The 211,949-nt window shown below is 38.0% G+C and overlaps 3 protein-coding genes across 5 annotated transcripts; 2 read left to right on the top strand and 1 right to left on the bottom strand.

Moving 5' to 3' along the window:
- Positions 1–7,554: 7,554 nt before the first annotated feature.
- On the top strand, positions 7,555–85,265 carry Lrrc9 (leucine rich repeat containing 9). Its single transcript, XM_070032442.1, has 33 exons — positions 7,555–7,968; positions 12,128–12,204; positions 13,331–13,549; positions 15,200–15,340; positions 16,091–16,154; positions 16,442–16,512; positions 17,779–17,961; positions 23,981–24,136; positions 26,584–26,780; positions 27,471–27,602; positions 33,678–33,854; positions 34,195–34,312; positions 40,706–40,838; positions 42,647–42,769; positions 43,855–43,970; positions 45,091–45,303; positions 46,994–47,113; positions 49,680–49,871; positions 51,903–52,028; positions 54,578–54,712; positions 56,405–56,582; positions 58,185–58,405; positions 61,237–61,359; positions 67,193–67,323; positions 68,635–68,743; positions 69,783–69,922; positions 72,493–72,629; positions 75,056–75,273; positions 79,233–79,301; positions 80,245–80,385; positions 81,593–81,734; positions 84,126–84,291; positions 85,145–85,265. The coding sequence occupies exons 2-33, from the start codon at positions 12,157–12,159 to the stop codon at positions 85,182–85,184; spliced, it is 4,479 nt and encodes a 1,492-aa protein (XP_069888543.1). The 5' UTR covers positions 7,555–7,968; positions 12,128–12,156; the 3' UTR covers positions 85,185–85,265.
- A 15,585-nt stretch (positions 85,266–100,850) lies between these two features.
- Pcnx4 (pecanex 4) lies at positions 100,851–132,157 on the top strand. 2 transcript variants are annotated; one of them, XM_070032419.1, is made up of 11 exons: positions 100,851–101,031; positions 109,005–109,748; positions 116,333–116,512; positions 116,600–117,117; positions 118,401–118,501; positions 118,608–118,727; positions 121,641–122,001; positions 124,037–124,140; positions 126,374–127,410; positions 128,026–128,212; positions 131,371–132,157. In XM_070032419.1, the coding sequence occupies exons 2-11, from the start codon at positions 109,051–109,053 to the stop codon at positions 131,620–131,622; spliced, it is 3,558 nt and encodes a 1,185-aa protein (XP_069888520.1). In that variant the 5' UTR covers positions 100,851–101,031; positions 109,005–109,050; the 3' UTR covers positions 131,623–132,157. The 2 variants fall into 2 exon arrangements, with proteins under 2 accessions (XP_069888520.1, XP_069888529.1); XM_070032428.1 differs by lacking the exon at positions 100,851–101,031 and adding an exon at positions 110,297–110,318 and having other exon boundaries at positions 109,665–109,748.
- An 8,746-nt stretch (positions 132,158–140,903) lies between these two features.
- Positions 140,904–157,397, bottom strand: Dhrs7 (dehydrogenase/reductase 7). 2 transcript variants are annotated; one of them, XM_070032394.1, is made up of 7 exons: positions 157,193–157,397; positions 151,073–151,225; positions 148,299–148,405; positions 147,329–147,568; positions 146,734–146,856; positions 145,452–145,667; positions 140,904–141,200 (listed from the first exon to the last, which is right to left on the bottom strand). In XM_070032394.1, the coding sequence occupies exons 1-7, from the start codon at positions 157,323–157,325 to the stop codon at positions 141,153–141,155; spliced, it is 1,020 nt and encodes a 339-aa protein (XP_069888495.1). In that variant the 5' UTR covers positions 157,326–157,397; the 3' UTR covers positions 140,904–141,152. The 2 variants fall into 2 exon arrangements, with proteins under 2 accessions (XP_069888495.1, XP_069888506.1); XM_070032405.1 differs by lacking the exon at positions 157,193–157,397 and adding an exon at positions 156,700–156,772.
- Positions 157,398–211,949: the final 54,552 nt, after the last annotated feature.

The following is a 211,949-nucleotide window of genomic DNA, read 5'->3' as shown; positions in this document are numbered from 1 at the left end:
TACAAGCTGGGAGGTTGCAGGCCTGCACTCCCTGGAGATTCATCTCTTCAAAAATGAATCACATGGACCAAACTAAGGAAGGAACACAAAGATGCAATGCCCATGTGCCTCTAACCATATAAAATAATATATATCGAAATGAACTCTAGGTATTGCAAACAATAGGTTTTTTTCTTTGTAAAAAAAATGAGACCAATGACAATAGGTCAGAAAAATGAGAGAGATTTCTGAGTCTTCATATTTGTTTGAATGAACATTGGCTGTTCAGTTTTGCCTAAAGAAAGTCCTATCTCTCCTGGAAATTGAGCTGTTCTTAGGAAAGCCAACTGATTAAGAATTTGTTTCTTAAGAAACTGTTTAAAATTTTCATCATTTGATACCACAATGATTCCTGATTAATAAACTGGCTGACCAATATACAAAAATACCTTTCCCAAAGCCAGGTCCTGGTGGCTCACACTTGTTTCCCTAGCTACTCTGGAGTCTGAGATCTGAGGATCAAGGTTCAAAGCCAGCCCAGGCAGGAAAGTCTATGAGACTCTTATCTCCAATTAGTCACCAGAAAACTGGAAGTGGTGCTGTAGCTCAAGTGGTAGAAGGCTTGTGTTGAGCTAAAATGCTGAGGGACAGTATCCAGGCAGAGTTCAAGCCCCACAATCGGGGGCGGGGGAGGGGGACACTTATCCAGAAATTTGTTACATACTCTAAAATTATCTGAGGATTGTGGTTTAAAGCCACACCAGGCAGGAAAGTGCATGACATTTATCTCCAATTAACTATACCAGAAAACCAGAAGTAGGGCTATGACTCAGAGTGGTAAAATGATAACCGTGAGCACAAAGAGGCTCAGGAACAGTGCCCAGGCCCTGACCTCAAGCCCCAAAACCAACAAAACAAACAAAAATAAAAAAACAAAACAAAACAAAAGCCTTATAAACTAACCACTGGTATATATTTTGTGTTACTCAAGATCTCATCTAGTGTCACAAACATTCTGTAAAGGCTCAAACAGTAAATATTAGACTTTGCAGGTGGTATTATAATTACTCAACTTTGCCATTGTAATAGACAAACAAATGGATGTGGCTATATTCCAATAAAAACATACATTACAAAAATGGGTGGCAGGCTGGATTTGGCTCAAAGGGCCATAGTTTACCAATGCTTGTTCTAGATAAATAATATTCTTTACATTTCCTTCCCTATTATTTCCTATCCTTATTCCCCTATCCACCCCTAGCTACTAGAACCTCAGTAAAAACACCACTTTAACAGAGGTGCACAAAATCACTATCTATACTCAGAATAAAATTTGGCACTTTCTGACTAGATATGTTTTATCTTAATATCTATAGACTATGAGTCTCCAAAAATACACAGAGCCCCACCAGTGCAACAGCCAGAGGAGATACAAGGGCAGGGCCATCCCAAGGTCACACAACTTGAAGAACCACCAACATGTAACACTGGGCTAAGAGAGACAAGCATTCAATTCCAACCCATGTGAGCCATGGCACAGACTGTGTTCAGCCAAATCATGAAAGTTGAGTCACCCAGAATCCTGAGATTCTGACTCAGTGACCCAGGAGGCAGAGTACTAAAACAAAGATTATTCTTGAATCAGAAAACATTTTTCTCCGTGGATCTGAAACTTAACTGGTACATATTACCTTTCCTTCTTTCCCATTTCTCCCTTTTCAAAGTGGAATATCTACACTGTGTTCATCCTATGAGTTTATTTTGGAAGAATATGACTTGCCTGGTTTCACAGAGAAGAATTTCCCTCAAGAATTGAGTTTCCACCCAGAGTTCAAGCCCCACCACTGACCAAAAAAAAAAAAAAAATTTACAGCAAACTTTTGGGGCTGAGAAGGTGGCTCAGTGGTAGAGTGCTTGCCTTGCATGCATGAAGCCCTGGGTTCGATTCTTCAACACTACATAAATGGAAAAAGCCAGAAGTGGTGCTGTGGTTCAAGTGGTAGAGCGCTAGCCTTGAGCTGAAGAGCTGAGGGACAGTACCCAGGCCCAGAGTTCAGGCCCCATGACTCGAAAAAAAAAATTGAGTTTCCCTAATGTCTAAAAAAATAGATGACTCTATAGATTTGAATTGGTAGTGTTGAAAGATAAGAAAACAGAGAAGCCACATTTTGAGAGGTTGATTCTTGGATTCTTTATTAAAAGGCAGGCGACTGGAGGGTAGACTCTTGTCTCAAAGACCAGCAGCCAGCAAATACTCTTAACACTGTTAGAAAACTGAGCCATAAAAGCCAGAAAGGAAAGAAAGAACAAAAATAATACCAACAAACCAATTCCGTTCCAATGGAGAGTTGAATTGGGATACCATGGTGACCCGAGAAGAGACAGGAGACAAGTCACAAACACGGAGACACACTAGGCATGGAATAAAGGCAACTAATGTTCTTCCGGGCCTAAATAGGGTCAGGTCAGGGGGCAGGGTCACAGAAAACTCCTAGTCTCAGGCACCAGACTGATAGGTTTAGTAACCTATCAGCCAAGTGCCCACCCCTGCCTCCAGGGATACAGGCACACCTATCACCTGGGAGGCAGAGACTTCCCTTTCCCCCACTATGAAGGCAATGATCCACCTTGTGGCCAAGATAGCACAGGCCAGACCCTATTTCAATAGTACTCTGGTTTGAGAATATGGGAGCTCCTGGGATGAAATGAATACATTTTATATATGAGAATGACATGGATTGGGGAGGACCATTCAGACTGCAATAATCTGAATGTGTGTGTCTCCTTGCTGTCTGCTGTTACAAGTATGAGTTTATGTCTCCTTTGAGCAAAACCATTGAGCTATAATGAATGCTCAGCAGGTAAATTCAAGTTGAACCTGAACTTAAGGTTCACCCTAAAAGAGTGACAAATAGTGCTGCTGAGTCCTCTTATTTTTTCACATGTTTGAGAACATGTATGCCACCCACCGGTTGTATCTGCTCAGCTACATGAAAGTATATAATTCATTTCTACAACTGCAGTTCCTTTAAGGGCTTATATGTGGTATGCATTAAATTCTGGTTTGATGCTTATTCAATAATAGAATTATGGTTTTTTACTTTTACTTTTATGGAAAGGTGTTTGGGGTTGGCAGACTATCTTATTGTAAATAATACTTCTCTAACAAGGGGAAAGAGAATTCTCAAGTACCCTTGGTAGGAGAGAAATCCAGGACAACCATTCTGGAAAGTTATCAGAAAGTATTTCTTGAAATTTATGGTTGCTTTGTCCAATAATTCTACTCTTGCTATATATCCCAGAGAAACTTTCCTTTTAAGAGCAATTATAAGGCTGTTCATCTCCCTGTTGTTCACTGAAGTCAACCTAAGTGCTCATCCCTAAAGAAACATCAACATAAGCATAATGTTGACAGATATTATGAAACTAGTGTGTGGGATGTGAAGAAGCATTGATATATCTTAAAAGTGCATGAAATTAAAAAGAGAATAAAATTTATATCATGATACCAACTTATGTAAACTGAACATACTGACAAGTTATGTAAACTAAAAGTAGACAAGATAAATGTACATAGCCAGGTGCTGGTTGCTCAAGAGGCTGAAACATGAAGAAAATTCTTTGAAACTCCAGGTCCAAAATTACAGCAAAAAGCCAGGCTAGAGGTGTGGTTCAAGCAGTAGAGCACCACATGAGCAAGCAAGTAGGGAGTGTGAAGCCTTCAGTTCAAGCCCTAGACCAGCAAAAATAAAAAATAAACAAGTAAACAAAAACATAAATAGTAACTACAGGTTTTATAAGAAACTGGGGGCATGGCTCAAGTGGTAAAGCCTCTACCTAGTAAGCTTGAGAAAATGCCCAAACTATAAAACATGAAGGAAGGAAGGAAGGAAGGAAGGAAGGAAGGAAGGAAGGAAGGAAGGAAGGAAGGAAGGAAGGAAGGAAGGGAGGGAGGGAGGGAGGGAGGGAGGGAGGGAGGGAGGGAGGGAGGGAGGGAAGAGGAGAGGGAGGGAGAGAGGGAGGGAGGAAGAAAGTGAGGGAAGAAGGGAGGAAAGAAGGGAAAAAAGGAAGGCTGGAGGGAAAGATCTGATAGAACTGTATCAAATTTAAAAGCTTCTGCACAGAAAACAGAAAATTACAGAGTATTAAGAAAATCTTTGCCAGTTTTAATTTCTACAGAAGATTAATATCCAGAATGTTTTTAAAACTTAAAAAAGAATAAGCAATACAATCAATAACTGAGCAAATGAATCAAACACACACTTCACAAAAGAAGTACAAATGGCCAATAAGTATTTTTAAAAAATTCAACATCTTTATCATGGAAATAAAAATAACACCTTTTAGATTATATCTCACCCCAGTCAGAATGGTTATCATCAAGAATTTTAAAAATAATAAATGCTGGCAAGAATCTGCAGGTAGTGTTAATTAGTACAGATACAGAAATCACTATGGAAGTTTCTCAAAAGGTTCAAATAGAACTACCATATGATTGGGCTATACCACTTTTAGGTAGCTACCCAACTGACTCATACAATAGAGTTACTTTTATAATCATATTTATCAAGACACTATTCACAATAGCCAAGTAATAGAATCAACCTGTCAACCAATTAGTGTCTAAAGAAAATTATATACATATATATAATATATATATAATATATATTGTATTGTAGAGTTACAAAGAATGAAATCATGCCATCTTCAGGAAAACAGATGGAACTGGCTATGATTATATTAAGAAAAATAAGGCAGACCCAGAAAGACAAGTATGTTTTCTTTTACATGTAGAATTAGGAGAATGGAAAAAAAGAGAGAGAGGCAACATGAAAAGTAGAAGGTACACTATTTAAGAAGAAGACCAGAAAGGCAGGTGCTGGTGGCTCATGCCTATAATCCTAGCTACTCAGGAGGCTGAAATCGGAGGATCACGGTTCAAAGTCAACTCTGGGCAGGAAAGTCCTTGAGACTCTTATCTCTAATTAACCACTAGAAAACCAGAAGTGGCACTGTGGCTCAAGTAATAGAGTACTCAGCTGAAGAGCTGAGAGACAGCACCCAGGGTTCAAGCCCCATGACCAACAATAACAAAGAAGAAGGAGGAGGAGAGGAAAAATAAGAGGAAGAGGAAGAAAAAGAAGAGGAAGAGGAAGAAGGAGAAGAAGACAATGACGACGATGACGACAACAACAACAGAGAAGGGGAGACCAAGGGAGAGTAATAGGGATTGTAAAATATCAAAGTATGCCATGTTCACATATGAAAGTGTCACAATGAAATCCACTATTCTGTATAATTAACATGCACTTCTAAAAATAAGATTTATGTGTATGGTTGGGAGACAGGTAAAAAATAGAAAAGGTTGGAGATAGAACTAAACAAGAAAGGGGTATTAAATGATCCATGCACTGTGGTTGGACAATCAACTTTCTAAGATTTAAATAAAAAGACATAAAAAAGGAAGAATGAGTTTTCTTACACAAAGAATAGTCATTTTTAATCTATTACTGGCAGATGGCAACAAATTTCTGTGAAATAAAAAGAGGGAAAATTAGTTTACCTTTCCTATGAGTTTGTGCTTAGTCCCCATAACAAAGTTAATTGAATCTACCAAAGATGTGCAATTCTTAGAAGAGTGAAAATAGTTCTAAAATTTGAAACTTTTTCATGAAAAAGTAGTTTAGGATAATCAATTAAGGTAACTATTTAGCGATGGAAATGAGGGATACAGACTCAGCGGGAACTGAACATCATAAATATTCTACACAAACACTGAATTGCCGAGAAACAGCAGTTCTGTCTAAAAGAAACCTAATGCAAGTAACAGGAGCCGCTTAATTTTTTACCGACAGCATATTCCAAATTGTAAACAACAATCTTAATATATTCTCCCTTAATCTCATTTGTCAGAAAAGTTATCATTTCCACATGTATTGATACAAAATTGATACAAAAATATTGGCGAGAGTTTACTATTTTCCCTTCACTCTTTGCCTTCAAAGCACACCGAACTGCTGCTGCGCTCCAACATCGCACATGGTTGTTTGTGGTCTGATTGTAGTGGACTGTAGATGCAGAAGACAGGAGAGCTGGCTGCATGACTTTGGTTGGTCTTAAATTCATTCCTTTCTCAGTTTGAAAAGTTCTCCCTTTTCCCCTTTACATTCTACTTTATCCTTTGTTCCTAAACATTTTGGTAAACTGAAAATGTACTCAATGAAGGTCTGTCAGACAACCTGAGATGGGTGGGTGGAGTTGGGAAGGATGTGGGGGAGAAAGATGGAAAGGATGACATTATGAAGCATGTTGCTAGCCGGGACCCGGTGGCTCACGTCTGTAATCCTAGCTCCTCATGGGGCTGAGATCTGAGAATCGTGGTTCAAAGCCAGCATGGGCAGGAAAGTCCATGAGACTCTTATCTCCAATTAACCACCAGAAAACCAGAGGTGGCGCTGTGGCTCAAGCGGTAGAACGTTAGCCTTGAGCTGAAGAGCTGAGCGACAGTGCTCAGGCCGAGTTCAAGCCCCACAACCGACCCCCACCCTCACCCCAAACACACACAAAAAAGCTTGTTGCTGTCAAAATGAAACCCATGAGACACTGAGGTTCTCAACTGACTGCTTCCCTTTTAAGCAACGTCAGCCTGAAGACAGCTTAGATCATAATTTACAATTAGGCCGCCCAAGCCCACTTTCTTTGTAGGGGCTCGCAAGGTCTTTTCTCCCAGGCTTCAAGGCCCCCACGAGGTGCTTGGTGCTCTGAACCCCCGGGTGCTGCCCAGCACTTGGCCGGGGAGGAAGACCCACCCTTCAATGGGGCCAGGCCCGCTCCACCCTGGGTTCCAAGCAAACTTCTGAGCTGTGTGGATGGAGGATGCGCTTTCACCTCCTAATTTATCGCCTGCCCTGGCCATCAATCTTCTAAACCAGGAAACAGTTTTACTTGTAAAGGGCAAGCATTGCTGGCCGCTCTTGGCTGTTCGGAACTCCAAGCGCTTCTATATCTGTTTGCTTTCTGAAAAAATCTGACATCCCATCTTGCCAGGGGATGGAATGTTCCGACAAGTAAATGCCAGCTAACCTGTCGGGAGCCATAGGTTCCTGAACACTGGAATCTTTCTGTGGTCTTTTAGATCAGACTAAAACGAGTCATTTCACACACACACACACACACACACACACACACACACACACACACACACACACACACACACACGAAGCATGTTGCACCATAATCTGACATATCGAACTGAAACCCCTCTGTACAACGACTTTAATAACCACCACTACCAAAACAATAACAGTAACAGTAAAGGCCTGCCAGGGGACCAGGAAGATGCGGGCGGGCGGGCGCTCTGGGGATGGAGGGCGCCGGCGCTCCCGGGCCCCGGCCTCGCACTCTCCGGGCTGCACGCGGGCCAGGCGCTGCTTTCCAGTCCCGGGGGCGGCGGGAGGCAGACGGCGCTCAAACCTCTGGGCTGGGCCCGGCTCGCAGGCCGCCTATGACATCACCGCTCCGTGCCTCGGCGGCTCAACTCCAGAAAGAGCCCGGCCTGCCAGACCCCATGGGTTAAATATGCTCAGTGTCAAAACCGCCCAGGGCGTGGAGCCGGCGGAAAGATGCAGGGACTGAAGGAGACCGGCGAGCGCTGGGCTCTCATCCTTTCCCAGAAGCGTTAGCGGGGTCTTCCGGTTGGACCCTCGTCTCTGCTGATTGGTTGGAGGCCTCTACCACGTGATGCGGACTCGGGACGGCCTGGGCTTTTCCCGCCCTTACATTCCCCTCCCTGATCCTAGGTGGGCGGGGGAGGGGGAAACGCGCGCGCCTGCGTTTCCTAGGCAACCGGGGAGGGCTGTCCGTACACATCAGGCCAGGGACGGGAGAGGGCGCCGAGTCTGCTGCTGCTGCAAGAAAGAGACTGCTAGCCGGGAGTGCACTCTGACCTGTCTCGGATTGCCCCAGAATCCATCTTCTCTCAGGGATAAGGTGAGCAGCCATCACCTGGCGGACTTGAGGACCATTAGGACCTTCAGTACCTTTAGGCAGGTCTCCCGGGAGTCTTTGCTACACCTGAAGGAAGGCGCAAACCAACAATGTTGAGATCTTGGGACCCCCCCCCCAACAGTGCAGTGGCCATGATACTAATGGTAATAATGGCTTTAGATAAGGCCATCGGGTGAACCAGCCACATTTAAGAAGAGGAAGAACGGAGGCGTGGCCCACCACAGGAGCTTAGGTAATGGACTGGGAGAACCAAATGTTAGTGGGCCCACCTGTTACTGCTCATCTAGATCTGGAAGGGCCTTTATTGGAACTGGTAATGATAACTGGATTCTGATCTCTTCATAACCAAAAGAGGAAAGAATTCAGCCAAATAGGGCTTCTACTTTGCAGAAAGGAAATGTGGTTTTCCCAGAATGAATCCTTTATCTAATTTTATGAACAGAAACATGGTTCTTTATAGTCTGATTATAATGCTCTGAATGGTTATGTAGAACAATTTTATTTTAAAGTCATTTAAAACCCTCATTGAACACCTATTATGTGCCAGGCATTGTGAAAGAGTCATAGTTTCTGTCCTTAATGAACATGTAACCTGATAGAGAGGGAAGGTCCAAAAACATCATAATACAGTATGACAGGGCATGTATGTGCTAACCTAAATCAGGGTCTTAAATGGACAATGCATATAGTATGACCAAAGAGTCTTAAAGTCTTCAGACAAGACTCTATTTAAATCATGTGTGTATGTGTGCTTCCTGGGGTTTGAACTCAGAGCCTCATACTCTTGCTTGGCTTTTTGGCCCTTCACAGACACTCTACCACTTGAGCCATGCCTCCATTTCTAGCTTTTGGCTGCTTAATAGGATATCAGTCTCTTGAATTTGTCTGCTAAAGATGGCTTTAAACCACCGTTGAGTAGCTAGGATTATACTCAGCATAACACTCTGCAGCCCAGAACTCCTAGACTCCAGTGATCTTCCAGGCTCAGCCTCCCAAGTAGCTAGGATTACAAAAGTGCATGCCTCGTGCCTGGCCTATTACTTATTTTAGGAAAAACTCAATACTGTAAAAGTGGACATCCTATTATATTCATTTTTATAATGCAATTGTAATCAATCCCACCTGAATTTTTAAAAACTAAATACAAAATGAAATGAATACGGAAAGAATATCTGTGAGATGGGAATTTACATGGCAAATATCAGTACTAAAACGGAATGATACAGGTATAGGATTAAAGAGAATTAAAAGTACAATTTAGAAAGTCCAAAATTAGGTCCGTGTGTGTGTGGGGGGAGCATTCAGTAAGTAACAAGACTTGAGCAAGAATGGAATAAAGATTCAATTGCCGATGGGAAGTAGAGGTGTAATGGCAACATTTTACCCAGTTAGACCCATCATCTAACCAGTGCCATCTTACTGCAACCACCATTCTCTCTGTGTCTGTCTCTTTGTCTCTGTCTGTCTGTCTCTGTGTGTCTCTCTCTTGATTACAACTGCTCTTTAACTGATGTCCTTGCTTCTGCTTCTTACCCATAGCCATTGTTAATAGAGTAGCTAGAGGGATTCTCTGTAATACTTAATATAGCTCTTTCACTCAGAATCCTCACACAGCTTTCTTTCTTAGAAGAAAATCCAAAATTATCACAAGGGCTTACAAGATAGCATGCAATCTGATCCCACCATTCTTCTCTGACTTCATACCCAAATGGTTTCTACTTCCTTACTGTGTCCCATTTACATCCTTTCCCTTGTTATAATACAAATATGCCAAGTATACTCTTGTATCTCCCCTTGCCTTTGTTTTAGTTTTACATTTACTGTTCTCTCTACCTGGAAGAATTTTCCCAGTATTTCCATATGGCTCACATTCCCATATTTCCTTCAGAGTTCTGTTAAGATTCCAACTGATCAGGGAAATTTTCTCTTTTCTCCCATTCCTATCATTCTCTTAACTCGTATTTATTGTGCCCTTGATACATGCATTGATGAATGAGGGAGGGATGCACAGAGAGTATAGTATATTTGGATAATTTTTTTGTTTGTATTTTTTCTTGGTGGCACTAGTTTAGGGCCTCTCTTCAACTTCCTGATCCAGTGTCTTAGTCCATTCTGTTCTACATAATGAAATACTTAAGATTAGATAGTTTTAAAGCAGTAGAAATTTATTTCCTACAGTTCTGAAAGTTTGGAAGTTGAAAATAAAGATCTTTCATCTGTGTCCAGTGACATCCTCCTATAGCAGAAAGTAGAAGGGGAAAAAAATGACAATTCTCCCCTCATCAGGCTTGTTACAAAAATGCATAATTCCATTCATGAAGGAAGGGGGCCTTATAAACCTCTTAAAGGGCCTACCTCTTAATACTATCACATTGGTGCACCTGAACTTTCAAATTGTCCCTAGTTTACAAATACAGGCTGTGCAGCGCAGTAGTCCTTTGTGCATCTTTGAAAGTCTGTTGTTTTGCTCCCTAATGATTTTTCACAGGTGTCCCTTCCCCAACCATTGCTTCTTTAAATTTAAGGAGATTATTAAACATTTAGCAAAACTTCTTTCCCTGGTACCTTTGATTTCACTCTCTGTAATACTAAGCATACTTTCTAAAAAGGATTATTATTTTCTTTCTATTTTTGCATAGATCTATCCTACTCTTACTATTTTTTTCTATTCTAGACTCATCAGCTTTAACCTGCATCAAAGGCAACTCATGCCAGCAACTTGCAACTCATGCCAGCAACTTAGCATGCTTATTTCCTTATTTATATAATCATATACACATAAGTACATACATCAATGGGGGAGTTATTGTAATAAAAGGAATTATATAGTGTTTAGCACATCTTGTCATGTCATTATATTAAAAACAAGATTTCTATATTTTAGATAGTATGATTGAAATTATATAATGAAAATATTTAAAATTATTAAAATTGGGTTAAATTTTATTGAAGCTATTTAGGTATTAATTGGTTCATAGCCTCAGTATTGAAAAAGGAGTTGGTAAGTTTATTTAAATAGTTATCACCTTGCCAGGTAAGGTGATAATGGTATTTTTTTTCCTCTGCTGTCCAATGACAGTTAAGAGTACTATATTCAGGACTGGGAATATGGCTTAGTGGTAGATGCTTGCCTAGCATGCATGAAGCCCTGGGTTCGATTCCTCTGTACCAAATGAACAGAAAAAGCTGGAAGTGGTGCTGTGGATCAAGTGGTAGAGTACTAGCCTTGAGCAAAAAAAGCTCAGAGTCAGTTCCCAAGCCCTGAATTCAAGCCCTAGGAGTGGCAAAAGAAAAAGAAAAAGAAAAAAAAAAACCAGAGTACTATGTTCAGGTTGTTCACATCAGGAAAACAGGAATATTTAGTAAGGGTAAGGAAAACATTGAACTAGGAGCAAGCTAAGGAAATAGGTGATTTAACATCCTGTGTGAAGTTCTTTCTTTTTTTCTTTCTTTTTTTTTTTTTGTTCCCCCCTTTGGTTTATCACCTATTGTCACTGTTTTTGATTCTGGTACTTGTCTTGTATATGCCTTTATCTGCTTAGGGGAAAGGAAGGGGAATAACAAAATGGTGAAAAAAAGGACAAAGGGTGAGCCAATGCAACAGCAATACTCACAAGACACAAGACTCTTATGTTGGAAATGAACTTTACAGTTTACCAGGTCCAGGCAGGGGGAGTTAAGAGAAGGGAAAGTGAGAGAAAAATGAGGGACGGGGTAATACTGTTGGACAATAAATGTACTCATTACCTTATATAACTGTAACCCCTCTGTACATCACCTTTACAACAAAATAAAATTTAAAAAATAGGTGAGAGATGACTATTTTCTTGAAATATTAAAGATTTCTCATACAAGGGAAAATGGACTTGTTTCATTAGAACCAAGGAGGTAGAATGAGAACCAAAAGGAGGAGATTTAATAACATAATTAAATTTAGAATGTAAGGAAACATTAAATTCAGAATGCAGAAAACTGTAAAGCTAGAATGGACTGTCAACAGATGCCAACAGATACCCACCATTGTGCTATGTGAAGATTTCAATCCACAGTTGGTGTTCAAAACTTGTAGCTTCAAGTTTCACTTCAACTTGGAATGATATGATGCTAATACTTATTTCATTTTTTAAATTTTCTTTAATAGACATATTATGACCATTATTTTAATGGAAGATGATTGAAAGTGAAAATCTAAACCAAGACGAATTCATTAAAGAACTGGTGAGTCAAAGCCTAATTTCTTTTCAATAATATTTGCAAGAGTATTAAATGGAATATTTCTGTATTCCTTGCTGGAGCTGGAAGGCTTAGCTGGAAGGACATTCTTTCTACTCCATGATTTTTTTTGGGGGGGAGGGGTGGTCCTGTCGTGGGGCCTGAACTCTGGGCCTGGGAGCTGTCCCTCAGCTCTTCAGCTCAAGGCTAGCACTCTACCACTTGAGCCACAGAGCCACTTCCGGCTTTTTTCTTTTTTTGTTTATGTGGTGCTGAGGAACCAAACCTAGGGCCTCATGCACGCAAGGCAAGCGCTCTACCACTGAGCCACCTTCCCAGTCCTACTCCCTAACTTTTGGAAACAGCGAAAAATCATGCATGTGGCATAGCTTTCTCTTTTGTGGGAATATCAAAATGGCATAGTACAAAGGACAATTCATAATGTCTAATTACAAATATCATCTTCTCATTTAAAATAAATAACTTGATCTCTTTTTTTCTTTGTTTTATGTTTAATGAGGAAATATAAGTTAAAATTGGATAAAAATACTGCAGGCACTGAAAAAACACTAGTTTGGATTCAAATGGAGTCCGTACATAAATATGAATATAACAATACAATAATATATTTTCAAAGCAGTAACAGATTTTAGAACTCAGATGTTTTTTGTTTGTTTTTTTTTTTGCCAGTCCTGGGGCTTGAAGTCAGGGCCTGGGTACAGTCCCTGAGGTTCTTTTGCTCAAGATTAGCACTCTACCACTTGAGCCACAGAGCCACTTCCGCCTTTTTCTGTTTATGTGGTACTGAGGAAGGAATCAAACCCAGGGCTTCATGCATGTTAGGCCATCCCTCTACCACTAAGCCACCTTCTCAGCCCCATAACAGATTTTAGAGACTCTTACTTAGACTGCATAAGGCCTGAGTTTAATTCCTTATTTTCCTGTCACCTTTCCTCACCAAAAAATAAAAATAAAAAGAAGAAGGAAAGAGAAGGAGGATGGGAGGGAGGGCAGAAGGGAGAGAAGGAGGAAGGGAGGCAAGAAATATACTTGTGTTTCAAACTAATGGAGAAATCTTTAATAGTCAATTAAAACTTGATATAAATGACTTGATCTCTTTCTTTTAAAACAGTGTTTTTGCAATGGTCTGTCTTATGAGATGATTAGACAAGAAGGATCAGACACTTCAAAACTGGAGATGTTTTTCTCAGGGTATCCCTGTATAGTTGGATTAAAATTGTTTCCTAACTTAACAAGTCTTACGATTGTCGCGCAAGATATAAAAGAAATTTCAGGGTTAGAGACTTGTTCACAGCTTAAAGAACTTTGGATTGCTGAGTGCTGCATAGAGGTAAGCTTGAACATAGATTTTTTTTACATGGAGTTTCTTACCCTGAATTCTTGGCTTTGGAAAAAAAATACATTGAAATATATGCATGAGGCTGGGATCAAAACAGACACATAAGCAAAAGACAAATTTATTTGTAAAAAAAAAAAAAAGAGTGAGGAAGTGGTACTGTAGCTCAAGTGGTAGAGCGCTCGCCTTGAGCTGAAGAGCTGAGGGACAGCGCCCAGGCCCAGAGTTCAAGTCCCATGACCGACAAAAAAAAAAAAAAAAAAAAAAAGAGTGAGACACAAATTATACAAGAAAAAAGTAAGAAAGAAGAATCAAATCATAAACATACTCAATTTTTCAGTACTCAAATTATAACCATTCCTTATTAGTGGAAATGGTTCAGTTAGACACTGTTGGTTATATGTCTATTTTGAAAAGCAATATTGTAAAATGTGTCAAGAGCCACAAAAAAGTATATGCCTTTTGATTCAAAAATCCATATTCTCGATTTGTCCTAAGGAAGAAATTCAAAAGCAAGAGCAAATATATGCATGAATTGTTGCAGTATTATTAACAAGAGCTAAAAATTTGACATTTAAATAATGCACAATTAGTTTTTCGAACTTTTCATAATTAGGGTAATTTTTATAAGCCTCATAAAATATTTTGTAGTTATTACATATTTTACCTGAGCAACTAGGAAACATTTCAGCTGATTTAAATTTTTAAAAAAACATATAAAGGCCAGGTGCCAGTGGCTCACGCCTGTATTCCTAGCTACTCAGGAGGCCGAGATCTGAGGATCGAGGTTCAAAGCCAGCCCAGGCAAGAAAGTCCGTGAGACTCTTATCTCCAATAAGCCAGAAGTGTCACTGTGGCTCAAGTGGTAGAGCATTCTCCTTGAGCTGAAGAGTGTAGGGACAGTGCCCGGCAAAAAACAAACAAACAAAAAACTATATATATATATATATATATATATATATATATATATATATATATATATATATATATATATTATAGCCCTACAAAATAAGAGTAGAGGGGCTGGAAAGTTGGCTCAGTGGTAGAGTGCTTGCCTTGCATGCATGAGGCCCTGGGTTCAATTCCTCAGCACCACATAAGCAGAAAAAAGCCGGAAGTGGTGCTGTGGTTCAAGTGGTAGGGCACTAGCCTTGAGCTGAAGAGCTCAGGGACAGCGCCCAGGCCCAGAGCTCAGGCCCCACAACCATAAAAAATAATAAGAGTAGATTAAAAAAAATTAAAGCCAGTCATCAGTGGCTTATGCTTATAATCCTAGCTACTCAAGCCAAGAAAGTCTGTGAGACTCATCTCCAATTAACTACCCAAAATCTGAAGATGAAGCTGTGGTTGAAGTGATAGAGAATTAGCCTTAAGCACAAAATCTCAGAGACGGTGTCCAAGCCCTGAGTTCAAGCCCCAGACTGGCAATAGTAACAACAACAACAACAACAACAACAATAATAATAATGAAAACACACTAAATTAAACATATTCTATTCAGGTGGATAATTTATACTTTTTTCTTTTTACAAACATTTTTCTGCATATTGATTGTACAATAAAATGATATTGTTTAAATGTACTTAGCAACCAACTTTATTATAAAGACTAGTGACAAACACTATTCAATCTTCTTTGTAACAGAAAATTGAAGGTCTTCAAGAATGTAAAAATTTGGAAAAACTATATTTATATTATAATAAAATCTCCAAAATAGAAAACTTAGAGAGATTAATCAAATTGGAAATTCTTTGGCTGAACCATAATACAATAAAAAATATTGAGGTAAGATCATTTCAATAATTTGTATATAAAGCCAATTATTCCTGTGGAGTTTAACCCACAATTCTAAGATCATCTAATGTTAAGGGCCAAAATAATTACAAATAATGTAATTATAAAGGGAACTAATATGTGTGCAGCATTTTATAACATACAGATAACTTTGTATACATCATCATCTACTCTTCACAACACCATGAAAGGTAAGCTGTTATTTCTTCCTTGAAGAATTTTATTTTTTGTTTGAACTTTGGTCCTGGACGCTGTCCCTCAGCTCTTCAGCTCAAGGCGAGCACTCTGCCACTTGAGCCACAGAGCCACTTCTGGTTTTCTGGTGGTTTATTGGAGATGAGAGTCTCAAAGTCTCCCCTGGCTGGCTTTGAACTGGCATCCTCAGCTCTTAACCTCCTGAGTAGCTAGGATTATAGGCGTGAGCCACTGGTGCCAGGGTCCTTAAAGGATTTTTTTCAAAGATGTTTAGAGAAGTTGTGTAACTTGCCTAAGATTATAAGCACACTGTGAGATGTGTTCTTTTTCCACCCCACTCCTATCTTTCTGTCCTCCCTTGTCCTCTCTCTTCCAATGAATTCTTTTCTACTAGAGGCCAAGATGGCTTCGTTTTACCCATTTTCATCTCTGCTCATGAGCCAGCTCCCAGAGCACCAAGAAAAATAATCAGATTGATCAGAGACAGCTTATAAATTTAGATTTTAATGGTTTTTATTCCTAAATCTCATGTTGTCTAAATTTTAGGGCCTGTACTCTTTGAAGAATTTAAGTGATCTCAACCTTGCTGGAAATCTAATAAGCATCATTGGTATGTACTGTTCATTTAAATCTGAAGTAATGTGTCAATGATTTTTTGTCAGCATGAAAAAAGAACACACCTGTTTCTTTCTTTTAGACCTTCTTTGATTGATATCTTTGCAACTCCTTTCTAAACCTATGATTAAGATGTGAAAATGTTGATTAATCACTAATTATGCAGTGTTCCATTAATCTTCTTAATATGAAAGAAATAGTGGTCATTATTAATATGATAGGAGATTAAAAGAAGATGAATACAAATTTCAATTTTTCTTTTATTTTGTTTTTAAATTAAAGGTCGATGTCTTGATCCCAATGAGAAACTAGAAAAACTAAACCTTTCTGGTAACCAGATAAGTTCTTTTAAGGTATGTTTATGTAGAATAATTTGCTTTTAATAACCTGGATTATGAGCCTTCTTATTGCAGAAAATAGACTAAACAATCCCTTTTAAGGAATAATGTCATTATTTTTGGTTCAGGGAACTTGAGAGTAATCTTACTAAATTTGCCTTAATGATCTGACACTGTTGTAAACAAATAACTTTTTACTTGGTTCTCGAGATCATGTTTTCCCTTAGTTTTCTTCCAAACTTTTTGCCTTGTTGCTTCACTTTCTGGGATTCCATTGTCTCTTAGCGTCTAACAGCTCCTGGTCAGTCCCAAAACTATTTCTCATTTCTCATTTCTGACTATGTTCATTCTCTAAAAAAAAAAAATCTCAACATGTCTTATAGCTTTAAATACCTTTTATTTATTCATTACTCCTCCAACTGCTTTCCCTGACAACTCCCCAGAACAACGCTGTGGAGCTCTGATCTCTCCTTTCCTACTCAATCACTTTTCCCTCCATCAGGACTTCTGTTCCCCATCTCTCTATATGACATTTCTATTTTCCCAGTTAATTGTGCCAAAGTCCTTGTCATGTCTGACTCCTCTTATACTTTCATACCTCATACTCAACCCATCAGCAAATTCTGTTGCCTCCTGCTGAGGACGTACTACATCTGCATCACTATCAACCTGGTTCCAGATACCATCACCTCTCATCTATGTTATTGAAGGGAAGGGTTAGGAGATCTTTGGAACAATTTTTTCCTGTTTTTTTTTTCCCTTTTCTCTACTACAATCTGTTTACCCAGCAGCCTGAGTAAGCTTTTAAAAATATGCCACATCAAATCATTCTTCTGTTAAGAACCCTCTCTTGGCTTCTCATCATGTTCACAGTAAAGGACAATTCTTACAATGTCTCATGAAACTACATAAGCTAGTCCTCCCACCTTCCCTCCTAAAGCCTATCTGATCATGCACAACCATGTCTAGCATGTTCTAATGAAAAAAATGTCTTCAGGTGATGGCTCCACCATCAGAGATACATGGTCCAATACATTTATAAAATGCATAGTTGTATAGAGTCAGCATTAAGTTGTTCTCATTTCTGACTTAAGTTTTTCAAGACTTAAGTTTTTCACAAAGAGAAATATTTTAGCCAACTGAATTATTTCACGCATTTAAGTATGTGATTGAATGCATTTATTATAGTAGATTGTGAGTGATTTTAAGTGTTGAAATATCTCTTCTAGAAATAGACATTCACAGTTAAGTAACTGAATATTATCATTGCTGTTGTTTCAGGACCTTACTAACTTGAGCAGGCTTCCTTACTTGAAGGATTTATGTCTGAATGATCCTCAGTATAAAACCAATCCAGTGTGCCAGCTGTGTAATTATTCCACACATGTATTGTATCACTTGCCGAGTCTTCAAAGACTTGACACCTTTGATGTGTCAGCAAAGCAAATCAAGGAATTGGCTGATGTAAGTAAATTTCTGATCAGATATCTGTGACTTAACTTTGTATTAGTTAACTGCATCATTCTGGCTATATCCACATATAGCGGGCAGAATTATCTAGTCAGTTCTTGTCTGCAGTTCTACTTTTGCTCAGTGAGCAGGAAGTTTCATATAGAAGCATAACTAATGATAACTTCATACTAGAATTTGGTAGTAATCTCAGAGGCAAATACCTTAAAATATTTTTTATAATCTCTACATATCTAAAAGAAAGAGATGTTAGCTAGGCACTGGTGGCTCATGCCTATAATCCTACCTACTCAGGAGTCTGAGTTCTGAGGATCATGTTTGGAAGCCAGCCCAGGCAAGAAAGTCCATTAGACCCTCATCTCTAGTAAACTACAGAGATAAAGCCAGAAGTGGTGCTATGGCTCAAGTGGTAGAATGCTAGCCTTAAGAAAAAGAATCTCAGGGATAGCATCCAGGCCTTAAGTTTAAGCCCCAGGACAAGAAAGAAAGAAAGAGAGAGAGGAGAAAGAAAGAAAGAAAGAAAGAAAGAAAGAAAGAAAGAAAGAAAGAAGGAAAGAAAGAAAAAAGAAAGAAAGAAGGAAAGAAAGAAAGGAAGAAAGAAAGGAAGGAAGGATGGAAGGAAAGATGGAAGGAAGGAAGGAAGGAGAGGAAGAAAGAGAGGAAGAAAGAGAGGAAGGAAGGAAAGGAAGGAAGGAAGGAAGGAAGGAAAAGAAAGGAAAAGAAAGAAAGAAATGAAAGAAAGAAGAAAAAGAGAGAGGAAGGAAGAAGAAAGGGAGGAAGGAAAGAAGAAAGAAAGAAAGAAAGAAAGAAAGAAAGAAAGAGAAAAAAGAAAGAAAAGAAAGGAAAGGAGGGAAGGAAGGAAGGAAAGAAAGAAGGAAGGAAAGGAAGAAGGAAGGAAAGAGGAAGAAGGAAGGAGGAACAAAGAAAGGAAGAAAGGTTTTTAAAAATGATCAGTGTTGACTAGTTGGTCTAGTGCTATCCAACATCCAAAGCTTTTAATTCAAGCTACTCAGGAGACAGTGATAAGAAGGATTGTAGCTCAATGCCAGCCTAGGCAAGACTTCATCCCATCTAATAACTTGATTATGGTGGTGCATGCCTGAATTCCAGCTACTCAGTAGGTTTAGTTTGGAGGATCTGGTCCAAGACCAGCCCCAGGCAAAAATGTGAAACTTTATCTGAAAAATATCTAAAGAAAAAGGGCTGGACTCAAACTGGGCCTTGAGTTCAATCCCCAATAATAGCCAAAAATAAATAAGCTTAAATAAATTAGTAATGTAGCAGGTAATCAATCACCTCTTACCTGGGACATGGTATATCAATTATAAAATGTCTGTGGTTGGTGGTAGTATACCAAAGAATATACTGACCTTAAAGATGTTCTGAGATTCTTTGAGGTGTGAGTATATCTTCATACACTGCCTTCTGGAATCCTGAAGGGACTAGTTCCCAAGTTGCTGCTAACAGTGTATTTCCCCATAAGGAGACTACTTAGTGATGCTACCAAAAAGTCAGTAATTTCTTAATGGAACTCTTAATGTTTTTTAATAATCATCCCCTAGTCTATGTCTAACTTTCTTGCAGTCCAGTGCCATTCCCCATACTCCATTTGTTTATGCAGTTAGTCATCCAATTCAGTTTTTAGTGACTAGAATATGCCAAGAATAGGGACACTTCACCCTTTTCTTGTGGCTCATCTTCATATCAGTATTGCTAAGGAATGTCTTTTCTCCATTTAGTTTGTTTCTTTTCTCTTGCTACCCAGGGATTTATTCTCAAACTCCATTCTCTTCACTGTTGTTATGAGATTGACAGTGTTTTCTTCATCCTCAAATCTAAAATATTTACTGTCTTGGAATACTGAGCAAAGTGTTAGTGTTTGTGTCCATTAGAAAATGTTTGGTCACAGCAATCCCACTTTTGGGCATTTACCCAAATGGTTACAAACAAGACCACACTAAAGCTACCAGCACAACTATGTTTGTTGCAGCATTATTTACCATAGCTAAGATATGGAACCAACCCAGATGCCCCTCAGTAGATGAATGGATCAAGAAAATGTGGTATATATACACAATGGAATTCTATGCCTCCATCAGAAAGAATGACATTGCCCCATTTGTTAGGAAATGGAAAAACTTGGAAAAAATTATATTAAGTGAAGTAAGCCAGGCCCAAAGAAACATAGGCCCCATGGTTTCCCTTATTTGCAATATCTAGTATATGTATGAGTCAAACAGAAAAGGTCAGATAATGTGATGTCAGGAAAATGAACCTTTAGATATGTATTTTAATGTTTTTTTTCTTTCATGCATGTGTTTCTAATGCATCTATAAGATTATCTCTTTGTTGCTTTGTATGTCCCTTCCCCATAGTATAACCCCTGCTTTCACTATATTTGATGTCAGTATAACTTGTGGAGGAGATGGGGAAAAACCAGTTGTTTAAGGATACAGGTGGACCTGTTGCAACAATGAGGTACAAGTTGTCATGTCCAAAATGAGCTTTAAAACGTTGGTGCGGTGGGGGGGGGGGGGAAGGGGGGAAGGAAAAGGATGGGGATTGGGGGGGAGGGGGGAGGCTGGGAAGTGATGTGAAGGGTAAACAAAGGAGGAGACTGCAGTGCTTGGTAAGAAATGTACGCATTATCCTGCCCATGCAATTGTAACCCCTCTGTACAGTATGTTCACAAATAAAATTAAATTAAATTAAAAAAAAAAGAAAATGTTTGGTCATTTGCTGGGAAGGTGGCTCAGTGGTAGAGCACTTACCTTGCATGCCTGAGGCCCTGGGTTCTATTCCTCAGCACCACATAAGCAAAAAGAAAAAAAAAGCTGGAAGTGGCGCTGTGGCTCAAGTGGTAGAGTGCTAGCCTTGAGCTGAAGAGCTGAGGGACAGCACCCAGGCCCAGAGTTCAGGCCCCACGACCAGACCCCCCACCCCTGCAAAAAAAAAAAAGAAAGAAAGAAAGAAAGAAAAAAGATAATGTTTGGTCATTGGGATGAATGTTTTCTCCAAAGTGTTAAAATAGCAGGAACAAAACTTCACAGAATCAACCATATTTTTGGAACTTGCACTGTTTTCTCTGTAGTTTAACATCAGGCAAAGACTCTACAAAAGGGAAGAGAAACCTGCTAGCAAAATAGATATAGTGTTCATTTATCTAACAAGTATTTAATGCTTATTATATTCCAGGCACAGTTCAGAACAGACTGACCAAACCAAACTAGTGAGAGAAGACAGACAATCAACAGCTAGCATGTCAGGTGATGACAGATGCTAGGAGCAAAATAAAATGAGTAAATACAAAGGGATTCTTGGCAAGAAGCAGAAGAAAGGCTGCTGGATGTTTTTTGTAGAATGATCAGGAAAAGATTTTCTGATAAGGCAATATTTGAGCAGAAGCCTGAAGAGAGTGAGGGAGCAAGCCTTGTGCATACCTAAAAAAGATCTTTTCAGCATCAGCAAGGGAAGCATGCCTCTCTCATTTGAACAACAGAGGGCACTATGGCTCTCTCAGTGCTTGAGGAAGAGAGACAAGGCCGTATTAGTGAGAGTAGCAGGTTGTAAATACTTTAGCTTTTACTTTGAGGAGACAGAAACCACGGAAAGATTTTGGGCCTAGGATGAACAAGCTTGCTTACGTTTAAAAGGGATCCTTTTGGATAATCTATTAAGAATTTCAGGTTAGAAAATTGTTATGGCAAATTTAGCTGAGAGAGATGGGTATTTTGATATACAATATTAATAGAGAAAACAGTACAAAGTAGTCAGATTCTGGATTCTGGTTGTAGTTAAAAGGTGGAACCCAGATGGATTTGCTGATCAGAGGAAAGAAGTAGAGAATAATCTAAGTTATTCATCTGAACAATAAAAAGAATGAACTGTTACTTGACAAGAAGAGGAAGAATATGGTAGAAGTGAGCTTAAAAGGAAAACTCAATTTAATTTTAGGCATGCAAAGTTTAAACAGTCTTTGAACATCCAAGGAGATATGTGCACTATGTGGTTGAATAGATATCTGCTGTTTTCAGAGGGTTTCTCGGGTTGAGGATATAAATAGGAGAAGTACAAGCAGGAAGATGGCTCTTAGAACCATGGGCTCATGAATCACAGGAAATGGTGTGGGTGGGCTGCATGTACTTGAGTGCTAAAGGTTGTGGGGATGAGGAGGAAGAAACTGCGGAGGAAGCTGTGAGGAAAACTAAGAGATGGTTCTGCTGATAGTCTCACATGTTTGATTCTACCTTGTAAATGTCAGAAGTGCTATAGTTTGAAGAACAATGTAAGATTTTTTTTATAGTTTCTTATAATGGTATTCTACCGCTTGAGCTATCTCCCATCTCATTTTGTTTTTCTTATTTTTTCAAATAGAATCTCATTTTTTTTTCTTTTGCCCCAACTGGCTTGGAAAACCATCCTCCTCTTTAGATTTCCTGCACAGCAGGAATGTCAGGCATATACCGCTGGGCATAGCCTTTTTTAATTTTAATTTTTTGACTTTTTGCCCAGGATGGCATTGAATCACTATCTTTCTGATGTCTACCTCTTGAGTAGCTGGGATTACACCTGTAAACCACTGTGCCCAGCTAAATGCTTAGTTTCCTCACTACCACTCAGAAACAAGTTGTAGCTGTTCTGTGTGATGAGCTTCAATACTATGATTGGTTCTACATATTTTTACCCGTGACTTTGAAATAGTTTGTATAACTTATAAGTGGCAAACAAAGTCAAAACCAAAAGTCAAGCCCACTAGAGAGCCATCATGAAGAGAAGACTGAACATGAGGACTCAAAGAAAAGAGATCTGGATTTAAGCCCTAGCTGAATTTATTATTTGGGCAAACAAGCCCTTTCACCTCATCAAATTTAAGTTTTCTGAACTATTTAAATGATGGTGATGACAGTAATATCTTTTGTTTGCCACAGATTATTGTAGGACCTAAGGAATTAATACATATGTAAGCCCATGTAAATTGTTAAATGCTATTTTAAAAACACTATGAAACTGTCATTGAGCATACTTCTATATGACTTTTATTTCTTTTTTTGGTCTTCAAGGAAACCAAGGGATCAAATTTTGTCTTAGTAAAAACATACAACAAATTGAGGATTTAGGTTGTACATCATAAACTAAATAAATCAAGTAAAAAGAGCCCGCAACATAGAAAAATACATGTCTTAAACAATACACATCTTCTAATGTATTTGGGATATATATTTCTTGATAAAGAGAAATGCCTTTATCATTTCTAGATAAAGTTGGGTTACATTTCATAGCATACTTAGTTAACATTTTATTCATATAGCTCCTTAAAAAAAAAAAACCAGAGTGAGTTTATCTGAAAGTTAAAAAAGGGCATGAAAGTAGAAAGACTTTATACGAGAGGTACCCAAAGAGGAGATCCTTAATATAGCTTTAAAAAACAAATACCATTTAGCTATTGTATATGGTGTATTCAGTTGACATCTCATGGTTAACATTAGTTATTCTTATTAAGAAATTAGAAATAATTACATTAGATTGACAATTTTATATATGCCCCGTCTAAACCAATTCTTCTAGAACTTCCTTTTATAGATTTGGAAGGGAAAAATTAAATCCTATTCTTAGCTGGGCTCTAAAAAAATGAGTTAATGTTTGCTTTTAATTCTCTTTAATTTCTTTATTTCTTCCTGAGTAAATAAAATACGAATAATGTAGTTTTATATATATCTTATGTCATTAGTTGAATGATAGTATTTTATTAAATTCGTGTCTGCAATACCTCTTTGTGTCATCATCCTTGGAAATGATGTGAATAGTACCACATTAAATATTATCCATAAATAGACTCTTTGGAATTTTGTATTTTGCATATTAAATTGAAATGTACAGCAGTGAACTATTGTCACTCCAGCTTTCATTATTGTTGATCTAATAAAACTTGCAAATTCTTATGTCATACTTTTATTAATGATTACTTGTAATTTGTATTTATGTAATCTTGTATTGTTTTCTTTCCTTCTTTTAGACTACAGCAATGAAAAAAATAATGTATTACAATATGAGAATAAAAACTGTTCAGAGGCACCTTACTGAAGACCTTGAAAAACTGAATGATAGAAAATGCAAATTGCAGAAGTTGCCAGAAGAAAGAATAAAGTTATTCAGCTTTGCAAAAAAAACGGTAAGATTTAATCAAGTAAAATTTCAATAGCTATCTCTTAAGAAAACTACCAAACAATAGCAAATCTTTTATAGTTGTATTTATTAGCACATATATTTATATTGTGCATGTTATAATACATTATGTTTTACATATAGATAATTTCAAGTCAAATTTGCCCCCAGAAGCTTTTGATTTTTAGGTAGTTAACTTACTTCCTTTCTGTGCCTGAGAACCTGCAATTTAAAAGAGATACACAATAATGTAATTGTGAAACTTTTTAAAGCTGTGTGAGACAACTTTAAATTCAAAAGATGCAGCTTTAATTCAAAAGAATTAGAGACCCATTATACATTTCAGCTGCATTTTTCTTATACACCAGCAGATCATGCTCAAAATTTACTTTCTTATGTTAGGTGCTAAAATACCACTTTTCCAGTAATATTGTTAAGGTATAAACAAAGTAGGAACTTTAAATCAAGTTGTACTTTATAGTATATGTGTTTTTTATTTAAAGTAAGTTGGGCTAATTTAAATTTTTTATTTTAGATTTCCTGTTTTAAAAGTAAGAGTCTGACCAGGTACCAATGGCTTACACCTGTAATCCTAGCTATGCAGGAAGCTGAGATCTAAGGATCAAAGCCCAAAGAGCCTGGGCAGGAAAGTCCATGAGACTCTTATCTACAGCTAATCACCAAAAAGCCAGAAATGGAGCTATGGCTCAAGTGGTAGCACACTACTGTCTGGCATTGAGCAACAAACTCAGGGACAATGTCCAGACACTGAGTTCAAATCCCAGGACTGGGACCAAAAGAAAGAGAGAGAAGGAGAAGAAACAGATTGAAAAATTAAGGCATATTTACTATTCCATTTAAAATAGAACCATATATATTCATATATACATAACGTTTACTGTATTTTTAAGTATGAAGAAATAATGAGTTATTAAGGTAAAGGCAGAGAGAAACAATCAAACTAGAGGAGTTGGATCCTCAGTTTATATTTTGTCAAAAATAAATGCCAACTGGAGAAAAAGGAACTAAATGAAAAATCAAAAACACAAAAGCTTTTGTTTATTTTACTATGATTAACTTCTTCCTCAAAAGACCATAGTTGAAAAATCATTGAAAAACTGGAAAACAAGTGAGTTAAAAATGGCAAAATTATTCAGGTTTTTGGTCTCTTTTTGTCCCCCTGAAATACTAGGAACCTTGCTAGGTAAGCATGCTGCCACTTTAGCTACACCCCTAGCCCTAAATATTTATTTACACCAAAGCTAGCATTTTAATTTTATTTTGGCTTGAATATAAGCAAATGGAACAACATTTCATTTACTGTATTTCTTTGCTTCATTTATATTCAATTGAGAGACATGTTTCAAGAACCCTTGTACTGGTCCTGGGGCTTGAACTCAAGACCTGGGCAATGTCCCTCAGCTTTTTTGCTCAATGTTAGCACTCTATCACTTGAACCATGGCTCCACTTCTGCCTTGTTGGTGATTAATTGAAAATAAGAGTTTCCTGGAATTTTATGCCCCAGCTGGCTAGAAACTGTGATCCTCAGATCTTAACCTCCTGAATAGCTGGGATTACAGGTATGAGCCACCAGCACTTGACTCTTTGTATTCTGTAATATTTATTTCTTTTAAATTATCTTTAGGTACTTATATAAAAAGGTTTCAATTCATCATATCTGTTAAGTATTGTAGGTCATCATTTTAATAATTAAAACGAATAAAAAGACAGGATAAAGAAAACAATGGGGAAAACAGAGGTTAAAAAAAAAACCTGAAAAATGCTTGAGAAATTTTCCTTCATTTTATTCTTATGTCATTTATAAATTCAATTGTGCTCGCATAACTAAAATAAGATAAAAGGTCTTTATTTGATCAAGATCAAATTAGCTGCAGGAACTTGCACCAAAGTCGAAGTCAGACATTTGATGTGATATGAAGCTTAGCTATTTATTACCTAGATTTCTGTAAGGTATATTAAATAGGTACGTTTAATTAGATGGCTGATGGAGAATACCATGTGGTATGCAGGCAGCACAAGAAGTTTATTTACTGAACTGCTGCCTGCAAAGGGGCGACCTACTCCCGGGCCAGGAGTTATCTAGGCCAGGGACCTGGAAGAGGTGTGGCCACACTGGATCTGGAAGTGACCTCAGGGCCTGGGACCTCTCTGTGGTCGGAGGGAGGTGTGCCCAGAGGCAGCCCAGGAAGTGACCTAGCAGAAGGGGGAGGTGACTGCTTCTAGGTGTGCCAGTTACCTTGGGGCAGAAACTTAGCCAAGAGGTAGGGAGGTATCTGCACTAGGCCTGCGTGGCCTGAGGCAGACCTTACAATTTCTACTTTACTCATTTAAATTAACTTGTAGATCTCACTCCAAATTTACTACTCGAACTTAGACTTTGCCTTTACCATATTTCATTTTTACTTTGTGGTCTGGTACATTCTTTTCAACAGCTGGAACGGGAACTGGCTGAGCTCCGGGGGTTTGGCAAAGGCTCTAGTGATAAATCCTTTAACAGTAAAGCAGCTGAACCTGAAGCACTGAAGGAAAATGAGCCTGCCACAGAAAACACAAGCCTACGTCAGAAGTTATTGACCAAATTAAATGCCTTGAATGAAAGGGTAACATTCTGGAACAAAAAACTAGATGAGTATGTTTAATGAATTGTCTAGTTATTCAGATTTGAAACATGAGAGAATAAGAATATTTGAGACCATCGGTTGAGTTGAGTTGCCTTTTTGGGGACTGGAAAGGATTACTGTTTGAAGTAAAACAGGAAATGCATTCCCAGCCCCAGTTCTAGTTCCAGTTCCTAGGACATAAAAGTATCACTTGTTCAGAGCTGGCATAGAAATCTGCAGTTCTTACTAGTGGCTTTGGGTCACATTGTTGCTCTTCTGACCTCAAACTAAAAGCACCACTGGAGTCCAAACTCACCAGCTAGGTGACATCATAATGTGGTCAGTTTATAGTATCTTTTAAAAATATACTAAGGTATTAAAACTTGCCTATAACAATATTAACAATAACTGCCAGCTAAGGTCAACTGTTAAGACATGTGGATATTTCTGTTTTACTGAGAAAACTGGAAAAATGGTGGCCATGTTAAACTTGAATAGTCTTCTCACCTTCACATATTCTGAATGAGGCTAACAAAGTTCAAGGTGATTTAGATCACCAGTAATAGGGCATCTTTTATTTGGCTCAACTCAATACCAGTCCTGCTTTACTTATGGAAAAAAAAAAACTAATATATTTAACATAAGTTAAAAAAAGATAATAAATTTCAGTGGCATGAGTTTTAGATTATACTGATACTTGTATTTTTTTTCTTTCATAGAATTGAAACAATTTATCGTAATGAAGTAAAACAAAAGAAGAGAAGTCATGGGTTACTGATCCCATTTTTGTTAATTGAATTGGAGACTGTGGGAAACATACATTTTGAAGAAGGCACTCGAGCTAATGATTGGTAAATCTATTTGATTTATAAGTATAGCTTTAAAAAATAATTTTTTTCATCAGGCACCAATGGCTCACACCAAAGATTGCCCTAGAACCATATGGTTACCTAGGTATGTGGAGATGATCCAGAAAGCTTATCAAGCTGGAATGTACTCGTGTACATTGCCTTGGAACTTAAGTAAATTATGTGATAAAAACACATTCCTATTTTTATGGAGTAGAATGTCAAGTTTATATGAACAATTTAGGGGGGAAAAAAGGATATCATTGTTAAGAATTATTTTATGTGCCTGCTTTTAATTAGGGGTGGATTTTTACTCCTTTGTGAGTAAAATCTTCCCCAGGGTCTGAGGGCACCTAAGTAGAAAGATGTACCATGCTCTCCCAGAGAGAAAGGGACCTTTTAAATACTTTCTTTCATATCACTGTGTCTATATCTCCAGTATTTACCATGTTTTCTTAACCACAAACACTTATATAATAGGTACCCATGCCAGGTCCCACATAAAGGTGGCCTTGATTTTTTATTAGTATATATTTTTTATTACAAAGATACTGTACAGAGTGGTTACAGTTACATGAGTAAGGTAATGAGTACATTTCCTATGGAGCATTGTTACCTCCTCCTTTGTTTTTCTCCTAACATCCCCCTTCCTCGCCCCCAAGTTGTAAAGCTCATTTTCAACATAGTGTCTTGTATATCTCATTGTTACAATGGGTCAACCTGTATCCTTATTTCAGCATTTTGTTATTTCCCTTCTCCTCCCCAAATTAGAAAAATGTATAAACAAGATGCAGGGCATTGGAATCAAATACAGTGAAAACAGGGGTTATACCATGGGGGAAGAACATACAAAAGAAACAAGAAAAAAAATCACATACTACATTATAAATACATTAAAAACAACAGCAAGAAAGATAAAACCACTTGTGTCCCTATCTTGGGGTTCATTTCACTTATGTTCATATGGTCATTTGTACATACCTTTTGACCTTTTCTGCTTGTCCTAGACATAACTAGTTATTGCAAATAAGGGAAACCATGGGGCCTATGTTTCTTTGGGCAAAGCCTTGATTTTTAAAGTCAAAAACTGAATCATGTATGGCACACAAATAAGTTTTCAATTTTTTGTTTGTTTATTTAAATGTGGCCGGGTGCCGGTGGCTCACACCTGGCTACTCAGGAGGCTGAGATCTGAGGATCGTGGTTCAAAGCCAGCCCGGACAGCAAAGTCTATGAGACTCTTAGTCCAGTAAACCACCAGAAAACCGAAGTGGCACTGTAGCTCAAGTGGTAGAGTGCTAGCCTTGAGCTGAAATGCTGAGGGAAAGCACCCACAATCTACCAAAAAAAAAAAAGTGTTTACCTAACTTAAGCAGAATTAATTAAATAGTAGATGTGATTTTTAGAAATAATAATAAGCTGGGCATTGGTGGTTGACACCTGTAATCCTAACTACTCAGGAGGCTAAGATCTAAGGACTGCAGTTCAAAGCCAGTCCAGGCAGGAAAATCCATAAAATCTTAACTCCAATTAACCATGCAAAAACCATAAGTGGAGCTGTGCCCTGAGTTGAAGTCCCCTGACTGAAAAAAAGAGAGGAAAAAAAGGAATAATAATAATAATATAGTCTGTTTCTTTTTAGCATCATGCAAGGCAAGCCCTTGATGAAACATTATTTTTAAAAAATGTAAAAGCAAAATGACTAAAAAAGCTAATTCTAAAATTTTGTTAGGCAAACAGTTAGTTAGGTAGGATTGACAATTGCTTACTTGGTTTTAATATGAATAACCTTGATTAATTTTAGGGAGATAATAAAATAGATGTTGGCAGAATTTCAAGGACTATTTTTTTTTTACTTTAGGTATTGTACAGCTTGGTCACCTTGAATCTTATCTTTTATGTATGTTGAGAAATAACAACTGAAGTACTTTAATTGCTATGTACTTTATCTCCAGTTGTTTTATTTAAATACTGATTTCTCTTTTAGTAAATTTAAGGCCAAGGATTTTCAAAAAGTTTTTGAGTAGAGCTCTGACTTTAATAAAAAGGATTTCTATTAAAATTACTTTAGGGGAAAAAAGGCATCAATGATTTCTAACTACCTATCATTATTCCTTAGCATCATTTTTAAATAAAATACAATTACATATTTTTAAATTAAAAATACTTATTTTACTGTGACTTGCTGACTGAGTGGGTTGTTGTTGCTCCTGTAGTTTAATCTTAACAATTTTGTTACGTGTTGATACCAGACAACATCCATCAAGTGGGGACCCTAAAACACAGAGGATCCTGTACTTGGGTTTCAGAAGCTTTCAGTCTAGTTATAGATCCTGTGTCATTACAGTAAAATAACTGTAATGCACCACCAATCTATCTATGTGACTCTATAAGTTGCTTGTGGGAAAATATGATTTTTTTTGTGTCAAAAAAAGTCAAAACATCTAGCACAGGGCTGAATTTACAGTGCAATATATAATCCTAGTTCATATTTTTATATCACTTTATAGTCATTTAACAATTTCTTTAATTCAGCTATGTGAAAGATTTTGTGTTGTGCTATTTTAAGAGTATAGCAGTGACACTTTTTTGGTTTACACTGAGAACATACTGGTTTAAGTGAGTCAGTTAATTTTTATGGAACTATTGTCTAGGATTATAAAATGCATTTAAAAGATGAGATTGAGCTCCAACCATCTAAAAACATGTGTATTCTACATTTATTAAAAAGAGTGGATGGCTTCGATATGATTATCTTAGTCAGTGATGTACATCAGTGTGTATACTTACACATGCACGTCTCATTGAATGAGTGAAGACACGCAAATTTGAGGTGCCCTTGCTTTCCTGACAATTATTTGCTATTGTTAACCATTCCTTCCTCATAATTCTATTTCTCTGGGTTTTGGAACTTAGGCATTTTCTGCTTTCATTGCCTTCCCTTGCCAATCACATGGAGCTAAAACCTAAAGCCTTGGATTCCTGTCAGTTGGACACTTCTATATGAATGTCCAAGTGGCAAGGCAAGCTAAGCGCATTTACAATATATAAAGGAGTTAAACACAGAAGGATGAGGTTCAGACTCTGCATGATCTTGGAACACCATTTAATCCATCTGAACCTCATCTTTCAAGTGAGGGAAAGAATCTCCTGCAAAAGGTCACTGATAGCAATGGACAAGATAATGTGAAATCATTTTTGACTAGTTTGTGTTGTTTCTGATTTTGATATCCACAGACAGTGAAGCCAGTCTCAATTGCATTCTCTCCCTCAGTTTCCCTAGTGATAAGGTGCCAAGAGCTGCAGGCTCTCTTCCATGTCACTGCTATCCACCCATAACCAAAATGGTCTTGCTAAGTTCTTGTCTAGACTAGTTTACTACTCATAGCATAATACCCTCATGTTGTAGATATTAACCAATCAGTAGAGACCCCTACATGGTCTTTCTGATAATCCTTGATGCCACAGCTTACACAAGAAAGAATTCTGTTAAAAAACAAAAACAAATGAAAGCTTTTGTAGGGAAACCATAAAAGGATCTCACTTCATAAAGCTCTCTATGCCCCTGGTTCTTCCATTCCCGGGAGAATAGGCTAGAAGCTAGTGTCAGCTGATCACTTCTACCGATTCTTTTGGGAACCTTCAAGCCTTAATGAGACATTCACAGAATTCCACACTGGTTTATATCAGAGTATAGGGAAATATAATACAGAGATCTTTGTTGATTCCAGGACTTGCTGATTAAGAAAGATCTGAATGATTTAGGCCCAGCAATCTACCGGAGGGGCAGTGCGTTTCTTCAGTTAATGATGTGGCTGTTTAGCATTACCTTTGAACTGGTTAGCAGGCATTGGGACACTACTTATATTTGTCTCTCTCACCAGCCTGTGTCCTCCTGGATTAGTTTGGTTTAGGCAGTTTATTTTTTAGCTGTAGGATGAGTGATCTGTCAGCTCTTATCTGCACTAATTAAGCCTTTGATGGAAATAAAGTGAGATGCTTTAATCAGGAACTCAGATAATAGGCTCAGGGATAGACACTGGGAAATTTAACTTTGTGATTTTAACTCACAAGTTCAGATCCTAATTGTCTATATGATTAAGTCATGGAAGGCAAAAATAACCCATCTAAGATCACTTACTCCCTTGTCAAAATGATCTAATTATCAATTTTATCTTAATCTTGATTCTGTGTAGTTTTAATACACATACTAATTTTATGAGAATGGCCAGGTGAGAGCAGCAGAGAGTCAACTAGCACTTCTGTATCTATTTCATTATTAAGCTCTTTACATAGCTGGCCCCTCTGTCTTATCCAGTTCTCAGATCATGTTCTGAAGGATCTTACCAAAGGCTTTATCTTAAGTAGGCCCCTGCTCTTTACTTACCCAAAGCTTCCCTTTCTTTAAGGCCTATATCCGTTAAGAAATTATTTTATTTATGGCTTTACTTGTTTATCTTCTATCTATTTTGAAATGTAGGCTTCAGTGGAACAGGTACACTGGCTTTTTTACTTCTGTATCCTAACTTAGGAAGTCTTTACAAGTAGTCCAATAAGAGGTAGTGGTGATTTAGACTATAGTAGCAGTGATTATGCTGAAACAATATTTAGCATGCATTTCAGATTACAGCCAGTCATGCAGATGACCTAGATTCTGATAAGGAAAAGAGGAAGGTCCATTGCAGTAGTTTTAATCTGAGCTTCCAGGTAGATGTTTATGCCACTGAGTTGAAAAACATTCAGGAGGAACAAGTGTGTGCTGAATAAGTTAGACTGTACAGAAATATCAAGGAGGTAGGTCAAGTCTGGGTATATTTTGCTACATTGGGTAGAGAGAAAGGCTATAAATGAAATAAAATGATTTATTAATGTGTGTGTGTGTGTGTGAGATAGAGAAAGACAGACAGAGACAGGGACAAAGAAGACAGGAAGGGAAAAAAATGAAAGCAACCCAGGAAAAGTTTGTGGATACAAGAAAATGAAATAATGATCACTGGGGAAAAACAAATTTTGTAGGGTTGTTTTTGTTTTTGTTTTTTGTGGCCAGTCCTGGGGCTTGAACTCAGGGCCTGGACACTGTCCCTCAGCTTTTCTTGTTCAAGGCTAACACTACCACTTGAGCCACTTCCCACTTTTTCTGTGTATGTGGTACTGAGGAATGTTCGGAACCCAGGGCTTCATGAATGCTAGGCAAGCACTCTACCACTAAGCCACACTTCCAGCCAAAATCCAGCATTTTGAAGTCTGTCACAGGGCTATGAGAATAGCACAGTGGTAAATCACTTGCCTGCATGGACAAGGCCCTTGGTTCAATCCCCAGCAACACAAAAAGAAAAAAAAAAGAGAAGAATCAGCAAAGAAAACTATGAAGGTACTGTCAATTAATAGGGAAGTCAAGGCTAGGAATGTGACTTAGTGGCAGAGTTCTTACCTAGCATGCATGAAGCCCTGGGTTCAATTTCTCAGTACTATATAAACAGAAAAATCCAGAAGTGGCACTGTGGCTCAAGAGGTAGAGTGTTAGCCTTGAGCAAAAGAAGCTCAGAGACAGTGCCCAGGCCCCAAGTTGAAGCCCTAGGACTGGCAAAAAAAAATATATATATATGTATATATATGTGTGTGTGTATATATATATATATATATATATATATATATATATATATATGCATGCCAAGAATACATAGTTTCACTGACTCCCCCAAAAATATGTTTCAGGAAGGGGCATCTTCTCAGCCAACATAGCTTTTACACATAACAAATATAATAATTAGAGAGGAAAAAAGGAAGAGGTGAGACTACAAAAAGAAATGTACTCATTACCTGACTTATGCAACTGTAACCCCTCTAGATTACCTTCACAATAAAAATAAATAAATATATATAATAAAGAAGAGAGCTATCTGTACCATATCTTAAAATTCAGCATCTCTTTTGAGTTATGTATAGTTTCAAATATGATGTATCTTTAGCAAAAAAAAAACCCCACATAGTATGAGCCATAACATTTATCATATGTACCTTTGTGTTTTTAAATATTAAGGAAAATCTGTTCTTTTGGTTTTTTACATTCCTACTTAGGTTTAATTCCTGCTATGAATTGATTTTGTCTCGTTTCTGTACATGGGACTTCAAAGCATATGGTATTACAGGAGTGAAAGTAAAACGGGTGATTAAAGTTAATAACCGTATTCTGAGACTGAAATTTGAAGAGAAGTTTCAAAGTTTTATCGACCGTGCAGATTTACATAACTCAAAGTAAGAAGTTAAATTCTGCTGTGAACAATTTTTTATTTTATTTTACTTTATTTATTTTATTATTAAACATTATTTACTTTTTTTTTTTTTTTTTTACAAAAAGTCTTCCTGTTTAAAGTTAGCTAAATTGAAAATATACCCTGTTCCTACACCTCGCACAGCTGAGACAACCTCCTAATTTATCCACATTGGATTTCTTTTGGAAAAGTAGGGTTGGGAATAGAAGTATTAATAAGGACACTGGATTGTTCAATTAGCAGAAAATATTCATGACAATTTATGTAGTTATCTGAAGTTTTTATGAAATTTTCAACCTTTTTCTGTTTCAATTGCTCTCAAGAAACCATCAAAAGATGCTGGAATGCCTTTTTTATGTTTTTGATCCAGAAGTTACAGTGAAGAAAAAGCAACTGCTCCAAATACTCGAAAAAGGATTCAAAGACAGTGATGCAAGCAAGGTAGCATAACATGTCACTTAGAGTAATGCTTTCTTCCTAATGCATGAACTTCTGCCACCATTCAAGCTTCTGTCCAGGTTCATGGCAAATTCTACTGGGACATCACAGAAAGGCTGGCATCCTCCCTCTTTGGCTTATCATCCTTTCATTGCTTTATCTGCATGGCTCTCTACTTGATCCCATTTTTATGTTGTAATCTCTTTATTGATAACTTTGGAATCTGTTTTAACTGGACATAAGTCTATTAATAATCTTTTTTTGTGAAAATGATGTACAGAGGGGTTACAGTTACAGGAGCAAGGTAATGAGTACATTTCCTATTGAGCATTGTTGCCTCCTCCTTTGTTTTCCCCCTACCATCCCTTCCTTCCCACCTCCACAGCTACTCCCCCAGCCCTGCCAAAGTTGTAACGTTCATTTTCACCATAGTGTTTTGTACATCTCATTGTTACAATGGGTCAGCCTGTATCCTTATTTAAGCATTTTGTTTTTTCCCTTCCCCTCCCCGAATTAGAGAAGTATATATATACAAGACGCAGGGCACCAACCTCAAATACAGTGAAAACAGGGGTTATACTGTGGGGGAGGAACATACAAAGAAACAAAAAAAAAAATCACATAGTACATTATAAATACGTTAGAAACAATAGCAAGAATGAAAAAAGATATTTGTGTCCCTGTCTTGGGGTTCATTTCACTTAACATCATCTTTTATGGTCATAAGTAGCTTTTGGCCTTTTCTGCTTGTCCTACACATGTACTAGTTATTGCAAATAAGGGAAACCATGGGACCTATGTTTCTTTGGGGCTGGCTTACTTCACTTCATATAATTTTTTCCAAGCCTTTCCATTTCCTAACAAATGGGGCAATGTCATTCTTTCTGATGCAGGCATAGAATTCTATACCACATTTTCTTGATCCATTCATCTACTGAGGGGCATCTGGGTTGGTTCCATATCTTAGCTATGGTAAATAATGCTGCGATAAGCATAGTTGTGCTGGTAGCTTTAGTGTGGTCTTGTTTGTAATCATTTGGGTAAATGCCAAAAAGTGGGATTGCTGGGTCATGGGGGAGCCTATGTGGAGTCTTTTGAGGAACCTCCATACTGCTTTCCAAAGGGGTTGAACAAGTTTACACTCCCACCAACAATGCAGTAGGGTTCCCTTTTGGCCACATCCCCTCCAGCATCTGTTGTTACTAGATTTCTTGATTATAGCCATTCTAACTGGGGTAAGGTGGAATCTCAATGTTGTTTTGATTTGCATTTCTTTTATGGCTAGAGAGGTTGAGCATTTCTTCATGTGTCTATTGGCCATTCTTATTTCCTCTTCAAGTTTTTATTTCCTCTTTAAGTTTTTAGCCCACTTATTTATCAGGCAGTTGTTTCTTTGAGGATTTGTTGTTGGGGTATTTACTCTTTTGAGTTCCAAGTATATTTTAGATATGAGACCCTTGTCCGTTGTATGGCTAGTGAAGATCTTCTCCCAATCGGTGGACTTTCTCTAATGATCTTGCTAGCTATGTCCTTTGCCATGCAGAAGCTCTGCAGCTTCATTCAGTCCCATTTGTCCAACCTTTCTTTGATTTGTTGTGTTTCTGAGTCTCTGTTAAGAAAATTTCGACCTGTGTTATTAGTAATCTTCAATCTTTTGTTCACTCTCCAAAATCATCTTCATTTTGAAAAAATATTACTCTTTAATTCTTAACTTTTTTTTCCCCTGTCATCATTTCTTTTCTACTTCACTGTCTATACCTTTGCCACTGGTGGCTGCTGAGTTCCCAGATGTCCATCAGCTTTTCTCAAATCTCCAGGCACACAGCTAAGGAGCGCCTCCCAGTGCTTTTCATATAGATAAAATGGTAACATTGCTGAATTTGGAGCCTAGTGATTCTCCTCCCTGGCTGTTTCACCTCACCTCTTTGTGCTCATTTCTTCCTATTTGTAAAATGAAGAAAACAGGCATATCTATTTGGAGAAACATTGGTAGGATTTCATGAGATAATGAATTTAAAAGGTTTTGGGTATCAACACATCAATATTCATATATCGCTATTTAAATAGCCAAAAGTAAGAAACAACCTAGATGTGTGCCACAAAATAAATGGTAAAGCAAAAGGCATTAATATGCACAGCTACAAAGCAAAATGAAATCTTGATACATCTGACAACACAGAATAACTGAAAGCATGCTAAATGGGGAAAAAAAGGGTTAGAGATAGCAGCCATTAGCGGAGAAAATTACAGGGCTGACATGCTACCCAACATTCTACTCTAGCTAAACAAAGAGAAAAGAAGATATTGAAGGATCCTGTGTATATGAACTACTTAAGACAGACAAACCTAGAAACAAGAGGAGAACAAAAGTCACCAGAGGTAGGGATGAGGACTTACTGCTTAACAGGTACAGATTTTCAGTTGAGGATAATGAAATAGGGAAGATAGATAGTGGTGATAATTAAGGTTTCAATACAGTGTGAAAATACCTGATATCACCGAATTGTGTGCTTAAAAAATAGTTAAAATAGTAAATTTGATCTTGTGTGTATTTTACCACAATTTTTTAAAAAATCACCAAAACTAGCGTCTGGGTTCTCTGGAAAATGAATTGGAATAAGTAGGAGCAAATGGCAGGTACTATGTGAGGGAGTTACAGCAGTAGCCCAGGCCTGAGTTGGGGGCATGGGGTCCGGTCTAACAGAAAGTTGGTGGTAAAATTTCCCTTACTGTCTTTTCTGGAAGGGTACTAAGGAGGTGAGGCGCTCAATGTTTTAGAAGGTAGAATGAATCTCACATTTAATCCAGATAACCACAAACCATCATAGGCATAGAGGGTGGAATAAATATGGAGTAACACTTCATATATGTTTTCTACCACCAGCTACTGTTGTAGATAACTGTACTTTCTTCTTTTATTCTCCTAATAGCTCTCTGTGTGGTTCTATCCACGAGGGTGTCCGCCTCTTACACATAACTATTAAACATAAGAAGTGATGCCAGTGTGCTAAACGTTTAAATAGCAGTATTTCAAAACTTAGGATGAAAAGACTATACTTATGTTGATCATACATTGAAATAATCGTACTTTGTATGTCTAACTAAATAAAATATTATCAAGATATACCAGAAATAACCACTGGTTAGTATATTAAAATTTTTTGATGTTGTACTACTATTGACTAAAATATTAGGGACTACTAATTGCTCATTCTCCTCTGAAACTCTCTTTGACGTCCATAATATTATACTGTTTCTCTCCTATTTTCTGATTGTCATGTCATTTCTGTTCCTCCTCTTACCTCTAGCCATGAAAATAACATGAAGTTAAAGGTTATTTATCTCTTTTTTCTCCAAATGCCATCAATTACAGTCCTAGAAATAGGGTGTATAGCATGTAAGAAGATCACATGAATTAGATTTCTATGCTATTGTGAACACTAACAAGCTAGATAAATGTATCATCTTCATGGCCTCTAATGTAATAGATAGCTGTGTAAGTAGTTGAAATGAGAGAATTGGCTTAGGTTGTCTGTCTTTTAAGGCAGAAGGGTGGCTGGAGTAGAGCTGAAGAAACGACCTTCAACCTAACGCCTTATTACCAGATATAGCAAATATCCAGATTAAGTATGTACTGCCCTTGTGATTCTCCGAAATGCAACTTAGAGCTATGTTTCCCTTTGATAACATGTATTTCCTGCTTGTTTTTTCTTGTGATAAATTTACTTAACCTTCAAAGGTCAGCTTAAGGGCATTCTCTGTGAAGCCTTTTCTGATTTCTGCAATAGTGGGAGCCTTTGTCCCAGTATATTAATAAATCAATTAATTAATTTAGTCAGATTAATCAGAGAAGGTCGCTAAAATGGAAAGCTGCTAAAAAATTATTTACTTAACAAATCTTTTAATTAACTTAAAACACAATTTACATTGTCATCTTCTAGGGAAGGCCAAAACCTTTGACCATGAAATTGAAACTCTGAGTAGTCTTTCTTGTGACAGATACAACCATATTTCCAATTAATTTTAGTTTCCTTCTATTTGAACACACACTTAAGATTCTTGCAAAACAACTGGAGTACAAGAATTCATAGAGTTTGTATGTTTCACCTGCCTTGGCCAAACTTTATTATTACCTTCACCCACATGTTTTGGCAGATATTTTAAATAGTTATGCTCTTGAAATTTACCCAGTTTTCCACTTAATTTTCAACACAACAGCTTTTCTTCTTTCTGTTTCATTGCTTTGTGTAATCTCCATCTTCAAAAACAAGTACGTGGCATAGCAACTTTGAGAACAAAATTAACATCATAACATGACAGGAATAAGAGTGAAGCACATCAGTATATAATAAAATGCCATGTAGCGAAGCACTGGTGGCTTATGCCTGTAATCCTAGCTACTCAAGAGTGTGAGATATGAGGATCGTGGTTCAAAGCCAGCTCAAGTAGAAAAGTCCCTGAGAGACTCTTTATCTCCAATTAACCACTCAAAATCAGAAGTGGCACTGTGCCTCAAGTTGGTAAAGCACTAGCCTTGAGCACAAAGAGGCTCAGGGACAGCACCTAGGCCCTGAGTTCAAGCCTCACACTGACCAAAAAAAAAAAAGCATCATTTTATCTTTGAATTGTATCTACACTTTGGGTTAAAAGAGCAGAAAATGCCCATTAATCCTAAATTGTTAAGCATGTGCTGATTAAGTGACAAGTAGTTGAGAATTGTAACTCTAGAATATTTTTGTATTGAAATGTAATCACTTATGTCCATTTATCTACTAGTCTTTAATTAAGGACCAGGGCTTTATTTAGTAAATGCTTAATAGAAAAATAGAAATCAAGGTGTGCAAATGATTTATGTCCATAGCACCTATTTCTATACCTTCTTATGTTTTTCTCATTTTTAAAAAATAATTTTCTTTTAAAGCTCTAGTTATTTAGAGTATATCCCATTTTGAGGCTTAGCCATAATCCCATTTCCTCATCAAATTAATTCTTAACCATTTCATTTAAAAGGGTTATGTTACCAAACACATATTGTGATGTCTTTTGTTTTTAATTATTAGGTATATATCCTATCTTCCCCTCCAATAAGTGAGGGCCATAGTCACGTTCTGTTCCAACAATGCCATTCACATGGTTACTGATTTTCACTGCAGTCTTAAAAGATTACTTATCTTACCACAAGTATGTAATTTGTGATCATATGAATCACAGTTAAGCATTTATTTTTTGACAACTTTTTTGGATAGTATGTTCCATAGGAAAAAAAATACATAGGTCATAATGATTTGGCTATAAATATAAAACTAGTGGTAAATTCTAAACTCTGAGATTGTACCAAGAACCAAATTGGCCTGAGTTCAAATTATGCCTTTGCCAGTTTCTACTTCTATCCTTAGACTTCATAAATTTCTCTTCTGAAGAGGTGGGGGAGAGTAAGAGAGAGGGGAAAGGGAGAGGAAGAGAAAGATTTTTGTTTCCTTTTTAGAGTTAGATGTAAGGCAAATACTATTGATATAACACTCTGAAGAAAGTATGTTGCAATGAAAAGTTAGATTTCCAGGGCTGGGAAAGTGGCTTAGTGGTAGAGTGTTTGCCTAGCATGCATGAAACTCTGGGTTTGATTCTTCAGCTCCACATAAATAGAAAAATCTGGAAGGGTTGCTGTGGCTCAAGTGGTAGAGTGCTAACCTTGAGCAAAACAACACAGGTACAGTGCCCAGATCCTGAGTTCCCCCCAGGACTGGCACAAAAACAAATTCGATTTCCATGCATTAGAACAATAAAAACATTTGCTTCTAGAAAACAATGTAGATGAGTAGACAAGAATTATGATATCAATAAGAACCTTCACTGATGTAAGCCTTTTGTTGTGTGTGCTGGTGCTAGGATTTGAACTCAGGGTCTCGCCCTCTCACTTGCTTGGCTTAGTGGACCTTTTCACTCACTCTACCCGTGAGCCACACCTCCAGTTTCAGAACTTTCTTTTCGGAGTTAACAAGAATGTTAGTGGAATGTTCATCGAACACTTCTGTTACTGTACCACACAGTGTTGTAATTCTTGATTTGGGCTGCTTTTCCAGGGACCAATTTTGTTCTTTGTCATTGAAAAATATTTTTGTTATCTCTAAGTAGTTGTACAATGGAATGACCATTCAACAAAGCAGTTTATGAATACAGTGTGTCTTGATCACTGTCTATCTCCATATGAATTTAAGATGTTTCCATGGCTTTACATGATGAAGTTATGCACCTGGAGTTATCTCTTTCTTTTCAAAGTCTGGCCCACAGACTTCTTTGCCCAGACACAGAAGCATAAAATAATAAACCATCTGTATTGAAAGTCAAAGTATTGTCATTTTCATGAAACACAAATACAAAGATTGTTTTTCTTTGCAGCTGCTTCCCACAAAAGAAGCTGTTATTCTTGCTAACAGCCTAAGTGTATGTGAATGTCCCCGATTCGAGTTGCTACAGCAAAAGCACAAGGATGACAAGAAAAACTCAGTTGAACACGAGCTCTTCAGACACGGTAATACAAATGGATGGTGTTTCTGAAGCTTTAAGTCATCCAATTTGCTAATTGTTTTCTTGTTTTTCAGTTTCTCACTTTATTTGGTGGTACTGGAGTTTAAACTCAGGGTCTGTCATTAGGCACACTCTCACCTTTCCCCATTTTCAACCCTTGTTAACCATTTTCATATCATTTTTAATAATTTTTATCAACACAGGAGATTTGCTTCAAGCCATTACGTTTCATACTTACCAGTGTTATCTATTGATTTACCCACACTGTCAACTAATACATAGTATTATGCGTTAGCATTAATAGGAGGAGACTTACTTGTTACTAAGATGTTTACTTAGAATGTTTAGTCCAGCTTACATACACTTCACAGCCTGCTTTTGTTAATTATGGCGTGTCAAAAATAAACTCAACATGTATATGTATGTGTTTAGATACATATGAGTACATATATTAGTTAGAGACAACTATAAGAAAAAGACAAGAGAATTTGGCCCATATATGCAATAGGCAGATAAAACATTCTGAAGATAGGATTTTTATTGAGTCTTCTTAATGTAAAGTGATAAAGAAACCAAGGTATACTTTAAAATCAGCTAGATAAATTGTGAAGTGTATGGATTTTTTCAATAAGTTTTCTTCTAGAAAATAAATTTGGGGCATTTTAATTTATGCATTCATCAGTGGTTTGAATCCATGCAATGGCTTGAATACACATAAATATAAATGTAAGAAACAATTTGTAGAACAACTCTAGGAGAGTTTACCCACAGCCTAGGGAAAAAGACTAGTTCACCATGTCTGTCGTCTCTTACCTCCAACATTTCTGCTGTTCATTCTTCGGTTCTTCAAGCTTTTATTGAATGTTTACCATATGTTTAGGTATCGGTAGGTGACAGGAATCTAGTTTATGTAAATTCAACAGTTTTTCTTTATGGTGTTTACAAATATTAATGATCACATATAAGTGTGAAATTATGATTTTCATAAGGGCTGTAACATGAAGTCAATGCACAGTATCAAAAAAGATATAATGGGGAAAATGGATCAGGTCAGACATTAAGGATCACCTATTTTTTTATCTCAACCATCAAACCTATTGAGAATTGGAGGGATAGACATGTGGGTTATACCTATCTAGAGGGTTCTCACTGTCGTGGGAGATATGGCACTCAATGGTAGAATACTCACCTAGCATATGTGAAGTCCTGGGTTTGAGACCTACCATCACCAAAAAAAAAAAAATAGTGACTTAATTTTAGAAGATGACATTTTAGGATCCAGATTATAGTTCTGATAGGATGATTTACAGTGAACTATAAATTATGTGTGTAATGCAGTCCTTCAGTTAATAACGATCAGAAAATTAAGCTAATTAAGGACTCCTTACTTGGAAAAACTATTTGCTGCTTTTAAAGTCATTCTTCCTCAGTCTCATTTTTACTTGATCTTACTCAAAGGCAAGAAGTGATTCCATTCCCATCTTTAAAAGTTATATTCTCCTATAACATGCTTTCTAAGACAATTAGGCTCCCCTAATTTATATTTCATCTTACATGTAGTAAAAAATAATCACTTGTATTATTAAATACAAGAAGCATTTTTATTAACTGAGTGAAAATTAATCTGTCTCATTAGTGCCTATCATGTAATTTAAATGATAGGTGGCACTAAAATGCTTATCTACTAAATAGGTGAGCATTTCTTTTTTCCTTTAGAGTCTTTAAATCCTCAGAATTCACTAAATCTTGGTCTCTCCAAGCAATGGATCTGAAAGCATCATTTCTAATCATTTTCTCTTCCTTCATATTTAGGGATCCTCCTCATTACGAAAGTTTTTCTTGGCCAGACTGTTCAGGCTCATGAACAAGACTCCATCACTCAAGCCAACTATCCTCTGGTTAATTCAGTTTACATCCCTCAGAAGTATAAACTAAGTATGTCTGTCAGAAAATGAATGAACTCTCATCTCTCTGAATACAGAACATGTATATTTAAGCTAATACTAGCTTATAACTTAAACATCTGCCTCAAAAAAGGTTTTTAAACTTTTCTATAAAAATCTGTTTGTGGCTGTTAATTTTTTTTTGTTCTCTACTGCAATGATCCTTATTTGTATGTGTATGTAGTTCACAATTATAAGGTTGAAATTAAGTGTACTCCCACACATAATCATCTGTAGGTATTTGTGGGAAATCTGTCTTAGGGCCACGCCTCAGCCATGAAAATCTAAATCTGTGGATACTCCTGTCCTTCGTATAAAATGGCAAAGCATTTGCACATGGCATATATACTTTTCCTGTGTACCATAAATACTTTCTATATTACTGATCACACATGAACACATTATAAATCCTATGCTAATATATTGTTTAGAAAATAATGACAAAAATTCTGTGTATCGTATACTTTTTAAAATATTTTTACCTTCATTTCGATCTTGATTACACATGCATATGCATATGCTAATTTTCAAAAGTTAAAAAAACTACAAAGATTTTAGAGTACTACATTTGTTTAAAAACCATATGACCTTCTAGCAAGTATTTCACCAGTAGCTGGCCACGTCTGTAATCCTAGCAACTTTGTAGTCTGAGAGTAGAAGGATCACAGTTAAGTCCAGCCCAGGAAGAAAATTTTCAGAGACTCTTATCATGAAAATAACCAGCAAAACACAGGGCTAGAGGTGTGCGGTTCAAGTAGTAGAGTACCACCATAGCAAGCTTAAGTCAGGTCCTAAGTTGAAACCCAAGTGTAACTATGACCACCACCCCATAAAAATAAAGCACATCCTTTATTCAGAAACAAAGTGAAAAACTATAAAAAGAACATGAGTAAAATTAAACCCAATAGTCTATGTAGTAAAATTAAAGAATTCTTTTTAAAGGAGTGAAAAGTTTTTCTCATTTATAAACTCAGTAATCGGGAGTTATTGAGAACCAACTTACTATATTTAATCTCTGCAAGAGTGAAAAGCTGTATTTTATTTTGAGTGTTTTGCTCATTTTTGTGTTTACTCCAGATTCTGTCTCAGGACAAAGAAATTGTGATTGTGGCTTTCGACAGTGCAAGTGGTTTGTCTTTGATCATGAACTCGTTTTGCCAGAATACATCGTTGAATATGAGTATATTACAATGGTATGAATTGTTGTAAAGTTTTAAAAACAGGCATTTCTTAAGTGGGAACAGAATAGCAATTTGAAGTCTAATCATGATATCTAGTCTATATTTTATCTGTGAATGAGCGAGAGCCTGCTCTGTGTCTGCGTGTGCATGTATAATGGCTGGTCAATGTATAATGGCTGGTCAGTGATGGTCTTAGTTTTCAAAACAAGTCATTATAACACTTAAGTATTTTTATTCTGCAGCTATATATGGGAGTAATATACAGCTGTAGTCTCACTGGAAAAGGTCCAACCATATTGAAGATTATAGAGTAAACATGAAAATTTGTCTTTTACTTTAGGCCCCCACCACACCTTCTCACCAAGGTATCAACTGTTAACAGGTTGCTTTCAATCATTTTTCTATTCATTTACATATGTAACAACACCATTTTACACATTCATTTCTCGGCTCTTCTAGAATATTTTCACTCACCATTGCCTTCTAGACAGTTAATTTGATCTGCTCCTACATATTTGGTTTATCAGCATTTATTAAATATTCTTATTTAATGAAGTGTCTACCCTATTTTTTTCTTTTATCATAAATGCCTATTCTACTAGATTAAAAAAAATTCTCTGATAAACTATTTGGGTTCCTTTATCTTTTACAGCTATTTCTCCCTGTGTATCTCTTGCTCATCCATTCACAATTCTTACTGCAGTTACTTATTTTCCTGATAATTAGCTAGAATATCTTTCTGCTCTTTCATTTATCCACTCTAAGCATCAAGTTTCTTGGCATCTGTCATCAGAGTGGCTATCTCCTGAATATGTTTTGGCTAGAGGTTACCTTTTTTGCTCCCAGTTCAATTCCTCTGGTTTATGTGTCACCATTTCCAGCCTTTGTTGGGGCACTCTCCTCTGTGGAAATATTGCTAACTTATCTCAAGAAATTTTCACTAAATGGGAGTAGATACCTCCATGCCTAGTCTACAGTCATAATCTGCTCTCACAGACTTTCTATTGTTATTTTGTTCATCATAGATATTACTGTATAATTGAAAAATGTACCCATCTTTTCCATATAGCCTATTTGTTTTTCAAAATGATAAATCAACTGGATTTTCAATATTTTTAATAATCTTTTTTAGGCCAAGGCTCACTCTTTATTTTCTTCACTCAACAATGCCATTCTAGAAGAAAGCAAGAAATTTTCAGAAGGATCAGTATTATCCCAAGATTTGAAGTTTGATGATGAAGTTATGAAAATGGAGCCCAGGATTAAGCCCCGAACAAAACTTATGGCTTTAGATGATAAAACAATAGTTTCTCTTGCAAAGACCAACATTTACAGTCATATTGTGGTAAGTAATAGGAGGAAAGAAATTTGGAGAAAGGAAATTTATATTTTAAATTTGAATGTAGCACTAGATATGAAGTCTAAAGATAGATACAAGGCCAGCTACCTAATAATACCAGCTGCACTGGACATTGATCAAACAAACTAAGCAAATCAATGGAGGGAATGAGTGGGAAAGAAGGAACACCTGATGCTATGCAAAATGAAAGAAATATGCATATCCACCCGATGTGGAAGAAATAACTGTATTGTCAAAGCTCGTAGAACTCATAAATGTTATAGACCACGATAGACAATTTGCCCCATGAAAGTTAGAATGTGTTTGTGACTTTAACTAAGCATCACTATCCCACAATACTGTGAAATTTAGGAAATTATGTAACCACTTAATCACAATAAATTATTTGAAAAAAAATTAAAGATAAATAACATTAAGAGAATACCAATAAGAAAATCAAATCCAATGTGTGATGTTAAAAGATAAATATAGTTTATAATGGCATCCCTGACTCTGCTTCTTGATTGCTATGAATTCTCCGATAAATACCTTCACCCAGTTTTAATTGCAACATGAGATTATTTACTTTGTCTGTCTCTATTTTCTTGATGTGGGTGATAAATTTGCCCCTCAGGAATGCTTTTGCTGTGTCCTACAAGTTTCTTTGTGATGTGTCTTCATTTTCACTGAATAATTTCTTCTTTATATTATTTTATTTATTTATTTATATTATATTATATCACTTTATAATTTCTTCTTTAATTTTTTCTATTACCCAGGTGTTGCTTAGAAGTATGCTGTTCAATTTCCATGTATTTGAGTAATTTCTGCAATATGCTTTGTTATTGAGAACTAGCTTGATTCTACTGTGGTCGGATAGGATACAGGGGATTATGTCAATCCCCTAGTATTTGTTGCACAAACTCTGATATGGTCTATTTTGGAGAAAGTTCCATGAGCTGCTGAGAAGAACACGTACTGTGTCATTTTAGGGTGAAGGGGTCTCTGTGCAGGTTATGAGCGCTGAGGTTTGTCTCTGTTTGCACTCTCCGGATCAGCACCAGTACCTTGCAGGTCTTCTGCACTGGCGTTCTGTGTAGTTCTGGGGTTCCCAGTTCTGTGTAGTTTGTGGGGCCAAGTAGCTTTGGTGGGATGGAGCCCATCTGCTCACGGAGGATGGGTCTTTGTGTAGGCTCTGGGCTTCGAGGTTTCTCTGTTCACCTGGATCAGCAGGTCCAACACTGGTTACCTCAGGCCTCTTCTGTGCAGGTGAGCTGCAGACAACCCCCTGTGTCTCTGGGACTCCAGCAGCCCCTGCCTGGCTGGGCTGGCCAGGGCTTGGTGCATTTGCCCACAGCCAGTAAAGGTTGGGGGAGGGGTCTTTGTGCTTCTCTGTTCTGAAATTCTTTCTTTTCTTTTCTTTCTTTTTTGTTTTTTTGCACCTCCTGTTTCTCTCTGGTTGTTTTTTTGTTGTTATTAGTCTCTTGGGGAAATTAAGCGTTAGAACTCGAACTCTCTTTTTGGTTGGAGAGAGCTGTGTCCCATCGCCATCTTGGCCTCCCTTCCACCTTAATGTTATTTAAAATGACTACTTTCTTATTCTGTGTCAAATTAGCTTGTGTAATTATTTGAAACATTTCAGATATTCATACTTGAGTATGATGTAGAATGTAATCTTAATTTGCATTTATTTCAGAGCCTAAATCTTCATGGAAACAGTCTGAGTAAACTGAGAGATCTCGCCAAATTAACATGGCTCCGAAAACTGAACATTAGCTTTAATGAATTTACTTGTTTAGATGATGTATACCACTTGGTAAGCACTAGCTTTTGAAACCTAAAAAAAGGTGAACTTATAGAAGCAGAGTAAAAATGCTGGTTGTCAGGGCCTAAGAGGAGGGAACTATGGGAAGATGTTAGTCAAAAAAGCAAAACTTTCAAGCTGGGTGTCAGTAGCTCAGGCTTATAATCCTAGCTACTCAGAAGACTGAATGAGGATTGAGGTTCAAAGCCAGCCCAGGCAGGAAGGTCCAAGACTCTTTATCTCCAGTTAACCACCCAGAAGTGGAGCTGTGGCTGAAGTGGCAGAGCACTAGTCTTAAGTGTAAAAAGCTCAAAGAAAGCACCCAAACCCTGAATCCAAACCCCTGGACTGGCACCAAAAGGAAAAAAAATGGAAAAATAAAAAAAGGACAAACTTTAAAGTTCTGCGTATCTGATGCACAACGTGGGTGATAGTGATTGTGTTCATTAACTTGATTGTAGTTATACAATTCCATAGCATAATCTTACCAAATCATCCCATTATATAACTTAAATATACTCAAACTTAATCTATCAATTTAATATAAAAAAGACTTGCAAAAAGGACAGAAAAACTAAATCATAAAACCAAAGGACAAATGATAAATTGGGTTACATATTTTAAAATAACTTCCTTTTAAACATTTCTATTAGCATATATTTGTTTTACATGGAAATGACATCATGATATTCCTATACATGTCTATAAGTATCAAATTTACCCCCTCGGGCTGGGAATGTGGCTCAGTGTAGAGTGCTTGCCTAGCATGCATGAAGCCCCGGGTTCTATTCCTCAGTACCACCACTGTACCAAAGAAAGCCAGAAGTGGCCCTGTGGGTCAAGTGGTAAAAGCACTAGCCTTGACCCCATAGAGGCCCAGGGACAGGCCTCAGCCGTGAATTCAAGCCTCAGGACTGGCAAAAACAAAACAAAACACAGAAACACTACCTACATCATGCTGTTTTCTTTAAAACAAGTCTTAAGTTTAGATCTTTATGCCATCTTCATACACAGATGTAATGTATTTTGGTGTTATTCATCTCCATCGTCCTCTTCCCCTTTGCCCCTCCTGATTGACTCCCAGTCACACAGTTACAGTCATGTTCTCTCTCTCTCCCTCACTTTCTCTCTCTATATATATATATTACATATATGATACATATATAATAGGTAATACATATCTGTGTGTATCTCTTAGGTCTAGATTCTACATTTAAGAGGAAATGTGGCATTTGTCCTTCAGAACCTGACTTACTTTTCTTAATCCTTTTTTTTTTTTTTTGTCCATCCTGGGGCTTGAACTCTGGCCCTGAGTGCTGTCCCTCAGCTCTTCAGCTCAAGGCAAGCGCTCTACCACTTGAGCTAGAGCACCACTTCCAGTTTTCTGGTGGTTTATTGGAGATAAGAGTTTCACGGACTTTCTTGCCTGGGCTGGCTTTGAACCATGTTCCTCAAATCTCAGCCTCATGAGTAGCTAGGATTACAGGCATAAGCTACTGGCGCCCGGCAGTCTTAATCCATTTTGAACTGTTTTTCTGAAAGGATAACTTTTGTCTTTTTGAGAATACTTAGCTATGTACCAGTGGCTCATGCCTATAATCCTAGCTACTCATGAGGCTGAGATCTGAGGATCATGGTTCAAAGCCAGCCCAGGTAGAAAAGTCCCCGTGAGACTTTTATCTCCAAGTCAACTTTTATCTCCACTCAAAACCCAGAAGTGGTACTGTAGCTCAAGAGGTAGAGCTGCTAGCCTTGAGCACAAAAAGGGTCAGTGATAGTGCCCAGGACCTGTGTTCAAGCCCCATGACTGACAAAAAAAAAAAATACAGCACATAGAAACACTACCTACATCATGCTGTTTTCTTTAAAACAAGCCTTAAATTTAGATTTCATTTGCTTAACAAACATATTCCTGGAATATGACTCCTTTGAAATAATACTGTAAAATAATTTCTCAGACTTGGTTTTGAAATGTTCTTTGTTTAATGTCATTTCCATCTCCTTCTGCTTTTGTTTTCCCGGGTGCTTGTTCTCCACGAGGTGAGGGGTCCCTGTTTACCCTTTATTTTCTAGTTTTCCTTCTTCACATGCAATGTTCATCTTTCCCATGTGTTTATTACCCAAGTTGTTTCTCTTTCTGCTTTGGCCTTTCTACCTGAATGTGACATTCATAAATGTTATTTGCCTTATATTTGCTTTCTTACACATCTGACACCAAATGTAGTAATGATATGCATAGGCCATGAATTTTGTCCAACTTTTAGTGTCTCTTGTTATATATCATATAAAAAAATAACTACATATGTGGTTCCAGGAGTACAATCTAGCATTCTCTGTTTACATAGGCCCTGGGTCATTCACACTGGTAATCTATGTTACAAGAATACAGTATGAGTTAAGAACTACAAAGATGAAATACCTGAAACTCCTTAGGAGGTTTTTTGTGATGTTGACCATTTTTGTGATGTAACTGCTGTATAGGCTTTCTGTGGTTATAAGCAAGCTTGTGACATATTTTAAAAACTCTATAAATTCAAGGCATGATCATCAGCTTCAGTTCTGATTGTGTATGTTACAGTCTAACCTTGAATATTTGGATGCAAGCCACAATCATGTGATAACCCTTGAGGGATTTAGAGGTCTGATGAAACTGAAGCACTTAGACTTGAGCTGGAACCAACTGAAAAAATCTGGTGATGAAATTAATGTGTTGTGCAAACACACCACAAGCCTTCTCACTCTTAATATTCAACACAATCCATGGCAAAAGGTATGCAACAGACATGTTTTTTAAAAAGCAAACACTCAAAGCCATTTTCTCACTACTTTCTATTTAATAATAGCCAGGAATAGGCAAACTGTATTTTTCTACACTTCCTTTAATCCCTTCCTACATTGAATTCAGTGTACTGATGGAGTGAATTGAAATACTGCTGCAAGAAAATGCTATACTTGCATGTCATTAGAGATTTTATAATCTCTAATAGTTTGAAAGCATTATTGCTTTCAGAGTAATGTCACTATCATTATCATTATCAAGACCTCTAGAGAGTTGATAGATCTGTGTGCCAGAACTTTTTACTGTAATGGGTAATGGCATACAAGAACCAAGAATAACGTGGTTACAGTAATACTACTCAGGAGAAAACATTTTTATTTATTATCTGTCCTCATCTCTAGTTAATAGATACATTGAACTTGTTATAGTTTGCATTTTGCATTGTTTGTTCTCTATTTTAAGTCCAGAAATCACTTGTCCTCATAAACCTTCATTTTAACACATCATCTTACAAAAGAAGTTTGGTTAAATATTTTTATCCTCATAAAATATGTAACAAACCTTTAATGATATGTTTAGGACTAGCTTCAAAGTTTTTTTCTTTGTGCCAGTCCAGGGGCTTGAAATCAGGGCCTGGGAAAACTGTTTCTGAGCTGTTTTGCTCAAGGCTAGTGCTGTACTATTTGAGCCACAGCACCACCTTCCACTTTTATTTTTTTGATGGCTAACTGAACATGAGTCTCATGGACTTTCCTGCCCAGGTGGGCTTTGAACTATGATCCTCAGATCTCAGCCTCTTGAGTAGCTAGGATTACAGGTATCAGTCACCAGAGCCCAGCTTCCAAGTTTTTAAATAAGCTTCATTTGTAATTTAAGAGTCTTTTCTGCTTCTAAATTATAAAGCTGTGGTCAACATTTCAAAGGCACTGAAGAATGCTTGATTCTATTAAATTGATCATATTGCTAAATTTATGTTTCTTCTTTTATGTTCAGAAAAACTGAATGATGTTTTCTTTTGCCAAAGCAGAATTCTTGGGTGACCACAGAACAACTGTCTCCCTGCTGCCAAATTATATGTGCAGGGCTGGAGATCCGTGTTGAGTTATATATGAAGCTTGTTGGCTTACTGCCAATCTAGACAAACAGGAGTTGCTACAGTTGTTCTTTTAATTCTTTTCTCCCATGGTCACTTTCCAACAGCGCATGTGATCTCCCCTCTTCATACCATAAAATATGAATTCTGTTATAATTTCAACAATTGTTTATTAGCTAACCGGGAGGCTCAGATAGGAAGATGAGTTCAAAGCTAGCCCAGTCTGAAAAATCTGAGTTATCTCCCACCTAGCAAGTAGTAATGACAGAAGGGGAGAAGTGGCTCAAGTGGTAGAACACTAGCTTTGAGCAAAAAAGGGCAAAGCCATGAATTCAAGCCCCAGTACTAGCATACTAGTGCATGCACGCGCACACACACACACACACACACACACACACACACACACACACACACACACACACACACACACACACACACACACACAATAAACAACCAGCCAGTGGCTCATGCCTGTAATCCTAGCTACTCAGGAGGTTAAGATCTGAGGATCAAGGTTTGAAGTTAGCCCAGGCAGGAAAGTCTATGATAGTCTTATCTATAATTAACCACCAAAATTCCAGGTGTAGAGCTATGGTTCAGGTGGTAGAGCATGAGCTTTCAGCAAAAGAAGCTCAGGGACCCATGCCTAGTTCCTGAGTTTAAGCTCCAGTGCTGGCACAGAAAAAGAAAGAAGGAAGGAAAGAAAGAAAGAAAAAAGAAGGAAGGAAGGAAGGAAGGAAGGAAGGAAGGAAGGGAGGTAGGAAGGAAGGAAGGAAGGAGGGAGGGAATTAAGCCAAATCTTTATTTTTAATCATTCATAGTAAACAAGAAGCTCAGTCTTAATCTACATAGAAAGGAATGAAGAAACACTCCTTTCCATGTCACATGTAATATTTTGTGAAAATTAATTTGTTGCTCTTTTTCCCAAGCCAGCCACATTGAGGCTGAGTGTTATTGGCAGATTAAAAACTCTTAAACATTTAGATGGCCTCCCCATTTCTGAAGAAGAAACAACAGCAGCTATGAAATTTATCGCTGGATCAAAGATTAGTCAGGTTAGAGTTTACTCTTTAATGTTTCTTATGTTATTTGGAACATATAACTAGTATTTCCCATATTGGTTGTTTTGAAAATTTTGTGTTTCCTCCTACCATGTAGTGATCATGCCAGGGACTGTTTTTCTGTTTAAATATACTGTACCCCCATTTAATACCAACTGGTGGTATAGATTCTTTTACTTTCTACAGTCTGAATACCACCCCGAAAATGCCTCTAAGGTAACTTTTTTCCTAGTCACTTGAACTCACCAGAGTCCTTTATAGAACCCAAGAGAAAATAAGCAACTTTCTGAGGACAAGATAAGTTTAGAGGCATTGACAATGCATTTAGTAAATTACTTAATATTGACATTAAATGTGTCTGGCAGAAAAGAATAAAATCTATTAGCCTTGAGGGGAGGAAATGATTTTATTATCCAGATTTAGAATGTTGTTAGGGCTGAGACACCAGTGGCTCATGTTCGTAATTCTAACTATTACTCAGAGGGCTGAATGAAAGGATTCCAGTTTAAAGTCAGCCCAAGGAGACCTTATCTCCAGTTAACCAAAAAGATAGAAATGAAGCTGTGGCTCAAATAGTAGACTGCCAGCCTTGAGTGAAAAAACTTAGGGATAATGCCCAGTCCTTGTGTTCAAGCCCTATTACCAGCATTAAAACATTTTTTTTAAGAATCTAGTTTGGGTTTGGAGCTGCCATACTTTATTTAGCTCTGAGGTAAAATGTTTGCCCAGGTATATGAGGCCTTCGAGTTTGATCCCTAAAGCTATGAGGAAAAGGAAAGCTATACTTTAATTAAAGACTCCTATCTCTACTTATCAAACTATTTATTTTTTATGGAATACTTGTATATTAATTCCTGAAAAAGCATAACATATCATTTGGGATATATTTTAAAAAAGAGGAAATTTTTTGTTGATAAAAATATAATAAACGGGGCTGGGAAGGTGGCTCAGTGGTAGAGCACTTGCCTTGCATGCCTGAGGCTCTGGGTTCGATTCCTCAGCACCACATAAGCAAAAAGAAAAAAGCCAGAAGTTGTGCTGTGGCTCAAGAGGTAGAGCACTAGCCTTGAGCTGAAGAGCTGAGGGACAGCGCCCAGGCCCAGAGTTCAGGCCCCACAACCTGACCCAAAAAAAGAAAAAGAAAAAAAATATAATAAACCTGAAGAAGACTTGAAGATTTACTCTACCAGAAATCAAAACCTATTAAAATATTTTAAGACAGTGTGATAGGAATACTGAGTCAAGAAAGTAGACCAACAGAGCTGAATAAAGATATAATATAGACCTGAACATTTGTGGAATCTTGATAAATAACAGAACTGCCTTTTCTGACCAGAGAGGCTACTTAATAAAAGACATGGGGACATGTATGTTAAGACCTTCACTGCAAAACCCCAAACCAAAACTCCTTTAGAAAATTATCACAGATTATCATTATGCCCTTGAATTAAGGAATAATTTATTAGGCCAGATGCAAAGAGCATAAACCATAAAAGATTGATTTTGTATACATTAAAGCTGATATATCTTCTTCTAAAAAGACATTATAAGGAAAGTAACAAAAACAAAACAAGATATGTACTAGAAAAAGAAATTTGAAAACAAGTGTCAAAATACAACTTTTGTATATTTAGAATTTATAAGGAAAAAGACAACCAGCTGAAAAACATTGAGGCAAATTATTTGAATAGATAGCTTAATGAAGGGGAAATTGTAACAGCCAGTTAACTTAGGAAAATATTTTTTACCAGTTATCTCCGGTTTTACTTATTGCCAAAATACTTGTCTTAATATTTAAACAGTATCATATTTCAGCAGGAATATAAAGTAACAATTATAGTTATGATTAGTTTGTAAAAATAATTTGGCATTATTATACACATATATACATACCTCAAGACCTCATACATTGTAAAGAAATTCTCACATATATGATCCATAATACTATAAATAAAGAAGCAAACCAAACAAAATCAACACCAGTGTTCATGGTCAGGAACTTAAGAATTAATAGTATACATCAGTGACATATGAATAAGCTACAACTACCGACAGAAGCCTAAATGAAGTTTATAAATAAGCTGTTAAGCTATAAAAGCCTATTACATAAAAGTACATTTATTTGGTTATGTACAGCTCAAATATGTGCAAGAGTAAATGATAAATGGCTTATCGATATAAACATGGGACTTCAGAGAAACTAAATGAAAAATTGATATGGGGATTATATCTAAGGGAAAGGCTTAGGATGGGGGCCTGCAGAGAGATTAAGGATATTATTACTATTTCAGGTGGTAAATAGTTTATGAGTGGATTTATAGGGTGTCTATACTGCAGTAATTCCTTTGATGTTGTATAAATGTTATAATAGTTCAATATTTTCAAAAGCAGTTAGAAAGATTGATTAAAATATATGTGGATATTAAATATATTTTAAGGCAAATATTCTATTTATTGGGCTATTTATCTCTGGGAAGCAAAACTTTTTTAACTGTGAACATCTGTATGATCTTTTATTCATCATATGTTTATTATTTTATTAGTTATCTCTCTTGCAGCATTCTAGTTCTAAAGAAGAGAGACCACGAGTACTTAGTATACTGCCTACTGCCAAAATCCTGACACAGATTTCAAGGTTAGGACCATATTTACATCTAAGTGGAAACTGGCACCTAAAGGTAAAGTCTAATGCTATTAAAATTAATGAAAAGGCTAAATTTAAATTGATTTTCTTACTTAGCTTTGGTTTGTGTTCATAGTTAAGAGTCAGAAAATTGAAAAAGATGAAATTAAAATACAGTAAGAAAGGAACACTTAAGGTCAATTTTCTTTTTTTGGGGGGGGGGTAGGTGAGTCCAGTCTTGGGGCCTGAACTCTGGGCCTGGGCACTGTCCCTCAAATCTTCAGCTCAAGGCTAGTACTCTACCCCTTAAGCCACAGCAAGACTTCTGGCTTTTTTTTCTCGCTTATGTGGTGCTGAGGAATCGAACCCAGGGCATCATGCATGCAAGGCGAGTGCTCTACTACTGAGCTACCTTCCCAGCCCTTAAGGCCAATTTTCTTAGAAAATTTCCAGTGTGAAATATAGTATTTTTAATTTTAGTTATAATAATTCAGAATTTATTACCATTTGTTTTGTCAGTCCTGGGGCTTGAACTCAGGTCCTGGGCACTGTCCCTGACCTGCTTTTGCTCAAGGCTAGCACTCTACCACTTGAGCCACAGCACCGCCTCTGGCATTTTCTGTTTATGTGGTACTGAGGAATTGAACCCAGGACTCTATGAGTGCTAGGCAAGCACTCTACCACTAAGCTACTTTCCCAATTTATTAACTTTGTACTTGAAACTTTGTACTCCTTTACCAACAACATCTCTACATATAATGGAGATCATGTAGTGTTTAATTTACAATATAGCCATACCAAGTTGTAAAATTTTATGTAAAATTTTAATGTGTCTATCTTGTTTTGATAATGTTGGAAAGAATTTACAAGATAATGTATTAGAAGAAATTACATAAGAAATGTACCATATTTCAAAAACTAAAATTGGAAGGTTAAGTGATGGATTGATGTCATAGGAGCTAGTCCTCAACGATAATTGCCATATTATCAGAAATTTGGGATAAAGGTACTCAGTAAACCAAAGGGTCGATTCCAACAACATGGCAAAATAGGCCAGTCAATTTTAAAGGCTCAAAGCCAGAGAAATAGTTGAAATTCATTTGGCAGGGACAAAGCACTGTAGTCCACACATTTGCCTGAATATACCAAAGTCTTTTCTAGAACCAGTGTGGAAAAATAGAACCGGGAAAAGAGAATGTAGAAACTTGATAGGAGCTAGCCTAAAAGAAGCTCTTGAAAAATGGGTATTTTATTATGGGATATATTTTGGTAGTAAACTCCAGTGCGTCATTGGCTGACCCCATGGAGAGTTCTGGAATTAGGATAGCCTTTAAATTTGTCCCAAGATGGGATGAGAAGCTGAGCCCTTGGTATCTCTCCAGTGTTGGCTATGAGCCAGCCTGAAAAGGAAGGTGACCCTGGGCAAGGTGGCTCTCTGCAGCTGAGTCCATTCCTGAAGGGGCTGACAGTAGCAAGTTCTGCCAGTGCAGAACCAACTGCAACAAGCCCTTGGCACAAACAGGAAGCTGAATAACACTGTGTCCAGACTACAATAATAGTCCTGTGCAGTTACAGTCTTGCCAAATAGTCAAATTTTTTGTAAACTAAGCCATACCTTTAGTTCTTGAAAGAATTATTTTAGGATTTGTTTATCATGTTGGAATTATTTTGTTAGCTTTTTAAATCTAATAACATTGAATTTGCTTACAAGATACAGAAGTAACATACAATGTGAATTATTGTATAGATAACTGCCTTAAATTTAGATGGACAACATCTCTTTGAAATCACCAATTTAGAAAAATTGGAAAATTTGAAATGGGCATCCTTCAGCAATAATAATCTCACTAAAATAGAGGGCTTGGAATCCTGTGTTAATTTGGAAGAGCTCACATTAGACGGGAACTGCATCTCAAAGATAGAAGGTAAGGTACATGGGCACACTTAAGTCTTTCAATATGGATGTCTGAATAAGAGCAAAAGATAGAACTTCCAGGAAGGTTTGCAGCAGAGAATTCTAAGTAGACACTGATGGGATTTGGGAAGAGCTCTCAAATTTAGTGAGCCCAGCAAACTGACTTTTACCTCCTCTGTCTCTCCTCTCCTCTGTAACAAAATGCGTAGAGAATATAACTGGCATGTTCACACTGGAAGGCAAAGCTAAATGAGTGGATCAGTGAGGTATATTTGGAAAAAGACCTAACAATTCTGTTTATTTCACAAAATATGGACTGGAAGTTCTATTTGGAAATTTTAAGACTTTTGCTGAAAATGAAAAGTATATGTCACTAGAGACTGAACATCACATACATTAACACAACCTTTTCTATGTATCCACATAAATTAAGCACACTAACAATTCCCCAATAATGAGAGTACTATATTTTGACTACTTAAAGTTCAGTAGTAACACCTACCTTTCTGAGGCAGAGTGTATAAGAGACCTTTTTCTCCCTTATCTCACCAAGTTTTCAAGATTCTTCATTTCATTTTGGCTTATGCTTATCTGCAGACTAAAAATGTAGCATTTAAAGGAAATGTGCTAAATACTTTCTGACTCCTCTTAGCTTTCATTCTTATCATTGTTTAATGTTGTGAATCTGAAAAGAAGTTGAATGTGATTTTTAAATTCCATTTAATTATATAACCTCTTAGAAGTAGATTTCAGCATGTCCTTTGTATGGATAAAGAAATCAAGGCTCAGGAGTTACATAATTTATCTGTGGTTCCAAATCTAGTAGTGTTACATTTGAAATCCACTATGACTTCAAAGTTCTTATCTTCAGCAAGGTAGTGGTACACTCTTATTATCCCATCATTCGGGAGGCTGAGGTAGGAAGATCATAAGTTCAAGAAAGATAGAGGGAGGGGGAAATGGAGAGGAAAAGGGAAAAAAAGAAAGTTCTGCATTATCCTGCAATTATGAAGTGCATATATTATATAAAGATAATTCAGATTCTGATAATATGGATATTCTAAACTTCTGTCTTAAAAGTACTTTTAGGTGTACAGCAGGATAACCGGGCTAAATTCTCTTTTTCTATTTTCTAAATTCTGTAATGCAGTTGATTCTGTGAGTAATACATTTCAGAGTGTCATAATCTAGTTTCTTATTATTAATGCTTTCAAATGAAGACTGGCAATTATTTTGAACTTTGTAGAGTATGGTACTGTAAGTGTAAAAAGAATGTTAATTATATCATATGAATGTTCTTTGAAAGAAAAACTTTCACCCATTTTTTTTAGCATCTAGGGACTTTTTGTTAACACCTAAAAAGAATGAATCTACTTGGAAATCCAAAATTCCAAAATTAGAATTTGATGCATGGAATGAGACTTCATACATATGATTTAAGTCTATCATTTTGAAAAAAGAAAAGGAAAGCAATAATAGTTGGTATTAAATAAGACTTGAAGCCATGTGAACTTAGAAAAAAAAGAAACAAGTAAAAATGGCCAGCTGGTTAATTTTTAAATTAACCTCTCAGTTCTGTCTGAATCTTTTCTTGATTCTGCTTTTTTTCTAGGCATTTCCAAACTAACTAAATTAACCCGTCTCAGCCTAAATAATAATCTTCTCACTGGCCTGGAAAAGCATACATTTGAAAACATGCTTCATCTCCACTTCCTTTCTCTTGAGAACAACAGGATCACTTCACTGAGTGGTTTACAAAAAACGTATACGCTGCTTGAATTATACATAAGCAATAACTATATTGCTGTCAATCAAGAGATCTACAATTTAAAGGTAACTTTTTGGGGTAGTAACTTTTTACTTTTAAAAACATTTATTGTTTATTATCATTATGAAATAATGTAATGTATGTTCACCAAACAGAATTTTGAAAGCCTAAAAAAAGGAATTATTAATCATATTTTGTATGTCATATTCTAATATATATTGTATTATGTGCTTAATATTTTATATTATGTTACATATTTATACATTGTTGTATTAACATATATTATATAATATATAGTTTAATAAGTTAGTGAAATATATTTTAGTAAATATATTCCATATATTTACTAATATGTATGTTATATATTACTAATATATTTACTAAAATATATACCTATATGTGTATGTGTGTTTGTGTATAATTATAATGACACCAACCTTCACTCTGATAACTTCTGGCTTAATATTATTAGTGCTTATTAATTGCACAAAGGAGTTTCATGGTGATATTTCCTTATAGTCATATGATATAATTTGATTATATTCATCTCCATTATCATCTTTTATCTCCCATTCAGACCTTTACTTTCATATTCTTTTTTCCTCTCTAAACTCTATATGAGAGAAAACACGTGATAGTTGTCTAGCATTACACTTATTTCACTTATTTCACATTTTCCTAAAATGACATAATTACATTTTGCTCCAACATTCATATATACCACATTTTAATTATTTATGAGCATCTAGGCTAATTCCCTATTGTCAATAGTTCTACAATAAACATATAGTTAACTGGTTTAAATTCTTTTAGGTATATACCCAGAAGTGGTATAGCTGGATCAAACAGTATGGTTAGCCAATGTTATTCACAGATTTATTGCATGCAATTTTGACCAAGGTTGGTCAAACCTTCCTATGCGTATTTCACAACTCAGTTGATACAGAGCTGTCAGTCCTCCATTACCTTAACTGTGCTTAAACTATATTCATCCTGAGCATTCCAGGTTTTCCTCAGCCAGGGTTCTTCTTGGAGCCTCATGCCTGTGACTACCCTGGGTCTATTTTTATTCTTTTGAAGATTCTTTATGTTGATTTCCACAGTGCCTGCACTAATTGGATTTACATTCCTACCTACAGTATATATGTAAAGGTTCCTTTCCCCCTGAAACCCTGCCAACATTTGCTGTTGCTTTCTCGATGATGGCCTTTCTAACTGGAGTGAGACAGGATCTCAGTGAAGTTTTTATGTGCACTGCCCTGATGGCTGAGAATATTGAACATTTTTTCATGTGTTTCTTGACCATTCAGACCTTACATTTGAACAGTGCCTGTTCAATTCATCTGTCCATTCATTTTATACATGTTCTTTTTGGTATTTAACTTGTCAACTGTTTATAAAATGTTCTGGGTATTCATTCCCAGCAAAGATCTTCCTTTTTGTAAGATGCCATGCAATCCCATCTGTCAATTTCTGCTATTTTCTGAGCTATTGAAGTCATTTTTGGAAAGCCATTCATTGCTTATGTCTAGATCCCTTACATCTTCCTCCAGTCACTTCAGAATTTCAGGTCTCATTTGACATTAAGGTCTTTGATCCATTTTGAGTTGATTTTTGTGCAAGATGAGAGAAAGAAATCATTTTGGTTTACATATAGATTTCCAGTTTTACCAATACCAGTTGTTTGAGAGCTGTCTTCTGCAACTTATGTGTTTGGCTTCTTTGTCAAAAATCATATAAGCTGTTGCTGTGTGGGTTTATTTTGGAGTCTTCTACTTAATTGACTTACATGTCTGATTTGTATCAGTACCATGCTATTTTTATTTCTGTGGCTCTATGGTGAACTCCCATTTTTATCTGTGATTCCAACTCTTTCTGGTCACTTTCACGCAGATTTTCTCTCTTTAAAGAAACCACTAAGCTGGGCTGAGAATTTCTATTCAAAGCCAGCCTACACAGGAAAATCCACGATACACTATTATCTTCACTAAATCACCAAAAAACCAGAAATGGTGCTGTGGACCAAAGTGGTAAAGCAATAGCCTTGCATGTAAAAGCTCAGGGACAGTTCCCAGGCCGTGAGATTAAGGCCAGAAAGAAAGAAAGAAAAGAAACCACTAACTCAAATTTGTTACAAGCTTTATCAAATGTTGGAACAAAATGGACTGTTTATACAATGCAGAATAGGAATTTGCTTCATATGCAATGTGTGAGTCATTGTTTCTTAAAGTCAGTGGTCACTTTCTCACACTGAGAGTCTCATATTGACCTCTGTTGCCCCCACCCCACCCCCAACCAGGACTTTAGCTCCTTACCAAAAGCTTGCCTTCATTTCTTGTCTTTACATAGCCTTCAGCCTCCTCTCCATCCTGTTCCCTCAATATCATTTCTAAAGCCAAAGAGGCAACCTCATCATCCATATCAGCAATAGAATGAACCTTTTTACTTGTACATTACGCCCTTTGATTTAATCTTTCTTATCCACATGTACTCAGGGATTTCTTTTTTAAAAAGTATATCAAATTGTCTGGCCTAACAAGAAAACACATTTCCCCTAAAGAATAATTCTTCTATTCTCTCAGAAGCCAAAAGCATGTCTGCTTTATCTCTTTTCAAACGACAGCATCTTCCATTCCAATTTAATCTGTTTACATACAGCATACAAACATACCATTTAAATAAGTCAATATTCCATAAACAAAGTATATTGTCTTAAACATATCCAAGTTCCCACTAAGTCTTTACTACTGATAGATAAAGCATTTAATACCAGTATTCTAAAGGGGATTCTGATCATATAACACAGTCCAGAGAAATACTACCCAGAATCACACCTTAGTGATTGAAAAGGATAACCTTCCCACTTAATATATAATCTATGTATCTTATTACCTAGACATTATGCAACTTGGTCATCCTAGATCTGTATGGAAACATTATTATATGGAATCAAGAAAATTACCGGTTGTTTGTAATATTTCATCTTCCAGAACTGAAAGCTTTAGATGGCATCGCAATTGTAAGTAGTTTTATGACTCATCTCATTTGTTGGTTCACTTTACTTATTATGCTTATTAAAACCTCAGTATCCCAAGCTCATTTTAGACCTGGACTTTATATATTTTTTTAATCTGGCAAATTTGTTGAGATGGAAAGGGAGAAAAGATACTGTTTTGCATTTGCACCCACCAAATGCAATGCTTTAAAAATAAAGAACAAGGCCTGGGACATAGCTCTGTGGCAGAGTGCTTGCCTAATATATGTGAAGCCCTGGGTTTGATCCCAGCACTGCAAACAAAACATAAATGGCACAATTTTATGGAATGGGATAGAAAAACTGTGCTCAGCAATCCTTTCATCGTTATGAGCCTAAAAACATTTTCTATTTCCTGGGAAAATATAGTTGTTAATATTTAAGGATAATAGATTGAAACCAACAAATTTACTGTATTATGATAATATTGCTAAAAGTGGTAATGAAAGGCACAGAACTTAGGACTCAACACAAAAACAACATTTGGAGACACGGATTCTGTAACAAGTGCATACAGAGATTCTTGTAACATGTAACAAGGTGAATGCAGATGTATAAAGAATAAAAGTTTCCCTGTACAATATTCCCTACCTCCAATTAAGCAACAAAACTCATCAGATTGTATAGAAAACTGAAATCATGCTGGATTATTTAGTACTCTGAGATACTCTAAAAAGATTACTAATCTTAGCTTCCTTCTTTTCAGGACCTTCTTTTTTTAAGGGCCTTCCTCTAAATGGAGAGTCTAAAACATTGTGCAATAAAAACAAATTCTCTAGAATATTGTCTGGTAGGTTTTGTTTAGGTAGCTTTCATTGAGAGATGTTCCAAAAATCATCTTTTGAGCATCATTTGGAAGGCCTCATAACACGAAGTAAGTGTAGGGGAAACAAATTTCAGAGATAAGTGTAGGAAACGAATATTGGTTCTGCTCCCTTAGCATGGATTTAACATCTAGAAACTCAGGATCAAATTTATGATTTTTTAAAATGTTTTTATTGTAAAGGTGATGTACAGCAGAGTTACAGTATAGAAGCTGGGTAATGAGTACATTTCTTTTTGAACAATGTCACCTCTTTCCTCATTTAAATTTAGATTTAATAATAGAAACTCAATGGATCTTAGTCTCTCCATTACTATAACCCTATTTTTTACCTCATATCTTATATTGTTCTAGATCTTAATCTGCCTTATTTTATTTAAATGACTTATACTTTTGTTATATGTGCTTCTGGTAAGCTGCTAGAAGTTCTTTGTGCCATGAGGTATAACATAAATACATGAATTAGTAAAAGTGCTTGAAGAGTAGACCAACCATATGAGAGGCAATGGAAATGAATTGAAGACTTTTCAATTAGTGCAATGATATATTCAAAGCTACATAGTAAGAAAGTGAATCTCATGCAGTATTTACTTTGTCCAAGAGAAGCACAGTAAAGACTACTAGAATAGTGTAGGGGTAAAGTGTTAAGAACCTGAAACAGGAGGAGGAGGTGACTTTTAAAACAGCTGAAAAATAGGAAAAATACTAGGGAAAACTGACAGAATTTGCCAGCCCAAGAGCCAAGGATAAGGAAGAATTAAGAGACGTCTACAAGGTTTGAGTCTATGCCAACAAAATAATAACTGGTCATAAGTAGAGAAAGAAAAGCTGTTTTCAGGAATACAGTGAATAATATTAGATACACCAGGTTTTATATGGAGATATCAGGCGGTTGAAATCACAAGACTAAATATGAATATGGAAATTTACATTATGTTAAACTTAGAAGGAATTTGAAAAAAGTTAGCCATTTAAAATACAGGAGTAGAGAAAGCAAGGAAATCCGAGACTCAAAATTTTACTTAGGATACATAAATAGGAAAGAAGCCATGGAAGGGATGCAGAGTAGGTAAAGGAACAACATAATTCTAGAATTTTTGAGATACAAATGGGCTTTGAAAATGACATAGGGTCACACCATTTATAAATAAGCACAAGGAACTATAGAGAAGTTAATTGAAGTTATGTGACTCAATCCAAATTACATGACTCCTTAATAGTAAATCATGGACAACTGTGCCTCATTGTCAATCTGTCTAAAACTTTGTAGAAAGGTAATCACAGTGCTTTCTTTGGAGACTAAGGGAAGACATGGACATCAAAGCGCTGAAGAGTGATTTGGGTAGCATGCTTTCATTATATCCCTTCTTCCTCAGTGCTTCTATTTTAAAGAGACTAACTTTGCATTAACAATGTGTATTCAAATACGAAGTCTTGTGAGATGTGGCATGAGGAAGGGAATTTGAGTAAATGTAGATCAAATGACTACTCAGTTTTATGGAGGTCAAGCTCAACCACTTGTCTAAAATAAGGCTGGCAAACTATGGCCCCTGGGCCAAATGTGTCCAGCCACCTGTTTTGTAATAAAATTTTATTGGAATACATTTATGCCTAGTTGTTTATATATAGCCCATGACTCTTTTCACGCTACAAAGACAAAAGTAAATACTCATCACAGGGAGTCTACAATATTGACCTACTCTCCACAAGAAAAATGCAGAAGTTTTCCACCTCCTGATTTAAAAGAACATCAATCAAATATTGTTTGCATGATTGTCAAAAATGCAAAACATTTCTAAATATTCCTAAGGCTGAATAAATATGGTTTTTATAACTTATTGTTTAGTAGGTTGCTGATGGCCCATGCCTGTAATCCTAGCTAATCAGGAGATCTGAAGACTGAGGTTTGAAGCCAGTCCGGGCTGAAAAGTCCATGAGACTAACTCCATTTAACTAGCAAAAATCCAGAAGTAGAGGTATGGCTCAAATGGTAGAGTATCAGCCTTGAACAGAAAAGCCAAGTGCAAAGACTTCAGTTCAAGCCCCAGTACCAGCACAAACAACAACAAAAACTTACTTTAAGACTGTTATTTAGGATTCAACCAGAAAATAAAAACTAGTAAAATAGGGATGATAGATAGATAGATAGATAGATAGATAGATAGATAGATAGATAGATAGATAGATAGATAGATAGATAGAGATAGACAGACAGACAGACAGACAGACAGACAGACAGACAACTATGTACTGCCTAAGCAATCCTTAGGTAGGCCATCAGGAACAGAAGGTTATGGGAAGGTTAAAATTCCCATCATGGACCAAACCTGCTCTCCATAGGTAGATTTTCTTATCTGCTTCAGGAAGCCTCAGCTTTAAGGCCTTGCAGTTCTTTGAATCAGATCCATGTAGATTATCCAAGATTATCACCTTATTGAAGAAAACTGTTTAAGAATTTAATATCTTCCAAGTACCTCAAAGGAAAAGCATGTTAGTTTACTATATAAATGTTAGTTTACCATATAAAATGAGTACTATAGCTTCACATTTTTGTAGCACTGTTGGTTAGGATTATTATGTCTTGGTAGATTGACCCATTTATCATTAGATAATATGCTTTTCTCTTCTCTGGTAATGTTCTTTGCTTCGAAATATAATTTATAATGTTAATATAGTCAATTCTCATATTTTTGATTGATGTTAATGGTATATCTTGTGCTTTTTTAAAAAAGCTTTCATCTGCATCATTTATTTGTGGTTTCTTGACAAGAGCTTATAGTTGGGTTATTTTATATATATATATATATATATATATATATATATATATATGTATATGTGTGTGTGTGTTTATATATAATTGGTGAATATAGGTCATTTATATATAATGTAGCTACTAATATATTAAAGCCCAAGTCTGTCATTTTATTGTCAGGGAAGGGGAGTATTTCCTCTGTTTATCTGTTTTGCTTTTCTATAAGCTTCTTAGAATTTTGTTGGTGGTGGTGGTGGTGGTTGTGGAGCTTGAACCCAGGACCTGGGTGCTGTCCCTAAGCCTCTTTGTGCTCAAGGCTTGTGCTCTACCACTTGAGCTACAGTTTTTCAATGGTTAATTGGAGGTAAGAGTCTCATGGGACTTTTCTGCCTGGCTGGCTTCAAACTATGATCCTCAGATCTCAGCCTCCTGGGTAGCTAGGATTACAGGCATGAGGCACTGGCACCCTACTTCTTGGAAAGTTTTAACATTCTCTTATTATTCTAAAATGTATTTTAGTGTATCTTGTTTAATGATTATTTTAAGAATTACACAAAGACCTTACCTGAAAAATAAATTTAAAAACAAAAGAAAGAGCCACGTGCTGGAGGCTCATGCCTGTAACCCTAGCTACTCAGGAGGCTGAGATCTGAGAAACATGATTCTAAGCCAACCAGGCAGAAAAGTCCCATGAGACTCCTATCTCCAATAAACTACTCGAAAAAACTGGAAGTGGCTCTGTGGCTCAAGTGGTAGACCACTATCCTTGAACACAAAGAGGCTCAAGGATAACACGCACTCCCTGAGTTCAAGCCCCAGGACTGGGAGAAAAAAAATTTAACTAACTAAAAAAATAAAAAAAAACTTAAAAGGAAATAAAGAAACTGGGTTCATGACTGAAGTTGCCAAGTGCCTGCCTAGCAAGCACAAGACCCCAAGTTAAAGCTTCAGTGCTGCCAAAAGAAATTTAAGAGCCACATAAGACTGTTGTGAAACTCAGTCACAAGAAGCAGAGAAGCCACCACTTAAGAGGCCAGATTATGAGGGGACTGCTGGTGGACCCATGTTGCAAAGACCAGCAGCCCCTAATGCTCTTAGCACAAAGCTTATATAGGCCAATACCACATAAGGTGTGTGGAATTAAACCTAACAAAAATGTTATACATAAGCAAAGAAAACCAGATGAGGATGTTTAAACCTGATAGAAAAGCAAACCATCTAGGGAAATAATCAGGGGAAATCAAGGGCCAATTATCTAGGGGAAGCATAGACCCAATCTCCTTACTTCAAGACAATACTATATGTTTTTACTTCAACCTTACCAAAGATGAACTAGAAGGGAAGTTGTTTTGATGCATAGTAAAACTATTTTATTTTCTCCTTTCCTAAATTCCAAATTTTACTTTATTTATTTGCTTTAAGAATTTTCTTGAGGCTTGTTGTAGTGGCAAATGCCTGTTATCCCAGAATTCCAAGGGCTGAGGTAGGAAGTTTGCGGGAAGTTTGAAGATAGCCTGGGCTACATCGTGAGACCCTGTCTCCAGAAAAAGAAAATCCGAAACCAAAACAAAACTTTCCTTGAGCCATCTTTTAGGATGGGTTTCTGATGACATTTGGCTTGGTTTTTCTTTCAACAGATAATGTCTTGATTTCCCTTTTCATTTTGGAAAGCTATTTTCTCTTGATATAGGATTCGAGGTTGACACTTATTTTACTTCATCACTTGAAAAATGTGCCACATCTTCTAGTTTCATTGATGAGGAAAATTGTTCTGTCATTCAAATAATTTTTTTTCCTTTTATGTGTATGATGTGAATGGGCTTAGCTGTGTTTAATAGAGGAACAGGGAGAAATGAGCCTACCCCATTTTTACCTAGAACCATAGAATTCATGTGATATGATCATCTGTAAGAGAGGGCATCACTTTGTGTGTGTGTGTGTGTGTGTGTGTGTGTGTGTGTGTGTGTGTATGTGTGTGCATAACCATTCTGAGACTTAAGCCGAGGGCCTAGGCACTGTCCTTGAGCTTTATTTTTGCTCAAGGCTAGTGCTCTACCCACTTGAACCACAGCTCCCACTTCTGGCTTTTTCCAGTTTAATTGGAGAAGAATCCCGTCCACTTTCTTGCCTGAGCTGACCTCAAACTGCAATCCTCAGATATCAGCCTTTTCTGAATAGTTAGAATTACAGGTGTGAACTACCCGTTCCAAGAGAGGATATCATTTTTAAATGTTCTCATGTAGGAACCACCAGAGACTGAAAGTGCCAAGGATTTGTTTGGCGGCAGACTTACGTCAGACATGATTGCAGAACGACAAGGACATTCAAACTTCACCCAGATGCAAGAACTAAACTGGACTTCATCATCTATCAGGTACATTTCACTATATGCTATTTGATATTATGATTATATATGTAATTATTATTACTTTTATTATTTTAAATATTTATAGATTTTCTCCAAAGATCCCCATTAATTCGTCCTTCCTACTTCTAATTTCATGCTACAACCCTTTGAAATGTGATAATAAATTTTTATTATTGGAGGCTATGATTTTTTTCTTGTTTTTTAACTGTATTTTTAAAATCTTTTCTTTTTCAGTGCTAGAGATTGAACCCAGGACTTTGCACTTGCTAGGCAAGCACTTTGCCACTAAGCTACATCCTAGCACAAGGCTATGATTTTAAATGTTACCAATTTCTTGCTCAGATTTTGTTCCTCTTTCTCTTTTGCAACCAAACATACTAGATTTACTTCTTGTGTTTTGTTCAGTTATTTAGCAAAAATTTGATTACATTTTTACTAAGAAAATTATGAAGATCAAAGTTAATATAAATTAGGCTGGGAATGTGCCTTCGTGGTAGAATGCTTGCCTAGCATGCATGAAACCCTGGGTTCGATTCCTCAGTACCACATAAACAGAAGAAGCTGGAAGTGCCACTGTGACTCAAGTGGTAGAACAGTAGCCTTGAGCAAAAGAAGCTCGGGGACAGTGCCCAGGCCCTGAACTCAAGCCTTAGGACTGGCAAAAAATAAAATAAAATAAAATAAAAATTACCTAACACTTTAAATCACACCTTATTCATTACAATAACATCCTCAAACACAGATACCGTTAATGTGAATATGGTGTTATATTCAGGATCCAAACTAGTAACTAAAGCAAAAAGGACTGAGGGTGTGGCTCAATGTGCCTACCAAGTGCAAGGCCCTGAGTTCAAACCTCAGTACTGCAAAAAAATACATTTAGTTGAACATTTATCTCTTAACATTTTAAGTGTTTCCTTTTTATTGAATTTGTTAGGTGAGGGCTTTTTAAAATGCCTTTGGGAGTTTTATAAATGGTAGAAGTCATCTTTTCCAATATTTTTTTCTGTCCTGTTAAAATAATAACTATTGCCAGGTGCCGGTGGCTCACACCTGTAATTCTAGCTACTCAGGAGGCCGAGATCTGAGGATTGAGGTTCGAAGCCAGCCCAGGCAGAAAAGTCCCCGTGAGAATCTTCAATAAACTACTCAGAAAAGCTGGAAGTGGTGCCGTGGTTCAAGTGGTAGAATGCTAGTCTTGAGCACAAAGAGGCTCAAGGACAGTGCCCAAGCCCTAAGTTCAAGCCGCAGGACCAGTAAAAAATAAAAAAATAAAAAATAAAATAAATAATAACTATTTACTTTGTCTAAATTCAGAACTGTAGATTTGATTCCAGTTGACCAGTTTATAAATGTGTTTAATGTGAATCTACAGAACAATCATCTGACCTCATTTAGTGGGCTCATCTATCTTCCTAATATACAGGTGAGTCACACACAAATCCATCTTTCCTTTCAAAGTTTTCAGTACAAATTCTAATCTGTGCTTTGGATTAAAATGGGTTCCAATATTACTAAGTTAAAGAAAGCCTTGGGAAAACAATACCTAATCCCGGAGTTCAAGTGCCAAGACCAGCACACACACACACACACACACACACACACACACACACACACACACACACACACACACACACACACACACACACACACACACACACACACACACACACACACAATTCAAGTCTAAATCATTTGGGATATAAATTTTTACTTTATTTTCAGAACTAATATGTAATTAAAGTATGTTGCATTCCAAGTTTTATCCATACCATTTTACTTTAATAAGCTTCCAGAAAGTATTGCCTTCCAAGGTTATTTTTATTTGGCCTCAGTTTTATATGATTGTCCTTCATGCATCTTAACTCAGGGCAGGCTACATGTTCAGTGAACAGGCATGAAATGAATTTGAGAACAGTAAGGTTCTAAAAGCAGCCTCATTGCTTCTTCCCTGTTGACTCAACTCAGCCATCTACCAAATTCTTTTAAATGTAGGGAAACAAGTTTCTCACCAAGGAGCTATTTTATCTATCTCTAGTTTAGAGAAAGCAGGAGTTGCGGTATCATAATTTCCCATCATTTAGGATCATTAAAAACACATTTAAGCCTGTAATCCCAGAAGGCCAATATTTGAAGATCAAGATTTTAAGCCATCCCAGGCAGGCAAGTCCATGAGACTTATCTCCAATTGACCACCAAAAAGTCAGAAGTGGAACTGTGGCTCAAGTGGTAGAGTGCTAGCCTTAGGCAAAGCAGTGCCTAAGCCCAAGTTCAAGTACCAGCACACACACACACACACACACACACACACACACACACACACAAATTCAAATCTAAGTCATTTGAGATATAAATTTTTTATCTGCAAAACGAATATTTAACTAATGTGTGTTGTGTATTCTAAGTATTATCCATACTTTTTACTTCATAGATTATAGTTGGTTAATAAGTGATTATTTCTGTAGGTCTTATGCCTCAACTATAACCATATTGAATCAATCATACCTAGAGCAAAGCCACAGGCTCACTTAACCAACAGACAACTGCTCTACCAGAAAGTACCTTCAAGTGGCTATGGGCAGCAAGGAGCTTCAAAAATAAATAGGTACTATTCTTTTACTTTTATACAATTACAAATAACATTGGTTGAGAATTTAAAAAGAAGTAGCATATTCTAGTGTGTACATTGTACTTATCTTAATAATTACTTCATAGCTAATATGCCAAAAAGACTTTACAAAGAAAAAAAATACTCAGACTCATCTTTTATTTTCCCCTGCTTCCTCTATTTCATACTTATACTGTATAGAAAGGGAAAATTAGTCTTGTAGATTTAGTGATCCTTAGGTTTCTTTATTTTTCAACTCACAACTATATAACTCACCCTTTGTGTACAACATAGTGATTTTTAGTATGCTCACAAATTGCATAACCCATTGCCACAACTTTTATTCTAGAATATTTTCATGCCACAAAGGAACCCCTTACTCAGTATGGACTCATTTTTTCTAACATTACTTTTTTAATTTCTAAATTAGATTTTAGGACACTGAATATCCTCAGCACCAACACAAAATCACAAAGATCCTTTATGAAATGAGGGTACACACTTTACTATACACATAAATATGTATATATAGCTATACTCATAAATACATATATATATCTACACAGATAAATATATACACAAACATACAGACACTAGAATCATTAAGTCAGAATACTTTTCAAGCTTTTCCAGCAAATAACAGTCCTTTTCTTCTCACTTTTATTGAGGTACAGTTTGCATATAATGAAATCCACCAGTTTAAGTGTACAACCTAATGCACTTTGCAAATGTATTATCATACAACCCTTACCATGATCAAGATATAAAATATTCCTTTCACAAAAAGTTCCCTCATGGAAGTGGAGCCATGGCTCAAGTGGCAGAGTGCTAGCCTTGAGCTGAAGAGCCGAAGGAACAGCACCCAAGCCCAGAGTTCAAGCCCCATGACCAACCAAAAAAAAAAGTTCCCTCATTTCTATGCTCAGTCCCCCTCTCCCACATTTTTGCTCTATCTCTATAATTCTAGAATTTCTTAAGATTGAAATTGCATAGTAAGTGCTGTTTTATGTCTGGTCCTTTCACTAGCATAATCTTCTGGGATTATCTATGTTGTTGCAAGTGTCAGCAATTAATTTCATTTGACTGCTGAATGGTATTACACTGATCACATGACAAACTTTATTATTGATGGACATTTGAGTTGTTTCTTCTTTGAGGCTATCATTAAAGCTACATGAACATTTCACTCATACTTATCCTTACTCCCTGACTTCAAATTTTATTATTAAAACATAGTGATGAATGCCTGTAAGCCTAGCTACTCAGGAGACTGAGATCTGAGGATCATGGTTCAAAGCCAGCCCAGGCAGGAGACTCTTATCTCCAAGTAACTACCAGAAAACTGGAACTGGTGCTGCGGCACAAGTGGTAGAGTGCTCACCTAGAGCTGAAGACTTCAGGGACAGTGTCCAGGCATAGAGTTCAAGCCTCATGACCTACAGAAAAATAAATAAATAAATTTATATACATATAAGTGTGTGTGTATACATATATATATATGTATATATATATAGTGATGAAATAAGTCTGGTGCTGGAAAAGATGGTTGGTTGAAATAGTGCAAATTCAGAAACTCACATTTATGGCTAATTAATTTTAGCAAGTGTCAAGGTAATTCAGTGGGGGAAAGAATAAGATTCCAAACAAATGGATTTCCACATGTGAGTACATGGATTTAGACCTCACGCCTTACCCCACAATATATGCAAACATTAACTTAAAATGGTTCATAAGTCTTTAATGTCTTTATTAATAAGATATTATTTCTAAACTAAATTTTGTTTCTTTCTGTGTGCAAAATTTATACTTCAGTTGAATTTATTCTGAACTATTTGATCCTGTTTTGTACTATTGTAAATTTGTTTTCTTCATTTTACTTTTAGATTGTTTGCTGTTGGTTTAGAAATTCAATAGACTTTTTAAACTATTTTGTGTTGTAACTTTGCTTTGTTATTTTCAAGTAGGTTTTGGTGGATTTGTTAGGATTCACTAAGCATGAGATCATGTCATCTAAGAGTAATGACAATTCTTATCTTTTCAAATGTAAGAATTTTTTTCTTTTTCTTAATTGATTGCATTAGTTACCATTTTTCATTTTTACTTTTTCCATTTTATTTACTTTTTATTCACTTTTCTTTACCATATACCATATAAAGCAATCAGTGTGTGTGTGTGTGTGTGTGTGTGTGTGTGTGTGTGTTTGGGCATGAACTCGAGCCTGGATGCTGTCCTTTAGCTATTTTTGCTCAACACTAGCTACAGCTTTTGGGTGGTTAATGGGAGATGAGAGCCTCATGAACTTCCTCCTTCACCAAACTATAATTCTCAGATCTCAGCTTCTTGAATAGCTAGGCTTACAGGCAGAACCTACTGGTACCTAACTCATGAAAGTATTTTTAAAGATAAAGAATATTACATAAAATATAAAAGCATTATACCTTATAGCTCAATTCTGATATATTAACAAGTTCATTTTTTCTTTTTCTTAACTTCAATATATAAAACTGTCTTTATACAATTATAGCTGATTTGAAATTAAGTTCATGGTCCCAACCTTTGTGTTTCAGAGATACAGTGAGCAGTGAAAATCTGCCTCCCATAATGCAAACTTTAGAGGTTCTTCATTTGGGATACAATGGAATTTGTAATTTAATCCAGCTACAACTTAACAGATTAGTAAACTTAAGATTCCTCTTTTTACAGGGTAAGTAGAAACACTGCTATTAAGTAAATATTGTATGTTTTTTATTGTAAAAATACTGTACAGAGGGGTTACAGTTACATTAGTAAGATAATGAGTACATTTCCTGTCAAGCATTGTTACCTCCTCCTTTGTTTTTCTCCTGCCATCCCTTTGAGTAAATATTTTAAACTGACAATTGATATCTTGTTTTGGTAAGTAAATACAAGCATTACCATTTACTCATTTGTTTACAAAATGGCTCATAATCAAAATGCATATTTCCTTGGTTATCTGCATGTTTTCAAAAGCTATTTTTGAAGGAAAATAAAATACAGTGGAGCTACATGGAACATTACATCATAATCTAATTTTATATCATATTTAACTGAAAAAGCAATGAATGTTACAACTGAGTAATTCTCAAGTATTTATGAAACCCAGAATTGTGCTAAGTGCTATGAAAGATATGAAGTCCTATATTATTGTGGTTATACATGACTGAGATCCTGGTCCTAAAGTAGTTGTAACTCCACCTATGGATATACACTTAGACAAAGTTAATTTGTATGACTGTGTGTTACTAATTTAAGTGTAATGAAAACTGAAAGAAAGAAATCAAAGCATTAATCCTTGACATCTCTAGGACTCTGAAGGATTGATAGAATGTAGTGAAAGTGAGAATAACAGATCTTTGTAAGCAGGGGAAGGAAGGAAGGAGTTCCCATCTGTGACTGTTGTCTATAGGCCAACAAGTTCAATCAAAGACTATAAAGTGCTTTGGGAAACTCTCTAAAAAATAATCAGATTCAAAGAGTCAATATAGAAAGGGCTTTATTTAGTTTGGTAGGAAGTATAATTTTTGGAAATTTGTGGAATAGTGAACAATTGAAGGTAAATGCCCAGCAGGACCAAATTATGGAGAGTCAGACAAAGAAATTTAGACAGAATATAGTCCACAAGAGGATAGGATCTTATATTCTTAAAAAATACCTAAAAAGTAGCATGAGGAAACATGAGTATTGAAAGCATTAATTATTAAATGAAGTAAGATCAAGGTTGGGAAATCTGTTGGTAAGATTGTTGAGAAATTTGGATATCTGATCTTAGTAATTTTTTTCTAAGAGACATTCATTTTTTTGCTTGTCAAAATTTTGGAATTTTGGTTGATAACCAAAAAGAAAAAGAAGGGGGGGAGGAGAAAGAGGAGGAGTAGGAGGAGAAAGAGGAGGAGAAAGAGGAGGAGGAGGAGGAAGAGGAGGAAGAGGAGCAAGAAGAAAAGAAGAAGGAGGGAAGAAGAAGAAGAAGAAGAAGAAGAAGAAGAAGAAGAAGAAGAAATCAGGCATACTAATGGCAGATCTTTTTTAAAGCACATTTATGAATCCCCCCCACAAATAACCTAACTCTGGAATGTCTGTGTTAATCTAACAAGGCAGTATGTGCAGTTGCCATGGTGACATTGGCAAATCTGAGCCAAGCATTGTTCCACAGGGAGTGAGGCCGCCATCTATACTGACTATTATCACTGCCATTTATGGAGTCATTGCACAAGCCTTATAACCTCCTCATAGCATGGCTCAACACACTGAGAAAGGGAGACAAAGGGGAGGAGAGGGAAGGAGGGAGGAAGAAAAGGAAAAGGAAGGGAAGACGAAGGAGAAAGGAAAAGGAAAGGAAAGGAAAGGAAAGAGGGAAGGAGACAGGAAAGGGAAAAGTTAAGGATAAGGGAAAGCAAATGGCAGCCAAGTGTGGTAGCACACACTTATAATTCCAGTAAGGATAGAAGCAAACTCTCAAGTTCAAGGCCAGCCTGGCTATATAAAAAAAAAAAAGACAGAGAGAGCAAGACAGAGACACAGAGAAAGACAAACAGGGAGAAAAGAAGGGAGGAAGGAAGGAGGGAGGGAGGAAGGAAGAGAGGGAAGGAAAGAGAAAGAGAGAGAAGGAAGGGAAAAAAGAAAGAAAAGAAAGGAAGGAAGGAGGGAAGAAAAGTAGAAGTTCAGTGGGGCTAAATAATTTGCACTAGTACATGTTGTGGTAGAGTCAACTCCATCCATCCAACTCCAAAGAACATACATTTTCTCTACCATATGAATGACATAATACTAAGAGTCTGAATTGCAAAGGTGCTGACAGGACTAGTAAACCTAAAGAGCAGTTAAAAAAGAAGAACTATTAGGATTGTGACTAGATAGCAGATGGAGAGAAAAAGAATCCAATTTTTTTTTCAATTTCATTAAGAGATTGGCAATAGGAAATACTAAAGCTAGATAAACTCATTTTGGGAAAGGTGGTTTATTTGGGGTAGGAAAAGATTCATTTTTATAGTAACATTTTGAGACATAATGTACTTAAAAATCACTTGACAAAAAGTATTTACATAAATATAGATGATCTTTAATTCCAGAAACCGGGGCTCACTCACTGTATGATGACTTATCTTGTTTTAGGGAATGAAATCTGTCAGCTTGAAGGGCTCGACAGCCTAGTGCTCCTTCAGGAGTTGGTAGTAGACCACAACCGCATCAGAACATTTAATGAAACTGCTTTCGCCAAGCCAAGTGCTCTGCTAGCACTTCACCTAGAGGAAAACCGGATCCGAGAGCTGAGCAAACTGCAGTCTTTAGAAAAACTAGAGAAACTCTTTCTAGCATATAATAAAATCCAGGTAACATTATTTGGGGATTATTTTGTTCTTGTTATGCTATTCACATGCTTTCATTCCCCTATACTCTGAACATAAAGCTTCCAAATACATCTATGAAATTTGTGACAAGCAGGTTATTTATCCCTAATATAGCATGCACGTTGGAGACATATAAACAACTCTGTGATATGGAGAAGTCCACTGCTTCTAGATTTATAAGCTGGATAAACCTCCATGCACTCATTCATTGGTAAATGTTAGCTTCAGTAGGTTAAGGCTTGTCCCATCAATCTTCTACCAGGGTTTGTATTTGTTTATTGTTCTTGGTCTAAGCTGTTTCTGAATCTCAATTCCAGACTTCCACGGGCCCTTTAAATTTGGCATGTATACTTGGTCCACTTGGTATTTGAATCAACCTCCAATAATGGCTGAGTCAAATTGGCTTTTATAACTCTTTCCACTGAAGTCTTTTTTACATAGGATCCTGCTCTAGTTTCATCTACTCAGAAGTCAAGCTATTCAGGCTTGTTTCCTGAGGTAGTACACAGATAAAAATTTCAGACCCTATATAGCCCTCATACAGCAATTTGGTCTGTTAACAACTTTTAACAACTTCACTACTTCTGCCTGTCCTTCTAAGATAATCTTAAAGACACAGTGGACTGTGGACTATTCCCCAAGGGCAGAGACTGAGTCTATCTTGTCCATGTTTCTTTTTTTTCTTTTTCTTTTTTTTTTGGGGGGGGGGTCCGGTCATGGAGCCTGAACTCTGAGCCCAGGCGCTGTCCCTTAGCTCTTCACCTCAAAGCTAGCACTCTAGTGGTAGAGCAAGTGCTCTACCTCTGAGCCACCTTCCCAGCCCTTGTCCATGTTTCTTAGCAGTACCTTTCACAGTACCTGGCACTTAGTAGATACTTGATAAGTACCTTGTGATCTATTTGCAACAGTTTAAGAAGATTTTTTTACTGGGGTGATATAAAAGTTCTCTCTAAGGTTAGTAGGGAAACATGAGCAATTCCCTTTTCTACAAAGTAACTAATATACCTAATTTATCCAGATTCAGATATCCTTCTGTAAAAAGTCTATCAAAACTGGCAGTGAGGGCTAGGAAGGTGGCTCAGTGGTAGAGCGCTTGCCTCGCATGCCTGACGCCCTGGTTTCGATTCCTCAGCACCACATAAGCAGAAAAAAAAAGCCGGAAGTGGCACTGTGGCTCAAATGGTAGAGCGCTAGCCTTGAGGTGAACAGCTGAGGGACAGTGCCCGGGCTAAGTTCAGGCCCACGACCAGAACTGCCCCCCCCCCAAAAAAAAACTGGCAGTGATGAGTCCACACCCTTATTCAATGGAAAATTGAACAAATGCAATGAAAGGATTGTCAAGTCAGATGTATAATTTGGATTGTAGCCCAGTAGGAAAGCAGGTACTTAGCACCTTAGCATGCATAAAGTCCCTGGGTTCAATCTCTAGCACCAAAAATATAAAAATTAGATTTATACTTTTATACCAGATCTTATCTGGTATCAAGCTTCACTAATAATTTCAGTAACACTCCAGGAGCTCTGATATTCCATTAGTTGCTCAGGTCTTACCTTCCCAAGTCACACAAATGGTCCAATTTGAAGTAATGAACCAGTTACAGTGGTTTACATCTGCAATCCTAGCTATTTGCAATGCAGAAATCAGAAGGATCACTATTTAGGGAAAGCTCATGAGACCCCCATCTCATTTAATAAGTAGTGATGTGGAGGCAGGCAACGCTCAGCCCAGCTATGCAAACACAAGAATCCAGCCCAACCTGGAACAGAAACATGAGATGCTATCTCCAAAATGACTAAAGCAGAAAGGACTAGGAGGGATACTCACTTGCTTAGGAAGTTCAAGGCCCTGAATTCAAATCCTAGTACCACTTAAACACTAAACAATAGTTCACCAAGTGAGATCTAGTAAGAGAAAAGTGTTTTATTTATGATGAGAACATGTAAATATGTCTTTTAATTGTATGAATTCCAAGTTTATTTGCTGTAACTAGGCCTTCACCAGGGAAATCAGCTAAAATAAGCCACAAATACAACTTCTTCCTAAAAAATCTCATTGTTCTGCTTGAAAGGCTGTCAATTACCAGCATACTTACAAGGAGAAGACACCAGCCAGTCAGTTTTTCCCCAGCAGTGTCCTTGCCCACCTTCCCACCCTCTATTGCTTTTAAAGTACTGAATAGATGGCAAATAGCTGGAATGAGGAAGTTGGCATCTCCTCCTCAACAACATAAGCAGAATAACACCATCAAAATACTATAGATCCAAATGATAATCTTTATGACAAATCATGGGAAAGTGTAACAGATATCTTTGAATGAATATTTATTGTTTAATAACTTCAACCCTTTTTAGCCTTGAAATTATAGTTCTCATTTATTTAAATTGATCATTTTTGCTATCAAACTTATTCTAACACATAACCTTATAGTACCTTTAACATGAGCATACATTTAGCTAGAGGAAAAATGAACTCAGAGGAATAAAAGATGAGTTAGGTGTTCAATTGTATTATCTTGAAAATATGTTCTCGAACGTCCTTGACTCTCAGGCCTAGATATGTAGCTCAGTTCTCAGGCACTTGCTTAGTGTGCATAAGGCCCTGAATTTAATCATCAGCACTGCAAGAAAGAAGTCTTTAACTCCCAATTCAAACTTTTTTAAGGGAAAGATGTGTGTGTGTGTGTGTGTGTGTGTGTGTGTGTGTGTGTGTGTGTGTGTGTGTGTGTGTGTGTGTGTGTGTGTGTGTGTATGTGTGTGTGTCTTGAACTCAGGGCCTGGGGCTCTGTCCCTGAGCCTCTTTTTTACTCAAGGGTACTGCTATACCACTTGAGCCACAGCTCTACTTCCAGCTTTTTGTTTTATTTTTGTAATTTAATGGAGTTAAAAGTCTCACATATATTCTCACCCTGGCTGGCTGCAAACTGCGATCCATACATCTCAGCCTCTTGAGTAGCTAGGATTGCAGACACAGGCCACCAGCCCCCTGCCTAGGGGAAAGATCTATACTGACTTGGGAAGACTGAAACTATCATTCTCAAATTACAACCATTGGGCTGATAAAAATTGGTAGGCTAAGAAAGTAAAAGCCCCTAGATTTTTGCAAACTGATAATACTTTAAACAAAGGTATAGGTCATCCTTCATTGATTCTGGTGTGACTTAGTCCAATATTGTAGAAGATTTGGAAAACTTCTCCTAAGACCCACAGATACACAAATGAAGATGAGTTCAGCCTTACAATTCCATTTGTTATTCTGCCTGGCACCCAGCTACGTTTACTTCCATAGATCCAGATAATCACCTGAAGCTAGAAATAGCACCAGCAAATTCCCTGTTGGTATTTCTTATCCTAAATGAAGACCTCAGCCCCTACTTAAGTTTGACCTTGACTATTTTAAGTATATAAACAATATGCCAAAGATAATAGTCATTGGTGTAATAATGGGATTGATGAGGCCGGGGACAGGTGGCTCATGCCTGTAATCCTAGCTTATCAGGAGGCTGAGATCTGAGGATGGCGGTTCAAAGTCAGCCCAGGCAGGAAAGTCCATGAAATTCTTCACTCCAATAAACTACCAGAAAACTGGAAGTGGCATTGTAGCTCAAGTGGTAGAGCGCTAGCCTTGAGCTGAAGAACTCAGGGACAGCGCCCAGGCCCAGATAAATAAATAAATTAAATAAATAAATAAATAAAATAATGGGATTGATGTTTAACAACTATTTCTCAAGAGGAAAACTTAGCAGAATGTGTTAATTTCCATCATATAATTTCTTCTAGCATAGCCAATTTCAAGCCAAAATACAGAAAATTGCCACTCTGCCTCACTTCACAGGATTCAATCATGAGCTACCTGACATCTAACACTTACATAAAATTACTTCAAATTAATATGTATTGGAAGATGTTGGTTCTAACCAAATAATTTATCAATTTTTAAATAGGATATTGCAGAACTGGAAAAACTTGACGTTATCTCTTCTCTCAGAGAGCTTACTGTTTATGGCAATCCAGTGAGTATGTTACTTTTCTAATTTGTTTATTGACAATTGTATATCACATGTTTTATACTGTATGACACATTTATCTATTTCTATGTGCATAGACAGTTAACCCAAGAGTTTATTGACCAGTGTCTTCTTCCATCTGATTGTAATGCAGCATCTTTTGTATTACATTTCTATTCAGAGAAGCCCATTCAAAACATAGAATTTAAAATTTTTGTTTGGAACTGGTCACACAGATACTATCTCCCATTTGTGTACTGAACTTCCAAAGAAAACAGGTTGAATATAAATCATATCATTTGTATTAATAGTCTAAGTAAAATCAAATACCAAATATCCTTATAAGCAGATCCTCCCAACATTAGCACCATTAGGCCTATTATGTTTAACTCTTTCTACATGTCTTCTTATGCACATATGTGAATATTTTCAAGAGTAAATTGATATCAAGATGGGCTAGATCAGATGGATCAGTAGATATGTATTGAATTAAATTGGATAGTACTTTCTGACAGGTCATGTAAGTTTCTAACTAATTGCTTAAAAACAAATCTTCATAATATAATCCTATCCATGAGTTAAGATTGCTTGGAATTAATGAATAATAGTATGGGAGATGAGGGCATGCATGGTGGCCCAGACTTGTAATCCCAGCACTCAGGAGGATGAGGTAAAAAGATCATACATTCCATATCAGAGATCTTGTCTCAAATAAAAGAAAAGGAGATTAAATCTTTAAATGGTAACCTTAGTTTATCTAGTAAAATTTTATCCTCATTGGCATAAAAAATTAAGCTTTATAAATGAAGCTCATATTTGCAGCATCTAACATTGTAAAGTAACTGTTAGCTCTCTTTTTTTTCTCTTCACTAAATTGCCTTCTATTATGACTTAATCTTTAAAGTAAAAGTGATTTTTAGGAATAAATTGTTATTTTAACTTCCTTTAGATTTGTAGAAAAGTGCTACACCGCCACGTGCTCATATTTCGACTGCCTAACTTACAGATGTTAGATGGAATTCCTATAACCTCAGAGGATAGGGCAAAAGCTGAATTCCACTTCACTGAATTCCAGGCAAGAAAAAACTCGGTAACTATTTATTTATACTTCTGGCTTCAAAACACAAAGATTAATAGTAAATGAACCTTTTATCTTAGACATTTTGCCATAAATGTTAGGATTGTATTATTTTTATAGGTTGCATTAGTATTTATTTAGTGATTACTACCAAAGTACTTAGGTACTTTGACATAAGGCTAATTGTTTAATATCTGTGCTCAATCTGTTAGATGATACTACAAGACATAAACTATAATGTAATACTTTCATAAATAGGAACTAACAAAATTACTTTCACTTAGATAAGAGGAAATGAAGGAAGGAATTCTTCCCTCACATCTCTGAACTATGTAGGATATCTAACAACAACAACCACAAAAAGTGGTATGTTCTGCTTTTCCTGTATATTGGCAGGACTTGGGGATCTTCTACCTCTGAGCTCCAAGACAATAAGCGGAACAAAATTAGAGAAGAAACCACAGAAAACCCCGCAAATTTATTGTCTTCTAGTTCTGTTGGCTAGAAGTCTGAAAATGGGTCTTAGAGAGGTAAAATAAGATCATTGTGCTGAATCGCTTCTGGGAGCTCTAGCAGAGAGAGCTCCTCTGTGCCCTCACCAGCTACTGGAGGCTATCAGCAGTCACTTGGCTTTTGGCCTTCTCCCAGCATAGCATCACTGCTTCTGCCAGCATATCTCCATCTCCCATTCTGCCCTTCTGTATCCCTCTTCTAGGATAATCCACAGTCATCTTCCCCATCCCCAATGCCTTAACTCAGCCACACCCATAAACTTCTTTGTCATTCAGGTAAAGTATCCACAGGTTTAAGAAGTTAGAAGAGTGGACGTCTTTGGGGGATGGGAATCATTCTACCACAATGCATATGAAGGGCCACACTGATAGACAGAAACTAGAACATTAAAATGTATAAACTGAATACTGTGCAATCTGAAGGAATACAGCAGAAGGTTCTCAGGGCTGTGGGCAGGGCTCAAATGGTCAAGCACCTGCCTACCAAGCACAGAACCCTGAGCTCACCCCCCAGGACTGCCAGAAAAATAAAAAAAGAAGAAGATTCAGAGGGGAGGCTTTTTACTTAGTGCAAGAGGTAACTAGTTATGGCAGAGGTAACTAATAATGAAAAGAACTTTGTCAAGTAGAGCTTGTGATAAATATGAAAGCTATTTATCTGAGCTTTAGAGCTAAGATGTACTTACCTGTTTTATTTTGTCATGCAGATAATTCCACTTGCCAGCTCTCCTATAGATGGGTCATTTTGCCAAGTTAAAGCATCTCCCATTAAAATAACAAATGTAATATTACCTGAAGGATTTAGCCATTACTTGGGACATGATTTCACCTTAACTCCTGAAGTTGAAGGTATTTTGCAGAGTTTCAGAGAATATAAAAACAAACCCAAACCAACAACAAAACACTCCAACAAAAATCTTACTTGGATTTCTAATATTACTTAAATTGCATGTTTGACATCCACATTTCTTAACATTGCATGTTTGTTCAATTTTTCTGTGGGCATTCTGATTTCAGAGAATGGTATTTCCTTTCTAGTCTGCGGCTAATATGTGTAGCTAAATATTTGTTCTCTTTGTAATACTTGCACAATTATTTCCTAACTTCTTTCCAAACATTTTCTGTTCTTTTCAGTATGTGGTGTTGTACAACTTAACTAGTTCATTAGTAAATTCTGCTAAAAGTAGAAACCAGAAAATGTTAAAACAAACTAACGGGGCTGCAAAGGTGGCTCAGTGATAGAGCGCTTGCCTTGCATGCATGAGGCCCTGGGTTCAATTCCTCAGCATCACATAAGCAGAAAAAGCAGGAAGTGGCACTGTGGCTCAAGTGGTAAAGCATTAGCCTTGAGCTGAAGAGCTGAGGGACAGCACCCAGGCTCAGAGTTCAGGGCCCACGACCAGCAAAAAACAACAACAAAAAAAACTAACTATTGAGGGCACAGAGGGTCTCAGACAAATAAATCAAGACTTTTTCTTTTAAAACATTGGTAAATGTATAAGGCTAATGCCAGGGATGATTTTTAATAGATAAAACTCTCAAAGAGGAAATAAATGAAGAGGACATGGAAATAGTTTATTCTATTATATACATTTTAATTCTGATTAGCATAAAACTTTTATCTGGCCATCTTGTTTTGGAAAAATTCTTTGAGGGCTCATTTTGTTCAGTCCTTTTACTTTTCACCTTTGTCCTTAGACCACTGTTAGATAATAAAGTGAAACATAATTGTAATTTTTTTTTTGCTAGTACTGGAGATTGAACTCAGCGTCTCATGTTTCCTAACCCAACATTATACTATGTGAGCCACAATTCCATCCCCTTTTTACTTTGTTATATTTGAGATAGGGTATGGTCCTCCTGCTTGTACTTCCCTGCTAGTGATGATAGATGGGTACCATTATACCTGGTCATTTTGTTTCCCCTGTGGCTAGATTAACAGGTGCATACCACCATAGCCAGCCATTAGTAGAAATAGCATCTATCCAACTTATATGATCTGGCTGGCCTGCAACCATGATTCCCCCAATCTCCAAATAACTATGATCATAGGCTTGAGTGATTGTACTTGGCTAAACATCATAACATATAACAAAATGTATCTAAGAGCCAACTGAAAGTGGGAGATTGTTCTATATTATAACCATTTTTTTATTTTATTTATTTATTTATTTTTGTCAGTCAAGGGGCCTGAACTCTGGGCCTAGGCACTGTCCCTCAGCTCTTCAGCTCAAGGCTAGCACTCTACCACTTGCACCACAGAGCTACTTCTGGCTTTTTCTGCTTATGTGGTACTGAGGAATCAAACCCAGAGCCTCATGCATGCAAGGCAAGCACTCTACCACTGAGCCACCCTCCCTGCCCATAACTATTTTTTAAAAGAATACCTGTTCAAAGAAACCTAGCATCCTTTATTCTGTTAAAATGTTTTAATTACCTAACTTATTTCTTACATTTGTACATTTTTATGGCTTTAATGTTTTAATCATGAGAATTAGTATATTTTTACCCAAAAAGAATTATACACATATCAAAACTGGATATACCCGAATGTTATTGTTATTAGTGTCCATTATAATGTTGTCATGAGGAATGTCAGATTTTTTTAATTCATTTGTCAATTCATCTTCATATATTTTTCTCATACATAGTCAAGATTTGTTATGCTGTATGCATTATCCTGCCCATGTAATTGTAACCCCTCTGTACAGTATGTTCTCAAATAAAATAATATAAAATATTAAAAAAAAAGATTTGTTATGCAACAATTTCATAGTATCTTTTGGGAAAAGTCCTTAAATGTATTTTTTATTTGTGGATATGCTGCCACATTTTAATTTTGAAAAGTATAATCATGTTATTTGTGTTTTATTACAGCCTGAAAACTGGAAGATATATTTTTTTAATTACCTATATAGGATTGATTACCTCAAAAAAACCCAAGCCATATTAACAGTGTGTTACAATTTTTAATAGGCTTTGCTTTATTTTGTTTTTTGGTCTTTGTAATCCAAGCTGGTCTCAAAACTCTTAATCTCCCTGCCTATATTTCCCAAATGCTGGGATTACAGGCATGTACCCAGGTCATTCCCCATTTATATTTTTATTTGAAGTTATAATTCATATGATGAACCTGTACAGCATACATTCACTCTACTTAAAAGCACAGCCATACTTTATTATTTAATGGTCCTCGTTGTGTTATAATTTTAACTATTTGAATTTCACTCCTGATTTTAGACAACAAAAACAAGAATACAGGGATTATAACAAGTAATCGAGGCATCCATGCAGAAATCGCTTTCCAACAACTCAGAGGAGTGACCCTGTCTCCATCCCTTTTAGCACATCAGAATGTTGGGCCGCCAACTACACAAATATACCAGAGCAACCAAGATGAAGGAAGGTAAAACTGTTTTGATTTTAGTGTCATTCATGACTTAAAAAAAAAAAAAAACTTCCACGGTTTCTCATCATGTATAAATACAGGAAATTTTGTTATATACCATTATGAATTTTTTCTAAGCATAAACTATTAAGAAAGCATACTTCCTATTCTCCCACATTCACAAAACCTTTGTCCAAGTCTAGTAGATTTACATCAAATTCAAAACGCTTGAAATCAGCATCAACATGGAATAGTGCTTGGGGAAGCTCAGCTCTACTGGTGAAATAATCACATGGGAACTACTTTTCATTGTAGTTCCTCCCACTCACTGTACTCACTGTATGCATAATAGGCTGAGTCATAGTTGACCAGCAGATAGATCCTACTCTGTGAAATTGCGAAGGCCAAGAATTTTAGCAGTTCTTCAAAGCCCTCATTAGAGTTCATCCTGCCTTCAGTTCTGCATCAGCCCTAGAGCTGAGTTCAATCCTTAGAACCCTGTTCTCATTAAACATCCATGCTGCTGCCCAGAGCTTCCCTGCCTCGATTCCCAAACATTACCTGCTCTCAACATCTTTGCAGTTAGGTTGTTGCTCACGTCTGAGGGAGGCCTACCCAGCAGATCTGAGGCCTGGAGTACAAGAAACTGTCTCACATTGCTTTCTATAATCAGTTGTGTTTCAAAGAGTTCTCAGAATAGCCTAATCTTTAAATAGCCACAATAAGATTATTTTCTCCTTCACATTACCTTTTTGCAATTGAATTTATGTAAAATACAGAAACTATTTACTGCAGATTGACCTGAAGTTAACTGATACATTCAGAAGTTGTCAGTCACCATTATTTGACTCAAATGTCTTATTTCTTACAGAGTTCCTGGGAGCAACTTTTCAAGATCAAATCGAATGTAACTGCCTCAAGAGAAATAACCATACCAGGAAATCTCTTTCTTGTAGTGGTTGTAGAAAAACTAGCAGACAGTGGCCAGTGGGGGAAAAAGCTAATAATCATGTTACTTATGTTACTGAGGCACTTCAGTTCCATATGAAGATAATCTATCACCCTTGAGAATTTAAGATCACCTCTCTTAAACTTTCCTTATGGTTACCTTAATTATTTGCTTCAATTTCTGTATTCTAAAAAAAAATCATGAACTACTTTTTAAAAAATACGCCAACAATTTTAAAAGGTTAAGGTGGCATGAAAAAAGGCCAGGGATTCAAGTGCTTAGTTCTGGTATTAGAAGCAATAGGGTCTGTCATATATAAAGATATTAAGGAAGGTAATTTTAGGAAACGAGTGTACTTTCATTTGTAGAATATCTATTCATTTGGAGTTACATGAAACTAAAGTATACATTTCTTGCTAAATACAACCATTACTAAAACAAAATGAGTTTTGCTAGTTGAGTTTGCTACAGGTTAGTTTTTAGGATTATACTTCAAAAAAATAACAATTTCAAACCAGGCTTACCCTCAAAATTGTTTAGAGATACAAATATTGAGTATCAAAACTAGTTTCAAAATATTTCTAACCATGAGTGTAACCAGTTATACTTCTCTTAAGAATAAGAGAAAAGAGTGAATTTCATATGCAAATCGTTAACCAAGCCTACAGCAATATTTTCTTAAAAGTAGTTTCAGTGTAAAAAAAAAAACTGTTCAAATTCAGTTTCGGCTTTTAAAATCATATTTCAGTGGAAACAATTTTTCTAAATTATTACATTGCCTGGAATATCACAAATCAATCAAATGTGGTTTGAATTTACTTATTTGGTAAATACAATTCTCTTTCAATAGATGACTAAATTGCCAATCACATTTTGACATGAATTGGCTCTATGATTCAGGAAGTGTTCCATGTTTAAAGTATTGGTTCCATACTTCATATAATTTTCATAGTATTTATAGTTTTTGCATTAAAATGTATTGTTTTTACCCAAATATTTATACATAATAATCTATCTCGAAATAGTTTTAAAGGTATTTTGGAAATGATATAATTCCAATGTATATGCAACAATTTTAGATTTTTTTTCTTTTAAGTACTGTATGTTTGTAATTTAATCATGTAATATTTTTAATGTCAAACCTAATTATAGATTGATTTGAACATCTTACTGTGTGGTCTTTTTGTAACTATTACATTCGTGTGGAAATGCTGTCCTTTGTTTGTGAAACAACTTTGCAATTCTTAACATGTCCAGAAGATGTCTTTGTTGCACTTCAGTTGTGACAACTTCATCACAATGTGTGGCCAGGTCTGCTAAATTGGCATCATCTGCTTTTATTTTAAATCTTTTATGATTATGTACACATGAAATGAATATTTCGATAATCATGTCATTTTTTAAAACTAAAATAGACTAAACAAACGTTTTTCAGTGGAGAAAAATATTCAAGAATAAAAAAAAATACATAAGGCATGGGCTGGGAAGATGGCTCAGTGGTAGAGTGCTTGCCTTGAACATATGAGGCCCTGGGTTCAATTCCTCAGCACCAGGTAAGAAGAAAAAGCTGCTGTAATCCTTGCTATTCAGAAAGCTGAGATCTGAGGATCTCTGTTCAAAGCCAGCCCAGACAGGAAAGGCCTTAAGATTCCAATTAAAAACTATCAGAAAACTGGAAGTGGTGCTGTGGCTCAAGTGGTAGAATGCTAACCTTGAGCTGAAGAGCCGAGGGTCAGTGCCCAGGCCCAGAGTTCAGGCCCCACAACCAACCAAAAAAAAAAAAAAAGTAATGTTAAAAAAAAATACATAAGGCAAAAAACCCATAACTTTACCATATGCACTTAACATTATGGCATATTTTCTTTTAGCCACTTTTCCTATGGATTTTTTTATAGTCCTTTGATTTTTGTTTACATTGTTAAATTTTGAGAGTTACTTTACAATTCTTACTATAAATTTTAAACTTTTAATTACATCTGAATCTCTTCTGGAAAGTATAACTTCAAAACATTTGATAGTGATAATAAACGTGAATTTATACATCACTAGGTTCTATACACACTACAGACACAAAACTACCTTGGAAGAACCTTCCAATGTAGTACACATAATGACTTCATAAAGAAGTGACAAGGAGGAAGATTAACATGGTTGTGAATTATTTTTTCTGCCATGACAGCTGATGCCACTGACATGGACAACTCCTCTGAGAACACCTAGATAATATGCAATTCATAAGGCAACAGCTTAACTACATTCTTTTCCTGCTTAAGGAAAGAAATGAAAATGTCATTGAATATATATTTTGTAGCAGTGATTTTAGGTGTATCTTAAGTTATGTTTAAGTAAACAATATATAAGCTGAATTTTTAAAGTGATCTTTATAAATTCTTTGTGACATACTAGAAAACTATAACAAAATAGACAAGTACTATTTTAACATATTTACAAAACACTGGCACACATTTTAAATTACTCATACTAATATTCCTACGACATAGGCATGACATGGTGTCTCCATTTTTATCGAAGAAACTAAAAAGCAGTAGATATTATACCTAATCCAAGAGTTTTTACCTCCAAATTCACACTTTTTCAATGACAAGTAAATGCCATTTATTACTAATGTGCTGTTTAATAAGCTGTTGTGGAATCCTAATGTATGCAAAAACTCTTAGTTCTCTTTCAGTGTTGGTTAAGGAAAACATGTAACTTCTACAGTAAAAGCATTATTTCTTTGCTTCCAGAAAACGTCTTGAAAGATTTCTTTTGCATGCAGTCAGTCATATGTATAACTGGTTATATAAGTTATTTTAATTTTTACTTTGACAAGCAACTTTTACTTTCACAAACAACTTGAGAAGCTACAAACTAGAGTACATTATAGATTAGGAACCAATTAATCTGAACTGAAATATAAATGACATCAAATTGACTTATTTATATACATGAAGATTAACTAATTGTTCAATAAGAATTTTATTATTCCAGTTTTTATAGCTCTTTTCTCTTGCTACAAAATTAGCTCTGGTTGGGAACATATTCTTGCTTTAAATGCACATTATACATTGTGTACTAGGTGTACAAGTATATATGTAGGCCCTACTGACTAAATTTAAAATAAAATTTCTCATATGTAAATAACCATAAGCTATCAAACATTATGAGACATGTTTAATGTTTTAAAACATTACATTTTAACTATGTTTTTAGCACTTAGCTAAAGAAAGTACATTATTTATAGTTTTACATGAGTAGAAGTGAGTACGTATGGCAATGTCACATTGGTTTTTCAGCGACTCTAACCAAGTCTCTTAATGGAGTGAAACAGGTTGGTTTTAGCTGATGATTTTGCTATAAAACCTAGAGAGATTCCAGACAAGTTCCAAGCACTACACTGTCTTGTTCATCTTTCCTCCATTATTGAAACATTTTTAAAGAAATCCAATACTAAAATGCAATTTAACTTTATTAGCTTCCTTTTAGAAGTAGGCAATCAAGAAATGGTTTTATTAGAAATATTCTGCTTCTATCTGCTTTTATTTTATAAAAACATCAATTACAGCATTCTACTATTATCCTTTTAAAAATAAAGTTGTTTTTCAAATTATTCAAAACACATTTGGCAAACTGTCAGCATTTTAATGTTATTTTTGTTTTGATGAGATTTTTTTCCTTACAATTAATATAAAATTGATTTAATGGAAAAAAATAATGGACTTATGTACCCTAGAAACAGAATATGCAAAACACTCAAAAGTATCTTTGAAAGTATTATTATGACATTTTATCTTTATATTTTATTAAACCTTTCCCTAACTATAGGCTATTTTCAGTTAAAAATATATCAAACATTTTCACATTTGACTTAAGTTGCCAGTGACTACAAAGTGTGAAATACAAAGTTAGAATGGATTTTCCTTTATATCGTATTAGTAAATACAATAGTATTTCCATAGGCTCTAGTTTTTTAATGCATCAGGATAACATTTTAGTAAGTTTTTCTAATAAATTGTGATTGAATATGACAACAGAAATACATATGAAATATTTTTCACAAAATAGTAAGGTATGTAATTTCACATTTAGGTAAATAGAAATATGTAGATCCACATTTTCTTCTGGTCTATAATATATCTTATAATTTTAATTTCTAAATGTTTTAAAACATTTCATACCCAGTTATTTTTAAGGATTACAAATAGAAAATAACATTAGTAACGATCTTACTCTTTCACATACCATAAAAATAGCTATTTTAATTGCACAAAATTAAGGTGATATTTAAAAGCTATAGATGATATCTGTAGTCTGTGTTTTATACCTCATTATAGAGTAAGTTTAATTTCTCTAGAAAATGTTGATAATTTTCGTGGTTTGGTTTGATTATTTTTTTCCTGTCTTTGATTATAACAAAGTATAACTTGTCTCTCCCATCCTAGAATATTTTACAACTGTTATCTCTCACAGAACAGTCAAGAAAACCTGTATTATATATAATTTATGTATATAATATATTTCAATAGCATTTTTAAGTTTCCAATTACTTGTTATTTCTTCTTGGTTTGAAGCAGATATTTACAAACACTGGTAGTCTACTTTCATATGGCCTTTCGTTTTTGATGAAGTGCTTTAAAAGAGTTCAATCAACCTTAATGATGCATTTTTAGTCAAGGAAATAGAATGGGGAGAAGTCAATTTGAGCTCTGAGATGAACAAGTGTCTTTAGGAAGAATAGGCATAAATGGGTTTAGAAAACAGAGTACGTGTAAAATGCAGCGAGCAGAGCACTTGGGGAAGCCAGATACAATGGAAAGAGTAAAATACTGCAGAGCTTTTTAAGCTACATACAATTGGAACAATGGACTTGATCCAACCATCTATGTTAAACTGTTAAAAGATAAGTGAAAAGCAAGTTGGAATTTTATAAAGAGTGTTGAGGCACCGTAAATGAAGAGCTGAATCCAAAGAAAATGAATGCAGTCATTCAACAGAATGAAAATGAAGTCAAAATTGGCCTATTTCCCTGGTTAATTTACCTTGTGAAGGACTCTGGTCTGTTTTAGGTATTAATCCATTAATAGCAACAAAACAATCTTTAAACTGCCACCACTGGAGTTTTTAAATGTAGTACACATCTGTGAATTTTATGAACACACACATATACATTTATTTATACATCCAGGTAAAAATATAACAAATCTCATGATTATAGGAAAGTAATATTAGAGCCTGTAATGATCATACTATGCTGAACTTCTTGCACTCCATGGAAAAAGAAAGAGACTAGTTTAGATTTAGGGACCATCATAAAACTTGACATAGAAAACTAAACAGAGAACGTACTACTTGATTCAAGAGGGAATTTTTTTAATGGTTTGACTTTTTCATTAGGTGAGAGCTGTACTTGGCCTGCCCACTAAAGCTCTGATAATGGCAAATTTCATACAGGAAAGGGATTCAAATGTAGGGAAGCCAACAAGAGACAGATATGCAGTATTTTAAATTATTTAAAATATAGTGTATTAAATAGAAGCACTGGTGTTTAGTGTAGCTGGAAAAAATATCCATTATAAAACAAGAAAATAAGAATGTTTTGTTTCTGCCTAACTTTCCCATCCCCTTTTCAGATTCCTTTGGGAAATTTCTTCCCAATTCTATGAGTCATTGAAACTACTGATCATAAAACAGTAGTCACTTTGAGCCTCAAATTGAGAGAGAGACATTAGGAAAGATTTCTGTGGTTCATTTCCACCATTGCAATCAAGTCTCTGGCAGCCACTTACCAGCTACTAAGTCGAGTTGAAGAATAGGGCAACACAAAGAGATATAGTTTTGATAGTAGTATTTGAGTCTCCTGGAGCAGCCTTTCCGTAAGCCAAACCCTTTGACTTTTCAATTAAATGAGCCAATAAATCCTTTGGAGAGAGGGTGGAATGAATTTCTGTCACTCATAACCAAGAGTTTCTTAGTATAATGCATAATCTCTGGGAGATATGGCCATTTTCACTTCTGTTTTGAATTTCACAATTACAGTAATTTAAGGAAATATGGTTCAAGGTAAGAGTAGGGTAGGAAGAAAGTAAAATGAAATTATAAAATAATTTTTTTTCTTTTTTTTTGCTGGTCCTGGGGCTTGAACGTAAGGCCTAGGCCCTATCCTTGGGCTTCTCTGTGCTCAAGGTAAACGCTCTACCATTTGAACCACAGAGCCACTACCCGCCTTTTCTGTTTATGTGGTACTGAGAAATCAAACCTAGGGCTTCATGCATTAAGCCACATTCCCAGCCCCAATAAATTATTCTTTAAACAAGCCAATTTCTTGGCATCAAAGGTACTATGGATTGGGGAAAGAGAAAGATGGAAAGTTAGCGATTCCTTAAGACAGCAATCCAAAGGCAGGAATATAATACATAAAAGCTATTGCATAGGAAATTTATGTTTGATAGAAGAATTTTCTGGTAGAAAAATTATTTTATGTCTTATAACATGTTTCCACAGGGTAGAATCTGAAGGTAAAAACATGTATTATAAGTCAAAGGACTGGTTCTAGATTGATCTATTATTACCTATCAATACAATCTTAACTGCTCTGGATCTGACTTCTTGCCTCTACAGAAGCAATTCTCTCACCTCTAAAATTGTGAATGAACAAAGTTCATTTTGGTCAGACATGCCTTTTTTGTTGTTGTTACTGCCTACAAACTTGGGCTAAGCATGAAAAATAATCAGGTAGAAGAGATTTCTGGTCACAAATTTCAGTTTAACAAATACAATTTGGTGATATTTATCTTTAGAATTCTCTTGCAAATAGCTTTAGAAATTTTATCTTTTCATTGTACTATACTCTTCTCCATAAACTAGCTCTCTTACAAACTTCTGATACATATTTAGAAATATACTGTAAAGTTTCCAGAACATTTTACCATTTTAATTTTTTTTGTAAACTGTGATTAAATTCACATAAAATGTACCATCGTTTTTAAGTGTAAAGTTCAATAATACTACATTCTCAATGCTGTACAACTATCACTATTATCCATTTCCAGAACTTTTATCTTTAAATAATAATCCCCCATTCCCAATCTCTGGCAACTACCATTTTTATGTTTTTTATAAATTTTTATAAATTTACAATTTTAAGTATTTCATATAAATGTAAATAAGTATTTAAGTTAGAATGTATCATGCTTAATGTTTATTTTTGTTTGAGCTAATTGAGAATTTTTCAGACTCAGACTAGAAATTAAATTGTGTATGCATTAAAATCCATATTAAAAATATCCCTCTTTATGTTAAAATCACAGAATAAAATATGCAGATAAAAAGAAAGCTTTGAACTACACTGATAGTGTGGTATTCAATTCTTTACAGATTGTAAATTATAGTGGGACTGTTATGACAACTGTCAAATTTTTCTCAAAGCAATCTTCAAGCCTAATCAACATAGACAAATCACTCTTTTCATTTCTGCAGCAATAAAAATTTAAGCAATATCTTTTGATTGGAGTTGTCTTGAAAATTGCTTAGTCGGAGGCCTTATTTTAAAATGCAACAAGCCTGAAATATTAAATGTAATTTGCCATGCGTCCTTACAGAAAGAATGAAGCATTTTGGTACATTTTTCCTAATTGTTTCTGATTGCTGCCTGGGCAGCTCCAGTACTTCTTATCTTCAAAATCACCTTTGAGGGCTTCAACATCTTTGATCACTACTTTTAATCAAAAAGAGACTAAAAGTAAAAATAATTTGGCTATTACAAGGGAGAAATCTTTGCAATGCTTTAACATTTGTGTGTGTATGTATGTGTGTGTTTTACTTGACCTTAAAGGAAGGCTCCTCAGAAGATAAATATTAAAGGTGACACATTACCTGATGTTAATATTGACAGAATCACTGTGCCAGGAAAAGTGGTCAATACTGAAGGTAATGCTTTAGTTTTCCAATGATAATTATGTTCAAGTCTACTTATAATACAGCTCACTTTTAAGTGGCAGTATGTTACTTAGAAATTTTATGCACCTAAAATTTTAATTGCACAAAAAATAAAATGTTAGACTATCTTTGTTTCTATCCACAATATAAAAAATTAAACACAGAAAGAATACAAGAGCAGAAATATAGTTAGAAATTTAGAAGTATGGCCCAGTTTCTTAATATTTCCAAGGAAAGGCACTAGAATCTGGAAACTTTGACTTGTCCAATATCAAATTGACAAGTTTCATAGCATATACATTTAAGTTATAATTTAAAGTCATGTATACTTATTAAATATGTTTTCCATAGCTCCATAAAAGTTATATTTTCCTTTTACAGTAAAACACTTAAAATCCCACTTTTAATCTGGAGCAAAATTCTCATGTTTGTTTATCAAACAAGGAAGAAATACTTTGCTAAGACCTGAGGAAAATGTTTGTCTGATAAATTCACACCATACAACGAAGGTAAAATATTTTCAGAGTGCTCTCAGATGCTTATGTGCTTGAATGAAAGGAACCATTCTCTTTGGGAGGGCAGTAATGGATAAAATAGATAAAATGAAAAGACAGGGGAAATTGATTTAAGGCCCTTTTTATTATACTTGAAGATAATTCAAGGACTCATAAGGAAAATTTTATTCATTCTGTGCATTGGAAGAATAAAAAGAAACATTGCCTCTGGAAGAGTTCAGATATTTAACGGGTTAGAATTTTTATAATTTTATTAAAAAGAATGTATATATTGGAGAAAGGAGGCATAGAAAATGACTTATCAAAATTAGAAATGTAATTTAGGTTTTATATAGCCCACTCTTCTACTCTAGAGTACACTTGGGTATATCAACAGCAACAAAAGGAACAGGTTTTCCAAAAAAAAATTGTGGAATTGAGACTACATGCCTCTATACTTATAGAGATATCTAACTGTTATTAATATTTGCTATTTGTAACAGAACTAATTATTTGTTCGGCTTTATTACATGTATTAGGCAGAATACATCTGCCCTTAAAAGAAATCTTGCCTCTGAAATATTTTTAGTATTGGGAAGCCAGAAGAGAAGGTTCACAAGGAAATAATCTGTAGACTAGTTTTATGTAAAAGCCATTTACACATTCTATTCTTTACTGTATAGGAAAGTTGTATATAAAACTATCTAATATTACAACTGCAAAGTTGAGGCTTGCCTACTTTCATGTCCTAGCCCAGGATGTAGAAAGCTACAGGCTCCTTACCAGCTTGTAGAGGATGAGAAAGAACTGAGAGCAGCAGAGGAATGGGAAATTTAATGGGGTACAGGGAGAGCATTTTTAGAAGAGACAGTGAAAGGCAAAGCATCAAAACCTGAGTATAAACTATGCCCAAATTCCTCACTAGTTGCTAAACTAAGTAAGAAAATAGATTACAAAGAACATGACAAACTACAGGGCAAAAATCAGAGACTGAAAAGCAGAACTGTTCTGTCCATTTGGTGCACCTAGGTTTTTGTTTGTTTGTTTGTTTTTGTAGTGATGGGGTTCAAATGCCAGGCCTCTGCCATGCTGGGCAAGTGCTCTACCACTGAGTTCCACCCCAGCCTGCTGGGGCTTTCTCTAAGTGCATTTCCCATCTACAGTCAAGCTTGGGCTTGACTTACTGTCTTGGGAGTCAATGGGTACAACAAGTGACTGGCACAGCACTGTGGAGATTCAGGATGAGGAACTCCAGAAACAAAGAAACCACAGACAAGCAAGCACTAAACTCTCAATATCAACTTTAGGCAAATCTTTAGCTGACTGCTAAACTACACAGACATTCAAGGAGACTCTCCACCCCCTAAGAGATCAAACTGAAGAAAAAAAAAAAAAAACAGAGACATCAATACCATACACTCAGTACAAATACTTTAAATCTTCAGAAACAAAGTATTCCAAAGAACAAAACAGAATTTGAAGTTTCTGCATACATTAGTTACAATCTAGTTTATTTTTCTGCGGATCTGGATATTGAACTTAGGGTCTGTGCATGTTAGGTAAAAGGTCTATTACTTGGGGGGCGGGGGGAGGCTGGGAAGGGATGTGAAGGATAAACAAAGGAGGAGGCTGCAATGCTTGATAAAAAATGTACTCATTATCTTGCCCATGTAATTGTAACCCCTCTGTACAGTATGTTCACAAAAAATAAAAATTTAAATTAAAAAAAACTATCCAATATTGTGTTAAAATTTTGAAATAAAAGAACTTTTAAATTTCAATAAGATTAATATTTATTCTATTTATTTTTATACATTGGTATAAAATAACTGATAAAAATAAGTAAAAAACCAAATCATTAATTTTAAGATGATTACTTTAAAATTACATTGTCAGAGTCAAACCACATATGAAAATCTCTTCCAATAATGTTTAGCCACTGCTGGGTCCACAAAATAAGATCCACAAGCATTTTTTGCATATTATATGTTATTTTACATATGTACACCTATACAAATACACTACTACATGTAGTTTACGTATACACTAAAATCTGAGTTTTATATGCAACATTAGAAAGCAATCTTGAAACTTTATTCATGAATCAAGAAAATGTTCTCACTATAAAACCAATTTGACCAGAAAGTATAATTGAAAAACTAGCATGTGCAAGGCTCTGGGTTCAATCTCAAACACTATTTCAAAAACAAACAAAAGATAATCTATTGAAACAACACTGCTTTGGTCCAGAACCTAAGCAGGCTCTGATTATCAGAGCTTTTAATTTACCAGTATACCAAATAACCTACAGTAATTTTCAGCAATATAACACTAAAAATAGGAGAAAGCAAAGTAAAGAGGGGTGTTGTCAAGAGAAAAATGCACTTATTGCCTGATACGTGAAATGGTAACTCTTCTGTACAATACAGTAATAACAATAAAATTATATTTTTTTTAAAAAAAACACTAAAAATATAGCAGTTTTCTATGAAAGCATTGATACAATAATTCTTTATTCAGAGAAACTATTTTCTGAATTATTCTCTGTATAAACGTACTCTTTAAGAAAACAAAACTCTATCATGCTTTTTCATTGATTGCACACTGGCCAAATTATTTAGCAGTAGCTAGGTAGAGCTGGGAAGAGAGGAGTGTTTTTGCCAATATTTTTGTTTTAAACATTGATTTAAAGATTATAAAAATAATATAGGAAATATTCTACCAATAATCTTGCATTTTTTTTCGTTTACTTTCGTGTGTGTGTGTGTGTGTGTGTGTGTGTGTGTGTGTGTGTGTGTGTGTGTGTGTGAATTCAGGATCTAGGCATTGTCCCTGAGCATTTTTTTTTTTTTTGGTGGGTCGTGGAGCTTGAATGCTTGGGCATTGTCCGTGCACTCTTCAGCTCAAGGCGAGTGCTCTACCACTTGAGCCACAGCACCACTTCCGGTTTTCTAGTGGTTTTTATTGGAGATAAGAGTCTCACAGACTTTCCTGCCCGGGCTAGCTTTGAACCATGATCCTCAGATCTCAGCCTCCTGTGTCGTTGGGATTACAGGCCTGAGCCACCGGCACCTGGCTCCCTGAGCATTTTTGCTCTGGCTAGTGTTCTACCACTTAAGCCACAGCTCCACTACTGGTCTTTTGGTGAAGATAAGAGTCTCACAGATTTTCCTGCCCAGGCTGGCTTCAAAATACAATCCTAAAATCTCAGCCTCCTGAATAGCTAGGATTGCAGGCATGAGCCACCAACATTGGATTAGTACTCTCTTTTTATACAGCTGTGATCTCTTTCAGAATATATGAAATAATTTTTCAGTAATGGCAATGTTCTAAAATCATATTAAATATCAATAAAATTTTAAAATGTATCTGAAATCACTGATCCAAGATGACAAAAATATAAGAGCTACCAAAACAATTCATAATTTTTTATCATAACCAAAACCTGAAAAAAAATTTTCCTCATCTATCCATCAGGAATTATTCCATTTTTTTCAGAACTGTAATTCAAAACAAAATAAAGTCTCAAACCAACTAATGGCAAAGCTATGATCATGTTACTGTTTTATACTCCCATTTAAAATGAATTTTTCTATATTAAAGCATGTTTCAACATGGAACTTTGTAATTAGTTATTGGTCACTCCTTAATATCTTCATACCTCGTTTCACCCAACCCACATGTTGAGACATTCTAAAATTTTTACTCACTACATGCTCATTCATATGTTTAAGAGAGATACATGTCATGATTTTTTATATAACGAATTTAAAAACAATCCATGGAAGAAATCAGTCATAAAATGTTAGTCCTAAGTATGTGTGTGTCTTCCAAGTTCCACCCTGTATTTCTAAGTGGTCTTGGTTTTCTTTTAATATTTACATGGGAATTGAATGCCATTATGTCCTGAAAACCCAAACGCTTAACAACTAAGCCATCTCTAGTACAAGTAGGAAAAGAAACATAATTGACATTAATAATTTTCAGGTAAGGAGACCCAAATGCCACAGTCTCACTCTACTTAAGAATCCCAAGTATGCAGAAGTTGTAGAGAGTCAGTCACACAAGGAATCGTGCATACCTTGACATAGACAAACTGGCTTCAATGTACTCTTATATGAGCTTCTAAAGCAGTTGAGACCAGTCATTGTTAAAGCTCTGAGAAGCCATTTTGAGGACTCCAATCTGGCAAGCTGGTGTCCAGAACTTGAGAGGAAAATCAAATTCATAAAAAATGGGCATGGTGGGCATTGAGTATATGGGTATGTTTTCAACAAAATGTCTTTGTGGACACCTTGTTAAGATTCCTAGATCTAAAATAAATGCCACAGTAATACCCCAGTTTGAATAACAATTAAAAGGAACATCGTAACTTTGACTTGCTTTACTAATAAATAGATATCTTAGTAACATTTCAACAAGGGACATTTTCCTTCCTTGTTAAAAAGCACAGCTATAAGTCCACTTACATTAACAACAAAAAAAGGAGTGATAGTTACATTAATGCATGCCATGAGATACCTCTTCAATATTGAAATATTGAAAAAAAATCGAGTCATACAAACTTCTCAGTTTCCCAATACCAATATAAATTTTATCTGAGGGCTAATGGCTCATGCCTGTCATTTTAGCTACTCAGGAAGCTGAGACCTGAGTATTACAATTTCAAAGTCTGACAGGGCAGAAAAGTATGATTCTACCTCCAATTAACCAGCAAAATGACGTTGGAAGTATGACTCAAGTGGTTGAGCACCAACCATGAGCAAATCAATTATCTCAGGTAGATATTCTTTATAATTTGCCACACCTTTTACATTAGGCATTTGCTCCTTTACCCTACCCTTTAATGTTTTAAAAATGGCTTCTTAAACATCATTAGCCAGCTTCTGTTTGCTTCCGTTTTCTTCTTCAGCTTCTTTACCTCTCTTAGCCTTCATAGAATTGAAATTAGGGCCTTGGGCTTAGGAAGGATGTAGTAGTTCATTTGATCTACCATCCAAACTACTAAATTTTTTCCCATATCAACAATAAGGCTGTTTCATTTCCAGATTATCTATATGCTCCCTGAGAACCACTTTTTTTGCCTGGTTTTGTTTTTTGTTTTTGTTTGTTTTTTTGGGTCCGGTCGTGGGGCTCGAACTCTGGGCCTGGGCGCTGTCCCTCAGCTCTTCAGCTCAAGGCTAGCACTCTTCCACTTGAGCCACAGTACCACTTCCGGCTTTTTTCTTTTTGCTTATGTGGGTGCTGAGGAATCGAACCCAGGGCCTCAGGCATGCAAGGCAAGCGCTCTACCACTGAGCCACCTTCCCAGCCACCTGAGAGCCACTTTTAATTACCTTCAAGAAATCTGCAGTCAAACTTGGCTATTTGGTTTAGGAGGCCTAGTTTATGGCCAATTTTGGCTTTTCATTGAACTTAACATCTAGTTTGTTTAAAATAAGGAATATTCAGCTCTTCCTTTTGCACGAATGAGTCCATTGCAGCTTTATTAGCTAATTTCAATAGTGTCCTTTTTTCCAGGCAGAATAATGAGCCAGGACAGGGGCAAGAAAAATGAGAGCAAGAGGTTGGAAGAGCACAATTTAGTGGATTTCCCCTCCCCACCCCACCCCCCACATTAAGTTCACTGTGTTATAAGTGTGGGATTTGTAATGGCCCCAAAACAACTAGTTAGTGATAAAGCAGGCAGTCAGGGAATTGAAGGTCTACACAACTTGCAGGTTAAACTGATCAACCAAAAGAGCAACAAAATAGGAATATGCAGCTAAAAGGAAACCAGGAAGTGGAAAGGTATGTTGAGTAAGGGCAAAAGAACAAGGAAATGAAGACATCCCCCTGAGTCTTTGGTATCACAGTGGCCTCATATAGAAAGAAAAGGAAACCCACTAATCCTAGGACTGTTTTTGAAGAGTGTAAGAAATGAGAGGTGAGTGACCGACCAATACGAGCTCAAGGCTTTATTGAGGGGACAGACCTGCCGGACTGCTCCAAGAATTTAAACAAAAATTTAGGGGGCAGTCACTTGGGTCACATCGGCAGTCACTTGGGTTACATTACATGGATTATGGGAAATTGGGAGTAAGGTCAGTTCCAAGAAGTGTTATGAAGGTGTTACTTGGACTACAGGAACTGGGGGTGGGGGTGGGGAGTCACTTTCCAAGGAGGGTAAGAAGACTTGCAACTGGGGCAGGAATGTATGGCACACCATGAAAACAATGAAGCAAAAGCATCCGGGAAATAGAAACCTCACAAGGCGGGGACTTAATGGGCATGCTGACTCTGAGACCTTAGAGAGGGCTTGAAATTTGGCTAGAGGAAATACATAAATACATAAAATCCCCTAACAATGCCATCACGGTAGCTCAGTCTTTCTCTTGTTTGGGAGTTCCTTCTCTCCTTTTCAATACAACTTTCCGCTTACTTCTTCCCCCTTCTTCTACTGTCCTGGACAGGAACTCGGCTTACATGGATATCAACTTAGTCTTGTGTAGACATAAAAACAACGGGGGGAAAAGGTTGAAATATGAGAATTGTCACACTAGGACCCCCCCCCCCAAAAGTGAGCAAATGTCGGAAAGATGGCACCAGTTAGGACTTGCTCAAGAATCTCTCACAGATCTTCAGGTTATGGGAAATGAAACATCAGCATTTGTCAAGAGCAATAAGGTAATCCTACAGGCAGTTCCAACACCTCGAGGCTGAAGCACTGGTCACTGGGGGGGTTGGGATAGTTATGGCCTGAGAGTCTTTAACAGAGGTCGCTGGATCCGGAGAAACCGAGCTCCCCTGACGCTCGGGTCAGCCTACCAGGCCCAAACCCCGTAGCTGGATGCTCCCATTCCAGCCAGCAGAAGAAAAGCGTCCCGTCACCCGGGCAACGACGCCCTGGCGTAGGGGCGTGGCCTAAGTGAATGCTCGGAGCCAGCGCGGCCTCCCTTTCTCTGCTAAAGGCCGTGCCAGTACCGAGTAGGAACCGGAGTCCGCATTTATGCCTCGGACCCAGGCTGGGCGAGTGTGGGTCAAGGCCCAGCGCAAGAAAAGCGCGCTTCTGCGCAACTCCCCTTTAGGCCAGCGGCCCGACCCGCCAGGGGTGCGCGCGCAGGCGGGGAACGAGGCGAGCCGGCGTCGGCCCCGCCTCCTGAGCGCGCGCGCGCGCGCCCGGCGCCTCTCGCGAGGCTCTGGCGGGAGTTGACGTTAACCATGGCAACGGGGAGCGGCCCGGGAGGCTTGGGGTTTAGCTCGTTTGGGGGCCGCGGCGGCTCCTCGGCTTCCGCGTTCCGGAGCCTCCAGCGTCCCAGAGGGAGCGCCGGACTCAGTTTACCGACAACCATGCAGTGCCCCGGATGCCTCCCGGTCTCCTCTCCGCTCGGGTGACGCGAGGTACGTGCCCCCTCCCCGACCCTCGCCTCGGTTTCCCAGCCCGGCCTGGCGTCGACGACCACCCGAACGGACTCGGCGGGCTCTGCCGTGAGGCCCTGCCAGCGCGGCCGTCGCGCCGAGCCCAGGCGGTGAGGGGTAGGGGTCGGGCGAAGCCCTCCGGAGCCCCGTCCCGGGAACGGCCCGTGGGTCCCTGGTGGAGAGGGGGCCGTGTTTCCCCGTGCGGTGCGCCCCCCACGCCCCTTAGCTGACCGCCCGGCCCGCTAGCCCCGTGGGTCGAAGGAAAGCCCCCTCGCCGGGACTAGGCCGTTCCGCTGGGGGCTCGGCTCCCTCTACCCAAGTGCGCGCCGCTGACCGCAGCCAATCGCGCATCCTGCCTCCGAGCTACCTGCTCGGCGCCCATCTGTGCCCTCTGAACGCACGGCTGGTTTAGCGTGTGCTGGTGCCCAGGGGTCTTGAACTCAGGGCCCCCGGGATCGATCTGTCCGTCTCCCTGAGCACTTTCCCTCCAGGCTGGCCCTCAAAACCACGTGAGCCCCAGCTTCCCTGCTGGAGGTGAATTGGTTGCACCCGTGATCCTCAGATCTCAGCCTCCCGAGTAGGTAGGGTTCCATTCTTCAGCCCCCTTTTCGCTACGGTTAACTGTTTTGGTGGTTTCCTTTTCATTAAGTCGTTCTTGTAATTAGGACATTTTTTTCGCGATAGCTAGAGATGTTTCCCTCCCCCCTCCTCCCCCCCCCCCAATCCCTCAATGCCCCAAACTGTCTCACAGCCTCCAGCTCACCTGTTAAAATTTTTAGCAGTTTAACTGTTTGGAGCACTTGCTGATTACTTGTACTTTTCCGATTGAAAGGGTTGCTTCTGTTATTAGTTGCTGCAGGAAACACAAACGATCCTTTCTTTCTCAGTGGTGCGAGCTGTATTGAAACGTAATTCACATTCCTTACATTTGTCACATTTAAAATGGACACATTTTAGTATAGTCACAGAGCCTTTACTATCGTTTTAGAACATTTATCCTTCAAATCCCCCGTTGTCCACTGTCACTATCTCTACCCGCTCTGGGCAACCACTAATCTATTTACTATCTCACAGATTTGCCTATCCTAATAGGACATATTATGTAAATGTGGGGTGTGACTGACTTCTTCCACAGGGTCGGAGAACCTTGTTTCTGCCAAGGGCCATATTGAAGGCCATATAAAATTATCAGGCGAGAAACATGTGTACCTGCCTCACTATGTACCATATCATTCACAGGCCCTCTATTGTCACAAGTCATCATTCCTCACCACTGGTAGAATAATGTTTTCAGTTTACCCATATTAACTTCATTACTTTCCATTATGTTGATGTGCCCTCCTTCAGCCATTCAGCTATTGATGAATATTTGCGTTGTTTCCATTTTTGACAGTAACAATATTTTTAGTGTAAACATTTGTGAAGATGTGTTTTCATTTCTCTTGAGTATAATACCTATGATTGGAATTGCTTTTCCCAAATTAACTGCACCATTTTCCATTCTTACTAGGTGTGTTTGAGGGTTTTTACTTTCTCCATAACCTTGTCAATAGTTATTCTAGTTATTTTAAGCAATCTAGGGAATTTGAAGTGGTATCTCATTATGATTTTGATCTGCATTTCTCTAATGAATAATGTTGCTGATCTTCATACCCTGGCTTATTGGCTACCTGAATATCATCTTTGGGGAAATAACAATTTAGAATTATAGTGATAGCTGTCTTTGTATCTCTGCATTCTGACTGGCACACTCAACAGTTATCACCAGACTATTTTTTTAAAAATCCATGTCTACATACTTTTTAGAACTATTTGTTGGTCACAAATGTTTTTCTGTCCATCACAGTTCAGTGTTGATTTGTTTTAATTTATATCAAGCTTTTTTGTGTACTGAAAAACAGGCTAGCTTATTTCTTTTCCAGACACAACATTTTCTCCTTCCAAAATTAGTATATTTAGGGATTGTTGGGATAATTAAAACTTTAATAGATTTCCTTTTCAGTTTTGTAAAATACATTTAGTGCACACTGTTCATGTAAATATGAAATTCTTTTTGGAGGTACTGGGTTTTGAACTCGGGGCCTTCCACTTGGCTAGGCATACATTCTCTCACTTGAGCAACCCCCAGTCCTTTTTGCTTTATTTTTGAAAAATAGGATTTGGCATTTATTCTCTGGTTGGCTGGGACCCTGATCCTCCTATTTATAGTTCCCACATAACTGGGAACAGCATAGTTGCAATGATAGGTTTACACCACAGTGTCTAGCTTTTTTATTGATTGATATAGGATCTTGCAAACTTTTTTTCCTGGTTGACCTAGAACATGATTTTACCAATCTCTGCCACCTAGGATTGCAGCTAGGATTGCAGACAGGACACACCACACTCTAATACAAGGGAAAAAATTAAGGTAAACATAAATAAAACAATGAAGACAATTGCTAAAAGTTCTGTGTATATAAATTTATTTACTTATTTTTGCTAACCTTAGAAAACTACATATTTGGTGTAATCCAAACTGCTGTATTTTGTTACTTTCTTGTTTTCAGGGTTTTTTTAGTCAGGTGTCATGTATTGTTGGGGTAAACTTTGGATAACCAAGAATTCCCTCCCAGTAGATTGCCAACTTCTTGTCCTTCTGGTAATTCATAAGAAATATGAGTCAGATCCTAAATAAAGCAACATTTCTGTCTTGATTTTGTTGGCCTACATTCAGAGTAGCATATGAAGAAAGCATATGGCCTAAGTCAGTGTTGTGATGCCATCTTTATCCCTTAAGCTCCTTTTTTTCACAGCTTTTGTTTCCTCAGTCTTGAGCCATTTTCATTCAACTGTGCTAGAGATAGCAACATTAAGTACATCCAAATTCTTCCAAGAATTCAGTCTCTCAGAAGCATATACCAAATTATTACTCTGTGACTTTATTTTCAGTGCAAATAATCCAGGTTAACATTTATATAAATTTATATAAATTTTACTATTGCTTCCTGCAAAGAAAATACTTTTAAATTCTTTTTTAAAAATTGGGACATGTTGATGGTTTTAAACTCAAGGCTTTAGGGTGCTTTTACCTTTGTTCCTGCCTAGTTTTTCCTCTGTCTTTTTGTCATTTTTGTTGATTTGTTTGTTTCTGTTTTTATTTTGCTGTAAAGAATAGGTTGTTGTTTCCTACCAGGGAGCATGCCTGAGCCACATACTCACCTATTTTAGGTTTAGCATTATTTCTAAGATCACAAGTATGTACCACTGTCCAGCTTCCCTCCATGGAGGTAAAGTCTCACCAGTTTTCCAATCTGAGCTTCCCACACAACTTGAATGACAGATGTGCACCACTGTGCTTAGCCATGAGCTTATTAGAAAGGGGTTCATGCATATTTCACTCTTTATTAACCTTGAACCATGAACCTCCTGTTCTCAGCTTCCTAAGGACCTAAAGTTATTTAGGTGACACATGGTTTTAGTTCTTAAATAACTTCTTAAACGTCCCAGAATTTGTAATTTAATTTTTAATGTGTGTGGGCACACACACATATAAATAGAGAATCATGATTCTATGGGACTGTTTAAGGAGAGGGGGAGGAGAGAGGGAAATAGAGAGTGCATACTTTCAAAATATATTACAGCTATGGATGAAGATGACATAAAGAACCTCAGTGAAAGTTTTTGATCAAAATGGGGGTTGAAGGGATGCAGAAAGAGAAAGAAGTTTGATTTGGTTAAAATATAGTATATATGTGTCTTAACATGCCATAGTAAAACCCTTGGTGCAATTAATATACATTAAAAAATAAAATAACTAAAGTAAAGTGAAACAGTCTCTGTTAGGGGCACAAGTATCAGCAAGAAGTGGGAAGGCTTACAGAAAGGATGATGGGGATGAATATGTTTATTTACATGTATGAAACTTATTAAAATTATTTTAAGAAGGAGGAAGGGAGATGGGAAATATGATTGACAGGGATAAGTTTGATAGTGATACATTGTACCTATGTATGAAAATGTCATAATGAGCACCCTTTTGTTTTTTTGTCCCCTTTCCTTCTAATGAATTGCTAGAAAAAATATGTATCCATTTTCTTTGTATTCTTTTTTTTTTTTTTATTTTTGTCGGTCGTGGGGCTTGAACTCTGGGCTTGGGCGCTGTCCCTCAGCTCTTCAGCTCGAGGCGAACGCTCTACCACTTGAGCTACAGCGCCACTTCCTCTTCGTATTCTTAATGTTTTAAAAAATATCCATAGTTTAAATCAGTCTTTAAGTCTAATTTGGTGTCAAATTTCCCTCATTTTTTTCCTTGTGTACAACATTCCTCCGTCACTAATATACTCTTAACTTTTCCTTGTCATAGCACTGTGTGCATTATCTTGAACTCAGGGCATGGACACTGTCTCTTGGCTTATTAGCTCAAGACTAGCACTTTACCACTTGAGCTACAGCTCCACTTCTGCCTTTTTTAGTGGTTAATTGGATACAAGAATCTCAGAGTTTTCTGCCTGGGCTGGCTTTGAACCTTCGTCCTCAGATCTCAGCTTCATGAGTAGCTAGGATTATAGGTGTGAGCCACCAGCATCTAGCCTGCAGCCTTTTTAAAAAGTACCCCATTAAAGTAACTCAAATCCCCACCAAATTTTCTCTTCCGTGTTTCTAAGGCTTCTGCATGAACCTATATTTATATTCTCTTTTACTTCTTGGTGTTCTCACTTAATTCTTAATTGTTCCTCCCTTATTTTGTGGCTTTTGACTCCTGCTCTACATTTTCCCTTCTCTCGGTGTGAACTCCATACCTTAGTGTAGGAAAATGACCAAATTAAAAATGGGCCTCCAGATCTTTAAATTCTCCACCATTTTGTTTTGTGTGGGTAAAAAGAAGTTCTGTACCTCAGCCAGGGCCATCTTTATCATTTGTTGCTTTGGCTATCCTACTTTAGAAAAAATCTTTCCTGAGCCAGTAATATCAACTGACACCATGCCCAGTCCTATAACAGAAAAATAAATGAAGAAACTTTGAGCTTGCTTTTAAACAGGATGTACAGTTTTTGCATTTACTGTTTTGTGTGGGGCAAGGTATTGTGCAAGAAGTTTCAAAAATGGAAAATTCTCACATCTTTCCTTTGAAACAGGAAAATAGGTTTTCTAACTTTAATCATTAATATTCTACTAAATGCGTGAGACTCAATCTCAACATTTGTTCCTTTCCACAAATATCTTACTACTAGTAGAGAAAAGGAATGTGTATGAAAAGAGGTTTACAATACAAGAAATCACTACTCATCTCATATGTACTTCAGTAAGTACACTTACAGTATAGAACAAGCAGTCTCTTTTTAAATAAGCAATGTCTTATGTATGTAAGAGAGAAGAGACAGTTGAACCCAAGTACTTTGCAACTTTTTCTAAAATGATTAGATGGAGTAATTTTTTAAGAGGCCTGAACTTAAGGACTCTGTTACCCAGTGTCCATGCTCTCAGTTGGCGCTCTGCCACTTGAGGCACTCCTCTGGACTAGCATTTAGCTCCTTAATTGGAGAAATCTCCTAGACATTTCTGTCCAGGTTGAAGGATTATAAGTAGGAGTGACTAGTGCCTAGATTGGATCTTTTTGTTGTTGTTGTTGTTAATAGATGGGCTTGAATTCAGGGCCTAGGTACTGTCCCTTAGCTTTTTCACTCAAGAATGGCACTCTGCTACTTGTGCCACACCTCCACTCTGGCTCTTTGATGGTTAATTGGAGATAAGTCTTCTGGGCTTTCTTGCCTGGGCTGGCTTGGAACATACATCCTCAGATTTCAGCTAGTAGCTGGATCACAGGTGTGAGCCACCAGAGCCTGACTAGACTGAGCCTTGAAGTTCACTAAAATTACTAATTAGAGAAGGGAAGATAGCTTAGGCAAAGAGAAGACATAAGCAATAGATACACAGGAGGAAAAGCACAGGGTATGTTTGTAGGACATGGAGTTGATTGTCTGGAGGGCATCTAGAAATTTGAATAGGTTTCAGATGTTACATATTAAATGCACACAGTGTACATAGTACCCTTTTTGAAACTTGTAATACATATACAAACTACATAACCACACATTTGTGGTATATTCTTTGTTTTTAATGCAAATAGAATCAGCAGTTTTTATTTTACTTTTCAGTTTATCATAGGCAGCTACATTTGTAGATGTCTATCTCAAAACAGAACATCAGAATATTCCATTGTTTGGGATATGATCATAGGGTAGTCCACCAGATGGATGGAAACAAAATAAACTTTACAAGAGATCAGAACTATTAAAAGGAAAATAGATTTGTTAGTTGATTTTCTAACATGGAGCTAGAAAACACAGTTATATAATACCACTTTCTGGCTCCCTTTTCTAGCTAGCCACCTCATCTTAATTCTTGCTTTCCCTCAATACTGTAGAAATGGTCAGTTTTTTCTTAACTCTCTGAGAAAAACTTCACATACATCAGACCTAGTGACAGGGATATCTTTAATTCACTGTAGTGAATTGTGGTATTAATAGTATTGCCTTCTGCTTTTTCCTCCAAGGAAATTATGGAGGAATATATTTGATACAGTGGGAGTGGTCATAGATACACTATGACCCTGTCTGAGTCTAGCTCATTTGGGAAAATTGTAAAGTTTAGTTGAAAAACACATTTGTTTATGTATGGTTTTTTCTGTGATTTTTTTAATTTTTGTCAGTCGTGGGGCTTGAACTCAGGACCTGGGCTCTATCCCTGGTTTCTTTTGCTTAGGACTAGCACTCTACCACTTCAAGCCACAGTTCTACCTCTGGTTTTTGAGTGGTTAATTGGAGATAAGAGTCTCACGATCTGGGCGCCTGTGGCTCACGCCTGTAATCCTACTTTACGCCTGTAAAGCTACTCAGGAGGCTGAGATCTGAGGATCGAGGTTCAAAGCCAGCCCTGGCAAGAAAGTCATGAAACTCTTATCTCCAGTAAACCACCAGAATCCGGAAGTGGCACTATAACTCAAGTGGTAGAGCGCCTTGAGCTGAAGAGCTGAGGGACAGCGCTCATGCCCAGAGTTCAAGGCCCACGACCAACCAAAAAAAAAAGAAAAAGAAAAGAAAAGAGTCTCATGGGGACTTTTCTGCCTGGCTGGCTTCAAACTGTGATGCTCAGATCTCAGACTCCTGAGTAACTAGGATTATAGGCATGAGCCACCAGCGCCTGGCTCTATGATTGATTTTTACAGCAACACAGTAGAGTTTTAATAACAGAGCCTGAACTAAACCTGAAAATATTTGCTCGGTCATTTGGACACAAAGTTTGTAGACCCTTGTAATAGAATAAAAAGTTAAACAGCAAAAACAATGGGGAATGATGAAACTAGTGGCAGATTTAAATTGAGTATTAGTTTATGTATGTGTGTGCACGCACCAGCCCTCAAGGCCTAGGTACAGTCCCTGGGTTTTTTTTTTCTTGCTGAAGGCTAACATTCTACCACTTGAGCCACAGCTCCACTTTTGGCTTTTTTAAAAAAGTAGTTTATTGGAGGTAAGATTCTCATGGACTTTCCTGCCCAGACTGTCTTTGAGCTGTAGTCCTTATGAGTAGTTAGGATTACAGGTACAAGCTGCTGGCATCTGGTGAGAGTAATAGTTTTTTGGGACTGTGACCTCAGAAAAAGTTAGACCCAAATTTAAATATTATGTTCTGTGTAATAAAGATTATGATCTCATTAAAAACTTGAAATATAACTTTAGTATATCTATTTTGTGTTTTTAAAAAAATATTTAGTGCCTAGTATGTGTCAGGCAGTGGAGCCCTGATAAGAGGGCTCTCCTTAGAGTTTAAAAATAATAAATCTATTACCTACAAATGAAGTTATAAATCCTTCCTTGAAAGGAATTAAGGAGATAAAATAGAACTAGTGTCTCCCACCCTCTACTCCAGATTTTAAATGTGACATTTTAAAATAGCTTTTTTTTTCTTTTTCATAGAGCCTGCTGATTATGAAAAAGGATGTGGCTTTCAGACTAATCGTGAATGAGAAGCATGAGTCCAAATGTTCCTCTGCTGAATGATTACAAACAGGACTTCCTTCTGAAGCGCTTCCCACAGACTGTTCTCGGAGGCCCTCGACTCAAATTAGGCTATTGTGCCCCTCCTTATATATATGTCAATCAGATTATCCTCTTTCTGATGCCATGGGTTTTGGGTGGACTTGGGACACTTTTGTATCAACTAGGTGTCCTGAAAGACTACTCTACAGCAGCTTTTTCAGGTGGACTAATGCTTTTCACTGCATTTGTTATCCAGTTAACAAGTTTATATGCCAAAACAAAATCGGCAACAGTAGAACGAATACTAACCACAGATATTTTAGCAGAGGAAGATGACCATGAATTTACAAGCTGTACTGGGGCTGAGACTGTCAAATTTCTGATTCCTGGCAAGAAATATGTAGTCAATACAGTGTTCCATTCTGTTCTTGCTGGGTTGATGTGCGGTCTTGGAACATGGTATTTGCTCCCAAATAGAATAACCTTGCTGTATGGTAGTACCGGAGGCACTGTTCTACTCTTTGTCTTTGGATGGATGACACTATGTATAGGAGAATATTCATTAATTGTAAACACAGCTACAGAGACTGCAACTTTCCAAACCCAGGATACCTATGAAATCATTCCTCTCATGAGACCACTTTATATTTTTTTCTTTGTTTCTGTGGATCTTGCACACAGGTAAAAGCCTATCAGATTCTTTATAACTTGCTTTGTTTTGAAGTATACCTGATAAGAGAGCTCTTTTTTTGTGTTTAAAAATAGTAAATCTATTACTTAAAAATCATGAAGACTGTGCCACTGGGTGGTAAGTTGTTTTGATTAATTTTCAGACTAGTCTCTAAAATTTCATATTTTAAAACACTTGTTAAATCTTATTGAAGAAACAAAATGAAACAAAATGTCCATTTAGAGGTTTTAAGCAAGTTTTCAATCCTGTACTTCACTGTAGATAATCAACATTAAAACAAGCCTGGCTGAAACCAGGGACAAGAAACAGAACTTTCTTGGGCAGGGGTAAATTAAAATTTATACACATAAATATTAAGATTGAGTAAATGTAACATGAATAGAAAATATATTTCTAATTTTCTTATAAGAATGATATAGAGAGAAATTTTGATTTTTAATTTATAGAGTAAAAATTTTAAAAAGAATTTGCAAAATTGCTTGATAATATCATTTTCTTACCTTTTCTAAATCTGACTTTTCTTTCTCTGTTTCTGTAGATTGCAGCTTTCTCTTTCCCAGGTTAGTGTCCAGGTAGAAATGTACAAGAATGTTATGCATTGAATGTTTATTCCCTGGAAAAGCCATATAGTGAAGTCTAAAATCCCAATGTAATGTTTATTTGGAGATGGAGCTTTTGAGAAATAATTAGGTCTGAAGGTGGGACCCTAGTCTAATGGGATTAGTATCCTCCTAAGAGACAGCAAGAAGGCAGCCATCCTAAGCCAGAAAGGAAGCCCTCACCAGAACTTGAACATACTGACAGCCTGATCCTGGACTTCTAACCTCCAGAACTGTGAGAAAATAAATTTCTGTTGTTTAAATCATCCTCTTATTTTGTTATAGTAGCCAAAACTTAAGATTTTAGTACTGAGAAGTAAGATGCTGCTATAACAAATTATTTATAACTGGGTAATGGGTAGAAGGTGGAAGTGTTTTGACATACCTACTAGAAATTGAGTCATTAAGGGTAATTGTAATTATGTCTCAGATGGAAATGATGAATGTGTCATTGGAAACTGGAAGAAGGGTAATCCTTGTTCTAAAGTAGAAACAACTTCATTAAAGTATGTGCTGGTGTTTTGTGCAAGTGTGTGCTCGTGTTTTGTACAAGTCAGATTTTGTAGGAGATTAAATTGGATTTTTATGTAAGGAGAATGTGAAGGAAAGTGAAGAAATAGCTTGATTCTTCCTTTTTAAAGTAAAAGACAAAACAAAAAAGATGGAGGAGTTAAGAAAAATGATGATTTGGAAATTTACCATCTATACATATCGTAAAAAAGTGATGAGCGTATCAAAGATGTGACTAAATTATCACATAAAGCACATATGGGATTATTTGAGGGGGGTCCGGTCGTGGGGCCTGAGCTCTGGGCCTGGGCGCTGTCCCTCAGCTCTTCAGCTCAAGGCTAGCGCTCTACCACTTGAGCCACAGCGCCACTTCCAGCTTTTTTTTTTCTTTTTGCTTATGTGGTGCTGAGGAATTGAACCCAGGGCCTCAGGCATGCAAGGCAAGCGCTCTACCACTGAGCCACCTTCCCAGCCCCATATGGGATTATTTGAATAGAAACACTGCCAGTTTAAATTGAAAGAGATGGAGACAGGTAGAAATAAATAAACTTCTTGGATTTGACCAGATGAGATGTTAATACTAGTCAGCCGTGAATGTGTGCTGTTCTTCAAGAAAAGGAAAGAAAAACTATGCCCAACGTGACTCCAAGACTTTCAAGATCATTGTCTCAGTTTCAGCAGGCCAGATGCCCTCCACCTAAAGCTTTAGTGGCAGGACTACTGAGTACAGAACTCTTGGTTATTGTCAAGCCTTAACATCTAAGATTTTTTCTTACTACATTAGGGACTTCCACGTGATTCATCATCCTTTTTTTCTTACATCTCCTTTTTGGGGGGAGTATGTTTTTCCCATGTGAGTGCCACTATTGTATTTTGGAAATACTTAACTTACCTAGTTTTACAGGTTCTCAGTTGGAAAGGGATTTTGTTGTACCAAGGATAGATTGTACCTCAGTTTAATTTAGGTGATATTTAAAGTTAATGTGACTTTAGAGTTATTATTGCTGGACAAGTTAAGACTTTGGGCTCTACTGGAACAAAATTAATGTATTCTACATGTGAAAAGACATGAATTTGGAGGTAAGGTAGAGATAGAATGTTATAGACTGAACAGTCTCTCCAACCACCCCACCTCAAATTCTTGTATAGAAGCCACAACCCTCAATGTGATGTTATTTGGAAATAGGGCTTTTGAAAGGTTATGATATAAAAGGCACCTCAGTCAAAGGAATTGGTCCATCGGACCAATGAGAAGAGACATATGATGGCTTGCTTCCTCTGCAATGAGAATAGCGATAAGGGAAAAAGCTCTTAACAGAACTTGATCATACTGGCATTGTGATCTTTTTTTTTTTTTTGCATTAATTATTTTCTTTTTTTTTCCTTTTTTTTATTGTGAAAATACTGTACAGAGGGGTTACAATTACATGGGCAAGATAATGAGTACATTTCTTATCAAGCATTGTAGCCTCCTCCTTTGTTTCCCCTTCCCATCCCTTCCCATCCTCCCCCCGCCCCCCCACCCAATCCTCCCCCCCACCCTGCACCAAAGTTGTAAAGTTCATTTTCGACATAACAACTTGTACATCTCATTGTTGCAATGGGTCCACCTGTATCCCCATTTAAACGATTTGTTTTCCCTTCCCCTCCTCAAATTATACTGACATCAAATACAGTGAAAGCAGGGGTTATACTGTGGGGGAGGGACATACAAAGCAACAAAGAAATAATCTTATAAATGTGTTAAAAACAATCACATGAAAGAAAAAAACATTTGAGTACATATCTTAGGGTTCATTTCCCTAACATCACCTTATCTGACCTTTTCTGCTTGACTCAGACATATACTAGATATTGCAAATAAGGAAAACCATGGGACCTCTGTTTCTTTGGGCCTGGCTTACTTCACTTAATATAATTTTTTCCAAGTCTTTCCATTTCTTTCTTTTTTTTTTTTTTTTTTTTTTGGTCCAGTCATGGGGCCTGAACTCTGGGCCTGGGTGCTGTCCCTCAGCTCTTCAGCTCAAGGCTAGTGCTCTACCACTTAAGCCACAGTGCCACTTCCGGCTTTTTTCTTTTTGCTTATGTGGTGCTGAGGAACTGAACCCAGGGCCTCATGCATGCAAGGCAAGCGCTCTACCACTGAGCCGCCTTCCCAGCCCTGGCATTGTGATCTGCACTTCCAACCTCCACAAATGTGAGAAAATAAATTTCTGTTGTTTTAACCATGCCACCTGCCTTTTGTATTTTGTTATGGAAGCCCAAACTAAAAAAACATTTAAAAATACTTAGGATACTTTATATGCTGAAACTGACCTCCAGCTTCTGTTCCTATTTCTTCATACCTGATTGAACTACATTGAGGTTGATAGGGCAATGTAATACCAATATATAATTCTCTACCTAATCCAGTCCAGCATGCTGCTCATTAATTGGAATAGGCTCTTGGATTTTTCTGCCTGAACTGGCTTCAAACCAAGATCCTCAAGTCTCAGCCTCCTGACTAGCAAGTATTATAGGCATGAATAAGTAGTTCCTGGCTTATAATTGGTTTATTAATATTAACACCATTTACTAACTATAAGATATACTACAAATAAATGCTTGATTTTTTAAAAATTAGCAGTAAAAAAATGAGGTCAGGTGTGTGTACATTCTTTGTAAGATTCAAGTTGCTAACATTATTTTCAGAACATAAATTCTTAAGTTGCTACCTCATTATACTACATTTGAAATTAGGAATTATATACCCATTGACAATATATCTTTGTATTTAGAGCCCTAAGCTCTTTAATTTTAAGAAATCAGTTAATTTTTTATTTTGTTACTTTAGATTTTCACATTACTCCTCTGTAATGAAAGAACAAAATATTTCTAATTCTAAATTGTTCAATTTAATATACTGTTTTAATGGTTAATGTTTGATAGTTATGGTGATTATTTTTACAATATCTAAAAGACCAAGGCAGCCCCATATTTTTTTTTTTTGTGCCAGTCTTAGGCTTGAACTCAAAGCCTGGGCACTATTTTTGAGCTTCTTTTTCTAAAGGCTAGTGCTCTATCACTTGAGCTACGGCACCACTTCTAGCTTTTTCTGAATAGTTTACTGGTGATAATAGTCTCACAGACTTTCTTGCCCATGTTGGCTTTGAAACACAGTCTTCAGATCTCAGCCTCCTGAGTAGCTAGAATTACAGGTATGAGCCTCCAGCTCCTGGCACCCATATCTATTCTAAAGAATCAAATGATCAGTTTACCTCTTATTTCATTTTCAGAAAAATACACCTAAATAAAAAAAATTGAGATGACACAATGTAGTTAAACCATGTATAAAATGCACCCACTCTTCAATTATGGAGAGTGGGCAGAAATATCAAATTGTTCCTTGGGTTTATTTAAGAAGATTTAAGAGAAAACTAGAGAGCTGCATCCCATAGTTTATGAATTTTCTCTCTCCCCTTACTTTAAAAGTATATATAGAGAGACTGTATAGAGTTTTAAATGATTTTGTACATTTTGTTTTGTAAACACAAGCATGAATTAAATTTAGATGCTTAGCTCAGAGACTCAGGAATTATTTGGCTAAATGATATACATTTACATCCTTTTAGGCACTATACAGACTAATGGCATATGACTCTTAATGTTCAGAATTTGAAATATTTTTAGAGTTGTTAGGTTCAAAATTTTTTTCAGGGTAACAAGTTTGACAAGAAATGTACTTATTACCTTACTTATGTAACTAACCCCTCTGTACCTCACCTTGACAATAAAAAATAATAATAGAAACTTTTTTCTTAAGGACTTTTTTTTTTTGTTTTTTTTTGGTCATGGGGCTTGAACTCTGGGCCTGAGCGCTGTCCCTCAGTTCTTCAGCTTAAGGCTAGCAGTCTACCACTTGAGCTACAGCACCACTTCCAGTTTATTCTGGTGGTTTATTGGAGAAGAGTCTCACAGACTTTCCTGTCTGGGGTGGCTTTGAACCATTATCTTCAGATCTCAGCCTCTTGAGTAGGTAGGATTACAGGCGTGAGCCACCGGCGCCCTTCAGGACTGACATTTTTTACTCTAGAAAATTTCTATTATGTCATCAGAAACATTAGTTTTAAACATTTTCTCCATAAAAAAACCACAGTAATCATTTAATTGAGACTATGTTATATACGCAAGAAACAAATATGTTTTACTTGGTATACTTAAATTTACTTGTGAATTGATGTCCAATATCCTTATAATTGTTTATAAAGATACTGTTTATATTGTGCTTTTCCTTATTTAAGAACAAAAAGATTAAGGATAGACCTAATTTTGGTAATTTTCCTGAATTTGCATTATTTTTACACAAATCCTATGAGTGTGTAAGAGGAGTGTTGTCTTTTAAAAACAACAACTGTACAAATCTGCATGTTTTCCTTGACTTTCTTGTGGCTTGATGTGTGGCTTGATTTTTGTTGTTGTTGTTACTTGAGTGTTTTCTTAGAATGAAATGAACTCTAAAATTACAGAAAATATTGTCCTCTAATTTAGTATCACATTATTTACTTTGTGCTCATTAATTCTCCACTATAACAATTTGAAGGTACTCTAACTTGCTATAGCCTTGGTATTTCTGGGTAGACACATGTCTATATCATTATTATATTCATAATTGTTATACATTTGCTTCACCAAACCTTTAACTGGGTAAATATTACAAAAGTTGTCTTTTTCTTTGAAGCTTGGATATCTAAGTACAATTATGCTATCAATTTTGGACTTTTCTTTTTGAAAGTCTTTAGTAATCCATACTTACTCTGACCCTATTGGTCTCTGGACACAGTGTTTAATTAACGTTAGTCCATAATAGTGACAACATATTGATTCAGCTTTTTTTTCCTATGCTTTAATTTTTTTATTAAATTATTTGAAGCAATTTTAATAATTTTACATTTAACTATAAAGTTCAGTACTGAGTGTCAGTGTCTCTATTTACTATAGAGGCAGCTAGTCCTCCTCTGTAAGGAGATTATAATGGTAAAAGTCTATGTTCTGAAAACCACACTCTTGCTTGTACAAAATGGTAAGATTACCTCTTGTTACATCAGATTTTGAGATCTGAGAAGAGGACAGAATAATACAGAGAATAGGAAGAAGGCAAGACCTTTATGTCTTTGCCACCTATTAATGTATGAATGCTTGTTGGCTTTTCCCAAAGTTACTTGCAGTTTTAAATTCTTAAAATTCACAGATGTTTTCCAAATCCCTCTGTTCAGTTTTATCACAGTGCAATGATGGCTTTTAAAAAATGTTTTTTTGCACACTTACATCCATATGTCCTCTGCAGTTTGCACATAATCGAGGTAGTGTCAAATATGTCTAGATTTTTGAAAGTTAGGACGAGGACCTTTCTCTAATGGTTTTTTCCCCCTCTCTCTCTGTCTTTTGTGCATTTTTATATGACTTAAATGTTTTCCTTTTTCTTGTAGATTTGTTGTAAATATTCCAGCTCTAGAACAAATGAATCAGATTTTACACATCTTGTTTATATTTTTGCCCTTTCTGTGGGCACTCGGGACTCTGCCCCCGCCTGACGCACTTTTCTTATGGGCAGTGGAACAAGTTTTACAGTTTGGCCTTGGAGGCTCACCTATGTCAACCCGCCTGAGGTAAACTTTTTTTTAATACTGAAATTTTATATAAATTTCCTAAAGAATATGTTTCTTTTCTAGTAAATCCCTTCTTTCTTTCTCTAGGTTATTGGTAATGTTTACCATTTCTGCTGGAACAGCTGTAACATCATATTTCATTCCCAGCACTGTTGGTGTGGTTCTTTTCATGACTGGACTTGGATTCTTACTGAGCCTTAACCTGAGTGACATGAGTATTGTCTTCAAACACAGTGTGACCAGACACAGAGTAGAAAACAAATCTCAGCCTTTCCCTGGGGATTCAGAAAAACAGTTTACATGGAAGCAGTACCTCATGTACATCATTATTTTAGTCATGGCTCTTTTAGAAACAAGTTTGCTACATCATTTTGCTGGTTTCTCACAGATTTCCAAAAACAGCTTCCAAGCTACTATTGGCTATATTTTGGTGGTAATACTTATAATACTATGGATACTTAGGGAAATTCAGAGTGTCTATATCTTTGGAATTTTCCGAAACCCTTTCTATCCAAAGGATGTGCATACAACTGTGACTATATTCTTAGAGAAGCAAACAAACCTTCTGAAGATTGGTGTTGTCAGACGGATTTTGCTAACCCTAGGTAGGGAGATAAAAGCACCTAATCTTGTGTTATAAACTATCTTGGAAATATTTTTAAGTATGATTAAATTCTCATTTGTGTAGTAGTATACTGCATACAAGTGATTTTTCTTTTTATGTTTGTATCAGTCACTTGCATAAGGGTATTTCATTTTTAACATGTCCATTTATGTATACAAGACAGTGTATCTTGATCAGAATCACTCCATCATTTTCCCTCCTCTCACCTCCCTCTTTTTAAAGCAGTCTACATGTTTCCTTGTTCCTTTTTCACACATGTACCTAAATATACTATATATATACTATATTCACCATCCCACTAGTACTTATATCCCAGGACATGTTTCTGCTTTCTAATACTTACTTTTGTTAAATGCATGTTGGTTGTTCATAGGGGTTTATACATGGCTAAACCATGTATACTGGTTAGTCAGTTTGATCATATATATATATATATATATATATATATGTATGATATATAGATATTTTATATAAATATATAGAGCAAATATATGTATACATACACATGTAATACTGCTGCAATGAATGTGGGTGTACAAGTGCCTTGATTATATCATGACTTAGATTCCTTCTGATAAATGCCCAAGTAGTATTGCTGGATTGTAGGGTACTTCTGTTTTCAAGTCTCAATGAGGTGCTTCTATATTCATTTCCATAGTAGTTACACTGGTTTACATTCCCATCAACAGTATCTTAGGGTTCCTTTCTCCCACATCCTTGCCAACAATTGTTGCTTATGTTCTTGACATGGCCATTCTGACTGGAGTAAGATTGAATCTCAATGTCATTTTGATTGTGTTTCCTTTAGGGTCAGAGATGTTGAGCATTTCTTCATGTATTCATTGGCCATTTGTACTTCTGAGAAGAATCTGTTGAGCTTATCCAGTTTATCAATTAGATTACTGATTTGAGAGTTTAGTATTTTAAACTCCTGTATATTCTGGTTATGCATCTTTTCAGATGTATATATTTGGTAACACATCTTGTCAGATGTACAAATCTGGTAATACATCTTGTCAAATGTATAGCTGGCAAAGCCTCTCCTGGAGCTGTCTTTGCAGTCTAATGGCTATCTTTTGCTGTGCACAAACTTTTAAGCTTGATGCAGTCCCATTTGTCAATCTTCACTCCCATTTGCTGAGCTACTGGAGTTAATGTTTTTGTTAAAGTTCTTTAGTTAATTGCTTAATATGATTGTGACAACTTAAAATATGGTAGAAGAAAGTGCCTTACATTAAACTTACCTCTTTTGTTTGTTTTTAGTATCACCTTTTGCTATGATAGCATTTCTTTCACTGGATAGTTCCTTACAAGGATTACACTCTGTGTCTATTTCCATTGGATTCACAAGAGCTTTTAGAATGGTAATCCTAATTGCATTTAATAGTGCTTTCCAATTTTTAAGTTTTTCTTTAAGTTTGCTTGTATTAGCAGACTCTACCCAATAACAGGATAATTTGCATATGGCAGGTCTGGCAGAATACAGAACATGCTTTATTGGAGACCGTCATTGTATCAGCAGTGCACTTGTTCTCCAGTGCAGACTCATGGTGGAACAGAAGTCTGAATACAGGAATCAGACTCTTGTTGGTAACTGTATTTTTTAACAAGTGTTAGCTTTGTTGAAACATATTTCACATTATAAAATTATCCATTTAATATATACTGTAAAGTTGTATATAGTCATCATTTTTCTACCATCTCAATTTAATTTTAGAACATTTTATTTTTTAATGTTATTGTAAAGATGATGTACAGAGGGGTTACAGTTACTAGAATAATTTTTAAATCCTCAGAAGAGACATATTTTAAGAGTTAATCCTCATTCCCACTCTCTATTCCTACCTACTCCAGATCCAACAACCACTTACCTGCATTTCACCTGAATGAAATATTATGTAATATGTAGTCTTCTGCATCTACTGGTTTTCATTTATATATTCCAAACATCCATTCCTATAAGATGTATCATTATTTAATTATTTTAAATTCCAAATAGTATTCCATTGCATAGATAAGGTTGACTTAATCGTCAGATGATAGCAGATATTTAGGTTTTGTTTTTACATTTTATAGTTGAGACTATTGCTATGAATATGTCAATATATGTTTTTAGATGAACATGTATTTATTTCTTTTGAATATGCATTACCATGGATGGAATTTTTGGTCATGTAGTAATTCCATATTTAACAGTCCAGGGTGCTGCAGTAGTCTTATACAAAGACTGTACCTTTTTTTAGTGCCCGTTCTGGGGCTTGAATTCAGGGCCTACCCAACCCTGAGCTGCTTTTTTTTCTTTTTCTTTTGGCCTGTCATGGGGCTTGAACTCTGGGCTTGGGCGCTGTCCCTGTGCTCTTCAAGGAGAACTCTACCACTTGAGCCACAGCACCATTTCCGATTTTCTAGTGGTTTTTTGGAGATAAGAGTCTCACGGACTTACCTGCCCAGGCTGGCTTTGAACCGCAATCCTCAGATCTCAGCCTCCTGAGTAGCTAGGATTATAGGCGTGAGCCACCGGCATCCAGCTAACCCTGAACTTCTTTTGCTTGAGGCTAGCACTATATCACTTGAGCCATAGTACTACTGTCCAGCTTTTTCTGAGTGGATTATTGGAATTAAGAATCTCACGGACTTCCCTGCCTGGGCTGGCTTCAAATTACAATCCTCCGATCTCAGCCTCCTGAGTAGCTAGGATTATAGGCATGAGACTGTACCTGTTTTTGTTTGTTTGTTTTTTTGTCAGTCGGGCCTGAACTCTGGGCTTGGGCACTGTCCCTCAGCTCTTCAGTTCAAGGGTAGTGCTCTACCACTTAAGCCACAGCACCACTTCTGGCTTTTACTGCTTAAGTGGTGCTGAGGAATCGAACCCAGGGCCTCATGCATGCAAGGCAAGCACTCTACCACTGCACCACCTTCCCAGCCCCAGACTGTACCTTTTTATAGTCCTGTTAGCAGTGTATGAGGATTCCCTTTTCTCCAAATCCTAACCAGTACTATTCATTGCCTCACTTTTTCATTGTAGCCATACTCAGTGGTATAAACTATTCCTGTTATGATTTTCATTTACATTTCTCTGATTGCTAGTGATGCATCTTTTTAATGTACTCACTGTCATTTGTCTTTGTGGGTTTTTTTTTTTTTTTGTTATTTATGTTTCATTATGGGGTTTTTTGGTGCCAGTATTGGGACTTGAGCTCAGAGCCTTGTGCTTTCACTTTTTTTTTTTTTTTTTTTACTCAAAGTGTTGCTTTAACACTTGAACCACACCTCCATTTCTTGCTTTTTGCTGGTTAATTGTAGATAAGAGCCTCATGGACTTTTCTGCATTAGCTGTCTTCAAGCCTTGGTTCTTAGATCTCAGCCTCCTCATGAGCTAGACATGAGCTTACCAGCACCCAACTTAGATTTTCGGTTATTAAACCAATCTTATGTGTCTGACATAAATCCTATTGATCTCATACACTACAATTCTTTCCATGTTATAGAATTCAGTGGCTGTTTATCTTTTTTGTTTTGTTTGTTTTGTGCCAATCCTAGGTCCTGAACTCGGGGCCTGAGCTCTGTCTGAGCTTTTTTTTTCAAGGCAAACATTCTACCACTTGAGCCACAGTTCCACTTCTGGCCTTTTGGTAGTTAATTAGAGATAAGTTGCATGGATTTTCCGGCCAGATTGGCTTACTCAGCTTCCTGAGTAGCTAGGATTACATGTATGAGTGGCTAGTATTTTATGTCATCTCTATTTGTAAGATACACATGCATGCATGGATACAAGGATTTGTTGACATATATTTTTCACCTTTAAAGTATAGGTAGTAAGTACTATATCAATTTTCTTTAATGTTACTTACTTTTTTGGGGGGGAGGGTGCTTAGTAGGGTTTGAACTTGGGAATCTGTGCTTGTTAGACAGGTGCTCTATCCCCAAGCCACACATCCATCCTTGTTTTCACTAGTTATTTTTGAGATAGTCTGCTGTTGTTGTTGTTGTTTTGTTTTGTTTTCTGTGGCATACACCAAGAACACAATCTGCATATTTAGGCTTCCCATAAAAAGTGAGATGACAGGCATGTGCCACTACAGCCAGCTTTCTATGTTGAGATGAAGTCTCGGGGTTTTCTAAATAGGCTGGCCTGGAACCACAATCCTCCCAATCCTAGCTTCCTACTTAAGTAGTATAACAGGTACATGCTACTGCATCCAGCCATCAGTTGAGAAAGGGTCTCACATGTGTGCCTGGGCTTGCATAGAACCACATTCAAGTCTCCCAAGGTAGCTAAGATTATAGGCTCTAGCTACCAGTACCCAGCTTACATTTCTTACTTTCTTACCTATAGTCATTTATGTTAAATTTATGGTTGTAGAAAGTTTTAATAAAGAATACATTTAAGGGCTATTTCCCACAAAATATTTGGGGAAATAATTATATATTTTTAATACAGTCTTGAAAATTCATGAAAATCATGAAAAATTTTAAAGAGAAATAACTTTTCTGTTTCTACAGGTTGGTATCTTTCGTGATCGCTTGATTCAGTTTATCTCTAAATTGCACTTTGCTGTGACTGTACTTTGGGCATCATGGACAGAAAAAAAACATCGAAAATCAGCTACCACTTTGTGTTTACTCAACACAATCTTCTCTCCATTTATGTTGGTCATCATAGCTTTTTCTGCATTACTCTCTTCTCCCTTACTCCCCCTCTTCACCCTGCCTGTGTTCTTGGTGGGGTTTCCCCGACCTATTCAGAGTTGGCCAGGAGCAGTAGGCACTGCCGCATGTGTGTGTACAGACACAGTGTATTACTGCCAGATGGTCCCCAGGCTGGCCGCTGCATTGCAAACTGCAATGGCAGCTGGGAGTTTAGGTGAGTAAATGAGCTTACTTACTAATGTATATTTAAGTATATAAAAAAAGAGATAAACAGTGATCCAACCATATAATACATTCCAATACTTGTACACATATGTACAAGTATTGTACATGTATGTATACCACATAAGTGAAGTACAAAATTGAATTTTATTGCTTGCTTCTTAATTTAAGCTGAAGTTATAAAGTAATCCTTAGGGAAATTTTTCATTGAGGTGATTTGACTATTTTTGGTAGTACTGGGGTTTAAACTCAGGGCCTCACACTTGCTAGGCAGGTGCTGTACCACTCTGCCAGGCAGTCCCTCCCCCCCTTTTTTTTCTTTAGTTGTGGGGCTTGAACTGAGGGCCTGGGCACTGTCCTTGAGCCTCTTTGTGCTCAAGGTTTGGTGCTCTACCACTTGAGCTACAGAGCCGCTTCCGGTTTTGGAGTGGTTAATTGGAGATAAGAGTCTCATGGGTACTTTTCTGCCTGGGCTGGCTCTGAACCACGATATTACAGCTATGAGTCACCAGCGCTCGACATCTGCCAGCCCCTTTTTGTGTTGGTTATTTTATTTAGTCAGTCTCACCTTATAGCCAGGCCAGACTAGGCATACTAATTCATACAGTGAATTATCAACAGCAGTTGTAATGCTCTTATATTTGTTCTTCCTTGTGTCACTTAGAAAATGGGCTCATAGCACCTCACCCAGCTAAGTAGTCCAGCAGACATTATTTTGCCAAGACTTCATCTCTCCATCTCCCATGTAGCTAGGATTACAGACTTAAGCCATTGTGGTTGGCCTGATTTGACAGTAAAAAAACAAACATTTTCTTTCATAAATTAAGTTTACAGGCCCTCCAGTGAAACATAAAAACACTTTTACACTCACAATTTATAATGAGTTCATGTCAAGTAGATATAGTAGCATAAAGAGTAAAAACTAGCTGGCTTATAGACACTCTCTATAATATTCCAGTATTAGGCTCTTAAAAAATAAAGCAGATGTTCAGTATATCTCTATTGTTTGCTCAGTCAAGCACAATGGAAGATTCTTAGCAGGTTTGGTGGTTCCAAAATACCAGCCAAGGTCCAGCCTGTAGGCAGAGCTTTGGAAGGATAGCAGACAGCCCTCTTCTGTTAAATATGCTAACTATGTGGAAGGAGTAGGCTTGCACAAAGATTATTTCTGTAGCATTATTTCAAGTAGCAAAAAATGGAAGCCTCTAAAGTATATATCAACAAGTAGATAAAGGTTCAACTATATTCATATAATGAATTATCAACAGCAGTTACAATGAATGAACTTGAACTGTTTGTAGCTTACCTGAATAAATCACAGAGATAGGATGTTGAAAAAAAAACTAAATTCAAAAAATGCTTTACAAGCTGTGGCTCATGCCTGTAATCTTAGCTACTCAGGAGGCTGAGATCTAAGGATCCTGGTTCTAAGCCAGCCTGGGTAGGAAAGTCTGTGACACTCGTATCTCCAATAAACTATTCAGAAAAAGTTGGAAGTGGTGCTTGGGCTCAAGTGATAGAGCACTAGCCTTGAGCACAAAGAAGCTCACGGACAGCACCCAGGCCCTAAGTTCAAGCCCCAGGACTGGCCACAAAAAGTGCTTTACATTGCAAAATATAAAAAGTTTATGTAAAAATTTAAAACCACAAAACAATGTTATTTATATACATGTATACTAAAAGGATCCAAACTGTTTCAAATCAGCCTTAAATTGGCTTATACTTCGTTTCCTACTATACTTCACATGTACTTACCATTTTATTCAAGTTCTAATTTTTGTTTATCTGGAAAAGCTATATATATTTTATATATGATAATATGTACATATATTAATAAATATATATGTAAGCTGTTCCTACTGCTTATACAACGCTTACTTAATGCCTCCTGATAGGCAATTAATGGTTGTTTTTGTTACTAACCTAATTAGAGAATCAAAGATAGGAGTCAGTTCTAGACGTGTCATCAGTTTTGAAGATTCATATGGCAAAACCACTTTTTTTCATATTTTTCTATTTTGTTTTAGGTATCCTCTTACCTGGATCTCATTACATGGGCCGTTTTCAGGATCGTCTGATATGGATAATGATTCTTGAATGTGGCTATACTTATTGCTGTATTAACATTAAGGTCAATGTACATTTGAAACTTCTTTACTATTTTATAATATATATGTAAATTTTTATTTGTTATATACACATATTTACACATCAGATAATCCCGTAAGAAATTCTTTCACCTTCTTGTGAAAACACCTATTGGCTTTTAAAGGTCTATTTCAATAAACATATATTGATAGCTGACTAGTACTGATTACATAATTGAGCATGATAACAAAACATACCTTTTTTCCTTTTCTTTCAGTCCTATTCTTGTTAGCCATATCCAGCAGAACATCTCAAAAACACGAATCAATAATGGTTAGCTCATATCATAAAGGCATTTTCAGCTTAATAAAACCGTCTTCCCACCCTATTATCTGTACCTGTTTTTCTCCTTTAAGAGTAAAATGCCTTACTATGTTATCTCTTATTTCATTTTCCTGTTCCTTACTCCAGGATTTTAACCCTATTACTCCAATGATACTGTTCTTGTCAAGGTCATCACTGACTGCCACATTGCTAAATCCAAATATCTACTCTTAGATTCATCTTTCTTCAACTGTCAGCAGCATTTGACACAGTTGTTCTTCTCTCTTGCTTCATAGATTACTCTTTACTCTCCTTTCCTGGTTCTCTTTTTCCTTGACTTCATTACATCAGTGTTCTCATTCCTAGAAGTCCTTGCAGAAAGTGTACCATTTTGGAGTTATGCTTGACTCTTTCTTTTACTTCTACACTCTACATTGAGACAAGAAATCTATTGATTCTTCCTTTGAATTATATTCTTTATTCTGTCACTTTTTGGCACAATCTATACAGTAGAATAATGTTGTTGTTCTCATATAAGTGAGGTAGAAAGGCAAACCTATAATTTTAATTGTGCTTTTAAAAATAAAGCAATTTTTATTTAGGAGGGTTTTGTTGTTGTTTGGTTTTGTGTGTGTGTGAGAGAGAGAGAGAGAAAGAGAGAGAGAGAGTGGGGGCTTGAACTCGGTGCCTTAGCACTATGCCTGAGCTTCTTTTTTTTTTTTTTTTTTTTTTTGGTCAGTTATGGGGCTTGAACTCTGGGCTTGAGTGCTGTCCCTCAGCTCTTCAGCTCAATGCAACTTCCACTTTCATGGTTGTTTATTGGAGATAACAGTCTCACAGACTTTGCTGCCCGGGCTGGCTTTGAACCCCAATCCTCATATCTCAGCCTCCTGAGTAGCTAGGATCCACAGGCATGAGCCACCAGCACCTCGCTTCCTGAGTTGTTGGGGGTTTTTCCAAAGCTTTTTTTGCTCTACCACTTGAACCATGGCTCCACTTATTTTTTTGGTGAAGAATCTCATGGACTTTCCTGCCTGGGTGGCATCAAACTGCAGTCCACAGATTTCAGTTTCCTGAGTAGCTAGGACTACAGGCATCAGCCACCAGCACCTAGCTTTTTGTTTTTAATGTATGATTCAATTTTGACAATATAGTCTTATAAAATTATATTTATATTCCATTAAGTTTTTTGTTCAATTTCAAATATAATTTTCATAATTTCTTTTGAATAGTGATAGTATTTTCTTGTTTTTATTAGCTTTACATTAGTTATACAGAGGAGGATTTCATTGTTAGACTGCCCATATTTATGATATATTCTAATTGATCTTACCCCTCTGTCACTCTCCCAACATTTTTTATCTCTCTATCCAACATCAAATGTGTTAGCTAGGTGCTGGTGGCTTATGTGTATATTCCTTGCCACTCAGTAGTCTGAGATCTGGAATCACAGTTCAAAACCTTTCCAGGCAGAAAAGTACAGGAATTACTAGCAAAAAGCATGGCTCAGGTGATAGCCATGCAAGCAATCTGAGTAAGTACAATATTCGGAGTTCAAATCCCAGTACTGCCAAAAAAAAAAAAAAACCCCAAAACAAAAAACAAAAGAAAAACAGGGGTGTAACTTCATACATTTTTAAAGTGCATAAAGTTTAAGTATAGGTCTTAGGGGGAGAAGGCACTCAACTCATGGAGTATACCACAAAATTAAGGAAAGTAAGGGAAGGGGTGGGTCAAAGAAGAATGAGAATGATGAATGGGATGACACTGTGTTCATAAACTGCTTTGTTAAATAGTACCTCCTTTGTACTTAAAAAATTAAGTATAGCTCTTAAAGAAATTTTGTCATTTTCTGTGTTTTTTGATGAAAATCTATGACATTTACCAAACTAATAACATTCCCAATATAATAAATAATCATAAAACTCGAGTACTTTTTATTTCTTCTTTAGGGGTTAGAATTGCAAGAAACAACCTGTCATACTATAGAAGCCCGAAGAGTTGATGAAGTATTTGAAGGTGCTTTTGAGCAAGAAGAATACACAAAAATATGTTCCTTTAATGAACACTTTGGAAATATCTTGACACCTTGTACTGTTTTGCCAGTGAAAGTATATTCTGATGCCAAGAATGTCCTATCTGGAATCATTGATTCTCATGACAATTTAAAAGAATTTAAAGATGACCTTCTCAAAGTGCTTGTGTGGATACTTATTCAGTACTGTTCCAAAAGGCCCAAGATGCAGGAGAATATTCCTAAAACTGAAAGTAAAAAGGAAACACCTCTAATAACCTTGCCTGCTTTAAACAGTGAACCTCATCCCAAATTCCTGGAAGAACCAGATAGTTCAAGTTCTGAAACTTTCAATGACTGGTCTGATGATGGTAATATTTTTGATGATGAGCCTACCATCACAAAAGGAGAAAAAGATCAATTCAAATTTGTACCCGGTACAAATTTGCCTATTCCAGGATCAGTGGACTCACAGAGAGTTGGCGATCATCCCTCAGGCACAGTTCCTGAAAATGATCTTTTCAAAATAATTATGTTAGGATACCCTGCTGTAGACAAAGGCAAACAAGGAAATACGACATATATCCCGCTGATAGAGTTCTCTTGTTCCCATTCTCACTTATTGAGCTTACCTCAAGAATGGATGTCTAGTTGTTTGCCCAGTTCTAAAGTGAAGGAAATGAGCTCAGTGTTTCCAGAAGACTGGTACCAATTTGTTATAAGGCAATTGGAATGTTTCTACTCAAAAGAAAATGCCTCAAGTTTACTAGAAGAAATTGCAAAGGATAAAGTTTTAAAAGACTTGTATGTTCGTACAGTAATGACTTGTTATTTTAGTTTATTTGGAATAGACAATATGGCTCCAACTCCTGGTCATATATTAAGAGTTTACAATGGTGTTCTGCCCTGGTCTAGTGCCTTGGATTGGCTCACAGAAAAGCCAGAATTGTTCCAACTAGCTCTGAAAGCATTCAGGTAACCCATTTTGATTATATGCAAATTGTATTGGCCCCCCAAAATCATTTTTAATTAGCTAAAAGACTCATTTCTAATGTTTTAAATCACTTTCTTAAAAAGGAAAAACATGTTTGTTTATTGTGATGTATCTATAGCTTGGTTAATTTCTGCTTCCTTTGTTTCTTTTTGTTGTTGTTGTCATCAGTACTGTGACTTGAACTCAGGGCCTAGGCCCTGTCCTAGGCCCTTAGCTGTTTCTCCCAAGGCTAGGACCCTACCTCTTGAGCCACTTCTGCCACTTACTTCTTGCTTTTTGGTGGTTAAACTAAATATTAGAGTCTCATAGACTTTCCTGCCTGGGCTAGCTTCTGTGATCCTCAGATCTCAGCCTCCTGAATAGCTAGGAGTACAGGTGTGAGTCATGGACACCCAGCTGCTTCCTTTGCTTTTTATGTGAAGTACTCTGGCTTACTTGATTTCTTCACTTCAGCTGCTTCATTTCTCCCTCAACCTTTTGTATCTGAAATATAGACTATTTCAGTTCAAAGTCTTAAAAATATAGATTGAAAAAAATATTTTATCATGAGTTGATTTTAAAATATCCTAAAATTGTTTGGGTCTTCATTGTTTTAGGTATACTCTGAAACTAATGGTTGACAAAGCAAGTTTAGGTCCCATAGAAGACTTTAAAGAACTAGCCAACTGCCTTGAAGAATATGACAGTGACTGGTGCATTGGTTTAATATCTGATGAAAAATGGAAGGAAGCAGTTTTACAAGAAAAGCCATGCTTGTTTTCTCTGGGGTATGATCCTAATATGGTAAGGTTAAAAATATTTGTTAAATTTTCATATGTTAACCCTAAATCTTAGAAATCAGTTCTAAAATATTTGAACTAACTGATAGATGATATAACATTATAGCTGTTAATTCTATAGCAGTTATAATTTCAGGAAATTTGTAATCATCACTTTAAAATCATAAGTTTATGGTCAAGATAGCTGGCCATGGTGGCACACACAGGAGGATCACAAATTCAAGACCAGCCTGGGCTACACCTTTGTTGGGTGCTGGTGGCTCATGCTTGTATCCTAGCTACTCAAGAGGCTGAGATCTGAGGATCGCAGTTTGAAGCCAGTCCAGACAGGCAAGCCCATGAGACTCTCATCTCCAATTAACCACCAGAGAATTGGAAGTGGAGCTGTGGATCAAAGTGGTAGAGCACCAGCCTTGAGCAAAAGAGCTCAGGGACAGCACATAGCCCATGAGTTGTTATGTACAACAGCTAATCGTGAGTCAAGTACATGTAACTTGCTATAAAGTCTTTAACAAGATGGATTGTATTCTGATGCCCAGTTCAAGTGTAAGAATGATGTCTTTGCTTTTAATTCCCCGAAAGGACATTAATTTGTAAATAGAGGATTCTTTGTTTTCTATTTTATTCCCAAAAGCTCCAGGGTTTGAGTTCAAGGTTTTACCTCTTGAATCACACCTCTAGCTCTAATTTTTTTTTTTTTTTGCTTTAGGTGATTTTCCAGATAGGGCCTCAGTTTTTGCTTGAGACCAGCCTCTAGTATGAGATCCTCAAGCTTACCTCCAAAACTGACTTATTGAGATAGAACTTGCTACCTCTTTTGTCTAGCCTGTTCTCCAACTGCCATCCTCTCTATTTCTGCCTCTTGTGTAACTGTGATTGCAGGTGTGAGCCAGGATGTCTTGCTAATAAACTGTTTCACTTACTGACATCTCTACTGTATTTGAAACAAAGCTAATCAGCAAGTATTCAGAGACTCCAAATAGAAGGTGTTAAGATTAAATGCTTGCTCTTACTATACTTAAAGATTTAATTCTTGAAGATTAAATTAAGATGAAATACTTGTTCTTGTTATACTTAAAAGGTCATTATTTTTACACAATATGAAAGATTCAACCCTGTCGTGAGTTCTGAGTCTATCTAGCATTATAGGGTTAGGAGCTCTACAAATGCTCTCCCAAAGAAAAACTAATGGAAAAAAATTAAGAACTAAAGTACCAAATATTATCCTAAAGGCATGAAGCAAATGAAGAAACATTAACTCTGGAAGATTAAATTCCTTTTTAGAAAATCCCAAAAAGGACATCAAGAAAGCAGTAGTTGGGCCAAGTCTCACTGCCTCCCTCCTCATCAAGGGAGAAACTCCATTCAGACTAAAATAACCAAAGTCAAAGGATTCTCTCTCCCTTCTGCTCCCTACTGGAGGACTGTTTTCTCAGGAGGACCATTTTCTCATCCAGTTTCTAGCTACATGTTGCTAAAGTCAACAAGTAGACTCCCTTCTAGCCACCCCTTTGCACAAGGTAGAAGCTTTGTCTTGGGCATGCTATCACTGAGAATACTGATTGCCTACTCATAAGGCAGAAGTTCTGCATGGTAAGAGGCAAGATAAAAGTCATGTGGTTCCTGTTCCACTCCACTAAGTGCTCTTCTTCTAAACCAGGAGTGTCCAGATCCAGAACATGTAATTATATGAATAATTATAACGACATTATTGTGTCTGTAGCATTTATAAATGTAATATGTCTAACAATATCACAAAAAGAAAAGAGAATAAAGCAATGTAAAGGTAACATTTCTATGTTTCACTCAGTTGTAAATTAAAAATTGAGTTAATAAGTTAAAACATGATAAACACCTGAGACTATTGCTGGAGAAGTGGAAAAAACATTAAAAGGAAATTTCAGTTACAAAATATTTACTTAAGGTAAAAGAAAGTCATAATGGAATAAATAAAGGGGAGGCAGAAGACAAGGAAATAACAGATAAAATCTAACTATAGCAATTATAATATTAAATGAGAATAAATCAGAAGAAAGATTGTTGGGAAAAGTCAAATATGTAAATAAGAACATTAAATGGGAATGGATTAAAGAATGTAAATAAATGGCAAAGATAGACAAACACAATCCAACTATATGCTGCCTACATCAGACACACTCTATATCCAAAAACAACGTTTAAAATAAAAAGATTTGTCTTGAAAATAGCAACCTCAAGGCAATTGGAATACTTTAATAACAAAAAAGGTAGACTTTAAGAGAAAAACTATTAATAAAAGAATCAGCCCATTCTAAATACAATAATTATTGAAACATATATACAACTAGCACCAAGATACATGAAGAAACAAACTGACAGAAATGTAGAGGAAAAAAACTAGACTTCCATACCCCACTTTGCATCATATAGAGAAATATACAAATCAACAAAAAAATTATTAACCGATCTGAGCAGCACTCTAACCCAATGATGCCAAACAGACATCTGTGGAATACCCCACCTTACACATTCAGTGCGCATAGACATTCTCCAGGGTAATCCATGATCAATCCACATTCAATAAACCAAAAAGGATCAGTGTAATCCTTCATATATCTTCTCACCACAATTAAACAAAATAAAAGAAATGTAGCAAAGTTACAGCTATGTGGAAATTAACATATTCCTAAGTAATAAGTGGCTCAAAGAAGAGATCTAAAGAGAAATTGGAAAAAATATGATGCGTTAGATAAAGATGAAGACCCCCATATATCAAAACATTGGGAATGGACTTAAGGTACTGCTATTCTGTTGATTAAATGTTTTTAAGGAATACAAACTAATTTTATCGTAAAGATAAGTAGCTTGTTTTTATCCTAAAGATAAGCTAATTTCGTGTGTGTCAGTCCTGGGGGCTTGAACTCAGAGCCTGGGCACTGTCTCTAAGCTTTTGTGCTCAAGGATAGCACTCTGTACCACTTGAGCCACAGCTCTACTTCCTGCTTTTGTGTGGTTAGTTAGGAGATAAGAGTCTCATGGATTGCATTGTGTGTACATTGTGTGTATATTGAAAGCCTTGAAAGAAGGCTTATCTGTGATGGGGTTTTTTGCCCAAAGTCTAAAAATAAAATCTAAATGTAATCTCCTTTCTCTTTCTCCTCCCTCTCCTATTACATTTTAAAGAGAGGTTACACTGGCAGAGTGCTTACCCTTCAAGAATTATTGGTCCAAGTTGGGAAGTTAAATTCTGAAGCTGTTAGAGGACAGTGGGCCAATCTCTCATGGGAATTGCTTTACGCCACCAATGATGACGAGGAGCGCTACAGCATCCAGGCTCATCAACTACTTCTAAGAAATCTCACAGTGCAAGCAGCTGATCCTCCCCTGGGATATCCAGTGTTTTCATCAAAACCTTTCCCTATACATTTGTGTTAGAGAGCCCCTTTCCACCTGTAACATCATCAGAGGAGGTGATACATGCAAAGTGGCAATGTCCTTTTTGTCATTGGTTGCCCCAAGGATGCCTGAGAAAGCAGAGCTCATTAAAATTGGTTCCTTTGATCATCTTAATGGTTAAAAACCAGTAAGAATAATCTTATGTCCAACATAAAAGCTAGAATTAATTGGCCAATATTTGTGCTCTGTAGATTATCTTAGGCTTTGACAGTTAAGAAACATTTAAGATTAGTTACTAAATTTTTTATTGCTTTGTTAGATGTTTGATAGGTGATTTGCCTTACATAAGTCAGCAGCTATGTAATTATATAAAAAGCATGCGTATCAGTGTTTTTAATGATAATGGATCCTTTGGAAGGTTAGCATAATGTATACATGTATTTATTTGAAATATAATTTTGTAGTATTTTCAAATGTTGTACTGTTTTATTTTTACATTTAGTATGATCTAAATGTTTCCATACAATATATTACTTTTATCATAATACAATTCAGAAACCTTAAAGACTTTTAATAAAATACCTCCCATAAAATGGTTCCTCTGTGTTCATTTTAGTTTTTATATTTCACGTTGAACAAGCCATTTAAAATGATGGATGAGCAACAGTTCAGCTGGAATGGCCTCTAGAAGCCTAAATGTTGAAGTCTTGTTCCCCAGAGTGTCACTTTTGGGAGATGGAGGAGCCCTTTAGATTTGAGATCCTAGTGGAGATTCTAGGTCATTGGAAGCAAGCATGACCTTACAGGGGATAAGAGGGACGCTAGCACTTCTCTGTCTCCTTGAGACAAAATGCTTTGCTCTGCCACAAGCCCAGATCAATGAGGTCACTTGGTCATGAACTGAAACCTTCAAAACTGAACCAAAAGTAAAACTTCTAATTTGATTGTGTCTGGAAAGTTAACAGCAAGAGACAAAACAACCTGCTCCAAAGACAAAAGGAAAACAGACCCATAGGGGACTAAATAATAGGTTATTAAATATAGACTCTAGAATTGGTATTGTATGTTCGACTATACAAAACAAGATTGAAAATTTGAACAAAGAACTAGTCATTATTAAGAAGAATCAATTGCCAAGTCCAAGAGTGTTTTTTAAAAAATCAAAGCTATTCACTGGTGGCATACCCCAATAATCCTAGCTACTCAGGAGGCTGAGATGTGAGGATCACAATTCAAAGCCAGCCCAGGCAGAAAAGTCTGTGAGACTCTTATCTCCAATGAACTAAAAAAATCAAGCTTAAAATTCAGTGAATGGATTTCTCTTCAGTTCTCAGGATTGAACCTTGGGCCTTGTACATTCTAAGAGGTGTTCTACCACTGATACACACTCCAAGCTTCAGATTTTTAAGGAATATCAAATTACACAAGATACAAACATGGCACAGAAAAAAGCCAAACTATAATACATCATAAGAAAAAAGTACACAAAAAGTTGGTGTATGCCTATAATTCCAGAACTCATGAGATGAGGGAGTTGACAGCAGGAGGATTCAAGTTCATGACCACCCATGGCCACACAGTTATGTTTGATGCTAGTCTGGGCTGCATAGTAAAACCCTGTCTCAAAAGAAAACCTAAAGAAAATCGTAAAGGATATTCTTCAGAGGAAAATGACCCTCCAAAAGCCCAGAGTAAAAGAATGCAAACAGAAATAAAAAATAAAATATGGTTAAGTATAAATAATTATTGACTACATAGTGACTTTGAAAATTTGAATAAATTTAATGTTAAAAACCTCAAAATAATAGTACTTATGAGGTGCAGGAGTTCTAAGGTCCTTGTGTTACCCAGAGATTAAAGGTTTTTAGACTTGTAGTGTGATCTATAGAGTAAAAAAAAAAAAGTAGCAAAAATAAGTAAGTAGATACCTCAAAGCAAATAGAGGGAACAAGTAGAATAACAATTAGTCAAAAAAGATTAAAAAACCAAGTACGGTATTTCAAGCCTGTAATCCTAGCTACTGAGGAGGCTGAGATCTGAGGATTGCAATTTGAAGCCAGCTTGGGCAGAAAAGTCCATGAGATTCTATCTCCAATAAACCAGTGAAAAGCTAGAAGTGGAGCTGTGGTTCAAGTAGCAGAGTGCCAGCTGTGAGTGAAAAAGCTAAGGGATAGCACCCAGACTCTGAGTGCAAGCCCCCCAACTGGCACAACAAATGAATAAAAGAGGACAACTAGTAAATGAATAGATAAGGCTAATTAAACCTGAGTATCAGTTACTCATTAACTGTATACATGACACAGTCATACACCAGAAAAGTTAAGCTGAAGATTGTAAGCATTATGTTCACATTTGGTCCTCAGCTCCACCCAGACATGAGCTCCTCCCAGACCTGGAGTTCCCGCCCTACAGCTGGCCACTCCCTCTCTCCACCCAGACCTACCTGAGCACCTACCTACCTCACTTCCTGCCCCCAGACCCTCCTGTTAACTGGATAGTGAAAGGTGCCATGTGCTCCCTTTTGGGGAAATATGGCTCCTCTAATAAACCTTATAATAATCTTTCTCCTGTGCCTGACTGCCTCCGCATGGTCACCTGGGATGGATATGAAGGATCCTTTCATTGGTGGCCCAACGGGGATAGGTTCCTTGGTGGATTTGCTCCACACCTCTACTTAAGATGGGGGTCCAACCAGCTGCCCCAGGACCTAGCCTGAGGTCCTACACTCCTGTTGCCAGAGGACCACCAAGGTAACTTTCTCCTGACCAAGCACTCTGCCTGCTGCCCATCCAACACCAGCTAATTAAGTCCTATCCCCAGGTATGTGACTAGTTGACTAGAGATCCTGGTCCAGGCTGCCTGGACCTTGGTGGGATGCCAAGCCCCAATCTGAAGAAATCTTGGCCAAATGCCTGGATCTCACTGCGTGGCTTCCAGTGGTTGGGGACCACCATGGAGAGGGATGACGGTCCTTCCCACTGGTGAGTCCTTTATTGAGCCAAGTTGCATTGACTAGGATGCGCCACTTCTGTGAGCGCTCAGGCAGGTAAAAATCTTTCTCTTAACCTCTCCCTTCCTCCACCTAACGGTATTCAGAAAGGTCAATTGCTATGTAAAATGCTCTAGATAATTGGCACAAAACTAAAGTTGAGTACCAAGTTAAATTTGGGCTCCAGGGAATCCTCACCCAGCATTCTCCAATAGAAGTGTTTGTTTGTTTGGGTCAGGTCATGGGGCCTGAACTCTGGGCCTGGGCACTGTCCCTCAGCTCTTCAGCTCAAGGTTAATGCTCTACCACTTGAGCCACAGCACCACTTCCAGCTTTTTTTCTTTTTGCTTATGTGGTGCTGAGGAATCGAACCCAGGGCCTCATGCATGCAAGGCAAGCGCTCTACCACTGAGCCACCTTCCCAGCCCTCCAATAGAAGTGTTTGATGTGCTAAATCCCCTCATAGAACAAACAAGCCCTGGGAAAATGCAGCCCAGCAAAATAATTTGTTTAAAAGATTGTCTTAAATTTTAGTCATCTGTGAGAGTAAGATTGGCAAAATATCTATTGCCACTAAACAATTCAGGAAACTGTAGGCTGGTATTCATTTTTCATGTTTTAAGATCTGTGGGCATAATATGTATGTAAACTTATTGAGATAAAACTGTCATCATTATGTAAAAAAAAAAAATGAATGAGTTTAAACTCCCAAGAAAGGTCAACGAGTTTGGATATTATGAGTTTAAACTCCCAAACAAGATTGGATATTATCAAACGTGTAAAACATTGTTGCATTGTTTTAAAGAAAAACTTTGGCTAAAAGGTTTTCTGTTCTTGAGCATGGAGTTTGCTAAATTCTGTTAACTCTTCAGCTCTCTCTAGCATTGACCATGTAGTGGATGCGCCATCTTGGCACTGTGGTAGCTCAGCTGCTGTTTCAGACCAACTCAGTTTTGCGCCAACTCGACTTGCTTCTGTGACTCTCCCTGACCTGACCAGCCCAGGCACCATTATGCCATAACACATGTCTGTTTGTGTCTTGTCTCTTGTTTACTGAAAGTTTCTTGTTGTTGGAAAAGTTTTGTGTTTTAAACTGACCACATGGTTCTATCATAATTAGGCAAAGTAATACCACTGAAATTCAAAAAAAAACATAAACAGCCGATTTTAAAATCCAAGCACACTCTATAATCTGTGCACAAATGTATCTGTCTATCAATATGTAAAATATGTAAATAGTTATGGTTCCACAGTTACCAAGTATTCTGCTTGCTAAAAATCTTTGTCAATGAAAGCTGTGAGTTAATCTAAGTTGATTTAAGAATTTTGAGACCTGACTACAAGCCAACGGAAAAAACTGGCAGTTTTAAAGGGCCTTGGGAAAGAAAACAAGATGGTTTCCGTTGCAAAGTAGATGAAGTTGGTAATTAAGTTAGCTGTGATTTATGTCATCCTTAGGTCCATCTATGCGAAAAGTTAAATATTGTACTTCTGACCATGGCTGGTAAACTAAGGCTAAAGTTTTATTTCTCCATTTTCTCCCCTGTGTGCCATTCAACTCCCTTTAAGATCAAGGGACCAGAGTAACTCAAGATGCAGTTTCCTCCTGTGCATGGGAAATGCCCAGGAAACAGAACAAAGTTGTCACAGCTGCCTAAACCATTGGCACCAGCCTGCAAAAGCCAGTGTAAAACAGGTCTTTATCCAGTATATGTAGAAATTTTGCAGAAAACTAGCGGGAGGTGCCATAGTCCATCCACACTGAGAGATGCCACAGCCTTGCCCAGACCCCCGGCCTTGCTCCATCACACATGACCAAAGCCTGCTGATTTGGGGTAAAAAGAAGAAGAAAAAAAAGCCAATTCAGATATTTGTGTCTGTAATGTTAATCCCCACAAGTTAGACCATAAGAGGTGTATGAGCAAAGGATATAAGTTAACTTCTATGCTATTTTGTAATTGGATGTATTTCTAAAGGAAAAGAGATGCTAAGTCTAGAATCTTGGTACAGTGCTAGTGCATTAAGAAAAACTGCTAATTTCCTAAAGGTAACTCAGACTGCAGGAAAAAAGTGTCCAGTTTAAACCTTTGGCCAAGAGGTAATGGGTGTTCCCCAGTGTTTCAATGGGGCATTTAAATGCAAATTAATGTTAGAAAAAGGGATTAAAAATGGTGTCTCCTTTGTAAAAAAAACTTTTGGAGAAGTAGTGGGGAATGGCTGGCCTCCCAGACAAAAGTTGAAAAGGTAAAATTGTCCTAATGTTTATTTCAAAGTAAAAAAAAAAAAAAAAAACATAAATTAGGAGTACCAAAATGTTTATTCCAGTTTGCCATTATAGGTTTTTTGTAAGTTTCCAGCAGTAAAGGACAGAGGACAAATTTGTCCGATTAACTTTGGCCCTTAGTAAGGTCCAGGTAAGACCATGCTTATAAAACTACTTCCAATGACCATCTTTGTTACTTTTGATTGAAGTGGCTGTTTGTAAAAACTCATTATCTGAAAACTGTAGTTCAAAGCCAGCCTGGGCAGAGATAGGTCCCTGTGAGATTGTCATCTCTAATCTTCCAGCATAGTGTGCAAAAGCAGAGTTGCTTTGGAGCTCAGTGGCAGAGTGCTAGCCTTGAGCTGAAGAGCTGAAGGACAGCGCTCAAACCCTGAGCTCAAGTCCAGCAACTGACCAAGGAAAATGCCAAGGGTACATTTATCCCAGCACTCCAGGGAAAAGGCACTCCAGGGACCCTTGCAATGTTGGAACACGCAGAGGCAGTTACAAGCAACTGCTTGGATAGCAAAAAATGGTGTCAGAACCTGGAGTCACTTGAGTGTGGACCTTCAAAAATTGATCAGAGCCAAGAGGTCATGGCAAGATAGTTTGTAAGCATGTAATTATGTCCATATATGTCCAACTGGGCAGGAACTTGCCAGTCATCTGTGGTAGTGGGTAGTAAAAGCTAAGGTTGTAAAATGTGAGGGATAATTTAAATCTCAACCCCCCTGTACCTGCTCAAAGTCCTAATTGGCAGTGACTTTTGAGCTGGCACAGCCACATAAATTCATCTGCTAAGGAAAGAAAGTTTGTAGACCTGAAATTATGCCCCTATTGAGATCTGTTTAAAGGCCTACACAGGTAGGCATTGTTAGGGCCACTAGAGATCAGGTTCCTTAGCCAGACAGAAAAATGGTTTTACAAACCAGAGTGTTAAATAGGCTATGGTGCTGTAGCCCAAGAAAAGGTCTCTACATTTGTTAAAAGTTAAATGTTGTATATAAGCCACTTTAAACAGGCTGCCCAGAGACAATGGGCAGTAGTACTTAGAGTGCCAATCAGTTGTAGTTTAAAAACATCTACTGGGTTTTGTTATTCCAAAACTCTGGCAAATAATTGTTAGTCAATTGTTAACAAGTTATAGATAACTTCTATCTCCATTGACCCTCTTGTTGCTTTAATTGGAAATAAAAAGGGCTTTTGTGACAAAGACTCCTTTTGCCACAGTTCAAAGCCATCCAGAGCACAAAGACTCCCTCTAAACCTCCATTTCTCCACTAGTCAGCAAAGAGCCAGGCTGGAGGCATGGCTCCAAACTTTCACTTCTTAAATATCCAGCTGAAGACTGAAAGTGGCATTGTGACTCTAAGTGGTAGAGCACTAGGCTCGAGCAGAAGTGCTCAGGGACAGTGCCCAGGCCTTGAATCCAAACATGGTAAATGCCAACTGGGACAAGCTAGACACTGAGACACACACACACACACACACACACACACACACACACACACACACACACACACACACACACACACACACACACACACACACACACACACACACACACACACACACACACACACACACACACACACACACACACACACACACACACCAGGACAAAGTCAGTCCTGACATTGGAAAACTGCGGAGAGGAGTAAGAGAAGATAACATCTTAAATGGAGTCACCCTTTCAAAATTAATGAGAGTCAGGAGATCAAGAGAAATAGTTGCTTGCCCACCTACTGTCCATACCTGTCTATCTTCTAACTGGACAGAAAGCTACCTTGCCTTTGTTACCTGCTATTTGTATTTATAGTAGCTTCTGACTGGTACTCCCAACCAGTCCATTATGCTCTCCCCTACCCAGTTGCCAAAAGACCCTAGACACCCCTTCCTGCCCTGAGTCAGTTATTCCTCCTTCCCTGTACTGGGCCACAACTGGGCTTATGCTCCAAATGGAACTTTTCTGGCCCATGGCCAGTGTGTGTTCTTCTATGTCATTCATGATAACTGACTTTGTCACCCTGTCAGCTTCTTGCCTGACCTTTCCAAAAGTCTCTTTTAACAGGTTAACATCCCCTGCCCAGGACACCACCTGGGAACAAGTCAAGGCCATCCTGTTCCTACAGGCAACCAAGGACATCACTTACACTGTCCTTCCTTGCCCAGTGCAGACCCGGACCCTAAAGACCTCAGCTCCAGGGATTCCTTGATGTCCCCAGGCCATCAGAAAGTAGCCAAAAGAGTCCATGGCTCTGGTACCTTTAAATATCTCTGCTACCTCTTCCTCAGGTTACTGTGATCCTAAAGTGGGAAAAATCTTACTCAGAATGCCAGGAGTCAGGTACCAATCCAAAACAGAAAAGCCAATTTTAGCCCCTTCTGAGAATCAATCCTTCCATGGCTTATTCCTCTCTTGGGCTACTAACAGCAATTTTGCCTTTTATTAATTGTGTCTTGCATTTTAGATATCTACTGTCATGGAAAAAAGAGGACCTTTACCAACCAAACTGTCAAGCAGATGCTGCTTAGACAGAACCCAGCCAAGCAACAAAGCAGGAACCCGACTACTTTGTCCCTTTATAGCAGGAAGTAGCTCCAGATGAAATGACCTCTGCCCATACCCCCCCCCACACACACTCACACCTGGTACCCCTATTTTTGTTCAACAACAAAGGGGAGAATGTAAGCATTATGCCCACCTTTGGTCCTCAGCTCCACACAGACCTGAGCTCCTCCCAGACCTGGAGTTCCTACCCTATAGCTGGCCACTTCCTCTCTCCACCCAGACCTACTTGAGCACCTACCTACCTCACTTCCTGCCCCCAGACCCTCCTGTTACCTGGATAGTGAAGGGTGCCATGAACTCCCTCTGGGGGGAATATGGCTCCTCTAATAAACCTTATAATAATCTTTCTCCTGTGCCTGCCTGCCTCCGCATGGTCCCCTGGGACGGATGTGAAAGATACTTTCAAAGATAGTGAAAGAAATAATACAGATGAGTACAAGAAATAATGACATAAAGAATGAAAATAAATCAAGTACACCAGTTGCTTCTAAAATTGTTTATAGAAATTTTGAAGAACAGTATGAAGGTTCCTCAAAAGTGCTACAATAGTATTGTTATAAAACATTCCACAATTCCACTTATAGGTATGTATTAAGTGTACTTTCCATTGTTGCTACAAAATACCTGCGGCTGGTGCTGTATAAAGAAAAGAACACTCTTTAAGCTCATAGTTTTGGAGCTTGAAATCCAAGATCAGTGCCTCATCCATTTACCCTGTAGACAGACCTCTCTTGGCTTTAATAACAGGACAGAGAACATTGGATTCTTAGGATAATCTTCATCTATTAAAGTGGAAAATACCACCCACCTTGAGTAAACTAATGCTAAAGAATCAATAGAGCAAATTACATACCACATGTAATAAGTTATGGCTGCTGTGAGTTCTGCTTAGTACTTCAAATGACTATTTCTACCGGTGCACTCTTCTAAAAGAGTAGAAGTATCTTGGAGGTAGAAATATCCTAAATGCAGCTTTACATTTTCTCAATGCCTAGCCATTTGTTTGTGAACTTTGCAACACAGTTTTGTTGCTATGGTTTAAAGGTTTCTGTTCCTCCAGTAAGTAATGTTGCAATTTAATTCCCAAAGCCACAGTAGTAACAGGCATGGCCTTTGAGAGGTGAATGGGGATTAGGTATCCTTAAAAGGGGGCTTCAGATGGGAGGTTTTCCTCTTGCCCCTTCCCCACTTCCTTTCCCCACAGAGGACTGAGTTCACCCATCCGGAGGACACAGCAACAAGGTATCTTAGAGGTACAGATCAGCCAGCCAGACCCCAATCCTGTTGGTACCTTGATCTTGGACTTCCTCGCTTCTAGAACTGTAAGAAACAAACTCCTATTGTGTCTAACATTCAATCTGCTATTTTATATGAACACATATATGTTAAGTACATGAGTATAATTCTTGGTTATATTTTGATAACTTAGGTTTAAGCCTATATGCGAAAGCATAATTAAATGTTCTGTTGTTCAAGGATGTAATGAGTGTTAATAGTTTTTTGCAAGATTCATGACAATATTTATTCATTGTATGTTTAAAGCTGTATCAAAATTTAAAATCAAGCTGAACATGGAATCACACGCCTACAATCCCAGCACTTAGGAGGCTGAGACAGGACTGGAGGTTAGCTTGGTGTACAAAGTAAGATCCTACATCCAAAAAAAAAAATCATAAATTAGTCTTATATTGGTCTTCTGTAAAATAAGCTGTAGTTCTCCAATTGCAAACTTCCAAATACTTCTTTTAATCATGTTTTCTCTTCCAGACTTTAAAATAAGAGGAATCTGCATCCTGTAAAAGAATGACAGTAACATGCATGAGTTTTATTTTTTTAACACTTAAGGCCTTCTAGGTCTTTGCTTTTTGTTTTTGTTTTGCCAGTTGTGGAGTATGACCTCAGGGCCTGGGCTAACACTCTACCACTTGAGCCACAGCTGAACTTCAGCTTTTGATAGTTAATTGAAAATAAGAGTCTCTGTATAAATTATATAGGACTCTGGGCATTCACACACAGTGAGACCAAAGGAGGATAATCTTAGAAAAGATGCAATGCCTAGTGTATCTGATCAAACAAAATAATATTTATTGAAATGAACTCCAGGAAATGGAAAAAAGAGGTTTTTTTCTTTGTTGCTGTTTTTTTTTTCTTTTTGTCTTCTTTGTTCTTTTATTTGTCCTTGGGAGGGTACGGGAGCACAGAAATGGTGGGATAAAAGGTAAAAAAAATGCAGCCACGGTACTCGCTAGAGACTATGTTGAAAGGATATATACAACTTGTGCGTGGGGACAGGAGGAAAAAACTGGGAGAGAAGAAAGGCAGGCATGACATTGTCCAAAAAGAAATGTACTCAGTACCTGACTTGTCTAACTTTAATGTTCGATACATCACCTTTGTAATAACAATAAAAAAATTGTTTTAAATGTCTTTTCCAAGTAATCGGGAGTTTTCTAACAAGGAAAAGCCCAGGTCCCAGTGGATTCATGGCTGAATTCTAGGTCTTTTAAAATTGAACTAACACTGGTACTCCTCAAACTTTCCATGAACTACAAACAGAAAGATCAATTCCAAACACCTTTTACTAAGCCAGCATTACACACATTCCAAAACCAGGTAGGGACTGAGAAAAGAGAACTATAGACCAATCTCTCTAATGAACACAGATGCAAAACTCTTCAATAAAACACTAGCCAACAGAATTCAGCGACTAATTTGTAAAAAATCATACATTGTGATCAAGTGGGTTTTATCCCAGAGATGCAAGGCTGGTTTAAAAAAAGGAAAGACAGAAAAAATAAGGATATCACAGACTTTTCCTACCCAGACTGGCTTTGAACAGTGATCCTCTGATCTCAGCTTTCTAAGTAGCTAAGTGTCAGTCACCAGTGCCTAGCTAATCCTTCTGTTTTAAGGCACTATCTATATCATTATTACTCACTGTGAAGAATTCTTTGAAACTTCGGACAAATGCTTAAAAGAGCTTTAAAAATTGTAGCAAAATTCTAGAGCTACACGCAAAAAAAGGCCTTATGATTATCACCATTACAATTTCTACGTGACATGAATATCATTGGTCAGATTCTATTCACGCCATTTGTTAATACTAATTTTTCTTATTATTATTCTGTACAGATAAGCCCTAATAATTGCCCTAGTAATTATAGATGATAAGTAATAGTATTAGAATTACACTATTTAGGAAATAACTATTAAATTTTGTATAAACATTTAGTATGTTTCAGGAATAAAAGCATTCTACAACCTCCAATATATATTACTTTCACTTGGGAAGATAAACATTTATCTCTTTCAACAATTTTCATTATGGGGCTGGGAAGGTGGCTCAGTAATACAGTGCTTGCCTTGCATGCATGAGGCCCTGGGTTTAATTCCTCAGCACTACATAAGCAGAAAAAGCTGGAAGTAGCCAGGCACGGGTGGCTCACGCCTGTAATCCTAGCTACTCAGGAGGCTGAGATCTGAGGATCGAGGTTCAAAGCCAGCCCGAGCAAGAAAGTCTGTGAGACTCTTATCTCCAATAAACCACTAGGAAACTGGAAGTGGTGCTGTGGCTCAAGCAGTAGAGCACTCGCCTTGAGCTGAATTGCTGAGGGACATCGCCCAGGCCCAAAGTTCAAGCCCCACGACCGACAAAAAAAAAAAAAAAGCTGTAAGTGATGCTGTGGCTCAGGTAGAGCATTAGTCTTGAGCAGAATAGCTCAGGGACAGCGCTCAGACCAGAGTTCATGCCCCACAACCAACAATAACAAAAAAGAATCTTCACTAGTAAAAACAAAATAATGATTAACAAAATTCAGTGTGGCTTTGTTCTTTGGTTTTGTAAGAAAATGAGTATCATGTCCCAGAAATGGTACTGGGAAATAAGAGGACATTCATTTCACCATTTAAAAAAGAGTGACAAAGCAATAAAACCATGCAAAAACAATTCAATAAAGAGAGTATCAGGAAGAGTCACTGCCTTTAGAAAGACTAAATGTAATCAAAGTGTGATGTCTAGTGGTGTTAATATTCTACAGTTAGCTATTCTGTAAGCAAAATGAAATAACCTTCATGTGGAAATTTCGGAAAGAACAACTACTGCTGTGGTATGGAAGCTCTCTAGTCTCTGCCTCTCTTTCCCTCTAAAATTATTATTTTTGTAATACACTCTTTCTCTGAATTATTATTAAATTCAGAATGTAAATTGGTAACAAGATTATGACAGTATGGAGAGCCTTTTAGGAAGTTTTAAGAAATGGAATTATTATATGACCCTCAGTAATGTCATTTATTGGTCATTCATTACTCTATATTCTGTCATTCTGACAAATAGCTGAGACTTGTCTGGAGGCTGAAAGTCTCAGACAAGGAGGTATCACCTGTCTGTCAGCTTCTGGTGAGGAATCCCTCAGCTAGGTTTTAACTTGGAGAAGCAATGGAAACAACCAGCCACATGCAGAAGGGGACATATTTGTTGGGTGGTCTTCCTTTATGACAAACCACTCTCTTAAGAAGTAACCTTGGTCCTGTGAGAAGTATAGTAGCCCTTTGGAGGCTAAAATCTCGAAGACTGAGATTGGAAGCCAGCCTGGGCTGAAAAGTCTGTGAGACTCTATCTCTAAATTAAACTCCTGAGCTAGGTACTGGTGGCTCATGCCTGTAATCCTAGCTACTCAGGAGGCTGAAATCTCAGGATCATGGTTCAAAGCCAGCCCCAGCAGGAAAGACTGTGGGACTCATCTCCAATTAACCACCAGAAATGGTGCTGTGGCTCAAGTAGTAGAACACTTGCCTTGAGCTGAAGAGCTGAGGGACAGCGCCCATGTCCACCGTTCAAGCCCCATGGCCGACAAAAATTTAAACCCCTGGATTAGGGTATGGTTCCAGTGGTAGAGCAACGGCCATGAACAACAAGCCATATAACAGTGACAGGCCCTTCACTCGACTGAGGCTCATTACATTTGTTATATTTATACAGTCAACACTTCTGAGGATGACAACAGACATTAGCTGTCTCAGGAACAGTTAATCATGTTCCCCAATCACTGCTATAGGAGTAATGATGAGGGAAGGAGCAATCAATCCTTGTTCTCAGACATGGACATAAAGCATCTTTTTGGGGGGGAGTCCGGTCGTGGGGCCTGAACTCTGGGCCTGAGCGCTGTCCCTCAGCTCTTCAGCTCAAGGCTAGCACTCTACCACTTGAGCCACACTTCCGGCTTTTTTCTTTTTGCTTATGTGGTATTGAGGAATCGAACCCAGGGCCTCATACATGCAAGGCAAGTAAGGCAAGTGCTCTACCACTGAGCCGCCTTCCCAGCCCCTTTTTTTTTTAAATTTTTTATTTTTGGGTCCGGTCATGGGGCCTGAACTCTGGGCCTGGGCGCTGTCCCTCAGCTTTCAGCTCAAGGCTAGCACTCTACCACTTGAGCCACAGCGCCACTTCCGGATTTTTTTTTCTTTTTGCTTATGTGGTGTAGGGAATCGAACCCAGGGCCTCATGCATGCAAGGCAAGCGCTCTACCACTGAGCCACCTTCCCAGCCCCAGACATAAAGCATCTTACGGAGCAGAGTGATTTAGGAGCAAGGCAAAAGGCACAAAGGCTATACAGTATGCACACATCTAAACAGTGTAGCAGGTGATTTGCCAGGAACAAACATGGACTGGGAGGACAATCAGACCTGGGGAGAGGTGGGAGGGAAGGCCAGGTATCAGTTCAAGGAAGTGACACCTGAGCTAAAACCTCAGGTAGGTAGAAGATGGTGGGGAGAAATATTGAGGAAAGAATATTTAGGCACTGTCATATAATAAGTGTAAAAGGAAAAATTTGGCAAATTTTCCCTTGATTTTACCTCTTAGAAACCTTAAATCTCTAGGCTAGTAATAATTTATAGCAAATCATTAGCTATAGAGACTATTTTTATATTTTTGTTTACATCATAAGATCCATGGAAAGTCAGCAAAGATTAATTGAAGTGGTAGAAAATGTACTTTTCTGCAAGATTGATATGTACTGTTAAGAAATACATAAATTCTTCTTACCACACCCTTCTTGAAGTTTTCAATCCTTTGCTTCGAAAATTTCTTGACTAACCACCAGCCAAAGGTTGGCATATACTGACATATATACGCTGCCAACAAGTAGGGGTGATCGCCGATCCAAACTTCTTTCAGATCATTGGCCATGGAGATCAACATCAGCTGCACACAGCGACTAGTTGCCATCTTATGCGACTGGTCTCCTTCATTTCCTACCATCTAAAAACAGTTGTAGATAAAGTGAACTTTGAGTTTTTATCCAAGTAATATGACAGAACTCTTAAGAAAGAACAAAAGACCACCTAGGCATGTGGCTCTTTCACTTACTTCTTCATGCTCATTAGGAGTCCCCAGAGGAACTAATAGGGTTATAAATTCAACAATATTTCCAAAGCCTAACAGAAAGAATAATTACCAGGTAAGACTATGCAGGCTAATTAAAGGTTGAAGGATTTTTACTTTGTACATGCGGGGAGGGAGAGGAGTATTTGTGTGTGTCAGTACTAGGGATTGAACTCAGGCCCTCATGCTCTTGCTTAGCTTTTTTGTTCAAGGGGGAAAAAAGCAAGCAATTCAGGTGCTCTTCCACTTGAACCATGGCTCCAGATCCTGCTTTTTGATGATTAACTGGAAATAAGAGTTCTCATAGACTTTTCTGTCAGGCTGGCTTTGAAGCTTAGATCACAGCCTCCAGGGTAATTAGGAGCCATCTGTAGCCCAGCTGGATTTGTTACTTTTAATCAGAATTGCTTCATCTTAGAGTGCTAGAAAACTTCATTATCAGTTTAGTTTAAAATTTTCAAATGAATTAACATCTGGTAAATAAAAGCCTATAAACGAGCCCAGGGAAATGAAAAAGAAGATTAAAGGAATATCTTAGTAGTGAACAAAATGGTAGACCACTTGTGTTACTTTTTACATTAACCTTTATTAAAACTAGCTGCTGAAAGCAACTTTAATACTTTTCACCATGTTGTGAGTTAGGTTGTGTGAATAATTCCTAAGCACTTCTGACATTTTAAAAATAGATATAACGTGCCAGGCACCAATGACTTACTCCTGTAATCCTAGCAACTCAGAAGGCTGAGATCTGAGGATGCAGAACAAAGCCAGTCTGGGTAAGAAAGTCCATGAGACTCAAAAAAACCTGGAAATAGAGCAGTAGCTCAACTGGTAGAGTGCCAGCCTTGAGTGAGAAAGCCATAGGAGTTCAAGCCCAATCCTGGGACAAAAGAAAAGATGTAAGTAGTAAATCATTGAAGTTATTCCCAACAGGAATTTTTACCTTTGTGACTTCCTCAGTTATTGCATTCTTCACAATATCTGACTGCACAGGTCCAGGGCACACAGTAGAAATCGATATGCCTGGATAGTCGCTAAGTTCTGTTCGGAGAGCATTAAAAAAACCCTAACCGAAAAAAGGAAGAAGTAACAAAAACAAGAAAAAGATAAATGAATCTCAATACAGACACATGACATCAAAACAGGTTCTGCATTGCCTCAGGAAAAAAGGAGAGGAAATCACAGAAAGAGTGTATAGAAGAGAGCCAGTATTTCATGAGGATGTGGTATAGACAGAGATAAAAAGGGGCCAGGTTGACTAGCCTAGGTTCCAAAGGGCAGAAACTGTAGATACTCTTTGTATTTCAGCTTCTGTTGTACTGTGTGGCACAATACAAGGGCTCTATACTCACCTGTTAGATAAATACAATCAAGTGTGGTGAAGACATTTTTATTATCCACTGAGAATGTCCTCTATGAAAATTCTCTTCTTTCTCTATCTTTACATTTCACCCCAGCTCCAACAACCTCCCTCCCGTAATGGCTGTATCCCCCATATGCACTGCAGTTCTATTGAACTTGAACTTGAGCAACCTTACCCGAAGAGCATGCTTGCTGGCACAATAGCCACTGGACAGGGGTACAGACATAATTCCCGCAAAGCTGTTCACAGTCACAATCTTCCCCTGCTTCCTCTCCATCATATGAGGTAGGACACACTTAGTCAAAGACACTGTCCCTAAGTAGTTAAGGTCCATTAGCTCCTTGAAGACATCTACGCTGGTTTCCACAAACAAAGAACGCTGAGATCTCCCACCATTGTTGACCAGAATGTCGATCTAATTTAAAAAATAAATAAGTTTTTCAAAGTGAGCACTTTGAGAATGTCCTAAATAGGTGGTTGGTTTTATTGTTAATGTTAGAATCAATTTGTCAATAGAGTGTCTCTAGAAATAAGCAATAAAAAGATAATACAACTGGAATTCATCTATAGAAGCCTCATTTTTGCCAGGCACCAATGCTCACACGTGTAATTGTAGCTTCTCTGAGGATCACAGTTCAAATCCAGCCTGGGCAAAAAAGTCTTTGAGACTCCTTATCTCCAATTAACCACACACACACACACACACACACACACACACACACACACACACACACACACACACACACACACACACACACACACACACACACACACACACACACACACACACACACACACACACACACACACACACACACACACGGCACTGTGGCTCAAATGATAGAGAATTAGCCTTGATCAAAAGAAGCTCAGGAACAGTGTTCAGGCCTTGAGGTCAAGTTCCAGTACCAGCATTGTTCTACATAGAAAAATCAGTTATTGTAAAGATGTGAAAAAGCAATTATCTAAAGCCAAAAGTACAGAGATTAGAAAGCCCACCTGACAGGCCTGATCTTGCTATGTAGAGCCCATCTATCAAGCTCTCTGTGAATGAGAGACCCCAGAAGGGAATCTTATCAGCAATCACTTCAAAGCCAGGCAAAGCAACACAATGAATATTCTAGCAATACAGAAATGCTACTTACTTTACCAAACTCCTGGAGGACAGTTTTGGTTGCGACCTCGTGGGAGTTTCTATCAGTCAAGTCAAGAGGCAAAACCAGAATATCCTTTTCTTTTAAATTGCCATTCTCTAAATAAAGACACATAAACATTACTGTGATATTATGTTATTAGTCATTGGAGATCCTTGTTTTTCCCATGTTAGCATTAACCACCTTCTACCTTACAACAGGAGTTAGCCATCATATCATCTCTAGGTGGCTTTGTGTTTCTCATTTATCAAGGAATAGACAGTGGTAATATGGAAATATCTTAAGGAAAAATGCTAACTTGCCTATCAAGAAGGAAGGCACACTGCACTCTGGCAAAAGTCGATTATAAAAAAGGCCCAAGAAAATGAGTCAAGGGAAATAGCCCACATCTGTAATTCCAGAACTTAGAAGTTAGAATCAAGATAATGATAAGTTCAAGGCCAGCCTGGGCTACATTGTAAGATCACATCTCAAAAGCAAACAAAAAAAATTTTTTTTAATTAAAATGTAGATTACAACAAAACATGCAAAAGTAATTCAATACCTTAAAAATACAGAGCCATATTATGTTTTACAATAGAGTCACAAAGTTTACTTGTTGTCCTGAAAAATACTTTTTTTTTTTTTTTTTGCCAGTTGTGGGGCTTGAACTCAAGGCCTGGGCACTGTTCCTGAGCTTCTTTTGCTCAAGGCTAGCTCTACTTCTTAAGCTACAGAGCCACTTCCAGTTTTTTGGGGTTTTTTTTGTGTATGTGGTACTGAGGAATCGAACCCAGGGCCTCATGCATGCAAGGCAAGCACTCTACCACTGAGCCACCTTCCCAGCCCCTTAAAAAATTCCTTTTAATTTACAGTTTACATTGTAATTCAGTAAGAAGCTCAGAGGTCTTGGAATAATGGCTTCTCTTCAGAGGGCTACAGAAAGCAGATAAGGAAGAGAACACAATTTACTATTTGTTTCCCACCTAGAAACAACATGGAGGACTAGCCACTGGCCCTTCTTCCTTGTATTCAGCAAAAGCACAATTGAAAGTAATTTTCCTGAACCCTGCCTTAAAATATAAGAAGTGCCAATAAGAGCATAGGAGCATGGTCCAAGTGATAAGGGCATTGTCAGGCAAGCACCGGACCCTGAGTTCCATCCTCAATACCATGAACAGAACCAGAGTGAGGCAGCGAGGGTGAGAGGTGCCAGCAAGAGCAAGCAAGACTAAAGAGTATTAAAGGTACGATATTAAAGGTTTGGTAGTTAAAATAGGAAATGGTGAAACACTGAATGTATTAAAAGCAACCAGAAGGCTTGTGTCAATGATCTAACAGGAAAAAAGAAAGCTAACATCACTGCCAGGGCAAGCCTGCCAAGTCACAGCCAGAGAGGACCAAAAACCATAGAAACAGTACACTGTGGCCAAGTGCCAGTGGCTCATGAATGTAATTCTAGTGACTGAGGGGGCTAAGATCTAGAGGACTGCAGTTCCAGCCCAGCACAGGTAGAACAGTTTGTTAAACTCCATTTGCAAAGTAACCAGCAAAAAGCAAGGATGGGGGTGGTGTGGCTCAAGCTGTAGAGCACCAATCTAGCAAGTATGAGGCCCTGCGTTCAAAACCTAATATTACCTTGAAAACAAAAAGGATGATGAACATAAGCACAAAAGGCTTCTAAACTAGAAGAAGAAGTAAGTCTTATGTTCTTTCTGAGTGTGTATGGGGATGAATTCTCACATTGCTATGTGGTTAGCTCAATCATCAAAATAAAAGAATGATTTTTGAAAGAATGATAGATGAGCAAAATATGATCTGGTAGAAAATTCAAAAGTATCTCAGTTTAAATACTGAAGTCCCTATGATATAATAAATATTTTACTTGAGGCTGTTTTCAAAGCATCCAAAACCCAAGCCAACAAAATTATAAATACTATCCAAGGGTAGTGGCACATACACATCTGAAATCCCAGCAGACAGGTCTCTGAAGTGCCTGACTTCAAAGCCAGCCTAATCTGTATACTATAGTGCATTCAAGGACAGCCTGACCTACCAAGTGAGACCTTGTCTCAAAAAAATAAAAAATTTGGGGCTGGGAAGGTAGCTCAGTGTAGAGTGCTTGCCTTGCATGCATGAGGCCCTGGGTTCGATTCCTCAGCACCACATAAGCAGAAAAAGCCAGAAGTGGCACTGTGGCTCAAGTGGTAGAGCCCTAGCCTTTAGCACAAGCAGCTCAGGGACAGCACCCAAGCCCAGAGTTCAGGCCCCACGACTGACTAATAAATAAATAAATAAATTGACACTGCCACTTAGTATACAAATATGAAAGATGAACTCCAGAGTACATGTTTAAACTTAATGTCATTCATGTTCTTATATCCTATATAACAAATTCTACATCATCCTACATTGACTTTAATATCTGACATTAAGCAAAAATGAATAAGGTTCTAACTGTTCCAGTGTCATTGGTAAAACAAAAAAAAAATCAAACTGTACTTCCTCAAATATAAAGCTATGAGACAATGATTAAAAATCCTCTAGGTCATTCCCAAACACTAAGGATCAGTGAAAAATCTGGGTGGATGCACTTTAGTATCTATGGGTTTTGGTTGTTTTGAAGTTTAAGAAGGAGAAGGCAAGGGCAGACACTTAGGAGACGACAAAAGAGCACTTGGAACTCTGGGAGCATCACCTCTACCCTCAAAAGTTCCCAAAGTTACAAGTAAATTGGATTCTAACTCATTTCCAGCAAGTTTGGCTGCTGTTTTAGGTTTACTTACCCAGGCATCTTCTTTTCACTCTCTCCAGCTCATGTACTCTTCTGGCTGACAGCACAAGAGAAACTCCTAGTTTAGACAACTGGTAAACCAGCTCCTCACCAATGCCACTTGATGCTCCAGTCACCCACACTACCATGTCAGTCAGTTCCCATTCTATGGAGGAAGAAGAAAGGCCAGGTAGCAAAAAAGCCATAGATTAGATCCTACCAAAGTGTAGAAAACTTTCAATAGTTTCAATAAACATGCAGACCTGCTGTGTGAATCTATTTAAAATGAAGACATCTATCTAAAGGCTTAAAAAAGTACTAGGTCTTGAACTCGAGGTTTCACATGGTTGGCTTTTTCCCTCGTGGCTAGTACTCTACCACTTGAACCACATCTCCATTTTCAGATTTTTGTGGGGTAATTGGATATAAGTGACCCATAAATTTGTCTCTTCCTGCTGGTTCCAAACTGCTATTCTCAGAACTCAGTATCCGAGTAGCTAAAATTGTAAGTGTTAGCCACAAGCCATATTAATTGTAAACTGTGTGTGTGTGTGTGTGTGTGTGTGTGTGTGTGTGTGTGTGTGTGTGTGTGTGTGTGTGTGTGTGTGTGTGTGTGTGTGTGTGTGTGTGTGTGTGTGTGTGTGTGTGTGTGTGTGTGTGTGTGTGTGTGTGACTCAGGGTCCTGGCACTGTATTCTACCACTTGAGCCACAGCTCTACTTCTGGCTTTTCAGTGGATAAGAGTCTCATAGACTTTTGTGCCCTGGCTGGCTTTGAGCCACGATCCTCAGACCTCAGCTTCTTGAGAGCTGGGATTACAGGAGGGAGCCACTGGCACCCAGCATAGAATTTGATACATTCTAGAATCTTGCATAAATCTCCAGATTTTACTCTTAGTTAAGGCTTCTAAATCCTCAGTTGTGCTCTAAGGCTCTATTAATCTGTGTAAATAAATCTTAGTGGATAGAAAGTCAGTGCCTGGACTTAATTTCCTTATCTATTAAATGAGGAATTCAGATGAGATGATTACTATGGGTCCCACCAATTTTTTTGTTCTTTTTCATATTTTTTTGCAGTTGAAATATAGTTAAATAAGCCAAATATACCAACTTATGCTCCATGCTATGATCTAATTTAAAGTAATATTATCTCCATTTAATGTTTTGTTAATGTTAATTGTTAATGTTTTGTTAATTATTAATGTTTTGTTAATGTTAATTTGTTAATTGTTAATGTTTTATTTTTTATTCCATCCTATGAACTTAACACATTACCTTATTAGAACCCTACTAGGGACCTTATGAAAAAGATATTATTACCTCCGTTTCACAGACATAGAAACTGAAAAAGAGATTCATGTATCCTTCTAGTCTATAAACTCCGTCAAGGCTGGGACCCTGTCTGCCTTCTTCAGGGCTGTGACCTAAGTGCCTAGCAGAGACCCAAGGACAGAGAGGACTCCATAAACAAATACCTACTGATTAAATACCTATGAGCCCCAGCAGAACTGTGATAGGAGCCCAGACATATCAAGCTGCAAAGCCCACACTGCCCACTGCCCTATGCTACACACATTTAAAAGTAGTCAGTTTTCCCCCCAGTGCCTTTCCACAGGGCCTTACCCACATGAGACAAGTGCTCCACCACAGAATACAGTCCCAGCTCTAAGTACTATCAATACTTTTAAATGTTCCTCAGACATTCAAGGAAATACAACTCGCTGAGTGATAGTGGCTCAGACCTATAATCCTAGCTACTCAAGAGACTGAAATTGAAAGATTTAAGTTCAAAGCCAGCCCAGGAGGAAAGTCCATGAGACTCTTATCTCCAATTAACCAAAAAAAAAGCCAGAAGTAGAGCTGTGGTAGAGTGCCAGCCAGCCTTGAGTGGAAAAAGCTAAGAAACAGCACCTAGGCACTGATATCAAACCCCAGTTCCAGCACTCACACGGAAGGAAGGAAGGAAGGAAGGAAGGAAGGAAGGAAGGAAGGGAGGAAGGGAGGAAGGGAGGAAGGGAGGAAGGGAGGGAGGGAGGGAGGGAGAGAGGGAGGGAGGGAGGGAGGGAGGGGAAATAACTATCCCTTTAAAAAGTCGGTTGTAAGTATTTCCACTCTATGTCTGAGCTACAGTGTTTGCTGTTCATGAAACACAATTGCATGGAAAGGCATAACTGACTAAGAAGGATTTTAAGAATAGCAAGCATATTCAGTTGATTATCAACCCTTATTCCAAAGTTTTGCAATATTCAGATTCTACAATCAATGTAGTTTTCTTAGGAAGTATTTACTAACCATCTTAGCGATAATGATGATCTTATTTTTACACCAATAAGAAACATTAGATAAAATCAATACTGTTAAGCCTTAATGCTTACTTCAGTATAATCTCAGATATCACTCCTGTCTTTTCACCCTGAACAATCTATTTTTAATCTAGTACTTACTTTTACTTACCAATTCTACAGGCTCTGCCACAAAAAATGATCTCCTATAAAGAGCCACTGCAAGCACATTCTTAGAGTCAAAAGAAAGGTAGATAGAGCTCAAGCCCAGGACCAAAAAGAAAAGAAAGGAAAAGAAAAGAAAGCTAGAGTTGATGCCCAATCCAGTTTAAGAATTCTCTCTTCTGGCCTTGACAGCTCTATTTTTCTCATTCCTCTCAGGATGTGAAAGCTGGTGTCTCTGAACTGAGTGCCCATTGCTGCCTGCTCTTGTCCCCACTGAGTCCTCTTCTCTTCTACCAGTCTTTACATGACAGGGCCTCTGATTTTCCACCACCCTGCTCATCTACTATGCACTGCTCACACAAGTCAAGGCTCCAATCATTTGCAGGTGCTGTTTTAGACAGCGAACATCTACAGCCACACTTGCCTAATCCTTTCTGGTAGCCCCTTGGAAGCTGGCTCACTTTGTGGCTATTGTTAACTAAATCCAATGTTTTCCTCACAGGTGCTGCTGTTAGCTTTCCATGTCTGGATTTGTGCCATGGATTTTTCAGAACAAAATTGCAATGTCTCAAATTGGTCACCCTCTATGAGACATGGAGATACAGAAAGTTTCTCTCGAAGATACAGAACAGGCCAGGGACTAGGGGGAAGGCGGGTGATAAGGGCAGGAAAGAGTTGCATTTGGTTTTTTTGCCATGCATCGTTTGGATTTTTGTATTTTATATTACATGATTGTGTTGCCCAATCAAAAATAATAAGCTTACAGAGAACCCAAAGGAATTTTTTTTTTCTTCCTTTATTAACCTTGATAGTCTGCCAATCTCACTGTTTTGGGAATCTGGGTCTATTTCCATGTTTATTTTTTTTCTTTCATCTGAAAACTCCATCTCTTTTTAGACTTTTCCCCCCAAAACTCCCTGCAATTAAATGTTAATTCTACAGACCTACTATATTTTCAATTCATGTTCTTCACATAAACATGTACTGTATACACAAAAGGCCTTCTGTGAAACTTACTCTTCAGTCAATGAAGGTTTAAGAATGACTAAATTTTAAAATTATGCTAAATTAAAGTTAAAATGCTAGTAGCATTTGCAATCGTCAGCTCTCTGTTGCTTTGGCAAAATACCTAAGAAAATCAAATTAAAAGTATAAATTATTTATTTCCAAGTTTCTGAAGTTTCAGCTCCTGTGGTTTGGCCCTGTATATTTTGGGCCTGATGTAAACAGTATATCTTGTGAACATACTACATAAGTCAGGTAATGGGTACATTCTTTTTTGAACAGTGTCACCCCTTCCAACTCCCTTTCCCAGTTTTTCCTTCCTACCTCCCGCTTGTATAATTTATCAGTTCATAGGTATTTACCAAGCAAATGTTAGAACCATGTTTCAAGCTATCTCAAAGGTTAACATTCCTGATTTTCAACAGAGTTTTGCAGAAATACACTCTTTAAAAAAAAATCTCTAAAGGTAAGGACTAAACTTGTATTATAAGGTAACTTCTTGGATCTATAATTATTTTTAAATAAAAGAATTTAAAACATTTTGTGGAGAAAAAAACAGAACCTATTTTACAGTGTCTTTAATTAACTACTATGATTTCAGCTATGTCAAACATATAAATACAAAAGCAAAATAACTCTACACAGAAAAAATAACCAGCTATGGCAAAATAGTGATAAATTATTTTAAATGATTTAAAACGAAATGTTATTATGTATAATCCATGAAAAATGATCAAGTACTGATGAATTTGACTGTCAGGTTAATCTTCTCATAGCATTACTTTGCCTTGTATTAAAATCCAACTTTTATTTTTTTTATGTGACTAAGTAGGAAAAGCTCCTAAGGCAGCAGTAGGTACCAAGAGAAGCTATTTAGCAGTTAACAAATAATGAAGTGATATAAAGGAATATAGTAAATTCTCATTTGATTAATAACACTGACTCCCAAGCAGTACATTAAGGAATCTGTTCAGTGTATTGTAAGTATGTTAAATGAATAAGAATAAATCATTGACTCAATATAAAAAAAAAAAATCTTGTGTGAACATACAAGGCAGAGGAAAGTTGTTCTCATGGTAGTTCAGAAGCAAAGAGTGAAGAAGGCCCAGGATCCCAATTCACCCTTCAAGAGCACATCAAAAATGACCTGCTTTTTCAAATAGGCCCTACCTCTTTATGCATCCACTACTTCAACACAAATGTACATAGGGCCATTGCAGTGCCTAATTATAACATTTTGATAACTATATTTGCCAAACAAACACAATTATAAACAAATAACTTACTTAGATAATTCATAAGGTGCCAAATTACATATGCAACTCAGTGAATTGTGTGATCACTATATCATAGTGATGTAACTGAAAATGCTTCAGAATTTATTTTCCCAGAGAAAGTAAATGGATTGAAAATGAATTACTTAAAAAGAATTTTAAAGGACCTTGATTGTAACTTCTCCTTTTTGTGATATGAGAAAGTCACTTTTAACTTGTTAACTGCTGGGTATTCATTCAAATATGGTCAGTAGTTTTCCATTTCACACATGATCTGATGAGTTGACTAATTTTTGTAATTATGTGATTAAAAACAGAAAATTAATTTTAATTCTCTAAGTCCAAGTTACTATGAAAATACTGAGGATCAAACACACCATACACACACACACACAACTCACAATGCGGCTGATGGGTCCATGCTGTCCATCTGCTTAAGTTGAGCAATCAACAAAAAGTCCTACCATTAATAAAAGTATGGTATACTTGGGGTTCTTGCTTTCAAAGCAAGAAAAAGTCCACCCAGTCACAACTTTCTCTTTGCCATAGTTGGTGACCTTTACAGTACAAAATATGTAACTATTAAATCGATTTTTTTCAGTCCCCAAAGAACAATGTTTCACCCTCTGACCCACACCACGATCACCCACCCACCATTTAGAAAACCATGGTCTATCTACTGAGCTACCAGCACTTAGTTTCAAGCAAAATTCATCACCTATGTTAGGGATTTTCGTACTGAAACTTAGGTCAGGAAAAATCACTTAGCAGTCCTAAGCGACCCAAAGTTCACCTTTGGGGAGGTGTTTTCACTTCTCTGATCATCACATCACTAAAAACAATACTGATAACGCCAGTATGTCAGAGCTGTTCTGAGGTCAAGGGTCATTCGAGGCAGCACACATTACCCACTCACCACAGCGCCTGGGTTTAGTAAATGAACCCATTTCCTATGAAGCAAGGCACAAGGTGGAAGCCAACTCTGACCCTGCTCCTGAAGAGAAAAAAGAACCCCATTACCAGTCCTGTGGAGCGTCACATGTTTATGCCCAGTGGGTGCGTGACTTCGAACCCCCCGGGTTGTATTTCCAGACTGCAGGAGGGCAGACAGAGGAGGAGTCACGACTTCAGGAAGAAACTGGAGTCCCCCTGGCAGTTTAGCAAGGTTCCTTTGTAGTTTGGCAAGCCCTGGAAAGGTTTCCTAAGATAGAACCTGAGCCCGGGCCATTTTCCGGACAGGAAACCCCCAACAACCGGGCAGAACTGCCTCCTTCGCCCCCGGACTTCTTCTTCCCCCACCTGGAGCCCCTAAAAGGGCCGTGCCCGGGGGGCGGGGGGGGGCCGGGCCGGCCTCGGGCCTCCCACGGCCCGTCCCCTCTCGGGGCGGGGACCCCTCTGGGGATGCTCACCTGGGCGTCGCCCCTGCCACTCGGCCCACATCAACGTCAGGTCGCAATCCGCCCGCAGGAAGCGCAGCAGCAACAGCAGCGCCAGGAGCAGCGCGCACAGCTCCAGCAGCCAGAGGACCAGCGCCCAGCTCATCGCGGCGGCTCCCGGGCTCCGCGGCCCAAGCAGAAGCTCAGAGCCGGTCCGTAAGAGTCCAGCCTCCCCTGCCCCACTCCGCCGGGAGAGCGAGGCGTGGGGCGTGGCCCCGCCTCGCCCCGCCCAGTTCCGCCCAGAAAGGGGACCAAGGGGCGTGGCTCAAGGCCTCCGGCTCCGCCTTACCCGCCCATCTTAGCCCAGAAAGAGGGCAGGGAGGGGTGGGGGGTGGCTCCGGGCCTCCAGTTCCGCCTCACCCCATCCAGCTCCGCCCACAAAGAGGCAGGGGGGTGGCCCTGGAACTCTGGCTCCGCCCCTCACCGCCTAACTATGCCCAGTGAAGGGGAGGGAGGGCGTGGCTCCGGCTCTCCAGCTCCGCCCCTCCGTCCCAGGCTGCCCTGCGAGGAGAGTGGGGACACTCCTGGGGCGGAGCTGGACTGGTACAGCGGGTTTCACTTGCTCAGCGCACCGAAAAGCGTTGCTGAAGTAAGAGTCTTGGATGTCCTAATTGCCTGGCAAGACTGTATGACTTGGTGATACCATTGTTGGTGCAGTAGTTATCAGGATCTGTGACGGGCAGGAATTAATTTTTAAATGACAAGAAACAGTTAGAGAAAAACATTTGTTATCCAAAATAGAGTAATCTGTACAACTTTCCCACAATCAGTATTTATGCACTGTACAAATTGACACTGATTCATAATTTGCCAAATAAAACAAGACCAACTTCACAAAGTAGAGGGTAGTTTGTAGAGGGGGACTTGGTTAAGTACTATGAAGTTACAAGCCAAATCTCTACTTTCTAAAAATAAGTTTACTCAGGCCTAGAAAACTATAAGGTAGCAAATGTGCAGAAAGCAGTCTGGTGCTAACACCACAGTTGAGAGCCTCTCCACCACCACCCCTTCCCATTTTCATTAGTATACATCAGAGGTACAAAGGGGTTTCGTTGTGTCGTTTCCACAGGAATATGAAGACATACCAATCATTTGCATCCCCTCTATCTCCTCTATCCCACTCTCCCTTCTTAAAACAATTTCAACAGGTTTTATTTTCTATGAAAATAGAACAATAAACAACTTACATCCCCATTCATCCTCCAAGGAACTTTACAAAAATCTTTTTCATGATAGTACTATACATGAACTCAGGACCTGGGCATTGTCCCTTAGCTTTTCCCCTCAAATCTGACTCCCTACCACTTGAGCCATAGCTCCACTTCTGGCTCTTTGGTTGTTAATTGGAGATAAGACTTCCTGACCATTGTATCTTTGAACTGCTATCCTCAGATCTCAGCCTCTTGAGTAGTTAGGATTACAGGCATGAGCCCTGGGAACCTGGTTGAAGCACCCTTGAATAGCCTGTTGCCATGGGAAACTCCTGTCACTACTTACTTTCAAAACCAAAATCAGAGTACAAGGTCTGACCATTTCCCCACATCATTCTTACTAATTTGCCTTTATATACATTTACACATACTTAGGTGCTAGGTCTTGTCATAAAATTTCAAGTTTCTACAATGTCTTAAACATTGAATTTTCCTACTGAGCTATTGAAAAAGTCACTGATAACAATTTTAAAATGTAACAAGAAAAGTTCTATAGGACCTGTTGCAGACAAGAGTTCTATAAAGTGTAGATTGCCCTTAAAGGGATTAATTTTTTAAAAATATGGGTATAATGTTTGGGAGAAATCGAAACCATTCCAGGACTTTGCTTCTCAGTAAATAAAGTGATTTTTACCTGGACTCATGGGCAATTTAGTCATTGAAAGGTACTGTCCAAACTGTGACAGTGTGCCTTTAAAAAAAACTAGACAAAACACTCTGTCTTGTGCCAAATCATCACAGCTGTGGTATAAATAATAATATAATCCATACCAAGAGGAGCCCAACAGGCGCCGTGGTGGTACACAACTGTAATCCCAGCACTCTGGAGGCTCAGGCAGGATCAAGGGGAGTTTGCAGCCAGCCTGTGCTACATTGTGAACTTCAGTTCAGGCTGGGCTACTTGGTCAGAACATGTCTCAGGGACAAAGGTGTGAGAAGTGGGAAGGAAGAAATAGGGGATGGGACAGTAGTCACAGGGCTGAGAGCTCTATCTGGAAGACAATGAGTTCTGCTTTGTCTACCTCCAGGATAAGAAGTTTGTGTAGGTTCTGAATGTCTCTCTTTTAATCTAATTTGGCCCAGTAAGAATGTCTCATTTGGATTAGTATGTGTACTAATTATAAACTTAGATTCATAATTAAGTAACTCATTTATTCATTCACAGAGTTCATAGCTTATCACTTTGATTTTATGTGTTATTTGTCTAGGACATGGTAATCTAGTTTTTGGTAAAACATTAGTTTAGATACTGCTGTGAATGTATTTTTTAATACGTGGTGAACATTTAAATAAATAGACTCAGTAAAGCAGATTACTTCATCCAATCAATTGAAGTCTTTAAGAGGAAAAAAAAACAGGCTCCTAGAGAAATAATTCTGTCTCCAGACTACCTTGAGAATTCATCTACAACATAAATTCTTCCTTGAACTTTCAGCCTGCTATTCTGCCCTGCAAACTCCAGAATTGTTGGACTGAACAATCCTATGAGCCAATTTCTTAAGTAAGTCAAGCTAGGTAACCCGTCCCTCGGGTCTGTAAACTTAGCTGCTCTGGAGTCTGAGATCTGAGGACTCAAAGTGAAAGCCAACCCGGAGCAGACAAATCCAAGAGACTCTGATCTCCAATTAACCAGCAAAATGCTGGAAGCAGAGGTATGGCCCAAAAAGATGAGTGCCAGCCTTGAGTGAAAATCTGAGCAAGATCTCAAGGTCCTAAATTCAAGGTTCAAGCCCTAGTGCTGGCAAATACACACACAAAGGCCAGCCCTAGCCAGCAGCTCTAATCAGTACTGTTAGCGAAATGAGCTCCCTTCCCATAGCTTAGTCCACTCTTTCCCTTCTCCACAGCTTAGCATGCTGCCCTCCTAGGCAACACTAGAAAGAAAGGCAGTAAATAATCAGCCTCCAACCCCCTTTACCTTGGGATGGCACTTCTCTGGGGCAGCTACCATCACATAAGGCAACAAGAACCCCTTAGAGTGACCTTCAGGACTGGGCAGCTGCAGGATCCTTATCTACTATTTGGATAGCAGCCATAAATCCTAGTACACTGTGATGAAGCCCCTGGCCCACTTGTCCATACTGGGGTCTCTGCCTCCGAGCCCCTTCTAGCCCCTCCTAAGCCTCCTAGGTTATCTAGGTCACCTCAGACAATAGCTGGTGCTTCTTCTCACTTCTCTATTGTTAGGAGATGATTTGGTTCCATCCCTCTCCCCTCAACACACACACACACACACACACACACACACACACACACACACACACACACACACACACACACACACACACATTCATATGTTGACATCCTACTCCCAAGTATTTATTCCCATGTAGATCTCTTACTCATACTCATGAGAGTATTGTTCGCACAACTTGGAGGTAAGCTAATATCTGGCACGTAGCAAAGAACACAAGTTGGGTTGTTATGCAGTTTGGTTGTAGGACACAGGTGATGGGCTATGTACCTCCCAGATGCTTCCCAGTCTTCCCCAGCCCCCCTCAGCTAGGCAAGATGTCTCCCTCTCCATTAGGATTCTTTATCCGTGGAGTGGCCAGTAAACAATGGGAGGCTAGCTAAGACATTGTTGTAAGAGAACCACAAGCCAACCACAAATGGTACAATGTCTGAGCACACAGTCCCTCACTGAGTCCAACTGTGCAGAGAAGAGAAGAAAGTCCCTCGTGTTTTTGTTTCTCCAAGTCAACAAACTGTAAAGGAACTAGGTTGGAAATTTATGGTTGCCTTTCTCTGTGCAACAGCTCATAACATATGCCACTGTCAATAGAAGGTTTCAGCCAGTCACGGTCATGCCTGCAACAATTCAGGTTGCAGTTTGAAGCTAGCTGGGACAGAAAAGCCCCCATGAGACTCCTATCTCCAATTAACCACTTAAAAAAATAGAAGTGGGGCTGTGGCTCAAAGAGGCACAGCATTAACTGTGAGCAAAAAAGCTCAGGGACAGTGCTCAGGCCCTCAGTTCAAAACCCACAACCAACAAAGAATAATAAAGGTTTTACAGTAGGTGCTCTGCACTGGATACTGTGTATGTTGGAGGTCTTTAAGTTTATTATTTAGTGTATTTAAACATATTTGGAGCATAACTAGACTAAAGGGAATAACATATCACCAAGAGGTTTTGGTCTTAAAGGTAGATACCAGTCACTTTGGATTGTCTGTGTGAGTTGTGAATTTTTGTTTGTGTATTTTTGTTTGTTTTTCAGTCAACAACATTCTAAAAGAAAAAAATACATGTGGCTAGGCCTGAGGAGAATGCCTGCACTTAGCCATGGAGACCAGAAAAACAAGAGTTAAAGGCCAACAATGGCCTACATAGCCTCAAAACAAAACAAATGAATGAAAAAAAAACAAACCAACCATTAGCCTATATTGAGTATTAAAGTTCAACAGAGAAAGTGACATTTAAATCAGAAACCTAAATGATGCATAAGAATAACTAGATGAAGGTAGAGGGCAACTACATAAAAATGGAAGATTGTTTTACTTAATTTGTTTAATACATGTTTTCTCTTCTTTCTCAGAATGTAAATAAATTGAATCTATTTTTAAAAGTAGTGCCATGTATAAGATGCATACGAAGAAGAGAACATGTGATTAGTACTCAGCCAATGGGCAGCATGTGACAAAGATTTGGCCAAAGATTTTCTTCCCACTGCCTGCAAGTCAAGTTCAAGTTCAAGGATTGACATGTGACTCCAACCAACCCCTCAGCATCCTCCATGGACTGACTCCCTTGCTAGTGCTCTTGGGAGATTTTTCTTTTGCCAATATCCAAAGCAGACCCATTTTTCCAACTCTTTTGTACAAGCTTCAAACTACAGACTCATCTCTAATAGGATGTAGAATGAAATTTTTCTTGTGGATTCCAAACTGGCATCTACCCTCCAGTTCTAAGGAGGGGAAAAACTTTTTAAAATCTATTACACAATCTATGTTCTAAAAAGGGCCAGACACCTCCTTAAGTTTATTTATAGCCAAGGAACCTGTCTTTGCCACTCCCAAAGATGATCCCTACAAATCCCTCTCTCCTGTCTCCAATTTGTCCTGAAGGAAATTGTCAGACCGTCTTGGGAGACAGGCAGTAAGTCAGAGTAAGCAGCTTGAAACAAGGGCTGACGTTTTCTCCCCTTCCACGTAAAAATTCAAGTGAGGGCTCCCTGCTCCCAGCCATGTGAGGGAAGATCCTAGGATGGGTTAACCTGCAGGAAGGGAGATTGCTTGTCACCAGCTGTCAGCCTCAGGTTTAGGCAGCACACTTGAGCAAAGAACAAGGAAAATCATGTGAGACAGCAAAATGCACAAAAGGACCTCCAGGGGGCTGGCTGGGTGTGGCAGGGACTCTGGAATGCTTTCCAAGGTCAGAGACACCAGCCCAAGCCCAAAGGGATCCCAGGAGTTAGGCGTAGGGGAAGGAGCTGAGAGGTTAGGAAAGGTCAGACTGGAATCACATGCTTATGGCAAGGAGCTACGAAGAGACAGCACTCCTCAAAATCCTCTTAAGGGGAAGCAGAGGGAAGAGGGAGGATGGAGATGAGAGAAACATGAAACTGAAATTGAGATGAAATTTTAAATCAGAACAGTTGAAGTCATGCCTGCATGGTCAAGAAATGGTGCCACTTGTCCGAAAGGAAAGATTCTGCTGCAATCAGACAAAACATGTGTTTCAAAGGTATGCCTCTATAGAGCTAAGATCCTTCAAGAAGCCAGTTATACATCTACCTGCCAATCCTCTAGTTGATCATAGCCCAAAGCCATCAGCCATCAGCCATGGATCCATCCTCATTATTCTGGTTGGAGCTAATATGGTCCCACTACGGCTCACCCCTCTGATGCCTCAGGTCTCACTGGTGCTACCCTTGCCCACGTTTGAGAACTGTGTGAGAATTATACCCAGAAATGGAATTGCTGGCTTTTCACAATATTTCTGTGCCCCACTTACGGAGGACCAGTCTTACTGTTTACCACAGTGGCTGCATTGCTTGTCATTCTCAGCAGCAACATAGAGAGTTCTGGTTTTCTCCAGTCCACACCAATATTTATTTCTGTTTTCTCGCTAGTAGCCATCCTCAGGAGTTTAGGCAGTATTTTGTTGTGCTTTTGATTTACATTTCTCTAAACACTAGCATTTTGAGATATTGAGCATCTTTTCATGTGTCTATTGGCTCATTTGTATATCTTCTCCAGAAAAAAAAATGTCTGTTCAAATTCTTTTTTAAAGTATATATTATTGGTACATAGGGTTTTATTGTAATATGTCATTACCATCTATGCACGCAAAATACCTTGATCAAAGTCACCCCTTCCATCAGTCTTCCTACCTCTCAAAATAATTTCAATAGGTTTTATGGTTCTTTTTTCATATATACATATTAAATATTTTGGCAATATTCACCTTAATTCATCCTCCTCAATCACCCTCCCCTGATACCTGCCCCCAACTGAGCCTATTTTACTTTCCCATCACTCAAGTCTCTCATACAAAATGGCACAATCTTTACATATAATCTACATACATCTTCCATATATTTTATTTTATTTTTTTGTGCTGGTCATGGAGCTTGAACTCTGGGCCTGGGTTCTGTCTCTGAGCTTTTGTGCTTAAGGCTAATGCTCTACCAGTTGAGCCACAGCTCCACCTCTGACTTTTTTGGTAGCTTAGTGGAGATAAGAGTCTCATACACTTTCTCTTCTGGGCTGGCTTCAAACTACAACCCACAGATCTCAGCCTCCTGAGTAGCTAGGGTTATAGGCATGAGCCACTGGTCCCCAGGTTTTCCATATATTGTAACCCATCCTTTATTTACTTATACTATCTCTTTTAAGGTAAAGGCTACATAAATTACAATTATATTGTATTCTTTATAGAACAATGACAAGAAGAAAATATGGTATATGTTCAGTACAAACTGAACTGTCATGACTTGAGCCACTATACCTGGTTCAGACACAAATTTTTAAAAAATTTTATTGTTGAGGTGATGTATAAAGGGGTTACAGTTACATAAGTAAGGTAGTGATTACATTTCTTGTCTAACTTGTTACCTGTCCCTCATTTTTCTCCTACTTTTCCTACCCCCCCAATCCTCCCCCAAGTTGTACAGATAATTTCCAACATGTCTTGTGAGCATCATTGCTGCATTGGTTTCCCCTTTGTCCTTTGTCTCACCATTTAGTTGTTCTCTTTCCCTTCCCTAATTCAGATAAATGTATATACAATATCCAGGGCTCCAAAATCAAATACAATGACAATAAGGAATAAACCATAGAGGGGAATATACAAAAGAAACAAGAAATCACATAGTACATTAAAAACAACAACAAAGAAAACCTTCTTGAGACAGACACAATTTTCTAAAAGAATATTTTCCATTCACAGTTGGTTGAATTCAGTCTTGGAGCCCAGTGATATAGAGGCCCAACTACATTTACTATTTGATTCCTTACAGGATAAGTATTATGTAAAACCAAAGCAAGAGATCTGCCATCATAGTCTTCCATGACCCAAGGAAAAACTGGCAGCATGGAGCCCTCATACTGTCCATCACATTGAGAATGAACTTGATATCTGAAATGCTGATGTTCATCCACTACATCTTGAACTCAAACCTGTTTTATTAGTACCTTTTTTTTTTGGTTGGTCATGGGGTTTGAACTCCAGGCCTGGGCACTGTCCCTCAGCTCTTCAACTCAAGGTACCACAGCACCATTTCCGGTTTTGTGAGTGGTTTATTGGAGATAAGAGTCTCGTGGACTTTTCCTGCCTGGGCTGGCTTTGAACCGCGATCCTCAGATCTCAGCCTCCTGAATAACTTCTTAAGTGAGTAAAAGTCAAAGGTCTAAGAGGGCCGACTGGGATGTGTCTCCCTATACTATTCACACCCCGGACCCATTTATTGCCCATGTATCATCCACAGGAGTTTGGAGTGACTACTTCAATTATTCTGATGATCAGCAAGGTTTGGGAATCCCAGTTTCTTCAGAAGAAATTCTCTTCTATACTATTAATTTATTTAGCATGTTCTTTTGTAGAATAAGTGTGTTCCTTTAAGCAAAACAGAAGTTAGTATTTATCTGCATTGAGTGACATTTTTTAGATGAGGAAAATAAAGCTCAGAGAGCTGAAAAGATTCCTAAAGGCCATAAAGCCAAATGAAAGGTGAAGAAACATTAAACTGTTTAATTGTTAGTCTAGAGCTTTAGGACAATAGCAGCAGTAACAACAACAATATCCCAAACTATAACTTAGTTCCTTGTATTATGTCATATGGCGTAAGTTGATTAAATGTGGATTTATATAGTTTTGTCCTCTGGTCTGCATGTTTCTTGGAACAATTACACCAAAAGAAAGCTTTCGTTATTAAATTTGCTTTTTCTATTGATGTATTAATGAATAAGTCAGCACCGCCCTCTACTGGGCACTTGTGTCCATTTGAAAAGAGATGTGTCCAAGATTATTTAAATAGATTATTTTTTATAAATTAAATTTTTTTTTCAATGCAAGATTCATGGAAACTATGACTCAAGATGTTTGGATATTCCTCTATGCCTGTTAATCTGGTCAGAAAATCATTTCTTCTCCAAAAGCAACCTTAATTTTTGAGTTTGGAGAATAAATGTAATGTGTTAAAAGAGACAGAAAAAGAGAGATTGAGATTAGAAAAGAGAGAGAGACAAGACATTAGACTCAAAATATAAATACACATGCAAGCACATAATAGCTCATTCTCACCAAAGCATGGTAAATGCATGTGTGAGATACTATGATGACAAGCCCTGGAACAATTAACATGTACTTCCAAAAAATGGAATATTAGAAGCTGAATTCTTCTTGTGTAGGGTGTAGGCTTCAGTGGGAGCAGGGAAGACAAGTTGGGAGGAGAGAGGACAAATATATAGACAAAGTGCATTATATACATGTATCAAAGAGGAGCAAGGCAATTTTATGAGCCTGATTTGAGAAGGGGGAGGGAGGAGGAGAGAGAAAGGCAGAGAGATGATTAAGATTTTTTTTTAAAAAAGTGTAAGCCAGGTGGCTCATGCCTGTAATCCTAGCTAGTCAGAAGGCTAAGATCTAAGGATCGGGATTCAAAGCCAGCTCGGGCAGGAAAAGTCTGTGAGACTCTTATTTGCAATAAACCATTCAGAAAACCGGAAGTGGCGCTGTGGCTCAAGTGGTAGAATGCTAGCCTTGAGCTGAAGAGCTGAGGGACAGCGCCCAAGCCCAGAGTTCAAGCCCCATGATCAACCAAAAAAAAAAAAACAAAAAATCCCCCAAAACATTGTATAAATAAGTGATCTTGTTAAAATGAAACTTCCTGTGTATCTCATTGATGTCCATCTAAAAAAAATAGCCAAAAACCCCACCGATGACACATTGCAAATATGTGGTCTTAACTATGTGTAATAATTTTTTTTTTTTTTGCCAGTCCTGGGGCTTTAACTCAGGGCCTGGGCTATATCCCTGAGCCTCTCTGTGCTTGAGACTAGTGCTCTACCACTTGAGCCACAGCACTATTTCAGGCTTTTTCTGTATATGTGGTACTGAGGAATCGAACCCAGGGCTTCCTGCATGCTAGGCAAGCACTTTCCCACTAAGCCACATTCCCAACCCCATAAATCTTAAGCACTAAAAAGAAGAAAGAGAGACCAGAAGAGAGATGATTTTCATCAGAGTAAATGGGAGTTATTTTTCTCCTCTGGCAACCTCAAAAACAGACTCAAAAAAAGCATCTCTTACGACATCAGCAGCTATAGCTTGTATGATATGGGTATTAATTCTAGCTCATGGAATAAACTTTTTATCTTCCAGAGACAAACCTTTTAAGCTGCAAGTACAATTAACTATGATGATAGTTTTCTTGCTGTACAATTTTTGTGCTTCTATCAAAGCAGATTCAGCTATGCTTAGTTGGGAGTCATTCAGTCAACTGTTGTGCCCAACAGCATTAAAACTAACTGGAAGGCATGGCAGTACACACTTGTAATTCTAGCTGTTCAGAAGGCAGAGTAGGAGAATCTGTCTCAGGCCAGCACCAACAACAGTTCCTAGTACACACACACACACACACACACACACACACACACACACACACACACACACACACACACACACACAAATGCACTAACAGAAATTTTGATATTCAAGAAAAAACAGTAATAAAAATACTACTGAATGAGTAGAGTTTTTTGTTTTTGTATTTTTTAATTGTTATAAAGGTGATGTACAGAAAGGTTATGTAGTCAGTTATGTAGTCAGGTACATTTCTTTTTGGGGTAACAATGTATAGATCATTTTCCAGTGTCTAGTGAGTGCCTCTGCTGCATTTGTTCACCCTTTGTCAGATAAACCAACAAATAAGATAAAAGGAAAACAGAAACAGCAAAAAAACAATAGAAAAAGGCTCTTTTTTTCCATTTCTTGGAGTTCATTTCAAAAAATACTATTTTGTATGATCAGATGAATGTAGGCACCTTGGTGCAATGATACTCTCCCAAGAATATCTGTCTTTGGTCTCACTGTATGTGAATACCTCGAGAGCTGTATAATTTATCCTATCCTGGCATAGGAATGAGTAATTTTTACATAGAAAAATGAAAAGAAACTAAAGCAGGAAAAGGAAGGGAAGGAAAAGAAGTAAGAGAGGGACTAATGTTATAAATTCCTGTTCTGAGGGGCTAGTTTATGGTTTTTGTTGTTTAGAAGAAGTTTTGCTTTTGTTTTTGCTTTGCTTTGTGCTATGTTTTTCTGAGATAGGTTCTCACTGTGTAGCTTATGCTGGCCTCACTTTGTGATCTTCTGCCTCAGCCTCCTAAGTAATAGAAGGCATATGCCATCATTCCCAACTAAGTTTTTTTTTTTTAAGACAAATGGACATGCAGGGTGAGCCATCTTTTCTGGGTTTAATAATCCCACCAGATTCTCCAGGCCTACCTCTGTCATCTCCCCCAGATCTTGGAAAGAACACAGGCTTTGAGAGTGACAGATTTAAAATTCAATTCCCAAATGTGACATTGTATGCCTTTAAGAACAGCTTTGCTTTCTTTATCTATAAGAGATACTTTTAGGGGCAAATTAAATGAAATAGAGCATATGAAGTGCTCAGTCATACTGGTAGCATATATTAGGTTTCCAGTCAAAATTTTTCATTCTTTCTCCCTTTCCCTACAAACTTCTATATTCCCCTGGGTGCTACCCAATTCCAGGTGACTAACATAGGCCAACCAATACATCTACTACTCTATCCTGCATCTTCTTTTCTAACTACTGCCACCATTACTCACTCAGATGTCTGAGCATCATCTTGATTCAATTCTCTTGCGGTGTCCATATATACTTGCAAAATTCCTACTTTATCTTAAAAAATCAGTGCTAGTGCCACCCGTTTGAGAATGAGCCTGAAATTCTGCCTCTCAGATTAAGTTTTTGTTCTACTCTCATGTTCTCAAAATATCCCAAATATACAGCTAATAGAGAACTTATACCATATTACTGTGGCTTGATTCTATCCCCATTGGGTTATGAGTAATTTTAGAGTCCAATGTATATTATTTTAGTCCCCCCCTACAAGTAATAACATTGTACCAATCATATAAAAATCCCACAACCTCCCAAAAAATATTTGTAGACTAAATGGATGGATGGATGGATATATGTTAGAGTTTCGGAAATGTTGATCTTCTTTCTTCTATGAATTCAGAACCAGCTGAGCAGTAGTTTAAGGAGTTAAATTGAGATTGTCACCCACTCCTGCATCCAGGATCAGCCTTCTTATTTCTTTCCTCTGGTACAGATCTCTAGATGCTGAGAGTTAAGCAAGATTTCCAGAGGGTCACCTTCACATTAAAAATGGCTTCCAGTCCATGACTCAAAGAGGTGTTACAATCCTGATGTGGAGGCTCTTCCTTGGGCCTTACCCCTACAGACACAGAGGCAAAAGGAATGCTTTTTGTAGGCAGGATAGTTCTGAAACTGCTCATATCTTCATTGGCAGTTTGTTCTCTGTGTAGGGTGCTGACTGAGGAAGTAAGTGTGGGCTGAAAACCAGCCCACACCCTCTGCCAAACTACATCTCCAGGTTTTAGTCAGCTAGCATAAAAACATCTGCTCACAAAGCTGTCTACCTAAGAGGGACCTTTTGACTCATCTGTGCAAAAGCTGTACCATAAACTTTCAGGGCTCTATTAAATATGCTTTTCTCAAACCTCACTAGACAGATGAGTCTTTCTTGTCTCAGAGAGAACTAGAACAGGTGAAAGTAAACACAGAAACTCTTTACTCAGCATTCTTTAAAAATATAGAAGTTTATCTTAAAAGATAAGAAGAGTTCTTCCTAAGGGATACAGGAGGGGGAGAGATGAAGCGTTACCTGACCTCTGTGTGCTCAATACTGAAGCACATAATTTGGATAAGCCATTTCATATTATTTAAATAAATTGGTCAACAATGGTATTTTCAGATAAGCATACTAAAGATTAAACTTTAAAAGGGTACACATCCAAAAGTGGTAACACATCCATGATCTAAACTGAGAAATAGCATCAAGGCAATAACAAGGTTTTAAACGTGTGTTTCAAACGTTCAGTAACTACGGAGCTTAGTAAATATTTTTCTAAGTTAAAACTGAAGATTAGATTCTTTTTTAATTTTTAATTTTTTATTGTTATTATAAAGGTGATATACAGAGGGATTACAGTTATATGTTATGCAATAAGTACATTCCTTTTTTTTTTTTTTTTTTTTTTGGTCAGTTGTGGGGCTTGAACTCTGGGCTCAGGCACTGCCTCTCAGTTCTTCAGTTCAAGGCAAGCACTCTAGCGCTTGAGCCACAGTGCCACTTTCAGTTTTCTGAGTGGTTTATTGGAGATAAGAGTCTCATGGACTTTCCTGCCCGGCCTGGCTTTGAACTATGATCCTCAGATCTCAGCCTCCTGAGTAGCTAGGATTACAGGAGTGAACCATGAGCATCCAGCAGTATATTCCTTTTTGGACAATGTCACCCCTTTTCTCACTCTCTTCCAGTTTTCCCTTCCCATCCCCACCCACAAACTGTATAGTTCATTTTCAACATAGTGTCTAGTTAGTACCACTACTACATTCGTTTACTCTTTGTCCCTCAATTTCTGTGCCTTCCCTTATACTTCCAAACACACATAAATGAACAAAAAGAACAAAAAGGAAAAACAAAAGACAAAAACAGCAAAAAAGAAAAATAAAAAAATCCCTCCTATTGAAGATTAGATTATTGAGTTAACTCACCAAATTGTTTCTTAATGTGGTTTGGATGTTTAAACCCTGAAATAGACCTTCTTTGATTTCCTCTGACCATTCAGTCCCACTAGACTCCCCCTCCCTCCTAAGCCAGAAATCTTAGAAATGGACTAGTTGTGTTGAAAGAGCTTATAAGGAAGACAACATAAGGTGAAAGGTCAATGTAAAAGTCCCTACAAATAAGGGTATGAAAATCTCTATACTGGATTTCTCAAGCTCAGTCCTATGAATATACTGGGTTAGATCATTTTTTGTTATAGAGGACTGTCCAATGCATTCCAGGATGCTTATCAGTCTCTCTAGCCTCAACCTGCTTGATGCCAGTAGCAATTTCTACCACCATCACCTTGCATAACCAAAAGTATCTCAAAACATTATCAAATGTTTCCTGCAAGCCAAAAACACAGTGGTTTCTGGACAGTATCATAGCCACGTATGCCTTCCACAATTCTCAAAGACTTAAACCTCAGGTTTCTGTGAATGAGTGCACAAGTGGCAAAAACAAATGAAGGTCTTTTAAAAGTAGAACACAGCTGGGCACTAGTGGCTCACACCCGTAATCTTAGCTACTCAGGAGGTTGAGATCTGAGGACCAATATTTGAAACCAGCCTAGGCAGAAAAGTCCCCATGAGACTTTTATCTCCAATGAGCACTCAAAGCTCAGAAGTAGCTCTGTGGCTAAAGTGGCAAAGCACTAGCCTTGAGCACAAAGAAGCTCAAGGACAGCACCCAGGCCCTGAGTTCAAGCCCCATAAACACACAAAAAAAGTAGAACACAAGTCTTGAGGGTTGTGACAGGCTGAGGCTTTTTTAAATCCTGTTAAAGATTTAATACCTTTCTTGGTAGGTTTAATGCCTTTCTAGTTATTTTTAATACCTAGAAAGATGTAACACATTTCCTTAACAGAAAGGATGTCTTAAAATTGCTTTCCAGTCTGAAATAAAATATAGCGTTGCGTTCCCCAGTACAGTCTAAGATATTTTAGGTGAATTATGATACTCTTGTTTTCAGGTGGTGATTTGTGTCAACAATGGGCCTTTTCTTTGGCCATGAAGAGAAAAATGTGGGTGTGGACATAATGAAGCAATTGTACAGCTGGAAATAGTGAATAACTCACATCCCTCACAGAGAAAGGGTCATGCTACCTTCACAAGGCATGCCAAGAAAATTCCCATGATGCTAAGCCACAAAAAACAGTTTCGGGTTTCACAAAATACTTTGAATCTCCTCCTTTATTCTCTCATCTTACTATTCTCTTTTTTCCAGTGACCAAAGGGTGAAATCTCCTTTGCAGGGCATCCATCTCAATTGCTCCCTGGGGGAATTCAACTTCTCTCTCTGAAAATTAAAATTCCTTTTTGAGCAACATCAAAATTCAAAGATGAATACAGATGTAATGAGTTGCTGTAACTCTAAAGGTTACATGAAACAGAGGAAGAAAAAGAATTCTAGGACAGTCTTTCAAATCCTTGATAGGCATTAGACATTTTCCAGCTGAAAGCTGAATTCCAGGAGCTAGCTGCTACCATCAAACTGATCTCTCCTGTTTATCCTCATTGTCTATTACCAGAGTTTTCAGAGAGGGTTGAAAAGCATATACATCGGGTAGGGTAGTTGAAAACTGAGATTCTGATACCCTAATGATTTAAATCCAGAATCCCAGCTCTGCCATTACTGGTTCAGAACCTCTACGTCAACCTCGATACCTCTTTCCCTATCTGTCCAGTGGGGAATCACTATGTCTGCTTCTTAATATTGTTATGAGAAATAAATGGGTTGATACTTGTAATGCTTAATCATTCTTACAGAATGGTGTCTAGCACATAGCAAGTGATAGAAAAGAGTCCTTATGATGCAGTCAGAAAATAATAGAACAACACAAAACCTTTGTCCCATTCTTACAATCTTGTGATACTCTAGGGGAAAAATTGAAAGACAAGCTTATGTCTTTGCCACCTCACTTCCTTCTTTCAGTCACTTTTCCCTTGTCTCTGTCCATCTAAGTCCTCTTTCCAGGTAGCATCAGGGTATGAGAAGATAACGGGTAGTGATGTCTAAAGTGTCAATCTAAACATCCTTTTCTTTGAATTTCCCCCGGAGACTCAAACAGGCTATAAACGTCACCAGAATTTAAGGCACGATATTTCCAGCCCTGCTCCTTTAGGAAGAACATATATCCTTCGATGGAGACACTCTCCCTGGTTTCACATTGCTGAGGCTGACTTTGCAAAGAACACTAATGCAAATTCACACCTTCAAGCTTAACATTAAGTTAAAAAAACAAAAACCTAAGCAGTCTCCAATGTCTGCATTATAGCATATGGCACATTGTGGCACTGTCTTAAAATGAGTCATAGTAAACCCAAGTTAGAAACAGACATGATTTCCAGATGTCAAAAGAAAAAAATTATTAAACAGAAAAGCAAGCAAGATGGAGTACGGTTCTTAATACATCTTCTTTTACTAGCTGTTAATGTTTACTCACTTCTGATTTTCCTAAGATTATCCCCTTGTAAGCTGTGGCCTAAATGCATTTAAATTGCCTTTGAATATCCCAAGCAATCTTTACTGCCATGGAAACAGAAGCAAGGATATGCAAGATGACTCCTTTGGGGCATAATTTGGTGCTCTGGATACTTTTGATTGGTTGCTCCCTGCTCTGCTACCTTCTCTTTGAAATGCAATCATGTTAGTTGTATTTATTTTTATTATCCATGAGAGCATACAATTCACCAAGTACTGCAAGGTGTCATTCATCCATCAAGTCATTCCTAAGACATGGGTAGCATTAACAAAGGAAGTACCTAAACATCAGAAAGCACAAGCAGATTGCTCCAGAAGGATTTAGGCATTTACTCAATGGTCGATGAGGTAATCTACACCTGTAAAATTTTTATTGATGGAGGAGAAGAGTATAGCCTGGTGCCCCAAAGAATGTTGCCTAATACCCTGCCTCTTGAGAATATCAGTGAGAAATTGTACAATTCTATAAAAACAACATACGAAACAGTAAAAATAAGGCACCCAAGCCGGAAAATATCCAATTCCTGACTTTCTTGTGAATATATTTACAACCTTGATAAAAATCACCTAGCTGGGTTTTTAAAAATATGTAAATGGCCATGTATAGCATAGAAAATTAGGACTGGGGTTCAGTTTGAGGTCAATGCTTATGAATTAATGAATTCTTCAGATAGAAGATTAGATATAAAGAGCAAATATCATTTCCTTTGTCTGTTTCATCAATCCATGATGAAGATAGGAGGAGAATGTCAAGGTCAAGTCTGTATTTCTTATTTAAAAAATACCATCAGAGACAGGAGCATCTATCTCAGCCACATGGAGTTATAATGCTTTTTAAAATAATTAGATTCATGAAACATTCACAAGCACAAAACAAATATTTGTGATTTGGGGTTCTATTTTCTTCTCTTTTGGAGTTACTTGAACTACTCCAGGCATATGAAAACACATGGGAATAGAGACCAGCTGTTCTTTGGGTAAGTAATACTATAGCAATGAAAAGGCACTAGGAAAGGAAGGGTCGGGGCAGACAAGCTGAACCTATCTGATCTTCACTGTGACCTTCACTGATTGTGACCTTTAGATGTTGAAAAAGTAAAACATGGGCAACTAAGATGAATCTTTACAGTATAGAAAAGATCCTGTACAACCATAAGAAATATGGTAATAAATAGTCACAGGTCTTTCTTTCTTTCTTTCTTTCTTTCTTTCTTTCTTTCTTTCTTTCTTTCTTTCTTTCTTTCTTTCTTGCTTGCTTGCTTGCTTGCTTGCTTGCTTGCTTGCTTGCTTGCTTGCTTGCTTGCTTGCTTGCTTGCTTGCTTGCTTGCTTTCTATTGTGAAAATACTGTACAGAGGGGTTACAATTACATGGGCAAGATAATGAGTACATTTCTTATCAAGCATTGTAGCTTCCTCCTTTGTTTCCCCTTCCCATCCCTTCCCGTCCTACCCTCACCCCTCCCCCTCACCCAATCTTCCTCCCTCCACCAAAGTTGTAAAGTTTGTTTTCGACATAATGACTTGTACGTCTCATTGCTGCAATGGGTCCACCTGTATCCCTATTTAAATGATTTGTTTTTTCCCTTCCCCTCCACAAATTATACTGACATCAAATACAGTGAAAGCAGGGGTTATACTGTGGGGGAGGGACATAGAAAGCAACAAAGAAATAATCTTATAAATGTGTTAGAAACAATCGCATGAAAGAAAAAAAAACATTTGAATACATATCTTAGGGTTCATTTCCCTAACGTCAACTTATCTGACCTTTTCTGCTTGACTCAGACATATACTAGTTATTGCAAATAAGGGAAACCATGGGACCTGTGTTTCTTTGGACCTGGCTTACTTCACTTAATATAATTTTTTCCAAGTCTTTCCATTTCCTAACAAATGGGGCAATGCCATTCTTTCTGATGGAAGCATAGAATTCCATTGCATATATATATACCACATTTTCTTGTTCCATTCATCTACTGAGGGGCATCTGGGTTGGTTCCATATCTGCAATAAACATAGTAGTGCTGGTAGCTTTAGTGTGGTCTTGTTTGTGATCATTTGGGTAAATGCCCAAAAGTGGGATTGCTGGGTCATAGGGGAGCTCTATGTGGAGTCTTTTGAGGAATCTCCATACTGTTTTCCAAAGTGGTTGAACAAGTTTATACTCCCACCAACAATGCAGTAAGGTTCCCTTCTGTCCACATCCCCTCCAGCATCTGTTGTTATTAGAGTTCTTGATTATAGCCATTCTAACTGGGGTGAGGTGGTATCTCAATGTTGTTTTGATCTGCATTTCTTTTATGGCTAGGGAGGTTGAGCATTTCTTCATGTGTCTATTGGCCATTCTTCTTTCCTCTTCAGAGAAGTTTCTCTTTAAGTCTTTAGCCCACTTATTTATTGGGCAGTTGTTTCTTTGAGGATTTGTTGTTGGGGGATTTAGTTTTTTGAGTTCCAGGTATAGTTTAGATATGAGACCCTTGTCCATTGTATGGCTAGTAAAGATCTTCTCCCAATCTGTGGGCTTTCTATTGATCTTGCTAGCTATGTCCTTTGTCATGCAGAAGCTCTGCAATTTCATGCAATCCCATTTATTCAACCTTTCTTTGATTTGTTGTGTTTCTGGCTCTTTATTAAGAGTCACAGGTATTTCCAATTGATAAAAATTGGCAAGAAAAACGGATGGCTTATTTCAGTAGATATAACAGTACAAAAATATCTTCAAGGGAATTTGCTAAACAAGTAAATGAAAAGCTATTTTATGAGCAAAAGCAATTAAATAATTTATTTAATTTCTAGCCATTATAAAATGTAAGGTAGATGTATATCATGTCCATAGCCACTTGCACCTCTTAACAATGTTTTATATTTGGAGGAATTCCAAAATTATGCTTCTAAGGAAAAATACAGGACTCATCTTCCCAATCCACCTACAAGAGAGATGTAGACATATAAGCTAGACTGCACTGATCAAATGCAGCCAATAGAGACGTTGGTATAGAGGAGGATGCAGATGCTACAGAGGATTTGATTTCTAATGGAAATGCCAGCAGTCATCTAGTGTTGAGGGCAGTGCCTGTGTAGTAAGGATGATTTGACACCTATTGTCATTTGATGGCATTAGCCTTGCGCTGGGCTGTGGGTATCTTGACTGCTTTTGCTGTTCATAGATCTATGAGGACAATGGAAAAAGAAATTCTGTATGATATCACCAACCACAAAGTCCACAAAAAACTGCCATCACACACGTGCACCCATGGATCACAAGAACTGGCAAATCTCTTTGGCATTTTGTAATCAAACTGAAAATATCTATATCTTGTGATATAATTCTACTCAGGCATTTACCCTAGAGAAACCATTGGCACGATGCATCCATAAATACATACACAAGTTTATAACAGCACTAAAAAGACTAAAACAACTTAACTATTCATCAACAGTAAAATATATCTTTAAGATGTAGTATGGTATAATCATGAAATATATAACCATAAATTTATTTTAAGTTCATTGAGAATAAACATATTGGGTAAAACTCATAAATAGAGTCATGAATGAGGGCTACAAGTTACAGTATACAAAAGTAACATGTTTTACAATTCTATTCACAAAACATGAATAGGCAAGATTAAACTATGCCATTAAGGGATATATAACAAAATGAGTAAAACTAAAAGGATTTACCGCTAGAAGAGAAAGTAAGAGGAGGCTGGGTTTGGAAAGGGGTACCCTAGGACTTTCCTCAATTAGATGGTTCTTTTATAGATTTCTGTTTTGTTGTTCTACATTAAACAGTAGTATATCTGTGTTTTACTCCCCTTTCTGTATGTATATATAGATTTGTTTCATTTGGGCAATACTAGGGTTGTCAGAGCCTTATGCTTGCTAGGCAGGTGCTCTATTGCTTGCTATGCGCCAGTCATTTTCCATGTGTTTATATTTTTTTTCAGGTAGGATCTTGTACTTTTACTAGAGCTGGTGGCCTTGGACAGTGATCCTTCTGCCTGTCTCCTGTGTAGACCTGTGTTCCTGTGTGTAGCTTGTTTTTGAGATAAGGTCTCACTAACTTTTGTCCAGTCTGGCCTCCAAATGCAGTCCTCCTAGTTGTACCTCTCAAGTAGCTAGGATAGCAGGCATTCACCACCATACCTTACCTCAGTTTATATTTTTATCAACAAACGAGAGGAGCTTCTAACAAAAAGATCCATGGATGGGGATGAGGTAGTAGAGAAATCACCTTTTCTAGAAGCAGAAATCACTCCAGGTCACTGAAGCAGGCGGTGAAGGTCTCTGAAGAAGTTAAGGCCTGGGTAATGACATAGAGCCATTATAAGGAACATGGTTCAAAACTACTAATTAATGAATAAAGGTGAGCTTTCTAATTCCTCCATAATAGACCTAGACCACTTGGAACTGTAACTTTGAAAGACTCTGGGGACCATGGAAATGAGATTCTGCATATCTCAGAGGGTGATTCTTGGAGAGAAAGCATTCTCCCAATTCATGCCTTGCCCTCTCTGCTTCTGCCCTTTCACCCTAACTCAATACTGTCTAAGAAAATACAGAGGAAGGCACAGACCTGCCAACAGAGAAATCAAACTTGCAGTTTCTGGATCCAAATTACAGCTGGCCATCCCTGTCCTGATGTATTATATTATACTATCCAATTTCATAGGGCTTGAAGGCCCCATTAAGAACTCTGAGATGAAGCACAAAAGCATTTCAGGGATTGTTTCTGGAGTGGGGAGTCTAACTATCTTAAATGGAACCAAGAAGAGCAACGGAGTGAGAAAGAGTCCTAATGACATTGTGTTATGATTTGCAAGGTTGCCTGACTCACTCTTGTTTGTAAATGGCTGCCCAGGAAGATTTGAAAGTAAGTCTGTACAGCACGCCTCTAGCAACTGTTCAGTTGACTGGTCAACATAGAAAAGCTCTACCCTATTCTATCAAGGACCAACAGGTTATTTGGATTACCTGTGTATTTGATAGGCTTTTTTTTTGGTGGTAGTGGTGGTACCTGGGGCTTCAACTCAGGACTTTGCACATGCTAAGCAGGAGCTCTGCCACTGAAGCTACTCTGCCAGCAACTGTAAATTTCTTATTTTTTTATTTTTTATAGAAAGATACTGTACAGTGAGAGGTTACAATTACATGAGTAAGGTAATGAGTACATTTCCTATGTACCCTATTGTTACCCCCCTTTGTTTTCCCCAACTATCCTTCCCTTAACCACCTCCCCAATTCTTCCCTCCACCTCCCCCCGAAGTTGTAAAGTTCATTTTCAACATAGTGTCTTGTACACCTCATTGTTACAATGGGTTAATCTGTATCCTTGTTTCAGCATTTTGTTATTTCCCTTCCCCTTCCCAAATTAGAAAAATGTATATACAAGATTCAGGGCACCAGAATCAAATACAATGAAAACAGGGGTTATACCATGGGGGTAGAACATACAAAAGAAACAAAAAAAATCACATAGTATATTAAAAAACAACAGCGACAAAGATAAAACCTCTTGTGTCCATATCTTGGAGCTCATTTCGCTTAGGATCATCTTATAAGGTCATATGTACATAGCTTTTAGCCTTTTGTGCTTGTCTGCTAAGATTATCTTGGATGTATACTAGTTATTGCAAATGAGTATTTCTTTGGTCACTTAATATAATTTTTTCCAAGTCTTTCCATTTCCTAACAAATGGGGTGGTGTCATTCTTTCTGATGCTGGAGGGGATATTGTTGGTGGGAATGTAAACTTGTTCAACCACTCTGGAAAGCAGTATAGAGCTCCCCTATGAGCCAGCAATCCCACTTCTTGGCATTTACCCAAAAGATCACAAACAAGGCCATACTAAAGCTACTAGCACAAGTATGTTTGTCACAGCATTATTCATTGTAGCTAAGATATGGGACCAACCCAGATGTCCCTCAGGAGATGAATGGTCAAAAAAGATGATATATATACATACATGTATATATAATGGAATTCTAAGCAACCGCACATTTTAAATGTATCATTTAAAGTTTAAGACCCTAGGACTCTCACAAACTTAGATTAATGTTTTATTTCTGGCATACTATTAGACTTGGAAAGTAGCAAAATTGATTGCTCAGGGTTCTTGCAGTGTTCTGGTGAGCTTACCTTCTATTGACTGAACTGTTTTATAACTCTAGATTCTCATCTATTGTAGACACAGTCTGGTAGAATATATAACCTCAACATCTGTAAGTATGGCCCTTTTGACATTAACCAGTTTTGGATATAACCTGGTATGCCAGTACTTCAAAATACCTAGCTTCTCACAAATTCTTTTGAGAGGTTTTAAAATCAACCAAACTTCCACTGGTGGAAGAGAATGGTATGAAAACCTATGTGAAGAATTCAGAGAGGACAGACAGACAAGCTTTAGACCAGGAGAAAATATTTGCAAACTACATATCCAATAAATAAAACATGGAAACCTACTACAACATCTACAATACAACTAGAAAAACAATCCAAAGAGGAATATATCTTTCACTGAAGATGGTAAATAAACATTACAAAGATATTCAACATGGCTAGTCATTGGGGAAATTAAACCAAAAAAATCCCCACAAATCTACACCTATCAAAATAGTGAAAATAAAAAAGTAATAACAATATCAGATGCTGATGAGTAGTACAAGGAAATAGAACCACCAATACATTATTGGTGGGAATGTAAAAATGGAACAGCCATTCTGGGACAATATAGCTGATGGTTTCTTTTACAACTAACCAGCTTGCTGTTATCCTAGCTCAAGAAGTTATTAGATGGGAAGTCAAAGCCAGCTGACAAGATGTAAGACCCATCTAAACAAAAAATAACCTAAAGCTAAAAGGGCTTGGAGTATGGTTCACGTGGTGGGTGTCTGCCTAGCAAGTACAAGACTCTGGTTCATAACCCCAGTACCACCAAAACAAAACTCTTAACGTTATGTGACTCAACAGTGGAATTCTTGGACACTTATTGCACGCTAAAAGCTGCATGCAAGGGTTTGTAGTACCTTGATTCACAAAAGCCCTCAACTGTAAACAGCTTAGTTCCTCAGTAGGTGACTGGTGACTTCCATACCACAAAACATTATTTTGCAATATAAACAAACTAGTGAAACATTTGACAATTTGAATCTCCAGGGGATTGTGATAAGTGTGTATAGTAGAGGTAATCCTAAACGATTGCATATTGTATGATTCTGTTCATCTAACATCTCAACACTAAAACTGAACATTCCAATGTTGACATATTTTAATTTTTTAAATATTTGGCAGTACTGGGGTTTGAACTCATGGTCTCTTGCTACCAAGGCCAGCACTCTACCACTTGAGTCATACTTCTAACCCTTCTTGTTTTAGTTATTTTTCAAGTAGGTCTTGAACTTTTCGTCCAGAGCTGGATTACCTACCTCTGCCTAGTATTTAGTTAAGATTACAGGTACAGGTATACTAGTACATCCAGCCCATATTTGAACATTGTATTTATGTTAAATTATTTTCTGTTTTCTTTATTTCTATGTTTTACTACATATATTAACATTTTAAGCATTTAACATTCTATAGTCTAACTTATTTAACAAGTTTCAACATTTATTCAATTTATTTCATATAAAATTTCCCAATTGGAGACCAGAGTAATAGTTTCCAAAATTCAAGACCCGAGTGAGAGGAAGAGACAAGATGAGGATAGATGAAGGCCTATAAGAAAGAGGAGGCAAAGCCGGGCATTTTGGCTCACGCCTGTAATCCTAACTACTCAGGAGCCTGAGATCTGAGGATCATGATTCAAAGCCAGTGCAGGCAGGAAGAGCCATGAAACTCTTATCTCTAAAAACCACCAGAAAACCGGAAGTGGCGCTGTGGCTCAAGTGGCAGAGCACTAGCCTTGAGCTGAAGAGCTAAGGGACAGCCCTAAAGCCCAGAGTTCAAGCCCCATGACAGACGAGGAGGAGGGGGAGGAGGAGCAGGAGGAGGAGGAAAGAAAAAGAACAGGAGGCATCATATTATAGCTAACTTGACTGTGATGGTAGCAAAAACAGTGCACACACACACACACACACACACACACACACACACACACACACACACACACACACACACACACACACACACACACACACACACACACACACACACACACACACACACACACACACACACACCAAGAAAGAATATGAAGAAAATTAAAAGAATCCTCAATGTCACCCCTTAGAAATGAACAACCTCTAAAATTTTGAAATATATTTAACTCTTTAAAGCCTCATGTTAAAATATGGATATACACTGTTTAAAAGCTAGTTTTCTCACATAATAAAAGTATTAGCAGCTTTCCATTAACATTAGTCTCCTAAAACATTTTAGTGACTGTATTTTTTTCCTTCTGAAATAAAGCCCTGGTTTACCCAATATTTTGTTTTGCTCTTTTATTTCTATTATGAGAAATGTACAGGAATATCTTTCCAAATAGACCCTCAGCCACATCCCTCATTACTTCCCTTAGATAAATTTAAGAAGTGTTATTACTTTTCAGTGGCCATGAGCCTGGGACGGGTTGAAGGAGACCAGTCCTAGGACTTGAACTTAGGGCCTGTGTTTTGCATTCAAGGCTAGAGTTCTACAATTTAAGCCACAGCTCCACCTTCAGCTTTTTGATCATTAATTGGATATAAGAGTCTCCTGTACTTTCCTGCCCAGGCTGGCCTTGAACAATGATCCTCAGATTTCAGCCTCCTGAGCAGCTAGGATTACAGGATTGAGCCACCAGCTCCTGGTGGCATGACACTTTTTTTTTTTTTCAATGGTGGAGCCTGAACTCTGGGCCTGGGCGCTGTGCCTCAGCTCTTCAGCTCAGGCTAACACTCTACCACTTTAGCCACAGAACCACTTCTGGCTTTTTCTGCTTATGTGGTGCTGAGGATTCAAACCCAGGGCCTCATGCATGCAAAGCAAGCACTCTACCACTAAGCTCCTTCCCAGCCCCAAGACTTTTTTTTAAGGTTTTTGATATGTATCACTAAAAATTTCTAAATATAGGGTGTAGCAAAATATACCTTCAAGTTAATAATTGCCAAAGGTATACATTTCACACAGTCTCACAGTTACTAGAGATTAAATTAGTCACAAACTGGGTATGGTAGTCTGTGACTGTAATCTTGGAAGGCAGAAACAGGAGGCTCACAGTCTCAGACTTGTCTGAGTAAAGAGTATGACCCATATAACTGAAAGGCAAAAAGAACCAAATAACAAAAGCAAAAAGAGCTGTTGGTATGGTTCAAATGGTAGATTACTGGCCTAGCAAGTGAAAGGTCTTGAGTTAAAACCACAGTGCTGTCCCCACTCAACGGGGGGGGGGGGGGGGGAAGGAGAGAGGGAAGAAGGGAGGAAGGAAGAAAGGAAGAAAGGAAGGGGTGTAGAGGGAGAAATAGAGAGAGAGAGAGAGAGAGAGAGAGAGAGAAAGAAAGAAAGAAAGAAAACAAAAGAAAAAAAGGAAAGGAAAGTAAAAGAGAAAGAAGAAAGCATGCTGAATCAAGGGAGAAGAATCTCCAAATCTTTCACACTAGAGCCAGCTGTGAAATCATTCATGACAGCACTAGAGGGTGGCTGCTGAGCCAGGCACCTATTTAACTGCTGGGAAACCACTGATCATTGAGTGTCCCCTCTGCCCCACAAGACATGGGAAAGAATCCTGCCAACTCGAGAATTCCCAAACTATCTCCAAGTCTGTGCTTAGTTGTGCCACTCTCTCACTGGTTTCCTTCCCTTCTTCCATTCCTCCAGTCCCAGCTGCAGAGAATAAGCTGTGACAAATGAGATTTCTCCTCTCTTCCAGGAATGGTTCCCCCTTGTCTACAAACGGCCTCAGGTCCTCCCAATTCTAAAGGATTTCCTCTTCCCATTATAGCTAAGTTAAAATATCCTCTCAATATCACTTCACTTCATCACCACTCCGTGGTTTCCCAGTGAGGATTCAAGGTCAAGGATAGGAGGTGTCTGAAGTGTGTGTGTGTGACTCAGATGTTTCATGTTACTGGAACTGGGCTTAGGCTCTAGGCTCTAGGCTCTAGGAGGTTTTCAACCCCCACTGTTCATTAGAATCCCTTGAACAACTCTTAAGACCCTTCACTCTCTAAGGTGGCACCTGGTATTGGTGGCAATTCCAGTGTGTGAACACACCGTGCTGACAGCCTCCGCTCTAGGGGAAGTTGGTGTATTAGTGAACCTCTGAAACTCACAACCTCCTACTCACTGTTTTCATTGTAGGCAGAAGCCATGATGGTTGAGATCAAAGGACCTACCAACAGAAACGTGGCAAAATTTCTCGCACTGACAGATGGGACCTGTATCTTTCCCAGCCCCAGCTGTAGCCTCTCACTAACAGCATCCTAATTTTGCTACACTGCTGGATTTTATTGACACTGCTGTGATAGCATGTTCCCTAGGGGAAGGGGTAAAGGTGTGTGTCACATGAGGTTTGTGGATTACTTAAGCTTTCTAGGATCTCCACTCTACCTGTAGGTTCCACGTTATAAATTCCATGAGTGCATGCATGTGCACTTGTATGCAAATGTGCCTATGTTTTCCTGCCCTGGATGTTCATCCCACTTCTTAATTCTGAGGGAGAGGGACTGAAAGTTAAAAATCAATGATTAAACCAATTTTTGCTGTGTAATGAAGCCTGCATTAAAAAAAAAAAACCCAAAGGGACAAGGTTTTGAGAGTTTCTAAACTGGCAAATACTCAGAAAGGGCATAAAAGCGCAAATTCCTTCTTCCGTATCTTGCTGGATCCATTTTTTTCTTCTGCTTCTTTGGCATCCTTTGTAATATCCTACAAAATCCCTGAATTAAGGGAGCTGCTCCAACAAATTAATCAAACTTGAGGAGAGTATAATGGGAACCTCAATTTATAGCCCATCCTTCAGAATGGAATTGATAGAGCTGGGCAATATGGTACATACCTGTAATCTTAGTACTTGGAGGGGGAGAAGCTGGAGTTCAAGGTCAGCTTGGGCTCCATATCAAGACATTGTGGAAAGGAAGAATAGACAGAAGGAAGGAAGGAAGGAAGGAAGGAAGGAAGGAAGGAAGGAAGGAAGGAAGGAAGGAAGGAAGGAAGGAAAGAAGGAAGGAAGGAAGGAAGGGAAGGAAGGAAAGAAGGGAGGGAGTGAGGGAGGGAGGGAGAGAGAGAGGGAGGGAGGGAAGGAAGAAAGGAGAAAAGAAAGGAAAGAAAGCAGAAAGGAAGTTGACAATTATTATGTGTAATCATCTGCAGTGGGAGCAGTCTAGCGGGACTGAGCCCTCTACCCGTGGAATCTGATGTGGAATCTATCTCCAGGTAGACACTGTGAGAACTGAATTTAATTTGAGGACAATCCTCTGGTGTCCACTATAGAAATACTTGCTTGCTTGCTTGCTTGATGGTGGGGCGAAAAAGCCACTCATTTTGAAATCACATCGTGTTCACTGATGTTGAATGAAAGTATAGGAGGAAGTGGGTTTTGTTTTTAGTTTTCTAATCAGAGCTGCTGGCTCTTGCTCCCAAAGGTGTATCTCCAGTCTAATCTCCTTACGGAGATTACATAACTAATTGCTATTTCCTACTTCCCTTTTTGCATGTCTGACAAGAATCTAAGATTTAAGATGCACAAATCCCAATTTGTAATTTTTGCCTACTCTTTCTCTCTGCTTGCCCTTTGCTCTTCTTCATCTGTCAATCCTCAACACAGCCCTATTTTCTGTCTGATCTGCTTCTTTCAGCCCCTGCTTCTACACCACATCACTCACTACAAAGTCCTATAGGTAAACTGCACTTCTAAAATATTCCATGGCAATGCTAAGTCAAGGGAGAAGAATCTTCAAAATCTCTCACACTAGGGCCAACTATGTAATCATTCAGGGCAGCATTGGAATGTGGTTGCTGAAGAAAAGCACCTAATTTAACTGATGGGAAACCACTGAACACGTGCCTTTTACCCTCTGATTGTCCCCTCTTTCTCTCACTTCTCTTTGTGTCTTTTCTTAATCACAAGGACTTTCATAATAGCCTCTTTATTGTTGTTGTTTTGGGTTTTGTTTTGTTTTGTTGTACACCATGGTCTCAATATGCAGTCCAGGCTGACCTTGAATTCACTCTGTAGCACAGGTGTCAAGATCCTCCTGCTTCTGAGTACTGGGATTATAGGCATCCATCCGTATACTTGGCCCTACAATAACTTCTTAACTCATTTTCCTTCATTATTTTTTTCTAACCCATTCTTCACATTAGAGTTAAGGAAGTGGTTGAAAGGTAAATTTAATTAGGCCATTTCTAACTTAAAATCCTTCCATGACTATGCACTGCATTTGAATAAGAATTCTCCATCCTTAATATGGCCTGAAAAAGATTGTATAGTTTAAACCATGTGATCTCATCCCACGCCTGTCCTTTGATTCAGAATCCCCCAGTCACACCGATCAATGCCATGGCTGGTGTGGGCAGTTGTTTGCTTTGCCAGTGTTCTTTACCAGGCTGTGCCTTCTTGGCTAAACTTGAGTGACATTTCTTCAAAAAGTCCTTTCCTAGCAGCCCAATCCAAGTTATGAGTTGTTGTACACAATGTTTGTCACTGACCATATCCAGTTTCCCCTTTCCCTGCTATTTCAAACAGTGCTGCAAAAAACATTTTTATACATGCATGCAAAGGGTTTCTCTCTCTAAGGGAGTGTATTCCAAACTATGGGTCTCAACTTGTTGGTGAAATAGCAATGTCGTGTGTGTGTGTGTGTGTGTGCTGTTCTGGGGCTTGAACTCAGGGCCTGGGCACTGTCCCTGAGTTTTGTGCTCAAGACTAGTGTTCTACCACTTGAGCCACAGCTCCACTTCTGGCTTTTTGGTGGTTAATAAGAGATAAGAGTCTCACATACTCAGTAGACATTACATTGAAAATGTATAAACTGTACTTGTGGGGAGGAAGGAGGATATGATGGGAGGGACAAAACTGGGAGAAAAGGTGGAAAGAGGTGATACCGTTCAAAAGAAATGTACTCATTACTTGACTTATGTAACTGCAACCCCTCTGTTCATCACTTTTAGAATTTTATTTTACAAAAAGGAGTCTCACAAACTTTCCAACCTAGACTGCCTTAGAACCACAATCTGTGGGTCTCAGCCTCTTGAGAAGCTAGAAGTACAGGTGTGAGCCACTGTCAGCTAGCATTAGCAAGGCCATTTTTAAAAAAGGGAAAAAAGAAGTAGAAGACAAAATGGCCAATGCTAGAGTGTACTGTATACAATGAGCATGCACTTTGTTTTATGGAGTATTCATTTCAGGGTGTGTTTGTGTGCACATGAGCATATGTGTATAAGTGTGTGATAGATCACAAGGTAAAACTGACTTCAGCATGTAAAAGTTTTTAAAGGCCACTATTTCAAGAGTATGTTTTAGGAATGACTATATTGGAATCCCAGCCTTCAGTCATAATTTTACACACAGGTAAAGGAATACCTTAAGTTCCAATGAAAATACATAAGAACACACATACTTGGTGCTTTGCACTTGGCTTACTCTTGTTAGCTTCCATAAACTTTTGCTACATAAACAGTAATTTTTTTTAAAGGGGGAGAGTCTTCGGGTAAAACCTCTTACAAATAGTTTATAAAGGTGAGTTATTTATGTCGAAATCAGTGTTGTTTAAGCACACCGACAGTGACAGAAAACAGGAGGTCTGAAGTGTTAGCATGCATTCTCTTTTCATAACTTTCCACGTCACCAGTTTACATTATGGCTTGAAATAAATCCTCTGTGTTTACTTAAACACTAAAAGTGCAGAACACATTTATTTTATTGTATAAAACTCTACTGGAAAAATCCTGGCTGCTTAGGATAGTAATCCCCAATCCATGGGCAAAATACCATTTCCATGTGCTGTTTTCTATTCTTGGTTCCATTCCGTTCACTGCTGCCCTTTAACCCACCTTTACTGCATAGCACAGATCTGTCACTGAGCCAATCCTACCAGGCCAGAGCAGACAGCTGCCTCTGGGGAGAAACTTGAAGGGAATTGAAAGACAATTCACCCTAAGCATTTATGCTTCTGTCCATTTCCCACCATTGGAGTGATTTGTTTGATATCAGTCAAAGGACCCTTGTTAAAAAAAAAACCTAAATACCTTACTTGAAAAGAAGTAAGTTTTAAGCATTATCCACTGGCCAGAGAGTTAATTCTTTTATTAGATTAGTTTTAAAAGCAGGATAAGGACTTTGAATGAATGGGATGGAAATGATTTGGATCCTAGAGCAGGAAAGGGATCGCTTTGTTTCCCCCAGTAGATCTGAAGAAAGGAGGCTTAGAGGCAGTCTTCCCCTGCTTAGCCTTAGTGGAGCCATCTTGCAAAGTGTCCAAACGCACAGCAAACATTTCAACTCTATTCTCTTCCAACTCATTCAAAGACTTCATACATTGTGAGATTCCAGGCTTTACCCCATACTTACATTCAAATACATCTTGTACATTAATATTTGGAATATCCCAGTTTAGATATATATATCTGGCTTATGTATCACCCTTGTACTTCTATTATAATTATCCTTAGGACTCACTTGACTCTTCTTTTACCAGTGTTGTTTTTTTTTTCTCTCAACTCAAATAGATATCCCAGTTGAGCAAAACCAGTGCTGCCATGTAGTCTAAGACAGCAATGAAGAAAGGAATGCTGGATTTAAAAGGCAATTAAAGAAAACAAAATCAGACAGAGAACAGGTCTGTTTCTAGAGACAAAGAACATGTACGTCACACTTACAAAGTCATTTTTTTAATCAAAGAAGTCAAATAGCAACTTTCTTTGGTTAAATAAACTCACTCAATCATGGATTAGTATGAAGTCTTTTGGAAGAATAGTAATCATGAGACTATAAGTCCATGTTGTCATTGTTAATTCAAGACTCAGTTGTAGGAAGTGAGTTGTGAACAGGTTACCTGCTTCTTGAGACTTGAGTTGATTTTACCCCCTGGAGCCCAGGGTCTCTGCCCTAGAGATAGGCTGAAGGAAGGCAGACTTCCTAACCTTTGTAGCCCCACAACGTTTTTTTCCTGCTTTCCCATCACTCACTCTCTAGCAAGGTTGTGATTAAACTCATGGACAGTGTAGTAGAAAATGACATCACTTCTTTTCTTCTTTTCCTTTTCTTTTTGTCAGTTGTGGGGCTTGAAGTCTGGGCCTGGGCGCTGTCCCTCAGCTCTTCAGCTCAAGTCTACTGCTTTACCACTAGAGCCACAGTGCCACTTTTGGTTTTCTGGTAGTTTATTGGAGATAAGAGTCTCATGGACATCATAGGTTTTCTAGATGAACAGGGAAGAAGTATGGAAGTAACAACATTCTGGAAAGAAGGAACGGCAGGTACGCTAGCCTGTTGGTGTTCAAGGAAGCAAAGCACAGGCATTCTTCCTGTTTGGGGTTTTAGAAGGTGGGAAGAGGCCAAATCACATCAGGAAGCAGGTTGGTAAAGGATTTACCTTGGCCCAAGGAATCTTCTCAGTGATGACAGAATCATAACACCTCTATACACTGAGTGTTGGCCAGGTTCTCTATACCAGAAGACACTAGTGTTCTCAGTTTTCAGAGTTGGAAAGAAAGGTCAAGGAAGCATGTGACCTGCCAAAAGCATATAGCTACTGAAGGATAGAGTCAGGATTTAAACACAAGTCATCTGCGTCCAAAGCCTTATTATGCTCAAACAACATCCTGAAGATGGGTCCCTGCTCTAAAGGTCAATGCTGCTAGCTACCGGTGGTGGACACTGGTAGTTCATGCCTGTAATCCTGGTTCCTAAGGAAGCTGAAGTTTGAGGATCTCAGTTCAAAGCTAGCCTGGGCAGGAAAATCTGTAAGGCTTTTGTCTCCAATTAACCACCAAAAAAAAAAAGCCAGAAATGGAGCTGTGGCTCAAACCTTGGGCAACAAAAGCTTAGGGACAGTGACCAGGCCCTGAGTTCAAGCCCCAGGACCCACCACCAATAAAAATATAATGCTGTCTCCCCACCAATCCCCTGAGCATCTGGTTCCTGAAGACTTCTTTTATGTGTATATGTGCTGGTATTGGGGCTTGGACTCCGGGTCTCATGCTCCTTCTTGGCTTTCTCACTCAAGGCTGGCATTCTACCATTTGAGCCCCACTTCTACTTACACTTCTTTCTGGTTAGTTGAAGATACAATCTCATGGATTATTCTGCTTGAGGCTGATTTCAAACCACAAGCCTTACATCTCAATCTCCTGAGTATCTGGCACTATAGAAGTGAGCTATCCGTGCTTCTGCTCCCTGAAGGCTCGTGTGGGACTTTAAACCACAGGGGCTGAGGGCACAGCAAGGGTATAACAAATGCAGATGTCATGTTTGAAACCTGATACTCTTCATTGGGACACACATTAGGATTCTAAGTGGACACCATCTCCATTTCATGGCTTAAACTAGCTTGTCTTAAACATAAAATGGAGTACCAGAATACCCTTTGGAAGTTCTGAGTTCTCTTCTTCTGAGCCCTGAATGGTAAAAAGTAGTATCCTTTAGACTCTTCTGAAGCATAAGTTTGTATACCTTCCCAGGGCCTCCATGTCCACATTGCAGACCCTGGACCTTCTCTAGGAGAAGATTCAGTGATGTGCATTTGGTCTCAGTACATTCATAGCCCCATTCTCTTTGAAGCTTAGCGGGAAAAGAAGAGGTGTTGGTTTCAAGGCTTTCTGAAGATCCAGGAGTCTGGCAGTCTGCTTCATGCATACAGTAAAAGCCTGACTTCCAAAAGCCCTAGTTCTGCCCTACTTTCTTTCTGGATTATGTGGAATGTACTGTGGCAGACAGGGCTAAAGTGTGTGTGTGTGTGTGTGTGTGTGTGTGTGTGTGTGTGTGTGTGTGTGTGTGTGTGTGTGTGTGTGTGTGTGTGTGACTTTTTCTATCTCCTCATATAACATATTGTATCTAATGCAATGACCTTACTAGCCAATAGAATACAGGAATCCTGGAGTCTCTTATATCTGACAGTGGTTCAGATTAGAGATGGCCCATTAAAATGTTATCTTTGGGGCTGAAGTAGCTACCCAGGTTTTCCCCAGTAAAACCAAGTAAATATTCTCTTATTTACACTGGGAGATGCTCAGAGACTCCAGAGGGACAGCTAATTCTTTGCAGATTCCCCCTGCCTTTCAGAACATCACTGTTCCCCTCAACAACTCACCCAGAGGTAGAGCAAGGCTTTGATCCCACTTTCCTTGCTGGAGTCATGGCTTTGCTGTGATTCTAGCATGACATTTAGCCTTAATTTCACATCTATAAAAGGAGTATCTAAAGCCTTCTTCCAGGGGTGGTCATACTGCTCAAATGTGTTCACATAAGTAAAGCAATTTACACAGTGCTGTGCAGGGAAAGTTGGTAAGCCCTCGCTAAATGCTAGCCATCATTTCCTCAGCAAGTGCTAAGCAGAGGTGAAGGGCCCGAGGTAGGTAAGCAGGAAGGCCTCCTGGAGAAATCTGCAGCCTTGTCTCTCTGCCACTGGTGACTCCACCCCTTCCCATTCTGATCTCCAGTCAAATCTAAGAGTCCCTAAATGAACTGTCAGTACACTATGCATTTATCTCCTTGGGCCAGAGAGAATGTTGCCAAAGTTGAGACCACATAGGTTAGAAGATCAGAAATTATCCTCAGAGACATTCTGCCTGCATCTTTTCTTGGCTGTCTGATCCTAGGCCAAATCATTTATATATCTCTCACATCTCACTTTTCCAACCTGTAAAATGAAAAGTAGCAATGAGATAGACCTACCCAACAGGAGTCTATGCAGATTCGTGACATCATACAGAAAGGTTCGTTAGAATGAAGTTAAATTTTGTAATGGAGAAGGAGTTATAGTTGAAAACTTTTAATGCCAGCTGGAAAACTTCCTGCAACAATGAGTTCATAACAAGATGATTACATTATGGCTCAATTACAACTGTTTAAAGCTTTCCTTTCATTAACTGGATATCAATTTTTCCTATCAACTTTGATATGTATGGCTTTTATAGAACAAGCTCCAGACCCTCCGAATCAGACTTTTTTGGAAAGGATCAGGGCTTGTGGTGTCAAAACCCACCACAGGTGTCTGAGAGACAGCAGTTACCAAGGCTACCCACCTCTGGCCTGTAGATAAAACCAGCCTTGAACTGAAGCAGAACTTTCTGATGCTAACATTGATATGATCTGATTCTACAGATGACAAGAACAGAAACCTATACAATCTCAAACACTACCTATACACAGAGATTTTCCCAGTGTGAGACAAAATATATACACTAAGAAATATACTAGGAAAGACACTGGTTGGCTTAGACCTCCTGGATTTGGCTGAATTATCCTCCAAATGACTCAACTTCGATGTATTGGGAATCTCTAACGTGATAGAAGAAAAAAAGATAGGAGAATCTAATAGGGTTCACTAAAGAGTAAGAAGACGCTATACCTTCAGGCTCAGGAGCTGTTAGTGTGTTTGGAACAACTGAAGAAGTGAATGAATGAGGAGGCCTTCCTTCTGTAACCAACCTTTCTTGGTACTAGCAAGTATTTGAAATAAAGGAGCATATTGTAAAGCAATGTAAAACCTTCACTACTATTTAGTGTGAGGTACATAAATGATTCAGTTCATAGGTCAAGACAGTTTCTTGTTATATAATTCCTTTGTATGATAATATGCTCAAAATGTAAAATGAAAGCAATAAAACTGTAAGGAAAACACACTGACTTCTTTTATGACATTCTTTTTCCATGTTCCTTATCTTGCCATCTCATATCAAATTTTGTTATTTCTCTAAGGAGACTGAAAGCTTTTTAAGGAAGGAGACCTGTCCTATGCAACCTGATAAGAAATTCAAGGTATTTGGCACATCAAATATATGACGAGGGCACCTGCAGCTCACACCTGTAATTCTAGCTACTCAGGAGGCTGAGACCTGAGGATCATGTTTCAAAGGAGCCTAGGCAGAAAGTCTGTGTGGAACTCTTATCTCCAATTACCTACCAAAAAGCTAGAAATAGAGCTGTGGCTCCAGTGGTAGAATGTCTTGAATAAGAAAACTAAGGGACAATGCCCAATGCCCAGGCCCTGAATTTAAGCCTAAGGACTAGTACATACACACACACACACACACACACACACACACAGAGTTTAGCTGGGCACTGGTGGCTCACGCCTGTAATGCTAGCTACTCAGGAGGCTGAGATCTGAGGATCACAACTCACAGCCGGGTTGGGCAGGAAAGTCTGTGAGAATCTTCCTTCCAATTAACCACAAGAAAACTGGAAGTTGAGCTATAGCTCAAAGTGGTAGAACTCTACCCTTGAGCAAAAGACCCAGGCCAGCAACCCACAACAAAATTTTTTTAAGTTTGATGAGATATTGAATAATAGGGACTTTATATGTTATATCACTGAACCTGGATCTAGGATAGGCCTGGCTAGCTGAAAAATCAACACACTTAGTTCTCTCTTTTTTTGTAGACTATTAAAACAAAAACAAAAACAAAACAAAACAAAACAAAACAAACAAAAATCCTGGAAGCCGCTGGAAGTCTTTCTGATGGCTTCCTGAGGTCAATTCCCACTGCCATTACTTGGCTGACTGAGTGTGTGGGACCAAGCCTTTCTCTTCCCCTTTTCTTTGCAATCCTGCCTATACAGCAGGAGCAGAAGCGTGCACACTTTGTGTCTAGGGCAACTTAAATTACCAACAATTTCTATCTTCATTATAAACCGGACATAAGTTTTGGATGAGAATCTCCTGACTGCTACCATGGTGGGAAACCCTTCTTCACTTAATTTGTTCAATCCCAACCTGCCATTTTGCTTTGACACTGATAATTTATGGTGACAGAAAGTAACTTCTGCTCTAGACCTGAGTTTCCCTCCTGCAATTTTCTCTCTTTCTGTGCACTGGAGGTTAGTATTAACTATGCCCTTAAGAGGTATTGTGGTATTATAAGGTCTGAAATGAAGGCTCACTATTACATGCTGCCTTGATAATCTTATGAACCCTGGGGATCCCTGAGCAGCCTGTTAGTTCTCCTCCCTCCTCTGTCCTTGTGGATAAAGTGTCCTCACCAAACAGCCACTCCTTATCAAAGGGACCAGACACAGTTCCTTCTATCCCCTTGTAATGGGTCTCAGGTCCTTGCCAGCTACAGAATTATTCAAACAGGCCAATTCCATTCTCCTGCAGGACTCAGGAGGTAAAATATCCTCTTGATACTGCCAAGCCTGCCTCCCACAGCCCCAATTTGCTCACTGGGTGCTTGGCTCTACGTGGCATGTAGTGCCCCAACCCCCACCCCCACCCCCAGTCTGTGAGTATAGGTGACTAATAAACATCTACTGGTTTCATCTATTCTGTGTCAGGTGTCAGGTGTCAGGTGTCAGCCATCCCTATAATCCCAGAGCATGAATCCCTAACTTACCACCAAGGAGAACAGAGGCAATTAAAACAGCCATGTCCACATCAGCCCTGAGAAGAATCCGGTGAGCATTAATGCTTGGACCCCTTTCTCTAAACTCCGAAGCTGCACCTGTTCCCTAAAGAGTTTTAGCTTGCTGCTGCTATCTTCTGGGTACTGTGTGCTGCATGTCCCCACACCTTCCTACCTCCCAAACTTCACCCTCAATAAGCTGCCAACTCTTATGTTACCAACTACATGGGGAACTCACACTAACTTCTTTGAAGTCTATCAAAAGTATTTTGAGCATTGTTCTTTATTTCTCTAGCAATATCAGTGCTCTCCAAGTTCTCTTTAGTGTTCTACTACAAATCTATCCCTACCACTCTAAAGGTCATCTGCGTATATTCTTATAATAAAGGAAATTTTTGTAATGAAGATCCAGACATCTGCCAAAGAAAGAAAAAAGGTAGATAATGAGGAGACACTTTATTTTCTTAATTTTCTTTCAATGCTTCAGCTGGTTCAAGTCTCCTAGTGGAACGATCCATTATTAGTTGACCATGCTATGGCAAACTTGTACTTTCTGCAGTGGGCCTTGACCTGCCCCTGACCAGTAGGGAAAGAACTCTGTCCTGAGTTGATGCTACCAAACTGCTCTCATACTTTAGGGTAAAGTCTCACAACTTTATGGCCATATGAGTAGTTCAGCTGAAGATTTAGATACTAAAGTTATTTAGGTTAGTCAGAAAATACAGGTGATTCTCTAACTGCAGATTAGAAAAAGCCTGAATTTAAAAGCAAAATATCAAGCCCAGAACCAGTGCCTCATGCCTGCAATCCTAGTTACTCAGGAGGCTGAGGTCTGAGAATATCAATTTGAAGCCAAGCCTGGGCAAAAAAAAAAAATTCCAGGAGGCTTTTATCTCTAATCAAACACCAAAAAGCTAAAAATGGAACTTGGCTCAAATAGTAAAGTACCAGCCTTGTGTAAAAAGGCTAAGGGAAGCTCTACAAAAAAAAATAGAAAGCAAAATAGAAAACATAATGGGAAAGATGATAGATTCATAAACTTCTTCTGGCTAACCTTAAAAATTCCAAAGTGAAGTTAAAGGTCACACTGAGGGAAAGATGAGACATCCATGATCTTCACAGGGTTCAAGTGTCACTGTTCAAAGGACTCTTCCAAAAATGACACAACAACAACACGACAAGATAAATGCCCCAACAGAAAGCCAACTATTCCAATAGAAAAGTCATCCATGCTGGACACCTATGACTCATGCCTGTAATCTTAGCTACTCAGGAGGCTGAGATCTGAGGATTGTGATTCAAAGCCAGCCTAGGCAGGAAAGTCTGTGAGGCTCTTACCTCCAATAAACTACTCAGGAAAAGCCAGAAGTGGCTCAAGTTGTACAGTGGTAGCCTTGAGGAAAAGCAGCTCGGGGACAGAGCCCAGGCCTAGAGTTCAAGCCCCAGGACTAACAGAACAAGAAAGGAATAGGAGGAGGAGGATAACGAGAAAGAAAAGAAAAGCAAGCAAGCAAGCAAGCAAGCAAGCAAGAAAGAAAGAGAGAGAGAGAGAGAGAGAAAGGAAGGAAGGAAGGAGAAAGAGGGAAAGAGAGAAAATAGAGAGAAGGAAAGAAAAGTGATCTAAAGACAAGATTAAGCAATTCACAAAAGAAAAAGGGAATTGTCAGCAGAGCTGTGCAAGATGGCCCATCCTCTCTAGCAAGCAAAGAAATATAAACTGAAATATTTTTGCCTTTGATAGTGGGCCTTCGGTCCTTGGAAGTCTTGGTGTTGGGCAGCTACTCTCATTCCCAGCCCCTGGGGCTTAGATGTTCTGATGTGACAATTTAAGGTTGTGTGTCCATAGCCAGTCATGCCAAGAAGCTCAGAGAGAGCAGAGCCCCTTCTGGCTTTAGCAGTAGCAGCAATCCGGTTTTCAGGAGCCACTAGGGAAGAAGCGCCAGCCTGGTGTTTGGTGTCCAGTGTCCGATGTCCAGGCCCAGTGCCAAGAGTGGCAGGTTCTCACTGAGGCTTCGTGGCAATGGTACAGGAGTCCTGGCTGGACTGGATCTGCAGTGGCCAAGCCTTCCTACATTCCCAGCCCACTTTTGAAGCCTGAGGCTCCAGCTTTCCTTACAAATCTGTGGGCTGCCTGACACGTTAACAATAAATTCCTGTGATGGTTTCTTAGAGAACTGTATACAAAGAGAAAACTCTCCAACCTCATTAAATTCACTTCCTGAAGTATATCCTATATAACTAATTCAGAATGTACACATTGAAATAGACTAAGCTCATTTTAGAGTAGCAAAAACATGAAAACAATATAAAGATGAATGTTCCACTGTAGGAGGTAGATTAAATGCATTATATCATGGAATAATCATGTAGCAAATAAAAATCATGTTTTGGGGCTAGAAGCATGGCTCAAGTGATAGAGCACCTGTCTAGCAAATGTGAGGCCTTGAACACAAATTCTAGTACTGTCCCTTTGGAGCTGGGGAAACCTCACATTCTTGAGTGTCATATTCTTGGGCTCAGTGGAAGATTACTTGCATAGCATATGAAAGCCTCAGGTTGATCAGCTAGCACCACAGTAAATTAAATGTACCTATATATTTTAAAAATAAGTAAAATTACAATTATGTTCTTAAATATTAAATATATAGTTATAAAATTAATATTAAATATTAAAAGAAGCCAGGTGCTGATGGCTCATGCCTGTAATCCTAGCTACTCAGGATGCTGAGATCTGAGGACTGTGGTTTGAAGCCAGCCCAAGGAAGAAAAGTCCATGAGACTCTTATCTCCAATAAACTACTCAGAAAAGCTGGAAGTGGCTCTGTGGTTTAGGTGATAAAGAGTGTTAGCTTTGAGCATAAAGAGGCTCAGGGACAGCACCCTGGTCCTGAGTTCAAGCCCCAGCACTGAAAAAAATAAATTAAATTTAAGAAAAGAATATTAAAAGATACATGAAATAGTCACAATATACTCAATATAAAAATGTTGAATAAGAATCCAAATTTTTTACTGGGTATGGAGGCGTAACAATGAGCAAAATGTTAATAATTGTTTTCTCATTGATATGAGACTAAAGAGTACTGGTAGCTCTCTCTCTCTCTCACTCACTCTCTCTGGAAGTACTAGTGTTTGAAGGGCCAAAGGGCAAAGGCAGACTGCTTTACCACTTGAGCCACATTCCCAAACTTTTTTGCTTATTTTTCAGATAGGCCTCCTGTGCTGTTTGGAGCTGGCCTTAGACCTCATTCCTTCACATTCCAAGTAGTAGGATTACAGGCATGCACCAGCATGCTAGACACAGTTTTGTTTTCTTTGCATTTGTTTATTTTCTGATTCTTTATAATAAATATGTACTTTTTGTGTGTTATCTCAATAAAATTATAGCTATAACTTGTGAACACTTGTTTAAAAATGCAAGAGGTTTGAATGGAGAAAAGATCAAATGTGTATGGACTCTAGCGATCACACGTGGAGATGGAGGGACCCAAAGTCCTAAAATTGTAGAGGGATACAAATTCATCATCATGTCTTTGCCTTAGCCCTTGTTACTCTTTATCACATTCCTCACAGTGCCAGAGTGCTTTAGAGTTTATGAAGTGCTTCTTCTCTGTCTATTATTGTTAGGCTGTCTCTCCTAAGGAGAAAATTAAGCCCTAGAGAGCTTAAATGATTTGTGGAATGTCTTGTGTTTATTATGTGGAACAGTGGGGCCTAGAAACCATCTCTTCTGCTTTTGATTATTTCTGGAGGTAGTAGAACTAAGTGGCTGAAAACTTGGACTTGGGAGCCAGACAAACCTGAGAATTCTCCAGTTCTCCCAGTAGCATAAATTAGTAAATTGTAAGCACAAGTGATTAAGAGCATAAAATAAAGCCAAATAACAGAGTACATTCCATGGAGGAGTGTGTCTATGGTGTTGAATTTTCTCAAATTTCATTATATACGTAAACAAATGTATTTGTATATGAGATATACAAACTGATGTATAAAATGCTCTATATTTATATGGAAAGTGAAGCCTTTCTTGGTTCTCCCTCCACCCCATCATATATTGCCAGACCATGGTTAAGAAATACTTGAAAAATGCTACACTGAATTATAAGCTCCATTGGGCTGGGACCATGTCTGTCTTGTTCTTGATTATTTTCCAGCCCTAACATATGGTCAGAATCCAGTAAATATTTGTGACCAACTGATCAAACAAAACACATTAATAAAAGCCAAATATAAAAGAATTATGCTGAAATTCTGAATTCCCATATTAAAAAAAAAATGTTTATATACCTCATGCACAGAGTTAACAATGTAATTTGTTAGTTCTAGGACAAAATGAAAATGTGGAATCCTTGTCAAATACTAAGAATTCTAAGCCTTTTGTTAAATGGCAACTCATTTGTATAACTACCTAAAGAGGAGGAGGAGGAGGAGGAGGAGGAGGAGGAGGAGGAGGAGGAGGAGGAGGAGGAGGAGGAGGAGGAGGAGGAAGAAGAAGAAGAAGAAGAAGAAGAAGGAGGAGGAGGAGGGGGAAGGGGGAGGAGGAGGGGGAGGGGGAGGGGGGAGGAGAAAAAGGAAGAAGAAGAAGAACAAAAACAAGAAGAAGGAGAAGAGGAGGAGGAGGAGGAAGAAGAGGAAGAAGAAGAGGGAAAAGACGAAGAGGAAGAAGGAGGTAGGGGAGGAGGAGGAAGAGGAAGAGGAAGAAGAAAATCAAAAACAAGAAGAAGGAGGAGGAGGAAGAGGAGGAGAGGAGGAGGAGAGGAGGAGGAGGAGGAGGAGGAGGAGGAGGAGGAGGAGGAGGAGGAGGAGGAGGAGGAGGAGGAGGAGGAGGAGGAGGAGGAGGAGGAGGAGGAGGGAGAATTCTAAGGCCATGGCACTGAATCAAGCACAAGATCCTTCTGAGCCTGGCCCCAAATAGCTGCAGAAGTCATATACTCTGATGCCAGACCCACTTGTACAATTTCTTGGGCCCATTTTCTCTATGCAAAGATAATAACTTTGATCAAGGCCATTCAACAGAATGATTATTTATGTCTCCCTCAAATTTTGTATGCTGATATCTTAACCCTCATTAGAGGTACGACCTGTGGAGGACAATTGGATCATGAAAACAGAGGCCTAGTGAATGGGATTAGTATCCTTCTATTGGGACACAGCGAGAGGTTCCATTCTGTGAACTAGCAAAATGGCCCCTCACCAAACTATAATTCTGCTGGTGCCTTGATCTTGGCCTTGCCAGCCTCCAGATGTGTGAGAAGTAAGTTTCTGTTGTTTACAAACTATCTGACTATGATGTTTTATTATAACAGCCAAAATGGACTTAGACATGTATTAGATTGCAAATGTGGCTTTCCCTCCACTTCACTCCATTTTAAAGTGGCTACAACTTTAATGTGGCAGAGAGAGAGAGAGAGAGAGAGAGAGAGAGAGAGAAAGCACCAAGGACACTACTGCAAGAGCAGTATTTTGTGTTTTGAAATAGTACTTTTAAATCACAAACCTCACAAGATCTTTTATTATTATTATTATTATTATTATTATTATTATTATTATTATTATTGTGAAAACACCATACAGAGGGGTTACAATTACATGGGCAAGATAGTGAGTACATTTCTTATCAAGCATTGTTGCCTCCTCCTTTGTTTCCCCTTCCCATCCCTTCCCCTCTCCATCCCCCTCCACCCCCTCCAGCCCCCACCTCCTCCCATACCCCACCCCACAAAGTTGTAAAGTTCATTTTTCGACATAACAACTTGTACATTTCATTGTTGCAATGAGTCCACCTGTATCCCTATTTAAACAGTTTGTTTTTCCCCTTCCCCTCCACAAATTATATCAACATCAAATACAGTGAAAGCAGGGCTTATACCCTGGGGGAGGTACATAAAAGCAACAAAGAAATCATCTTGTAAATATGTTGGAAACAATCGCAAGAAAGAAAAAAAAAAACATTTGAATCCTTAAGCAATCACAAGATCTTATTAACATGGATTCCCAATTAATTTTTTAAATGCCTGTGAAGCAAGTTGTCAGGAAATGGAAACGTGTAAGTAGAAAATGGAGGCATAAACTGCTTGAACTTGCTAGGCAATCACATACCATGTGACCCACATTCCTAGCCCATTTTCCTTTAGTTGGTTTTTCATATAGGGTCTTAAGTTTTTGTAGGCTTGCCTCTAATGTCAGTCTTCCTATCTCCACCTCCTGAGTAGCTGAGATTACAGGTACACACACTATGCTTAGCCCACTGTAAATATTTATTAATGGCTCTGGACCCAGGAACCTGGAAGTATGTACTTAAATCACCCAATCTATGTGAACTGAGAGGACTTGGCTCCTTCAGCCTCTCAGACATGAGACAGGTACTTCTCATCAAGAAATAAAGACTAGCCGGGCACCAGTGGCTCACGCCTGTAATCCTAGCTACTCAGGAGGCTGAGATCTGGGGATCGTGTTTCAAAACCAGCCAGGGCAGGAAAGACCGTGTGACTCCCACCTCCAATAACCACTAGAAAACCGGAAGTGGCGCTGTAGCTCAAGTGATAGAGCGCTTGCCTTCAGCTGAAGAGCTGAGGGACAGTGCCCAGGCCTAGAGTTCAAGCCCCATGACCGACAAAAAAATAAAATTAAATTTAAAAAAAAGAAATAAAGACTCTCTTAAAAGGAAGCCAAGTTGTTACTGTAAATTGTAAATTGGAATTTTAATTCACTTTCTGCATTATTCATTGCCGGTGTATAGAAACACAGCTTGTTTTTGTGAGTTGATCTTGTACCCTACAACATTCATGAATCCATTTATGAGTTCTAGCAGTTTTCTTTCAAATACTTTGGGATTTTCTGTGTGTAGCAGAATTCCATCTATTTTACTTCTTTGCAGTTTAGATCTTTATTTCTTCTTCTTGCCCAGCTTAAAAACTTTAGTGGTGGCCAATATTGGATATTCTTGTCTTCTTGTGAATCTAAAGGGAATTTAAGGTTGGGGTTTTGCTCTGCGCGTTGTTTTTTGTTTTGCTTAGGGGTTATTTTGTTTTGTTTTATTGTGTTTGAAACAGGTTCCCACTATGTTTTCAGGCTTCATTTGAGTCTAAGGCTTTACCTTAACCTCCCTAGTGCTGAGATTATAAGAATGTGCTATCTTGCCAGACAGAGCTCAGTCTTTTATCATTAAATACGATGTCAGGTATGGGACTTTTCTAGATGCTCTTTATTTATCAGGTATAGAAAATTCCCTTATATGCTTACTTTGTTGTTTTTGCCTAATAAAAGGATGTAGAATTTTGTCAAAGGCTTTGTATGTATGTGTGTGTCTTTTAAAATTATAATGATTTGAGCTCTCTAATCTTTTCATATGGTGTAGTAGATTGATTTTAAGATGTTAAGACAATTTTTTTCTTTTTTTCTTTTTTCTTCTTCTTTTTTTTTTCTTTTTTTTGGCCAGTTCTGGGGCTTGAACTCAGGGCTTGGACACTGTCCCTGACTTGTTTTTGCTCAAGGCCAGTGCTCTACCACTGGAGCCACAGCTTTACTTCTGGCTTTTTGGTGGTTAACTGGAGATAAGAGTCTCATGGAGTTTCATACTACTGCTGGCTTTGAACTATGATCCTCAGATCTCAGCCTTCTGAATAGCTATGATTACAGTTGTGAACTACCAACTCCTGGCTCCTGTAATACCTTTTTATGACCTAGCCTTGAAAGTAATACATCATAGCTTCAATCATATTCTGTCTGTTGAGTCAATTCCAAAAACTTTGTCAAAAATCAATAACAGAAAAGATTGATTGCACTTCATGGTAAGAGGTCAGTAAGGTATGGACAAGGAGAGGTGAAGCTAGAAATATGAGGGGCCTTTTGGAGAAGCACAGTCTGATGTACCCATCAAATCTACAGTCTTTCCAAAATCCTTGACAATTAGGTCTCATATTATTATTTTTCCCCTCCTGATATCTAGCTCCTTACACATCACTTCCAATCTGAGAGCTAAAGATTCTGGGAACCTGCTGCAGATTCCTTCCTAATTCCAATTGACCTATCTGTCAAAGGTCGTGATATCTGAGCAAAACCTAACATGAAAAAAAAAAAACCGAACAACACAGAGAATTTGTTGCCTTGAGTAACTGAACACTCTATAACTTGGGTTCTGCCCCCAGAAGCTCCTCACTGTCAATATAGAAGGGGAGCAGATGACTTTTCTCTATGACTTCCAAATGCTCTCTGGGATTCACTCTAATTAGTCCATTTAGGTTGTATGCCCAGCCCTGCACCAGATTCTGGAAGCAGAAGAAGGAATTAAATTGAGAGAGAAGGACTGATTCTTTCAAAGAAATATGGATTCCTTTTGTTCCAAATACAGGGAAAATAGATGTGTATTTTTTCATTTGGAATTTTTTTCCTTTTTAGCATAGATTGTTGAGGCTGGTAGGGATCACAAAGACATATTGATTCAACAGTTTTTTAATAAGTTTTTTTTATTGTGAAAATACTGTACAGCGGGGGTACAGTTACGTGAGCAAGGTAATGAATACATTTCTTGTCCAGCATTGTTTCCTCCTCCTTTGTTTTTTGATTCAATAGTTTTATTTCACATAAGTGGAGGTGAATTTCCCATCTCACATGCAGTGATCTAAGATCTAAGATTGAAAACAAATGTAAGCTGGGTACTGGTGGCTCACTCCTATCATCCTAGCTACTCAGGAGGCTGAGATCTGAGGATCATGGTTTGAAGCCAGCGCTGGATCTACACACAAAAAAGTAAAACCTGACTTCCTAAGTCAGAGATTCTTTATTGACTGATGTCTTTAAAACATTAGGAATATACTTTTATTTGTTATTATTATTTATTTTTGTTGGTTACGGGGCTTGAATTCTGGGTCTGGGTGTTGTCCCTGAGCTCTTTTGCTCAGGGCTAGTGCTCTACCACATGGAGGCACAGCTCCATTTCTGGACTTCTGGGAACTGAAGTATAGGTCAGCAGAAATTTTACATGCTGTCTATGTGTTACTGTATTCAGTTTTTGCTTTTGAGTTCTGGCAGAACTGGCATGTGATAATGATGTTAGTGACGAGAGTCTAAATAGTCTGTCTGCCCTGGAGTCAATGTTAATAATATACAAACCAGTTATGATACACATGACTCACCAGGCCATACACATCACTGGCATTTTATATCAAGCCAAGAGTTTTCTTTTGGCATCGCATGTTTCAAGTACCCACATTGCTCCCTTTAACCTTTCCATGCTTTTGTTGTGATTGGCAAAACAAAAGAGTTTTGTGTGTCTTGCCTACTTGGACAAAGGTCAGTACTCTTGCTGTCTTCACAAGAGACACACATATGGCTCTTTTAAAGTTCAGATGCATATATTTCATTAAATATTCCTTCCAAGAGCTTGGGAATTTTCACAAGGTATAATTTAAACTAGAAATTATTTCTCGTGGAAATTGGTAATCACATTCCTCTGACATCTATAAGTCTGATAAATAGGAAGCTTGTGAAATATTCTTTATGCCTCCTTTAATAGTTAATGTTATTTGACATGTAGTAGGCCCTTATTCGGTGATTTAGAGGTGAGAAACTATTTTCTTGCCAAGGGCCATTTGGATATTTATAACTGCACTTACAGGCCATGCAAAATTATTGATACAGGCAGACAACAATGGTCAGCCAAGACAAAGCATATGAAAAGCATACATATCTGTTCTGTCATGTACCAAATAACAACTCAGGCTTTCTATGGCCTGTGGGCTAGATGTTCCCCATTTCTGGATGATGAATTATTCTTCCAGGGCTTTTATGATTTCCACCACTTAATGTATAGGCTGAATTGACACCGTGGGTGGAAATTGTATTGACTCATCATTGTAAGCTACAAATTCCACTGCTGTACAATCATAACCGTACTAATTTTTATTATGAACTATTTCTTGAGTGACTATAATGTATTAATTATAACGTTAAACATAAAATCAGGTATAGTCCTTTTCCAAAAGCTTATTCTACGTTTCCATGAAAGATTTCAATAGAAACCATTACGTTAAATGAAGAAAACCAGTACAAAGAGAAAGCATATAAAATGCATGTAGTACTTGCAAAGATAATGGAAGAAATTGAATTTTCTTTGGTCTTATTGAGGTTCCATTAAATCCTTTCTTAATTTCTTTTAACCTATATCACTAACTTGTTTCTGAGTTACCAACGTTTGTCTCTGTGAAGGATGTCATGATTTTATATTTGTCTTGCCTAAGAACATCATAACTATAATCCTCATTGGATAGTGCAAGGGATAAATTAATTGACAAAGGGCTGGTTGAGATAGTGCCCTTCCATGGTCCCACCTAATCATGAAGCAAAGATAAAATAAATTTAATTCAAGGATAGCCCAGGTGAAAAAGCAAAAGATTCTATTGGAAAAGTTAGTAAAGCAAAAAGGGCTAAGGGTATGAATCAGCTAGTAGCATGCTTGCCTAAAAAGTAGGAGGCCCTGAATTCAAGTCCCAACCTCACAAAAAAAATGTTTTTAAATAAAAGAAGTGGCAAAATATCATCTTCAGCCTTCATTTATCTATTTGTTGAAAAAAATAGTAAATGAAAAATGAGAGGCAACAATGCTTGAGAAGAAATGTACTCATTACCTTGCTCATGTATGTTCCTGTAACCCCTCTGTATTTTCACAATAAAAAAAAAAACTTATTTAAAAAAATGAGAAAGTAATGAGGCTGTCGGGCAATATTTCATAGGGAAGTAACTATTCCCCTAAAATTGAACTACTTAAGAAAGATGCTGTCTTGTCTATATTTAGCCTGGTCTTTTCACCAGGTATTCCTTGCTACATTTTACTAAATTTACAGAGAAAGGTTACTTGATGAGTCATTGGCAAAAATATTCTTCCTGAAAATGAAACCATGAATCCCAGTTGTTGTTTTTTTAAAAAAAGAATTATCAAAAGGCCAAATTCCTACCACCAATAAATAAGGCATCCTTTCAAGCTGGAAGCTAATTTCATTTTCTCTTTAATGACAAATACAATTGGCATGAAAGGATTTTTTTTCTGCTTCCATTTTTGCTTCCCTGAAATCTCTTCCCTATATTGCAACAAGAACAAAACACACATCTAATCACATCATCCCCCAATAAAAATCTCCAGTGGTTTTCCATCACATTTAAAATGAAATAATACAAAAATAATACAAAAAATTCTATACATCTCCCATTTTTTTCTTCCTCAGCATGCCAGACAACCCAGAACTCCTTCTGTTCCTGGACATGACATGCTCATTTCTACCATGAAGTTTTGATCTTTCCTGGAACACCATCCCCAACCCTTCCAATGACTGCTTCCCTCAGTCATTTGGGCCTGTCCACCTCCTCTAATAGGCTTACTCTGACCAAGTCATGTAAAGTAACCTGTCCTTTGTCCCTTCATGCCCTGCCTGCCCATGATATACTTTGCTCTGCTTCCTTTACAGCAATACCTCTCTCTGCAGTGCACTTGTTTGCTTTCTGTAAGCCTGAAAACATCTCTCTTCACCACAGTATCTCCAGTATCTAAAGCTACATCTGGTATAACCCAGGGGCTCAATCCCTGTTGGTTGAGTAAAATTCATAGTGGCTCAAGTTCTATGATTTAAAATTACAGATACTAAAGCATTTAAAATACAGAAATAGCTGGGTGCCAGTGGCTCATGCTTGTAATCCTAGCTACTCAGAAGGCTGAGATATAAAGACTGTGGTTCAAAGTCTGTCCAGGCAGATAAATCCAACAAATCTTGAACCAGCAAAATGCCAGAAGTAGGGGTGTGGTTCACGTAGTAAAGTGACAGCCTTGAGGGAAAAAAAAAAAAAAAAAGACTAAATGAGAGTTCTAGGTCCTGAGGTCAAGACCCAATGCTGTCAAAGAAAAAGAAATGGGACTTTGCAAAAGACTTGTTTGTGAAACACTATGAGAATAATCTAGAGTTTAGAATTGAAACCAAATGACCACATTTGGCACACAATGGTTCAGCAATGATGAGGGAGGCAGAACTCTATCATAGGACCTTGGATCCCTGGTGGGGTATACAGATGTTCCTATGACTCCTCCCTGAGCTGAAGGACTAGAAATCACACATCTTAGAATGATTGCTGCCCAATACCTGCCAACTTACAGGAACTTACAACTAAGCCTGTATATAACTAAGCCTGGACAATGTTTACTTATATATTATAAGTTATTAAAATATCAACTTACATGCTTAAAAATCATAGGCACATTTTCTCTTGAATCCACATACTACCGTGCCTGGGATGATGTACAGAATCTCATCTGCATTTTGCAGATTCTTTAAGATGAAGAAACCAAGTCAGCCAAGGAAACAAATCGGAGAGACTCTTATTACCAATTAACTTGTCCACAACCGGATAGACCCGGGATGGCCTTTGAACAAGTAAAATCTGTTGCAGTAGTCAAGGGATGTCCTCATGAACCTCAATATGTTTACAGCATTTTAAAATCACTATTGTCCTACATGTCTTCAGATGGAACAAATACACTCTACCTCTCCATATTTCTCTCTGAATTGCGTTGTACCTGGCCTGATATGACATTTATGTAAGGAGTTTGAGCCTTCACAGAGATATTCAAGTTTTCAGAGTTGGGTGGGGTTTTTTTTGTTTTTCTTTTTCTTTTTCTGTTGTTGTTGTTGTTGTTGTTGTCATTCCTGGGGCCTGAACTCTGGGCCTCGGCGCTGTCTCTCAGCTCCCCAGATCAAGGCAAGTGCTCTACCACTTGAGACACAGCACCACTTCCATCTTTTTCTGCTTTATGTGGTGCTGAGGAATTGAACTCAGAGCCCCATGTATGCAAGGCAAGCACTCTACCCCTGAGCCACCTTCCCAGCCCCATTTGTGTGTGTGTGTGTGTGTGTGTGTGTGTGTGTGTGTGTGTGTGTGTGTGTGTGTGTGTGTGTGTGTGTTGAAAATGAAACCCAGGGGGCTTCGTGTATGCTTGACAAATGCTCTGCCACTTAGCTACACTCCAAGCCATTGAGTTTTGAGTTTCTGATGCTAACCTGTCATCCCATTACCTCCAGCTTTTCTACAAACAACTCCATGTTAAGCGTGAAGCCAGTTACAAGAGGCTTGCGGCTCTCCATGCATATGTGGGAAGGGAGGAGAAAAATCTTTGTGTGAAAAGGGCAAGAGCATGGAAGAGACAGCTGAAAGCAAAATTGGAGAAAAAGTAATCCTATGGGAGAGAGCGAGGGAAGGGGCCAAAAAGAAATGTGCTCACTACCTGACATGTAACCGTAACCCCTCTGTATATCACCTTTACAATAACAATGAAAATAGAAAAAGAATAAACCTGGAAAAAAAAACAGCGATCATGATTTTAGACAGCATTGAAATTTTTCCTGTGTGATGTACTCTTCTGGCTTCTTCATAAGACATTCCTAGTAATAACAGCATTTTTGGGACTGTTCTTTCTAGTTACTGTGCTTGGATTTTTGGTGGGATGGTGAATTGGAAAAAATTTCAAGTAGAGAGCAAATCATCTTCCAAAGGTCTGGCCATCTTCTTCAACAGGGAAAGCAGCGATTTAGGAATCTGATTATCCTAAATGTACAAAAGAGTTCTTTTCCTCCTTTGTAAAATGGAAAAAGTACAATAATAACTCCTGAGCAATGTTGTTATGAGCATTAACAAAGATAGCAGCCATAAGTGACCTAGTATACTGCTTGGTACATTCTAGGTCAAAGTCTTTTTTCCCTTGAATTTCCCATGAATTCATTCTAGATCTACTCTGAAGAACACCAGATGATTCTGCAACACGTGGGGATGCTGGCAAAAGTTTAACAAGCAGCTATCCAAACATGGCTCTGATGAAATGTCTGTTGGTCAACCTGTTCATTGAAGATAAAGGAAAAAAAAAAACCACTGGTGGCTTATGTATGTGTTATGGTTATCTTAACCAGTGAGGAGGCTGAGATCTGAGGATTATTGCTCAAAGCTGGATGAGGCAGGAAAGTTGGTAAGACTTTTAGCTACAACTAAGCAGCAAAAAACAAAAAACAGGAAGTAGTGCTATGGCTCAAGTGGTAGAGTGCTTGCCTTGAGCTGAAGAGCTGAGGGCCCAGAGTTCAAGCCCCATGACTGACAAAAACAAACAAAAAAACTAAAAACACAAGTGGTACTGTGGCTCAAGTGGTAGAGTGCCAGCCTTGAGCAAAAAGTAAAAGGTGAATGCACAAGATCTGAGTTCAAACCCCAGTATTGGCATACACACACACACACACACACACACACACACACACACACACACACACACACACATCAGAAGTTTATCAATGATATGGTTGAAATTCCAGGCTCACACTGAGACATAGCAGCACATGACTAGAGAAGGCATTTTTGTTCTTATATGACTCTTTTATTAAGGAAGACCACTTGTTTTTGAGCCATCTGCCAGACTCTCCTCAAATCCCACTGTCCAGCATTGGGTCACATATCCATGTCTTAAGGCAGAGTTTCCTGTTTTTTCATATCATGATACAAATAGAAAACTTGTGTTTTCATGACAGGAGAGATACCTGGATGAGGCTGTTTGTGGCTAGATGAGACCATCACAGGACTTCAGTATTTCAGTTGCACTCTAATGTCATCTACACTTTGTCATATCTATGACCCATTTGAGACATACTGGTGTACATTAGAGTGTACATTACTGGTGTACATTGGTAAATGGTTACTCTTCACACCATACCATTTCAATTAATGATAGACTGTATATCCAATGGTAGTCCTATAAGACTATAAGAAAGATGAGAAGTTACTGCTACACACACATTGATGTCACAGATGATACAATCCTAGAGCCCTTCATTAGTCTTATTGTGGTGAGGCTGGCTATCATATAAAAGTATAACACATACAGTTATGTATAGTACATAGCAATTGAGAATAATGAGAAATAATATTACCATTTATGTTCTTTTTACCTTTATTTTAGACTGCATGCCACTTATAAAACAAATTTACTATAAAACAGTATGCCTGTTACTCTAAGTAGGCAGCGCCTCCCAATATCTCATATTCACCCCATTTCTGGATTGCATCAGAAGGCCATGTTGGTGGATTGACCTAAACTATCTCAGTTTGTGTAAGTACACACATTGACAAATGATCTAACAAACTCAAACTATGCCTCATCATTAAGAAACAGGTGTTTGTACTCTAAAACTACAAAGGAAAGGGTAAGAACATGCTTTTGTAAACAAGCACTAGTCAGGAGAAGATCTGGCAAGGCAGAGGAAGAAATAGGTAGTGGTAGGCACAACCAATGGTGTCAGTCATATTTTCCAGAGTAATGATTCATTCTGATTCTCACAATACATCTTGAGAAAATGTATTTTTTTGGTGGAAGAAGTTGAAGTAGAGCCCATCTGGCACAAAGGATATAGACACAGCAGTGTCCTGGCAAATATTTAACAAATAGCTTTCCAAATGTAGTTCTGAAATGTCTATCAGTTAACATGTTCACTGACAGTAAAAGCAAAACAACAAATATGTAAGTCAAGGCTTGTTTGTCAATGATATGATTGATTTCATTGCTGAACTAGATGCTTTTGTGCTGCTCATGTGAAAGTCTTTTTGTTTTTGGATCTGGTCGTGGGGCCTGAACTCTGGGCCTGGGCGCTGTCCCTCAGCTCTTCAGCTCAAAGCTAGCATTCTACCACTTGAACCACAGCGTCACTTCTGGCTTTTTTTTCTGCTTATGTGGTGCTGAGGAATCGAACCCAGGGCTTCATGCATGCAAGGCAAGCGCTCTACCACTGAGCCACCTTCCCAGCCCATCATGTGAAAGTCTTTTAAGGTTAATCTGTATGCCGCATTTTCTCTCCACTTTCTTAAACATAGACACTCAGCAAAGCAATGAATCAAGTCCTGATCTGTGGCTTTTGCTAATTTCTATGGTGCAAATGCTTCCTTTATAGTCAATTTCAAGCTGTGAAAGTGAGATCATTGAGTGTATCATTAGAGATATGCAATCACACATTACAATTTCCACCATCTAGGTGCAGACATAATATATGTATTAAGACAATTGCAAAGTAGAGAGTCTTTATTGTGTTAACTTTATTTACAATGTACTTATTGAGAAGCTAATATAAGTTTTATTTTGTTTTGTTTTAGTATTAGGGTCTGAACTTAGGACCTAGCATAAGATCTATGCCACTTGACTCATGGCTCCAGCAATTTTTAGAGTTTTTGTCAATTTGTTTTTAGGTAAGGGCTTATATTTTTGCCTTGATTCAGCCTAGACCAAGAAGATCCTGCTGCCTAAACCTCCTATATAGTAGTGTGCTCTCATTCATTGAGATGGAGTCTCTTACTTTTTGCCCAGGTTAGCCTTGAACTATAATAAATAGCTATACAGATATGAGCCACCACATCTGGACCGATTTTTTTGCTGGGGGGAGGGGACAGTTAGTGAAGTAGTGGAGCTCCCCTTGAGCTCGCTCAGCTGACATTCTTTTCACTTGGGCCATGCCACGAGGCCTGCTTTTTGCAATCCAGTCATGATCAAATCAAGGTCAAATCATGATCTTCTGAATCTTAACTTCCTGGGTAGTTAAATTCACAGCATGAGCCACTAGCACATGGCAATTTTTTGCTCAGGGATTGAATTCAAGGCCTGAGTTGGCTAGCCAGATGCTCTATCACTGGAGGTATGATCCCAGTGCATAGTTTTAAATACTGGCTGTATTTAGCAAACAGCTGGAAAATTTTCTGAAAATTGAATGATCTGCTTCCCTGAGCACACAAGCTAGTTTCCCACTCCACTACCTAAGTCCAATGCTCTTCCTCCCCTTCCTTCTTCTTGCCACTGCCTATATACTGGCGTGTAAATGCTAGTTGTGATCTATGATGATGGTTAGATACTGCTTCTCTAGTGCTCAGTTTTCTGTAAAGGATGATTGAGCACAACAGTCTTGGGCCTGCCTACCCACAAGAATTTTTAAGAGGTTGAAACTGGTTGGTCTGCTGTGGGATAGTTTGCAAACTGTAGCACTAGATACTGATAAAGGGCTTTATTATGCTGGCCATTTATTTCATCACTTTATTTCATCAGGCCACTATTCTTAAGGATGTGAAAAAAATGTGTTGCCCCTTCAATGCTGTGCTTTAGGGTGAGATCTTCCATAATGCCCAGAAAAGACAGTAAACTACAACGAGATTGTTCTCAAGGCTCAACTAGTCTGCTAGTCTTTGTGTGTGTGTGTGTGTGTGTATGTGTGTGTGTGTGTGTGTGTGTGTGTGTGTGTGCACATGTACATACATGCCAATACTGGGGCTTGAATTTAGGACTTTGCACTCTTGCTTGGCATTTTCACGCAAGGTTGACACTCTACCATTTGATCCACACTCATTTCTGACTATTGCTAGTTAACTGGAGATTAGAATCTCACAGATTTGTCTTCCTGGACAGGCATTTAACCGGGATCTTCAGATCTCAGCCTCTTGAGTAGCTAGGATTACAAGTGTGAGCCACCAGCTACTGAATAGTGTGCTAACCTTTAATGAAGTAGTTACCAATAGGGCTGGGAATGTAGCTTGGTGGTACGCTCTTGTCCAGTGTGTACCAGGTCCTGGATCCAAGTCCCAGTTCTGGAGACAAGAATAGGTCCCCTATACAGGGGAAAAAAATTCTTGTGAGATTTATCATGTACTATTTTGTTCTGTTTTTGGATTGTTTAGTTGGGCCTCTCCCTGGGATTGGAATGCTTATCACTTTCAATAGCTAAAGATTGTTAAAATTTTATTTTTGAAAGTTGCTTTGCTTTGGAGGTTATTTGGTATAGTTTCCTCTGCTAGAGATGGTTTCCTACTTGCTAATTAAATACCCCAAAGATCCCAGTTGAAATACTACCTAAACCCCAGTGACTATGGAATATTTGCCTCAAGTTTGCTGAACTGCTCTCTGGCCTCTACACAGTTCTTGTAGCGCTCTTTTTATGTCAGGCCCATTGCTTAGCAGAAATCCTCCTACCTCGCTGCCTTTCTTGTCTCTGCTCACCAATTAGGATTGGCTCTTTCTCATTCTTCAGTTCAAATGCTACCTTCTTAAAGAGGTCTTCTCGGAACGCCTCTATCATTTTCCTTCTCTTTCCTATTTATTGCCTTCAAAGGGCTAATCACAATCTGTGATTTCCCATTTATCTGTTCACTTCTTTGGTCCTTGTGATAAGGTCAGTCCCTG

The sequence above is a fragment of the Dipodomys merriami genome, unplaced genomic scaffold (genome assembly GCF_024711535.1).
Source record: "Dipodomys merriami isolate MVZ:Mamm:240054 unplaced genomic scaffold, mDipMer1.0.p SCAF_1, whole genome shotgun sequence".
In the NCBI taxonomy this organism is placed as follows: domain Eukaryota; kingdom Metazoa; phylum Chordata; class Mammalia; order Rodentia; family Heteromyidae; genus Dipodomys; species Dipodomys merriami.
The sequence above is the reverse complement of the archived record's forward strand: the minus strand, read 5'-3'. Positions and strand labels throughout refer to the sequence as shown.

Coding starts and splice junctions, on each gene's coding strand:
- Pcnx4 (XM_070032419.1), top strand. CDS start 109,051: ATGAGAAGCATGAGTCCAAATGTTCCTCTGCTGAATGATTACAAACAG. Junction 109,749..116,332: donor TCTGTGGATCTTGCACACAG/GTAAAAGCCTAT, acceptor TTTTTCTTGTAG/ATTTGTTGTAAATATTCCAG. Junction 127,411..128,025: donor CTAGCTCTGAAAGCATTCAG/GTAACCCATTTT, acceptor TCATTGTTTTAG/GTATACTCTGAAACTAATGG.
- Dhrs7 (XM_070032394.1), bottom strand. CDS start 157,325: ATGAGCTGGGCGCTGGTCCTCTGGCTGCTGGAGCTGTGCGCGCTGCTC. Junction 151,226..157,192: donor GTGGCAGGGGCGACGCCCAG/GTGAGCATCCCC, acceptor CTTCCTCCATAG/AATGGGAACTGACTGACATG. Junction 141,201..145,451: donor AAAACTTCAAGAAGGGTGTG/GTAAGAAGAATT, acceptor ATTCTTTTACAG/GATGCAGATTCCTCTTATTT.
- Lrrc9 (XM_070032442.1), top strand. CDS start 12,157: ATGATTGAAAGTGAAAATCTAAACCAAGACGAATTCATTAAAGAACTG. Junction 43,971..45,090: donor AATATGAGTATATTACAATG/GTATGAATTGTT, acceptor AATCTTTTTTAG/GCCAAGGCTCACTCTTTATT. Junction 79,302..80,244: donor TTACTGTTTATGGCAATCCA/GTGAGTATGTTA, acceptor AACTTCCTTTAG/ATTTGTAGAAAAGTGCTACA.